Genomic DNA, 288,358 nt, shown 5'->3' on the forward strand with positions numbered 1-288,358 from the left:
AAGCAGTCACACCTTTGTGACATTCCTCCCTTGCTTCTGAGTCTTCCCAGCCTTTGAGGTTTTTCTGCTCCCACAAACCCAGCTCCTAGAGAGGCCCAGGGAGAAGATGGGAATCAGGACATGAGTCCTAGGAAGCTGGTCCAGAGAGCCTGCCTCTAGACTCCAGTCTGTCCAGCATGCCCTTTGACTCAGAAGGTCTGAGCCCTACTGACAGGGCCATGCCTGGAGGCCTTATAGTGTGACACGCCTCTGTAGCTTGCATCCTTCCCACGGTTCAGCTCCATAGCCTGTATCCTCCCTGCAGCTGGGTTCCTGCTAAGAGCTCATTTGATTTTTATTCATTTAGTTTGTTTTTTGAAAGTCCAAAGCTACAGAGAAACCCTGTCTCAAAGAAGAAGAAGAAGAAGAAGAAGAAGAAGAAGAAGAAGAAGAAGAGGAGGAGGAGGAGGAGGAGGAGGAGGAGGAGGAAAAAGAAGAAAAGAAAGAAAAAGATGCTCCGCAAGCCTGGCCTAGCCTTGAATTAGAACCCCTCCAGACTCAGCTTCCCAGGTGCTGGTTACAGATGTGTTGCATCATGCCCAGCTAACAGGTCACTTTTGCCCCACAAAGCAGCATTTCGTAGTTTTGGCTTTTGTATCAAGGGTTGAATCTCAGATAAAACACACACTTGGCAGGTCACTGAGCTGTATCCCTATGCACCAAGTTCCCCACCAAATTCCCCTGAGGTGTAATTCCTATTAAGATAAATCCCCATGAACTGTATCCCTACTAAACTCTATAGCCAACCTTTTTATTTAATTTTTTAATTTTATTTTTACTTTATTTTTGAGAGCAGGCCTCATGTAGCCAAGGCTGGCTTTGAACTCCTGAACCTCTTGCCTCTAACTCCCAAGTGTTAGGATCACTTTCTTTTTTACTTTTTTTTTTAAAAAATATTTATTTATTATGTATACAATATTCTGTCTGTGTGTACGCCTGCAGGCCAGAAGAGGGCACCAGACCCCATTACAGATGGTTGTCAGCCACCATGTGGTTGCTGGGAATTGAACTCAGGACCTTTGGAAGAGCAGGCAATGCTCTTAACCTCTGAGCTATCTCTCCAGCCCAGGATCACTTTCTATTTTGAGACAGTTTCACCAAGCTGCTCAGACAGACCTTGAGTTTGGTATCCTCCTGCCTTGGCACCTCAAACAGCTGGGATTACAAGCCTGTGGCACAGGACTGGCTAAGGCTGGTATTTTGGTTCCTAGTTGGAAGGCAGGTAGGATGACATCTTTGTCTATGAGGCCAATAAGCCCTGAGATATGCCCACCCCCTGATTAGAGTCTCTCCCTCCCTCTCTCTCTCCCTCTCCCTCCCTCTCCTTCCCTCTCTCCCTCTCTCTCTCTGCTGTTTGGAATCTGTATGGTTTCCATGAACAAGTTGGGGCTGACCATTGATGCTTCAGAAGTCCTGGCCAGCCTCCTACAGGGTGGGATTGTGGGAAGGCGCCCCAGTGCTTGTCCAACACCTCCCAACCTGATCCTTGTTAAATTGGGTCAGGCCTAAGGGGGTGATATGCCTTTATCCAGTTAGGAGCAGGCCAAGGCGGATGTAGGGGTGAGAAAGTCAGGGAGGGGTGCAGGGAGCGCTATCACCTGGGGCACTGAGCTTGGGAAGGTCGAAACAGCATCCTGTGAACCAGCTTGTTTGGCCTCCTGACAGTAAGCATTGTTTCCTCCTCCTTTCTGTGCTGGACATCCCCTTCAACTTGGGGACTACACTGCTGAGTCATAGGCAGGCCCAAGCCTGGGACGCACCTAGGCTAGGACCCTTACCGGACTTTTCCCCAACAAGTGGAGGCTGAGGAGTGTCTTTTGGGGTGACCCTAGTCTTGGAAGGGAGAAAAAGGAGTTGGTAGCGAGGGCGCCCCTCCTATACCTGATAGGGACCCTGTCAAGGGGGCTCGCGAGCCGCAGTCCCACCAGCCTGAAGGGGCGGGGCGCAGAGAGGCCCCGCCCTGCAAGGAGGGGCTCCCGTCTTCTCCATAAAAGCTGGGCTCGGCGCAGCAGCAGCAGCAGCAGCAGCTGCCCAGCTGTTTCGTCCCTACTGAGTCTGCTGTTATGGCGTCGCTCACCGTGAAGGCCTATCTTCTGGGCAAGGAGGAGGCGGCCCGCGAGATCCGCCGCTTCAGCTTCTGCGTTAGCCCGGAGCCCGAGGCGGAAGCCGAGGCCGCGGCGGGCCCAGGGCCGTGCGATAGGCTGCTGAGCCGGGTGGCCACGCTGTTCCCCGCGCTGCGGCCTGGTGGCTTCCAGGCGCACTACCGCGGTGAGGGGCTAGGGCCGCCGGGGTGGGGAAGCCACCCTTGCTCGGCCATGGTGGGGCCGGTCTGGGCGAGGACGTGGCAGGGCGTCCTCTGCCTCCCCGCGGGGACCGGGGGGGGGGGTCAGGCGGCCGTTGGGGTGACAGCTGACCTCCCGCCGACTGTGAGGCGGTAACGCCGGGTGGCGGTGGCTTCAGGTAAAGCCCCGGAAGAGCGGGGACCGGACGGACCGACAGACGTGGAGGTGGGGTGGAGAGGAGTGACGCGGGTAAACAAGCGGCGGGGGCGGGGAGGTCGGGGACCCCGGAACTAGCTCAGTCTCTTGCGTTGGAGTGGCTGGTGGCTGCGTGGGGTGGGGCTAGGAATTGTTGACGAGAGAGCCCAGGCCAAGGCCCTCCCTCTGGGAGGGGACGGTATTAAGATCGTGCGGAGGACTGTTGGGCCGGCAGTCTTTTTTTTTTTTTTTGAGGTAAAGCCACGTAGCCTGATTGGCCTTGAAAGCCCGTGTGGTTTAGGGTGGCCTCACCCGACTTCAATCTTCTTTGTCTGTTTCCCAGTGTAGGGAATCACAGGTGTTCATCACTATTCCTGGCCAGAAAATTTTCCGTGTAACTGAGTTATTGTGTAATTCACCCAGTAAAAGGTGTATAAAGAGGCCAGGCAGTGGTGGCGCACGCCTTTAATCTCAGCACTTGGAAGGCAGACTGGACTACAGAGCGAGTTTCAGGACAGCCACAGCTACACAGAGAAACCCTGTCTCGAGAAAAAATTAAGTGAATAAAGATTATTTTTTTGTATTAGCAGAGACAGGTCTCACTGTGTGGCGGGCTGGCCCTTACCACCAAATTCTCCTTCAGCGTCCTCTGCTTTATATTTTGCTAGGGATCCAGTCCAGAGCCTCATGCCTGCTCGGCTAGTACTCTATCAACTGAGCTGCCTCCAAGCTCCTTGCCTTTTTTTTTTTTTTTTTTTTTAAAAATGAATTGTGTAACTGCTATCACGTTCAATTTAGGATCTCTTGTTTTATAAATTTTTGTTAATATGTATTTTGGTTTTCCAAGACAGGGTTTCTCAGTATAACCCTGACTGTCCTGGAGCTCAATCTATAGACCAGGCTTTGAACTCACAGAGATCCGCCTGCCTCTGCCCCCCCCCCCCCCCCAGTGCTGGGATTAAAGGCATGCGCCACCACTGCCTGGTGTATAAATGGAGTCTTACGGTGTAGTTTTGTTCGTTCACTTATTAATATGCTGGAGACCCATTTGTATTGTAGCTCTCACCAGTATTTTTCCCCCTCCTGTACTGGGGCATGAACCCAGGGCTTTGCATATGCTAGGCAAGGACTTGAATGCTACATCTCTGGGTGATACTTCATTGTGTGTGTGTGTGTGTGTGTGTGTGTGTGTGTGTGTGTGTGTGTGTGTGTGTAGAATAATGTTTGGATATGTCATGTTTAGTCTATCTGGTCTCTAGTTGGTAGGCACTGTGCTGTTGGTAGCTATTGAGGTCACCTCTCTTATATGGTAGTGTTGCTGGCTGAGTGGTTGCCCACAGGCTTAGCCCAGCCTGCACACGGGTGGTTTGGCATATATGAGGAGCGTGAAGACGAATTGTACTAACATGTAAACATACAAGCCTGCCTGTAATCCCAGTACCAGTGTGCTAACATGTAAACATACAAGCCTGCCTGTAATCCCAGTACCAGTGTGCTAACATTAAACAGCCAGAGGGCTTTGAGAGATGGCTCGATGGTTTAAAGCTGCTCTTCCAGAGAACCCAGCTTCTGTTCCTAGCACTCACACTAGACGGCTCACAACTACTTGTAATTACAACTCCTAGAGCTCGACACCCTGTTTTGGCGGGAGGCTGGGCCCACATTCACATGTGCGCTGCCTTCTGTGCAGAACTGTAATCCAGGACCATCCAGTTGTGTCAGAGCGAATGGCCATATTGCTGCTTGCCCCAGTATCCAGGCTGAGCCTAGAGCCTCTGCAGATGTCTGTTTAGCCTTGGGCTGTCTTCCATTGCAGCAATGGGTACGCAGCTGGGTGCCTCTGCTGTCTATTTTCTGTCTAGTGCCTGCTAGGTCAGCGTTTGGCTCCTGAGCTGTGTCCCTGGCTCTGATGTATTGTCTCTTAAAACATACAGATGAGGACGGGGATTTGGTTGCCTTTTCCAGTGATGAGGAGCTGACAATGGCCATGTCCTATGTGAAAGATGACATCTTCCGCATCTACATTAAAGGTATGGGCTGCCCTTATAGAGAAAGAGGATGAGCTCTAGGGGCTGGGAGATGCAGGAGGTACAGACAGGGCTCCTGCTGTTTAACAGTTGCAGGGCCTGGGACCTCCTGACCTCATACGAGGTTGTCCTAAGCAACTGAATTCTGGATGGACTCTGACCAGCAGGGCTGCAGTGACAAGGGAGAACTTCAGGGACTTGCTCTAACAGTTTTTAACTCTCCCTACAGAGAAGAAGGAGTGCCGGCGGGACCATCGCCCACCATGTGCTCAGGAGGCATCCCGAAACATGGTGCACCCCAACGTGATTTGTGATGGTTGCAATGGGCCTGTGGTGGGAACTCGCTACAAGTGCAGCGTGTGCCCAGACTATGACCTGTGCAGCAGCTGCGAGGGGAAGGGCCTGCACAGGGAGCACAGCAAGCTCATCTTTCCCAACCCCTTTGGCCACCTCCCTGATGTGAGCTGGTTATCTGCAGTTCTAGGGGGTACAGGGTGGTGGGACCTGGAAACCCTGACCCCTCACTGCCCTGTCTTGTTGTTTTCTGCCCAGGGCTTCCATCATCATGGCCGCTGGCTTCGGAAGCTGAAACATGGACATTTTGGCTGGCCTGTCTGGGAGATGGGTCCTCCGGGGAACTGGAGCCCACGTCCTCCTCGAGCAGGGGATGCTCGCCCTTGCCCTACAGCCGAGTCAGGTAAGGCTGGTATTTGAACTGGCTTTGGGGTGTCATAAGTAACCAGTCAATTCAGGTAGGCCCTTGGTCAAGCTATCCCTATAGCCTAAAGTCCAGCAGTGCCCACAATAAGCAGTACACTACACTACAACCCCCCCCCCCCCCCGGGGGGGATATAGCGGTTGAACTTAGGACCTAAGTTCTTTGCACATAATACATGCGGGTTCCATCATTGTGCTACAGTCTGTCCTATCCATGGCATCAGATCTCTTAAGAACCCTGCAGAGACAATGCATTTCCATTTTACAAGTGAGTAAACAGGTGGCTAAGGCCACTACTGTCCCCCCAGGGCTGCCCTGCCCTGCCCTGCCCTTCAAGTTGCTCAAATCTTAAAAGACAAAAACAAAATGCCATGGTCACAAAGCCCATGTGGCAGCACAGATAGTGTAATCTCAGGACTCAGGAGGTAGGAACAAAAGGATCAGGAGTTTAAGGCCAACCTTGGCATAAGACCCTGTCTCAAAACCTAAAAGGAAAAAACTCACATAGCTCTTCATTCTAGATTTTGGGATTCTGCTTTTTAATTTTTCTTGTTTCCATGAGACAGGATCTCTTTATAGCCCAGGCTAGCCTGGAACTCACCATGTAGCACAAGAGGGCCTTAAACTTGAGATTCTCCTGCCTCAGCCTCTTGAGTGCTTGGATTGCAGACTTGTACCAGAACAGCCAGCTGGGTTAGTTGTTGATTTTGAGTAAATAGCATATCTAGGACAAGGTCAATATTTATATACTGGTTGTACTGAGCCTCTGGCCAACATGTGACTCACTGGGGAACCAAGGGTGCAGTGTGGGAGGGAAGAGAAGCCTCAAGTGTGGTCAAGGGGTCCCAGGACGGTGATCACCTAGATGACGGGGACCTTGGCACAGAAGCCTGTGATGAGCGGCAGAGTCACAGAATTTGAGCTCATTTTTCTTCTTGTGAAATCAACAGCTTCTGGTCCGGCAGAGGATCCCAGTGTCAATTTCTTGAAGAACGTAGGGGAGAGCGTGGCAGCTGCCCTCAGCCCTCTAGGTGAGTGAGCTTCCTGGCCATCCTGTGGGACGCCCAGTGGTAGTGACTCAGTGTGCAAGTGGCCTTTGGCAGCCTTTTCTGGCATGCTGCAGAGGCCAGGGCAGATCTGTGTTCTCGACACCAGCAAGGTTGTGTTGCGTAAATTAACCTTTACTGAGGACTGGAATGGGTGCCTCAAGGTTGAATTCCTGACTAATTCTTGAGCTTTGCAGTAAGGTAGAATGAGCCAGTGGGGAGGGTGATCTTTGGGTGCGTGGGCTAGCCTTTGGGGTAACAACGGCTTCTGTTTTCTGATCTGAGTGAGTTGAGTTTTAGACTTGAAAGCAGGCAGCTGATTTCTTTTTCCTTTTCCTTTCTTCCTTCCTTTCCTTTCTTCCTTCCTTTCTTTTTAGGCAAGGTTTCATGTTAGCTTAGGTTGGCCTAGAACTCTGTGTAGCCCAGACTGGCCTTGAACTTGTAGAATTCCTCCTGTCTTGGCCTGCTGGGATTTTTTCTCCTCATTTGAGAACCCACAAATCTTTCTGGGAGCAGGGAGAAAGTGCTAGAGGCAGGTGCTCTGGGTCATGCCTGGCTCTGCAGCGGGCAGAGCTCTGCTGGGGTGGGGGGGCAGTGTCACTTCTCAGTACTGTGGCCCTAGGTACTGTATCTGGGGCACACTGGTGTGGTTTAGGACGTGCTTGCCCACCCTGTTCTATGTCTGCAGTGTTAGGAGGCTGTGTCCAGTCCTGAAGGAATGCTGATGAGAGGGTGTCCCACCCCCTCTAGTCTCTCCTCCTCCTTATAGCTACTAGGTATCACCACCACTTGCTGCAAGCCAAGACCATCTCTGCTCATGCTGCCCCAGGATGCAGTTTTGAGGCAACAGTAGCATCTTGGTCTTGCAGTTAATAGTTTAGGTAGAGATGTGGTGTAGCTGTGGTAACACTCTTTGATTCGCCAGGCGATGGTGGCATATGCCTTTAATCCCAGCACTCGGGACGCAGAGGCAGGCAGATCTCTGTAAGTTCAAGGCCAGCCTGGTCTACAAGAGCTAGTGCCAGGAAAGGCTCCAAAGCTACACAGAGAAACCCTGTCTTGAAAAACCAAAAAAAGAAGAAGAAAAAAGACTCTTCGATTCTGACGCCAAACCAAGTACAGATAAAGCAGTTCAGTCAGACTGAATGGCCTTGGCATTGAAGTAAGAGGCTCTGGAGAACCAGGCTCTCATTGCTTTCCAAGGAGGTCAGAGTGGCACAGTATCAGTTGGGTTGTTGCTGGGAGAGAAGCAGGGCTCACGCTAGGATATAGTGGGGCTCTGGAGGATTGTAGTTCACTTGTGAGGTTGTCTTCATCCAATAGATGAGCTTTCAGGGGCTGCGGCAGCTTCTCTGGAAGACAAGTCTGAATTGTGGTACTTGGGTTTGGGGGAGACAAGGGTCCCTGGCAAAGGGTGCTTTGAAGTGTGTTAAGTTAGTGTGTTTGTGTGTGTCTAAGTGTGAAAACTAGTCATTTTGGAAAGTGAGTCCTTCAGTAGACAGATAAGAGTGTGGATTCAGCTCAGTTCCTAGTCCATCCTTGGTCATGACAATGCTTTTGACTTCTATTGGGGTTTCCCAGAACCCTCTTGCTCTCACTAGCTAACACCAGTCCATGCTGGTGGTGGGCATATCAGGACCACTGGGATCTTCGCGTGAGAGAGCAGGCATTATTTTGCAGTGCTCAGAGGTCGTCTGGGAGGATAAAGGCCTTTGAATTGTGTGGAGTTGCTAAGTAGTAGAATACCTGGAGTTTGACAAGACAGCAAACTTTCTAAAAAAGACTCTGGGTAGTTTAAACTGAGCGTTGCTTCAGCTCTTGTGGAAGTCATGGGAGTTTTCCTTCCCCAGCTCTCTGAGGAACTAAGCAGGGGATGACTCACATGCTAACTGCCTCTAATGGATTGTACGAGAGCAGAGGCCCAGAGGAAAAAGGAGTTGGCACAACCTCTCAGAAGGCAGAGGTTGGTAAGCCAGAGCCACGGTCTTTTATTGGTAGGTTATCTGAGAACCAGCCAAGGAAGGCCACTACTGTGGCCCAGTGCTGTGTTTGGCTCAGAGACTGTGGTCACTGACACCTAGGACACAAGGTAGCAGGGCCTTTCTTGTCTGTCACTGGGTCTTTTGACAAACACAGGCTTTGGGGACAAGCAGGGCTGGGGTTGGGGTTGGGCTCAGCCCATGGGGGTTGTCACGTGGTCTGTCATGTCACATGGTTATGTGGTTCTGGGGTTGAGTCCAGCCTCTGTATCATTGGCTAGCTGCCAGTGTCCCAGTCCTCCGAGTCACTGATAACACGTGCAGGGGAGGCATCTGGACTTGATGGCTCTATTCCTCCTTCTCTAGGCATTGAGGTTGACATTGATGTGGAACATGGAGGAAAGAGAAGCCGCCTGATGACCACCTCCCCAGAAAGTTCCAGCGTGGGCACAGAAGACAAGTGTAGCACTCAGCCAAGCAGCTGCTCTTCGGAAGTCAGCAAACCTGATGAGGCCGGCGAAGGCACCTCACAGTCCCTGACAGAGCAAATGAGAAAGATCGCTTTGGAGTCAGTGGGACAGCCAGAGGTAGGTCTGCTTTCTCCCATGACCTTTAACTGGCCTGCTTGGTATCTTGGCCTCAGCCCCAGGCATCTTGCAGCCAGAGGGGTTCTGTCCTTGTTATCTCTGTGGTGTCTTCAGTCTCTGGAGCCTTCTGACAGAACTCTATAGAGAAAAATCTTACTCCCATTTAAAGCCGTAACTCTGTATGGGGCGTTTATCTGATGTACATGAGATCCTGGGTTCAAGCCCTGGCATCATGAAAAAAACAAAACAGACTTGGTGTAGGCCTCTCTCTAGTGCCTGGGATTCCCATACTTGGCTGGGAGCAGATAGTGGGGTCACACTGGCCAGTCACTTCATGCTTGTGCTCACAGCAGATTATATTGTAGGAACAGATGGAGTCTGATAATTGCTCAGGAGGGGATGAAGACTGGACCCATCTGTCTTCCAAAGAAGTGGACCCGTCCACAGGTGAACTCCAGTCTCTGCAGATGCCAGAATCAGAAGGACCAAGCTCTCTAGACCCCTCCCAGGAAGGGCCCACAGGACTGAAGGAAGCTGCTGTGTACCCACATCTCCCACCAGGCATGTGGTCACCAGAGGTTTCTTTTACTTTGCTTTTAGAGTATCCTATCCTGTGTCTGGTTTTGGCAGCACAGAAAAGGGTAGCATGGTCTGGAATATTTTGTTTGTTTGTTTTTTCAACACAGGGTTTCTCTGTAGCTTTGGAGCCTGTCCTGGAACTAGCTCTTGTAGACCAGGCTGGCCTCGAACTGAGATCTGCCTGCCTCTGCCTCCCGAGTGCTGGGATTAAAGGCATGCACCACCACTGCCTGGCTGGGATTTTTTTTTTTTAATTTTTTTTATTATTTTTTGGTTTTTCAAGACAGGGTTTCTCTGTGCTTTGGAGCCTATCCTGGAATTAGCTCTTGTAGACCAGGCTAGCCACAAACTCACAGAGATCCACCTGTGCTGGGATCAAAGGCATATGTCACCATTGCCTGGCTAGTATTTGTTTTTAAAGGCAGTACCTAGTTGTGTAGTTCAGGGTGGCTTTGGGGTTGTAGACTTACCTGCAGCACACTGCCTGGTGGGGTGTCAGCTAACATCAGAGAAAACTAGAACATGGTCTGACCTCTTCTGTCTGCATCAGGCAACAGTAATCTCATCTCATTTTAGGAATTTCTAAATCTCAATACCCAGATGTCCTGAGAAGGCAGATGTGACAGAAAAGGCAACACTGGTTTTGGGCCGTCTTACGCCAATGAAGTGAACTTAGACCCTACACACCATTTTCTCGGGGGTTGCAAATTTTAATGGCTAGCACCACGGCCAAGGCCCCAGTAGAAGCCAGGCAGTGTGTAAAGTGCTGGGCTGGGCTGGTAAGTCCCAAGTGTACACCCTGCAAAAAAAGCAGCCAGCTCCCATGTTCCCAGGATAATGGTGTTCAGGTGAATAACTTATCTCTGGGCCAGATTTGGCCTTGAGGTTTCAAAGCTTATTTTCCCTGCATTAGAGCAGAGTGGCAGCAAACGGTTGCATGAGAGTCTGGGGAGGGGCTTTATTATGAGTTAAAGGCCATCCTGGCTACACAGTGAGACCTCTGCACCTCCGTGGCAGACTGATTACTTATCTCACACTTGTAAGGCTCTGGACTGGAGGCAGAACGGGGCAGGGGAGCTGGAGAACTGGCTCGTCTGATACAGTGCTTGCTGGGCAAGCGTGAGGACAAGAGTCTGGGCTCCTAGAACTCATGTAAAAAGCCAAAAGCTGGGCCGTGTGGCAACTGTGTCTGTAGTCTCAGCAAGCAGAAGGCAAAATCCCTTCAAAGTTGGCTAGCTAGACAAGATGGAACTTGTAAGCTGAGTTCACTGAGACCCCAACTCAGTCACATGGAGAGCAATAGAGGAGACTCCTACTAAAGCTCTGGGCGGCCACAAGGGACACAAGTACACATTACACACATGCCAGACAACAACAGGGTGGGGAGTCAGGCAGTCAGAGGAGAGTCACATTTCATTATCTTTATAAAGACTTTCGTTTGGGTTGTTTTTGAGATGGTGTTTCATTGTTGCCCAGGATGCCCCTGAATGATCTTCTTGCCTCCATCTCTTAAGTGTTGGAACTACAGGCTTGAGCCACCACATCCGGCAGTAAAACTTTACTAGAAAATAACTGCACTTACTTGCTTACATACCTTCTGGCTGTTACAGTGCTACAGTGGCAGAGTTGAACAGTTGTGAAAGACTGGAAAGCCTGCAAAACAAGCTGACCTCTGAGGTTCCTGTAAGGCCCAAACAGAGGAGTCTTCCTGGCAGGCAGGACTTGCTGTGTTTGGAGTGTTGCAGGGCGCCTCACTTTCCTGTATTGTTTCTGCAGAGGCTGATCCCCGGCTGATCGAGTCGCTCTCGCAGATGCTGTCCATGGGCTTCTCTGATGAAGGTGGCTGGCTCACCAGGCTTCTACAGACCAAGAATTATGACATCGGAGCCGCTCTGGACACAATCCAGTATTCAAAGCACCCTCCACCATTGTGACAGTGCTTGTGCCCAAGCCCCGTGACCCACCCCTTTGTCTTGTAGTTGCATCCTGTAGAGCAGCAGGGCCTCTATAAGGCCAGTTTCTTGGCATTCTTCCAGAGCCTGCAGGTGTGTGAAGCCCTTCAGGGCAGGAGAGAGTGACTTGGGGGAGAGCTTCAAGAGTGCGCATGCTGACGCCTGGGAACACAACCAGGTGCTTGTGGCTGAGCTTCCTCTGCCTTTCCTAAGTCTGGCCTTTGCCAGGGAGCTGCAGAGGCACACTGCACTTGCTCTTGCTGCCAGCATTGCACCAGCAGTCCAGAATTGTAGCCTGATGACCTTCTGTGTTTCTTTGTTAAAAGTGAACAAATAGAACCATTATGTTTATGAGGGGCTATCCTCAGTAAGTCAAAGGTGGCAGCGACTGGGGCCTATATATGGCTCCTGGGGGATGGAGAACTCGTGTAGGCTCTCACCATATACTGCCTCCCTTTTTAATGATCACACTTCAGTTTTTGTGTCCAATGTTAATGCTTTTAAACAACCCCCCCCATGTAGCTTCCTCTGACTTGATTTTTAAATAACCTATAATTAAACGGCATATGCACTTTAACCAACCCTGTGGTCCTTACTATTGCTGTTACAAGAGAAATCTGTTTGATGGGTTATTTGTTCTAGAGCACCCCCATTTGTGGCATGGAGGACTGGCATATAGGGACCACATCACACATGAGTATAAGTGAAGGCTACAGGTCATCTTCGAAGTCCTCCCCAGTTGTAAAGAGGTTGTACAGTTGCATTGATGGGGCCTTCTGTGCCCTTTGAGCCAAGGGCCTACCATCTGCTTGAGGAGTCCCTGTGGCCCATGGCTGATCTAGGGTCTTCCTGCTAGACCTCTCTGGCTGGGGTGTGGCAGTATGAGTGGTTTGGGGAGGCTGGACAGTGGCAGGAGCTCTGCTGAAGTGGCCTTCCCCTGGAGTTCTGGCCTCAAGGGTCCCTTGCTCAGCTTGTGCTGGGTCAGCTAGCCTGGTGCTCTCCTGCAGAGGCCTTGATGGGTTTCCATCCACATGTGGGCTGTTCCCAGGTGACAGGAGGAACCGTGCCCATTTAGAAGATTGGGCCTTAGCCTGCAGGACAGGGCTTGGTTCCCTGATGTGGGCTGCAGTCCTGAGGGCAGGACTGCTACCTTGTTGCTCTGTCCCAAACAGGCCAGTGGAGTCCTGAAAGAAACCAGAGAAAGGGTTTCGCTTGGCAGGATGGTCAGCACTAACCCTTCTGCCTAAACCCTACAGGCTAGAACATGCTGTTGTGAGGTTTAACAGTCAAAGTTCATAAATGCTCCACTTTGTCCTGATCTGATAAATCTTGTGACCACATTCCTCACATAAAGGAGACATCTCCTGGGAAGCTCTGGGTCAGGCCAGCAGTCTCCATGAGAAGGTGTGAGCAGGGAGGGGCCTAGACAACCACCACTCAGGAAGATGTAGTCTATCATGCCTGTGCAGTCCCAGCTGGGCCGGAACATCTCTGCAAAGCTGGAGCCCAGGTGGCTGCACCTCTAGGAGGTGACAAGGAGCTGGGCCTGGCTTCTTCCAGCTCAGAAACCAAAGATGGACAGGAAAATGGGTTTCACTGCTTACAAAGGAATTTGACAGCAGCACTGGATCTTTGTATCACGACTGCCCAGATAACGCTGAAGAGACCATGACTCTGACTGCTAACTTGGCTTTACCACTGAACTTGCTGTAAACTCACTGAGGTCTTAGTTCCTCTAAAACAATACACTGGTGAAATTGAAACTCAGTGTTTGGTCTAGGGTGTGGTCCACGGTAAAGGCTCTAACTCACTACCATGATTCTGGCTCAATGGGACTCATACCTACTGGAAGCACTAGGTAGTTTAAAAAACATCAAAAATTGAACTCTGGGTTGGGTGGTGGCAGTGCAGGTCTTTAATCCCAGCACTTGATAGGCAGAGACAGGTGGATCTCTGTGAGTTCAAAGCCAGCCTGGTCTACAGAGCAAGGTCTAGGACAGCCAAGGCTTCACAGTGAAACCCTATCTTGGAAAACAAAACTGAACTCTGTCTCTTGGCCATGCTCTGCATACAGTCTGAGGCTGAGCTGGGTAGGCCTTAGCTAACCATTAGGGGCAGAGGAGGTGAAAGAACAAGAACCCTCATTCCTAAGCTTCTAAAGCAGCACAATACAAAATATGCACTCAGCCATGCTCAATGTGCAGTGGGCCTGCTAGGTCTGAGCATCACCAACACACTATAAAGCAAGGAGTGCACTGGAACAGGCATTCTTGGACGGAAACCTAGGGCAACTTCTATTGTGACCAGATTGATGAAGTTCCTCTACTCTGCAGAATGAACAGTCTTTCCTCAAGCCTTCTGGCCAGCCTAAGCAGGGTCTCATGATGTGCTCTTGGCTGTGAGTTAACCACATGGGATGATGACCATGACGATGTCTTTGCTGTGTGTCAGAATGGCCTTGAATTCATGCTTTTCCTGCCTTAGTCTCCTAAATGCTGGGATTATGGGTATATAAACTGGCTCAGGAATTGGCCTTTGGGGGGAGGAGACAGGGTCCACTATGGACCCAGGAACTTGCTATGTAAACTAGGCTGGCTTTGAACTCACAGAGACTCATCTGTGTCTGTCTCCAGAGTGTTGAGATTAAAGGTATGTGCCACCACGCCCAGCCTCAGGACTCAGTTTTAAGCAGAAAAGACACATCTCATGCCGGAAGTTGAACTTTTTGGTATATAAATCTCATAACTGTGAAGAAATATATTCTCCAAGCCTTGTACCTGCAGTCTCAGCTGCTCACAAGGCACAGGGAAGAGTATGACCTGGGTGCACAAGTTTGAGGCCAGCCCAGGCAATGTGGCAAGACCATGTCTCCCAGAACAAAACCAAACAAATTCCACAGGGCTGGGGTGTAGCAGTAATGTTCATGCCTATCATACACGCTGTGGGCTAAAGTCCTAACACTGTATGTGTGTTCGCATGTGTATGCAGACATGCATGCAATCGTATATGGGCTCCATGGTCACTGACCTGGCATTCAAAGCTGTCCTTAACACTGTCCAAGTCCTGGACATGCAGGCTGTGTGGAGGCTTCCCTGTGTTCTGATTCCATTTCCTGAAAGGAAGGAAGGGAGGGAGGGAGGGAGGGAGGGAGGGAGGGAGGGAGGGAGGGAGGGAGGGAGGGGGGATGGAAGGAAGGAAGATCACTCATGAAGTTCTCTCATTCAATTGTCCTCACAGAGAGCAACTGAGATCTGGCCTGACATAGGGAGGAATCTTTTCAGCCTTCACAGGTTCCTACACCACCTCCAGGAACAGTCCAGGCCAGCCAAGCCTCTTCTCTGGTTTGTAGTTGTTAGAATAGTCTTACTTGAAATTGTAATTTATGCCCTTTGAGAGTCATATAGCATCCCAAGCCTAAGGAAGTTTCTATGGAAACCTACTGAGACACGTGGAGATCTGGAGAACCTCATATAAAGTCCCCACCCCCCCAACCCACTGATTACTTTGGCCACGCTTCCACAGCTGACCTTGAGCTCAGGGCTTCAGCCCCCTCATGACTGGAGTTATAGGCATCCAGGGAAGTCTAGCTAGGCTTCCGCTCCCCCTGCCAGGCAGCACACAGTCTGAGGGTTAGCCGCCATGGCTGCTGCCCACTTTGCCCACCCACTTATGTACCACATGGGAGTCACACTTAGTGACGTCATAGGAGCTGCTCACCACCCCTCCCCCTTAAGAGTCAGTGTGGACACGATGGCGACCAGACGAGACCCGTTTAGCACCTCTTCCTCAGTCGGGCTGGACTGCAGGGCAGACCTGGCCATTCATCAAGAGCTGTTCTTCCTCTGTCCAGCTCCTGGTCCTCACAGTCCTTGTCCAGATACTTCAGCCAACGGGACTCTAGGGGCTCAGACAGTGCCTAAGTGTCAGAATAGAGGACAAGGCTCAGAGTTTGAGAGCAGCTCAAGTTTAACGCACAAAGTCCTTGGGACCCACGTTTCTCCCTCATCACCAGGAAGGACTTGTAGTAGAGCACAGTGGAGACACTGTCAGTCCTAATGCTGTGGCCCTTAATACAAGCTCTCATGCTGTGGTGACCCCAACAATAACATTATTTTCATTGCTACTTCATATCTGATATGCAGGATATGTGATATACAAGCCCAAAGGGGTCCAGAGCCCAGGTTAAGTACTGCTGCTCTAGAAGGATGAACACGCACACAGGCCCACTGGGGCACAACTTGCCGCAAATGTCCCCAGTGTCGATACTCCCCAGCCCAGGGACTGTCATGATCAACAAAAGCACGACGAGGGAGTGCAAAGAGCAAATACCTAGGACAGCAGGAATAAGCCAAATGTCATGACACTCTAGAATGTTCAAACATGAAAATCCGTGAAGACCAGACAATACCAGATGAGTAAGTGCTGGTGCTCAAACCCAGGACCACACCAATGCCAGCCAAGTGGTCCACCCTATGCTACATTCCCAACCCCAACCCCACGTAGTGCAAATAATAAGAGTGGCATGAAATAATCTTTGTAATGGGACCAAACAGGAAGTGCACAGATGAACAAACACACACACACACACACACGTTAGAAGGGCTGTGTTAGTGTGCTGACAAGCACATCATTTGTTTAAAACAGAATTTGAAAACCAAATGGAGAAAGGAGGTGGCCAGTATGAGCCATGAGTAGAGCAGGGCCATAGTCACAGGTGGGTAGCAAGAGTTCACAGTCAGTGCTCCCTATGACCACAGCATCCAGGTTATAACGATGTCAGTTAGGAACGCAGTCACTGCCCACCCAGTGCTGGCTGAGATCTATTTATAAGCCTTCCTTTGGCCTCCAAGGACAGAGAATACTGGATACCACTCCTCCTCTTGTGGAGTGCCCAGTCTGCAGCGAGGGAACATGAAGCTCTGGCATGTTCCACAACTTCGCCCTAGCAGAGGTCTGCCTCCGGGACAGGGAAAGGGAGAGATGCCTTGGGCACGTGAGGCAAACAAATGACTAATGAATACCGTTAACGCTTGGACTTTGGGGCTGAGCCTCTGCACAAGATCCCATACACCAGACTAAAGTGCAAAACGGAGTCCCCTGTACTAAAAAGGTTCCCATCACTAAGTTGGAACTGAATTACTGGAGAGCAGGAGAATGACAATGGCCCAATGGCCCAAACAGGCTGGCATCTATGGGCACAAAGGCAGCAACTCTGAGCTGATGATCATCCCCCAAAGCAGGCAGAACTGAGCCCAGCAGTCACCCTCCTGTAATTCTGTCTTCCTGTCCACCTACCAGGAAAGTCACTTGGAATGTCAGTTTTCTTTTCGTTCCGTTTCTTTCATCACTGTCTGGTCTATCCAGCGTCTGCTCAGCTCACTGGAACACTCGTTCTGTTTTATGGGCTAAAGTACCGCCTGATTCTACACCAGCAAATAAAGCCAACAGATCTTTAAACGCCTTCTAATTTTGTCCCTTGGCAATACTTGAGTGGAACCCTCACCCGGCAGCTGGGGCAGCGGGAGACAGATGCAGATCTTACCTGCTGCCTGCTGTTCTCAGTCTGCTGAGGGCCTGCATTTTCCTCTTCCCTTGCAGCTTTGGCCACAGACCTTAGGGGAAGATGGCAAACATGACCCTGGGAAACCACCAGGAAGATGCAGACAGGGAAGGTGAAGCAAGTGGGCGCAAGGATCTGGTAAAACATCACAGGCAAACCCTGCTGCCCTCATGTGAGGCAGTCACTCCTCAACAGTTCAGGAGGTCTGGGCAGTGCTTGCTTCCTGAGGCTGCACAGGCAGACAAAACACCTAAGACAGTACTAGAGGTTAGACCAGCCATGTCTACCTACCTCAGACAGCGCCTGCATTCTCTCTAGTGAGCCCCAAATTCCACTGTAGCTGGGCACCCCAACTGGTCACCTCCCCAGCCTAAAGAAGCCAGTAATTCTCATGGGGCTATAAGGACAAAATGACACTGTATACAGAAAATGCCTACTGTACTATAGGATCGACCCAAGAGTTTGGGTTGGCTAGATGGTTCAGAGAGTGTAGTGGTTTGAATGAAAATGGCCCCCAAAGGCCCACAGGGAGTGGCACTTAATTAGATGGTGTGACCTTGTTGGAATAGGTGTGGCCTTGTTGAAGGAAGTGTATCACAGGGGGTGGGCTTTGAGGTTTTAGAAGCTCAAGCTGGCTCAGTGATACTCTCTCTCTTCCTGTCTCCCTCGGATCTGGATGTAGAACTCTCAGCTACCTCTCCAGCACCATGTCTGCCTGCATGCTGCCATGCTTCCTGCTATGAGGATAACAGACTAAACCCAGAGGCTGCAAGTCCTCCCCAATTAAAGGTTTTCCTCTATAATTGTTGCCATGGGCTGGGTGGTGTTGGCACATGCGTTTAATCCCAACACTCAGGAGGCAAAGGCAAGCAGATCTCTGTGAGTTTGAGGCCAGCATTGTATACATAGAGAGTTCCAGGGTGGCCAGGACTACATAAAGCAAGCCTGTTTGAAAAACCCTGTTTCAAAAAAAGAAAAAAAAAAGTTGCCATGGTCATAGTGTCTTTTTGTTTTTGTTTTGTTTTTTGTTTTGTTTTTTGAGACAGGGTTTTTCTGTAGCTTTGGTGCCTGTCCTGGAGCTAGCTCTTGTAGACCAGGCTGGCCTCGAACTCAGAGATCTGCCTGCCTCTGCCTCCCGAGTGCTGGGATTAAAGGCGTGCGCCACCACCGCCCGGCCTTTTGTTTTGTTTTTTGAGACAGGGTTTCTCTGTAGCTTTGAGCTTGTCCTGGAACTCGCTCTGTAGACTAGGCTGGCCTCAAACTCACAGAGCTCCGTCTGCCTATGCCTCCCAAGTGCTGGGATTAAAGGCGAGCACCACCACCACCCGGCTGTCATGTACTATTTAAACTCAGGGAGAAGCTGGCTCTGGAGATTATGTTTGACTCAATGTCCTCTGAGGTTGGAGATGGCTCAGGAGGAGACCTGAGTTCAGTTCTTGCACCCTCACTGGATGGCACTGTCAGCAAGGGTTCTGACATCAGCCCCCTCTCCAGACCAGACCTTCCTCCCTCCTCAGCTGGCTTCTGCTGGATGTTTGTATGACCCTGATTTAATGAAGTTCCCTTGTTATCAGCGGGCCTTGAGAACTGCCAGATGCTCAACTGTTTTTGTAAAAGCCTCTTAGGAAAACTCTGGTTGCAATGTGTTTGGGATATAAGCAGATAAGACAGAAGTCCTTCTGGAAAAAGCCAAATGCCCCAAATACCCATACTCATCCAGACACCCAATACACCGTCCTTTCCCTTATGGGAACTGTCACTGATAGGTTGTTTTAATTCTGGCTAAAAAGAGTACAAGGCTGGTGAGCTGGCTCAGAGGGCCAGGCACCTGGTGCCACACCTGACAGCCTGCGTTTGATCCCCAGGATCAACATGGTGGAAGGAGAGAAATAGCTCCTGCAAGTTGTCCCCTGACCTCCACACATGTGTACTGTGGGTGTAAGCTAAAGAAAACCTTATTTCCTGTTTGATAGGTGGGCCTGGTGTTGCTATTCTCTAGCGGGACCCATGCACACAAAAATAAATGATAAAAAATATATTCTTTTGTTTTTAAAGAAAAAGACAACCATTCTGGGAGAAAAAATGGGACCACTAAAGGATAAAGAGACAACAATAAAGTCTAGAGGACCACACAACAGCATCTTAAATCCCAAGGAAGGCCTGGTTCTCAGGGCTACAGGTCCACAGGTCCTTCATCACCAGGGAAAAGAGAATTCTGCAGAAAGACAAGGGCGTCGGTCCAGCTCGATGCCACGGGACCCACAGCAAAAGCCGCCATTGCTCCCCGTTCTTCAAGAGAACTTTAGGTCTACAACTGTTGCCACAGGGCTAACGTTTAATAATCTTTCCTCTGGCTCTGTGTTCTGCCTCCTCCTGCCTTTTCTCCCAAGATCACTCCATTAACTGAAGGTCACTCTGTGGAACTTTTGTCATCTTGGCTGGCCCTTGCTGGAATGTAACATTCTGTAATTCTTGGGCTTATGTGCAACCAAGAAGAAAAAAATGTTTATGAGTTGTTTTTTACATACCAAATGACAGTGAAGCCTGCCTAAGACTTACCCAAGTCAAGAATGATGTGCAAACAGATAACAATTTAAGATGTACAACAACTTAAGGTTAAAATCGCTGAGATCAAAATTTAGTACAGTGATATAAAACTACAACCTAGGCTAAAATCTAAGCTCTTTAAAATAATAAAAGAAATTCTATTAAGATAATAATCTGCTTTTGGTAATGGCTAAGGAATAAATATTTTATGCCTTTCTTACATCTATTATTTATTTTGCTTGTGGAGAGGGGCATGCATGTGGAGGTCAGATGACAGCTCCCAGAGTCTGTTCTCTGGTTCCACAGTGTGGGTCCCAGGGATTGAACTCAGACAGTCAGGCTTCGTGGCAAAGTGCCTTTAATCTTATAAGCCCAGATTTTATGTTTTGTCAAAATAATTACATTTATGTCCAAGTTTGGCAGGCTTTTAACTATTTAAAAATAAGTTAATAAAATCAAATTTTATCTATCTATCTATCTATCTATCTATCTATCTATCTATCTATCTATTTTGTGGTTTTTCGAGACAGGATTTCTTTGTAGCTTTGGAGCCTGTCCTGGAACTAGTTCTTGTAGACCAAGCTGGCCTCAAACTCAAATCTACCTGCCTCTGCCTCCCGAGTGCTAGGATTAAAGGCATGTGCCACCACCGCCTGGCTATTTATTTGTTATTTTGTTTTTGAGACAGAGTTTCACTGTGTAGCCCTGGGTGTACTGGAAACACACTCTGTAGACTTCTGTAGGCTGGCCTTAACCCACAGAGATCCCGGATGCTAGGATTAAAGGTGTGCACCACCACCACCCACCTCAAATTTTATTTTAAAAGTTGTTTTTCTTTTCTCTAAGCTTTAACTAAATGTTACACAAGTTAAGGCCCATTCCTTCTTCTTCAAGATCGACAACACTGTCCTGGGTGTTCAACAACCAAAGCTTGGAGGCCTAAGCCAAGGAGGACGAAACAGTCACAAAGGATAGGCTCTGTTGGCGGCTCCCTCTCTAAGGCCAGCCAGGACCCCAGGAATGTCAGGACCGCCCCTTAAGGCAGCCCTACAAGGCCAGTAAGTCACTTGTCCTCTTGATCACAGAAGTCATGGAGACACCTGAGGTGTGACTCTAACCAGTATATATTCATTAAAGAGGAGAGCCAAGGGACAGCAAATGTACCTTTGTGCTTCAGGGAAAGCCACATGCCAACAAGACCCTCCAGCTTCCCAGCAGATAATGTGGAAAGGGAACACACAAAAACAGACACAGGGCTCCTCGAGTCCCTAAGAAGGTCTGACTTTCAGTTTTTGTCTTTGTTTTAAATAGCTAGGAGTGGTAGAGCTTGCTTCTAATTCCAGAACTCAGGAGGCAGAAACAGGTGGGTCTCTGAGTTCAGGCCAGCTTGGGCTACATAGTGAGTTCCAGGCCAGCCAGGTTACACCATTTAGACCCTGTCTCAAAAATATTTTAAAAGATAATAAAAAATAAAGGGCTAAGTTTTTGGCACCTACCTGGTTTTCAAGGTCAAACAGGAAAGTAAATAAAAACAAAAAATAAATAAAAATAAAAGTAAATAAAACAACTAGCAATGTCATAAAGTGAAATTCTGCTGTCTCCTGACCAGAGCTCTCAGCCTGACTGGGTCAGCCAGGAGACCTGATGCTTCTACAGACCTACAGAACACTGGGTGACAATTTAGCCCAATTAAAAGGGACCCCAAAAGTCAACTCTGGTAAGTAAGCCATGAGCCACAGATCCTGATTTTGGAATTACCCAAATGAGAGGAGGATTTTCTTTTTAAAGATTTGTACTTTTAATGACATGTTTGGGGAAGGGTTTGTGCCTGTGAAAGCCAGTGCCTGTGGATACCTGGACCCCCCTGGAGCTAGAGTTATGCTCAGTGGTTGTGAGCTACCTGACGTGGGTGCTGAGGTTGGAACTCAGGTCCTCTGCAGGGGAGCTCTAGTTCCCGACTGCAGAACCATCTTCCAGCCTCCTAGAGAAGTTTGCACAGTGCTTTTTTCACCCTTCCTGTGCCCCCCAAGGGCAGATTCTCTGTTGACGGCCGTAAGTCCTTTCAGGATATTCTATCTGCCCATCAGGATGAAAACATCTGCCTCTGGATAAATAACCACCTTTCTGTTTCTTCTATTATTGTAAAAACCATCAAAATCAAAACCAATCAACCAAACAAGTCTATCTGCAGCTGTTTCCTATCTTGAGTCTTTCCATCCTAGGGACCTACAGGAAAATAAAATAAAACCCGAATTCTCTGCTGCCCCAGGACCAGTAGGATCTTGTCTTTCTGATCTCTCCTAATGTGTGGGGCTTTTCCTGCATGCCAGGCTTTTTGTTCTTTCTTCTCCACTGCCAGTTTTCCACGGTTTGAATAAACATGGCCATGGTTGGTCCCTCTTACCCTTCTAGTAAGATTTGTTTGTGAGCATGATAGGGGTGGCACACCTGGAACCCTGGAGTCGGTTCTCTCTTCCCTCACACAGCTCCAGGTGTGGCACTGCGGTCCCTGGCTCACAAAGCGAGCACCTCACCTCGTCTGCCCTCTCACGGGACGTCTTATTCCTCTCTGTGTTTTCCTGACTCCTTCAGTTCCGAGTCACATTTGCTTTTTCCGAGGTTCATCAGCTCCTGGGCTAGGACATCCGGGTAACTTGGCTGGCTGCACTTGGTCCGTCTATTTTGGCCCCACTGTCTTTTTAAATTTGTCTTTTTGCTTTGTGGTTTGAACCTTACTTGAACCTTCTAGAAGTTTTTGGGCCATCAAACTCCAGATGGTATTGTCTCAGGGACATTAACAATTGCTCTACCATCAGTGATGCCTGTCTCCTGCCACAAAGGACCTCAGGTCTCAAATGATGTCACAGTCTAGCCTTGCAAGAGCGACTCCCCTCTGCAAATGCCTTTCAAATGTCTACAACATAAGATCTTGGGACCCTTTGAAGGATCAGCGAAGCTAAGGAGCAGCTCCGGTTCACTCAGCTCTCAAGGTTCAGAAGCCTGTCCTTCACTGTCTGTCAGGAAGGAAATGTAAACACAAAAGGCCAAAAGTAAAAGCAAAATTCTCACTTTTAATAATGTACTCACGATCATTAGAAGCTTGATCCCTAGTGACTCACAGTATCTTATAGGAATGCCCGGAGTCTAACCTCTTCACTGTAAAATTTTCTACTCGGTAAGACAGAAGACACCTGCCTGTCCACCTGCATAGAGCTCACACACGTAACTGCCCCCTCACAGACCTCTCCACTCCCTCTCAGTCCCAGGAGCCCTCCTCAGGAACTGTCCTCTACGTCAATGCTTTGCAGTAAATTCTCTTTGTCTGTTTTTTTTTCTTTTGTAAATTCTTTCACCACCTACACCACCAAACTTCCAAATGCAGTCTCACACAGAAAGAAATACAGAGAACATTACGGGGATAAGAAAAAAGAGCTCCTCACCCAAATCTGGCTGAAGTTTCTCAAGAGCTGAGAATTTTGAGATAACTAACAAAATTCACTACATACTGTCTGCATAAAGACAATATTCATTTTTTTCCCTGTAGTTTCTAGAGCCTGTCCTGGAGCTAGCTCTTGTAGACCAGGCTGGCCTCGAACTCAGAGATCCGCCTGCCTCTGCCTCCCAAGTGCTGAGATTAAGAGCGTGCGCCACCACTGCCCGGCGACAATATTCATTTTTATAGAGATATTTCAAACAAGAACTTTGCAGGATGTGGTGGCCCAAGTCTTTAATCCCAGCAATCTGGAGACAAGGAAAACTATGTGAGTTTGAGATTAGCCTGGTCTACATAGTGAGTTTCAGGTTACCTAGGGCTATAGAGTGACACTTTTGTCTCAAAGCAAAACAAAACAAAAAGCCAAAAACCAAACCAAACCAAACAACTACAAAAAAGAATCTTCAGACAAAAGTGTACCTTTGAGCTTACTCTTTTCCTAGCTGTAAATTGTAACTTTCTGTGACTCTTACAAACAGGACTATGACCTTTGTCTACATTAAAAACATGCCTTAGGGCTGGCATGGCTGTCCAAACCTTTAACTGAATACCTGGGGACAGAGACAGATCTTTAGGAGTTCCAGGCCTGTCAGGGCTATACACATTGCAGCTTGGTTCAAACAACAATCAAACACACACACACACACACACACACACACACACACACACACACACATATATAAAACCCTGTGGCCTAGCACGGCTGGATTCCTTCAACCCTTTGACCTATGAGTCTACGTTTGTGGTTTTTGTTTTGTTTTGTTTAGCTGGGGTGGTAGTGGCAAGAGACAGGGTCTCACTGTGTAATTTTGGTTGTCCTGGAACTCACTGAGATCCACCTGCCTCTCTGCCTGGGATTAAAGGCATGTGCCACCAGGCCTGGCCCTTGACTATGTTTTATTTTACTAGCTGTAGCTGATTCCACCCTCCTCAGAAACCAACCCATGATGTCATTACTAAAAGAAAAAAAAAATAGCTACTTAAAAACCCTGTGACCAGCGTCCCATCAGAAGCCAGCAAAATATGGTTATTTTCAATCATGTAAGCATGACTCTGGAGGAACCAGAGTTCCTGGAGGAACTACGTCCTGGTGTGGACCATAGCATAGTCCCTCTTGATTTTGTTTTATTTTGATTTTGAGAAAGGGTTTCTCTGTGTAGCCTTAGCCGTCCTAGAATTCACTATGTAGACCAAGTTGACCTCAAACTCAGAGATCCACCTGCCTCTGCCTCCTGAGTGCTGGAATTAAAGGAGTGTGCCACCATAACCTGGCTTTTTTCTTCCTCTTAATGTCTAAACTTAAGGCGACATTAAAACTTTTTATTTCAGTTCAAGGCCAGCCTGGTTTACAGAGTGAGTCAAGGCTATACAGAGAAATCCTGTCTCAAGAAAAAAACAAACAAAAAAAGCCTTTTTCTTTAAAAAAAAAAAATGTATCTTAGTTTTTACGTGTCTCTCTCTGTGTGTGTGTGTGTGTGTGTGTGTTGCCCTCCTGTTCATTTGTGCACCATGCCTGGTGTCCACAGAGGCCAGAAGACGGCACTGAATTCCCAAGAACTGGAGTTCAAGACAACTGGGAGCCACTGTGTGAGTGCTGGGAATTAAACCTAGGTCCTTCAATCCCAGCACATGGGAGGCAGAGGCAGGCAGATCTCTGTGAGTTTGAGGCCAGCCTGGACTACAAGAGCTAGCTCCAGGACAGGCTTCAGGGAAGCTACAGAGAAACCCTGTCTTGAAAAACCAAACCAAAACTAAACAAAATACCTAGGTCCTCTGGAAGAGTAGCCAGCACTCCCAACTGCTGGACCTTCTTTCCACCACTAAAATGTTTTCTTTTTCTCCCCAGACAGGGTGTCACTGTACAGCCCTGGCTGTCCTAGTCCTTGAAGGACACCTGCCTCTGCCTCCTAAATGCTGGGATTGAAAGGCATTCACCACCAGGCTTGGCAAAAAAAAAAAAAAAAAAAAAAAAAAAATTTTTTTTTTGAGACAGGGTTTCTCTGTAACTTTGAAGCCTGTCTTGGAACTAGCTCTTGTAGACCAGACCTGGCTGGCCTCGAACTCACAGAGACCTGTCTGCTTCTGCATCCTGAGTACTAGGATTAAAGGCATGCACCACCACCACCCAACTCAAAACTTTTTTTTAGCTGATTTGTCTTGAGACTCTTTCTGTGCTAAGGTCAGGGATTCCAGTTTCTTCAGGAGTTGTAGCGCACAATTTTAATTCCAGCACTTGGGAGGCAGAGGCAGCTGGATCTCTGAGTCTGAGGCCAACCTCGTCTACACAGTGAGTTCCAGCGCAGCCAGGGCTCTGTAAACAGACCCTGTCTCAAGAAATATAAAATAAGCAAAAAAGAATCCTAGCCTCATCTGAAGCTCTGAAAGAACCCAGGGTTGTAGCCAGGAGGGCAGAGCTGTGTCTCCTGCTTCTAGGACCACCGCCATTTCCATCCAGACAATCGAGAGCGTTATTTTCTTTCCCAAGGTGGGCACAGTAACTCTAATGTTGGCCTGCCTTTCTGTCTTAGAACTATCCATAAATTCTTTTTCCTACCCTTGTCTATGAGAAGGGTGCCACAGCCTCTTCATTCTAGAAGGGTCATATCCCCATGCTCTGGAGGTAAGAATGCTGCACAGAGCCAAGAATGCTGAGCTGACAGGCCATGCTAGACTGCCTGCCAGCTCATCAGCAACTATGCCTATTTACATAAAGACCCAAAGTGCAGGACCCGGAGTTCCTGAGAGGCCCACAGAGAGGCGATGAGAACTCGTGCATGTGCCAGGAAGGTTGTGCATCCTAACCCCAAGGGAAGAAAGGCTCCAGTGCCTTGTGACCATTCCAGAACTCATCAATATACCTGTCCATCTGGGTGCTTTCTTCATTCTGAGATAGGGTCTCATGTAGTTCAGGCTGGTCTCAGCCTCACTACGTTGTCAAGGATGACCTTGAATTTATGATCCTCTGGCCTCCATCTCATTAGTTAGTGCTAGGATTACAGGGACACACACCATACCCAGCCTTCACTTGACTATTTCTAAATCTCTCAGACTATCAGCTCCCTGCCTTTTGTTTGTTTTCAGTTGAACACAGTAAGCGTGTAATTCTCTCTCTCTCTCTCTCTCTCTCTCTCTCTCTCTCTCTCTCTCTCTCTCTCTCTCTCTCTCTCTCACACACACACACACACACACACACACACACACAGTTGTTTGTCTTTGCTTTTCAAGACAGGGTTTCTTTGTGTAACAGCTCTGACTGTCCTAGAACTCACTTTGTAGACCAGGCTGGTCTCTAACTCACAGGGATCCACCTGCCTCTGCCTCCCAAGTGCTGGAATTAAAGGCATGTGCCACCACCGCCCAGCATAACACATATTCTTAAGTGTGTGTGAGTCTGATTTCTCTGGCCGCTGCTCATGCTCACAAGCTTCCTTGGGCACACTTATCAATTTTAAAGTCTGCACAGCCACTCCTTGATCTTTTTTGTCTGTGGGAGTTCTCAAAGACCCAGGCTGAAAATAAGCTGGACTGACCTCCACTGCCTGAGATAATGGGAAAATAAACTCTAGGCATGAGGCTTTTCAGGGTGAGAAGAAAGGGTGAAGCCTGAGGGAAGGCTTCCCTGTGTGTCAAAGTCTTGGGGATGGATTTCTTCGGCCACTGCCAAGGTCAACACAGGCAAGCACCCTGTTTCACAGCAGGTCTCCTTGTACGCACTTGTGTAACAGGGCTACGTCTCTGGGGACTCAGCTGTTTATGGAGAGCCTCAGAGCCAGGTGTGGTGGCACACCTCTGTCATCTCAGTGTCTGGAGGCAGAGGAAGAAGGAGCTAGAGTTTGAGGCCAGTCTCAATAAAGTAAGGAAAGGTGTTGCACCTGCACAGAGGACCACATGGTGAGACTCCATCTTGAAATACAAGCAGGACAGTCCCTTGCTGAATCCCACACAGTTCAGCCTTCTGTCCACTGTTTCTCGTACCCCTCAGATATCCATATGTCAACTCCAGATTACAGCTCCAGCCCTCTGCAGTTTAGGTGCTTTTGCGGATTTTGACTTTCACTTCATTTTTGACCTCTGAAGGCTCCCTATTTTCTTGCTAGCGAGGCTTGCATTTAAACTATTACAGCCAAAGACTGGTGAGATGGCTCAGCAGGTAAAGGCACTGCCACACGAGCAGGGTGACCTGAATGAGTGATCCTTAGAACTCTTACGGGGGCAGAAAGAAACCACGTCACATCCATACACAGACACAATAATAATAAAGAAAAATTCAGAATTTCTAGCCAGTAAAAAATTTGGTGGGTGGGGCTGGAGAGATGGCTCAGAGGGTAAGAGCATTGCCTGCTCTTCCAAAGGTCCTGAGTTCAATTCCCAGCAACCACATGGTGGCTCACAACCATCTGTAATGGGGTCTGATGCCCTCTTCTGGCCTGGAGGCAGACACACAGACAGAATATTGTATACATAATAAATACATAAATAAATATTTAAAAAAAAATTGGTGGGTGGTGGTGGTGCATGCCTTTAATACCAGCACTTGAGAGGTAGAGGCAGGCAAATCTTGGAGTTCAAGACAAGGTTTCTCTGTGTAGTCCTGACTGTCCTGGAACTCACTTTGTAGACCAGGCTGGCCTTGAACTCACAGAAATCTGCCTGCCTTCGCCTCCTGAGTGCTGGGATTAAAGGGACCACCACCTGGACTCTTAGTTATTTTCATTGAGAGGACTGCTCAGGGTGTATAACCAACTATGCTGTGGCACAGGGACTTGTAAGGGATTTATCCATTGTAAATGCCCACCCTCTCATCAAGATGGAAACAAGATAAAAATTACCACTCCTTCAAAACACTGTACCTGAGTGACAGCTCGGACACTTGTCCCTGCAGCAGGTTTAACTTTTGGACATGGCGTCTACAGTCAGCACCAGAGCCTTCACCATAAGCCTGAGAGGAAAAAAACACCAATAAACATTTAAAAAGTGTTAGCAGAATGGTGAGAAACATTTGAGATAGTACCTGTAAAGCTTGAGGCAGTGTTAAGAATACAAAGGTCGTGCCAGGCGGTGTAAAGCACACCTTTAATCCCTGAACTTGGGAGGCAGAGGCAGGTGGACCTCAGTGAGTTTGAGGCCAGCCTGATCTACAAAGCAAGTTCCAGGACAGCCAGGACTATACAGAAAAACCCTGTCTTGGAAAAACAAAAACAACAACAAAAGAATACAAAGATCAGCCAGGCAGTAGTGGAGCGTGCCTTTAATCCCAACACTCGGGTGGCAGAGGCCAGCCTGGTCTACAGAACTAGTTCCAGGACAGCCAAGGCTGTTACACAGTGAAACCCTGTCTCTAAAAAATGCACACACACACACACACTCTCAAAGAATGCACAGGTTTGACCACTCTTTCTGGAAGGTTTTTTGTTTTGTTTTTCAAAACAGGCTTCTCTGTGTATCCCTGGCTGTCTTGTAACTCACTGTGTAGACTGAAGAGGTCTAACTTAACATTAGTGCAGCCATGACAGGCTGTAGACTAACAATACTGGGACTAGGCTTCGTCCTTGCAATAACCAGAAAAAACCACAGACTGTACCCTGTGAGGAACAATCAGAATTGAGACAGACAAGTACTAGAAGCTCCAGAACATTAAGGAAAGCTTACCTAACCTGTACAAAGGTTGCCAATTTCCTTCCATCAATGCCAGTGCCAATCCCTGTTTGACAAGACTTCTGTTGCCCCACTCTTGCCCAATCAGGAGTTCAACCCCCATCTGAATCTGGAATTCCCCTACTCCCACATCCTATGCCACAGCTGAGCTCAATGCTCTCCTGATTCACCACTGTGACGGATGGATGGAGAGCCCAAGCTTGAGTTTGCAATAAAGGCTCTTTGCTTTTGCATATGAACCCCAACTCCTGATGGTCTCTGGTGGGCAGGTGAGACGCATGATGCAGGCATAACATGAACCAAACTGGCCTCGAACTCAAGAGATTCACCTCTCTCTGCCTCCTGAGTGCCGGGATTAAAGGCATGTGCCACCACCACCAGGCTCTGGAGTGGTTTAAAAGCAAACAAGCTCTACTTACCAAAGCCAAACTCAGCCTGTATTGGGGAATCAAATAGCTGCAGTTGGGAAAACCTCAGGAGAAAAGTCTGTCCATGCTAAACATGTATAGGCCTTTCTCCTGTCATTATCCCTGAAACAGTGTAGCCCAGCACCATAAACAGCAGGCACACTATAAAAGCTATTACAGCTCACCTAGAGGAGCTGGGAGTGGTGGCACACACTTTAAACCCAGCATTTGGGAAGGAGAAGCAGCTGGATCTCTGTGAGTTCTAAGACAGCCAAAGCTATGTAGTGACCCTGTGTTCCCCCAAGCCCATAAAAGCAAAACAAGTATAAGGGAGGTAGTGGCATGAGCCTTTATGTCCCAGTTACTTGGGAAACTGAGGCAGGAGGATTACTTGAACACAGGAGTACAAGATCACCTGGGCACTGTAATAATCCCATTCTTCACCCCTCAAGAAAGCATGCTGCAGGGTATGTAGAGGTTACATGTCACTCTATAGAAGCATCTCCATGGATACTGGGGAGTGGCTGTGATTTGAGTGTTGAACTTGTGGTTTACAGGTGAAGCCCAACAGGACAAGGGATCATGTCTGTGAGCAGAAAAGATATGTGCTAAGTGCCCACTGCTCCCCGCCACCATATCTGCAGATGGAGTAATCTATGCATGCTGGCCACAGAATTCCTATGATTCTTGGTGTGTGGGAGTTGACTGGGACCAATTGTACTCTGTATATGATGTTCATATTGTAAGGTGGGTGGCGCTGTAGCCCAGGGAAGCCAGGCCTTCCAGCCGGATCAGGAAGCAAAGAGGGAGGTAAAAGCAGCTGAGAGCAAAGCAGGGTATCACGGCCCATGATTTTAACTCTACCATGCATAAGGTAGAGGCAGGAGAACTGCCGCAGGTCTGAGGGTAGCCCGGACGAGGGGAGCCTGGACTACATAGCAAGACTGTCTCAAACAAAACCAAACTAAAAACCTGGATAGCTGAGTTTAATGTGTTCCGCCTGTCCACTGTCCAGGCACAGATGAGCTGGGAATGATGAATTGTGTAATTCTGATGATGTGCACTAAGCGTTCTTATTTGTGTTTCAAACTGGCACTCTACAATGTAAGGGTCAACAGAAAAATTCATGTTAGTGATTTGAATTGTTACCTTGGGAAGAAAGGACATTAAACTTAAAGAGAAGGCTTGAGGCTGAATGCCTAGTTCAGAGGTGAAACATGTGTGTAGCATGCGCAAACCCTGGCTTCATTCCAGCAATCTCTTCCCCCAGGAAATAAAAACATAAAAAGTTTCTGCCTGTAGCCGTTCTTACCCTGCCATCTGAACCAGAGACTACACACTTTCAGTCTGCCCCGCCCCTCACAATAGAGGAAAGTAGGCTGCCTGGAGGCTCTGAGCAGAAAAGCACACAACTCAACACCTTTTCTTTGTTTCTTCTTTTTAAAAACAGACTCAAGTATTCTAAGCTGGCTCTGACCTCCTTCCTGCTGAGGGCGACCTTGAATTCCTTTTCTTTCCTTTTTTTTATTTTTTTATTTTTTAAACAGACTGGGTCTCTCTGGGTAGCTTTGGAGCCTCTCCTGGAACTCATCTGTAGACCACCTGGCCTCAAACTCACGGAATGCTGCCTCCCGAGTGCAGGGATTAAAGGCGGTGGACTGGCTGACCTTGAATTCTTAACCTTTTCGTTTCCTCTGAGTGTTGGGGTGCAGCTGTGCCCACCGTGCCCTGTTTAACACAATGTTTGCAGTGCTGGAAAGAGACCTGATGACAGAAAGGGAGTTAGGAAGCCACTGCCAACAGCTCGGCAAGGAAGAGGCCAGCTCAGGCGCTGTGTTCAGCTGAGGCCACTCGGGATCTCATTTGAAGGCAAGGCTGACAAAACCTGCTGATGAAGAGTATAATAGAAAAACAGGAGCCAAGGATGATGGCATGGCTTTTAGTCCAAAAAAGAAAGTGAAATCTGACATTGAAGAGTTGGGATGATAATGGAGACAGCAGGTTCAGGAGGGCAGAGTTCCCACTTTGAGGTGCTAGGGAGTGAACCCAAGTTCAGGAGGTGAGTGGGGCAGTGCTCAGGAGCCTGGGACAGGCCTGGGAGCTGCAGGGTATCTCAACTCCCCACTGAGCTGGATCCTAGCCCCTAGTCGGCAATCTCTCCCCTCCCCAAGGGAGTGCAGCCAGAGCCCAGGCGGAAAGCTTGTAGTCCAGTGTGCTTCAGTGTTGAGAAGCTGGGGAGATGGGGAAACCAGCAGGCAGACTGAAACCACAGCCAGGAAGCCAGCAGCAGACAAACTGCAAGGCCAAGAGGAAATGTTTTAAGGAGGTAGAAGCTACAACCCACGACAAATGCTGCTAATAAGTTGTCACGTGAGGACTGTGAACTAACCTGTGTTTAGCAACATGGAGGTTACTGACTGCCACAGCAGTCGTGGTCTAGTAGGAAGTGTTGTTCTGTCTGCAGCATGCTCAAGTGGGGATCGGTAGAGAGGAGCTGGCCGCAGGGGTAGGCAGGGTTAAAAACTGCTGGTAACCTGCATCTGGGGTTAAGAGCTCCCCTGTATATTGAGGTGCATCCTCTATGGAGACACAAAACCAGACTCATTCTCTAGTCTGTCTCTGGTATGTGAGGACAACAGTAGCTCTTTCTACTGCAATGTCAGCTACTTTGGAGCCTGGCCCTAGAAGTCTCCTGGGAGTTCTTCAATGCCCTTGCCCCTTTGGCTGGAGGCAGTTGCAGATAGCCTGAAGGGAATAACAGAACTTTGTCAGTCCCTGGCTCCCCCCCCCCCGCCCCCAGTATCCTCTTGAGAGGACAGAAATGACTTCCTCATGCTGAGTAGTTTGGCGACCCTAAGCAAGCACCACTGCACCTGCACTGCAGGTAAAGCCCGCCTTCTTGGAGAACTTAAGCCCGTATAGGGCGCTCATATCTACCCAGCTGAGGCAGCCCCTATCTTGGGAGTTCAATCTTAGCTGACTGGCCCAGAAATGGGATTGTGTAAATCACCTTGCTTCTCCCAGAACTCCATGATTGGACTGATTAGCCTTGGTGTGTGGTTGTGTGGATCCCCTGAAGGGTATGATCCTATGTGCTGAAGGGAAGAAACAGGAAAGGCCTAAAGAAACCCCAAAAGATGGGGAGAGGCAGGGGACAGGATGATGCCAGTTCCCCCCCCCCATTTTTTAAATAACAGTGAGCATCAACAGATGGTCTTGAACTCACAATTCTGCTTTAGTAGATTTTCAGGGCAAAATTCTGTCTACTTTTCCTGACACCTATCATTGTTAGCACATTCCTTTTGTTTGTTTGGTGCTTCAAGACAGGGTTTCTCTTTGTAGCCCTGGAATTCATTCAGTAGACCAGGCTAGCCTCAAACTCAAGAGATCCACCTGCCTCTACCTCCCAAGTGCTGGATTAAAGGCCACCCAGCTTTTTTTCCCTTTTATTAAGACAAAGTCTCATGTAGCTCAGAACATTCTATGTAGTTGGAGATGATCTTGAACTTTTTTTTTCTAAAATTAAATTTATTCATTGTTGTGGAACATTATTTTAACTATGTAAAGGTGTGTTACACTTGTTTAACTATGTAAAGGTATGTTACACTTGTTTAACTATGTAGAGATGTTTGTTGTTCTACCTTTCCTGCCTAAGGTGCCTGACCGGTCTAATACAGGCTGAAAGGTCAGTAGCTAGGCGGTGGAGGATAGGTGGGGCTGGTGGACAGAGAGGATAAATAGGAGGAGAAATCTATGCTTGAGAAAGAACAAGAGAAGAGAACAAGGGAGAAGAGATGCCTGGGGCCAATCATCTGATGTGGAGTAGGAAGTGCAGAATGAAAGAAAGGTAAAAAGTCCCAAGGCAAAACACAGATGAAGAGAAACAGGTTAAATTAAGTTATAAGAGCTAGTGGGATAAGCATAAAGTCAACATTTATAACTAATAAGTCTCCATGTCATGATTTGGGAGCAGGAATGGTGGCTCAAAAGGAACCTGCAGCAATTCATTGTATTTATGTGTCAGTGTTTTGCCTGCATTTGTCTCTATGCCCCACTTGCCTGTCTAGTGCTCTTGGAGGTCAGACGGCATTGGATCTCCTGGGACTGCAGTTATGGATGGCTGCGATCCACCATGTGGGTGCTGGGAATCAAGCCCAGGTTCTAAGAGCAGCGAGTGCTCTCAACTGCAGAGCCACCTCTCCAGCCCCTTGATGCTGAACTCTTGACCCTCCTGTCTTTATCTTTCAAGTGCTGAGATTACAAGTGTGCACACCACCACATCCACTTTTACAACACGCTGGAGATCAAGCCCAAGGCCTCCTGCGTGCTAGACTAGCACTCCTTACCAAGTGATTTACACCCTTGGCGCTCAAAGTGTTTCTGCCTGTCACTTCACCTAAATGAGCCTCCCTGGAAAGATAACCATGAAAGCAGCAATGCACATTTAGGACTCTGTCTACAGAAATAGTACACAGTTGGTCAAGTGAACAAAGAGGCAGTTCACTGCAGGTACAGGGGTATAGCTTGGTGGCACGGTGCTTGTCTGGCATGCACAAGGCCCAGGGTTCAACCCCAGAACCGAAGAACAAGTAAATGGAAATCTTCACTACAGAGTTGTCAGTCTCAAAAAAAATGACAAAGTGCTCATCACTGTGGGACTGGCTATCTATCTACTCACCCAATAGACGCTTATGTTGAGCACTCACTGTGGACAGGACAGTGCACTGGGCATTGAGGGCCCATCAGTAAACCAACAAACCAAGCTTTTGCTCCCACGGACTGTCAGTGTGGGCTGGACAACACCCGCATGTACACTTAGTCCCAACAATGAGCTGCCCAATATGCGTCCTGGGAAAAAAACTGGTTCTCTCCAAGAGCAGCAAGCATTCTTAACCGCTGACAAATCTCTCCAGGTACTCCTGTTCCATTACGTGCCCTTTGTGTTTTCAAGATGTTCATCTAGATTTAAATTATGAATGTACGTGTGTGTGCACATGTGAATTATTTAATTCTCCTTCTACGCAAGCACATCTGTGAGCGCAACACTGGCAACGTTCCTACTTCCTATTGTCTCCCTGGCCTGGCACTCAGAAGGTACTCAAGGGACACTTGCTGAACAACCAAGTGAAGGACACAGGCGATCTAAGCACTGCTCCACCCCTGCAGTTCCAGGAGAAAGGAGTGCAGGGTGCAGCCGCTCTCTGGGCCGAACTGTGAGAGAAAGGGATGCTGGCTGTGCAGAGCGAGGCTGGTCAGAACTCACCCGCACAAAGGACTGCTTCTCTCCACAAGCCTTGCATGTCCATTTGAGACTCTTTTTCACCTACGAGGAAATTTTAGAAATTAGAGCTCACACAATTGCACACAACTAGATGAAACTGAATCAGAAATAACTTAGCTGTACCACCAGCCCTGAAGGTAGCATTTTAGGTGGGGATGTATTATTTAATAGGTGGGTGCTGGGAAAACAGGTCATTTTCATGAAACAAAACCCAGTTAGATTTTTCACCTTAGGGTCCAAAAAAGAAGGGAGGGAGGGAAGGAGGGAGAGAGAGGAAAAAAAAAAAAAACAGAGGGGCTAGAGAGATGTTTCAGTGGGCAAAGAGAACTTGTTGTGCAAACATGAGGACCTAAGGTCAGATCTCAGCACCCATGTGAAAAACTGGATATAGCCATGTGAGCCTGTATTCCCAGGACTGCTGAAGGTGAGCTCCAGGTTCAGTGAGAGACCCTGTATCAGAGAAATAAGGAGGAATGACAGAGCAGAACTAATGTTTCCTTCTGGCCTTCACATGTGCACCTGCACACAAATATGCATATACCACATACACATTCTCTCTCTCTCTCCAGTGCTCAGTGGCAGCTAGCATGATCAGGGCTCTGGAATTAATCTCCAACAAGGAAAAAAAATTCCATAACAGGGCTAGAGATATGACTCAGTGGTTAATAGAACTGGCTACTCTTCTGAAAGGATCCGAGTTCAGTTCCTAGTACCCATGGGGCAGCTCACACCTGTCTGTAACTCCAACTCCAGGAGATCTAACATCCTCTTCTGGCTTCTGTGGGTACCAGGTTGCACGTGGTGCAGACATACATACATGTAGGCAAACATTCATACACATAAAATAAAAAATCCTTTTTTGTTTTTGGTTTTTCAAGACAGCATTTCTCTGTGTAGCCCTGCCTGTCCTGGAACTCCCTTTGTAGACCAGGCTGACCTTGAATTGAGATCCCTGCTCCTGCCTCTGCCTTCTGGGTGCTGGGATTATCGCCAGGCAATAAATCTTTTTTTTTTTTAAATAAAAATACCAAAGTTGCTTGGTGAAATATCAAGAAATGTTATACTTAACAATACAAAGAGATCTGAGCTGACTCATAAGGCTGCTGTGACTGGCATGGCACAGAGTCATAGATGTGTAATTTAAGTACCTGGGAGGCTGAGGCAGGGGGATTAGGAATTGTGGGTCAATCTAAGGTAAATACTGAAATTACGCCTTTAAAACACCTTCAAACCTAAACCAATCCCTCCCCAACAACAAAACCACTATCAGCAAGACTATGATTGGGACTGGAGATATAACTTAGGAGTAGAGAACTTGCCTAAGAAGGCCAAGCAAGGCAGTTTGAGCTACAAAACAAAACGTTTCAAACACCAACCACTGTTGTGTTTAATCAGGTATCAGTGGTGCAGGCTCCAATGAGCAGAGGAGTGACTATTCCCCCACAGATGAAGCTGCAGACAGAGGCACCAAGCTACGCCCAGACACACCCATGTCAAATGGGTATCCAAACTTCTTATATAGTATCCAGGTTTGTTTTGAGATAGGATCTCTAGAATTCCTAGTTGGCCTCAAACTCACTAAACCCTTCTACCCCGGGGGGCTTGCACTGCCACACCTACAGTAAGGGCATTTTAGGCTGTGTGAATGCTAGGTAAGCACCCCACCTAGGGAACAGCATCCCAAGTCTAGGGCTTCAACTGTCCACTCACTGTAATTAAACCGAGAAGAGCCATGAGTGTGAGAGGTTCTACATAATGGAAGCTCCTCCTCAACCCGGGTTCGTGACTGACCACTGCTAGGATCCTCTAGAAGCCGCCTCAGCAGAAACCATTACTGTGGTTTCTACAACGACCACGCAAAAATAAAAACGATACACAGGGGGCTGGGCGATAGCGCGCCCACAGTCCGGTGCAGAACCCTTAGCAACAACAACAACAACAACAAAAAAACAGAAACAAAATGGCCAGAGACACGTTGTAAAATGACGGCGAAGCACAGCCCTCAGCCTCGTCTCTGTCACTTCCCAAGGCCATACGAGACGCGGCCCGCCATATCTCGCCCAACATCCTGCGAAGAAAAAGGGTGAGGCAGGCGCCCACCCCACCTGATGCGCCTGAAAGAGGTGGCAGCTGCAGCACCGCAGAACCCGAGACTGCTGAGCAGGCGCCATTCAGGCTTCAGTTTCCCGCCTTGTACTCACACTCCGCATTCCCGCCCAGGCCCCGCCCACCCTATGACGGTTCCGGCCCCTCTAGCCGCAGCACCACCTCGCATGCTCCAGCGCGTCTCGCAGCCCCTCTCAGACCGCGTTGGCCCCGCCCTTGCACTCTCTTGGGCCGCTCTAGCGCCCCCCCAATCTCGATGGTCACTGGGGCCTCCATCAAGCCTCTAAAAGGAACCGGTGTTCCTGTGTTTGGACGTCTCTAGTCTTTTCACCTTGGCCCTCTGATTCCGAGCAATGACGGTTGTTTTCTGTCTTTCTGAGCCATCAGCTGTCACCTGCCTTCTTTGCCTGCATCCTTCTCCGCCCCTGTGAGACAAAAGGGGCGAGAGAGCTGTAGCTGGGGTTTGCAGAACATTTAAGCCAGGGTGGGTTAAGTTAGTCTTTGGGCCAAACTCCGAAATTGCCGGAGAACAGATAATTCTGCAAACACTGGCTAGGTCAGCTGGGAACGAGAACAGCCCTATGCTTCAGCCCCTGGACAAAGGTCCACTCTGGAAGTCGGAGGAGTAAGCGTCACACGGTTTTTGTTCCAACCCCTAAGGCCCACCAGCCAGCCAGAACATCTATGCATGCCAGACATTATAAACTATCTTTTGTTTTGTTTTACCTTAAAGTTGGTGCGTGACCGTAAGCTCAGCACTCACAAGGTGGAGGCAGGAGGATGACAAGTTAAAGGTCATCTTCTGCTACAGAGTTTGAGGCCAGCCTGGGATGCATATGAGACCCTCAGCGTTATAAGAAAATGGATAGAAATAATAATATCTGTATTATTATATGTTATAGATATTATATATCTGTATCTCTATATATCTATATGTTCTTTTTGTGGTGGCAAATTTGTGAATTCAACTTTCTGGGTATTGAAGTAATTATCAACATTTTTGCATTCCCCCCCAAAAAAAATCCTGCCCGTGTCATTTCTCTGAGGCAGTGACTGGAAACTGGCTTTCTCTTTAATCCCATTGCCCATTCCTGCAGCAGGAACTAGACATGATGTGTCTCTGACCACATTCGTCACACTGACACCCGTTTAGAAACTGATTTTTTTGCTGCCAGGTGGTGGTGGTAAACGCCTTTAATCCCAGCACTCTGGAAGCAGAGGCAGGTGGATCTCTGTGAGTTTGGAGGCCAGCCTAGTCTACAGAGTGAGCTCCAGGACAGACTCCAAAGCTACACAAAGGAACCTTTTCTCAAATCCCACTCCCCCAAAAAAGTAAAATAAAAAAATTCAGGGTCAGTGGGATGGTTCAGTAGGTATCTTAGTTCTATTGCTGCAAAGAGACACCATGACCAAACGGACATTTTTTTTTCTTGGTTTTTCAAGACAAGTTTTCTCCGTGTAGCAGCAATGGTTGCCAAGGCAATGCTTATAAAAGAAAACATTTAATTGGAGACTTGCTTACAGTTTCAGGGGGTTAGTTAGTCTATGACCATCATGCCAGGAAGCATGGTGACAGGCAGGCAGGCAGGCAGGCAGGCACGGGGCTGAGAGCTTTACATCCTGATCCACAGGCAGGCAGAGAAAGAGATGGGGTCTGGCATGGGCTTTTGAAACTACTCCCAATGATACACCTCCCCCAACAAGGCCACACTTCCTTGATGTGGGATCCCCCTCTGTATGCTGTGAATATGTTTTATTACCACTGGTTAATAAAGAAGCTATTTGGCCTATGGCAGGGCAGAATATAGGTAGGCAGGAAAACTAAACTGAATTCCTGGAGAAATAAGGTGGAGTCAGGCAGGTGCCCTATAGCTGCTGAAGGATAAAGATACCAAAACCTTACCACTAAGCCACAGCCTTGTGGCAATACACAGGTTTATAGAAATGGGTTCATTTAACATGTAAGAGCTAGCTAGGAATAGGCCTAAGCCATTGGCCAAACAGTGTTGTAATTAATATAGTTTCTCTGTGATTATTCGGGTCTGGGCGACTGGAAACGAAACAGCAGTCTCAGTTTATACTTCCTGATCATTCAAACAGTTCTACTACCTGGGGACTAAGCATTCAAACATATGAGCCTATGGGAGCCATTCTCAAACTTCCACAGCGGGTAAAAGTATTTGTTGTTAAACCTGACCGAGTTCAAGACCTACATTGCGGAAGGACAGACCCAACTCCTGTAAGTTGTCTTCCTGCCCCTCACATACTCACACATGCACTCTCACACACAGAGAGATTAAATAAGGAAATGTATGTGTGTGTATAAATATATTTTTGGTTTGTTTTTCGAAACAGGACTTCTCTGTGTAACAGTCCTGGCTGTCCTGGAACTCACTTTGTAGACCAGTCTGACCTCGAATTCACAGAGATCCGCCTGTCTCTGCCTCTCCAGTGCTAGGATTAAAGGTGTGCGCCACCACTGCCTGGTTTACTCATATTTTTCAAACCATAAATTTTGTTGGAAGATCAATGGCTGCTTGGGACTGGGAGCTGGAACAGGGATCTATTATAAGTGGATCCTAGGAATCTTCCTGGGGTGATAGAAATGGCTCAGAATTATGTTGAGATAAGTGCAAGTTTACTAGAAATCACCAACTGTATTTTAAACAAATTTAAACATCTTTATTTCACATGTGTGTAATGGTATGGGCAAAGGCTGTCCTGCTTTGTTACTCTGCGTGATTCCCTTGAGACAGGGGCTCTTACTGAACCAGAAGCTGGCTATTTGTCTGAGCACCAGTACTGGGGCACAGGTGGGCATAACAATGCCCAGCTTCTACACGGGTGTTGGGATTAACTGAATTTTATGGTATTATTGTAAATAATACCTAATGCCATCTTATTTATTTTGGCTCTTTGAGGCAGATCTCAACGTGTAGCCCAGGCTGGCCTCAAGTGAAGCAATGGTCCTGCCCCATTCTCAAGTGCTGGACCACAGATGTGCTGCCACATCTGGCACTACCGTATCTTTTTAAAACCCCAAGATTCATCTATTATAGAAGCGAGAGCAGCTCATGGACAATGGATGCTTATGATCCGCTTCTGCTCCCGGAACACAGCCAGGGTGCCTCATAGCTGAGTCCTGCTCTGGGGACCCAGCAGGTTCCCCTCTCGCCATGTGTGTCTGTGACTACCTGGAGTGGCCCAGGCCTGAGGATAAGTCTATTACGCTGCACACACCTTTGGACACCGAGCCTAAGACCTGTGACCACAGTTACCATACACCATGGAGGGTTTTGCAATTACCCCATCTACTATGGCAGCTGGGTACCCTGAATGCCCACAATGCTTGCTGGGCTACACACCTCACTTGGGGAGAAGTAAGGTTGGGGTGGTGTGGTTCAAGGCCACAGGAAGGCACTGCACACAGCGTGCTTTCTCTTTCTTTTAGGGATTTATTAAGGCATTGAGCACAGTGTGAGTTTGCCAACTAAATGAGGGAGAGGGAATAGAGGACCTGAGGGATACTGTAAGTTAATGACATGGAGGAATGGAAACCTCATAAATTAGGAGTGCAGTGCAAGGCTTCTGCCAGTACAACAGGCACTGAGTTCCTCAGTCCCAAGACCACAGCTCAGAGGGTGCCTAGAAGTTCCATCTTTTGGAGCCCAAGCACATGACCAAGTGACAACTGGTAGCCAGGCCACAGGGCTGTAGGTCTTTCCATAAATGGAACAACTGGTGTAGTGTGTGCATAGCATGGGTTTGCAGGGACAAAAAACAGGCAGGGGCAGATCCAAAGGCCTCTAATGCTACGGGAACGGCAGGCTCAAGGCAGGTTCTCCAGGCTCCCGGACACAGGGAGGAAGAAGGTGCCCTGGCCCAGGGTCCTTGTAAGGCAACGAAGTCTGTGTTGACCTGACCTTTGCTTCTGTGGCCCCTGCTCCAAGAGCGGGTGTGTCTTTAAGAAGGAAACAGACATAAAGGGAGGAGACAGAGACCAGCTTCCATGCCACAGCTTAGCCTGAGACCCCAGGGGGCTCGTGGTCACTGGAGGTGCTGAACTGCCTCTCCACCTTCTTTTGGTCCTTGATCTTGAGTCTGATGTCCACCCTCTTCTCAAAGAAGTTCACCAGCACGGACTCTGTTAGGACGGAGGCCAGGATCTGCTCGAAGGAAATGCACCAGTCCGTGTCCACAGTGCCCCCGATACGTGAGGTGGCGGTGGGGCTGTAGGCTTCCCCTCCCACCAGCACTGTGTCATCTGTGAGGTCCTCACACTGCAGGGAGCCTGTGCTAACGACGGAGTAGGAGGACATGGACATGTCGTCTTTGGTTTCGTCATCAGACAAAAGTAGGGAAGGAGAGCCCTGCCCCTCGCCACTGCCACCTTCCACTATCACATGACTGTCGTGCAGAGCTTTCCCCAGATGAGTGTCCCCGCTGCCTTTGGCCTGGGGGTCCCCTGCCACTGGTGGATGGCATTCCCGTGTTGGGTCCTGATGAGGTTTGGCTATGGGTGGCTCATCTTCCTCTGTGGCACTGTTGTGGTCCCCGCTGTGGGCACCGTCCCTGGGCTTCTTGGCTGTCCGGGCCGAAAATTTCTTCCCCACCTCACCAATGCGGAGGAGAAGGCTGGCCACGGTGGCGATGGCATGATACAAGTCCTGCTCCCTGGGGTCTTCGCTAAACATGTTGTAAAGTGTCTTACACAGCTCAATGAATTGCTCCTTCGGGAGAAGGCCAGAAAGAAAACAGAGGTGGTTAGAGATGGGTACCTGGGCTCTTACAAAGCCAACTGGAGAAACAAGGCCACTCTTCCTGGTGCTGGGATTTTGATGGCACAAACCCATGCCTTATCTGGGTTAAGAAAGGGGAAGGCTCCACCAATGCCACACAGTCTTTTCAAAGCCTTTCTTCACAGCACACCCATCCTCCCCCCTTTCTTCTTTTTTTTTTCCAAGATAGGGTGTCTCTGTGTTAACAGCTCTAGCTGTCCTGGAACTCATTTTGTAGACCAGGCTGGCCTTGAACACACAGAGATCCGCCCACCTCTGCCACCTGAGTGCTGAGATTAAAGGTGTGTGTCCCCGTCACCCGGCCATGAGTTCATTCTTAATGCCTGTGTGTAAAAGTGCTTGGAATGAAGGGCCTTCCCTAAAGGGCACAGGGTAAAGTCCAAGCGGATAGATGGTTGGGTGTTTGCGAAAACATCTCGGGCTGGACTGGGCCCACCAGAGTGCTCTTCTCAAGGCTGTGTGTCGAGTCCCTGGCTACTGGAAACTAACTTTCCTCAGTGCTTCTGTGGTTTATGGATACTGATTCAACCTAAGCAGGTGGTTACCATGGAAACACCACCCTGTCCAGAAAGTCACTTTTTACCCATCTGGAACCATCACTAATGGCTGTCAGGACTAAGAGGCTCTAGAGAGAGGGAAGCAAATTGTTACCCACAGGAGACTGCTGCCGCACAAGGAGCATGAAGCTGTCCAAGCCCCAGGCAGACAGAATTCTCTAGAAACATGTGCTGTATGTAGATCCTGACGGAGTCTACCTGGTTCATCTTGGGAAGGTCCTTAATGGTTTCCTTCTGGGCCTCTTTCTCCTTAGCCCATAATCGAAGGTAGTGTCGGTAGTCCGGAGGGCTCGTGCCCTTCTCCTCTGCGGGGAGAGAGAGGGAGAAAGGGGGGGGGAGAGAGAGAGAGAGAGAGAGAGAGAGAGAGAGAGAGAGAGAGAGAGAGAGAGAGAGAGAGAGATTAATCTCTATCTGTCCAATAGAGAAAGCAGACACTGTGGGTTACGTTGCTCTGTGACCCGAGGTTACTTGGGTCCTATTACAAAATGCTCTGGCATTTAGGGAATGGTTAAAACACCCCCAAATACCCACAGGTCTCTCAAGTTAGTGGAAGTAGGTTGGCCCTACGTTGATGAGGGAGCTCAAACCTGTCCTCCCCACGGCTGGAGAGAGACAGCAGTAGGTGAGCCGAGCTAGGTACTGAGCCATGGGCCCTTTGTCACCCAGCAGTGACTGGGGAGGGATATGACAAGCAAGGGATTGCCAGGAGAATGGTCTGTACCTCTTCTTTCCTGGACGTCCTCATTTCCACTTCCTTCCTGCTGCTCCTGTGCTGGTGCTTCTACATGCCAGAAAAGGAACAGAGAACATTCTTTTGACTACAGACCACGAGGTCTTTATAGGTCGCAGCTGTGGTTCTGCAGACCATTCCCTACAGGGCCCCATATTGTCCTCCTGCTTGGCTGGTCCCAGGCTTAAACACTGCCACAGAGAGAGCTTGGTCATATCTTCACTCGGTTCCAGTTAAAGAACGCCACTGCTGGAGACTTAGCTCAGTGGTAGCACCTATGCTCAGCAAGCTGCAGGCCCTGGGCTCCATTCCCAGCACCGCACACAAAGGCTACTTTCAACATGCTGCTTTCCAGTGAAGGATAACATGCACTGTGGAACAAGCTTGACAACTAATGAACTCTGCTGCCAAAAGGTCAAACTCAAGAGAGCCATTCCTCCTTTCCAAGACTGTCACATCAACAGGAATTTTGTACAGGACCCTGTGTTCAGCCGACTGTTTTTGTTTGTTCTTTATATTAATTGATTGTGTGTGAGTATACAAGCCACAGTGCAGACGTAGAGGCCAGAGGACAACTTGTGGGAACTGGTTCTTCCTTTCTACCACGGGCCCTAGGGGCTGATTGGCAGCAAGTCCTCTTTCCTGCTGAGCCATCTGCTGGCCCCTTAGCCTAGTATTTCATAACGTTCCACATTTGCTGAAGCTGGCACACACTGTACTGTACGTGTGAGAACATGAACATGTTCTCCACAGAGATAACATGGCTGCTGGAGGACCCCAAGTGCTGACGTCAGGCAGATCTCACTTCTGGACTGTCCTCCTAGACCATGCCGGGAGCAATGAAGGACAGGTATCTCCAGGAACCCTCTTGCCTCTAGGCTATGTGGGACCCAAGGACAGCCTGTGTACCCCAAGCTCTCTCCTAGGAGAAGCTAGGATAAGCTTAGGGCATCCTGGTTTGCCCAGACCGAGTGTAACAGAAATTGCACTGACTTCTTTAACTTGAATTTTCTTTCCTTTTTTTACCGAGGTTTCAAGATGGAGCCCTGAATTCAGTGAACTTGCCACACAGACCAAGCTGACCTTAAAGTCACAGAGATCTTCTTGCATCTGCCTCTAAGATAAAGGGTATGCCACTACTCCTGGCATAATTTGTATTCATTTTTTAAAAACATTAAGAAATTTATCTGCCAGGTGGTGGTGGTGTTTGCCTTTAATCCCAGCACTTCAGAGGCAGAGGCAGAGGGTATCTCTGTTGAATTCAAGGCCAGCCTGGTCTACAGAGCGAGTTCCAGGACAGGCTTACCTGTCACACAGAGAAACCCTGTCTCGAAAAAACAAAAAACAAAACACACAAAAAAATCAGTATGACATGCGCATGCCTTGTGCTCATGGAGCCAGAAGAGTCATCAGTGCCACAGGAACTGGAGTTACAGATGGTTCTGTGCACCATGTGGCTGCTGAGAATCAAACTCAGGTCCTCTGGAAGAGCAGCCAGTGTCCTCAACCACTGAGCATCTCTTCAGCAACTCGAAGTTATGATCTTGAAATTAGGTCATGTTCAAATTCACGTACGTTTTCAACACTATCTACAGGACAGTGGTAACTTGGGACACACCATTCTTATCTTCCCTATAGTGTCACTTCCTTAATGTATATCACCCCCTGGGGAAATGACTTGTTTTTATCATGGTTTACCTTTTTCTTTTTAATTACTTGGAATGGAATTTGGGGCTATCTGTAACCTAGCCAAGAGTTCTACCATTGAGCTACATCCTCAGACCTTATTCTTAAAATTAATTAAATACATTCTTTTTGTTGCTATTAATGTTTTTTTTTTGGGGGGGGGGGAGGCTTTCGAGACAAGGTCTCTCTTTGTGGTCCTGACTGTCTGGAACTTATTCTGTAGACCAGGCTGTCCTTGAACTCAGAGATCTGCCTGCCTTTGCCTTCTGAGTGCTGGGATTAAAGGATTATTTGTTTGTTTTTTGATACAGGGTTTCTCTGTGTAACAGTCCTAGCTGTCCTGGAACTTGCTTTGTAGACCAAGCTAGCTTTGAACTCACAGAGATCTGCCAGCCTCTGTCTCCTGAGTGCTGGGATTAAAGGCGTGCGCTACCACTGCCCGGCAAGACCATTTAATTTTTCAAACTCACCATGTAGCTAGGGTGATCTTGAGCTCTAGTTTCTCCTGCTACCTTGGCCTCTAGCTAGAGTATTAGGGTTAGGGGCATGCTCCGTTATGCCCTGGGTTCCATTCCCAGCAGTACATGACGGAACCCAGAATCTCACCTGTCAACCAAGTGCTCAAACACTGAGCTACACCCCCAGCCCTCATGGTCAGTTCGTATTCTACATGGCCAGCTCCATGGCTGAATCCCAGGCAGGGCCCAGGATGGCCTTTCACTTTGTCAGATTATTTTCAATGACTTTTACATGCGGCAAAGGCTGAGTCCTAACAGGCACTCAACATGTATTTTCTGTGATGAGAAAACCCTGTGAAGCCTGAAGTTGCTTCCAAGGGGAGTGTCTATCTCTCCCTCTGGCCTCCGCTCCCCCATCCTGTATCTGTCTCACATTCTGCATCCCTTTCCTATGAACATGAGGTTTTTGCATGTGGGTGTACAGGCGATGCCCTGGGCTTGCTCCATGTCTAGCATGCTGTATGTGCATGCATCCTCATCATTAACCATCACGAGATTGCCCCCACGAGAAGCGCGGCTTGTGCTCAGGATTTATCCCCACAGGATAAAGTTTCCAAAGAGTCTCTGGGGCATGGAAGCTTCCAGGCTTCTGAGTAAAAGAAGACAAAGCCTAGAGGCAAAGGGATCGCCCCTGCCCTCCAGGGACTGACCTTGTGCCTCCCAGGGTAGGAAAAGATCCAGATCTGAGGCCAGAGGAGATGCTGGAAGGGACAGCAGAGGATGCGTAGAGGGCAGAGGGAGAAGCCCAGGTCCAGGAGACAGAGATGCAAGAGAAACAATGGGTGAGAACACCAACCTGGCCCAGGAAGTGTGGCAGGGCCCTCCCAGGGAGCAACCCCAGGGAGGCATGCTCCCCGAGCCCAAGGTGGGACTGCTGGCTTCCTGCAGACTGGGGGCTGCAGACCCATGGCTGGCTGTGCTAGGTGTCTCAGCAGTGACTCACCTTCTGAAGAACTATCCTCTGTGAAATAATGAGTGGCCTCCAGGGCTGACTCCGCCTCCTCCGGGATCAGAGCTGTATTCCAAGAGGACACATGAGGGTGGGTCAAGAGGCTGATTTCTCGTCAAAGCAGAAAAGGTCACCTCCCCCACTCACGTCCCACCAGGCTGGACACCTTCTATTGTAACATCTGACATTTTAATAGGTGGTCACACTCTTCTTGTTTTTGCGAACGGAGCCTCAGTCCGTGGTACAGGCAGGCCGCTAATTCTCGACCCTCCTGTGGCAGCCTGCTGATCTGGGATCACAGATGTGCTTGGCTTACTAGTTTGATTTTGACAATGTGGATTTTTTTGGGGGGGGCAGTGCTGGGGATTGAACCCGAGGTTATCCCATATGTAAGCTCTTGTGCTATGGTTGAGCTGCGTCCCCAGCACTGATACTGTGTTTGGCAATGCGGTACATGTGCTGGGTAAGAATATAATCCATACACCCAGCAGCCTCCCCCTACAGGATGACCTGGCTCAGCAGATCTCACTGGGGGCATTTTACTTTATACTGTGTTTGCTGGTATTGGCTGACGGGAACCTGAGGTTGCAGATTCCCAAGGCTGTCTGCACATGTGATCTTACCATTCCTGTGGTATGGAGGGGCTGCGGGTTGGGCAGGGAAGGATGAACAGGACAAAGCACAGAAGGGTGGTAGGACCCGAGCATCCCAGTACCCGGATGAAGCAGGCTAAGGTGGAGGTGGTGGGGGCGGCCCCAGTTCTCTGATGCTGCCCAGGTCTTTCTGAGCAGCTGTGAGCTAGCCTCGTGTGAGGACTGGGCCCCAGCGTGCACAGTGAGAGGCTGGGGTGTGCAACGCGAGTGGTGAATGAAGCCCTGCAATCTGACACTCACACAGGCCAATTCTGAAGGAGATACCGTGTGTGAACTGCTCAGGGGGAGCTCCTAGACAAGAGAACTGGCAACCTGGGGTGCTTCCCCCAGAGGCAGCAGGGTACCCTGGGCCATGGTTTCATCTTTTTGGATCTGGTTTCTGCCCAGAAAAAGCTCCTTCTTAGTTGCTCTCCCCATGGTCACTCTTGGTGAGCCAGATGAACTTTGGCCACACATAAAGGATGCTGGGACCATGTGCTGGTCAGCTTCTGTGAGCCCCCTCTCCCCAACTTAGCTCTGACCAGCCACCCACAGGACACATTCCATCCTAAGGATAGCTCCAGCACCACTTAGAGGCCGGAAGTGGGCCCTTGTCATGAGGCTTTGTGACAGGATCTACAGGTGGCCTTGGCAGTGTCCCAGGCTGCCTGGGGATGAACAGGAACCTTTGGGTAACAGTTACTTGAAGAACAAAGAGCTTAGGGCCCAGTTACTCTGGCACCCCCATCACAGCCTTCTGTGTGGATTCTGGGTCATGTTGCCCTGCCTGATGGGTTGAGTGCTATGTCCAGGAGCCCTCCTGGAATCTTCCTGCATGCCCTTTCCCCATCCTTGGCCTCTGCTCAGACCTCAGCCCCAGACCCTCACTCATGCTGAGTCCCAGAGCCTCCCTTCCACCTAGCTCACGCTCCTGACTACACCCATTCCAGAGGTATGCTGGGCCAAGAGGCCCAGAGAAGCTGAAGCCTGAAGGCACTCACCTGGGGGCAGGTGCAGCTTGTACAGTGCTTTGAGCTTCTCTGTAAGGTCTCCATGGTACATTCCACCTGTAGATTAAGGCCAGGGAGGGGGGGCATGTTTGGCAAGAAGGCTCCAGGGACACATGTCAGGCTGTGTCCCCATACCCTTCCTGTGGGTTTTAGTGGAGACTCCACAGCATGGGACAGCCTGGGTACTCCCTAGCCAGGTCTCTAAGAAGGGCTCAAACGAGCCCTGGGCCTCCTGCTTCCCTTGGACCCTATGGAAAAGTTTAGCCTTCTTTGGGGCCATAGCCCCAGACTGATGGGCAAGGGACAGAAGAAGAAACTGCTGTGCTTTAAGGCAAGGGCTCAAGGCTGCCCTCTGCTGGCCAAAGGAGGGACAGACACACTGGCTGGTGCTTGAAAGATGGGTGAGACACTCACTCATCCCCGTCACAAACTCCTTGAAGTTGATCAGTGAGTCCTTGTTTTGGTCCAGGAGGCGGAACATGCGACCTGCCAGCACAGGCGTGTGAGAGCCACAGGCCCAGGGTGTCAGGCTGGCAAAGAGCTCCCGAAACTGGCTGGAATCGATCCGGTACTGCTCCAGGTAGGGCAGGCTGGGGTCCCGGTGGATGGCGGCTGAGCGGCTACCACCCCAATACTGGCTTGCAAGATGCTTGGCCTGCAGGGGATACCGTCTGGTGAGATGGCCTTTGGGGCCCTGGCTCTCAGGGTCACCAGGGTGCCTTTCCTGATCTGTCCACATCTGCAGCCTTAGAATTGATGCACACTGGGCAGACACTCAGCTCACAGGACCCCTTCACGTTAGTACACAGCAGAAGAGCCAGACAGGGCACACGGAGTCCACTGTTCTGACAGTGTAGGCCACCTCGGGAACTGAACCCCAGGGAGCTGGAATGGACCACAGGAACTGGCGATATATACCCATAGTCTCAGCACTCAGGAAACTGAGGCAGGAGGATCACTTGACCTCCAAGTTCAGTTTGAAGTAAGCCTGGGCAACACAGAGAAGAAAACCCAGCTCAATAAAACACTTAACTACTTAGTCACCAACCAACCAACCAATCAAACAACCACAAAAACCAAAACCCAAAACAACCAGAGGGCTGTGTGAACTTCTGCCCTGCCTTTCCCCCAGTGTCCTTCCCACTCTTTGTAGTGAACCTGAGTTTTCCTGTGTGCAGAAACTCAACTGACTCACCCCGAGGGCGGGGAGTACAAGGCTGCCTTGTTTGTAATCACCCACTAGCACTGGTCTGACAGCCCAAACTATCCCTTAGCCAAAGCACCTAGGCTGAATAATCCTAACGACTGACAGACTGACTGTGTCTTTTGTTAAAACTACTTGAAAAGAAGATTCTGTTTCCACTGGAGTATTGAAGGCGTGACCCCAGAGCTGCTCAAAACAGTCCTGTCTGTCACTCTAAAGGAAAAGCAGCCAGATGTTACCGGTGGGCTCAGCACCTTGACCCAGCCATGCCTGAAGCTGCGGAACTTTTCAGTTAAATGGGTGGACGCCTTCTGTCTTCTACGTGAGTTGGTTTGAATGTTTCTGTTTTTGCTATTGAAGAGTGCTCTGTTGGAGCTCAGTCACTAACCTGCTTGCTAGACAGGCATGAGAACCTAACTTTGGTCCCTAGAACCAGCACAAAAATGCTGGGTGTGTGGCTCAAGGTGCTTGCTGCCAAACAGAATGTCTTGAGTTTGATCCCTGGAACACACAGTAAAAGGAGAGCAGCCACTCTCACAAGCTGACTTCTGACCTCTATTCATGTGCCATGGCACACATGTATGTACATATACATAATAAATAATAAATGTAATAACGCCATTAATCCCAGCACTCAGGAGGCAAAGGTAGGCAGATGGCTGAGTTTGAAGCCAGCCTAGTCTACAGAGTTCCAGGACAGCCAGAATATACAGAGAAACCCTGACTCTAAAACAAAGAAAACAAACCCAAACCAAAGCTGCACGTGGTAGCGTGCACTTGGAGTCACAATGGTGTGAGGAACAGGAGGAGGCCTGGGGCTCACTGGTCAGCCAGCCTAGCCTATGAGGTGAACTCTTGGCCAGTGAGAGACTCTGTCTCAAAACACATGGCGGATGGCCCCAGAGGAGCGACACCTGAGTGTGCATGCCACACTCTGTTCTGCTACACATCGTCTACAGTAACTGTGACTAAGGACAACGGATTTCCCGGCTAGGGGCTGCTGTGCCAAGGACGCACACGGACGAGATGGGAACTCTACCCGCCCTTGTGCTTGGCTGTCACCTTAAACACCATGTAAAGATCCTCCAGCTCTTCAATGGAGAAGCCAATGTCCCCTGGTATGGCTCGGACCTAGAAGGAAAGATGAAATGGCGGTACTGGAGGGCCCCAAGTTCCTGCCGCCGTACAAACAAGATGCTTGCTCTGGGAGTTCTCATGTGGATGGGGCAAAGGGTGTGATCTGTCCTCTGGCTGTCACCAGTGGCCAAGCACATGAAGGAGGGTCCACACTGGACAGGATCCCTTCTGTGCTCACCCTCTGCCACCACCTGCCACTCAGCTCCCACTCACTCTCTGACCTGAACGGGTTACACAGCGCATGGAGTGGCAGGGATGGTACGCCCCCTGCAGGAGGACAAAGGCTTCAGAGCAGGGTTGTACAGCATGGGCAGAGAAGTGCAGTGACACTGTCCGAGACAGAGGCGAACCTTACAGCAAAACCAGTCTGGGAGGACTTAAACCATGGCCATGGTCTCAGAGTGCAGAGTGTCAGGGACAATTCCCACTAAGTGACCATGGCCTCTTCCTACCTCCCCAAACTAGTACCCACGCTGTGGGATTTCAGGCCCCCACTGCATCCTGGCCATGACACAGGTACCAAGGCAGAGCAGGGATAGGGCACAAACTGAACTCTGCACCCTGCTCAGGGAGGGGTGGGGCTGGAGAGGGGACTGGGAGAAGTCATTCACTCAGGCCGGCCTGTAGCCCCTTGCCACAGGTTACCATTGCCTTCGCCAGTGACCATACCACGCTTCTCTTGGCTGTGTCTTCTAAGGACTGGATCACCTTCAGCCTCTGTTTAAACCGCATCTGTTCAATGTCGTCAGCCCTCAGGCTGCTGAACTTCTACAAGCCAAAGGAGAATCAGTGAGACCAAAGGCACAGGGTGAAGTCCCAGCCATACTTTCTGTGTTCACCCCAAACCAAAGGCCCTGGGGAACAGCTTGGCCAGGCTAACCCTGCTGGAAGCTGACCTCATAGGACACTTTCAGGAGGTCAAAGATGTCCACTTCTGTAGGGGGGTCATCTCCACTGGTCAGCAAGGCGTGAAGGTGTGGGATGGGTGGGGAAATGCTCTGCCTGTTGACCACATTGTCCAGGTATCTGCAAAGATCAACAGACAACAGTATAGGCCCCCATCAGCAGCAGCCAAGTGCTGGGGCAGAACTCAGGCCTGGGAATCCTGCAGGAAGGTGCTGGTGTGTCTGTTGGGGCATCTATTGGGCTGGAAGCTCCCATCAGGGTAGCAGGGAAAATACCTTGCTGCCCACTCACGCCTGAGCACTAATCCTGAGGATATCAGGCTGTCTTCTAGTGGCCTGTGGATTCCAGAGCCTACCTACTTTGGGGACATTGTGTTCCCTCTCTGGTGAGTCATCAGGGTCTGGCCAGGAAGAACCATACAGTGCACAGTTTTTCCAGGGTCAGGGTCTTGCTCTGGTTGGCTAGTCTGAGTCAAGCAGGCCTGCCCATCCTCCTAGGTTCCCCAGGATGAGCCTGACACTAAGGCAGGAGAGGTTTTCTGGTTCCGACCCATCCCAGTAGACATACCCCATCTCTGGTCAGTTGCCTGTTCCCAAGGAGGGGCTCAATCTCCCCACTGTATGACATATGCATGAAATCCAGTCATAGTCACGTGTCTTTACATCAGGGATCGAGGGCCACATTAGCTAGGAGGAGGTAGACAACAACCCCACCAATTTTGCAGGGTGCCTCCATCCTAGGGCTGACTCAACAGGCAAGCACAGTGTTCCAGGTTGGGCCATAAGGAGCTCAGGGCAAGTGCTAAGACGAGGCAGGGAGTGAGCCAAAAGTCAGGCTGGAAACTTGGGAAGCTCCTTTATGCAGAGGAAAACCACCAGAGGGGTTTTCCCCCCATGTCCAGCGAAGGGTCAGTTCTGACAGGAGTCTTGTGGGGTATGGGAGAGACTGGAGCAGAGACTACCTGATGAAGCAGGCTCTGACCCCAGAAAGGGTCTATCATGTGCTAAGGTAGCTAGGGTGGGGGTGGGGAAACCTGGGAGGGACAAGTGCTCAAGGAGGCCAGGGTGAGTCTGGCTTTACGACAGGCTCATTTAGCTGTCTGACAAGCCCAGTGTGGGTCCATTTTATCCTGGAGACGGGCACTGGGCAGTGCTGCTGAGCTCAGAGATACCATGACAGCTTTGTGAAACGAGCTTCCCAGCCCTGGCTCACAGGTCAGAGGCCTTGATGTGCACTGTGTCCTGACCTCCGACATGAGTGTGACCACTAGATCTCCACTCTGGGTCAACTCCCCATGACCAGAGAGCTGAGTGGCAGCCTGCACCCCAGTATACTCAGGCCCACTGGCCTCTTCTGTTTGCCCCCAGCTCTCACCATCTTGGCAGCACCTTGTCCACTAGGACAGTTGTCTCCTGCCCCTGGCTCATCTCCTGACCTAATCTGGCACTTGGAGCATAGCACAGGATGTTGACTGAATGCTAGGGAGGGGAGGAGCTCTGCCGCCAGCTCCCTGGAAGCAGGAGTAGCACCCAGCACGGTTACCTGCCCAGCACGGTCATGGCCTCGCCCTCGTCACTGCAGTCCAGGAGCTGTTCCATGTTGGCATCCAGCACAGCCAGGGCTACCTGCAAGATCACCTTGATGCCCTCATAGAAAAAGCAGTCAACAATGACCACGGCACTCTCAAAGGGCATGACGCTGAGGAAGAGAGTCAAGAACCAGGACAGAGAGATGCTGGAGATCACGCCCAGCTCCTGCATCTTCTCTGACAGCCGGGGCAGAATGTCTCTTGTGAGCTCTTCAAAGATGCCTTGGTCTACGAGGGCTCCTGAGGAAGGCACAGGGGGCTGAATATGAGCACATCTCCAGTGGCTTGAGCAGATCCCCCCGTAGAATCCCAGGGCCTGGGGTACAGGGACACTACCTGGTTCCTGTCCAACCTCAACCCTGCCAGCTCTGCTTACAGTTGAGGGCCAGAGGGGTGTGCACATGTAGAAAACAGAAAAGCAGCTTTGTAATAATTCTTTCTATAGCTTCCAAACCACGGTGTGAAAGGAAGTACTTGTTCCAATATACAGTGGTCCCTTGGCATCCATGCAGTTGTGTGTAGCATTCTCTCAGACACCAACATTCCCCGGTGCTTAGGGCAGGGGATGCACAGTAGCTTCTCAGAATATACGCACACCCTCCTGACTGCATCTGGATGATTCATAATAACTACTACAGTGTAATACTACGAAAATCTATACGGCTGTTACGTCTAGGGAAGGAGAAGAAGGGATGGATCTGGGTGTGTTCAGTACAGATGGAGTTTCTTCTGTGCATTTCTGGTCAGTGCTTGGCTAAATCCACAGACACAGAACCTATGCATACAGCAGGCCGACTCTCATGAAATGCTGATTTTACCCGCCTAGAAATAACAGAAGTAAGCGAGGTTCTATCCACCTCCTGATGTGAATATATGCAAAGCTAAAGGACACCACTGGGGACCCTAGACACCAAACAACAGAGGACAGCCAAGAGCTAAACACAGATATGCTGAGATAGATCAGTAAGCTTATACCCATTTAAGGTCACAGGTTTTACTGGATGTGAGTGCCTACTGGGACACTCTAGTTCTGACGGGAAAGCTGGGTGGAGCTCTGGGCTCCGGGTGGACTTGGAGAACCCCCTGGATGTGTGCTGTCCTCTGACTCTCACCCTGGCCATCCTGGGGAACCCCATTAAGTCTAGGTGGGAGCTGGGGCCTGGAGGCAGAGGGCCGGGACTCTGCGCTTGCTTCTCTTCTTTCTGGCATGATCCTTTCTTAGTTTCTAGTCTGTACAGTGGGAACCTGCATGATGGCTTTGAGGTGTAGGGAAGAGCCAGTGGGAACTTCAAGGAAAAGACTACCAGGAGAGGGGCAGCCACACCTACGTGGCGCTCCTGAAGAGGTGGAGGCTCAGGCAAGGACACCCTGGGACACTCACCCACTACCCTGGTGTTGTAGTAATCGGGCAGCATGCGTTCACACAGGGCCACCAGCAGCCAGAAGGCTTCCTCCTCACTGCCATAGAGCAGGAGCACCGAGGTCACGATGTTCATTGCCTGCCAGGTAGAGACAGTGGGGTGTGTCTGTTTCATACTACTGGCCACAGAGCAAAGTGGTCTGGCCCTTCAGGAAGATCCAGAACCCAGCAATAACAAACAGTCCCTGACCGACCCTGGGAAATTTGCCAACAGGCCAATTTGCAAGAAATCAATGAGACAGAAACAGCCAGCCAGCTCCATCAAAGTGGGTCAGAAGGCATTAGGAAAACAGGCAGTGACATCAGCTAACACTTCTGAGAGGGCTGGGTCAAGGTGATGTGGGGGGTGTGGCCAGAACCCTGTCACGGGGAGGAGTGCACATACAACATTAGCTGATAACAAGGAGAAGCTCTGAAGAGGACAACTTATTTTAAGAATTATTTCAGGCCGATCTCCTGGCCTCCACATATTGGTAACGTCATGCAGAACAAGGGTCTTACAGCAACTGAGTTTTAGGAAACCGCTGTCCTTGAAATCCAGATACAAGCAAAGGCCAACAGAAAGCCATCTGACCAGTTTAGGAAAAGTCCATAGATTCAAAGACAAAAGCCAACAGAAATGTAAATCAAAATGTCAGTGAAACAGTACACCCGTGTGTAAAGCCAGCAAGTGTGAGAGAGGAACTACAACCCTGTGACCTACTGACTGTAATGTGCAGCAGTGCAGAACATGGAAGCTCCTCAGAAGGTGAACACAGAGCCCCATCCAGCAATCGGATTCACAACCAATGACCGGAAGGCAGAGACACGCACTCCACACTGAAATTCACAGCAGCTTCATGTACCACAGTCCAATGTTACAAGGAACTCAAGCGTCCATTTGGGGATGGAGAGAAGCTGCTGGTGGTGGGACACGTCTTTAATCCCAGCACTCGGGGAGGCCGAGGCAGGCGGATCTCTGAGTTGGAGGACAGCCTGGTCTACAGAACGAGTTCCAGGACAGCCAGGGCTACACAGAGAAACCCTGTTTCAAAAAACCGAAAAGGGGGGGGGGAGAGGGAAGAAGATTCTGATTCATGCTGCAATGTGATGATGGCTCTTAGGGTCAGTAGGTGAAAAGCCAGATGCAAAGGATAAATGCTGTGTGTGAGGTCTCAAAGGGACCCGGGGACAAGTCTCACTCAGTGTCTGTGGCTCCTCCCAGCACTTTTCACCCCGCCCCCTACCCTAAACCTCTCCCTCCCAGGGGGCCGGCTTTGCTTCCTTCCCCCAGCCTCTGATCCTTGAGCAACCTTAACCTTAGCCATTTGCTCTTGGTCTCTTGATCCTCTCTCTTTGGTTCCCTGTCTCTCTTCTTCCTCTCTTGCTCTCCCAACTCTCTCTCCTTTCATGGCCAGGTTTATTCTGCTGGACCAGTTCAGTGTGGATCTTTCCAGATGCCTTTGTTTGTGCTTTCCCTCTTATCTACACAAACTGTCTCTACCTTACACCGGAGCAGGCACTTCCTCATTTTCTCAATATGATCACACTCACACGAGGTGTGCAGAACAATCAGATTCTGAGGCAGGAGAGTGGAAAAGAGGGAGTGAGAAGTTAGTGTCTGACAGGATGGTTTTAATGAGGGGAAATGAAATGCTTGGTGCCCACGGCCGCCTAACAGTGTATATGTACTTAATGCTGCTGAACCACACACCTTAGAGGAGCTAAAATGCTAACTTTTGTTCTATGTATGCTGTCCCATACAGACAGAAAAAGACAGCTCTGCTCAGTCTCAGACAAGGAACACAGAGAGGACAACTTACTGTATGGCAAGGGGCTGAGGGGAGCAGTCACCATCATTTTATTCTTTTAAAAAAGAGTGTGTACGGGTGTCCATGTGTGGGTGCCTGTGAGTACAGAGCCTGCACAGGCCAGAGACATTCAGTCTTCTGGAACTGGGGCTACAGGCAATTGTGAGCTGCCTGAGGCGGGCACTGGGAATGGAACTCAGGTCCTCGAGAAGAGCATCACACTTAACCTCCAGCCATCTCTACAACCCCTTTCAAACAAGCTGGCAAGCAAGCAAACAAAAACCAGTGTCTTATTTAGCTCAGGGTGGCCTCAAGCTTCCCACATAGCTGAGGGCGACCTTGAGTCCCTGACCCTCCTGCCTTGATTTCTCAGGAGCTGAGATTATATTACTAGGTCTTTTTTTTTTTTTTTTTTTTTGAGACAAGGTCTTGCTTTGTGGCCCAGGGTAACTTTGAACTTACAGCAATCCCCTTATATCATCCTCCCAAGAGTGAGGATCATAGGCACAGGCCATCATGCCTGGCTAAGCTACAGCTTTTCTGGGTTAGGTTCTTCCTCAGGGTATGGACAGGCTCAGACCACCAGCACTTGCCCCTGGGAGGCCATGGTGGGAGGTATTATCCCTGGGGTCCCCCACTAAGCCCCATTACCTGGCAGTAGCCAATGGTAGGGTTTCGGAACGCATAGGCAGTCAGCACTCGCCGAAGCGCAGCGATTCCAAGCTCATTCTGGAAAGCAGGGTGCTCAGGCATGGAGCGGTGGAGGTCGCGCTCAATCTCCTCGGTAGCCAGGCTGTATTTTCCCATGGACTTCTCCACTAGCTCAGCGTAGTAGCCAGGATGGGTCACCATCTCATTCCAGGCCCCTGGGGAGACATGGGTGGCAGCTGCCTTTCTTGTCTTTCTCCTAGTTCTTGGGCACCAATGACAGGGCTGACTGGAGACACAATGCCCCACGGGAGAAGGATAACTTTGAGATCAGCTGCAGGGTGTTGAGGGTAAGTTTCCCTGGGGACCGCTAAGAAACTCAAATGGCCTGGCTTCTGAATCGCCCAAGTGGCCAAAGGTATGAACACTGTCAGAGTTTGTCCCAAGGGAAACCGCCTGTCAGGGGACCTTCCTGCCTTCAACTGTGCTGTCACCCACTGACAGCACTTGCGCTGGCACCTGCTGCTCTGGGCTTGGGCCCTTATGTCGCTGAGGTCCTTACTTCCAATTCTCTGGGAGAGCTGGCTGCGCCCTTGTCTGGCTGACTTCAGGAGGCCAGAGGAACTGACCTGATGCAAGTCTTCCTTTGATGCCAGGGATGAACCCAAGGCCTCACGCAAGCTCAGGACACGCTCACCCAGTGTGTCATACACAGAAAGTTCTGCGGGCTAAGAGTGGCCCAGCCAACGCACTCACCGGAGAAGAGAAGCCAAAGCTCCCCGCGGAGGCTCTCGGGGATGCCCTTCAGGACCAGCTCCCGGGTCTTGGCTGTTCGGTACATGCACATGCCCCGCCCGTACTCAAAGAAGTGGATGCTCCACGATTCCTCCTTCATCTTCTCCTTGGCCTGAAGGAACGTGGAGGGTGGAGCTGAAGAGAGTCTCGGTGCTGAGGCACTGGTGGCAGGCAGGTCTTCCACACCTCAGCAAAGCTAGCAGCCTGCTGTGTGGAGAGCTGCCACAAGCCCAGACTTCAGAGCCATGACGGCAAAAGAAGGTATGAGGACTCAGCTTGCCCCCCTCTCCCAGTTTGTCAGCAGCAGAGGGCCCTTCCTGTTAGAGGCCCAAGGTCCCTGAGGAAAAGCACCCCCCAACCACAGGGCAGGCAGAGTGTCTGTCTCCAAGTCCTGGGTACACCTGACACTGTCCAGTGCAGACCAAGAGGGCACGCCCAGCCTGACAAGTCATGAGGGATAGTGCTGACCACAAAGGCCTAGCCTAGAGGTGGCTCCAGCCTTCCTCCTGAGGTCTCAACTCAGGCATGAGCTGAAGCTCCGGTGCTCAAGGCTTACCCCTTTGGCGCCAAGGTCCTCCATGGGTGCGTTTTTTTGGAAGACTTTGAGCAGGCCCTGGGAAGCAGTAGGAACCTCTCGTGTATTGAAACTCGGAGGGCTGCTGAGGGGAGAGGATGGGTTGGTGGGTGGTTCCGATGCCTCACGAGGAGCTGGGAGAGACTAGAAAATACAAGAGGGGAGAGTGCCTAAGGGGCCTCTCATGTGCACACCTACCCAAAAAGCTGAGCAAAGATGCCTCCGAGGGTCAGTGGTGCCAAGAGAAGGCTACAGATGGGGCACAGTCCACATTTCCTCTCTGGATGGCTGAAGCCAAAGCCACCCACACTAGCCAGCTGGGGCCTGTCACAGGCAACTGGTTCTTCCTCTTGGAACTTGCATCCTGTGACATTAAGCATGTAGGGGCTAGCTCCACATTTTCTGTGTGTGCAGGCCTGAGGGTAACCTGTGGGAGTCGGTTCTCTCCTTCCACTGTGTGGGCTCCAAGGACTGAACTCACGTCACCAGGCTTAGCAGCAAGTGCTTTACCTACCGAGCCATCACACAAGTCCTGAAGGGTTCTTTCAGAAACAGAAAAATTCACCCTCAAATTCGTATGAATTTCAAGGTATCCTGTTTCATTTTTTCTTCTGTTTTGTTTTTATCCATAGGCCTACAATATATTAAATTCCATGAGAGTATGAGTTTTTGGTTCTTTTGGTCTTTTTAAATATTTTTAAATTTAATTTTCTGTGTATTATGTGTGTTGGCGGGTGCCTGAAGCTGGAGTTACAGGTGGTTGAGCTGCCTGATGGGTGCTGGGTACTAAACTCAGCTCCTCCAGGAGAGCAGGGAGTGCTCTTGACAGCAGAGCATCATCTCTCCAGCCCCTCCCTTTTGCTGTTTGAGACAGGGTCTCCTTATGTGGTCATGACTGTTCTGGAACTATATATCAGGCTAGCTTTGAACTTGTAGTGATCTTATATCTGCCTTCCAGGTTCTGGGATTACACATTGGCTGCCATGCTGAGCATTAGAGCGTGCGTTTTGTCTAACTTGGTCCCTCCCATGCACAGTGCCTGGAAGGGCAGCCAGATGCCGGCACCCAGCAGAAATGGAACACCACGGAGATGAAGCCATGGTGAGTGCTCAGGAAAGGCTTGACGACTGCTCTGGCCCTGCCACTCGAGGTGCTGAGTCCTGTGAAGGTGGGGCAGTAGTACCACCTTCCTTCCTTCCTTTCTGGTGATGCTGGAGATGGAACCTAGGGCCATGTGCAAGCTGGATCCCTAGTCCTTGGTTTTTCAGACTGGAGCTTACCAGTTCTCTGGGCTGGCCTTGAACTTGTGATCTTCCTATCTCAGCCTGTGAAGTGTTAGGATTACAGGGATACTTCACTGCCCCTGGTTCAGGTACCTCTTTGTAGTGGGATTGTTTCGTTCTCTAGAGAACACAGGAGCTGGAAGTCACCCTCCAGCATGGCACCCACAGCATGCACCACAGGGCTGGGCTCAGGGGAGAGCGGATGAGGGCACTTGGAGGCTCTTCATCTGGATTTGACCCTTCTGTTCCTTCCTTACCTCTGGGCCTGGGTCGGCAATACTGGCCTTTGCCCCCCCAGTGCTGCCGCCTAGCTGCTTGGATGGAGTTTTCTGGAGGAAGTCAGAGATCCTCTGAACCAGGAAGTCGCGGTCTTTCAGGTTGGCAAACAGAAAGGTCATTTTACTCTTGGTGCTGATGGACAGAGGGCTGGGCAGGACGCTGGAGCTGTCAGCTTTCTCCACGATGGTCACCTAAGGCAGCGAAAGAATGTTTTGGGGTATCTGTATCTTAGGATGCAGAACCACAGTGGCCTTAGGGCGCCCTCTCCTGGGCACAGTGCAATGGGGCACTGAGTGGTCCAACTGGATTAGGTTCCTGCCATGGCCACTTGTGATTCTGTGCAAGATACTTGTGTCTTAACTCTCAGTTTCTCGTGTCATGGAAGGGTGAGTGCCATGGCCTTGCATGGCCTCTGTGAAGATGACCATGAAAAACGTAAATGCTTAGCACAGCTGCTGTCCCTACTGGCTTTTAAAAGACAACCATAGCTGTGCCCTCCAAAACATGTGAGCGGCCCCTCAACTGCAAGGCTGCTCACAGCCCCTGTACCTAGGGAACACTTTCTGGCAGCTTCTGCAAGGCTTGGCTCCAACTGTAACGTGTAGAAAGAGCAGCACAGGTGCACAGACATGGGGCAGACTTTCAGCCTGCAGTGAGCGCAGCCCAGCTCCAACAGGGGGCAAACAACGGGCACACAGGCTAGGCCTGGTCAGCAGGGGTCAATGTTGGCAACAAGGAAGGCCAGGCAGTCACGCTTGTTACTGACAGTGTCTCTAGGGAGGCAGTGACTGAGCTGTGACCTGGTTTTATCAGGTATGGAGCTGGGTGAGAGGCAGGACAGAGGGGACAAGCACCACCGTGAGAGGTGCCTGGGACAGAGTGGAGGGTGCAGGAGCTAGAACAGATGGAGCGGGATGGGCTGTGTCTGTCTCTAAATGGGGTTTGTGCAGCATTTACATGTGATGAGTAAAAAATATCTGAACGTGTACACATGCATTCATATGTACGTGCACATGTGTGGGACATATATGGGTTTTACATGTGTGAAAGTATGTGGAGAGCATATATGTGAATGCATGGTGGGTATATGTGTATATGTAGGAACAGATCTGTGTGTGTGCATGTGTGCATGTGTGCAGGTGTGAGTGACTGTACGTGTGGCCACATGCAGTCTGCGGTGTGTGGAGGCCTGAAAAGGACGGATGGTATAATGAAGGTTCTAAGAGGTCACAAGAGGTAGTTCTCTCCTGAGCACAGGGAGAAGATGCTGGAGGAGCTTAGGCAGGGCACCACCAACTCTGCCTGGCATCTCCAATTTTTCTGGCTACACTGGAAGGAGGACTGGATGTGGTCGGGACTTTCCTGAGGAGGCCTGGAGCCTATTGTGTTCTAGGTGGTGGCCGTGGAGACAGAGATAGACTTGGGAGGGAGCCCTGACAGGACACCACTGTTGGAACACAAAATCCAGGGAGCAGAACCAAGGGTGACTGCTTCTCCCGGGCAATGGATGGCAGAGTGTCCCTTAGCAAAGGGAAGGCATGAAGGATATGCCTGGGAGCCCACAGTATGAATCATGGAGCTGCCCTGAGGTCAGGGGGCCTTTGGACCCCCCGGATGTGCTGTGGAGGATGGGCCAGCCTCCATCCCGATGGACTGCAGAGCTCTGTGTAGGCCAGAGATGCTCACCTCCCTCAGAGGTATGATGAGACGGCACGCGTCTTCCTCCTTGCTGGCAAAGCAGATGTAGTTATTGGAGATGAACATCTGGCCGGGGATGTGCAGCTTGTTAAACGGTGTCCACAGGGTGCAGCCTGTGTGACCGTCCAGCCGCTCGTCTTTGGGAAGCCGGAACGTGGCTCTGTAGCACTCGTTCTTGGCTCGGGCATCCAGGTCTCTGAGGAAACAAAGTGGGAAGTTGGAGTAGGGCAAACATTTTCTCAGTTTCACAGTGGATTCCAGATCTCTGGGGTTTTCCAGTGAGCAAGTCATGCCTGGGAATTGGAACTCAAGATTTTTTTTTTTTTTTTTTGAGTAGGGTTTCTCTGTGTAACAGTTCTGGCCGTCCTGGAATTTGCTTTGTAGACCAGGCTGAGGCTACTTATTGACCCAGGGAAGAGCTAACCCTGCCTTGAAACCCAGACAAGATACCCCAGCAAGGAGCAGAAGATCTGAATCCAAAATGTACGCTGGCTCTCTCTGAGCAGAAATGTCTGATGGTTGTGAACAGAGCCTGATCTTGCTTATTCCAGGGTATATCCACACAGACATAATTTTCCTAGGTCCCAATGAGCTGCTGCTTCTTTTTTTGAATAATTTATTTAAATTTATTTTATGTGCTTCCCCCCCATCCCACCCCCCGCCCCAAGACAGGGTTTCTCTGTAGCTTTGGAGCCTGTCCTGGAACTAGCTCTTATAGACCAGGCTGGCCTCAAACTCACAGAGATCCACCTGCCTCTGCCTCCTGAGTGCTGGGATTAAAAGTGTGCGCCATCACCACCCGGCTATTTTATGTGCAATGTTATAAAGGTGTCAGATCCCCTGGAACCAGAAGTACAGACAGTTGTAAGCTACCATGTGGATGCTAGGAAAAGTAGCCAGTGCTCTTACCCCTGAGCCATCTCTCCAGACCACCAAGAGAGCTTCTTATCTGCCTTGAGCTTCTGGTCCCCTAACCAGAGTCTGAGCACATAGTCAGACTCACAGTGTAGGACGCCACCTGCCAAGTTCCAGTACGGCTTCTTTTTTTTTTTTTTAAATATTTATTTATTTATTATGTATACAATAGTCTGTCTGTGTGTATGCCTGCAGGCCAGAAGAGGGCAGCAGACCCCATTACAGATGGTTGTGAGCTACCATGTGGTTGCTGGGAATTGAACTCAGGACCTTTGGAAGAGCAGGCAATGCTCTTAACCTCTGAGCCATTTCTCCAGCCCCCAGTACGGCTTCTTATCTTTCTAGATGGTCACCTCCCATCAGGAGTGACAACCTGCACAGCATCCTGACCTGGAAGGGGCATGGTAGGCCTACACCTGGTGAAGGGGTGTAGCCTAGGAAGTAATCTAACTGAGATGAGGTCTCCAAACACCAGCGTGGAGTCCAGGAGCGCTTACCCTGACTGTGGAGACCAGAAAACCTCTGCAATCTGAGTCAAATGAGGGCGTTTCCCGTGAGGCTAAAACCTGAGGCCCAAACAGAAGTGATCTGCAGAGCTGGTCACCTTGATCCATTCTTCAGCCACGCGTAGGGGCAGAATGGCAGTGACCTCAGCTCTACATGGGGCTGGTCTCCTTTGGTAGCTTTGGGCCTGAGGACACACGCACACCCATCACAGGGATGATGGCTCTGCAACCCCAGCACTCATTCACCGAAGACTTCCAGGACGGCCTCCTGGGAATCTTAGTGTATTCTGACGAGGGTCTACATTCTAGCTCCACTGCTTCCTGGTTGAGGGATGACTCTTGTCACTCAGCCTCCTGATCTGCGACCAAGAGATGGAGAGACTACTCCTTGCACAAGGAGCTTCCTCCCCATGGTGGTATTTGTGGCTCTCCCAATACAACACTATCATGGTCTGTCTGTGGCTTCTTTCCCAAGTAGTGGGCCTGGGAGGGCATGTGCTGGACACCCGGCAGGGTTAGTGGACCTAGCCCAAGGGAACCATTCTCACTGCCGCAGGATCTCCCCATTCCTCAGGAGGGTGGCGTACCGCTTTAGAGCTGAGATGTTCTTATGCGGCCGGATGGGCCTAGGCAGGGCCTTGTCCTCCAGGAAGCCTTCACTGTCCAGCAGCTGTCGCATGGCCAGGTTGGCCAGCTGTTCCATGAGCTTGAAGGTCTCACCGATGTTAAGGAACATGGAGAAGAACAGTTCCTGGTCCCGTGTGTCCACACGTATGCTCTCGGGGAAGAGCAGAGTGGCGTTCTTCTCTAGGCGTGTGACATCCACCCACTGTACCACCAGGCTCACTGATAACAACAGGGAACAAACACAGCATCCATTACAAGTGGACAAGGTGAGACTCCCGCTCCCTTTCAGAGCCTCCCCTGGATTGCTTCCATCCCGCCACGCCTGAGCCTAGTCATACTAAGTAAGATACGTGATCCACGAGGAGGCACCAGCCCGTCGGGTTCATGTTGCTCCAAGCACAACCTCAGTGAATGTTTGCCCCAGGTGGATGAGGATGAAAGGTGCAAATATGCAGAGGACTAGCCAAGACTCGGGCCCCAAGGGGCCTCACTGGGGGAGGAACTGAATCTCAACATGGTAAGACTGGCACAAAAAAGGGTATCAGCCTCCACAGAGGAGGGGACTGGCCCTTGCAGTCTTGACAGGTAAACAGTTAGGGAGAAGGAGGTCAAGGAGGGCAGGGAGGGAGGTGGGCTCAGGAACTAGCGCTGACACCTGCCAATCGAGTTAGCAGGAGACTTGGAAGTTCCTTCTGGGATGTCAGCAACAGCAGGGGGAACTGAGTTACACTGGGATTGCGGCTTGCCTCCTGAGGTCAGGGTATTCTGCAGGGAGACACCTGTGGTAGGTGACAGTGGCCTGTACCTGAGGCTCTACAAGATCTAAAAGCATTTGAGGAAGCTGTGCCACTGAGCACAACGCCAAAAGAGAAAAGCAGGAGGCCTCAGTTACTGCAAAAGCAACCGTGGGTGTGGACGCAGCGCTGCCAGGCGCAGGTGTTGCCTGGGTGCGCTCATCATCGGTAGCTAAGGTGGCTCCTAGGTTTGGGGAGACAAAAGATCTGGGTATAGAAAGAAAGGAAGGGGATGCACTAGGAATGTGGGTGCTTTGGAGAGGCAGTGAATTTAGGGAAGCAAGGGTGTAGGGGAGCTGTATGGGTGGGGAACTAGATGAAGGAGTGCCTTCCGCCCCCCTTACCTTCCTTCCCCAGCAGGAAGGAGTAGAAGCACAGGTGGTTGACGGTCAGGTAGAGCCAGCCCTGCCGTGGCACTCGGCCCTTCCAGAAGCTACAGGAGTAGTAGTTGACCAGCTTCTCGCCCTCTGGCATGCCGAACTGCTTCCGCATCTTTAGCTCCGCCTCCTTAAATTTCCCAGGGTCCTCATCCCCCTGGGGCTGCAGGTTCTTATTCTCTTCTGCAATGATACCCTAGAGGGGACAACAGGGCTTTGGCCACTGCACCTGTTGGAGCAGTCCCAGAAAGGAGCAGAGGCCAGGAACCCAGAATCCAGGACTTGTGTCATTAAGGTGGTGGAGGCGCATGCCTTTAATCCCAGCACTCTGGAGGCAGAGGCAGGCAGATTTCTGTGAGTTCGAGGCCAGTGTGGTCTACAGAATGAGTTCCAGGACAGTCTAATCTCCAAATCCCCTCAAACAATTTTTGAGGAGGGTGTTGGGGAGTCTCAAACAGTCTAGGCTGACTTTGCATTCTATGTAGGTAAACCAAATTCTCTGTTTTACTGCCCAAATGCCGAGATTACAGGCATCTGCCACACACTTGGCTTAGGTGGTGCTAGGATCAAATCTAGAGCCTTATGCATGCTCAGCATGTATTCTGAGCCACATTCCTGGCCCTCAGTTAATTTTTAAAGTTTGCTTACAAAGGAGTGGGCTTCATTATGACATTTAAAATTTATTTATTTATTTATTTATTTATTTATTTATTTATTTATTTATTTATATTTTATGTATGAGTGTTTTGTATGTATGCCTGCATGTCAGAAGAGGGTATCAGATCCTATTATAGATGGCTGTGAGCCACCATGTAGTTGCTGGGAATTGAACTCAGAACCTCTGGAAGAGTAATCAGTGCTCTTAACCTCTGAGTCATTTCTCCAGCCCTGACATTTTCTTGTTTTAAAGACTTATTTTCTTATGTGTGTGTGTGTGGTGTGTGAACGTTTGCCATGTGTAGCAGTGCTGACGGAGGCTAGGAGAGGGTGGTGGATTCCCTGGAGCTGGAGTTCCAGGTGGTCCTTCCCTGCAGGCCCCCTTCCTAGGTGTCGGCTGGTAGCTAACACTCCCTCCCTCTGTGGAGTACCCAGGAGACCTACGAGCAGGGAGTGGAGGTCAACAACAGTCCCTTTGCCTTGCCCTCTGCCGTCCCCACTGGAGGCAGCAGCCCTGTGACTTTGACAGCTCCCCAGTCTCTGCCAGGAGTACCAGACCTTCCTAACCTGTCAAAATCACAGGGCAGATTTTTAAATGGCTGACTTAGTTGTTTTTAAATATAGTTATTTAGGCTAAACATCAGGATTAGATTTCCACTTATTGTGTGGGTGTGTACAGGTATGTAAAAACAACTTTGGGGAGTTGGTTCTTCCCTCCTACCCATGCGGTTCTAGCAGTAGAACTCGGGTTGCTGGGCTTGCACGGCAAGTGGCTTTCCCAGCTGCACCACCTCTCAGGGCCTAGGCTTCTGTCTTAGTTAGGGTTTCTATTGCTGCAACAAAATACCATGGCCCAAAACTTGTGGAAGAAAGAGTTTGTTCAGCTTACACTTCCTCACTGCTGTTCATGACCAAAGGAAGTCAGCACAGGAACTGAAGCAGGGGAGGAACCTGGAGGCAGGAGCTGATGCAGAGGCCATGGAGGAGAGCTGCTTACTGACTTGCTGACGCTGGCTTGGGCCCTCCCCCACTGATCACTAATTAAGAGAATGCACAACGGCTGGATCTCATGGAGGCATTTCCTCAACTGAGGCTCCTCCTTCTCTGACTCTAGCTTGTGTCAAGTTGACACAATACCAGTCAGTACATCTTCCTTCCTTTTCCATTCTCCATATGAGTAAGCTATATTTGAGGGTAGGCCAAGTCATGCCTTCTACCAAGTCCCACAGCTGTTTCTGCCACTCCTTCTTTCCGAAGGCCCCCCCCCCCCCCCCCCCCCCCCCCCCCCCCGCTTTCCTCTTCACACTTCCTCTCCCACACCGGTTGCTGGAGGCTGTCTTCACCCTGGGTCCCAACTGTTTCTGGATCCATCCCCTACTCTTTTATTCTCTCTCTCTTTTTTTTAAAAAAGGAATTAGCTTCGGTTTTAGACTTTCAACTTCCTTCTAACTTCCTGGTTTCTCTGGAGTTGGTTTCTAACTTCCTAAATAGGACACCTGGCCCATTAACGCCACCCTACTCTTCCCTAACATTTAAAAGTCCCTTCTCTGCACTGCTGCAGCCCTGCACCAATTACAGTATACAGCACTTCTACCATTATTCAGATGGCTTTTCTGTTGTATGTTCACAGGTGTGGGCGTGTACATGTGTACCTGTGTGCATGAGTGTGGAGGCAGGCGGTTGCTGCCAGGTGTCGTTCCTGATTGCCTTCTACCCTACACACCTGTCACTTGGGCCCAGGGCAACTGACTGGCTCATCTCGCTAGGCCGCTTGCTTAGGGGAATCCATGCTTCCACCTTTTGGTACAGGGAGTGTCAGCGGGATGCCATGGCCACTCAGCATTTACGTGGGTACAGGGGATTTGAACTCCAGTCCTTGCGTTTACAAGGTGAGAGCTTTACCTGCTAAGCCACCTACCAGCCCCCTTGTTCAGTTTTGTTTCCTAACTTCCATGGGCTATCCTGCAATCCCCAAAGGCTGCTTGGAGGCCTCATCCTCTTCCCAGCACGACTGTGAGTTGGTGTGGTGGACCCATAAGAGGTGGGACCCAGTGAGAGGTCTTCTGGTCACTGGGGACATGCCTTCATGAGGATACAGGGATCTCCGGGCATGGTGGCACTCAGGAGGCACGGCAGGCTGATGGCTGTGAGTTTGAAGCTAGTGTAGTCTATATAGTGAGTTCTAGGCTAGCCGCGGTAGTACAGGCACCCTAATTCCCTCCCATGTCGTGGCTGTGAGTTGAGCAGCTTTGCCCGGTCACACACTTGGACCATGATGAGGCAAAACCCACCAGAATGGTATATTAAAACAAAACCAAAACAAACAAAAACCCTGCAAAAATCCTTTTAGGTTTATAAACTGATTATACTTGCTACAGTTAACAAAAAGTGAACTGATATTCTTTCTTCTTTGAGGTCTGAGTCATTCCAAACGTTCGTGTTCTGCTGATGTGACTGTTAGGGCTAGCATTTAGGAGATATTTGATAAGTCTGCTACCGTTACTACTACCCCTCAACAGGAGAGTAGCAGCTTGGCTTTGCCTGCTTCCCTGGAGCTGTAAGAACCCCCAGTGTGTGCACAGAAGAGCTAAGAAACTCGGTCCAGTCTGTCCAGGTCTACGGTGTTCCAATGTGATGAATTCACAAGACTTGCTGAAAGCAACTTTGCGCTGTCAAACTCTGCACAGCAAGGGTCTGCCTGGGACTCTCAGTGCAGCCCAGGCTGGTCCGGAACCCACAAGCTTCCACTTGCCTCCCAAGTGGTGGGATCACAGGTGTGTGCTATTATGTTTGCCTCCATAATCATTACTTGGCTATAAAATATTCCATTAAGCACACCACACGCGACTTAATAAGTCCCCTGAAGATAAGGCACTGAGCAGAATAAGCACTTAGAAAGGACTGGAAAATGCTTGTAAGATCACTGTTTCCAGACTGCAGAGGAACAGCATTGGTCTCTTATGGGGTTGGGAGCCACCGCTTCCAGTGCTTGGGCTAATTGAGGCTGCAGAAAGCATAGCAACACGTGTCAATCACTCTGCTTCTATGATGACACCATAGGGCACCCCCCAAGAACTGCTGCATAAAAAGCTAGGGGCCTTTTTGTTGCTGTTGTTTGTTTGTTTGTTTTTTCAAGACAGGGTTTCTCTATATAACAGCCCTAGCTGTCCTGGAACTCGCTCTGTAGAGCAGGCTGGCCTCGAACTCACCGAGATCCACCTGCCTCTGACTCCCAAGTGCGGGATTAAAGGTATGCGCCACCACACCTGGCTGGTATGCACCTTTTAACTCGAAGGTTAAAAGATGATGTCTGATGGATCCAGAATTTTTGGCCCATGACTGCATCACCCTGTTGCTCTGAGACTGCGACGGCACAGCACACCATGGTGGAGAGTACACAGGCAATGGTGGAGAAGCGATGGGGAAGGGCCCAGGGTCCCAATACCCCCATGCAATAGCCTCTCCATCCGTCTAATTGCCTTCTGTGAGTTCTCATCTCCTAAAGAGTCCAGCAATTTCTAATAAGAACATGGGCTGAGAAACAAAACAGTCAACCCCTGGCCTTTGGGGTACATTCACGATCCCACTTCCACGGCCCTTTCAACCAACGGATGAGAGGACGCTTCCGTTTCCATCCTGTGAAATGGGAACAAAGCCTACAGCAGGCTGTCTAAAGACGGGACAGCTCTTCAGGGCACCGGTTCTAGGACCCCCAGAGACACACGAATCCTTGTATGTTTAAGTTTCTTCTATAAAAGGACAGGGTTTCCGTACAGCCTGTGCCCACCCTCCCGCACGCTTCAGCCCATCTTCCAGCATGCCGCGCGGCAGGACAGACAGACAATGGAAGTCTCTGTTCAGAACAGATGTAATTCTTTTCCTCAGGTATTTCTGACTCACAGCTGGAGCCATAGAGGCACAGCCCACAGACACCGAGCATCAACTAACTGTGCGGCGACTACCACCCCACAAAGGGAGCGAGGGCTGTCAGGGGGATGTGAGCCTTACGTGTATCTTGCCCTTGACGAAGGTGGTGATGTCTTCCTCGCTGTCGAAGATGGACAGTGTCTGAAGCAAGTTGTTTTCCAGCCATTCCCAGTGTTTGGTGATCTCTTTGCGGGAAGAACCTAGTTGAGCGAGATGAAATCATGAGGTCTCAAGACTCAAAGCGGAGAGATGGGTCCCAGGTTCTCTATTTGGGGGATCACAGTCTTCAATACAGATTAACCTTTCCTGCTTAAACTTCCTATTGCAACAGAGGCCACAAACACAAAAAGCCAGAACTACAGACCCTTCCTCCTCAGCACCAAGGGGGACACCCGGCTCTGCATCCCTGTCCTTCTAGAGACAACCTACATGGCCACAGGCTTGTGAACTCATCCAGCTTCTTTGTCCAGCTGACAGAATCTCTGCAGGGCAGGCATATGGGTACTGCCCACCTCACGTCTCCTGCTGGCCTCCCCCCACCACAGTGTCCGCCTGAGCACTGCAGGTCTAGAGGAAGTAGGCGGCCTTGGAGAAGGCAGTGTACTACTCCCAAAGGCTGGGGATTGTCTGCTCCTATCGAGGGCTCTCAGAATGGATGACCACAAGGATGTGAGGAGGGAACATCCTATATTCTTCTCAGCTGTGCTAGGGCAGACCCTGGCAGGAACTGCAACTATGTCCACACACGATGAACCAGAAGACAGAACAAACCTAGGGTATCTTGGGAAAACGCTTCACTACCGAGCCACATCCCCAGCCCTGAAGAAGGCACTCTTTTCTAATTGGCAGCACTCTTGTAGCAGCTGAGCAGGGGACCCTGACCCCTTCCTGGCTAGGCCTGGTGGTCCCTGCCCTCCCACCTGCAGCCCAGCTCACTGCTCTGCTGCAGCCTGGGTGGCCTTCGCTAGAGATGGTTTGCTGCTTCTTATTTACAGCTCACTAACCAGATTCGGAATTCCACAGTGTGGCGCCTCTCCATTGATGGCCTCTGGGAAGCCGCCCACGGGAAGCCGTGAGCAGGAAGTACTAGACAACTCAGTGAGTCACACGGAACTGCCTCCCTGCAAGTCCCGTTTAGCTCCCCCATTTTCGTTCCTGTTTGTCTTTCTCTTACGACCTCCTCCTGGTGCACAGAGGCCAGGGTCTGGTTGGTCGAAAGGGATTTCTTTCTGCTTTTTTCTGTTTTGGGCCAAGAACCCACATTCAAATTCAGAAGTTAAACGGACATGATGCAACTCTCAGTATCATCTCATTTTCTTTCTTTCTTTTTTCATTTCATTTTCTTAAATTCAGACTTATTTTATTTTTGCGACAGGGTTTCCTCATGTAGCCCTGGCTGTCAGGAGACTCACTCTGTAGACCAGAGTGTCCTTGAACTCAGCCTTCTGCCTGCCTCTGCCTCCCAAGTGCTGGAATTTAAGGCTTGTGCCACCACTGCCCAGATTATTTTATGTGTGTAAATGTTTTTCCTGCATTTTTGTGCACCATTTGTGTGACCCTAGAGGTCAGAAAAAGGGGTTGGATCTCTTGAACTGGAGTTTTAGATGGGTGCTGGAAACCAAACGGGGTCCTCTTCAGGAGTGGCAGGTGCTCTAAGCACAGAGCCATCTGGCCAGCCCTCGGGATCAGTTCTTCTATACACACATTCCCAGCGACCTTAGGTGGATGAACTGCCATTCTGTCTGTCTGCGTCTGTTCGCATTTTGGTTATAAATGTTTATATATATGTTCAGTTAAGAGAAACTCATTTATTTAAAATTAAGAACACAAACTCTACCACCTCTGTCAGGTACTGGGGATAAAAAGAACACCGTATATAATTAGATTACTGAGTGTCACTCTGTTTTCAGAACTGCCCACGGATCTCACTTCTCGGACCCCTTGGAGATGCCGAGGCACAGAGTTTCAGCATGTGAACCAGAGCCACCCAGCAAGCCCAGGCTGCCTGGCCTAGCCTGCTCTCATCCTCAGGAGTTCCCATCTGACCAGGCAGACGTCCATGTAAAAGCAGTGGGGCAGCCAGGCCAAGCCCAGGAGAGCAGGAAGAGTGGTGTGTGGGTCTGAGGAAGTTGTGGAGGTGACATCTAGGTGAGTACTCAACACAGCAGAAGGGACGCCAGCAGAAGCCAGCAGAGAGCTGGTGGGAAACCACAGGTTCTGCGGGCCTGTTGCTGCATACCAGGGCACAGCTGGGGAGGAGTCTGGGAATGACGGTGGGCAGGTGCTGGACATCCTGAATACCAGGGGGAGAGACTGGGATTCACTGGGCAGGTTCCAGCAGGTTCCAGCAGAACAGCTGGTGTTGGCAAGCTGCTTCTGAGACAGTGAGGGGAGGGAGGCACAGGTGAGACCAGGGCAGGCATGGCATCTGGAGTGAGACCAGGGCAGGGATGGGGACGACATCTGGTGTGAGCTAAGGACTAGGGTTCTGCAGCGTGGCCAGGATTTTTCTTAGCACCAGGCCCCACTGCACTGAAGGGCTCTATCGTCCCTCCCCACTCTCCTCTCTGCTACCCTGCTGCTGCCCCTGGTGCCATGACCTTTTTCTGTACGCTCCCTGAGAAAGGACACACTGAGGCAGAGACGATGCTCTTCAAGGCCCATGTTAAGTAACTGTTAGGCGGGAAGATGGCTCAGTGGGCAAGAGCACTAGGTACACAAGCTGAACGGCCTGAGGTTGATCCCTGAACTCGTGGAAAGAGCAGGACTGGATGGCCTGCATCTGTGATCCTAGCATTCCTTCAGAGAGACACAGACAGACAGACAATCGACTGGAGCCCCTGGGCTAGCAAGTCTGGTGCACACAGCATGTGCGTGTACACACATGTGAACACACATCTAGTCAACCTTTTAAAAAGTGTAAGTTGTCTCCCTGTGATCAAGGCACATAAATTTCCCGGACCCCACTTGGGCAGAACACACCCTACAAGGACCCCTATCTCCTGAAGGTAATCCCTGTAGGCTCCCAATCCCCACTGTGGGTCTGAAAACCAGGAGATCTGGGGTCTTGCTGAGTTGCTCCCCTTGGCCTCGGGCACACAGTTTACTTGTTCACACAGACACAGGTTACGGCTGTTCAGGGTGCCAAGGAGGGATTATAGCATTACCTGGGGCAGAGGAACTATTTCCGCGTTGCCACCTGCCTGTGATTTTAATCCCTTGATCCTCTAACCTCCACCTTGAAGCCGGGGTCCAATTTCAAGGGCTACACACTCCCCTGTCCTGTGCTGAGCTTCAACCCAGCGTCTCACACATGCTAGGCAAGTGCTGTAAAACTACCATTGAGCGACTAAGTCCTCATCTATCTATCTATCTATCTATCTATCTATCTATCTATCTATCTATCTATCTATCTATCTATCTATCTGACAGGATTTCTCTGTGTAGCCCTGGATGTCCTGGAACTCACTCTATAAACCAGTCTGGACTCGAACTGAGAGATCTATCTGCCTTTGCTTTCTGAGTGCTGGGATTAAAGGCATGTACCACTACTGCCTGGCTTTTATTTTTTGAAACAAGGTCTCATATTGCCCACGCTGACCTTGAACTTGCTATGGGACCAAGAATGACAGAATTTCTGAACCTCTCAAGGGCTGGGATTATAGGTGTGTGCCACCACGCCTGGTTTGTGTGGTGCTGGGGACCAAATGCAGGGATTCATGAGCACTCACCAAGCTGTACCCTTAGCTTCTATTTATTTAAGATAGAGGCTTACTACATCGCCCAAGCTGGTCTCAAATTCACGATCCTCATATCTGAGCCTGAGATTATGGGCATGTACTACCACAGCTGGCTGAGATCCACAAACTTTACAAACCTGTTATCTTTTCCCAGGCCACCAAGGAATACCAGTACCAGCATGGCTTGTAACCAGAGAGGTATCGGCTGATACAGGAGCAGGTGTCTTGGGCCTGAGCTGTAACTCTGTGTAACGCTAGACAGGGTACTTGATTGCTCTGGACCATGCATGGTTTTCTCATCTTCAAAACAGAGAGGAAGTACCTGTGAGGAGGTTCAGGTGAGTGCCTGCCACTCAGGCAGTGATGTCTGAACACTTGAGCCTCTTCAGCATGACTGGCACACACTAGCCATTCTGCATAGGCGTAGGTGGGCTCAACTCATCCATCTAATCTAAGCACAGCAGCTACAGTAGAATCCTAGTGGATATATGCTACAAAGTCCCGCAAACACTGAATTAGGGGCGACTCAACCATTATCCCAAGCTAATGCAAGGTGGTGGTCTCAATGCTTCATCAGCTCACCAATATACGGCTTTCTCTCGTGTGTTTTTCTATTGAAAGATGATTTGAAAAGAACTGGATGGATAGCACTGGGGTTCATTATTGGGCAAGCTTCTGAGGCCCTCTTACTATAAGGGGTATCCCAGTCTTTCCCAAGCTTCTCTGAGACCCTTTCTGTGAGGTGCACCACAACCTTCCCCAAGCTTCTGAGGCTCTCTTTCTGTGAGGGGCACCCCAACCTTACACAAGCTTCTCCAAGGCCCTCTTTCTATGAGGGGTACCTCAGTCTTCCCCAAGCTTCTCTGAGACCCTTTCTGTGAGGCGCAGCCCAACCTTCCCCAAGCTTCTGAGGCCCTCTTTCTGTGAGGGGCATCCCAAACTTCCACAAGTTTCTGAGACCCTTTTTCTTTGAGCAGCACCCCAGCCTTCCCCAAGCTTCTTAGGCTCTTTCTGTGGGGGGCACCCAGTCTTCCTGCACCGAGGAGAGGAAGCCCTGCTCCAGCACTCTCCATGGGGCTCATCCTCATCAGCAAAATCGACACAGAGCAGAAAGATGGGGAAACATGTCACCCCAGAGTGAGCGTGCATGCATGTTTCCAGTAGACAGCCAAAATAAGAAGGCCAAGAGCCGTCCTGAGCCACCTCAGCTGGGGACAGGCCATCCTTACCACACGTGTAAGAGCATCAAAATGCTAGCGTGTCACCAAGGAAGCTACAAGTGAATATGAGTAGGAAATGGGTCTGAAAATGCTGACTCTTCCAGCTCCCCTGAGATAAGGCGGAAGAGAACACGGGCTCTAGTGAGCTCCAAGCCTACGCCCCAGGAGCTCCTCTGAGCAAGGGGCATCATGAGGCTCTTGGTAGACATCACCGCACAAGACTGCAGGCTTCCTGTCCCCTCCCTCCCGGTGTGACCTCATGACTCAGGGCACTTACCACAGGCCACCGTCCAATAGACCTGTGAGTCCTGGGTCTGGTGCAGGATGCGGTAAGGGGCCACCCGGGCACTGGAGTCCAGGACCACGTCCAGGGTGCCCACGAGAAGACCTACAGGCAGGGCAGAGAGAGGTGGAAGGTGAGAGGCCCGGGGGCCAAGCCTGGCCCGAGACAGTTAGGAAGGCCTAGCCTCGGCAGGGCTGCACAGCCAGACCTCTTATTCCTCACAGGCTTCCTGCCAGAGGAGCTTAAAACTTCCCGTCCTGTTTCTGTTGGAAGTCAAGTCTCCAGGCCTCCTCGACAAGCATGGTTATCCTCTGAGCCAACTTGCTGGCCCTAACTGCCAGACAGAGCTCCCTCCAGCAGTTGCTCCCAGAGCAAGGACATTGTAACACTTTCCATATCAAACCCGGGGACAGGGACGACGCAGGTCGTAGATCTATTCAGCGCTTGTCAGCATACTTGGCAATTCTGGAAGGCTTGGGCAGTCTTCAAAGTCACGGCTGAACGGGACATTTTTCAGAATCCATCAGCTTTTGAAAAAGAATTGTTTTTTTCTGGAACTGAAGCATGTCAGGGCATTTCAAGTTCTCCTTTGGCCCGATGACACCCTTTGTGGCAGTGCTCTTGGCCAACGTCATCGTTTCCTGGCATTTCGGCAGAAAACCCCTGTCTTCTCCACAGCCCGCCTGATCCACTCTTCTTGATTACTTAAATAATGAAGCAATCAAAATAACCCTGCCTGTCGTTCCTGTTTGAAACTGAGTTCTCCCTTTTCAAGGAACTGCTGCCTCTGGTGAGGTCTGAGAATTCACTGCTGCCGTCTTCTTGGTGCGCAAAACAATTCCTATTGGTTTTACTATTCATCTTTAATACGTTTTGCTACCATTTCTCATCTGACTCCCCCTCCATCTTTAATACATGGTTACAAAACAGACACATCCAAACGGATGATATCTCATTTGTCTCACTGAAATGTTAAAATGAAAAAAAAAAAGTCACTCTAATTGCAGTTAGGGATGGGGGAGACGGCTCAGTTGGTAAAATGCCTACTATGTGGGCAGAAGGATCTGAGCTTTGATCCCCAGCACCCGCATAACGATGGGGGTGGGAGCTTGTGTCTGCAACTTTAGTGCTGGGAGTTGCCTAGCAAACCGACTGGACACACAAGGCGGAGGAGAGCCAGAGCAGCAGAGCCCCATGTCAACTTCTGGGCTCGGCACGCGTGCACCCCAACCCCCACACAGTGTAAAAACTGCAGCTAAAAGGTACTCACCTTTAATCCTAACACTCAGGAAGCAGAGGCAGGCGGGTCTCTGTGAATTTAAGACGAGCCTGGTCTACGTAACAAGTTCCAGGCCTGCCAAAGCTAAATAGTGAGACTACCTCAAAAGCAAAAGAAGAAAAAAACATGTTCAAGGCTTTGCAGCCTCTGGAGTAAAGTTTTTAGTGTCCATGCTGAGGTTTTTCTTTCGGTCTTGGGAGCGTTCTTTTATAATCTCAGGATAAATTACTGGTATAGCCATATTGCAGGATCTGACACCTTCAACCCGCTGAACACTTCCTCACACCCACTCGGTAATGAGAACTTCAGAAGTCCAGGCTGGCAAGTTATTATTTTTAAAAGTTATTTCCTTTCTTTCTTTTTTTTTTTTTTTTTTTGGAGACAGGGTTTCTCGTGTAGACCTGATGTCCTGGAACTCACTTTGCCAACCAGGCTGCCTCAAACTCATTGACCCACCAGCCTCTGCCTCCCATGCACCCATGGGCGGCTCATTTCATCCTTTCTTCTATGTGTGAGTGTGGTGTCTGCATGCATGTCTGTGCACCGCTTTTGTCGGTTGGCCATGGAGGCCTGAAGAGGGTATTGGATCCTCTAGAACTGAAATTACTGATGGCTGTGAGCCACCATCTGGGTGCTGGGATCTGAACTTGGGTCCTGCAGCCCTTAACCCCTGAGCCATCTCTCCAGGCTGGGAGGTTTTAAACAAATCTGCACTACTGATGGCTCTCTCTTAGGGAGACAGTGGTCAGGAGTCTGTGACATCTGGGATGGCATAACAGCCACGACAGGTGGCTACTGCGCAAATCTCACCCAGTGGGATTTGGAGGAGTTCATAGAATGTCTGGGCTCTGGAAGCTTGGGGGACACAGGCAGACGAATGATGTAACCAAAGTGGCTTATCACATGGTGCCCTGTGTTCCTCAGTGGCCTTGTGGTAGCTTCCAGGGTTGGTCACTGGGCTGTCCAGGACATCTGCTACCAATGTAAACAATGGGTCCTGGACGCAGGTCCAGTACCACCTCCAGGATTCTCTTTGGAAAGGAGCCTGATTGTGGAAAGGAACACTGAGTTTCCTTGGAAAAGGTACAGGCCCTTCCACATTAAGAAGTGTGGCTCATGAGAGCCTGGCAGCTGATGGCACCTATGAGAAGCTGCATCTGGCAGGACTGGCAGCTGCCACACTGAAAACCGGGGCCTTTCACAGAAAATTCGCTTTATATAAACAGAAGGATGTGGTACCCAGAAGGGTCCACTGGAGTCTCCCTAAGGGCCAGACCTGTTCCTGTAATACTTGACAGGCCCTAGAGCACAAGGGGCTTTGAATAAAACCTGCTCAGTAGATTCTCACAATCCCACATGTCACACAACCGTCAGAGGCTCCCACTCCAACTGCTTCTGTGTGAGTGGTAGTGCCCAGACACCCAAGGGGCATCTGGGCTATGTCAGGGGGAGACTTCATATATACTGATAAATAATGCAAAAATAAGCCTTGGGTCAGGAGCTCTGATGGCACCAAGTGAAGAGAAGCTAGAGGAAGAGGAACAGAGGTCAGGACATCTTTGATCTTCATAAAGAGACAATTCGTCGGCGAATTGGGAGTAAAGAAGCGGGCAAAAGAATGTGTGTTTATGCCACTTGGTCCCTCAGAGGCACTTGGAGAAACTGAGGCAGAGGGCAGGCTGGGGGACTCTGCACGCTTTGGGCTGCTAAGTCCCTCTGCAGGAGTGTGCACACGTCTCCCGGAGACCACTGCTGCCCTCCCCGTGCCTCCTGTCCCGGGACGATCCTCCCTGCCCGCCCTCCGACCCCTCGCGCCGCTGCGCGTGCCCGCTGGCCGCGTCCTGCTGCCCCGCCACAGGCCCGGCCGCCCGCGCCCCGCTCACCCGTGAGGCCGCCGCCCTTGCCGTGGCCCCGGCGCCGCTGCAGCACAAAGAAGGGGTTGGCCCGCTCCGTCACCCACAGCGCATTGGCCACCAGCACCTCCTCCGGCCCGAGCCACATCGCGGGGCCGCTCGCACCGGGCCAGGGCCCGCGAGGCGGAAGCGCGCACCGCCGTCGCTGCGCCCGAGCCGAGCCGAGCGGAGCCGAGTGGCCGGGGCGGGGTCGAGACGCAGTCCCGGAGGATGGCGCCCCCTGGCGGCCACGCTCGCAGTCCCGCCCAGCCCCGCCCAGCCCCGCCACCGCGGTCCAGTTGGTGAGAAAATCACTTGCTCTTGACCGATTGTACAGCCCAGGCGCGTAAATGTTGCAAGCGTCTGGAGAACGGTTAGCAGCTCCCGGTCAAACTCGGAATTCTGACGCTTAAGTCTAAGGTTGGAATCCTCAAGAACCCAGTTGTCAGGAAGCTCTGAGGCATCTGGTGTCCTTGAAAATAAATGCTCTCACCCCATCTGACAGATGGATTGGGGTGACCTGGAGGCTGGGGTCACCGTTGGGCACAGTTTTTGCATAAGCGAGCCGCACTTTGGTTTAGGAGCGCAGAGCCCTGCTCTTCCCTTTCCTGGCCTGAAGGCGGCAATCGCTCACAGTACAAATCCACCTTCAGATCCCAGTCCAGGGCTCCTGTCACTGAACCTCACTGGAGGCAAAATTAGCGACTGAGGGCTCTGTCAAGTAGAGCCCGGTGAAGCAATTAGAAACAGGACAGTTTCTGACTCAAAGGGGCTCTTGCTTCCGCCTGGACAACAGGTGTGAGCCATATTTACTTTGGTTAAGGCTAGGGAGACAGCTGTACAAGATGTCCCATGTCACCTGGATGTGGCAGGAGGGTGAAAAGAAGGTAGACTCATTCTGGGAGGTTTGAACTAATTTTAGGGTCTTCTTCAAAACAGGGTTTCTAATATCTATATTTTAGGCTAACTTCAAACTCTATGTGTAGCTGTGGATGATCTCAGACTCTTTGATCCCCCTGCCTCAGAACTGTATACATGTGAGTCCAGCGTGCTGAACTGCATGAACAGCCCTTTGAGCTGGGTTGTCATTGGCATTCATGGTCTTGGGTGCGGCAGATGTAATGGGTGACAGCCTGCATGAATTCTGAAACGCAGCTTGTGACTCCGTCAGCTTTCAAGCTATGGGGACTGGTTTTCCTTAAGACTGCGAAGCACAATATACTCAGGTTTATCCTGACACAGTCCACATCAGTCAGCTAGCCTGGCTGTCAAATCATATCACTACGTGGGGTCGTATGATATGCACGTGTGGAAACAATAAAACTCATCACCTCGCAATACTAGATGTGTACTCTGTCATGCTAGTGTGTTCTAATAACAGGAAAGAGGAGTTTTGGAAGTGTAAACCGAAGCCACTGTGCTTTCTGGAGAATTCTATACTCAAGAGTTCGAAAATAAGCCAGGCATGGTGGCACACACCTTTACCCCAGGACTTGAGAGGCAGAGGTAGGTGTATCTCTGTGAATTCGAGACCAGCCTGGTCTACATAGCAAATTCCAGGACATCCAAGGCTGCATAGAGAGATTCTGTCTCAAAAGAATAAAAAAATAAAAATAGAAAAACAAAAAAGAATTTGCAAGTAGAGGGTTGGAGAGATGACCTAGTAAAAGGTGAGAGTCCAGCCTCAGGGGATCTGAACCCTCTTCTGGCTGTTATAGCAACAGCAACAACACACACACATGCTTTTGAGCATGTGTTCTTGTGTGCATGCACACACACTCACACAGAAATAAATCTATAAAATTTTTAATAAAGAACTTGGAAGTACTTGAGGACCAGTAAGATGCCTGAGTTTGTTCCCAGAATCTGCATGGTAGGAGAGAATCAGCTCCTGCAAGTTGTCCTCTGACTTCCACATAAACAAACAAATAAATGCAATTTCAAAATATTTTGGAAGTACTTGTTACCACCTGCAGTGCAGTGAAGGGTTTTCTTTTTTAATATTTATTTATTTATTTATTAAGTATACAATATTCTGTCTGCATATATGTCTGCAGGCCAGAAGAGGGCACCAGATCTCATTACAGATGGTTGTGAGCCACCATATGGTTGCTGGGAATTGAACTCAGGACCTTTGGAAGAGCAGGCAATGCTCTTAACCGCTGAGCCATCTCACCAGCCCCAGTGAAGGGTTTTCTATCCTTATTTCAGAGGTTGTCAAATTTGAAAATACATAAGATCCCCAAGACTGAAATGTCCATCAACTGATGGATAAAATGTGGTATATCCCTTATGCAATATTCAGCTGCAAGATAAAAGCCACTGGCATGCTATGACGTGGATGGATCTTGGGCATCTGAGGCAACTGCTGGCACTGCCTTTGTTGCTGCTGATCTAACATGCTCCTAGGTACTGCTGCTGACCAAGAGGCCAATCTGTAAGGACTGTTCTGCTTTTTCTTTCTTTCTTTTCTTTTTTTTTTTTTTTTTGAGACTGGGTTTCTCTGTGTAACAGTCCTGGAACTCACTTTGTAAACCAGCCTGACCTCAAACTCACATAAATCTGCCTCTATCTTCTCCTGAGTGCTAGGATTAAACACGTGTGCCACTATTGCCTGGCCCAGGACTACTCTTTATAAGGAAAATAATTTATTGAGCACTTAATATATGCTATGAAATATATGAAAAGGGCTATGTCTTTGTTCTCCTTGTTTTCTGTGATTTGATAGTCTATAAAATTTACCTCATTAATACAAATGCAAAAATTCAGGTTTTGATGGAGTCACAGGATTTAGCAGCCAGGGAGATTATCTAATTCCAGAATGTTTTCATCATTCCGAACAGAACCCCTGCAGTCCCCACCGTCAGTTACTCCCCATCTTCTCTTAGTTACCTCTAATCTGCTTTTGCCTTTATGATCTTCCTCTTCCGGGTGTTTCGTGTAAGTGGAGTAATCTGTCCCATTGTGTCTCTCCTCTTCACTTACCATCACATATCCAAAATCCATCTGTGTTGTAGCATGTCAGTGGCATTTTTTTATGACTGAATATTGCATGGCAGGGATATGTCATATTTTGTTTATCCATCAGTTTTTTTTTTTTGTTTTGATGGGTGTTTCAGTTTTCTGGGTCTTAATAATATTATCATAAGCACTGTGTACGTCTGTTAAAAGATTTTTACTTCTCTCTGTGTGTTAGTATGCGGCATGTTTGTGTGCAGGTGTGTGTGACCCTGCATATGTGTGTGGAAGCCACAGAAGGGCACTGGGTCTTCTCCTCTAAATCCTCTACTGAGTTCTTTGAGGCAGGGTCTTTCCTTGAATCCGAGGCTTCTGTTTTCTCAGCTAGGCTGGAAACCAGAAGCCCCACCGGTCCTCTCGTCTCTGATCCCCACGAGCAGCAGATGCCTTTACTGCTGAGCCATCTCTCCAGCTCCTGTGTACAAGTCCTGGATGAGCCAGGCGGCGGTGGCACCTTTAATCCCAGTGCTCGGGAGGCAGAGGCAGGCGGATCTCTGTGAGAGTTCAAGGCCAGCCTGGTCTACAAGAGCTAGTTCCAGGACAGGCTCCAGAAGCTACCTCCAAAAGCCACAGAGAAACCCTGTCTCAAAAAAACAAAAAAAAAGTGTCTTTTGGATATGATGAGAACCAATAAGGTAATTAAGAGCCATACTCTTTCTTCCTTTTTTTTTTTTTTTCCAAGACAGGGTTTCCCTGTAGTTTCTAGAGCCTGTCCTGGAACTAGCTCTTGTAGACCAGGCTGGCCTCGAACTCAGAGATCCGCCTGCCTCTGCCTCCCGAGTGCTGGGATTAAAGGCGTGCGCCACCACCGCCCGGCCCTTTCTTTTTTTTCTTCTTCCTCATCCTCCTTTTTGAGATAGCATCTCTCAATGTAGCCCTGTTTATCCATCCTGGAACTCTTTGACCAGGCTGGTCTTGAACTCACATAGATCCACTCATTTCTGTTTCCTGAGTGCTGGGATTAAAGGTGTGTACCACTAATACTTGACTTTTTCCTTTATATTTAAAAAGTTTAGATTTTACTTATTTTATGTGTGTGGGTGTTCTACCTGCATGTCTGTACACCATGTATGTGTCGAGTACCTTCGGAGACTAGAAGAGGCAGTTGGATCCCCTGAAGTTACCGTGCGGGTGTTGGGAATTGAACCGGGTTTTCTGGGAGAGCAGACGGCACTCTTAACCACTGAGCTGTCTATCTGTCCCAGACAGACCGGCTGCTGAGCAACCACGGAACCCTTTCAAAGCAGCTGTAGTACCTGGTGTTCTTGCAAGTGTGTCAGAGTTGGTGTGTCATGGTTCAACACCCGTCTAGCCATTTCTTGAGTGTATGAGGCCGCTGTGGTTTGGATTTTTATTTCCTACCATATCCTTTAGCCAGGCTGTGTTCTGTCACCTGCAACCACTGAGAGCATTCCACATGACACAAACAGCTTTTTCAATAGGTTTTTATTGAAATGGTTATATTAGCAAATTCCACACGTACAGGTGTACACTATTGGCATAGAGGTACATGCCAGACAATTTCACTACTTAATATACTTACATCAACCATGTGGACCTAGGAACTGTGCTGTCCGTGTCCAGGGGTTGACAGATGTGACTGTCAAGAAATTAGTTCACATTGTACTTGCAGGTGTCTGTGTTCTTGACAGGGTAACCCCCTACAGTGAGTCCTGAATTAAGCTAACGAGCAATCTTGCTCCTTGCGTCCTCGATGTGTGCTCTTTCTGGCACAAGGTATCCACTGGTGAAAGAAATTCAAGTGCACAGTTTTCCTCTTTCCCTCAAGGTGCCCCACCTTGCCATCTGCCTGAACTGTATTCCCAGCTTCCTTACCTCAAGTTACCAGTGCTAACATTAGAAAAATAGTTTTGTACGCCATCCTCTGAGGTGTTGTGCATAGTCAGCAGGAACCCGGAATGAGTAGGGCTCTTCGAGTAACCCAGATATGAAAGGGGTGACGTCAGTGTTTTCTATGAACGTAAAAGCTACTGAGAGTCAGAATCAGCTGTGACACATGGGGCCTAGGATCGAAACTGATGACTCTCCTTTTACAGGTGCCGCACGTGACTGTGAGACAATGTTTTTCTCCACCCCGCACCCATATCGCCTCCCAGCTTGGACTCTTCTGTTTCTGTAAACAATACTGGTCTGGCGTCCTCGGAAGAGGAATGGCCACTCAAGAGTCCATCTCACTTCCCATACTGGGCAGAAGATACCAGATTCTATCCCGAGCATCAGCCAGCCAAGCGAGCTGTCTTCTAGCTGGGTCAGCAAGGCAGCCGGGGCTGTGTGGCTGCCCCCAAAAGGTCTGGCGTGGAAACAGGCCATATCTAGTAACTGAGGCATAAAGCATGAGAGGCAGGTGGCAGATGTAGACTGCTTACCTGAAGGGAAACATATGGCTTGGGATGTTGCATTTTACCCAACCCTCCTATGTTTTTCAGAACAAATATTTTGGTTCAGTGCCTTCCGGTCATCGGAAAAGTCCTTTAATATCATAATGCAAATATATTTAGACTTAATTGGTAATTCCAAAAGCAGGTTAGAATTCATGTCATGTTGGGTTCACTTTGTAAAAATGTAGGACAATGTTAACGGTTACCAGTGGCTGGAACAAGATGTGCAGAATCAGGTGAGGCTGGCTGATAGGGAGGGGAATCTGACGAAAGGCCACGGCGGGCTTGCGGGACGCCATTGTGTCCCTTCCCATGCATGCACCTGACCAGCAAGCAGAACGGAGGGGACTAAAGAGCAATAAGTCACATCAGCATCAAGTGTTCCAGGGGCGCTGGTAGGTGGGGGGACGGAGGCCTGCTGCAGGGGGAGGGGGACAGCTTGGCAGCTGCGCCTTTCCTCAGGAGGGGCCTGAGGACAGTTTGTATGGGTGCTAACTGCTGAGTGAGGCCTCCAGCTCCAGCCATCGCCAAGGCTTCTGAGAAAGTTCACTCTTTTAGGCTGTGAAGGGGAACCTGGGCCACCTCAGTCCCATCTAAAAGAGTCAGTAGGAGGAAACTGAGTGATCCTGGGGCAGAGGCCCTAGCTACTCTGGCGGCAATGAACCCCCCCAGAAAGTTCAGTACTTGGGTTGTACAAAGCTTAAAAGCTATTCTGCCTTTTGCAATAAACAACTTCTTTTTTCCCAAGTCAGAGTGAAGAAAACAGGGGGAAAAAGTATAAGCCTAGGGAGGACTGGAGAAGGTTAACCAGGGGCTGGGCAGACTGCAGGGCTCTTAGAACCATGTCGTCACCCTTTGAGCAGCTGAGGCTGACAGCTCTCTCTGCCTCTGTGGTCACTGTGGGCTGGTGGAGTCACAGCTCTGGAAGACACCTGGCCTGTCCTCATCAAAGGTCAGTTTTCTGGGATCACTGAGAAGGAAGGGTGGAACCATCAATCCCGCCAGAGCCCTGAAGGAGTCCCTTGCTGCAAGGTGGCCTCCTGACCACCTGGGCTGCACAGATCAGTGTGATCTGCACAGGGCCAAGGGGCCAGCCGGCCAGAAACAAGGAGTCTGTAAGAGCAGCTCTCTATTGGCTTTGCTTTTCCTGCTGTTTCCAGATACACTCAGGCAAACAGCTCTGTGCTACAGACACAGGCATCTCAGTCCCCAACACTCCTTTTGGTCCTTTTCTGAAGTCACAATACTTACAGCTTGTAAGGTGTTTTTCCAGTCTGGCAGTGACCTCAACCACACCCAAGCATCTTCTGCACACCTCGTTTTCTAGACAGGTTAACTGGGGGCTGTGCCAAAGTTTTGGAATGATGCACCCACAGGGCCCAAACAAGGCAGCACGCCACAAGCTATTGGTGAGCACGGCCCTCGTGTGGATCTGGGTGGAAAGGCACTTGTTTTAAGCTGTGGGTGTCAGGACAGTCGGCCTGTGATAACAATTCCTTATTCTCATCTCCTCTCCCTTGGAAAGGGATCATGTTTGAGTTTAAGTACACAGATGTCCCATTCTTTACGCTGGAGAATGAGAGCTGGCAGGCCCACCTTTCCTGAATGGGGAGATTATGCACAGTCACTTTTCTACATTAGTGTCTCCAGCAGCTTTTTCTGTTTGCCAGACATACCAATCAATGCTCCCCAGCCCAGTTTCTCTCTGGCCGATACCACCATTGAAATTGAGGGTCCACCTCTGCCATGTGAGCATATATGCCTAGCGCACAAACTTCTGCACAGGATGGTGGAGGGGAAGATGCAGTGCCTCCCAGGGACTGTGATCATATAGAGACCACGTCAGGGCTGGGTTTTATGGGCTCTCCTGAACCCTACCAACATTCGCCCAATCACTGAGATTAGAAATCTGACTTCCAGGACAGGTGGTGGTGGTGGTGCACGCCTTTAGTCCCAGCACTCAGGAGGCAGAGGCAGGCAGATATATATGAGTTTGAGGCCAGCCTGGTCTATAGAGCTAGTTCTAAGACAACCAAGGATACACAAAGAACTCTGTCTTGAGAAAAAGGAGGGAATAAACAAACAAATCTGACTTCCACTTCTATCTCATAGCCCCCTTGTTTTCTTACATTGAGTTAGCTCAGTCTGGGATCCCTCGGTTCTAAGCCAACTGCTAGCAAGTCTGCCTTTTGCCTCTCACACAGCCTATTGCTCATAGTGTTCTTTTACCAAGCAAAGTTCTGAAGCATCACCTGCCCCAGAAGGGGAGATGCTTCAACCCAAGAACTTTGCCTTCCTCCTGTTCGTCCTCAGGGCCCTTTCCCCAGACTCAGCAGGCACTGGCTCCTCCACCTGTGCCCTGGCAACTGTATCCTAGAGACTCACCCCATCTCACACCTGTGCTCTGGCAACTGTCTCCTAGAGACTCACCCCATCTCACACCTGTGCCCTAGGGCCAATGTCTCCTAGAGACTCACCCCATCTCACACCTGTGCCCTAGAGACTTACCCCATCTCACACCTGTGCCCTAGGGCCAATGTCTCCTAGAGACTCACCCCATCTCACACCTGTGCCCTAGGGCCAATGTCTCCTAGAGACTCACCCCATCTCACACCTGTGCCCTAGAGACTCACCCCATCTCACACCTGTGCCCTAGGGCCAATGTCTCCTAGAGACTCACCCCATCTCACACCTGTGCCCTAGGGCCAGTGTCTCCTAGAGACTCACCCCATCTCACACCTGTGCCCTGGCTGGTGTCTCCTAGAGACTCACCCCATCTCACACCTGTGCCCTGGCCGGTGTCTCCTAGAGACTCACCCCATCTCACACCTGTGCCCTGGCCAGTGTCTCCTAGAGACTCACCCCATCTCACACATTGCTCTCACTCTGTAGACCGTTGCCAACATGCCAGTTTTCAAGACACCCAGACACACACAAGCACTGAGGTATCTGACCACTGAGGTGTACCCTCACCCTCCAAGTCTTGCCGACTATCGATCCACCTCAACTCCAAGTGTATGAGTCACATAATGAGAACTTTATAAAAAGTGTCAACAGCCTGGGTCTGGTGGCGCATGCCTTTAAACCCAGCACTTAGGAGGCAGAGGCCGGAGGATTCTGAGTTCAAGTTCAAGGCCATTTAGTCTACAGAGTGAGAACTAGGACAGCTGTCAGCCAGGGCTACACAGAGAAACCCTGTCTCCAAAGAAACAACACAGAAAAGACCTAAAATAAAATGAAGAAGGTGCTGACTTACTACCTCCATGGTCCTGCCTCACCTTCAAAGGCCACAGGCTTAGATGCTGCAGTCTGCAGCTTCCTCTCCTGACATCTATGAGCAGTGACCCCTTGTCAGGAGGACCCCTGATGTGAAATCAGCCTTGTTTTCTTGTAGCAGAACAAGGTCCCCTACAGTAAAGGTTAACAGCAAAAGAGCATGTGGATTTATCCTTAGTCTGGTGTCATTTAGCAGAAAGATCAGTTGAAGCACGGAGGTGAGGGGGCGATACAACTAGGAAGACATGAAGTCCACAGGATGGGCCAATTAGTAAAATTCAGTAATCTCTTGCTTCGTGCCTTTCTGACCACACCTGACCTGGAGCTGTCATGAATCAGGGCAGACGCGAAGCACAGACTCCGCTTCAGGATGGACTGGCGTTCAGGGATGTACTTTATAGATGTTCCCTGAGGGAATGACAGCAGGAGCCAGGAGATGGAGGCTGATTCAGGAAGGACTGTTGTTCAGGGATGCACTTTATAGATGTTCCCTGAGGGAATGGCAAGAGAAGCCAGGAGATGAAGGCTGATTCAAAAGCAGGCTTAGTAGGCCTTAGAAGGGGTTTTCAACTGCTGATGGTAGAGCCTGTTTTTCTAGGAGGGAAGCAAAGGCAGGGCCCTGGATGAACACCCTCATCACTTCCAGAGACCCTTCGGAGACTTCTTCACACTTGGACATCCACCCAGTCAGCTCTCCTTTCTCTGGAAGTAATTGGCCCAGAGTGGCTCCTCCACATGGAAGCCAGGTATCTCAAAAGCTTAAGCCTCTGTATTCAAGCTGCTGCAGTCCAGTCTGTCGCTAACACTGCCTGTGGCTGTAGATCCTGCTGTGTGTGTCCTATGGTGTATGCCAGTAAAGGTTCTTCACCCAGCTCCACCTGGGAGTCCCCTCATCATAGCTGCCGGGAGGGAGCCGTTGTCCTCTGTTGTCCCAAAGCACATGTCCTCAACAAAGAAGCCAGTCTCCTCCTGATGAACACAGGACATTCTGGAGCTGAGCTGAAGGTGACCCAAGATTTCAGGCAAAGGGATCAACCCGGTGTCTGGAGCACTATTCTGAATAAATGCCTTCCTAAGAACGGCCTCCTTGGCTGTTCTACAGTGAACACACGCCCTGGATTTCCCAGGGACTCAAACATTGTCTCAGTAGGTTTTAGAGGACTCAATTAAAAATTCTTCCACCAAGCAATTTCTATCCTCCCTTCCTTTTTCTTTCTTCCTTCCTTCCTTCCTTCCTTCCTTCCTTCCTTCCTTCCTTCCTTCCTTTCTTTTTTTTCTTTTTAGAAACTGTCTAGAGTGGAATTTAATGTATGTGCCTTTATAAGATGTTGAGACCTGAAGAAAAATGTTTCATGATTCACTGGGATCTGAGTTTTGGTTCTGGAGAAATCGAGGCGATGGACAACATGGCCAAGACAGCATCCACCCAGTCCGCCACACAAAACACTGTGCATCCACCCAGTCCGCCACACAAAACACTGCCTGAGCAGTCTGCTCTCCTGCTGAGAGTGCTCTCACTGAGAACCTGTCTTTCAGAATGATAATCTATTGAAACTTTATCAAAAATATTTTTATAGTACAAAGACTATAAAAAAGAAAGACGAAAGCCCTTGGTAAGCAGTAAAGATGAAAGCAGTTAGGACCTTAGAGGTCGGCCCTGTTCCAGTTCAAACTACTCAAGCGAAGCATGTGGACTCATGGGCTCACCCTGCGACCGTGTTCTTACAGGCTGCCCACACTTAGGTTCTCTGAGGCTCTGTTTCAGGCACAGGGGCATCTGAGGGATCTTAGTGACATGCGAGAGAGAAGCCGCATGTGTGAAGATGGCACACATGTGCCTCAAACTTATGACCCACAGAGCCAATAAAAGTGACAGGGTGGGAGCCTCCCCACCTGCCCGTGTGTCACGCACATGTCTGGATGGTGGAGCTGCACCCCCTAACCAGGATCTGAACATCTTCACACTCCGGTGAGAAGCGGCTGACTGTGGTATGAGTTCCTGCAGCAAGGAGGCGACTTGCTCATCCTGGTCCCACACGGTAGGCCATACGTTTCTCACGTTAACTTGATGTCGCCTGGATGTGTGGGACAAGCACACATGTCCCCAGTGTCCACCATGCTGGCCAAAGCATCCTCTTCTGAAAGTCTGGCTGCCAGCATTCCAGTGTTTCTTCATGTTGGTGCTGAGGCTGGCAGGATACCACTGGATTAGACAATCAAGATGGAAGAGGGGGTCCCCCATTTGGTATTTAACAGAACGTTGGTTTGGACTTCCCAATAAAACATTCAAAACTATTCTGGTGTTGATGACTGTTGACCTTGTCCCATGTGGTCATCGTGCACCACAGGCAGTGGGGACAGAAGCCCTCCATGTCTAGTGTCTAGGTAAACACTTGTCATGTTACGTCATGCTCATCACAGATGCTGGAGAACCACAAAGCAGATGACTGTCTGATCCCGTGAGAGCAGACTCTGACCCCGTAGCCTGTGTCCTCCAAGTTCTGCAGGACAACAGAGGGGGAACGGAAGCCAAATCTCCTCTTGGAGGACTCCCTATAGGAAGAGGCCTTCCCCTGGGAAATGCAGTAAGGGACAGAGGACAAAGTGAAGTGGGTCAAGGAGCCATGACTCAGGTTCTGCATTGGTGGGACATTTTATCTGCAGGCTTTCATGTGCATGTGAGAACCACAAAATGTATTTTACAAAACCCCAGTGGCACCCTGACACAGAACAGCGTGCGACTATTTGGGAACACAGACACATTTGTAACAAACACACCATTAGCCCCTAGCCCCATCTCTTCTCTGGAAACGGCTCAGTGGTCGGCTCTAGGTGGGTATCCAGTACCATGAGGCTCACCTGGGCAATAATGTTGTCCTCAAACCTCACCTTGGGGGAACTCTGCAATTTAACTTTGAACCCCAACTTGCACCCAGAGGTACTGCCATTCTTCCAAAACGGATGATGACAGAAAAATACAAAATAAGAAAGGTGATCATAAATCAAATCTCAAAAGGAGACACCCCCAGCAGCCCATATTTTTTTTTTTAAAAAAACAAATCAGGTTTTGTTCTCATCATACATGTCCAAGGATGGTTCGATTGTGGAGAATTCACTCTCGTACACCAGGCTACGAGGCGACAGGGAGTTCCGGTGAAAGAAGAGCCCACCTGAAGAAGGAACAAGAAAGACAGACTTAGTGTGGCCTTTAGGCAGAGGCCTGCAGGATGCTGATCAGCTCTGAAACACTGGCTGTCCTCGAACTCACAGAGATCCGCCTGCCTCTGCCTCCCGAGTGCTGGGATTGAAGTTGTGCACCACCACCGCCCTGCCCTGAGTAATTATTTTTTGATAATTTAATACGCTCAGTACTTATACTGTTTGGCTGTTTGTGCTACTCAGAACCAAGCCATGTTCCTGTTTTCTTTTCTGTGTGACCCTGTTTTGTTGCTGTGACTATTAACAGGGAAATAGAGTGAAATGAACATGATGAAAATTTACAACTTCCAGAGTTTTTATAGGGGCTAGAGAGACGGCTCAGTGAACAGGGGTGCAGTGCACAGTCACGAGGCCCATGGAACAAGCCAGGCTTTCCAGAGACACCTGTAACTCCAGTTCTGAGGGATTGGACACTCTCATCTAACCTCTGCATCTGCACAAACACCACACACCAGCACGCGTTTGTAAAAACTCTCTCACACATAAATAGATGAGTCTATGAGTACAGAGATTTTATGCACGTGCCTACCAAGCTAGCCAGACTATAGAACATGAGCATGGCTAGCACCTGCCAAAATTTTCTATGTTCTCAGAGGCCGAAGGGGCAAAGGCAGCCGTGGCACAAGTTCAAGGCCTCCCTGGACAACTTAACCAAGCCCGTCTCAAAGAGAAGAACGACTGGGATAAATCCTAGTAGTCGAGCCTTCACAGAAAACTCTAGGTTCAGTCCCTGGTACAGGGTCAGGGTCGGGTCCCATCACTGGAACCCAGGGGCCGGAGAAATGGCTCAGCACGTAAGAGAAATTTTCCTAAAATCTTTAGTAAACCCTTCCTCTCTTCCCATCTTATTCCCATCCCCATGGGAACAGTCTGTCTTACATCTTTCTGGAATGTTGAATCATTGAAAGTTGCTATGATCATTCACATGCAAACTATGTGTTAATATGGGGTCTCCTATCTCTTGGGCTGTACCCCTGGGGTGGATTGCTGGGTAGATTTGGGCTTACCTCTGTCAGGGAAGTGAAGTGGCTGTGCTTTTACAGCTCCTTGAGCAGTGTGTGAAAACCCAAGTGCCTCTGGGCAAGGATGCGTCAACCTTTAAATCTTAGTCCCACAGTGTAAGTGGTGTCTTCTTCAAGTTTTTCTCTCCCTTCTTTTGCACCTCCATCCCTTCCTTTGGGACTGTCTCACGTAGCCCAGGTTAGCTTGGAACTTGCTCTGTAGCCGAGGAAAACCCTGACCTCCTGATTTTTTTGCTTGCATCTCCCAAAATGCCGGGGTTACAGGTGTGCATCACCCCACCTAGCTCTCCTCTTACTTTTTAAGATTCTGTTTCCATTTTATGTGTAGGAGTGTTTTGCCTGTATGTATGTGTGTGTTTCATGTATGTGCCTGGTACCCACAGGAGGTCAGACGAAGTCATAGGGTTCCCTGGAACTAGAGTTACAGGTGGTTGTGAGCTGCCATGTGGGTGCTGGGAACTGAACCTGGGTCCTCCGGAAGAGCAGCCGGTGCTCTCAATTGCGGTGTCATCTCTCTCCTTACAGCTGAGGCAAAGTTTCTCTGTGTAACAGTCCTGCCTGTCCTGGAAATCACTCTGTAGACCAGGCTGCCTTCAAACTCACCAAGATCCATCTGTCTCTGCCTCCCAAAGGCTGGGATTAAAGTCGTGCACCACCACTGCCAGGCCCTCCTTACAGCTTTAATTTGCCCTTTGCTGGGGATGAGTGATACTGGGCATCTTTTCATGCCCGTATCAGCAACTCTATTTCTTTTTGGGGGGTAGGTGTTGGGACTAGAACCCAAGGTACTATGCACACTAGACCAGCGCCCCACCATAGAGTCACTTCTCAGATCTCCTTTTCTTTTTTTTCTTTTTGATTTTTCGAGACAAGGTTTCTCTATGTAACAGTCCTGACTATCCTGGAACTAGCTCTTGTAGACCAGGCTGGCCTCAAAATCACAGAGATCCACCTGCCTCTGCCTCCCGAGTGCTGGGATTAAAGGCGTGCGTCACCACTGCCCAACCTGAAAAAACTTTTTACGAGAGGCTTTTTATTTTTAATAACAATGATTTTTGAAGGGCAAGTTCCAAATTTTGACAAAATCTAATTTATTGACTTCTTTTCCTTCCACAGCCTGCACTGTTGTGTCAGTTTAAGGGAATCTTCACCAATCCTGAGGTTATTGAGATCTTCTCCCATGACATCATCTAGAAGTTTAGAGTTTACTTATGATGTTTGAATTAGGAGGAATTAAGGGTTGGAGTTCCATTATGTAGACCAGGCTGCCCTCAAACTTACTGAGATCTGCCTGCTCTGTCTCCCAAGTGCTGGGACTAAAGGCGTGCACCACCATGCCCAGCTCAGTTTGTGCTTTTTAAAAGTCATGATTAGCTGGGCAGTGGTGGCACACGCCTTTAGTCCCAGCACTTGGGAAGCAGAGGCAGGTGGATCTCTGTGAGTTCAAGGCCAACCTGGTCTATAAGAGCTAGTTCCAGGACAGGCTCCAAAAGCTACAGAGAAACCTTGTCTCAAAAAAACAAAAACCAAAACAGACAAACAAGAAATTACAACCAAAGTTTCTGAAGACACTCTGAAAGACAGTTCTACCTCTGGAAGCTTCACTGTTTAGCCTTTCGCATTTAGGCCCACTGTTCATTTCAGCTAAAGTTTTCAAGTATGGTAGGAATTCAGATTCGTTTTCCCAGTACAGTATCACTGATGTAGCACCGCCCCGCACAGGCCCTCCTGATCCCGTCCCACAGAGTCCCTACTGCGCAGTTGCTCAGGAGTTAACTGTCACTCTCCTGGTCCGCCCTTGAGTCAGCACTGCTGGTCTTAACTGCTCTTGGTTTATTCAGTAATCGTCTCTGTCAGTCCTCCTGCTTAGCTGCCCCTCCAGACGTCTTGATCTTCTTGCCCTTCTCATTTCCAAATAAACCCTAGAATTTAGCAAGTTTGTCAATTATCCCTCTCCACACTTGCCTCCTGCAACCTCACGGAACCTTCAGTGGGTCTGGAGATTAATATGGGTCAGTACTGTTTTTTCCTCCTCCAACTTAACTATGTTTCTTCTGTTCAGTCACCTTGAATATCTCATTAATGCACAGTGGCTTTCTGTGTAGAAGCGCTGCATTTTCCCTCAGATTTCTTCAGATGGTGTCTATCTGATACTTTTGTAAACATATCTTTTTAAAAATTTTATTTTTAATTGCTTATTGTTGGTATACTATTTTAAAAAGACAGGCTCTTGCTGGCTGGGTGCAGAACTGCTGGGTCAGATGGCCCTCCTCCCTCAGCCTGGGGAGCTGGTTCATGCCACTCGGCCTGGTACCTCAGTCTGACTGACTCTGCTCAATTAGCTTATTTTTAAAATGGTCTGTAGGCTTCGCGGGGCTTTTCTCCTTAAGTTGTCTGTGGATGGTGGTAGTTTTATTCCTTCTCACTCTTCACTTGCTCCTTTCATTTCTCTCTCTCTCTCTCTCTCTCTCTCTCTCTCTCTCTCTCTCTCTCTCTCTCTTTTGGTTTTTCAAGCAGGGTTTGTAGGTTTACCTTTGGAGCCTGTCCTGGAACTCGCTCTGACTGTTTTGGAAGTTACTACGTAGACCAGGCTGTCCTCGTCACAGAGATCAGCCAGCCTCTGCCTCCTGAGTGCTGGGATTAAAGGCGTGCGTTGCCACCACCCGGCTAATCATTTCTTTTTCTTGCCTTACCATAGTTGCTAACACTGCCAACAGGTGGTGAGAGAGCCAGCACAGACCCTTACTCAGAGTCTGAAGGAGCGTGTTTTCAGCACGCAGCTTCTGGCTGATTTTAAACACATTGCCAGGTTCAGATAGCGCTCTGAAAGCGCTCTGCTCTTCGTCACTAAGAGCTCTTTCACATTCAAGATCTGGCATGTGTGGACAGTGGTAGTTTTATTCCTTCTCACTCTTCACATGCTGCACCTTTTCTTTTTTTCTGTATTAGTAAATTACCATGTGCTGTTTAAGCATAGGGAGAAGCTGGCTCTGGAGGTGGGGTTGCCACACACCCGCCCCTTTGTCCAGGACTGGGGGGTGCCTTTCTGAGAAAGGGAAAGGAGGGCAAGGGAGAGTGAGGATGTCATATCCTTGGGCACAGAATAAATGGTTAGACTTAGTAAAAACACTGTATTGAACATGACTGGGGTAGGGCAGGGTGTTCAGGAGTTCCCAGGCTTCTGCACAAAGCATAAGAGATTCAGTTACTGTATGTCCCATGACGCAAAGGTGCCAGAGAGAACTGTTTGAAAGCGTCATGCAGGAGAGGATGCTTTGACTGGTCAGACACTCTAGTGGATTGCTTGGTGCCCAGACTTTTCCATGTGGGTCTGCCGGTCAGGCAGGGAGAAGTTTCTGATCAGATGTCCGTCGTGATGTTTACTGTTTGCTTTCTTCCCTCCTGCCAGCTGTATACTCAATACATTAATTTGGAATGGAAATTGCTGTTTTGTGGGTCATTCTCTCTATAAAGCAGCTTGGAATTTTATGATTTCCCCCTGTAAATATTAAGATAAAAACACGACTTACCACCCCACCCCCGTAAATGAGTTCAAACATACACATTTTCAAAGAAATAAAACCAAATAAAACTAAAGATGGCCATGTATGGTTGTAATTCCAGCACTCAGGAAGCTGAGACAAGTCAAAGCCAGTTGGGATAACAGCAAAATTCTGTCTCAAAAGAAACACACACACACACACACACATACACACACACACACACACACACACACACACAGAGAGAGAGAGAGAGAGAGAGAGAGAGAGAGAGAGAAACACACAAACTCTTAGGTTTTCCTACTTACATGTTGTCAAGATTCTTTCCGCTAATACTTTCTTTAAAACACCTGAATCTTGGGAACTGGGATGGCTGTTTTTCCGGAGGACTTGGATTTGACTCCCAGCACCCACATGGAAGGTCATAACACCTGAAACTCCAGTTCTAGGGGATCCAATACCTTCTTCTGTCCTCTGTGGGCACCAGGCATGCAAGTGGCATACAGATCTAAGTGCAGACAAAACATCTATCTATCTATCTATCTATCTATCTATCTATCTATCTATCTATCTACCTATCCATCCATCATCTATCTATCTATCTATCTATCTATCTATCTATCTATCTATCTATCTATCCATCCATATTAAAACCATCTGCATCTATATTTGCAGATTAGCCCGTTCTGTTCTCTCCCTCTGAACTGCAGTTAATGGTGCTGGTGCTGTGCTCATTACAAAAACGTGTGGGAAGTTTCTCTTTCCCTAATCTTAATTTTTTTAAATTTATTTATTTATTATGTATACAATATTCTGTCTGTGTGTATGCCTGAAGGCCAGAAGAGGGCACCAGACAGATGGCTGTGAGCCACCATGTGGTTGCTGGGAACTGAACTCAGGACCTTTGGAAAAGCAGGCAATGCTCTTAACCGCTGAGCCATCTCTCCAGCCCTAGTCTTCCTTAATTGACACAAAGAATTCTCCAGTGAAATCTTCTAAATCTTAGGATTTTCTTATTTTTAAAGATATAAATACTTATTCTTTTTTATTTTAAATTTATTATGTATACAACATTCTGCCTCCATGTATGCCAGCACGCCAGAGGAGGGAGCCAGATCTCATTACAGATGGTTGTGAGCCACCTTGTGGTTGCTGGGAATTGAACTCAGCATCTCTGGAAGAGCAGCCAGTGCTCTTAACCACTGAGCCATCTCTCCAGCCCAGGATTTTCTTTGAGGAATGATTTTAACTTATGGGTCCAACTTAAATGTTGGTGGGTTTAATTTCCTAATTCTCATATCAACTTTGATATTTGTTTTGAAGTGCATTTATCAACATTTAATTTTCAGATTTGATTGACAAAATTCTCATAATCATTTTAAAGATTTTCATTTTTTATTAATGTGTTTGTGTCTGTGTGAGTGTATGCCACATGAGTGCAGGGCCCAAAGAGGCCAGAGAGGGCGTCAGATCCACAGAGCCGGAGTAAGCGGTAGCTGTGAGTTGGGAATGTGGGCCCTCCCGGTGAACATGCAGTGCTGTTAGCTGCTGCTGCAGCTCCCATCACAACTTAAAAAACAACCGTGATAAAAAGTACTAACAGGCCTGGTGGTGATGGCACACACCTTTAATCCCAGCACAGGCAGAGGCAGGTGGATCTCTGAGTTCAAGGCCAGAACTACAAAATAAGTTCCAGGACAGCCAAGGCTACACAGAGAAACTCTGCTAAGTTGATCATTAAAAAACGTCAGTGCTTCTTGAGCACTTTTACATATAAATGCTATTGTGAAGGGAGTCTCTAAATTTCTTCAGCCTGCAAACCCGAAACTCTATACCCATCATTTTCCCTTCTCAAAACTCTTAAATCTCTATTCTCCCGTTTCTTTGTAGTTTTTGATGTGTGCACGCTGTACTGATGTGCTTTCATTTCTAGTATTGGGTATCTGTGTCTCCTTGGTCGGGATGCTAATTTCATTACCATTTTAAAGAAATGCCTTTATGCTTGGTTTGATTGCATTTGTTCTCCGTTCATTCATTTAGTCTTTATAGTTCATTGATTTAGTTTGCTGTTCTTGAGAGAAACACCTAGAACATTGGCTTCTAGTCTTTCTGGACTCATGGTCAGGTTTCTAACATAAATAACTGCATCATACATTATTAGTATTTTATGCATCACTTAAAATTATACACTATTACCTTTTCTGTTGTCTATTTTCTCCTGAATTTCTATTTGTAATAATTTTTCTTTTTTGTGTTTGATAAGGTCATCTATGTAGCCAGCATCCTCCTACCTCAGCTTCCCAAATGCTGGGGTTGCCTGTCATGCTTTGCCCAATTCAATCTAAGCCATAACTGTCTATACCTTAGAGTGTCTAGTGACCTAGTGACAATAGCTTCTGACACAATAAAAATTTAAAAATTCTTTGGTTTTTCCACAGATTTCAGATAAAGCAGATCCAAGGTTGTTTCCACTTCTTTTGATGAAATTAAAAACATCACAAAGTGAGGGCAGACAGTCTTCTGCTCAGTGGTATCCAATAAACCCACTATAAAACTCAAAGATTTGGCAAAATTTAAGAATTAGTTTGGAAAGGCTAGGGAGTATAGTTACTTGGTAAGAGTGATAAGCTAGCATGCATGGAGCCCTGGGTTTGAACCCTACCACTGGGATAAAGAGGACAGGAAGTTCAGATCAAGCTTACCCCTGACTATCAAAGTTGAGACCAACCTGGACTCCCTGAGGCCCCAATTCAAAACAACAAAAACAGCCCCAAACCTTTCACTATGGAAACATACTCTGAAATTTAACAGTGGTTTTCCTTAAAAACAAAAAACAAAACACACACACACACACACACACACACACACACACACACACACACACTATGCCAGGCAGTAGAGGCACATACCTTTAATCCCAGCACTCAGGAAGTAGAGGCAGGCAGATCTCTGTGAGTTTGAGGCCAACCTGGTCTCCAAGAGTGAGTTCCAGGACAGGCTACAAAGCTACACAGTGAAACCCTGTCTTGAAAAGCCAAAAACCAACCAAACAAGCCAAACAAACAAATTAACCAAGTAACTAGTGCTCAAATCTGCTCTGATCCTCACTTTAGAAAGGCTACCTACCGGAGTACTAACTACAAGCCCTGCTTCTGGTCTGGTAAAGGCACAGGATCATAGGTGCAAATGCTGCTTTATCACTGTGCCTTAGGGCTGCTGGCTACCACCTGGGTGGAAAGCATCCTCATATCAAACAGTAGGCATTGAGAGCGAGCCTTCTCAGGAGTCTAAGCACTGGCTATGCACTCTCCCCAACACAGGGACCTCTTGGTCTTTCGTGGTGACGAGCTCTGCTCAGTCTACCATGTTTGCTATGCGAACTGGAAGGAAAGGCAGTGGATCTGGATGTCCCAGGCATCAAAGATGAGCTGTAAGACCGTGGTGGCCCAGGGCCTTTCTCAGGCTGAATATGCCAGACAAGGCTTTTCCCTTTTCAATATTAGGGAGGTGTAACGAGTCTTTCTCTGTCCTGCCAGCCAGCTTACAAATAATGAACAAAAACTTCTAACTAGTTACGAAAGCTTGGATTACATCTATACATCCTGCCTAGCTATTGGCTATGTGGCTTTTTATTACACCAATCACCTCACACAGTATACAAATATCCCACAACAGGAAGGACTTTGCAGGCACAGTTTATCTTCCCCAACTCCCCCCTCAAGACAGGATTTCTCTCTGTAGTTTGTCCTGGAACCAGGCTGACCTCTCAACTCACAGTGATCTGCCTGGCTCTGCCTCTCGAGTGCTGGGTTTAAGGACAAGCGCCATCATGGCCTAGCCAGTTTATCATTTTATAAAGGAAGGAAATGCAGGCACTACTGAGCCACACCATATGCCAGGCACCTTCACAAACACAATTTTCCCCAAACTTCCAAGCCCTGTATGCTGCTACAGCAGCCTTTACTCACTGGTCGGGAGACTGAGGTTGGAGGAAGCTTAGCAAGCCAGGCAGGGGTCCGGCCAGCGTATATGCTTGTCTGCTGCACATTCTAATGCGGAGATTAAATCAACATGGAGTACACACTGGTTTGCGCTAAACTTTAGCTTGGGGCACAGGTAAAGCACTCGGGGACAGCACAGAAGCTACATCTGGCTGGACAGGAGCCTAATGCTTCTGCTGCTGTCCCTATTTCCAAATGCTCTGGAGAGTCCCAGACCAAAGCAGAGGGGCAACACATTCATACTCACAAGTAAACAGACTGAGTGGACAATCACAGGTTAATTAAAAAAAATTTTTTTTGGTTATTTGTTGCTATTAAATCCTATTTTTAAAACTTTTCCCAAAACTCTTCATAATTGGAAAGGTAAAACGTTGAGGACACTTTTGGGTCTTTTTTCTGTATTTAAAAAATGATTTCTCAATGAGGCTTGATTTCTCCAGGCTTAGTGGCTACAGCTGCCTGTGACCAGACAGGACTAGGAGACTCGGTAAGCTTCTCTTTAGATATGCTTACCAACTGAAGCCAGGGTTTCCTTGACACAAGTATTCTTTTTGTGTGTGTGTGTGAGGATGGTTCGAGACAGGGTTTCTCTGTTAACAGCTCTTCTCTCCTGGAACTTGCTCTGTAGATCAGGCTGGCCTTGAACCTGGAGATGCCCCTGCCTCTGCCTCCTAAGTGTTGGGATTAAAGTGTTAACCACCACCACTAATGACACGAAATATTCTTTAAAAAGTTATTTTTTGATTAGAAAAATGAAAGAAAAAACAACTTATGCTTTACCCATTACAAAAGCTTCCCCAAGGATTTAGAGCCAAAATAACCATTCCATCCTAAATATGGTTACTTTCCTAGTTTTAAAATAGTAAGCAACACATTATTTTATATATTAATTCTATTCATATAATGTCTACTAAAAATAAACAACTTCATTTTGATGCTAATTCTATATTGGGTTTAAAGGAACAAAAGCCACATCCGCCCCATCCCCAGACAAGGTTTCTCTGTGGGACAGTCCTGACTGTTAACTGTCCTGGAACTCATTCGGTAGACCAGGCTGGCCTCGAACTCACAGAGATCCACTTGCCTCTGCATCTGCCTCTGCCTCCCGAATGCTGGGATTAAGGGTGTGCACTACCAGTGCTCATTCAAGAGCCACATTTTAATGCCACACACACACACACACACACACACACACACACACACACACACACCAAGACTTTCTTGGTTACTGAGATCATGATTGGAACATGAAATATGATGCCAGTTAAATATCAAAAGCTACAAAAATACCAGGTTCTTATCTCCATTACTGATGACTACCTTTCCAGTCTCCACCTTTAAACATACTCCTTTTTAGTTTTTAGTTCTTGGCAAAATTATGCACCTGGTGTGAACAGTACTTATCTTGAAGGAAGCAGCACATGATGGTAAAGTCTTAGAACATGTGGAGAGGAGCATATTAAACCAGCAGAGACAGCGACACTGCCACCCGAGTCCCCATCTCCTGATGACCATTTGAAAGGGAACAGCTAATCACCAACGAGAAGAAACGGGAAAGGTAGAATTACTTTGATTTCCACTGGGATGCATTAGGTGGCAGGACTATACTATTAACTCTCTCACACACATAACACTGCCAGGAGGAACTAACTGTACTGGGGAAGATGTCAGCTCTCAACAAACCCTTCTGTTAAGAGAATAGGTCAGCTGACAGCTGTGCCATCAAGAAGACCCTTTAACCAGTGAAGTTCAGGTGTAGGAATGTAATGAGCACACGGCGTGAGTAAACATTTCTCCAATTCCATACATACGACAAAAGAATCCCAAAGCACATAGAGCAAAATCTAAGAGGATGGAAGGGAGAAGCCGAGAACTTAACGAAAGCAGTTGAAGCCTCAACACTGACGTTTCTCAGGGGGGTAGAGCAGACAGAAGAGAAGGATGGAAGGGCAGAACTGGATGCATCAACCAAGCAGACAGACACAAGGACGAAGGAAACTTTAGACCAGTATCTCTTATAAAACCAAAGAAACCATCAGCAAAATCCTAGCAAACTGGACCTGCACCGTAAACCGATCCTTACGGTGAGATTATCACGGCTGCGCTGTTGGTGCAGCCTACAATCTACAGCAACTGCTGAAAGCACCTGGGAGGATGGCAGGTCTGAGGTCATCCTGGACTGCACGGTCAAATCCTGTCTCAAAAAAGGTCAATATCATGTACTATGTTAATATGGGACAAAATGCCACAAGATCATTTCAAGAGTCATGGAGACAATTGACACCCTAAAAATTGGCATCTAAAAGTCCTGTGATAAAAACACCCCATACTCTAGGAATATATTACTTTCTCAACTTGATGGAGGGTAAATAATCTAAGAGACTCCTATAGAGAACTTCCCATTCAATGCTGACAAACTGAAATCTCCCTTCTGCCACCAAGAGCGTAACAAAGCATGAAAATCAGTTCACATCCTTTATATTCAACACCTGGCAATGTGAGGTTCTGCGTAAGGACGAACATGCAAGAAAGAATAGACTGTAAAAGATACATAAAAGACCCCTATGTTCAAATGACATAATCTTGTACATAGAAAAATCCTAAAGAAAAGATTAGTTATGTTCATCAGGTTTGCAAAGACAGCATACAAAAAAATCACATTCCTATAGGAATGAAATATTGTTGCATGATACAACATAGATGACCCCTGAATACACTGAGACTGAGATATAAGACTGTGTGTGTGTGTGTGTGTAAGACTATACTCATATGAAGTGCTCAGAATAGGTACACAGAGAAACATGCAGTAGACTTATAGCTCTTAGGACTGGCAGAACTGGGAAGTTCTGTTAGCAGGTGTGAGGTTTTCTTGTAGGTGATGAAATACTCTGGAATCAAGAGACCTGTGATGGTCGCATGCCCTATGCATACCCACAGAAACATGGTATTTCAGGGATGCTAAAGTGGAAAGCCAAGAATTTACTGCTCCAGAGTTTACAAATGTTTTACAAATGCCCACCATCCTTTAAGCATTCAACATGACAAAATAACACATTTTCTTCAATAAGGCAACAATGTTTCATTACCCCATGGTGAAATGGCTCCTGACTGCACTCCTGAAATGTGTAATGTGCACACTAAGTAGAAGGAGCATCTTTGTTTGGAAGTCCTTACAACCCTCTCCTTCATTCCATAAATTAATTTATTGAGCACTTACTACATGCAAAGCACACTCCCAGGTATGGGGGATACAATAGGGGAGCAACAGTTCAAAGTTCTCAATGTGGAGCTAAAGTCCTAGTGAAGGTGCATGGATCACACACAAAGGAAGAAGTTACCAGAGTGGATGGGCATCCTTTAAGATAAAATAGAGTAAACCATTAGCTGAGCACTAAGAATGCAGTGTCACACAGGATGTCTCTGCTCTGCTCAGGTTAAATACCAGCAGCTATGTTGTCCCTGCCCTCTTATAAAGTTACGAGCACATCCTATGTGTGGTATAATTAGCCTCCAAAACATATGTTGGTAAAAGACACTTGCACACAGTACTTTTATTTTATTATTTATTTATTTTAATACAAAGCTTTGGCATTAGCAATTTTATGAAAAAATAAAATGTACTAAAAATAAATGCTTGTGTGGCATGATTGGTAAATGATGCACAAAAATAGGTTCTTTTTTTTCCTTCAAGGCAATCAGTCAGAAAGCAGTGTTTTTCCTTCTTCAAAACCATTCTACCCTATGGAATAAAAGGGAAAACAGAGATCATTAATTAGTTCAAGGGTGCTTGTCAACATTCTAAAACAAAAGAGATGTGATCCTAACTAGAGGGTGGCCTGGGACTGTCCCCAGCCCTGGTGTCTCCCTGAGACTAGCAGTTTCCGAGTGGTCGTTTGAGCAGCTCGTCATCTTACAAGAGCTTTAATATTCCCAGAATGAAAACAGGAAAAAGACAGGCTAAAGTCTAACACATAGGAGTAGCTGTTATCCAAGCTGGTTTTGAGTTGCTGATTTTACTGCTCTTTACCATTCTAGACTACCAAGGCTACAGAAGGAGCTGAAACACAAACTTTCTGTTCCAGGAACCTCTCAGGTTTTGGGTGCACTGAGTGTTATCTTAATGTCCTGGGAACAGGTGTTGAAGAGTGCCTGCAGTCTTCTGAAGTTTCTTAGTATCCCCAGGATCCTGTTGTCTTCTTTGCAGCTCCTGGCCCTTTGCACTTGGCTTATTCCCTAAGCAGGGGTTCTCTACTTTCATGTCTGGTTCATTCCCACTGCCTAAATCATGCCATCAGTTCTGATACTTTCCTCTGTGCTGAGGATCCATGAAACTAAACTTCTCTGGCCACAACTGTTGCCCTCAGTGTTCTGTGGAGCAATCAGGGCTAAGCAGTGTAGAGAGGAGTTGGGAGCAAAGGCACTGGCCTGCATCCCACTGTCCTCCGCGAGAATCTATAGGGGACCACTCGACCCCTCTGAGCCTCAGTATTACTGTGTCTAAGCACACAAAGCCTGGCTAAGAGAGAATAAGTATGACAAGAGGGAAGAAGACCCACTCCAAGAATACACCTCAGAAAGTAATGGTAAGTATTCTTGGTAACATTAAAAACAAAGGTGGATGCTAGTCTGACCAAGAGTACTTGACTGAAAAAATAATCATCTCAAATTCTTAACTAGTGTTTCACTGCTCCTGAAGCCAGTAGGGAAGTACAAGATGGCTCACATGACAGGCGTGGCAGGCAGTAAGAGCCACTTTTGTTTTAGTCATGTATGAGGGAGGGCTAGGTCACAAAGTCGACAGATCTCACTCTGGGAGATGGTGAAAAAGAAGTCTGGAAACTATAGTGGTATATTCTTCAGGAAACTCTGTTTTTGAAATTCAAAGTCCAGCAAAAGGCAACTAGAAAGCTATCCTAATCCTTGTCACATGGGCTCTGATTCCACCTAACAGTTATGTGACTCAAAGGGAGACCTGCTTCTCACAGCCCTAAACTGTAGCTTCTGGAGAGCTCATTAGCTCATCAGTTGTTCATATGGACAACTCTGCCTGAGAGAAGTTGTTTTCTTCTTTGAGTCCAGTCCTCCCTGAGGCCTCAGGGTTCTAGAACTACAGCAAACCTTGCACTTTTTCTGCACTGGTTGTGCAGTATGAGGCTACTGTGAGCACAAAGGAGTGTGCAGTCCACAGCAGATCCTCCGTTCTCCAGCAGTACTTGAGACAGACACCTCTACCGTCTTCTTCCTCCTTTCTAAGCAAAGCATCTCCATGATGTCTAATGACTCTATTTTCAGACCTTTTATATCAACACTGTGCTGATCTGCCAGTGTCCTGAGACAGAAGCCTAACTAGCTGGCTGTGGTGGTGTACTCCAGAAGACAAGAGTAATGAACAGAATTAAGAAATATTCAGTACAGAGAAAAACAGGATCATCACTGCTTTTAACTGGTTGATAAATGTCTACGACGACACCTGGAAAGCTCACCAGAACTATCAGTGAGGTGTGGAATCCATCTACCTGCTGAAGAGTCCAGAAGCCAGGACTTCTCTGTAGTAGGTCCCAGCACAGATCTATACACTTGATCACATTAATCTCGGCATATGCATTTCCTGTTGCCCAGACCAATGAAAAAAATCCCGAGTATCTGAGCTACATATCTCTGCAAATCTTAAGATGTGATTTTTTTTGAATCAGAGTCTACAGACTAAGAGATGGGCCCTAGATATATAGTCTAACCTCCCACTAGATATATAGTCTAACCTCCCACTAGATATATAGTCTAACTTCCCACTAGATATATAGTCTAACTTCCCACTAGATACATAGTCTAACTTCCCACTAGATACATAGTCTAACTTCCCACTAGATACATAGTCTAACTTCCCACTAGATACATAGTCTAACTTCCCACTCAACCTAAAAACCTCTCCTACATCATCTACTTATGTGTTCCTCAAATAAAAACAAGGGTGAAACTAACTTTCTCACAGAGAAGGAAGGTGTCCAAATAGAAGCTGGCAGGTGCTGGATCTCACAAGGCTTATCTGAATAAGCAGAACGGTCTTGCTGATGTGGGCACTGAGAATCACGGGGTGAGGAAGGCGCTAGGGCTGGAGTCCTTTTGCTCTGCGTTACTTCTCTGACCATCACCCTATTCATGCCTGCAGTCTCGGATTTCCCCAGATTCGTGTGCAGTGTTAAAAGTTTTGAGGCACAATCAGTTACAGAAGCACACTTAAATAAGTACTCTTTCACTGAACAAAGGACGCCAAAATACACAGATTTCTGAAGCAGCCAATAGCATTGAATCCTTGGTAAATGGTACCCAAGAACGAGTGTTGTGCCCGTCTTGGCTGCCCCCTGGTGGTAATCAATGTACTTACAGCAAAAAGCAAGGGGGTCTGGACCTGCCTGGGTTCTGCATGGCTGCCCTAACATCTGCCAGGCTGCCTGCTCTTGCTTACAGGGTTTGTGAATGAGCACACTGCACTGCTGAAGCTGTCAGGAAAGAAGACTGTCCTCATGGGTACTTTTGTGCTGGGGTTACTGTCAGTTTCTAGACAGTCACTAAAATGTTAATACATTTTCCCATCTGTTTATAGACAATTGGACAGGTTAAATCAGAATGATGGGATGATTAAAATTAGAAAGGATCCCATTTTGGCTATAAATTTATTGGCATGTAAGGGAAAATGAGTACGTAGATTAAAAAAAAATCCATGAACAAAAAATTTAAAAATTGCTATTTTTTTTTGTTTGTTTTTCGAGACAGGGTTTTTCTCTGTGTAACAGCCCTGGTTGTCCTGGAACTTTCTTTGTTAACCAGGCTGGCTTCAAACTTACAGAGATCCACCTGCCTCTGCCTCCCAAGTGCTGGGATTAAAGGCGTGCGCCACCATGCCCAGCCTGCTAAAAAGCTTTTATCTGGAATAAAATAATTTAGGAATTTCCACCAACCTTTTAGAGACACACTGGCACAGAGTAAAACTGATCTTTGTCTCCCACAATAAAATGGTCTTTTTAAAAAAATCACGTGATTCATGATGCAAAAGCAACAAGATCCCCAAGTCACACAGAAGCTCACAATGGAAAGAAAAACATTCTAAAAATATAACCTAAGAAACTCACCACTAATATTTTGGTGACTATCTTTTCGTGTACCCTCAGGTGTGTACACACACAGGTGCACAGGCACGCACACACTCACTCAATGTTCTCTCTAAATGAGATTATGGATGCTGTTCTTTAGGATGGCTTTGAAGGCAAAGAAGTAACAGTCAAATGAACAATGGCAAATCAACCATCTACAAAGGCTAATGGGAGAAGGGTTGACCAAGACATAGTTGTGAAGACCCATGGCTTAGGTTCTGAGTAACGCATTTATGCATGGAACTGAAGCAGTATGACCCAGGCACTTGGGTTTCTATTTAAGCATTCTTAAAAGCATCTGGGAAGATTCTGATGAGAGGACCATTAAACTGTCTAGTAGTTCTATAGAAGTGCCCAGAGCATCACTATTTATTTGTACTGGTTGTTACTCATGGTTGAATTTTTAAAAATATTTAATTACATTTACTTTATTTAATTACATTTACTTACTTTATGTGCTGGTGTGTGTGTGTGTGTGTGTGTGTGTGTGTGTGTACGGTATTTGCAATGACATGTGTGTGGAGGTCAGAGGGCAACTTGCAGTAGTTATTTTTTTCTTCTACACGGTAGATTCTGTGACTGAACTCAAGTCAGGCTTAGCAGCAAGTGCCTTTACCCACTGAATCATATCACAATTCCCCTCATTGGTAAAATCTTAAGAACTGGGCTTTGTTGGGCTGTGGTAGTGCATGCCTTTAATCCAGCAGTTGGGAGGCAGAGGCAGGTGGATCTCTGTGAGTTCAAGGCCAGTCTGGTCTACAGAGTGAGTCCAGGATAGACAGAGCTATGTAGTGAGACCCTGTCTTGAAAACAAAACAAAAAAAGAACTGGGCTTATTATCTAACTTGATTGGGAATAAGCAAGACAGTGGCTGCAGACCAGACAATGACTTCACTGTGAATGGAAGTGTTTTTGAAATCATGGGCAACCACAGCGTTCCTAGGCACTGTAACTGATTTCAAGGACAATGTTAAACTAATTTGCTTTATTAAAAGTAGACGGCCATCTTTTAAATTTTAAATTATGTTTATCTATATTTTTATGTCTGTGTGCATATGCATATGGCGTGTGTGTATGTGTAGGTCAGAGGACAACTTGTGGAAGCTGGATTGATCTCAGGTCCTCAGGCTTGGCAGCAAGTGTCTTCCCTGCTGCGCCACACTCCTGGTCCCAGATGGCCATGAATCTCAGCGGAGCTAGTTTGGCTAACATTTATTGAGCACTTATTACGTATTAGGCACTGTGCTAAGTCCATAGCCCTATGATGTAGAATAGTCATTATTTGCTTATTTTGATAATTAAAATCATCTTCAGATAAATTAAAATGCCCAATGGAAAATGGGGTTGCTGAGTGAGAGTCAAATCTAGGTGTGACTGACTCTAGAATCTGAGCAACTGGTACCGTGTTCTGACGGAAAACTGTATCTAGCAGTGTCCACAGAAGTAGCTAGCTCCTGACCTAATAGACAGGCGAAGGCTATTCATATATAAAGGGTGAAGAACACCAAAGTATCACAATAGCCTCTCAGCATGTGCGGGGTCACGGACGGCAGAAGATATTTCCTGCAAGATTTTTGTCAACAGATCAGGCTGGAGATAGTATGTCAGGGAAGTGAAAGTTTTGTGTTTCTAAGGTTAAACATTATTAATTATTCCAGGAGATCGTTTACAGTTGACTACTTAAAATGCTACGCTGTACTCCGATACGGAAAGCACACGATGTGCACCAGCAGCAATGTAGGCTCAAATCTGGGCACTGGCCCAGGGCTGTGCCCATCTCTAAGTAGTATGAATACTCAGGTAAAAGAGAGGCCTGAATAGTAAAACAAAGGAAAACCAAACCCTTCCATTATCCTATCACTGTGGGATGCTACTTCTGGGAAATCATTGCATCTAAAGGACTAAGATATCTATCCTACAGTAGCCCTCATAGCGACATGCAGCGGCTGCCAGCATTCCTAGCTCTGTGCATTTCTTGTGGGAAGGTCATCTCACCATTAAGAAGCCTGACTGGTGTTCTTCCTTGTGGAGGCCAACTTTGCCTTTCTGTAACCTATCTTTTCTGTCCTTAGACAGACAGTCTATTTTGACATCTCTACCTCCCAACAGTTCTGAGAGCAGCAGATGTGCTTCCTGCTTCCTTCCTGTCCTTGACCATAGGCAAAGGTCTCAGCATGCTCCCGAAAGCTGACTGAAGCTCCTGGTGAAATCTATGAGCACACACAGAGTGAGGCTCTTCCTGTAACACACCAAGACTGCTCTGGTGTCCTGGCACGTGTGTGACGCTGTGGATCCAGCCTGTACTAAAGAGAGCCTCCAGAGTTTTGCTCATATATACTGGTCTTACTGAACAAAATGAATTCCCATTCTGTGTAACTAAAAATAGATGGCTCATGAAATAAATTTTTTGTTAACTATGATCCCACTGGGATCAGCATGAAACAGGTGGGAAGCCAAGTCTCACCACCTTCATGAAAATTACATGTTTTCTTGGGGTCATCTGGCACATGCAATCCAAAGAACAATTTGTTACTTACTCATTGGCATTCAAGCTAGCTGTGGCTCTGATGATCATGTAGCAGAGCGTGAGAGCACTGAGGAGGCCAAAACTGGCAATAATAAACCATTCTTCTGTCGACAAAGGAAAGGGAGGAGATCACTCTGGGGAGAAGATTTAAGTCAAATCGATGTCAACACTTCCCTCAAATGCAACGAAGCAGACGTCAACGGAGGTGTAAGCCAAGGCTGGCTCAAGGAGGTCAAGCAGGAGGAAGTTTGCCAGAAAGCTACTAACTAGAGAAGGTTAGTGGAGTACTGGGAAAAGCTGCAAGGAGAAAGGAAAGCATGGCTCAACCGTTTCTTTCAGTTTCGATCCAGAAGTACACGAGGAGCGTGACTACCAAAAGGCACAGGAAAATTATGTAGGAGAACTGTACATGTACATAGGTATCACTGTGAATTTAAATGACAGTAGAATAATCATACTTAATTTCTCAAATTTCCTTTTTGTCATTTCTGTATGATTCTAACACTCAATCTTAGAAAAGGACTAGGAGCAGGGAGTGGGGCTCTCAAAAGTCTTAGTGTATGCTAATCAGAAAGCTGCTCCTTCAAGATACTCATGTTTGCATTTTCTCTTATCTATCAGTTTAGAGTATTCATACTAAAAAGACACATCACAGTTGTGCCAAGAAAACAGGTCCAGGACTCCGGCTGGGAAGTAAAACTGGTCCTTGTGTTTGTAGAAAAGTAGGAGGGGCCGTGACTGACAAGGTGTGTAGAAGTCAAAATCAAAGTCATGCATACATTGGGATAGAGGAAGACTAACCTTGGGGCCTGAGAGCCAATCTGACTTGCTCCAAAGTCATAACTATAATACGTTGCCAAGGATAAACTAAATTGGGAGGGTTTAAAAAAGTAATCCTATAAAATTCCTCTATGTCTGTAACAAGGCACGACGAATGTTCACATGCAAAGCTGTGCCTACAGGACTGCTGCTTCATTTTAACAATTTTTAGTTAGTATACAAAATAATGGCTTTCATATGACTTCATTTACGTAATATAGTTATTTCTTTCAAAACTTTTAATTTTCAATTATGTGTATGTGTGTGCATATGTATATGTGAGCATATGTGCCTACGGAGGCCAGAAGGTATGGGACCCCCTGGAGCTGGAGTTACCTCATGTGGGTGCTAAGAACTGAACTTGGGTTCTTGGAAAGAGTATCAAGGGCTCCTAACAACCCTACTTTGGTTATTTCTTAGTCTGGGTTTCATGAATTCCAAAACTGCATAAACCGTGTGTGAGCAGGCCTTTTTTTTCCCCCTAGAAAAGGTAAGGGTAAGAGAACTTTCTCTCTAGGCTCCCAGGATGCTAAGCTTGTTCTATGAGCTCTACCTTCACTGTCCTGGTTGGTTTATATGACTAAAATGCTTTGTGAACTCTTCATATAACGCTGCAGCCACTGCTTCTTGGATACAGATTTCCTTGTCACTAGATTTAAGCTTTTTATTTAAGTCAAAATGGACACTCAAGAATCCATGTGAAATCCACTGTTTTAACCTGTGCATGTTTTTAGTTGGAAATAATGTATACTGGTATTTTTAAAACTCAAGAGATGAATTATTGTTGATGAATTATCAACAGCAAGGAGAGTAACATAATATTAATTCTTTTCTTTTCTTTTTGGCTATAGCTGAGGCTGGTCTTGAATTTAAAATTCTTTTGCTTCTGCCTCCTAAGTGCTGGGAATGCTGGGATTACAAGCATGTACCACTGTGTCCACTGAGCTGCCACCAAGCCCACATTCTCATAAACCGTTGTTCACAGACTAACATTTAGAAACTTCAGTCACATCTATTTTTCTGAATCCTGAACACATGTATCTGTGTCTTTGCATGTGAGAAATACCATCGCCGCACCACCTGGTGGAGCCAAGAGTACTTCAGCAGCAGTCTCCCACTGCTGGGCATCAGCACAGTGCCCTGCACACAGCACATGCTGGCGGAAGTTCCTGCACTTGTTATGATAATACAGGGATTTGGAAGGAAAAGCGGTACTTTGGGTCTAGATAATCACATGAATTTTCTTTACTGGCATTATGTGTAAATTCTAATAAAGGTGGTTTTTTGGGTATATTTTTATCATCAAAATATTTTGTTATCAAGATTTTGAAGACAGTTCCACATAAAAATGACAAGATGTGTGCTTAATGTAGTAGGTGCTCAATAAATGCCTGGTCAATGAAGGACTTATAAAAGCGCAATTTTAAATCACCTTTATCTCCTTTCATACTGCTAGACCAAGTTTTGAAACTCTGGACCATAAAACCTAAATGCCAAAGTAGGAAAACCATGAAATGTTGCTAAGACAAGCATTGGGAAATGGTAAGAAATGAGTCACACTATATCAAAGAATAGTCTTCTTATAACAGAATGAAAGCTCTTGGCCTTCAGACAAATGGCAACCTCTGGGTGGTTCAAAACCACGCATTTCAACAAAACAGATCACAGAAGCCTTAACAAGCTATCCCATAAACTGCTTCCCCCATGTTTGTTACTGACTCCCAGAGGTAAGTGGAGCCTCATCAGCTCTAGGCTTGAAGTCCTGGTAAGCAGCAGCATAATTAGAAAAGGCAGCACCAGAGTGGCGACGAGAGATGGGTGAGAGGTTGTTAGATGGAAACTGCATGTAAAGAATGAAAACGGAGAAAAGGATTTGCTTGTTACAGGATGAATGCCTTGCCTACAACACCATACACACGCCACCAACCGACCCACTCACACTGTATACAGACGGGCACTGCCCTCACAACAGTACATTTTTGCTTATTAACAGTTCAACAATAAAGACATTTCATAACGAGCCCAGAATATTTTTTAGGTTCAAATTCTACATTAGATTTTCACCAAGTTGCTTACAGCCTGGAAGATCACAGGCAGCAGTGCTCAGCAAACAATACACTAGCATTGCTGCCTGCCGGCCCATGCTGCACGCCAGTGTCTCCCTTTAAAATGTCTATTTGCAATGCAATGATTTCAAAGCATGGCTTACTGAACAGCCATTAAGACAAACCTTTAAACAACTAACCATGTAATCACCAGCATGCACATTCCTTACTATGAACAAAGTTTATAATTCTAAACAGCTATTTATATGTATATATTCTTGTTTCCTTTATGAAAACTGCTGGACCACATGACTTCAACTTTCTCCTTGACAGTCACCGCATACCAACACAGGCAGCAATGCCGTCTGGTGCCTGGGCAAAGGGTCCCCACTTACTTGTTACTGCAATGTTGATTTCACCCGTCCGGGGAGTGAGCTCCCCATCTTGAGGAAGAGGTGATATGCCTGAAGTTCGCAGTGGCTCAAGGCCAAGGGAACTGTCACTGGCAAGGTCACCGAGGGCTGATCTTCGGTTAACTGCTTGGGTTCTGGTGAGCCTTTCCATATCCAATGCTACATTATCAGTACACGGCAGATTTGGCTGCAAAATATTTCCAGATTAAAAAAAAATCAAATCATTATAAGAACAAGTTTATAAAACCCTGAATGTTTAACACCCACTCCCAGAACTTCACCATGCTTTTCCACATAACCACTTCTCATTTACCTGCCCATCTATCTTTCCTACTATCATTTAAGAAGCTTTCTTCAAAGAATCAGTTGATTTTCCCCCAAACGTACACAGGAAAACCAAAATCAATAGCTCAAAACTGTCCACTGTAGCTTGGCAAAAAAATAATAACCAAGCCGGGCGGTGGTGGCGCACGCCTTTAATCCCAGCACTCGGGAGGCAGAGGCAGGCGGATCTCTGTGAGTTCGAGGCCAGCCTGGTCTACAAGAGCTAGTTCCAGGACAGGCTCTAAAAAAGCTACAGAGAAACCCTGTCTCGAAAAAACAAACAAACAAACAAACAAACAAAAAATAACCATTTGTGGTCTCAGTCACAGGCAAAGGGAGGCTAATGGCATTTACAAAGCTGGCACATTCATATTGAAAGTTTACTTCATTATCTTAATGTTTTTTTTTTCTTTTTAAATATTTATTTATTTATTATGTATACAATATTCTGTCTCTGTGTATGCCTGCAGGCCAGAAGAGGGCACCAAACCCCATTACAGATGGTTGTGAGCCACCATGTGGTTGCTGGGAATTGAACTCAGGACCTTTGGAAGAGCAGGCAATGCTCTTAACCTCTGAGCCATCTCTCCAGCCCCTCATTATCTTAATGTTAAATGTCATTGTTAGCATCTACCTTCAGAGACAAAGCACATAGCAAGAGCAGATCAAAGCTGAGGTCTGTAAACTGTAAGAAAATAATCTGCGTCAACGCCTGAGCCTCCAGCTACAGCTGAAGTCCACCCATGGAGAGCTGGGTGTGAACACTCACAGCAGAGTAAGAGGAAGACAGCATATGAAAACAGAGCTCGGAAAAATGGCAGACAAAAAGGACAGCCAAGACCCAGGGCTACTGCTTCTAGGGCAAAAGAATTCTGTTCCTGAGTCTCCCAAAGTTCTAAAAAAAAAAAAAAAAAAATTAAAAGCGCAATATAAGAGCTGATGTTTATAGTAATGTCACATCCCAAGAATGTCAACTGTCATTTATTCCAGAAGGCATCCTGTCATTAAAAATGGACAGAAAACAAGTTACTATTTCCACATGCTGGCCATATGAGAAAGTATCTGCTGAACTAGTTGTACACAGAGGATGACTTGGCCCCCAGACAACAGTCAGCAATGTTGTTGACCTTTTTCTTTCTTTTAAAAGTATATCCTGAATATATACTTGTTTATTATTTTAGTTCTGAGCCTTAGCCTTTAACGATGAGCTATCCCTCCAACCCCATATACCTTTCTTAAGCAAGAAATGTAAGAAGTCTCCACCATTCTCAGTGTATGCTCTGGCACCAGTTGCAGCTGACCCAGTGCAGCGTACTTGGCTAACACAGCTATCAAGCTGCTCAAGGTTCTCTGGTGCTTTTTGGTTAACATCTGTGTTCATTGCAAGTTACGGACACCCAAAGACGTGAAAGGCAAGCTTAAGAGGGCAGAAATGACATCATTTCATAGTTTAGCAAAGTTACTATTAGATCACAGTTTTCTACATCCTATTTCTTTCATGTGCTCTCCATCAGAAGCACACTTTTCAAAACAGACTAGTATAGTTATTTACATTCTCTTCCCGTGGCTCCGAGAGGTTTAGAACTTTGAAGTCACCTGGAAGAAGGGCACTGTTGCACAAAAAAAGGCCACATAGCAAAGAAAGCAAGAGTCTTCTAAAGAGATTTGGCCATGGCTTCTATTATGCTAGTTGCATTACACCGCATGTGAATATGATATTACACAAAGTAGTGACAAGCAGGGAACATACCACAATTCCTAGGGCTTTCAAAATATTAAGTTTGCACATAGGACAGGTACAGTGTTCACTAAGCCAGGGATCCACACATGACTTGTGGAAAACATGCCTAGAAAACAACAGAGAATTATGTCACAAATTACATATTGAAGAACTCCAAGGTCAAAATGGAAAGAATTAGAATTTTTTCTGCTTTAGGGGATTTTCAACACCCAAGAGATAAATAGTGGAGCACATAAAAACATAGCCTACAGAAATTTTCCTGTACCTAACAGCACTGTGTAATGCGCGTGAGAGGGATACAGACGCCTGAACTTCTGTGCTGTGGATCCACCATAGGCCCTCTTGCGTGCTGTAAGTGAGGGGCTTGCTGAGCTGTCCAGGATGGTCGCAAGCTCACAGTAATACAAACTAGGTGGGACTGTGGGTACAAACCACTGCACCCAGCTTGTCTTTTCATGCCAATGAATTCCAAAAGACTTGAAAAAAATCTAGAAAATTGTATTAAAAATAAAGATAACCAGACTTTATAAACAAGCTATATTTTAGAAGGATAGCTCATGTAGAAAAATGGAATTCTGGTGGAGGGTGGTGGTGGATACCTTTAATCTCAGCACTCGGATCTCTGTGAGTTCGAGGCCAGCCTAGTCTACAAGAGCTAGTTCTGGAAAAGCTCCAAAGCTACAGAGTAAAACCTGTCTCAAAACCCCCCATCCCTGAAAACAAAACAAAACAAAACAAAACAAAACCCAAAATGGAATTTCACACAGATGTTAAGTTGCAGTTAAATTAAGAGTTCTCTGGATAAATGTTAGCTTTATGGAATTCAACCTAGGTTGAATATTGGTAGAAGTCACAGAGCAGTTAGAACTCTTAAGGTGGTTAATGTTATCTAAGAATGAGATCATCAGTTGGTGATTCTTGGCTGAAATGTTAAATGTTAAATGATAGGGGACAATGACATCCTCTCCTACTTGTGAGAACATAAAGTCACATCCTCCTGATGGGGTCAGCCACTCAGAGAGGGTCTGTATTCTTGGAAAAGGAACTTGTTCCCATGGGAAGTCTGGAAAAGACTTTGAAGGACAGGCAAAGGTCGCCCAAGTTCTGGCACCCTTGTACAGGAACCGGAACAAGTTGCAACCCAGCACCGGGAGCCTGGAGTGCTAGGCTGACACAAAGGCATCAACAGATTCTCAGGCAGGTTTGGAAGAATTGATACAATCTGAGTTTGGGATAAAAAGGTAATTTGAGAGATACCAAATTGGGTCATCATATACCTTAATTGTTTTAATTTAAAACCTTGTTAATTTATAATTTAATATTCTGGCTACTATTTGAAAATAAAAATTTTAAAAAGATGGTCTAGAAAACTTTTTAGTAGGATGACAATTTCAGCCAATAATTTATGCTATCCCATAGTTTCCATTTGATGGCCTTATAACCCATTTCTTTGGAGACCAGAATCAAGATCCTGAAGTCTTGCTTTATCAGTCTAGTCTGAGACTTTCAGACAGGGCATTCTCACTCCTGAGGACCTTCTTTAGGGGTTTTATAGGCTGGAAAGCTATCAGTCCATACGGAGACTTACAGTTATAGAATACAAGGTGTTATGACTTCCTCCTCCTACTTATATGGACCAGAGAAAAGCAAGGTGCTTCAGAGGACTCAGCCCTTACTAAGGGTCATGTGCAGCTACTGCTCAGAGCACTCAACGGTACCAAGGTAGGCTGCAGTGGAGCACAGACCAGAACAAGGCTGCTGCTACAGTTTCTTTTTAAAAACATTATTATTTGTGGGTATGCACAACATGCTTACAATGTGGGAGTCAAGAAGAAAACTTGAAAGAGACAGTTCTCTCCTACAACTATGTGAATTCCAGGGATCAAACTCAGGTCATCAGACTTGGTGGTAAGTACCTCTATACATTAGGTTATCGCTCCACCCCGAAATATTTCTTAATCTCTGCGGGGCCTGCAAAGATCCCTTTAGATCTCATCTAAATTGTAGAATCTAAACTACAATCACCCAATCTGTATACGTCTGGGAGCAACTGATAGACGTCTGGGGGCTTAGCTAGTGCCAGGACAGGACTGTCGAGTGGGACAGTCGAGAAGGTGTTCTAGTTTTAGGATGGACAATGGGATTTGGCTGTCAAGAATAGAAAAGATCATGTGATCTCTGAATGAGTTGCTTTGGTTCAGGAGTGAGATGTATGAAGGTGGGTGTGGTAGCTGAATTTTAACCAGCAGATAGTAGAACCCTGGTTAAGCAAGCAGCAGCTGTCTGCAGATAAAGATTTGGCTCTGGGGCTGGAGAGATGGCTCAATGATTAAGAGCATTTCCTGCTCTTGCAAAGGTCCTGAGTTCAATTCCCAGCAACACATGATGGTTCACAACTATCTGTAATGGGATCTAGTGCCCTCTTCTGGCCCGCAGGCATACATGCACGCAGAATACTGTATACATAATAAATAAATATTAAAAAACAAAGATTTGGCTCTGTCCAGGGAAGTGTTTTTGCTCTTCCTATTACTGGTTACTCAGGAAAAAACAAGATGGCGTACCTCCCTTACTTAATTTCTCCCAATGATGGGATGACAGGGCCATACGACTCTAACATTTTCACATGCTATGAGGTTTTCACACACACAGTTTAAGGGCTTACAACTTGTCTGTTCTGTTGACCTTAAATGAGCCATAAGTGGATTTTTTTTAAATGTTGGGATTCTTAAGTACTTATTTTCTTATAGTTTTGTTGACCTAAAAGAAAAACTGTTCTATCCCATTAGTCAATTACTGTGTTCCCCTTTGTGTGGTTACAGAAGATAATAAAGACTATCTGGCTATCTGTAGACAAAAAAGAATCTCTCTTTCTTAGTTAACTCAAAACCTAAAAGAAGTATTTCTTCTCTCTAAAAACAAAAGTTTCTAGCTATCACCCATAGCCCAGACAACTATTCCAACCCCTTCCCGTGGCCCAGAGCCAAGCCTTTCCAGTTCCCACAGCCCAGCTTCTCCAGGCCTGTCTCTAACCCCACAGCTTTTCGGATAAACCAAGCCCTGTTCTCTGCATTCATCAGCCTCGAGCAATCCTGCACTCTCCTACCTGGTCACCTTTGGGAACAAATGCTTAGGCTTGTAGCTGCCCCTTCTTCACTATTTTCTTGCGACCACTTCCTCAGCCCGCTGCTCACCATGCCCATCATGCCCTTCATCTTGTTTCTGGGCAAAGCTTTGCCACTGAGCTCTGGACCCTTGGTCCACTACTCTCCTTGCCTCTCAGCTGTCTGCCCTGAAAGACCACGGGTGGGAGACTGCGGAGGACAGGCTTGGTACCTCGTGAGGCTGACTGCAGCACATGAAAACTGTACCTGGAAGACCTTGAGAAGCACTAAGGTTTGGCTAAATAGGCAAAGTAACCTTAATGTTCCATACAGTATCCCAATAAATGGCAAGAATCGTTTTGAACCATCATGAGGCAGAGGGTGCACCACAGGGGCCAGACCTTGAAAAGCAGTTCTTCCTCACTGTCTTGAGAGACTCTTGTAATAAAAATACACACAGCAGCAGAAAGGGGCTAAGTGGTGGACTGGGATACGCAGAGAACTGTAGACCAACGTATCAGAGCTTCCACCACAACTATTACTTCTGTAGGAAATGCTGTGAGATACACAATGGGGAACACACAGATTATGGAAGAAACAAAGCCTGCAACACTAAAATGCAGTGCCTCCTCGCTCCTACTCCCCAGGGGCCAGAAACAGAGAGGTCAGAAAGCAGTGGGGCTGGGGGAGGGGGAGGCATCTACACTGGAGGTGAGTTGTTTTTACAACTCTAAAGCCACTGGGTGTCCTGTTAAGGACCTGGCAAACATGAAAGGATCCAGGATTATTAAAGGTCAGACACAAGAACTCCTTCCCCAGCCAGGCCTGGCAGATGCTGTTTAAGCCGATCTCCCTTTGAGATGGGGGTGACTGCAGCAACTCCCTAGCCAGCCAGTTGCCAGCTTCCTGACCTGTTTTAGCACCAGCTGGCATCTTCATGTTGTGGCACTCTCCTTAGTATTTCTACCTACTAACATCTTGTGGCTAACCTTTAAATAAGGTGGCTGTTTCTCAGTTTTGGAGCCATGATGGCTAATATCCAAAAGGCGATCAACTGTAATCAACTGACACAAGCAGGAGGTCCCCAAAGCAATGCCAACTGCCATCTGTCCACAATAAATTTGTGAGATAGAGGACAAAAAGAAAAGGTCATGTGACAAAGCAATTCACAAGAGGTCTGATATTTATAGAAAAAGGTTTGGTTCAGAACAGTCTTGTTAAAAATGAAGGACAGACAGACATAGACATCTGGCTGTCTTCTGACTGAGGAGAGACAGCAAATAAAGATTCTATCTAAAGCTAGCTGCAGGGTAATATAAGGGTCAGAATTAAAAAAAAATAGGAATTTCAAAGGCTTGATTATGACTGAACGCTGATTAGCAAAGATAGAACAAAAAGCCAAGGGGACAGTCAATAGATCAAGGTCCCCTTTCGCTGGCAGGCAAAGACCCAAGTAGAAGAAATAGCAGCACCAGACCAGAGCTGAGCTGCCAAGGAGGGTGTAGTGGTAGACATGCTGGAGGCCTGGTGATATAAAGCTCAGGGAAATTCAACAACTATTCTCTCTATGAAGCTGATGGTAAAGTTCACTTGGCTGAGAGTGAACAATGGGTAAGGGAAGTGTTTAAGGAGACACTGCTGTGATAAACAGGGAGGGTCAGCCAGGATAGCAGAAAGACTGGTTAAAACTTGGCATCCAGCCAGGGGTGGAGCTCTGTCTGTGCAGTCTGTCCAAACACCAGGCGGAAGACAGCGAGGGACAAAAGTGCTGAGCCACATGAGATGGAGAAATCCAGGGAAGGCTCAGGGTCAAAGAACATACAGATAAAATAAAGAAGGGGTATTCCAGGTGGAAAGACACCAAACAGGGAAAATTACCACAGGTACTGGAGAGTCATTGGCTGGAAGTAAGCTTGGAGAAGATTTGGGATCAACACTTCCTGGGTCAACTTCTTCTAGGTCAGTGGTTCTCATCTGGAGACATTCTGGGTTGTCAAAACTGTGGTACAGTACTTCTGGGGAGTAGTGGCAGAGGCTAAGGACAATGCTGAATGTCCTGTGTTGTACAGGGCAGCTTCCCTCACCTTCTTCAAACAAAGATTCATCTGATTGAAATGTTAGCAGTGCCAAAGCCGAGAAACCCTGTATAGGTCGAAGGTTGTCACAAAAGATTGCTCAATGGTAAAAGTTAATTTTTACTGCACCCGAGGATGGTAGTGTTGTTTAAGGTGAGGGGACAACATGTTCTGAGTAGGCTGAACACTGTCATTTAGAGAAAGCGTCAATTTACAGAGACTTAAGAAAGCAGCTGGTTTCAAAACAACATGGAGAGCGGACAGTCAGTGTAGCACATCTGTATAATGTGTGGGCAAGACAGCGGAGGGAGAAAGCAAAGAAATCCCTCAAGTCTAACTATGTTTGAGCTCTTTAAAGCAGCTCACAAACACAAAGGCTAAGCAGCAACTGTCTTTTTTTGGCTGTAGAAAGTTAAGGTTCCACAAAGCTGTGGACCTCAGTGGAGAGTGTGACCCTCTGTTATCAGAAATCACTCAGGAACTTACTAAAGGTGAATGGTGGTGTTCCACTTAAGGTCTTTATAAAATTGCTCATTGAATTGACAGGGAGCTGGGTTGAGAAAGCTCTGAGAGTTAAAGTGGCGAGGGGGAGAGGGAGAAGAGAGAGAGAGAGAGAGAGAGAGAGAGAGAGAGAGAGAGAGAGAGAGAGAGAGAGAGAGAGAGAGAGAGAGAGAGAGAGAGAGAGAGCGCGAGCGCGAGCGCATTCAGAATGAACCTGGAAAAGTCAAGGCAAGGCTTCAGGGATGGCAAGAATGAGAGCAAGCAGCCCAGAGTCCTCTATTTTAGGATCAGACTCCCTTGAGGAAGACACTTTCATTTTAATAATAACAGTGAATGATTTTTTTCCCCTTTCTGCTTTAGGTACCAGCTGGGTCCAGTGGTTCCTGGGCAGGGGATAGGAAGAAAAGAAATTTAATGTTCAGCTTCTTCCTGGTCAAAGCAGGCACTTGCTGGCTCTGCTTTCTTCTCCCTACTTGCTTCATAAACATGCTTCCTTAAGCCTCACTCACACACTTCAATTTTAAATAACTGAATGAGGAAAAATGGCCAGTACATAATTTTCTGCAGGGCTGCTTACACTGAGTTCGGTTAAGATCTTTCTTTATGTAACCTAGAATTGGAATGGTTACTCCAGAATCTTGAACTTCTATTTCTGATTACAGCATTCTTCTGGAGATTCAAGATTAAAAATCAAAAAACAAAAACAAAAAAAGCAATCTATTTTGTGTGCATTTTCTAGACACAAAATGTTACTTTCTGAGTAAGTAAAATAGGACTGGTAGCTTCATGGAGGCACAGCAGCCTACAAATATTTTATTCAGTCACAAGTTCAAAAGGTAGGGTCATATGAGTACCTTTTCATGAGATGAGAGAAGAAAGTAGAAATCTTTGGTTTTAGGTTCTTAGTAGGTGATTTTGCATTTTATACACAAAATAGGATATCTTGGTGCTGTATGTTCCCTAGTTTAGTACAGAACATGGTAGAAATCAACATGCTTATAAAGGAAACTTGTATGGCCCAGTCTGGTGGTGCAGGTCTGTAAGCTCAGTTACATGGGAAATTGAAACATGAGTCTGGCAAGTTCAAGGCCAGTCTGGGCTACAGAATGACTTCAAAGTCAGTCGGGGCAACTTAATGAGACCCTGTCTCAAAGTAAAAAGAATGCTGGGGATATTCCTCAGAAGAGAGGAAAGGACAGAGAGGGAGGAAGGGCGCTAGCTAGAAATCTTAAATAAGGAATGATGATTACTGAAGTCAGATTCTTTACATCAGGCTCTGCCATAATGAACTGCATAAACCTGGAATCTGCCACTGGCCTTACTATCTATCCTTCACTGGACAATGGTGCTATGGTTTGGGTATAGTCCGAGTGTCCCTCCCATAGTCCATGTGGTGAAAACTTTGGTTATCAGTTGGTAGGTGGCAGAACTTCTGGAGAATGGAACCTAGTAGAGGTCCTAAGGTGGCGTGAGGTATTTCTTATGGGACTCTTCTGGTGGTTCTCATGAGGTTATTACAAAAGCATCAGGTGGGGCTAGCCTGTCCTCTTGCTTCTACACGACTCCCTCTATGTATGCTACCACCATGCTCACCAGAGGCTAACCCGACAGGGCCCACTGGAAGCTGCATAGAGAACTTCTAAGGCTCTGCAGATACTTTGCCATGGAATGACAAACTAGCCAGCACAATAAGAGAGCAACACCCTCTTTGGATTGCTGGCAGGATGAGATAAGACAGTACATGTAGCCTGCACAGAGTAGTGTACTGTTGCAGAGCAGTTACAAAGCAAACAGCAGTCCTCCCATTCTGTATAACTCAGGGCTTTAGCATAGTAGAACCTAGAGCCAGGGGGACAAAGTGGAGGGCCTGTGGGAGGGCTTTATAATGAACTCTATTTTGAGATGGAAAGTGTTTTGTTGTGTTTTTTCTTTTTTGTCTGTACTAGGGATCAAACCTATAATCTGGTAAATGTTAGTCAACTGTTCTACCACTGAGCTACAGCTTAGCCCAGGAGGGTCACTGAATACAATTTCTTAGGTTATGATGTACCTAGATGTTGTCATGTGTTTTTTTTAAAAGATTTTATTTCTTATGTATATGTATATAGTGTTCTACTTGTGTGTGTGCCTGCATGCCAGAAGAGGGTACCAGATCACATTACAAATGATTGTGAGCCACCATGTGGTTGCTGGGAATTGAACTCAGGACCTTTGGAAGAACAAACAGGCAGTGCTCTTAACCTACAGGATTTCTCTATATATCCCTGGCTGTCCTGAAACTCATTTTGTAGACTAGGCTGGCCTTGAGCAGAGATCCACCTGCCTATAACTTCCAAGTGCTGGGATCAAGGCATGTGCCACCATGCCTGGCTTGTCACGTGTTTCTGATATATATATGCAAAAAATTCTTGGGAGGGACACTGGTCAGGTTGACCATGCTCTCTCATTATCAGCATTTGGGCCTTAGCCTGTCAGGAGAACTATTGGTCGGGTAGCTTTCAGGACCAAGTAGATACCCACTCTGGAAGGGAGACAAACAAGACATTAATATCATTCCTTTCAAACACAGAAATCTGACATACTTGCAGGGGAGAACCCGAACAACATCATTCTGCTTATAGCTCTCTATGCAGACTGCACAGTGATCGAAGTCTGGGTCTGTTTCCTGAAACAAAAAGCACAGGAGCTGAGTGTGTGCACACAAGTGCTACAACTCAGCTAAGAACAATCCTATAGTAAGCAGATGGCTAAAAAGGGAAAGGAATTAAAAATAGTAACTTTTAATTTGTTTAAGTAGGCTGACCCAAATTACATATGAGCCAATCATACAATCCATACTAATTTCTATTTATGATATCTTAGGATAAGTCAGAGCCCTGTTTTTTCTACAATTCACAGCAGATCACCTTGGATTATCATGTGTCTACCCAAATTCCTCTACTACTACCTAGTCTCAATAGGTTGCAATCTAAAACATTGAGATCCTCATTAAGAGGTTCATGCAGCCAATCAATTCCTAGAACACAGCTACAATGATGGGCAGTGCTCAGTAGACTCCTCTGTTACAGTCCTAACTTAAGTATGGGAATTGCACTCTGGTCACAGACTTGGGACAGTTACTGGTTTAACTCAATATTGACTATTTATCAAGAATCAAAAAAGACAAACCAGTTGTTTGGTCACCAGGTTAATGGACTCCCTCCATCCTCTGGGCTGAGGAGCTGTCTTAAAGCAAGGTAAGCAAATAGCCTAAGTCATTGCCACATGGTTGGCAGGTGCAGGGTGTACAAAAAGTGTGCTAGCTTTCATAATTAGAGGAAAGATTATTTAGTACTGGGAAGGGGTAGAGGATGACAGGTAGGTTGTATCAAATCCAGGGGTTTTCTAATTAACAGCAGCTGGCCAAGCCAAGGAAGCATTCCTGCAAGTGCCCTTTCCTTCCTTAGTGTGCAGCAACCCCAGTGAGAATGTCCCTTCCTCTGCAGCTGTGCAGAGTAAAACTGGTTCCAGTATTCGCAGGCATACAAATAAAATCAGTGAAAGAAAGAATGTGGGAAAACACAGAAAACAGAGAATCACACAAAATCCTCTTTCCAGAGCTCTCTGCTAAAAAATACTAGCACTGGGCACAAAGTGCCAGATAGGTTTCTTTTTTTGCTTTTTTGATCTCTCTCTCTCTCTCTCTCTCTCTCTCTCTAATTCTTGGTAAGTTTGGATATACTGAATGTAGAAAGTAACACTAAGATGCTATATGCACCTGAGCTCTGACTAGGGAGCTTTGATGAAAGGTTTCAGCTCTGCTATTTGTTGCCAACTCTTTGACTTAGTCCGCTTTAGGCCCAACACTGATAAACTGCTCTTTCTACAAGTGTCAGCCTGTTATAAGGCTCTTGTTAACTGAAATTCCCTATAGATGAAGGTCTTCAGGCAGGTCTTAACTGAGAAGAAACAACACCCAAAGCAGACGCAGCAGTCCTAAGAAACAGAAGAAAATGTACTTCTCTTGGCTATTTTATGTGCAAACTGTCTCCTTAGAACCCCTGGCAGATGTGTGCTCAGCTGTAACCGCTGAAAACTGCAGAGGAACAGTGCGAACAGGGAGTAGTCACTGATGCTGCTAAGGGCAAGAGCACCTGGAGTTCAGAAGAGCCAAAAGACTAGCTGAAGGCTTTCCAGACAGGCAAAGCACAAGCGAGATTTCAAAGAGGAAATTAATTTCATTACTGTACCTTATCACCCTTTTTCACCGTTCTAGTTGTCAATTTACTGATGGCTTTCTTGGCTGCGTCTCCAAGACGACGCTAAGAAAACAAAAAAGAAGATATTAAACGGAAGATCTCTGAATAACGGTCCTTATTTTAGTATGTGATGCTGAAGTGAACACACGATCTTTATTCTAAATAATTAAAGGTGTAATGTCTCTATTATCCTAGACCACTTCTGTCATATTGTGTAAGCAACACAAATTAAAAAAAAAAACTGGCAGCAATAGCATAGATTCTTCATTTTAGTTGAATAGAAGTGTATTTGGTGAGAAATTATGTTTTACAGCCACTTCTGTTTCTGTGCACTGTGTGATGATGCCAGGCTATTGGTGCTGCTACACCTTCCAGCCCTCCCACTCTTGCCCCAAGAGCTTTCCCAGTGTGCTCTACCCATAAGCACTGTTAGGGATATGAACTGTCTTAGCAAAGAAACCTCAAAGGCCCCACTACGTTCTCATACAACACTGAGAACAGACATAGCAACAAGTCTACTTACTCCTGGTTCAGCTCACACTATTCTCTGTCATTTTAGGAAAGGGTGTTTGCTCATTTAGGTTTAACTCAGATAATTTCTAAAATTGTACTTATCCAACACTGCCAGTCACAAAGAGCAGTGCTAGATACCAATAACCCAAAGATGACATGAAATGAACCTGTAACCTTAAGGAGCCACTGAAACCTAGGAAATACCTGAAGAATACATTTCATATGATGATGGGGGATGGGTTAGGAATAGGGAAGAATGCCAGGGAAGGCTTTGAGGAAGTGACATCAGAATTAACACTTTGGAAACTAAGCAAGGATGACCTAGTAATGAGCCAGGGACAGGATGGGATTCTGGACAAAAGAATCAGAATGCTTTGTGAGTCTGAGTTCACACTGGGATAACAAAGGCAAACTGAGATTGTCTAAACTCTAAGCACAACTGGATTTAAACTGAGCAGGGGCAGAAAAAAAGCTGAAGGAATGGAGAGGGGAAAAAAAAAACAAGGGAGACCTCACACTGTGTTGTAAGGATTAAAAAGAAAACAAGAACAGGAGCGCGTGAGGAAAATTAAAAATCAAAATAAAATAACTTACTGAACATCTTTGCATCTACTATCAATATTTTGCTTGTAATTTCACCTAACAATCTCTCTGTATTGTAAGAATATCAACTTGTCACTTTATCCAGTCTTCATTTTCCATCTCTGACAGGGCTTTTGGTAGATGGTACTAGTCTACTTAATAAATGCTCTTAATTGCTGAACCATCATTGTTGATGCCCCAGAATGCCTTTTGGTAGCTGGCTTGTATGAATCAGGACATAAAGTCTAAATGCTATTTAGTTGCTATGTTTCTCAGGTCTCTTTTAGCCTGAGCCCTATCATACCTGAAAACAAGCAAGCAAACAAACAAAAATCCCTATCCTTATAGAGATATAGTGGGCTTAAACTGCATCCATTCGAGGGACACATGATACTCGTTTAAAAACACGTTAAAACCCTGTGGCTAGCGCTCAGTTTGTTTTCATGCACTTCTTTAGAGACATCACCCTAATATTGATGGACTGTTTTGTGTTTCATTCAGTTCAAGTGGTTTACATTTTCTCTTTTGATTTCCTAAGATCATGGGTTAATTTTCACATATTTGGGCGCTCCTTTTTCTGCTATTGATTTACTTAATTTCATGTGATCAATGGCCACATTATATTTGTGTAAACTTGACTTCGTTGTTCTATGGCCTAGAATGTACTTCAACAGAATATATATTCTGCTTTTGTTGGATGGAGTTCTCTACAAATGTTAACCAGACTAAATCAGCTGGCCATAAGCCCTACACTAGCTGCTCTATGGTTGTCTATCCTTCAGTGATTGAGAAGGCAGGACAGCAGGTCTTACCTCCCGTTTGTAAAGCTTTGTTACTAAGCACTTAAGACTGTGATGTCGCCAGGAGGTGGTGGCGCACACCTTTAATCCCAGCACTCGGGAGGCAGAGGCAGGCGGATCTCTGAGTTCGAGGCCAGCCTGGTCTGCAAGAGCTAGTTCCAGGACAGGCTCCAGAAACTACAGGGAAACCCTGTCTCGAAAAACCAAAAAAAAAAAAAAAGACTGTGATGTCTTCTTGTTTAAGTGACTGCTTTATTAAGAAATAACTTCAATCCCCAGTGATAGCTATGCTCTGAAATTTACTCTGGCATTAATGTAACCACTTAAAAGTTTATTTTAAGGGGCTGGAGAGATGGCTCAGAGGTTAAGAGCATTGCCTGTTCTTCCAAAGGGCCTGAGTTCAATTCCCAGCAACCACATGGTGGCTCACAACCATCTGTAATGAGGTCTGGTGCCCTCTTCTGGCCTGCAGGCATACACACAGACAGAATATTGTATACATAATAAATAAATAAATTAAAAAAAAGTTTATTTTAATTTGTGTTACTAAGGTATGGCTTGTTCCAGTCTTTTTACCTATCTGCAATTTAAAACTTATTTATACAAGCTCCATGCTCCTAAAATACCTCCTTAGTTCCATGTATTTATATATATATATATAAAATCTTCTATTATATATTACATACAACCATACACAACACACAACACACACAACACACACACACACACCTCTATATATTTGTTTTTTGGGGGGACAGGGTTTCTCTGTGTAACTGCCTTAACCCTGTTCTGGAACTCAGTCTGTAGATCAGGATGGCCTCGAACTCATAGAGATCTGCCTGCCTCTGCCTTCCAAGTGCTGGAATTAAAGGCATGTGCCACCACTACCCAGTTGAGCATTTTTATATTTAAAGTGGTTGTTTTGGAGGCAGCACATAGATGGGTCTTGCACACAGAGTTCTTTCAAAACTCATTATCTTTTTTTTTTTTTTTGGTTTTTCGAGACAGAGTTTCTCTGTCAAAACTCATTATCTTAATATCTGTTTTCGACTGATATGTTTACACCAAATATTTCAGATCTCAGGATTACTGGATCCTTTTACCTGTAAATCTTTTCACCTGGATCTTGCTTCCTACTCCATGTGTCCCATTCATCTCCTCTGTCTGGTACAATTATAACTCTTAAAAACTTTTTTTTTATTAATTTGTGTATGTATACATGTGCTTGTGTGAAGGTAAGAGAACAATGTGCAAGAGTCAGATCTATCTTTTGATTATGTAGGTTCTGGGACTGAACTCAGGTCATCAGGCTTGTATAGCAAGTTCCTTTTCGAGCTGAGCCATTTTGATAAACTCAGTTATGTAAACCTTTTTAAAAAAATTATTTTAGCTGCTGCTTTAGGGTTAATGAATATATCTTTAACCACAGTTACATCACTGTATAAAAGTATATACAGTTCTCTGTCTCCCCCACAATGACTCTATCTCCCAGCCTCCCAAGGTCTCACTCTATATTCTAGGTTGGCTGGTCTAAAATCAACCTGGCCTCAATTTCATGCAATCATTCAGCCCCAGCTTCTGGTTCCTGAGATCCTGATGTCATCCACCATGCTGTCAGTACACCATTATTTCTTCCTCTTATCTTCTGTGCTATTATTACCACCCCTTATGCTTATACAAATTTTATAAACCAGGTAGTAGTGGTGCACACCTTTAATCCCAGAACCTGGGAGGCAGATGCAGGTGGAGCTCTGTGATTCCAGGCCAGCGTGGTCTACAGAGAGAGAGGTCCAGGACAGCCAGGAGCACAAAGAGAAACCCTATCTCAAAAAAAGGAAAGGACTAAAGTGCCCCCACTTTCTGGCTTGTTTGTTTGTTGTTTTTTGGGTTTTTGTTTTGCTTTTTTGAGACAGGGCTTCTCTGTGTAACAGCTCTGGTTATCCTGGAATTTGGTCTCTAGACCAGGCTGGCCTCCAATTCACAAAGATCCATCTGCCTCTCCCCTCCCCGTGTTGGTATTAAAGGTGTATGTCACCACCACCAGGCCAACTTTCTGACTTGAAACTTACTGCCGAAGTCAGTGTGATGCTGATATAAAATATAAAAAGCATATTAATGTGATGCTGGCTTAATATACATAGTATATGAACCCATGAAAATTTGGCCAAATAAGTTTCAGCATGAGCATGAAAATTGTTTGGTCCCCAAAATTAGTACTGGAGAAATTTGAGGTCCACAAACAAAAGAATGACGCTGTACCCTTAACTATGCATGAAAATTAACTTAAGTTTTTAATACTAAGAGAGCAGGATTTAGTATTTGATGGAGGACTCTCATTGGTTAATAAAGAAACTGCCTTGGCTTTTTGATAGGGCAGGATTTAGATAGGTGGAGTAGACAGAACAGAATGCTGGGAAAGAGGGAAGTTAGTCAGATGACTCAAGCAATCGTCATGCCTCTCCTCTCTGGGTCAGATGTGATGGAGCCAGTCGCCAGGTCAGACATGCTGAATCTTTCCTGCTAAGATGCCACTTGTGGTTTTACACAGATTATTAGATATGGGTTAAAGCAAGATATGTGAGAATTAGCTAGTAAAAGGCTGAAACTAATGGGGCAGGCAGTGTTTAAAAGAATAGTTTCCGTGTAATTATTTCGGGTAAAGCTAGCCGTGTGGGAGCCGGGCGGGATGAAAAGCAGGCTTGCCTGCAGCTCCTCACTACAAGTATTGACTTTTTAGATATAACTAAAAGCAACATAGGTAACAAAAGTAAAACTGATAATTCTAGATTATATAAAAAGCAAGGATACAATCAAGAGATTAGAAAGGCTAATGAAACAGACTATATATAAAGAACTCCTACATTTCATTAACAAAAAATTGATTTTAAAAAATAGGCAGAAGACATGAATACAAGCTTCTCCAAAGAGAATAAGCAATGACCAATAGGCAGATTTAAAAAAAAATGCTCAACCATTTAATTAACTAAGAAGATACAAATGAAAGCTATGTTGTTTTTCATACCTATCAGGATGCTTAAGGTGTTTGTGTGTGTGTGTGTGTGTGTGTGTTATAAAAACAGAAAATAACAACTACTGGCATGGATGCAAGAAATGTAACTGGTGATTGCCAGTGGATAAATAAATTGATGTGTCCACTATGGAAATGTATATGACAATTTCTAAAAATGATAGACATTCGCAGGAACTTAATTTATAGCAGCATAATTCACATTAGTCAAAAAGTAGAGGTAGCTCCAGAGTTTATCTGCATGAAAAGTTGAATAAAATGTCATATGAACTGGGCATGATGGCACATGCCTACAAACCCAGCATTTGCTAAGCTTAGGCAGAGATTGTCAAATGTGATAGCAGCAAGGGTATATTGCAAAAACCTTTGTCAAGAAAATTTGTATATACATATGGACTAGCACTCATGAATTGACAGGAGCTCTGGCTGTTGGTACAAGATCAAGCCAGTCAATATTTTAGCATGTGCTGTGGAATAATCTTTTTGTATACTGTGAGGATGTATCACTCTGACTGGTTTACTAAAAATCTGAACAGCCAATAGCTAGGCAGGATTTCCAGGCACAGAGGACACTGGGAAGAAGGGCGGAGACACTGGGAGATGCTGAGCAAGCAGGATGGGCAATACAGGGATGAGGTAATAAAGTCACAAGACAGAAAGTAAATTAATGGAAGTGGGTTAATTTAAGTTATAAGAGTTAGTTGGAAACAAGCCTAAGCTATCAGCTGAGCTTTCATAACTAATAATAAGTCTCCATGTCATTATAGGGGAGCCGGCAGTCCCAATGAAAACTCTGCCTACAAGCATGGGTAGGGAAAGGTCTCATGATGCCCACTCTAGCTGAGAATGTGCTGACAACTCAATGGTTCTTGGGGGGAGGGAGAGTCAGTTTTCATGACGATGTGGTTCCTGGTAGGTCAGCCATGCTCTGGTGGATGGCTCCATAGCTAGCACAAAGTGCATACAGGGTTATTTAAAGAGGACAGAAAGTTGGAAGTTGGTGGGTGGATCTGGGAGAATTAGAGGTGAATATTATCAGAATAAACTGTATGACATTCCCAAAGAATGAATACTACATTAATACAGATTACCTGAAAATAACTTTTTGTTGTACTTATGTCACCATCTCAAATAGTTATTTGTTCACATTTATTTATTGATTGATTGACTGACTGATTTTTCAAGACAGGGTTTCTCTGTGTAACAGTTCTGGATGTCCTGGAATTCATTCTGTAGACCAGGCTGGCCTTGAACTCTGCGATCTGCCTGCCTGTGTTAAAGGCATGCGCCACCACCCCTCAGTTTATATACATTTATTTTTAATTTTTACTTATTCATTTATGTTTCCCAGGCTGACCTGGCCTCAAACCTCTGGACACAAAGCAATCCTCCTGCCTCAGCCTCCTGAGTAGCTGGACTATGCCATCACACCACCTCCTATTTGTTCTGGCAAAGATGTAAAACACATGATTCTAAACTCAAAACAATGAAATCAAATTTAACTTCCAGCTTCTTTCATCCCATTTCTCTCCTCCCCAAATAATAATTGCTGTTTTATCTTTACACTGTTTCATTTTGAAAATAAACATATATATGTTAAGTGTGCATACATGTAGATACATATGCTTTATATATCCATATATATGAATGCAATTTTATAGCCCTCCTCTACTTATAAGTGCATATCTTGCTTTTCCTTAATAAGACACCCTAGAGATCACTCCACTGATGCTCAAGAAACTGCCAGCACTCTGTTCACATTCACAGCTACAGATGACTCCAAGAACTCAGTGTTGGCTATGTGGAACACTATTTTAGCAACCAGATAGCTACTGGCGGACATTTCATTATTTCAAATTTTGCTATCTTCAAAAACACTAAAATGAAAGACTACTACAGTTGGCATTTGTTGTTATTTGATTTTCAAGACAGGGTTTCTCTGTGTAGTCCTGGCTGTCCTAGAATTCACTCCACAGACGAGCAGGCTGGCCTCAAACTCAGAGATCCGCCTGCCTTTGTCTCCCAAGTACTGGGATTACAGGAGTGAGCGACCAACACCTGACATTGCTACTATTTTTATCATCTGTAAATTTATCATCAGGCTAGACTACTAGTCTGCTGTGAGGTGAAGACAAAGGATAATCACTTATGTAATTGTGCAAGGTGCTATAAATTGCCTCTCACAAGAACTATTATCAACCTACAAGAGTACCTGTTTTCTCTACAACCTTGCCAAGAAAGCATGTATTAAATTTTAGATTTCTTTGGCAAATGGAGCAATAAGAAATGTTATTCCAATATGGTCTTATCATGTAGCTAACCTATAAAGGAGAATGAGTATTTAACATTTTAAAGATTATATACATTTCATTTTAAGGTGCTCTCTATTCATTTTACTTATTTATCATTTATGTGATTTCTGTGTGGCACAAACGTGTGCAGGTGAGCTTGTCTCTGTATGTATGTGTGGAGGCCAGAGGGATGACATTAGGCATTTTTCCTCTTGCTCTCCACCTTGAGACAAGGTCTCTCACTGAACCTGGGCCTCACCATTTTGGCTAGGCTAGCTGGTTACGGTGCATTTGAGATCTGTCTGTCTCTGACCCATGTTCTGGTTGCCAGCGTATAGGAGCTCACAGCTGGCTTTCATGCAGGTGCTGGGATACAAGCTCCAGTCCTCTTGCTTGTACAGCAAAAACTCTTTTAACCTCCGAGCCACTTCTGTAGTTGAATGCAAAGTATTGAAAACGAATTGAATTGGTAGGATACAATTTAACACAGTTAATACTATTTAACTTATTAAAACATTTATTTATTGTGTGAGTATGTGTGTGTATACATGTGCATGCACACTCATGCATCATGGTACACATGATGTCATGAGGAGAACTTGTAAAAACCAGTTCTCTCCTCTATCATGGGAGTTCAGGGAATTGAATTCAGGCTATCAGGTTTGGTGGCAAGTGGCCAGCCCCTGACCAGCTTAAAACAATTCACACTATGTAACTAAGTAATCTGACAGAAATTCATCCAGGATCCCTGTGTTTTGAGGACAGGTCACTCTGATGAAGTATCAGAGCTTCCAGTCATCGGAGCTCCCCCAGAGATACAGAATTAGGTCTATATCAATACATAGTAGGATCGTCTCTTTGAAAAGCTGGTGAAATCTAAGGGCTATGAATCTAATTTCCTCATTTCAGGCTATCCTTTCTCCATCTTTCATTCATTTTCATCACTACTATGTTTCCCTTTAGTCTAAGGTGTCTGATTTTCCAGAAGCTGTCTCCCCAGGCTCTGCTCCCCTGACCTCTACTCACCTGCTTTACTAATATTCTGCCTTTGCTTTTCATTTTCTCCCTTAAGCCTCTCCTATCAGGAGAAAGGTTTTTTTCTTTTTCTTCTTAATTTTTACAGAGAGTCTCATGTAGATCAGGCTGGCCTTGAATTCCTGCTCTTCCCCTGTCTCTAGAATACAGTCATTTTTTTACCATCCTTGGCTGGGAAAAACTTAGCATTACTGTACCTTCAGAAAATCTTGGTTGATTCCTCACTTCTTAGAGAATAAAACCCAAACTCCGCAACCTGTGATTCAACTCCATTGTAGTCATTTTACCTATCTAACACTGGTTCACAAGCCCTGTATTCCTTTCCTTCATTCCTAATGTTCTGTTATTCAACTCTCCTTTTCTCTGTGGAAAATGACCCACTTGTGCTGTGGAATGGTCTTTCTGTACACTGTGAGTATGTGTTGCTCTCACTGAGTGATTAATAAAGCTGTTTTGGTCTATGGCAAGGCAGGATAGAGCCAGGTGGGAAATGCAAGCAGAGATACAGGAGAAGAAGGATAGAGTCTGGGAGATGGGAGATGCCAACCATCTGCCAAGGAAGCAAGACATGTAGAAAATGAGGTAACGCCACAGCCACATGGCAAAGCACAGATAGAAATATGGGTTAATTTAAATAAGAGGTAGCTAGTAATAAGTCTGAGCTGAGCATTTATAAGTAATATTAAGCCTGTGTTTATTTGGAAACTAGCAGGCAGGATAAAAACCTCCAATTACAAATGGTATACCAATGTGAGTCTCTTGAATTTCCACAGGGCATGAGAAAGGTTTTTTTTTTTTTTTTTTTTTTTTAAAGAGGAGGTGGATCCCTATAAGAGTTTCTGCGGGACAGTGAGTCCTCAAGTAGCTAGTACATTAAGCAGCAACAAAAAACTAAGGAAAAATGCCTGCCACAGCGAAAGCATTGGGATTCTAGAGCTCTGGGAAAGGTTTAATGCAGTTCTCGGTCATTAACCTCTGACTGGGCATGAGCTTTAAGCTAGACTTTCAGGACCTAAGAAGCGGGTGGAGCAAGTTGCCAAAGCCAGAGACAGAGGTCCACACTTCTTAGCAGTTTAAAGGTTTGTTAACATGGTCAAAAAAGGCTAAAAGATACACAGTAAAAGAGGTCCAGACTGTAAAACCTCTAAAAAGGTTCCAATATGTTTTATAATGTGCACAGGTTTAAGAAAGAAATAAAAGGGTATTGACAGTTATAGAAAGGAATAAATAGTTCAAAAATAATAAAGTCTTTAAATAGAGAAATAAAATAACAAAAGATAAGTCACATAGAGATGGAAAATACACAGGGAGTCTGAATCCAGTATGTTGCTGTGTTTTTACATTTTTTGATGGCTGACGGGCAAGAAACAGCTGCTGGGAGACATGGGATTGAAAGAGAGATTGATAAAATATACGAATCTAAGTATTTTAAAAATGTCTTAACTTTAGAACAGAAAAATTTATTTGTAAAATGGACCTTAAAAGATGCATTGCTTTGGAGAACTGGTTTTGCTTTTGTTTTCACAGGAAACAAAACAGGATTTGTCCCGGGTTAAGATGGACCATTTTGATAAGGGAGACTTCCCGAACCTTTACAGGTGATTATCTATCAACAAAGGCTATAACTGGTCTCCCAGGGCTTGGCCATTCTATCTAATTTTCTCAGGATTCCCATAAGATCAGCAACACCAAGCAGCAGGAAGTAGTCTAGAGAACTATGCCCAAATTCCCAAAATATTGTTTATAAATGTTTGTTTTCATTCAAAGGGGTTAGTTATACATTGTTATTGATCATAGTCAATCTCTTTTTGAAAGAAGAAAGGAAGACATGATGTAGAAATGTATGATGTGGTTATGATGGGAGAAAAGGGTAGATTATTGAATCTACTTTTATTCAAAAAACAACTGTTAACCTCAAAATATTTTAACTGATATGGATTTTAATTTATTGATATAAATTTAAGGTCAATTTTGTTATACTGTATGTATAGTCCTTTTAAGGTATTATGTTTATGCAGCTAATTTAAAAATATAATATATAATTAAAAATACAGATTAATAGTCATCTATAATAGTCAAATTTATAGGCATATGTTAGGTATACAAAAATATATTTCAGTTAAGTAATCTTCAAACACTTCAAAGACTTACAGAATATGGCATTTAAAATGTTTTAAGAACTTAGACTAAAAAAAAAATCCACAAAAAATAAAAAATAAAAACAAACAAAAACCAAAACAAACAGAAAAAGAACTTAGACTTTTCTTGACAGTGAGACATGTTTGCTCTAGGCAGCACTAATTACTTCAAAGAGGATGATGGGCATCAAAGAAATTAATTATGGAGTTTACTTTCAGTATTACAAGGTTAGCCATTTGGGCAAGAAACTATTCTTTCCTGAACTGCTTGACAGTATGCTGTATAAACTGGACATTCAGGACCCATAAAAAAGTGACTGCTAAACTTTGCAAAAACAAGGTGGGATGGTCCTTCAGGTTCCAGCTTCTCAGAAGAAACTGCCAGACATTCTGCAGGACACAGAGAAAAGTGACTGGTGAACTTTGTTAATACAGGTAAGACAGTCTTTCACATTTCCTGCTTCACTGAAAAGTCTGCTAGATATTCTAGGCCTGTAGGCTGAAGATGGATGCCCCAATGTTATAGAAAAACTTTGGGTGACTGTCCAGGCAGGCAGATGTCTTTGTCATTCCTAGAGTTTTGGAAGTTGCTTAAAATGCACACTTCCTGTTTATTCAGGTAATATATCCTCTGGGGTCTTTGATGGAGTTGAAGACTAGGTAGTTATAATTATAGTTTTCCTTAGTCACAATAAAAGATAGATATGAAATTTCAGACTCACAAACATAGAAGAGATGATAGAGTATTTTCTTTAATTTTGTCAAATACAATAGACTGGATATTGTAACTGATTCTTGCTTGCTGTTTTGTTATATGTAATTTTACTATGTTAAAGTAAAAAGCTTCCTTTTTGATTAGACAGAAAGAGGGAAATGCTGAGGGAAATGTCTTTCTGTATGCTATATGTGTTTCTCTCTTATATTGGTTGATAAATAAAACTACTTTGGTCTATGACAAGGCAGGAGAGAGCCAGGAGGGAAATCCAAGCAGAGATACAGGAGAAGGGAGGAGTCTGGGAGATGCCAGCCAGTCACGGAGGAAGCAAGACATGTAAAAAATAAGGTTAACAAGCCATGAAACACATGGTAGAATACAGATGAGAAATATGGGTTAATTTAAATATAACAACTAGCTAGTAATAAGTCTGGGTCATCAGCCAAACATTTATAATTAATATAAGCCTCTGAGTGATTATTTGGAAACTAGAGGGCAGGAGAGAAACCTACAGTTGCACACTTGCCTGAAATTTCCCTTCAGTATGTCTGATGAAGTCTTTCTCATTCTTTGAAATGATATTCAGCTCAAACATCACTACCTCATGCATATACATATTAAAGCAAGAAATATTAAAGTATTTACAAGTTTAAATACTTTATAATTTATATGCATCTTCAAAGAAAATTTCCTAAGACGTTATTTTAAACTTAGGAGGCTGTTAGCTTGTGAAAAATTATATCTAGCTTATTCTTCAACATTAAAATAATTTTATTTTACTGCTTTAGAAATAAAATTTGACTGCTTTAGGAGTAAAGACTGCTGTTTAATTCTGACAACGTGAGTGGACTGAGATGCCTAGGAAATGACTGTTGCACACTGCTGGGTGCCTATAATGCATCTCCACAGAGGATGAGGTGACTAAGGCTCTGGTCTCAACAGTTGTCCACACAGTTCACTGATGGAATGGAATCTGAGCAGACTATTCGGGGATGGTGAGATTGTAGGAGGCAGGGCCTAACTGGAGGAAGCAGGCCCCTAGGAGTTGAAGGGTATCTATTTTTTTCTCTTCTTTCGGATAAAGTCTCGCATAGCCCAGGCTGGTCTCAAACTCACTATATAAACAAGGATAACCTTGAGTATCTGCTTTTTCAGTCTCTAAGCATGTATAGCACCACACACACTTGAAGTGTATCTTGTCCATGCCCCGTCTCTCCTCTTTGTTTCCTGGTTGCCATGATGTGAGTAGCTTTTCCCTGCGAGGCTCTTCCTCCATGTTTCTTCTCTGTCACAGGCCTAAAGGCCACGGAACCTGGTGACCATGGACTTAAACCTCTGAAACAGTGAGCCAAAAATCTTCCTCTTCCCTTGTTTGTATCAGCTATTCTGTCACAGTGACTAAAGGTTTAATACAATGATACAATATTAATCATGGAATTGCTTTAAAAATTTACAACTCTCACTGGACAATGGTGGTACATACTTGTAATCCCAGCACTCGGGAGGCAGAGGCAGGTGGATCTCTCTGAGTGTTTGAGACCAGCCTGGTCTCGAAAAACAAAAAAAACAAAACAAAAAGGAAAATTTTACAACTCTCAAAATCGTCATGAACTTTTTCAATATAAAAGAACCAGACATTACTGTTTGGTGTAAAATAACTCCCACTCAATGTTTCAAAGGTCTAAGCTGGGCTCGTGAGTTAGTGGATAAAGGTGCTTGTTGTACAAGCCTGACAATATGAGTTCAATCCCTAGAACTCATGGTAGAGGAGAGAACCAACTCCTGACAGTTGTCCTCTGACCTCCACATGCACGTAGTAGGGTGTGCTGTGTGTGTACGTACACACAGTAAATAGGTCTAAATCTACCTTGTTATTATTAGCCACACAATATTTAAGTATTTTGGCAGTTTTTCAGGAAGACACACTACAGACTTAGCAATAAACTCAAACGTGAACTAGTATGGTTTTCATACTACATGTAAAATAATCTACAGTAAAACTTACTAGCCCATGTTGGAAGTGTGGTCTCCTGAGTAGCATGTTACATAGTAAGTACAGCATCAAGACAGAATTTTGTGAGGAAAATCTCAGTTTTCCTTTCAACTCAGCTTTTTTTTTTCTTGCTAATAGTTCAGGCTTCTTTTTTCCCCCAGTCTTTTCGTCTTCTTTTTTTTAATAGCCTAAGGATCCAACCAATTGAGCTGCTGCCACCTTCACATTAAACTTTAATAAGCTAAGCTTTTTAAGCCACATAAAAATTTCATCAAGCATTTCTCAACCTTAGGGAAAATGGAAGGAGGAAAAAAGGTCAGAACATCACTTTCCACTCAAGTATCGTCTGGAGAGGGACGCTATGAAGGGAACCGCAACAAATGCTAAGAAACAAGCGCCCTTTGTGGCCTGTGCCAGATGGTGAATTTTTTACTCCTTCATTACATACAGGCCCCACCGAGGGTGCTAATTAATGCACGATCATCAGACACCAGGCTCCTAGGACAACCACGAGCATCTCAAAGCCCTCTGGATAAGCCCCATTCAGCTCTCACATTATCATCGGCTTCCTGATTAAAATGTTTTCAGAAGAACTCCTGATTATCTTACCTTTTGGTGTTCCATATGGCATTTAATGATATTTATAATTCATAAGGTATTTAATAATAATAAACTCAAATCTTCAATTTTTTTTTAAAGCTAGCATATACTACCATTCCAAGGAAAGAGGAAGGGCTGCCAAGGGCCTTGGCCTTAAATGGACACTGGGTGCTGAGCTCTCTGGGCTCCCTTACTACCCAGCCCCACCGATTCCCAACAATGTGCTGCAGAAGTCTTCAGCCCAGAATGGCCTAAGTCAAGAAAAGCCTGTTTGTCCTAACCAAAATATCTTGAAAAGAGGAGACTTATGTCAGAAAACCTCCAGAGCATTGTCTGCTCTATTTTAGTCCCCCCAACATGGCCCTTCTTGCACTCAGTGGGAAGGTGATCTCCCAGACCTAGCTGCTCAAAGAAGCAAGTGCGCTGACCTCACACCTCTAGCACACGCCACAAACGGCAGAACACACATGTTCTTCTGCATACATTAAGCACCATGATTAACCACACCTAGGGTCATAACCAATCTAAGAATTAGAAAAGAACTGAAAACAGTATTTCTCTGATCATAACGCAAGCAAATAGGTATCATTCACAGGAGATTCCCCAAACAACCGGAAATGAAGCACTTCTTAATACACAGGTTGAAGAAGAAGGCTGGGTGTGCTGGTGCATGGCCGCCATCCCAGCACTCGGGGCCAGAGGCAGGAGAATACAGAACTGAATGTAAGCACATGTCAGAACCTGTGAGGCAGAGATGTAGCTTTAGCACTTCCTTAGAAGTGCTGACAGAAATTTATAGCACAAGATACTTACATTAGAAAAAAAAAACGCTTCAGACAAATGAACTGTAGACTTGACTCTAAAATGTAATAAATACTTTAAACATTTAGAGGAAAGGAGGAAATCTTTGTGAGACAAAGATCTTTTTACAATTGATACCAAAAGTACAATTTCAAGCGAAAATTCACAAATTAAACCTTATCAAAATTAGAAAACCCCCAACCATTTGTTTTCCAAGACTGTTAAAGTAGCTGAATAGACAAACTGCTGATGAGGAAGAAAGCACCTGCAAAGCACATGCCTGTCAGCAATAGCATATCTACAATACAGAGAGTTTAAAATCTCAACAGCAAGGATCTGGAGATGGCTCAGTGGTTAAGAGCACTGGCTGCTCTTGTAGAAAACTTCAGTTTGTGTAGCAGGATTCTGCTACACATACTGGCTTTGGGGGGGGCCTAGCCTGTTTGGATGCTCACCTTCCTGGACCTGGACGGATGGGGGAGGAACTTGGACTTCCCACAGAGCAGGGAACCCTTACTGCTCTTTGGACAGGATGGGGAGTGGAGGGGGGACGGGGAGGTAAATGGGAGGCGGGGAGGAGGCGGAAATTTTTAAAAATCTAACTAACTAACTAAATAAATAAATAAATAAAAAGAAAACTTCAGTTTGATTCCTAGCACCCATGTGGTTCACAACTGCCTGTAACACCAGTCCCAGAGAATCTGACACCCTCTCTGGTCTCCTTGGGCATTGTATCCATGTAGTTCACAGACATGCATCTGAGCAAACATATAAAACACAAATAAATAAAATATCAAAAAAACACTACCCCTCAAAAGTAAAAGACAATTCAGGGAAAAAATGGGCAGGAGATTTAAGCGGCCATTTCACTGAAGCACTTGAAAAAATGATCAGGGTGGGGTGATGGCTGCCAGCACAGTGTCGGCTATGTAAACATGAGGACCTGCATCTGCATTTCAGCATCCAAAGCCTGGGTGCAGTGGGACACATCTGTAACCCCAGCACACTCAATTCTGACCTCTGGCTTCAACACATATGCACAATATGCTTACACAGAACACACATACATGCATGCAAGATGTTCAGTTATGACCACTGGAGAAATGCACATTATAATAGCAAAAGAAACGTACACCAAATACTGTTAAGACATGGAGGAACTGAACTAGTCATACACTACTGGCAGGAATGTAAAATAATGAAGCCACTTTGGAAAGGACATTTTTTTTTTAAATATTAAACTAACCACCAGGCAGTATTGGCACACATCTTTAATCCCTGAACTAAGAAGGCAGAGGCAGGCGGATCTCTGTGAATTGGAGGCCAGCCTGGTCTACAGAGTGAGTTTCAGAACAGCCAGGGCTACCAACAAAAGAAAAACCAACAAGAAAAAAAAATAAACATTTACTTACATTGTGTTCCAAACTTCTTTTTATTGCAAGGAAATAAAAACTCATGGACAGATAAAAACCTGTACATGAATATTCATAGCTATTTTATAACACCCCCAAACTGAAAATAATTCAGGTATCCTTCAATGAGTGAATGGCTAAGTAAATTATAGTACATCCACACCATAGAGTACTACTTACCAATAAAAAAAGAGCTACTGATGAATACAGTTTGTAAGGACTTCCTGGAACTATGCTGAGTAAAGATGAAGAAACCCAGCTCTCCAGGTAAAGTCTATACATCATTTTTTTTTTTTCAAGATAGGGTTTCTTTGTATAGCTCTGGCTGTCCTGGAACTAGTTCTCTGTAGACTAGGTAGGCCTTGAACTTACTGAAATCCACCTGCCTCTGTCTCCCAAATGCAACTTCCAAGTGCACACACCACTACCACTTGGCTATACAACATTCTTGAAATGACAACACCAGAGATGGGGAACAGGTTAGTGGTGGTGAAGGGTTAGGGGAAGGAGGAGTCTCTGGCTATGAGACAGCTGATGACCTTTTCTTTATGGCTTGACTGTGGCTGAGTTCATGCATCTGCATGTGATGGAGTTGAACAGAAGCACACACATGCACATGCATGAACACAAACCAAACAGGACAGCCCTGCAGACATTAGTGGAGTCGGTAACAGCAGTGCACCTGTGCTGTGACATTCCTACAGTTAGGCAAGATGCCATGACTGGGGAAGTGGGTCTCTACTGCTTCTGACAGATCAGAGCAGGGCTGCCATTACCCTAAAGCTGAAAAAGAGCTGGTGATGCTGACAAAATGCAGACAGCCTGGATGGAACCGTGAAACACTGACAAGTACAAAACACCCGACCTGTGCTCTTCTGAGATGCCAGCATCCGGAAACAGAGTAAAAAGACAGCACAATCAAACGTAACCTACATTCTTACCTAAGCAACCTGGGATTTTCTTTGCTATCAAGGACACATCTGAGCAGTGCTGGAGAATTTGAGAGAGCCTATAGGTTAAGAAATGTATCTAAAAAAGTTTGTTTTCTGACTTTGATAACTATACTGTGTTTATGTAAAACATTTTTATTCTTCTTCTTCTTCTTTTTTTTTTTTAAAAACTGAAATGGAGTTTAGCTCAGACTGGCCTGAAACTCACTGTGTGGCCCAGCTGGCCTCAAACTCCTGAGTGCAGGGATTACAGGTGTGTACCACCACCCTGACATATTTTTGTTATTGATTTTGTTTTAAATACATTATATAAAGAAGCATCCTCACGGATTATGGCTATTTAGAGTACTGGTTAGCTCACCTGGTTCCTGTCGCGAGCATTTGTGTACCTGATCTTCTGAATGAAGTAGAATATGAGCCACGCTGAAGAAATAATCATCAAAACAATAAAGGATATTGACACGAAGACTAGAGAGCCACGGCTGAAGTTCTTTGGCGGCATTCGAGTTCCAACAGCTATTGTCATTTGTACAGAGATGTTTTTCTCCAGATAACTCAAAATATCTTTACCCCTCAATTCTGTTATCATGACAGCAATAATATCTCCCGTGCCTGTAATGTAAAACAAACACATAGACTCAAGTGACAGCTGAAATTCATAGACATCAAATTAATATACATATATGTTCCCTGGAGAATTAATGCAACTTCTGCTAAAGAGAAAGGTTTGCAGATTCTACTGTTCAGCTGACATGAGGCTGCAGGTGTGCATACTCACAGGAGTGGGAACAAAAGCAGTACTCCAGAAGAGCAGGTGAGGCATAAACACTGCAGTCTTACTAATGCATGACCTGCCTTACAGCTGCACTGAGAAACATGAAGCCAGCCATCTGTGACTTAATCAGGATGGGTTACAGTATAAAAGATCTTGAGAAAAATGCCGTCACTTATGGCATAGATAGGTGGTTCTCACTAGTCATTCTAATATGCATTGCTGAGCAAAAACTGTGTGCAGAACAGGGACACATGCTTGGCTACAGTGACTCACAGCACCAAATGACATCTTTTACGGGTAACATTTGAAACTAACCTTGGTTTTCTGTCTAGAGCTAACTGGAATCAAGCTCCTTCCATAGCCTGTTTGGATCTCAAACTCAAGATTTTCACTACACAATTTGGAGACAGCATCTCATGTTGCCCAGGCTGGCCTCAAACTTGAATATTCTGTCTCAGTCTCCCATCACGTCTAACCATGTGCAGTGCACTCAAGTCCTCTAGGCAGGTCCAAGTTTCAAATTTCTGGACTAGTACCAGAATGGAACCCAAAGCTTCAGCTTCTAATAGCTGTTCAGAGGTCTGCCCACAGGCACAAATTATGTAAATTAATTACAAGGATGGTTCATTTGTTTTTCTAAGCCCTATTCTTATATGGTTCCAGGGGGCAGAAATAAGTCAAAGCAAGCAACCACTCCCCAGGATAGCACAGGCCACTATCCCTTTTGTCCTCTAGTAAGGAATAGTTTTCTACTTTATTGAAGGAGGCAGGGGAAGCTTCTCTACCACATGCAACTGTCAGCAGCTGTCCTTTCTTAAGGGAAAGTTAAGTGTCACAACATGCAACTCCCCCCGCCACCCCAAGACAAAAAACAGGGTTTCTCTGTATAATAGCCTGGCTGTCCTGGAACTCTGTAGACCAGGTTGGCCTCAAAACTCACAGAGATCCACCTTCCTCTGCCTCCAGAGTGCTGGGATTAAAAGTGTGCACCACCACTACCTGACCACAGCATGCAACTTTTATAATATATCTTTTCCAAAGAACCCAGAAAAAGACCGGAGCTAGGCTTCCCATTTATTTTGGGAAAAAAGAAAATTATAACCACTTACATGAATACGAAGAAAGGTTATATATCTAAAAATAAAATACCTCCTAAAAACAAGCAGAATACATCAAAATTTGACCTTTTGAAGGCTTCTTTGACAAATATTAAAGACATTTATTTGGTTTTATATGCTTTGTTATGTTTAGCAGTCAAGATAATATGTAACAGAAACTCAATAACAAAAGTTTTAAGAAAAATACAATGGAATATATATTTGTGTAGTATTGTATTTAAAACTGTTTTAGTCATTTTATCAGAGCAGTAGTTTATCAGTTTTTTTTACTTAAAAACTATAAACAAAAACAAAGCTGCAAAATTAAAGTTAGCATTATTAATACCTGCCGCTGGTCAATAAGCTAAAGAAAAAAAATCATAAAATAATGCTAAACCAGTTTAAATTTCCATCTAAAAACCTTTGTGCTTTTACAATGTTGATCAACAGGCATAATCTGTGGTGTAGAATACCAGGTATGGCTATAAAGTAACTGAGACGGATCCCACAAACGACATATGACAATCAGTCTCATTGCTTTATAATCACACCAAGTACAATTGGTTTTAGAAATCAGTTCTGAGGTTCCCTCTTGAAGACTCAAGCTGGAAAAGTAGTGGGGAGAGCTGCACAGGTAGCCAAAGGAACCAGTCCAGTAATTTCATTTAAGCGAACACTAAATGGACGAGTCAACTATTCTCAACAGAAGAGCTGTTTGGGAAAGAAACATTTAATTAGTTCAACACCAGTCAATATTCACCAAGCACATACCACGATCAAGGTTTTCTTTCATGTCTTTTAATTTTTATTTTTCTTTCACTTCTTAAGCGATAAAATTACCTGATGTTAACTAACATGAAAAGTGCACCAACCCTCAGGAGGGCAAGAGTCACTGAATCTTGGGATAGCCTTATTATCCTAGCACAAGGAAGAGACTGGGGAGGGCTGGCAAAGGAGACTGAAAAAGATCAAATGAAAAGTCCCAGCCGCACCCTCAGATACTAGTGAAGGCAGTGATCTGCTACAGATGCTAATACAGTACACTGCAGACCCCTTCTCTCCAACACTTGCAGCTGAGCTGGGCTCAAAGAATCTAAGAGGGCTCAGACACTTAAACATTTGGGGATGGAGGCTAAAGAGATGACTCAATGGTTAAGAGCACTGATTGTTCTCGCAGAGGATAGGGTTTGGTGCCCAGCACCCACATGGCAGCTCATAACCACTGAAATTCCAATTCTAAGGGGAACTGACACTCTTCTGGCCTTCAAGAGCTCTTGCATACAAGGTGCACACAGACTCATGCAGGTACACACACATATACAAAAAAGGGTAAGTAAACCTTAAACACAAAACAAAAAAAGATCTTGGGAGTATTGATCCAGATTCAGAAGGGATGATGACAGAGAAATTTTAACACTCAGGATTAAATCAGAATTAGAATACCAGTGGTTGGTAGGAAAGAAGGATTCATTAACTAGAAAGACAAAAGCAGTTAAGCAGACATAAAACATTTGTTACGTCCATCACTATGCCTATGTTCTGCAACACCAAGACAAAGCTTTGGAATTCCGTGCATTTTAACAATCAGGTACCTATGTGTTACTTTTCTTACTGTGATAAAACACCATGACCAAGGCAATTTACAGAAGGAAGGGCTTACTTGGTTTATAGACCAGAGGGAAAGAGTCCGCCATAACAGGGAAACATGGTAGCAAACAGTAAGTATGACAGCAGGAACTGGATGCTAAGAGCTCAACCTTCTTTTTAAAAAATTGTTAATTTAATTTCAAGTATGTGTTTATGTCTGTGGGTTTGTTTGTAAGTTGCAGTTGCCTGAAGAGGCCAGAAAAGGTCATCAGATCCCCTGGAGCTGGAGTCACAAGCAGTTGTGAGAGACCTGATGTGGGTGCTGGGAACCTAACTCAGGTCTCTCCAAGAGTAGAATGTGCTCTGAGCTTCTGAGTCATCTCTCCAGCCTCATATCTTGACCTGCAAGCAGTAAGCTGAGAGAGCAACAGTAAAGTTGGGAGTCTTTAAACTCTCAAAGCTGGCCTCCACAAATACCTCCTCCAACAAAGCCACACCTCCAAAATATCCCTAAATAGCACCACCGGCCAGAGGCCAAGTGCTTAAATATATGTGCCTATGGAGGACTTTCTAAGTCAAACCTCCACAGATCGTATTAATTTCTTATAGGTGACAATGAAATGAGACTATTATGATCCTTACTTTTAGTTACTTAAAGAAACTTTCTTCATTTTACTTTTTTAATTACTTAATTTTATATTTATGTATATGTTTGTATATTTGTGTCATGTGTATGCTGGTTCCTGTGGAGCCAAGAAGACTGTATTGGATTCCCTGGTGTTAGAGTTACAGGTGTTTCTGTGCTGCCCGATATAGGTTCTGGGAATTGAACTCCGGTCCTCTGGGAGAGCAGCAAGCACTCTTAACTACTAGGCCATCTCTCCAGCCCTCCAATTTATTCTTTTAGTATGTTAGTGTGGCTATTTGAATTAGCATTTCTTTTCTTCCCCTTTTTATTCTGAGAATTTTTCTTTTTTCTTCACATTTTATTATTTTTATTCTATATGTATTGTATTTTGCTTGTATGTATGTCTGTGTGAGGGTGGCTAGAACTAGAGTTACAGACAGTTGTGAGCTGCCATGTGGGTGCTAGTCTTCTGGAAGATCAGCCAGTATTCTTAACTGCTGAGCCATCTCCCCAGCCCCCGTACTATAAGAAACAGTTTCAACACTATGGGAACATTTATGTATCCTTTGTTTAGGTTTGCAAACAGGAAACACTTTAGCCTTTCTACATCTATTTCTTTTGGCTGGACAAATTGAGAGTAGATTACAACCAACAAGACATTTTAATCTTTAATAATTCAGCAATATCTGCTAAAACAAGGTTATTTCAGATGCTCACAATTAACTAATTCTACTAAAATTACTTCTGATAAAATAATATAGTGTCTAATATACTTTATATTCAAATATTCTGATTCAGTCTAATAATTCAAACAAAGGCTGTGTATACCATACCTGGGTATCTTGTCTCATTATAGTTTCCTTTGGTCTTAGTTTCTTAATTATTTTAGTTCACTGTTCATTAAACTGACTTAAAAATATATAGATTTTATTTATTCATTGTATTTGTGTGTGTGAATGTGCCATGATGCATCTGGGGTGAGAGGAAAACTTGTAGGAGTTAGTTCTCTCCTTCTACTAAGTGGATCCCAAGGGACAAAACTTAGGTTGCTAGGCTTGGTGGGAAGTGTTTTTGGGTCTCGCCAGTCCTATTTTTCTTTTTCAAGACAATGCCTTCCTTATGTAGTCCAAGGCGGTCTCAAAACCTGCTACAGCTGAAGACCACCTCATGGCCATGATACTCCCGCCGAGGTTGTGAAACTCCTGTTTCCACCTCTAGCAATGGGACTACAGGTGTGAATCACCAAGCTGCCTGGTACTGTCTTTCTGAAGAGTCTAAGGCAGATATTTTGAAAATGCCTTTCTATTTGGGCTCATTTGATCAGTTCCTGATGGATGTCCTTTTATTGTTGGTATGAGAGTTATGAGGTAATTCCTCCTTCCTTTCCTCCCTCCCTCTCCAGGGAATCACCTCAGGAAGCAAATAGTGGTTTTACTTTTATTACTGATGGCAAACTTTATGGCTTGAATAACTAGTAACTGCCAGATTTTATTATAAATAAATGTATTTCTATTAATTAACAATCTGTAGAGTGATACTTTCTGATTCTGTGAATAGCCAGAACCTCAAAAAGCTTTTACTCAATCTACTGATGAAATAATTACTATAATGACATCTACCAAACTGTTATTTTCTAATCTCCAGAAGTGATTCTGTCCTCAGAGCCTTTTACAATATTTTCTATTCATTTTCCCTACTCCCATGTAAACACAGAAGGAAGTTGAGAATGGGGTTGTACACTTGTAGTCATAGCTCCTCAGGAGGCCGAGGCAAGAGGCTAGCAAGTTCAAGGGAAACTTGGTTGACTTAATAAGACATTGTCTTAAAATAAAATAAAAAAGGAGGGTTAAGGTGTGGCTTAGCTGGTGGAGTGCTTGCCTAGCATACACAAAGCCCAGGGTTTGATTCCTAGTACCATACAAAAATCAGGCATGATGGTTCATGTTTGTAACCCCAGTACTCAGGAGATAGAAGGGTCAGAAGCTCAAGGTCATTCTTAGCTACACCTGTTATGAGGCCAGCCTGGATACACAAGACTGTCTCCATAAGCAGTAATAAAGTAGTTAAAAAGAAGCTGGGTGTAAAGGGAGACTGCTCTTTTGTTCTCAGCTGCCCAGACCCGAATAATCACACAAAAACTACATTAATTTCAACACTGTTTGACATATAGCTCAGGCATATTTCTAGCTAGCTCTTACATCTTAAATTAACCCATTTCTATTAACCTATGTATCACCATGAGGCTGTGGTTACTGGTAAGGTTCCAGCACTCTTCTCCTTCAGCAGCTACATGGCATCTCCCTGATTCTGCCTTCTTTCTCTCTGCATTCAGTTTAGTTTTCCTGCCCAGCTCTATTCTGCCCTGCCATAGGCTAAAGCAGCTTCTTTATTAACCAATGGTAATAAAACAGTCACAGCATAATCAGCTGGTGGCACATGTTTATAATCTCTGCATGGAGAAACTGAGGTAGGAGGATTACACTGAGTTCCAGGATAGCCTGAACTACAGAGAAAAGTCCTTTTGCAAAAACATCAATAAATAATTGGTAAGTAAATTTAAAGGTGCTGGGGACACAGCTCAGCTGCAGAGGAAAGTGCAGCATGTGTAATACGCTAGTTCAATTCCCAGGACCACAAAAGCTACTACCACCAATGGCCATAGAGTTACTGAGCCTTCTGTCTTTCTGAAAAATAGAGCACCTGACTACCAGATATTCTATATTCCAATGAGAAAAAAGGATAAATGGAAACATATAATACTTCCATAATTATGCCTACAATAAAAATCAACTTTGAGGTGCCAAATTAGAAACATCGAACTACCCTCCTTTGGACTCTGGTATAAGAAGTTCTAAGATTCAAATCTGAGCAAGTTGTATAACTCTTTAGAACATAGTTTCTCTTTTCTATAGTTACTGACTGCAAATTTCATGACAGGTGGTAACAAATGCTATAGCTAATGAGTTATCGGTTGCTATTCATAGAAAGTAAAAGGGGGAACTCAAAATCCTACTACAGAATGTAGGACTCCATTCCCTTTTCAACTGTTCTCTACTCACTCAGGAGGCACTCAGCTACCTGCAGACTAACACTACTCTCCTGCTACAGCCTTACTTGCTTTCTAGAAAATACCATCTCTGTGTAAGATCCCATTTAAAACAGGCCAACAGTTGAATCTGTTAAGTCCAAGTCACCATGCAAAGCTCTAAGGAGTTTCAAACTCAGACAATTTCAGGAAACTTCCCCTTACAGAAGCTCACTCTCATAGTAAGTTCCTTCAGTAACACCATTATAACTGGGTAGTTACTGGTAACTACTAGAATTAGTCTTATAGAACCCAGTGACCTTTCCCATGTTAATCAGAACACCACAAGCTAAATGAAAGAGATTTAAAAATCACCTCAAAGTTCTAGAATAGCTACTGAAATGACAGGTATAACTCTATACATACAGCACACTGTTCATCTGTCAAGAGACAGTCAAAACCCATCTTGCTTCCCCTATATTAGTCTAGTCTGTTCACAGATGGTTCTACTGGCTTAAGTCTTTAACAGTGTATGTAGTTTTTTTCTTTTTTTCATGTTTGGCAGTCATCTTAGTTACTCTTCTATTGCTCTATCAAAACATCATGACCAAACTGACTTAGAAAAGAAAGCTTTTAAAACTGGGCTCATGGCTTCAGAGGGTTAGAGCTCATGACGGCAGAGCAAACGTGTGATGGCAGGAACAGCTGAGAGTCCACATCTTGGTCCATGCATAGGAGACAGAGAACACACTGGGAATGTGCAAGTGTTTTAAACCTCAAAGCCCTCTCCCAATGAGACACCTCCTCCAAGAAGGCCACAATCCTAATTCTTCCCAAATAGTATGAACCCATGAGTGCACATTCTCATTCAAACCATCACAGCAAGGGTGTAGTTCTTTGGCAGAGCACTTGCTCAGTAAGCCTGAGACAGTAGATTTTCTCCAGCATTAGAGGAGAGCATAAGTGGTAATTTTGATAAATTCAAGGGATGGTTGTTTCAATTATATATTTCTTGCTGAGATATGTTACTAGTCTCTCTCTCTCTCTCTCTCTCTCTCTCTCTCTCTCTCTCTCTCTCTCTCTCTCTCTCTCTCTCTCTCTCTCTCTCTGGTTTTTTCGAGATAGGGTTTCTCTGTAACTTTTGGAGCCTGTCATAGAACTAGCTCTTGTAGACCAGGTTGACCTCGAACTCAAAGGCGTGTGCCACCACCACCTGGCCTTGTTATTAGTTTCTTAAAACACAGGATTTGTCCTGTCATTCTTCTGTTCAAATGTCTTTGCTGTTCCCTCCCTATAAAATTGAAGTCCAAATTCCTCAGCCTAATACTCAAGGAATCTGGGGAACCAAATGGTTCAGTGTATCTGGTGAGCCATATTTGGGTGGTCTTTGCCCTGATGAAATTGCTGGTCAAAGCAACTGATTGTGGGGCTGGAGAGATGTATCAGCTTTTAACAGGACCCAGGTTTGGTTCCCAGTACACACACTGTGGCTCACAGATGTCTAACTCCAGTTCCAGGAAACCTAACCCTTTTATGGCCTCCGAGGACACCAAGAACACATGTAGTGCACATACATACATAAATGTATACATACAATTTTAAAGAAAACTTAAAAGTGACTAGTAGTGGTTTGTTTAAGGAGAATAGCATAGAGGAGTCAGGAGAAAAACTAGGAAAAGATGGAGAATGTGCTTAAAAAACTAGAAATTCCAAGAGAACAAAATGAAAGGAGAGGGAAGAATAGGCAGAGGCAGTGATCAGAAAGCAGGATACTGAGTTTGAGACTTGAGATCGACAGATCAGTGATGTGGGAAGAACCAGGAGAACAGCTATGGGATCAGATTGCTGAAGAAATGAATGGTTGAAGGACTAGAAGAAATTTAGATTAAGATGTTCACCTGATGTTGCTCAGGATTATATCAGAACTATGAGTGGATAAGTAGCTGAGAGTCAAGATGTGTGATGTAAGGGACAAGCAGTATACTATGGCAAAGAGGGACCGTGGGTATCATGACACTGGAAAATACAGTTTTGTCATCGAAGTACACAGGCATGAAAGCAGCTGCAGTGGAGTTATGACAACATCAGCACCATCCACCCAAACCCACAAAATCTCACAGCACCAACTGAAAACTGGAGGGGAGTCAAATGTGGCTGCTACCAAGTAAGGCCATGGTCATTGATGATTGACTATGATACTGGACTAGGTTATCTTCCAAAAGCCCATGCTCCTTTACCCTTCTGAAAAGAAATTCTTCAATCTCACACAAGTAAAGCTAAGAGACAATATACAGTGCTGGCTAGCTTTATATCAACAAGTGTCCAGCCCATTTGGTTGATGGTCCTGGGTTCTATAAGAAAGGAGGTTGAACAAATCAAGAGGAGCCAGCCAATAAGCAGCTCCCCTCCAAGGCCTCTGCATCAGCTCCTGCCTCCAGGTTCTTGCCTGTTTGAGTTCCTGTCCTGCCTTCCTTCAATGATGAACAGTGTTGTGGAAGTGGGAGCAAAATAAGAATATTCCTCTCCAAGTTGTTTTTGGTCATGGTGCTTCATCACAGCAATAGTAACCTTGTCTAAGACAAGTACTTAAATGCCAACTTTTCTTCTCACACTACCTCTTGACTTTGTCAGCTCACTTAGTAATCTTGGTCTGGGTCTTTTTGTGTCATAAAAACCAAGAGATGGTAGGAACAAAGATCCATATACATCTTAGTTTCTGGCCGAAAGATTTTGGAGTGGTTACATTCAATAGATTATAGGAAGCCTACAAATATCAGCCTTTTCAAGGCAACCAGTTTTAACCACAGGTAGTTGAAGTATAAAGAAAATCTTCTTTGCCCAAATAAAGACTTCCAAATGCCCATCCATAACTAAATATCTCCATAGCTCTTGGCTCTGTCCTTAGACAAAGCAGACAGAGTAAATTACATCTCATCCAACTGCTACGGTACAACACTTCACATAGTGAAGGGAAGACCATGTCAATAGATCCAATTTCAAACTGTGTTCCAGAATCAAAGAAAATCTACTTTCCACACAATAGTTTTTCAACTATTCAAAAACTTCTTCCCTGGAGCCCCACTTCTGGCTTTCTCTCCCTATAGGAACCCCCCAAATTGCCGCCCGAGTTCCAGGCCAGCAAGGGCTATGTAAGTTACAGACCCTGTCTTAAAACAAAGCAAAACAATAATGTGGTGGTATATCCACCACATTGTCCACCCCTTCATCTGGTCCTGTCTCTGACTACTGTGACTGCTGCTGCAGTCACATGCTGACTTGTATGTCTCAGACCCATCCACAGGAGTGGTACAGCTGGATCAGATAGGAGTCCTAGTTTTGGATTTTGAGGACCTTCCATGCTGATTCCACAGTGGTTAGAACAATTTGCTTCCCCAATGGTTACTCAAAGGTTCCCTGCCACCCTACCTCCCCCAGAAGCCTCACCAGCCTTGTTATTTGTTAAGTTTCGGATGGGGGTGATAAGGAATCGCAATGTAATTTTCATTTATGTATTTTCCAACTCGCTAATTTAAAAAAATTCTTAACTTTCAGAAAAGTTGGAAGTATCAGCCAGGTAGTGGTGGCACACGCCTTTAATCCCAGTACTCTGGAGGCAGAGGCAGGAGTGAGGCCAGCCTGGTCTACAGAGCAAGTTCCAGGACAGCCTGGGCTGTTACGCAGAGAAACCTTGTCTTGAAAACAAAACAAACAAAAAACCAAGCTCCCCCCGCCCCCCCAAATAAAAGTACCTATTTATTTAAACCCTAGAACCTTTGAAGGTGAGCTGCTGGCCTGACATCTTACTTCATTATCCCAGATATATAGTATACATTCCCTCTACCACCATGCACACACACACGCATGCACACATGTGAGAGGGGAGGGGAAACAGAAGTGGGGAAGAAAGAGAGAAGGAAACAACCCCTTCAAATTAACATTGATTCTGAATGGATACAAATGGATTCCATATCATCTCATTTCAGAATTATTTTCATGTCTCTCCAATATCCCCAATAATATCCCTTTATAGCAGTGTAGATCAGAGTTGTTCAAAGCACTTACCCATCAGGGTTTTTTTTTTTTAATTTATTTATTATGTACACAGTATTCAGCCTCCATGTATGCCTGCAGCCAGATTTCAGATGGTTGTGAGCCACCATGTGGTTGCTGGGAATTGAACTCAGGACCTCCGGAAGAGCAAACAGTGCTCTTAACCTCTGAGACATCTCTCCAGCCCCCCCCCCCCAATCAGGGTTTTTAAAGATACTGTTATTTTCAAACAGTCACTCAGTCTTTCTTTGATGTTGATGACCTTGAGGGTGTTTCCTCACAGCTAGGTCCAGATCACGCATGGTGTGTGCTTTTCACTACCAGATGGTGTAGTTTTGATCCATCCATTACCAATGTTTACCCTGATCATCTGTGAAAGCGATGTTCTCCAGACATTTGCACCATGAAGCTACCCTTTCCCCTTGTGTCATCAGTAAATATTCTGTGAGGAAGCACTTTGAGACCAGGTAAATACTCCATTTGTCATGAAATTTCCATTTTTTTTTACCTTTTATATGAGTATGTAGTCATAGATTAAAATAAGTTACTAACATTGTTCATTTCAACATTCAAATTCCAAGCCTGCTCATTAGGAGAGACTGTTTATAGTTTTTCTGAGTCTTTTCCAGACAGCAGTATTTTAAGTTTCTTGCTAAAATCAAATGCTAAAAAATGAATATAATGCTTCTAATATCAAGAGCAGGGTAAGGCTACCGCCTCCTCATTTGGAAAATGTTCACAAGGACACAACCAGGTGTTTTCTTAGTAACCTGGCACACATTGGCCAATAATGAAATTAAAGGTCCCAGGATTTCTTCACTCGAACTCGTTCTTAAGCCATATTCTCCACAAACTTTTGTTATTGATTTTTAATAAGTCAATCTGCATGTCAACTTAATAAATACCTTATTATTTGTTATCTGTGTTCCAAGAGTCTATGTCTGTAGTATTGTGTCCTTTTCAAGTGAGACACTTACAGTTATGTTTTGTTACAACTTTCTTATAAAATACTTTTAAAATAATTGGTTAAGCACACAGTCAGGCGTTCCAAGTAGGGATGATTTAAGATGGAGGAGAGTGGCTTACATGTTAACTTTTACACCAACCACCAGAACTCTATTTATTTCTTAGTGTTTTCTAATCTGTAACCTGTGAAATGGATTTCTATTTTGTGTGTAGATGTAGGGGTGTACATGCATGTGTTTATGAGGATATATGCATGTGTGCATATATGTGTGGAGACCAAAAGTTGATACTGGTTGTCTTTTGCTATCGCTCTTTACTTTTTAAAAACTTCTTTACATTTTACTTTATTATAATTTGGGGGCATCCATGTCACTGCACATGGGGAGGTTAGAGGGCAACTCCATGGAGTTGGTTCTCTCCTTTTCCCGCCTTTATGTGGGTTCTGAAGGTTGAATTCAGGCCATGACAGGCTCACCTTGTGCGGTAAGTGCTTCACCTGCTGAGCTTTCTCACTGCTACTTTTACTTTTGTATCTGGGACTCACCAATCTGGTTAGGCTGACCGGCCAATAAGCTCCAGGGATCTGCCTGTCTCTATATCCCTAGTGCAGTCAATCATAGCACCTGGCTGTTTTACATGGGTGTTGGGGATCTGAACTCAGTTTCCATTGCTTGCATAATAGGCACTTTACCTACTAGGCCATATCCTCACCTCCACAAAATCTACTTATAAACTAGAATCCCAAACCTATGCAGAATCTTAATATTATCTTATCTTCTTCCTCTTTTGTGGCCAGTGGGAAAAGATAGGCACAAGACAGACAAAAAAATAAGTCAATGATGGGCTCAAACAAGAAAGTAAGTATAACAGGTCATACTCAAATACCCACGAGGTAGAAGGGCTTCTCCATCCACTCAAGATATGTAAAATTAAGGAAAAGTTAAAAACCCATGGGAAAGTTTTTAAATGGGTTCATTACATTTATTTTTTGAAGCTACTATTTTTTGTTTTAAATTACTGTTTCAGGGGAAAGATGGCTCAGCAGTTAAAAGCTGCTCTTCCAGAGAACCCAAGTTCAACTCTCAGTATTCATTTCTACCGGGAACTTCAGCTTCAGGACATCTGGCCCTCTTTTGCCTCCACCAGCATCAGCTCAGGTGTGACCCATACTTTTACACACACACACACACACACACACACACACACACACACAAATAGACCTTGGAAAAAACCCTATTGTTTCACTGTGTCAACTTTAGACTCAATTTTAACTTTCTGACAGGGTGGGAGGTTGAGACAGGGTCCTTATATAGCCCTGCTGTTCTGGAACTCACTATGTAGACCAGGCTGGATTTGAACTCAGAGATCCACCTGCCTCTGCCTCTTCTCTTCAGTGATGAGATTAAAAGTGTGTGCCACCACACATGGCACAGCTTTTTTTTTTTAATGTTTTAAAAAATATGTACTACATAGAAAATACAGAAACAATACTGGAATCACATATAAAACTGAACACACAATTTAAATTCTGTCTGCCATGCAGTACAATTAAAACTGCAGGCTCAATCTTTTATGAGGTAATTAAACCCATATTCAATAAGAGGCTAAATGAACAAATACAACCAAAACCCAAAAAACTCTTTAAATGATAAAACAGCAACATGACTATATTCTTACTCATTCAAATTATTGATATGTAAAGGCATTTTTTGCAGTGTGTTTGTGGCTGTTCTAAACTAATTTTGTAAAGTATGTTTTTATATTCAAAGTCAGTTTTGCTTTTTATGAAGTATATTCTCTACTCATTGCTAAGTAGAGAGCTAAGTGAGTTAAGAACTCATGGAAAAATGACAAGAGCCAGCCAGCTGCTGTTCAGGAGTCAGAGAATGTAGGATTGCTATTGCTGAGTGACATGGATTAAAAAGCTGTAACACTATTACTTGGTTAAGAATGTCTACATATTGCTTAAGACATACAGGTCTAGACGGAGATTTCAACTACTAAAGAACAGCAGTAAAATTTATATAAAAATCTAAAACCAGTATACTCAGTCTTAGTTTTTAGACAAATGTGTTCTATTTCTACTATCCAAGAGCCCGTAATTCCCTTACACTACCACACACATCCGCTGGTTACACAACAAAGAACTCATTCTGCTAACTGGAGCTAAAGTAAAACCACATATTGAACGTCTTTCCTGTTACTGATACTGGAGACTCTGCATCGGGAAGACGTCCTTCAGCCACCAGATTAAGGGCATTCATGAGGCGAACACATCAGCTCTGGAGCACGGCCAAGGCAAGAAAACACAGCTCTTCACTTAAAATGTGAAATTTTAAGGTCTATTTTAAGCAATATGAAAAGAAAGCTCAATATCAAAACCAAACAGCTCAATGGAATCAAAACAACATGTTACTCTGTTCAGAGCATACTGACCGTTACAGGGAACAGGAAGGAAAGACACAAAATCTCAACTTAGAGAGACTTAGATCTTTTCCTTATTGTCAACCAAGTAAGAAAAGGGCCTCATAACAAAGAAGGTTCCTGAAGATGACGGGCCTTGGACTGTAACTTCACAAGGGCAGGCACTTGTTTCTTTGTTCTTCTCTGTCAGTCTGTTAGCTTATCTTCAAACATGTAGCAATGAGAAGCATTGGTCCGACATTACTGAAGTGAAGGGCTGACAGAGATGATATAAGAGCAAATGCAGGCTCATCATGCACTGCTGCACCTTCCCTTAAGAATCCCAGTTACAGGTTTAGGGGAAGGAGGGCGTCCTGGCATTAGTATCTTTATGACAGTTGCACCAGAAGTAATCTGACACAAGGTCCTTAAACGAGAAGGTATCTGGGGAGGGTTGGAGCCTACCACCATGTCAGTGAGATGGAGAGCAAGGTGTTGCTAGTGTGTATAAAAGAGAACTGGGGAGCAGGGGTTAGAAGAGGTCACAGTTTTAAACATCCTGTCAAGAATGCCTCCTTGAAAGGATGGGAGCCAGAGGGCTTCAGATGATCATACAAAAATGCATTCTACTAAACAGTGTTTCTCAGAGGTTAACAGGCTTTCTTCTGCTCTAGATCACAAGGCTGAAATACTTACTTACCTCTCTATAACCAAATTTCGAGTGGTATCAACCAGGTCCTCTCCCTGGGCTCTCCTACTCCTATATGCTTCCTCACAGCATTGCGTTCACCCTGGCCAGCTGTGTTGTGTAGGACCTGTTTAGCCACAGAAGTCCTACCTAATGCTGCTTTCGGGATGAAGAAAATATGCTTGGAAACAAAACAAATACCAGCCTTAAACTTAAAGGAATAAATACATTTGCTTCATAATTTTTTAAGAGGTACTTGTCAATACAGGCACAAAATTTGTATAACTTAAAAAATTATATGTTAATAAATTTCACACTCACTCTGATGGGTAGATAAAGCAGAGAGACACTTTTCAGGTGTTTAACAAGTGAAGATATATTTTAAAGACTTACTTGTCCAAACTCACAAGCTTGCAAATACAACTAGATATAGGATTCAAACTCCAACACTGTAATTGTACATGTCAAATTCTTTTCACAAATTTAGAGATGCTACAAACCTATTTTGATTTTACAACTAAAGTGGCAAGTTTGAAGTCTGCGATAAACTTTTAAAAACTGCGTGTGTGCATATCAGTATACAGGAGTGCAAACACGCAGGACATGGCACAAAACGTGGAGGTTTGAGCACTAGCTTGGATGCTGCTCCTCACTCTTTTACCTTGTTCAAGACAAGGCTTCTCCTGTTCACTGCTGCCTACACCAGGTTATCTGGTCCATCAGTTTCTGGTGATTCTATTTCTGCCTGCCATCTCCTGGTAGAGGTATTACAAATGGCTGTGTTACTGTGTCCAGCTTTTACATGGGTTCTAGGGATCTGGACTCCAGTTATAAGGCAAGCAAACTCCCCCAGTCCTGTGATAAACTCTTAGACATGAGTTAGAGATTAGAACAAAATAGAAAAAGCAGGGACAACTATAAATGGAGATCTGTAAGCCAGACATAAATCATTGTCATATTTTTCTGATGATGAATGTGGTAGTTTGAAAGAAAATGGCCTCCAAAGGGAGTGGTACTACCAGGAGGTGTGGTTTTCTTTGATGGAGGAAATGTGTCACTGTGGGGGATGGGCTTGGAGGCTTCCTATACTCAGGGCACCACACAGTATGACGTCAGTTGACTTCCTACTGCCTTCTGGTCAAGATGTAGTCAGCACCATGTAGGCCTTCATGCTGCCATGCTCCTCATCATGAGATAATGGACTGAATCTACAAAACTGTAAGTGAGCTACCTCAATTAAACGTTTTTTTTTTTTTTTTTTAAATATGAGCTGCTGTGGTCATTGTGTCTCTTCACAGCAATAGAAACCGTAACCAAGACAGTGAGTATGTAACAGGCTGAGACAGAATTTATTTGGTTTGAAAAGCAGGAAACAATGAGTAACAACCTAGGAGTTCAAACAAAACACTGCAAAAACTCTTCTATCAAGAAACAACCTAGAGGCCTCTTACATGCAAAGATGAACCTTCTTAGAGATAACTGCCAAATTCCCAAATTAAATGGCATACCATTGTTGTCTTTTAAATAAAATTATATTGTAGAAATCTTTTCAATGAATAGATTTATTCCTACTGTTTTTTATTAAGACTATATTCATGCTTTTTATCTAAATAATTATGTAACTTTTGTTTAAATAAAACATCTTAATAGCGTACTTCAGCCTGTTATCTGACCAAAAAGCAGATGTTTGGATCTGTCACTAATCTTTCAGTTTAACCCTCAAAGACACCTGACACGTCCACACTATTAGGAGGGAAAGCACTTCTCTATTTTACACCTGTCTACTTTTTTTTTGTTTTTATTTTTTTGAGACAGGGTTTCCCTGTAGCTTTGGAGCCTGTCCTGGAAACTAGTTTTTGTTTGTTTGTTTTTGTTTTTTTTCTGAGACAAGGCTTCTCTGTAGCTTTGGTGCTTGTCTTGGAACTAGCTCTTGGGTGCTGGGATTAAAGACGTGCACCACCACTGCCCAGCTTACACCTGTCCACTTTTATAAAAAATAGGTTTTATCTTTATGTTTTTAATTTCTCCTCTGAACACTTAAAATGGGAATAAAAGTAACAACAGACTATCTCATAAACACTTGATGATGTGTCAAAGTAAGAATATTTGAGGACATATAACCCAGAACTGTTTAGTTAAAGAATCTTATTTTCAGGTGTATCTCTGTAAGTTTAAGGCCAGCCTGGACTACAGAGCAAGTTCCGGGACAGTCAGGGTGGTTACAGAGAGAAACCCTGTCTCAAACAAAACCAAACAACAAAAAAAGATTCTTATTTCGTCAACTGTCCCAGTTATGTCCTTTATAGCAAAAGGAAGCAGACTAAGTATCCCTGTGACTTTATTCTCCTTCAGTGAGTTTTCTTCGCTTTGTCTCATGCTCCCTCAGTGTTAGAATAAAATGACAAGTACTTAGCAGAAATTTATTTTATGTTGTTTATGATCTTTAGTATGCATTAAAAATAGCTTTAATAAAATAAAATTTGTATGCCATAGGTTTATACTTCTTTTTTTAAGATTACAAAATGTGTCTACATATGGGTATGTTCACATGAGTACAGGTATACACAGAGGTGAGGGCATCATGTGCCCTGGATCTGGAGTTACAGGCGGTGAGTACAGTTAGCCATTGAGCCATCTCTCCAGGCCATAGTGATCTTTTGTAAGTGCATAACTCAGTAAGTTTATAGAAAGTACAATTATTACAATCCAAGTTTAGGAAATTTTGATCATGCCCAGAAAGTTTCCCCACATTCAATTAATAGCTGTCATTCACACCAATTAATCCTGCTTTCTGTTTCTCTAAAGCTGATTTTCCAAGATGTTTTTATATAAACTGGAACCAGGCAATAGTTGGCTTTTGTGTCTGGCACCCTTTATTTAACATACTATTTCTGAAGTTTATCCATATATCAATACATTTTTTTGAGATAAGGTCTCACTTTGTAGCCCAGGCTGGCCTAAAAGTCAATAGATAGCTTAGTCTGGCCCCTAGTCCACACAATCTTCTCTCAGCCCAGTTAATTCCATTTAGCTGATAAGCTGCATTTCAGTCTATGGACATATATTGTTTTGTTTACTTACTCATGAGCTGATGGGTATTCTGGTTGTTTCCAGTTTGGTTATTTGAAATACTCTACTGGGACATTTAAACATACGTCTTTGTGTACACTTTCCCCTCTCGTTTACTTTCTTTTTTCTGTTTCTCTTGTGTTGGCTGCTAGGGATAAGACTGCTGGCTCATATGGTAAATTTGTGCTTAAATTTAGGGAAACTGTTGAACTGTTTTCCAAGCTGGCTCCACATTCCCAACAGCAGTTACATTTACCCAATGGGTATGAAACAGTATCTCATTGTTTAGACTGCATTTTTTCTAATGCTTATTGAAATGTCTAATCACTAAATCCTTTGTCTATTGTTACATTAAGTTTACTTATTACTGATTTTTAAGGTTTCTCTAAATGGGACTCACATAAGACATTTCTAGACACAAAGAGATGCCATTTGCTACTGCCCTTATGTTCACCTCTATTCTGTTTGCCCTACAGAAGTTGCAGTTCCTCTGGAATTCACCCCATGCCCTACTTCTCAACCTCTTTTATTTTGTTGTTACTATAATCGATGATTAAAAATTGTGTGGTCAAACAAGCACAGAAAATAATTTTTATCAAAGAATTATTCCCTTTAAGACATCTCCAAGACCTTAATATGTCAATGAGCATAAAGAGCCTCTGCAAGTGCACTAATGCAAGAATTTCCCAAAACTTGTCCTTTACATTTTTTTCTTTACTGAGTCCTCTAGAGCATATCAGAATGAATGGATAATGTGAGGAATGCGGATGAGAAATCTACACTATCTGACAAACTTCCCGCTCTTCAATGTGTGTGTGTGAGAGTGTGTGGTGTGTGGTGCAGTGCATGCATATGACTATGGAGGTATGTGGGTGCAGGGTATCAGGAATCTTCCCCTATTGCCTCCCTTAATGCTCTGAGTCAGAGTCTCTCACTGAACCAGAAGTTTGCTCTTTCAGCTAGGCTGGCTGATCATTTAGATCCTCGGACTCCATCTGTCCAGGACCTACCCTGTGCAAGGCAAGAATCTACTCCCTCGAGTTGTTCTCTGAACCTCCTACACAAACAAACAAACAAAACCCAGGGTGTTTTCCTTAAAAAAAAAGCATTTCTTAAGTAAGATATTATATTATAAATCTTTATGAATTTAAAGCTAAATTAAACCCCAGATGCTCAGAGCCAAGCTCATGAAACTGAATGCACATTAGTAAACTTGGGTATAACCCTCTTCTGCCAGCTCTTACTGACTTTAGTCTTCTGATCTGTAAGACCGGGCAAGAATCTATATCATATATGACTACAAGGACTGCCTCAAGCATCGATTTGTTTTTAAAATTTACTTTTATTTATGTGTATGTATGTGCATACACTGTGTGTACGCACACACACATCTACAGAAGACAAAAAAGGGCATCAGATCCCTTGGAGCTGGAGCTACAGGCATTTGCGAGCCATCTGATACAGATGCCTGTAACCAAACTTAGGTCCTCTGCAAGAGAAGCAAACTTTCTTAAGAATCCACAGCAAAGTGGTGGCATATACATATACAGAGTAAATTGCAACTATTGTTATACAAACAATTACCCTATGTACTTCACACAAGAAATGAAACGGTATCTCACTGGCTGTATGTACTCATTGCTAAGGCAGCTTCAACACTTAATTCAACTTAATTCAACACTTAATGACACAGAAAGAATCCCTCCTGGACAGGTAACCCTTAAGAGCCCACAGTAGTCTGTGAGAAGGATCCCGTATCAAGCACAGGGTAACTGAAATCATCACACAAAGAATAGAAGAGCAAAACTACTATGAGATCTGTCCGAGCCAGTCATTAGGAAGAGTTACAGATGGTTTTGGACATTATTAAAGAAAAAAACAAAGGGGAAAAAAGACATGTACCTCCACAAGGGACACTACCAAAAGTTAATATAATCATAGAATTACATTTAAGATTATGATTTCATCAAAAGTAGAAGAATGCCCAAAGCAATAATTTTAAAAAAAGAAAGACAAAATCTAAAGCCTCTTTTCCTGTTTACCTGGATGAGTCATGGTGACCGGCTCCTCTTTGGATTTATTATTATAGATGACTACAGCAACCGCATTGTGGAAAGCAGCCCGTGATATTTTCTCTTTAAAGGTGCAATTTCCTCTTTGTAGCAGGGCAATCCACTGTTTGATATTAGGAGGGACAAAGAATCGCGTTTGAGGATCACAGCCCAGATGATCAGCCACTAAATAACAAAAAGAAAAGTACATGAAAGATGAAGTCAGTAAGTCTTTATTGGTGCCTTTCTGTCTTTCAAACACTGTGCAGATCCACAGCTCACCACAGCAAGGCTGTATGTATTTCCATAAAGTGCAACACAATGAATCTAATCAATGTCTATAGGAAAAAGAATGCTACTTGTACTACAAAGTAAAACAAAGGAAACTTTTTTCTTTCTTTTTTTTAAACTTTACAGATAAAATTTAAAAAGCCAGTAAAAACCAGGGTAGGTAGGTTGATAAGAGAGGAGAAAAGGCAAACTTAGAAACCCAGCCTAGAAGTCTTCCAATCCATCCATTTGCACTTACTACCTTCTAGACACACTGCTGCTCCTATCACCACCAGGAAGAAACAGGAATTCTGCTTGGTGGTAAGTGAGGAGGCCAAAGTAATCTTTAATTCAGCTACCAAGTGATGTTAAAATGCAAGCATGGCAAATAAACTTTTTAACAGATGTCAAAGGAAATCATAAAATTTAAATTTGGGCCTATATTTAATAGTGAAAAATGATATAAAGAAAAAACATCATTCCTCTACATTTACTGGAAAAGAAACTCTACATATCTGCACTGAGATATATGATCTAGGATTCAGGGAGACACCAGACAACCTCTTAGTCCAACAAGTTACATGGCCACAGTTCTAGACTTTTAGAGAGACTTTGTTCCAAATACTTACAAACGGATTTACATTGGTCAAACTAAGTTCTTCCATCTTTCATCCCACACATGACACTTTCTGCAAATCCACAAAGAAGCCCCTGCTTCCCCTGCCCATTTAGAACACGTCAAAATGAGAGAAAAGTGTGGTCTACAGGGAGAAAAGAAGTCACAAAAGACAGGGCTGGAGACAGTCAGCAGGCAGGGGCAGGGACGAGGGAGGAAGAGGACCTTCTGCCTCCTGTAGTCGGTCACTATCAGTCCTGCAGTCCATCACTATCAGTCCCATGTGCACTATGGAGAAAAGAAGGAGATCACAGCACACCGACCCCAAAGGGTAACCTCACAGGTAAATAAGTCATAACTAAGTATTAGGTACTAGTAATAAAGGATAATTATAATTTATAAAGAAAGAATATTAGTAGGAAAATGTTTGTTTTCTGTAAGCATGCTGCAAAGCAAAAGAAACCAGATGCTTATAGTATTTGTCAATTAAAAAGTAAAGATGTTGTCGCACGGATGTGGCACATGCCTTTAATTCAAGCACTCAGGAGGCAGAGGCAGGCAGATGTCTTTGAGTTTGAGGCCAGCGTGGTCTACAGAGTGAGTTCCAGGACAGCCAAGGCTACACAGAGAAATCCTATCTCAAAAAAACAAAAAAAAAAAAAGGAAAGATGTTACTGATATGAAAAGTCACACCTAACCATTCCCACTTAAATTTTGTTCATTAAGTTTTCTTATGAAGGAGGAGAGAGGCAGGGAGGTGACACAATAAGAACATTTTCTATGAAAGGACTTTAGAAACACAGAAAGTAGGAGGTGTATCAATTCTACAATGTATCATGATTGGTACCTGCTACTCGCCTACATCCTTAATACAGTAATCCTTCATTAATGAGAGAAAGGGTGGCATGTGTGAGTGTGTGGAAAGGATAACAGAGTAAGTGTAAATTGCTGGAGATGAGTAACACATATAAAGCCCTGGCTTTGACTCCCAGCATCAGAGAAAACTTAAACTGAAAAAAAGCTTGTCACATGATTTTCCTCAAATACTGGGAGGCACAATCATCACATTATGAAACTTTAAAATTCTGAAGCAGATTGTTTACCTCCAGCAGTATCTATTACACAGATAATTATGCTGTTTTAAAATACAAGCATTGAAAAGATGTTTTATGATAACCTCTTAAGTCTCAGGACATTGTCCAACCATATCCAAATGGAGCAACCAAAAAACGGTTTTTAGTGTTTTGTTATTTTTCAAAGTGGACTGCTATATAGAAGCCTGGTAGAAAAGGCAGATTATGGAATACCCCAAGGTATCTGCATGTTTGTCTTATATGAAACTTCCATTTTCTGTGGTGTCCTTTCTCCCCGTGGCTCATGTACTTTTACAATGCAGTCAAAAGGAAACTGTGTACTATGGAATCAGCAACACAAGGGCTACAAGTCTAAACCAACTACTTACTAGGAACCTCTCTGATCTTAAACTTCTACTTATTACAAAACTGGGCTTACTGGAGATGACAGGGTATTGCACCCAGGACCTCACTTAGACTATATAAGCGTTCTACCACTGAGTTACACCCTGAACCTGATACTGTCATCTCAGAGTTACATATGTGAAAAAGTTAGCAATAATTTTTTTTTATTTTAAACTGCCTGAAAATAACTTGTCTTTCTTTTCCTCAGTCTCCCTCCCACCCCCCGTCTTGTCCTAGCAATCCAGTTTGGTTCCCTGGGGATGTCTGAAGCCATTGTACGGGAAATCCACTGTCTGCAACAGGGGTCATGTTCCATGTTTCTTAGCTCCTAAGTGCTGGCTCTCTCCTTCTGACAGTTCAGTCTACCGAGAACATCCCTAGTGTTCTCAGGCTGCAAAGGGACAGCAAAAGTGTACCATGAAAAAATCCATTAATCTACTGAAGAAAACTTTGACATTCTACAGGAATCCCTACTCACTAAGAATAGATTCTAGAACAACTGCTGGATCCAAACGAATTCCAACAACAAACTGTATATCCAAAACAATATTCCTACTCCATAAAATTCACCCAAAAAGGCTCCAAAAGCAAAACATCAGTAAGAATGCAATGTGTACAAGAAGGAGACATGTGGGTTCCTGTTTCAGGAAGCAGTATTTATTATTCAAGAGAAGAAAATGAGGTTTTTACATCCACTTAATACTGCAGTGCATGTATTCTATCTCAATATTCCTTCTAATTACAAAATAAATGAACAATGAAATAGTATTAGTAGTTCTGAAACAGCTGCCCGTTGGGATTCAGTGGCACTACTACAAATTTAATGCCGTTTGTATTTGAGCAATTTATTTTGTGGAAACACTGAAGCATGGAAGATCTAGCAATTCTGGACTGTTCAAGTGTGTCATTAACAATTCTGTTCAAATCCACAACCACTCTACTTCACAGTCTTCAAATTTCTTAAGACGGTACTGCCTCTGACTTCTCTGCATTCATTAGTTAGAGCTGAAAAAAATCATAATGAAATCTGAAATTATAGATTATATAAAATATTATACTAATAAGAACTTGAGGCCTGAGAATAGTGCAGCAGTAAAGTGCTTGCCTAGTTTATATAAGCCCCAGTACCACCAAAAGATAGTTAAAAAAAAAAAAACCCCAAACTCTTATATTTTGTTTCCTAAATAGACTTTCCTGCTGAACACTGAAACAATGAGGCTCTTATTTACCTCTTGATAGGACCCAAACAAGCACAGATTTCTCACATCAATGAAATTTTTTTTTTTAAATTTTCGAGACAGGATTTGTCTGTAGTTTTTGGAGCCTGTCCTGGAACTAGCACTTGTAGACCAGGCTGGCCTCGAACTCACGGAGATCCGCCTGCCTCTGCCTTCTGAGTGCTGGGATTAAAGGCATGCGCCACCACCACCCGGCCAGCCTCAATAAATTTTTATGCATATGCGTATGCATGTGCATTTGCAGGCCAGAGGACAACCTCAGGTGTTATCCTGAGGAATATCTTTCATCTTTGACACAGGATCTCTGGTCTGGGCTCATCAATTAGGCTAGATTAGTTTGGTAAAGTTCCAAGGATTTTCCTGAGTCCATCTCTCCAGTTCTGGGATTAGAAACATACCCGACCATGACTGGTATTTCTTAGGTGGGTTCTGGGGACCCAACTCAGGCCCTATTGCCTTGCAAGCACTTTACCAACCACCTTCCAAGCATAGTAAGTATTTTTTTTTAGCTTATGTGCTCTAAAGCAAATCAAGTATTAAGGAAAAATAAAATGGGCTAAACACTGAGGTGGTATGACTGACCCAATATCAACACAATATGAGTAAACACCAGAAAGAGTGTTTAGAATGGCAGGAAAGGAAAAGAACATATGGTGAAGGGTCAGGGAAGCTAAACAGAACCATTGAAAAGTTGCCCAAGCAGAAAGGATGGGGCACGGAAATGACTAAAATACAGGTCGGGGCTGGGAATGGAGTTCCGCTGAAGTATGCTTGCCTAGTGTGCATGAGGTCTTGATCCCTAGTAGTGAAACGACAAACACAGTGAACCTTAAATCCACCAGACACACAGAAGCACACATGTGCGATCACAGGCACGCACACACGCATGGTGTGTGTGTGTGTGTGTGTGTGTGTGTGTGTAAGCATCTTGAACTTGTGTGAGACTCAGGAAAGATGGATACATAGCAGAAGCTGTAATACAAATTTAAGATTACAGAGTTCTAGAAAGACCCTATTTGGAATGGGAGAATGAAAATGTTCCACTATGCAGAAAATGTAAATATTTAGGGATTTTACTTTATTTTTATTATTTGTGGAGCTGGAGATCCACACCAGGAATGCTAGTCCTTCTAGCCCTTGAAATGCAAATATTTCAAAGGCTGTGGGCCAATGAGGTAGTTCAGCTGGTACAGGCACTTGTTGTCAAGCCTGATGCCCTGAGTTCGATCCCTAGAACCTATATGGTAAAAGAAGAGAATCAACTTCCACAAGCTGTCCTGATTCCCACAAGCATATCATGTCACACACCAGTTCAATACCTAGCTACAAACACAAGCTAAATAAATTATTAAACAAATGTAAAAAATTAAAGTTATTTACATGAACTAACATAAAATCTATGCTCCCATTGTAATAGTCCAAAACTTGGTACATGATTAATTTAACAGGATTTCACCTCTTAAAAATCAAATTCCTCACATATGGAACAGTCACCCTGTTCTGTGTGTTAACAGTTTCTTCCCAAGTCCCAAGAACCATCAATCTGCTGTAAAACTCTTGGGGTGAGAGTGATGCAGAATCAAGAACCCAGCAGAGCACCTTTCTGCATGCGTAGCTGAGACAGGTTATAGTCCGCTCGAGGCTCACAGGGCCTCTTGCTCTCAGAACCTATAATCTTATTTCCTCTTCTTGAATAGCAATCCTACCACATCTTGGTCAACCCCTTTCTGGGCTTTGGAGTCTTCTGCGGCATGCTCTCCTTCCTCCAGAGACCATTTGGGTAGATCTTCAAGCTGCCATGGCACTCCAGAACTGCATCCCTCTTGGCATTCACTGTACTGCATCAGTAACTGGCTGTTTATTATGACTCTTTCCTTTTAGAAGGTACAATCCAGTATCTCCTCCAATATGTCTGGCACATAGGAACACTTTACGCATCTGAAGTAGGGAGAGGCTAGGGATATAGCTTAGTGGTAGAGCATCTGTCTGGTAAAGTGTGAAGCCCTAGTTTCACTTCTTTGTCCACAAAAACAACAAAAAAATTGATGTAAGAAGAGTGAGCACGTGAAATTAAGAAAAAAGAGAGACTAAAAACTTTGTTTCAAGTATCTTTTTTGGAATATGTATTGTATGATGTATAGTTGCACACAAATGTGTGCATGTGAAGGCCTGAGGCTGATATCCAGCATCTCCTCGGATTGCTCTCCACCTTATCTATTGAGGCATGACCTCTTATTGAACCGGGTACTCACTGTTTGGGTTAGTCTAATCAGCCAGCTTGCTTCAGGGATCCCACCTCCACCACGCCCACCCAGCTTTCCACTGTGTTCTGGGATCGGAGCTGTGGTCCTCAGGCTTGTGCAGCAAGCACTGCACCTGTGGAGCCATCTTCCTAGCCTCTTATGTCACTGACTTTTGTTTGATGACTCATGTTTTATCAGTTGATTTCTATAAACAAGTAAAATTAAACTTGTCTGAATGAAAGTTTCTGTTGTCAGATGTGTTCTGATTATTTTTCCCTTTCCTATCCTGAAAGATTATAATCTTTTTAGTCTACAGACTTCCTAGTTCTACCTTGTCTTTCTTTGTGTGTGTGTGTGTGTGTGGGAGGTGTTTCTTTGCAAAGTTCTAGCCCTATGATGAAAAGAAAAAATCAAATTTCTTTATTTATGTTTCTAATTTTTAAATTTTTGCTTTTAGTGTCCAGCTACTGGCTGGTGTGTTGCTTTCATTCTTTTATCCACTCCCACAGATGGGACCTTTTCTCATGTTTCTATTCCTTTACTGGCCACCATCTATTACTTACGTTTACTGGGTGTTAACTGTTGTTGAAAATGTTTTATTTTTCCTTTTTTCTGTTCATTTCAATTCTCTCTTAACCTTATATGTAAGATCATGCATTGCTTAATGACAGGAACCATTCTGAGAACTGTGTGGTTAGGAGATAATCCTTACAGCATGGATATTATAGGGTATGCTCAAATAAGCTAAGGTGGTGATGACATCACTAAGTGATATAATCTTATGGGACTGCCTAGTTACACACACCCATTATTGATGAAATGTCCCTTTGTGGTATTATAAGGTTTTTTTTTTTTTTTTTGGTCTTTCAAGACAGGGTTTCTCAGTAGCTATGAAGCCAGTCCTGGAACTCACTCTGTAGACCAGTCTGGCCTCAAACTCACAGAGATCCGCCTACCTCTACCTCCCAAGTGCTGAAGTTAAAGGCGTGCACCACCACCTCCCAGCCTTTTCCCTCCCTCCCTCCCTCCCTCCCTCCCTCCCTTCTTCTGAGACAGGGTTTCTCTGTGGCTTTGGAGCCTGTCCTGGAGCTCAATCTGCAGACCTGGCCTTGAACTCACAGAGATCCACTTGTCTCTGCCTCCCGAGTGCAGGGATTAAAGGACTGTGCCACAATCACCTAGCTTTTTTTTTTTTTTTAAAGTTATTTTAGTTTTCTTTTTTTGTATTTTTGTGGTAAATAAGTTTGCTTCATTCCTCTCTATTTCCTTTTTTTCCTTGTAGGGTTTGGTATCATAATAGAGTAACAAGGAGCCCACTCTCTATCCATTTTGCAGGAACTTTCTGTCAATGATCGTTCTTGCTTTTACCTTCCCTAGGCTTAAATGATGGTCTCGTCTATTTCAAAGAAGTAAAAATGGGATCTTAAAACTACCCTTTACTGCTGCTCTTTCAGGAGTGGTCCATACCCACTTTGCTGGTGTTCATTTGCCCTATCAACACGCCTCTTTTGGTCTTTCTGCCTCCTACCACTCCACTGGAACTTGTTGTTTTATTCTTAGTACTTTTGCTCTTTGATTTTCCAGGAGACTGCCACGCAGCACCCAAATAAGTCACACATGAAAAGACCTATTATTAATTATGGTATCCATAGCTTTTCTTCGCCTGTAGAAACTAAAGCAAAACCCCTTACCCAACATTAACACATGTCTTGGTTTCCATTCTGAGGTCAGTATATCTTTTTTCTTTCTTTCTTTTTTAATGAGGCCTTGTTCCTATGACTTTTTAAAATTATGTATGTATGTATGTATGTATGTATTATGTATTATGTATACAATATTCTGTCTGTGTGTATGTCTGCAGACCAGAAGAGGGCACCAGACCTCATTAAAGATGGTTGTGAGCCACCATGTGGTTGCTGGGAATTGAACTCAGGACCTTTGGAAGAGCAGGCAATGCTCTTAACCTCTGAGCCATATCTCCAGCCCCCCCCCCATGACTTTTTTTAAAAAAATGTTTTTATTGAGCTATAATATATATTTTTCCCATACCCCTTCCTTCCTCCCTCTCCACCCCATTTTTAAATTGGATTATCTGGTATTTTGTTGTCTAGTTTTCTGAGTTCTTTATATATTTTGGAAATCAGCCCTCTATCGGATGTGGGGTTGGTGAAGATCTTTTCCCATTCTGTAGGCTGTTGTTTTGTCTTGTTTACTGGGTACTTTGCCTTACAAAAGCTTCTCAGTCACCAAGTGACCTAAGGGGTGACTGGAACTGTGGCACTGACTGCACCACGAGGAGCAACCAGCTGAGCCTTGGATCCACTGGCACCTGGAAGATTGATCACCAGAGACACAGACAGCCTCAACTACACCAATCAGAGGAAAAGATGAGTAGACAAGGTAAGAACACAGACACCACAAAGAGCAACAAAACGACACCAATAAAATCTAGTGGCCCCACAACAGCGAAACTTGAACATCCAAACATAGATAAAGCAGAAGAAAATGACCTAAAAAATAACTTTAAGAGAATGTTTGAGACCTTAAAGAGGAAATGAAAATTTCCCTCAAAGAAATAGAGGAAAATACAAACAAAAAATTGGAAGAAATCAACAAATCCCTTAAATAAAACCAAGAAAAAGCACTCAAACAGATGAAAGAAACGATTAAAGACTTGAAAATCAAAACAGAGACAAGAAAACACAAACTGAAAGGAATTACAGAAACAGAAATTATGAAAAAATGATCAGGAACCACAAATGAAAGTATAAACAGCAGAATACAAGAGATGGCAGAGAGAATCTCAAGTGCTGAAGATACAATAGAGGAAATAGACTCATCAGTCAAAGAAAACATTAAAGCTAACAAAATATCCAGGAAATACGGGACACCATGAAAAGACCAAACGTGAGAATAATAGGGATAGAAAAAAGAGAAGTCCAACTCAAAAGCACAGAAAATATATTCAACAAAATCATAGAAGAAAACTTTCTGAATATAAGGAAAGATATGCATATGAAGATACAAGAAGCTTACAGAACACCAAATAGACAGGATCAAAAAAAATTCCCCTTGTCACATAATAATCAAAACACTAAACATACAGAATAAAGAAAGAATATTAAGAACTGCAAAGGAAAACGGCCAAGTAACATATAAAGGCAGACCTATCAGAATTACACCTGACTTCTTAATGGAAATAATGAAAGCCAGAAGGTCCTGGTCAAACATTATGCAGATGTTAAGAGACCATGGATGCCAGCCCAGACTACTATAACCAGTAAAATTTTCAATCACCATAGATGGACAAAACAAGATATTCCATGACAGAACCAGATTTAACCAATACCTAGCCACAAACCCAGCTCTACACAAAGTACTAGAAGGAAAATTCCAACCCAAGGAAGTTGGCTACATCAACAAAAACACAGACAATAGATGATCTCACAGCAGTACATCCCAAAGAAGAAAAAAAAAAACCACACAATAACATCACCAACAACAATAACTAAAATAACAGAGGCTAGGAATCACTGGTCATTAATATCGCTTAATACAAACAGACTCAACTCACCTATAAAAAGACATAGGCTAACAGACTGGATACAAAAACAGAATACATCCTTCTGCAGCATACAAGAAACACACCTCAACCTCAAAGACAGACATCACATCAGAGGAAAGGGTTGGGAAAAATTTTTTTTCCAATTAAATGGACCTAAGAAACAAGCTGGTGTAGCTATCCTAATAATCTAACAAAACAGACTTCAAACTAAAATCAATCAAAAGAGACAAAGGAGGACATTTGATATTAGTCACAGGAAAAATCATCATGAGAAAATCTCAATAATGAACATCTATGTCCCAAATACAAGAGCACCCTCATATGTAAAAGAAACACTTCTAAAGCTTAAATCACACATTAAACCCCACACACTAATAGTGGGAGACTTCAACACCCCACTCTCACCACTGAACAGGTCTGTCAGACAGAAAATTAACAGAGAAATAAGGGAACTAACAGATGTTATAACTCAAATGGACTTAACAGACATCCATAGAACATTCCATACAAACATAAAAGAATATACCTTCTTCTCAGCACCTCATGGAACCTTTCCAAAAATTGACCACATACTGGGTAAAAAAGCAAACCTCAAAAGATACAAAAAATTTGGAATAACCCCATGTATCTTATCAGATCACCAAGGCTTAAAATTACAATTCAACAGCAATACTAATTCTAGAAAGCCCACAAGCACATTGAAATTAAACAAGGCCCACCTGAATCATCAATGGGTCAAGGAAGAAATAAAGGAAGAAATTAAAAACTTCCTAAAATTCAATGAAAATGACTGCACAATATACCCAAATTTATGCAACACAATGAAAGCAGTGTTAAGAGGAAAGTTCATAGCACTAAATGTTTACACTAATAAGTTGGAAAAATCCTACACTAGTAAGTTAACGGAACATTTGAAAACTCTAAAACAAAAAGAAGCAAACTCACTCAGGAGGACTAGACCACAGGAAATAATAAAATTGAGAGCTGAAATCAATAAAATAAAAACAAAGAACACTACACAAAGAATCAATGAGACAAAGAGTTGGTTCTTCAAGAAAATCAACAAAATAGACAAACCTTTATCCAAACTAACCAAAAGGCAGAGAAAGAATATCCAAATTAACAAAATCAGAAATGAAAAGGGGGACATAACAACAGATACCAAGGAAATCCAGAAAATCATTAGGTTGTATTTCAAAAACCTGTACCCCACAAAATTGGAAAACTTAAAGGAAATGGACAACTTTCTGGATAAAAATTACTTACCAAATTAAATCAAGACCAGATAAGCAAGTTATATAGATCTATAACTGTTAAAAAAATAGAAACAGTCCTCAAAAGTCTTCCAACCAAAAAAGCCCAGGACTAGATGGTTTCAGTGCAGAATTCTACAAGATTTTCAAAGAAGAACTAATACCAATAATCAAATTGTTCCACACAATAGAAACAGAAGGAACACTGCCAAACTCTTTTTTTACGAGGATACAATTACCCAAACCACAGAAAGACATTACTAAGAAAGAGAATTACAGACCAATCTCACTCATGAACACTGAAGCAAAAATACTCAATAAAATACTGGAAAACCGAATCTAAGAACACATGGAGTATGACACAACAGGAAAAAAAAAAACATCTTGAAATGTGCAGGCAAATGGTTGGAGATAGAAAACATCATACTGAGTGAGGTAACCCAGATCCAGAAAGACAATTATCATCTGTATTCACTCATAAGTGGCTTTTAGACATAAAGCGAAGAAAAACCAGCCTATAATTCACAATCCCAGGGTACCTAGACAACAATGAGACCCCTAAGAGAGACATACATGGACCTAAACTACATGGGAAGTAGAAAAAGACAAGAACTTCTGAGTAAATTGGGAGCATGGGGACCATGGGAAAGGTAGAAGAAAAAGGGAGAGGAAGTGAGGGGAGTAGAGAAAAATATATAGCTCAATTAAAAATAATAAAAAGAAAATAAAGGGGCTGGAGAAATGGCTCAGCAGTTAAGAGCACTGCCTGCTCTTCCAAAGGTCCCGAGTTCAATTCCCAGCAATCACATGGTGGCTTACAACATATGTAATGAGATCTGGTGCCCTCTTCTGGCCTGCAGTCTTATATGCAGGCAGATCACTGTATATATAATAAATAAATAAATCTTTAATAAAAAGAAAAGAAAAAATTATATTGGCTGACTTAATTCTGTAGGTTTTTCTACTATCCAATGTCTCTCCACAGCTGTTGTTCCTTTCTCCTGAGCATTTAGAAAATTCAAAGTTAATAAAGCATTATGCAATCTATTTCTGGGGTTATTTATCATCCCTTTCTGATTATTTAACATATCCTTTAGAGTTCAATTTGATCTTTCTATAACTGCCTGGCCTATAGGATTGTGTGGTATACCTGTAATGTACAAAGTAAGCAAAAAACTGTTTCATTTTCTTAGATACATATTTTGGACCATTGTCTTTATTCATACAGGTATACCTACGATGGCCATAACTTCTATTATATGTGTGATTACGGAATCAGCCTTTTCCAAACTCAAAGCAGTTGCACACTGAAAACCTGACTAGGTATCAATGGTGTGGTGTACATATTTTAGTTTCCCAAATTCTACAAAATGAAACACATCCAGCTGCTAGATTTCATTCCTTTGAGTACCCTTTGGGTGACTTCCTGCAGATAATGGTGTTTGGCTGTATAAAGAGCAAGTAGGACATTTCCTTTTAATTTCCTCGGACTGTTGCCATGTGATAGAAGTCTTTTTTTTTTTAACTTTTGCTATTGGCATGTTTTTTTATGGCTTTCTTTCTTTCTTTCTTTCTTTCTTTCTTTCTTATTTATTTAATGACTTTTTAAATGAAATTCTGAGGCCTTCAATACATTTTCAATCTATAATTAATCAATTCCTGCATTACCTTGTGCTAGAGGCCCTTATGGGATCGGATGTGTGTTATTTATATGGGATGATGCTTATTCCCGATTATATCTTGGACCTAAATAGTGAAGTCAATTCTGTATCATTTGGTATAAATTCAGTGGCTTCAATACACAAAACAACTCTTTCTGCATATTGCAAATCAGTAATTATCTTGAGAGGTTCTTTAAAATAAGAATAGCATATAATTCTGACTTTTGTACAGAATCATAAGGGTTTTGATCCACTTTACTTAAATTTTCCATGCCCTCCATGAGTGCCTTATATAATTTCTCTTCAAAGCCAATTCTCTCTCAGCTTCTGCTGATAATTCCCTAGGACTATTAAGGTCCTAGTCACCAAATAAGGTTTTGTTTAAATTAATCAGGTCATCATGAACTATCCCAAAAGTGTGCTGTAGAGGGGAAACGTCTCCTAGCAATCTTTGGTAGTCATGAAGAGTCTGCGATCAATCTTTCCTAATTTGCATTGTGTGGGTCTAATTTTTTGTAAACCTATTTTATAGCCTAAATAATAGAATCTCCTCTTTGTATTTTTTTTCAGAAGCAATTTATAATCACAACTAAGCAAAATTTTCTTTACTTTTTCAAACATTCTTTCTAAAATAACTACATTTGAATCAGATAGCAAAATGTCATCCATGTAATAGTAAAGTATAGATCCAGGAAATTGCTTATATATGACTTCTAATGGCTGACTTACAAAATATTGGCACAGGGTGGGACTATTAAACATTCCCCGTGGGAGAACTTTCCATTGATATCTTTTAGCAGGCTGAGAATTATTATAAGTAGGCACTGTGAAGGCAAATCTTCCTGTCTTTTTCTTGTAAAGGTATAGTGAAGAAACAATCTTTTAAATTAGTAACTATAAGAGGCCATCCTTTAGGCAACAGACGGCAAAGGAATGCCAGACTGTAGAGAGCCCACTGTAGAATCACCTTATTAGCAGCTCTTAGTTTCCATTCTCTAGTTTCCAGATTTCTTTATAACAACAAATACATGAGAATTCCAAGGGCTGGTTGATTCTTCAATATGCTGAGCATCTAGTTTCTCCTGTGCCAGCTGTTCTACTGCCTCAAGTTTCTCTATTGTTAAAGGCCATTGCTTAACCCATACAGGTTTGTCTGCCAACCATTTTAAAGATAGGGCTGCTGGTGCCTCTGAAATATCAGCAGCTGTTGTGGCCTGTTCTTATACAACCTGAATGGTTGGTAACTGTCCTTTATAAAAGCTTGTAATATTTTCCCCAGAAACATATATTAACTTATAGTTTGTTTCTAAGATTGGGGGAATGTTAATCTGAGTATTCCACTGCTATAACAAATCACATCCCCACAAATTCATTGCTACATTGGTCACATATGGTTTTAACATTCCTTTCTGTCCTTCTGACCCTATACTTTTGACCCATCTTGCCCTCTACTTTACCTGAAATAAAGTTCCAGTCCCTAAAAACTGAGCATTTACATCCCAAAGAGGTCAGTTTGAATGCCAAGATCTGATAAAATTATTTGCTACATTTGCACCCATGTCTTCCAGATCTTCAATGACAACATAATTTATTTGTATTTTTAATTTTGGTCTTCATTCATTTTCAGAAATTTGCCAAAACACTTGCTTTATGGATTCTCCTGAATTTTTTTGTTCTCTCTTCTATAGCTATTCTATCATCCAGAGCAGTATGGTTTCTTACTATAGGCATTAGGTTCTTTAATTGCTCTGGGAAGGAGTTTACTCCATGATGGCAGGAAATAACTGAACCAGATTTGGCATAGGGGCCTATGAGAGGCCCCTCATGGAGTTTCCCAATGACAAAGGATAACCTTGAATATTCCCCGTTAACCTATATTCATTAGTATAATGCCTGCTTTTGCTACACCTTCTGCATAATCCAGTAGTGAGGGGTGTTCTGAATGGATTATTCTTAGAAAAAACATTGGTTCTAGAAACACCCTGTCTACAGTCCCTTTTCAGGTGACCTTGTTTATCACAATTATAACATTTGACTTTTTTATTTTTCCTCAGACCTCTGGAAATCACCTCTCCTATCATCATGGTCATGAGATTCATTATTAATTGTATCTTGAATCCATTCCTCCAAAGGTGCTGGTCTTACTTTTAATAGCCTAATTATTCTTTTGCATAGAAAATTGGCATTTTCAAAATCCAGAGATTCAATAATTATTTGTCTAGTTTCTGAATTCTATTTACTGCTGAAATCAATCTTTGTAAGAAATTCATAAAGGATTCCTTTGGGCCCTGTAAAACTTTAGTAAATGACTCAATTTTCTTTCCTATTTCTCCAATTCTGTACTAAGCATTCAACGTTGTGGTGTGACATAAATTCAAGGTGTGGTCATAATATAGAGCTTGCCTTTCTATAGTAGCATAGTTGCCTTCTCCAAGAATTTGATCTCGGGAAATTTCCATACCTCTAGCATTACTCCGTTGTTCAATAATTTTAAACTCTTCTCTGAACCACATGTTCCATTGTAATTGTGGACCTGACTCTAGAAAACCTTTAACCAATTTTATTCAGTCTTTAGGGATAATTTTATTACAAACTGACCATGAGTTTAACATTTGTTTCACAAAAGGAGAATGCATGCCATATGAAACTATTGCTTCCTTGAATCTCCTTCAATCTAATATTGGCACAGGAGTTCAGTTAGCTTTAACAGAGTCTCTGCCATTTGGCAATTCCTGTAAGGTTACTGGATATATTAAGGTTGGTTGTCTAAAAACCTTAGGCTGTTCCTCTCTATTCTTATAATGCAATGCTGAAACTGGTTTTCCATTAAATTCCTCTGCCTGGATTTGAGTATCTTTGTGATCTGTTTTTATTAGGTTTTGCTAAGGCCTGTATCTTAGCTCTCAGATTAACCAACTTTTTAGTGATAAGACAAAAATGATAAAGTTGATAATGTTTACAATTGACATTACATAAATCCCATCTAAATTAGATATCCTCTCATTTAATCATTCCATTTTCAAACTGTGTAGTAAACAAAGACCTAAATCCCTTCACTGTAATGGTTTTTCTCATTTTTTAATGTGGGGAAAAAACTTTCTCTTTTAACTAATTCCTCCCTTTAAGAATTCCCAATTACCTTACCAAATCTACCAATGATATTGATGAAGATGTGAGGCTGATTGCTGCTGTATAGCACAGTAAAAGCCTGACTGGATTTCAAGGTAGCTACCTACTTTGGCAGCAGTCTGAGAAGGGGGTTCAGGGAGAGCCTGAAACCCATGGGGAAGGAGGAGGAGGAGGGAGAGGGAGGGAGAGCGAACGAGCGCACCAGTGGGTCCTGTGGTGTTTGGAGCCCAGGTGCTTTTGGAGTTTGGGTTGCAGCTGGAGACTGTTTCAGAGAGGCTACAATAGGGAAATCCCAAACTCACTCAGAGGCTTGGGAGGGAAAAAAAAGAAAGCCTAGCTGGGTGTGGCTGGAGCCCTATGTACAGCTCCAGTGAGTCCCCCACATGCAGCTCTGGCCTGTGCCAGTGGCTTTTTCATTAATTCAGAACCCAAACGTTGGGCTTCAATTGTAGCGTGAATAATAAAAAACCAGAGACAGATATTGGAGTTCAACCTGAAGATTAGAAAAGCAAAGCATCCAGTCACTGGCTCTTACCTTTACCTCAAATAGAAATGGAGATCCTGCCTCCACGAAGCCTCAGAATGAGACTGAGCATGAGACCTGTCTCCTCCCATCTTATAATCCTCCCTAGTGCTGGGGTTAAAGGCAAGCACCATTACCACCGCCCAGCCTCTATGGCTAACTAGTGTGACTGCGGGAATTAAAGGTGTGTTCCACCGCTGCCTGACCTGTATGGCTGACTAGTGTGGCTGTTTTGTACTGACCTTCAGGAAAGCTTTATTTATGAAAACAAAATAATATACCACTATAGGGTTGTAGCACTAGAAAGGTTGAGAACCACTATTCTAACAATGGCATCCCAGCTGTGATTTCCTCCAAACTGCAGACCTTCACAGTTTCCTGGGCTATCACTGTCTTTACTTCTTATTCCTCCACCTGATCCCCCTAGGTGGTGATTTCTGAGACTCTAGCCCCTAAAATATAGGTCTAGAGCAGTGGTTCTAAACCTTCCTAATGCTGTGACCCTTTAATACAGTTTCTCATGTTGTGGTGACCCCAACCATAAAATTATTTTAACTGTTACTTCATAACTGCAAATTCTGCTACTGTTAAGAACCATAATGTAAATATCTATTTTCCAAAGCTCTTAGGCAACTCCTGCGAAAGTTCGGCACACAAAGGGGACACGACTCACAGGTTGAGAACTGATGGTCTAGGGCTTTCCATTGTATATGTCTTTTCTTATCAGAATAAAATACTTATATACAAAGCAGTCATATTTTTAAAATGTACTTTTTATCTTTCTTGATGAGTCTGAGTATCACAGCAGACATAGCTAAATTAAGTCCACAGCAAGCCACCAGTCAGGAGAGGACAATGGGAAATTTTACATAGGGAAGGGCATCCATTTCTTCTTATTCCAAGAAAAATCTCTAGTCTTGATTTTGATGAGCTAACAGCAATTCTTGAATGTTTCCAGTTCCAGGAAAAGGAGGCCTGGAAGCAATCTCTGCAGGTCTATCTATGTTAAATCATTCTGTTTCTTATTTATTCATTTACAGGCTGCTGCTCTGCCTCACTTCCTAGGCAAGGCCATAGGACCACATAGCTGTTCTGCTACCAGGAGGCCACTTCCAAAAAAATATGCCAACAGGAACTGGACAAGGGAGAAAGGTTTATTTATACTTCTGGTCACAACTAGGAAGAGAGTTCTTAGTTTCACTCTGTCTTCCTGCAGTAGTGTTATAATTTTACAGAAAAGATAAAACAGAAGCTTGGGAATGTGCAGATGCAGCCTTTCTTGTGAGACAGGTCATCAGAATGGTGGGAGATAAGCTCTTTTCGGAGCAGCTCGAGCTTCTCTGATTCTAATTTTCTGATGCTTTCTCTCTGCCTGTGATCTCCTCAGGAAACTAAATCTCATAGTCATCTCCTCACTAGTACACTAGTGAGCTTGAAGCTAACTCTTCGAGTTGTCTTCCAGCATCTGCCTACTTAAAACACAACACCAGAAATCATGCTGAACACAGACCCCTAGATACGTTAGGAAAGTGCTCTTAGCTAAACCATGAATCCCTAGAAATCCTACTTAATCCAGACATCTGCTTCTATGCAGCCATGAGCTTTAATGTGTCATTTATTTGTACATTAGCCCTAGGGATAAGAGGGGATGGGAACAGAGAAATGATGACTACAGAGTAAGCCACACACAGAAGTAAGGAACCTAGGTAACATAGTTGAGGGAAGAGTTGGTTTTTTCTTTCTTTTTTTCCTGTATCTCACAGAACCAAGGAAAAGAGGATTCAGACTGAGGGTAGAAGTCAAAGGCAGGTAAGGAGGCGGGAGGCAGGAGGCATAGAAGAATGCTCTTACCAGGGAAAAGTAGACCTTTCTGTTCTTTACAATCCTGCTACTGAATGCACAGCTCACTCACATTAGGAAGGACTGTTTTACTAATTTATGAGTTCAGATGTTAACATCATCCAAAAACACTCCCACTGAAATGCTCGCAACAATATGAGACCAGTATCTCAGCACCCCGCACCCAGTTAGTGGACACACAGCACCTCCATTAAGTCCTCACATCTCACCTCTCCCTTCATCAGGAGTCTCCATCCCTCAGAAATTCTTCTAAGGAGATACTACAGTAAACTTGCATTTTTTACATATGAAAACATTTTTCTGCTGCTCTCATTCTTGAATAAGATTGGTTTAAATGTTAAATAAAATTAAGTAAAAAACAAAGCTCCTTCCAATTATCCTCTAGTTCTATTTTTAACAATGACAAAATATTTGAAATGTGTATTCTCTTAAATATTATTCTAATCATGTTTTACTTTTAGATATAGTATTTTTTAAAGTATGTACTTCTATATTCCTAATTGGCAATTTTTATTTCTTTGGCCATGTTTTAAAGAACTTATCAAAAGTTATTCCCTTTTTGTATAGAATTTTTAAAGAGGCAATAAAACATCTTTTGTACACCTTCGGTGCTGGATGTGGGACAACACTGTGAGAAGGGTCATCCATAGCTCAACTGTCAGCAAGTTACCAACTGTCAATAGCTATCCATTATCGTTTGTCTTCTGTACTTAGTTACTGTACATCTCAAATGGATTTTGATTATTTTTCACATCCTCAGGACTCAAATATATTTGTTGGATGTTCTCCATGACATAATAAAAAGCATCTTAAAAGCAATTTTAAATGATGGCTAATACAAATCACTTTACATGAAAAGCCATGTTCAAAAATAATTATATTACAACTGATGTAACAAATATCTCATTCAAAAGAGAGATGCTATAAATCAAAGTAAGTGAAAATACGTAGCTCAGTCCTCACACAAAAGTGGTACTAGAGTACAATAGGGGTGTTAAGTATTTAAACCACCTCACTGTCTATTCATGAAAGGATTTCAGTATTGAGTACGACTCCTTCAGGCCCTTTCTTCACTTGGCTACTATTCATCATGCGTTCCTCTCACCTCTGACTATTTGTCCTTATTTTCCAAGGTTCTGTCCTCTGCCCACTTTTCTCAACAAGCTATACACATCCACTCCCATGGCAAGTATGACCCTAATTCCATCTAAATAAGAAGAGTGGACAGTGATATTATTTACTGGGTTGGGGGCACTAGACATCAATGGCAGTAGACTGGGAGATGAAAACAGAACTAAAGCTCCACTTGGGACTGACCATTTGGAAAAACTAGGATATTTAAGTAAAGACAGCAAGTAGAACTAAACACATAAATCTAGAATCTAGGACTTAGTTGAGGCCAAGTGAAACCATACAAGAAGAGGATTACAGGAGGCACATAGGAAGGAAATAGAGCTGCCTTCAGAGAGACTAATTAGTGGTATTGGAGATCAGATCTAGAGCCTTACATGTGCTAGACAAATGTTCTACACCGAGGGCTACATTTCTAACCCTACGTTTTGGGACAAGGTATATTGCCCAGGCTAGTCTTGAAGTTCTCTTGCATTAGATTTCTGAGTAGCTGACATTAATCACACATCTGTGCTACATACATAACTTTCTTCAAACGAAAACATTTTTTATTTTTTTATTACTGGATATTAAGTGCCCATTGAGTTTTGCTTAGAGTTTACAATCTCAAACTTCAGCTGGATTATCAGGTTTCCTGCTGCCATGCCCCATCCCCAAGTATTCAGCTGCCTTGGTAATAGGAAGCTTGAAAATGGTAAAGTGAGGGACGGAGGGAGGAGGGGGGGGGAGATGGATGGGAAGAGAGAGAGGGAGAGAGAAAAGTTAGAAAGAACGAAATAAAGAGCTCATGCCTCATTCATGATGGTGGTTTTGCCAAGGTGATCTAGAATAGAGAAAAAAGGGGTGAGTAAGCAGGAAGAATCACGTTAGAAGTCAAGAAAAGGGGCCGGGCCGTGGTGGTGCACACCTTTAATGCCAGCCCTTGGGAGGCAGAGATAGGCAGAGCAGAACTCTGAATTAGAGGCCAGTCTTGTCTACAGAGTGAGTTCCAGGACAAGCTCCAAAGCTACAGAGAAACCCTGTCTCAAAAAAAAAAAAAAAAATCAAGAAGAGGAAACTCATTCTATCCAGTGGGGCCAGGGAACAATTCAATGAACCAAGTTTGAACCATAATAAAGTAGTAAAGAAGTTACTTGAAAGAATAAGAAAAGACTAGCCAGGCAATTTGGTGACTGCAGCAGTAAATTATTTTATGTCCATGAACCTAGATCTGTTTAGGAAAAGAAAGCAACTGTCTCTCCTGATCTCACAGATCAAGGAGACCTTGAGAAACAGCTTAGTCTCTACACAGTCCTAAACACTGCATGCCACTAGAGGCAGAAAAGATCTCAGACACTGGGAAAATAGGGAACTTCTTCAAAGGAGGAAAAGAAAAATAGGAAGCAGATTCATTTGCTGTGATCAGAGGGGAAAGGGTGGAATTTTACATTAAGAAAAGGCAAATTCACCCAACAGCTTACTAACAAGTACAGCTACCCATCACCCCTCTGGTTCCCAGAGACAGCCAACTTCTGTTTTTAGCTCTTCTGCTGGCCAGCCTTCACAGTTTCAAAAAGACAGCAGCCATTCTTTCTTAGTTTGTCAACTTTAAACAGCACTTGTGGATTTTGTGATTGTCACAAAACAGGGTTCAATTCACTGACTCTTCTAATCTGTTTTTATTTTATTATTTCTTTCTTTTCCTGTGTAGTCAAACCTTTCTAGTATCTGCAACCCTATGAGAGGATTACCCTGGCCTGTTCAGAGCTATCTAACATGTCTTCAGTTTTGTTACAAACACTGACTTTCTGCTCTGAAATTGTAATTAATCTCCCATGCTTAATCACCAGGTTATTTTTACACAGTGAAAACGATCATAACTAAAATAAATGTTACCACTACCCTATAAATACATAGAAAAGTTGAGTCCTTGTGCTTGCATCTCATTTCCAGGACTCATTACTTAAAATCATATCTTAGATTAGCTTTACATCTGGACCAGTCTTAGCTGGTCTTAGAGTAGTTGTTTCACTAAAGAAAAGCAGACTCTTTCAGCATATTCCTGGAACCTGCTCATGTTATCCAACCCTGAAGTCATCCTGCTCTTAATGAAGGTACAGAATAGACTTAAAGGGATGGGGTATAATTCAGTCATATTTGTCTACCATGAGCATGGCCCTGGGCTCAAGGCCAAACGCTGCACAACAAGCAAATTTCCAGATATTTCTTCCTCAGTCATCCCCTTCAGGCAGTGAATACCCCCCTTTTGTCTTCATGAACACTCACCCTCAACTTTTCTAAAACACTAATTGTGGTGTGTGTGGGTGACATGTCACATATTCGCGCGGAGGTGAGAGGACAACTGTGTGGAGCTGGTTCTCGGGATGGAACTCAGGTTGTCAGGTTGCACAGCATGTGCGTCCACGCATCTACGTTCTCCCCTTTTCAATGAAAACTAAAAATCTGTGTTTGTCCCTAGTGCTCATTCTCAGAGGGGAGCACACACGTCACTAAACTCAACTCACAGACCTGCAGCGATTTGTTTGATACAGAGAAATGCCACTGACGATCTAATCGATACAAACCCTTTTTATTTTTCGTATTACTTTGAGTAATACTGTAAATGGACTTAACTCAGTCTTAGTTGACACACTTTGTATTTATTTTTGTAGTGCACACACAGAGCTTTAATGATGTGCTCTTTTATGGCACTGTAACATTCCACTGAGTGGATATATCATAATTTATTAAACTCACTTGGGAAGCAACACAAAGAGGTGGTTAGAGTATGAGCACTGCCATCAGGCAGGCCTACCTCAAGCCCAGCCCTGCCCAACTTCCAAGGCCACAGTGCGCTACCTCATTCTCTTTAATCCACCTAACATTGAATGCTCAGTACCTCTCTACTATGTTCCAAATACCATATGCATCACTGAATATACAAGAGTGGGCACAAGAGACAGGCTCCCTGCCCCCAGAAACAAGAAACAGATACATAATTTCAGTTATGTTAAGTGCTATAAAGAAAACAGGCACCAAATGAAAGACTGGAGTGCCTTAAATTCCCCAAGGGCCACAAGAGGGAAACAGTACCACCTACGCTCTTAGGAAGATTAAACACAATCAATGTGCAACACCAGCACCACTTGTGGAAGGTAGCACATACCCAACATGTGTTACCTACATTTATTACCTGGGATAAACTGAGAGCAACAACTTACTCCCACCCACAAGTCAGTACAAATCTTACGCATTTTCAAGGCTAGTGCTCTACAAAGAACTTTGATCTAGGATGTTTTAAACCCCATTCTCTTCTTATTTTCTGTTTCTTTTTCCATTCTTGAACACACTGAGTACACTTCTAAGATTGGTTAACATTCCCACCTGCAATCTTGTCATCTGGGGACAGGCCTTTTTCTGCTTCTTTTTATAGGTCTGGTAATCCTGGACTAGATGTCAGTTTCAGATTTTGTGGTTTTTGGAGATATGTGTTATGGTATTCCTTTAAATAACACCCTGTCGTTTTGGAACAAACTACATGGTCTCAATAAATCAAATTCTTTAAAGATTTGCTTTTAAGCTTCAATGGGGGAGAGGGTCCCAGGACAGCTTTGCTCTAGGAATAATCTGGCTTCACTACATTCTCCTGCTCACCAGGTTTTTCTACTGATGAATGAGAACCTCACAGATTCCCAGCCTCCTAAGAACTTCTGGAAATGTTTTAACTGCTCCTTTCTGGCAGTTCTCCCAGCCTCTAGTAACTTTTTCACTCAGGTCAGTACCCAGGCTCCAGGAAAAGGCCTCGGAAGGAATACTCTGACTCTCTGTAGTCCCTTCCTCTCCAGCACTGCCTCACCCTCTTGGAGCTCTGGCTCATGAGCTATGAGATTACTTGCCTGCATCTAGGCTGTTTTTCTCAGTACTGCAGTCTAAAAATTCCCAGACAGCAGGAGGCAACGGTGGGGCTCCCTCACCTTTCTGTTCTCTCAGGGACCCCCATCCTGTGCTGTCTACTGACCTTATCTAAAACTGCTGCTAACAGGCTGTCTGCTTTTCTGATTGGTTAAGGTTGGAGAGGGAACCAATGCCAGTTGATCTATTACAGTTGAAAGTAGAAGTTCCCAGGTTTGACATCAAGTACCTTTGTGCAGGGATAAGACAAGGTCTCTCTCTGTATCTCTGGCTGGCCTTGAACTCAGAGAACTGTCACTCAGAGTGCTAAGAACTGAACTCAGAGTGCTAAGACTAAAATCGTGTGCCAACACACCCAACTAAACAAATCTCATATTAAAAAAATGAAACCTTTCTAGATCACAAGTTAAAATAATGATTTTCATTTTTCTGGTCTCCACACTATTTAAAGTGCAATACAGTACAATAATGGAGCTCTACTCTGTCCACTCCTGCTCTACGCTCTCCTGGGAGTCTGCCATCCGTTTCACCAGCACACCAAGACCCTGTCGCAGGATTAAACAAATTACATACTTGAATCACTTGCTAGTCATAAGCACAACCTTACTAGCTTGGCTCAAATGAAGACAGGACCCATTACTTCCAAGGGTTCAGTCTGGGATAACTTAAGAATCAAAGCATCAGTTACAATACAGTCCTTAATGCGGGAAATATGGTAATTTTCTTAAAGAGCTGGAGAGAAACATTTTATCACAGGTTCTGTAGGCTCTCCATAATCAGAAACTCTGAAGGTACAGTATGAAAGCAGCTACTGATGCCAGCTAACACATGGGCATAGCTGTATTCCAACAGAATGCTCTGGAATACCTTGCTTCAGAACAAATGCCACCTGCAAACTGCAGAAAGCCTTCAGTCTTTCAGAATGCTGTGCCTGAGTTGTGCTATCTAGCCAAGGATAATCTTGTCAACAAGATGACCCAAAGTTCTTTCAGGTCGGAATTTTTGTGCTGTCCTTTTTGTGCTCACACAGCACAAGCACAGAGTAGGCTTTTAAGCTCTTTTTGATGGTATTTGAAGGGCTCTCAAAATTACCTCCAACAATAGGAGAGCTGCACCATTAAACATATGGAAAATAATAAATAAATGCCTAGTACACAAAAAACTTAAAGATAATAAAACTTTTCAAAGGGTGACGGGCTAGACAAACTTAATGGCTGCATTTTATGAATGGGTCAAGAGTGCTGTACTTTAAAAAAAACTAGCTATGAAGACACTCCATTGATCCCACTGGCATTAATATGACTGAACCACTAAACCTCCCTCTTTAAGAATTATATGAAGGATGAGGTATACAACACAATCCCCTTCATTTCTTTAAAAAAATATATACATACACACAAATATTTACATACACACACACACACACACACACACAAACATATATATATTTCAAAAAATATTTTGCTATGGAGCCAAGCTGTCTTTGAACTCTTGTTCTTCTTGCTACAGTCCCAGTATAGGCACGCACATATTTTGACTTTTCTGTTCCACTCCTGTAAAAATTTTAAAAATAAATTTAAATATGTAGGGTATGTGCACATGACTGCAGTTGCCCATGAAAGCCAGAGGAATCCCCAGGAACTGTAGTCACAGGCAGTTGTGAGCAGCCCAATATGTGTTCTGGGAATCAAACTTATGTCTTCTGCAAGAAGTACACTCTCTCTCTTAACTACTGAGACATCTCTCTAGTTCCATCTCCTCTATTTTAAATAAAACTGCCTACAAGTAATTTCTGACTGTCAAAAATCAAATTTATCTAGAAATTAAAGATTTGGTATATTAAATCTTTTAAATTGTTTAATTAAAACACAAAGCAAATACTAACAATGTTTAATGATTTGTTGCTATAAATGTAGATGTGTATGTATAAACAGTCTTCCGATGCGACTGACTTAAAAAGAACAATATTTGGCTGGGTGGTGATGGCGCACACTTTTAATCTCAGCACTCGGGAGATAGAGGCAGGCGGATCTCAGTGGGTTTGAGGTCAGCCAGGTTATACAGAGTGAATTCCAGGACAGTCAAGGCTACATAGAGAAACCCTGTCAGGGGAAAAAAAATCCATAATATTCTTGTGCCAGGATATAGCTCAGTAATAAAGTGCGTGGCTAGCGTAGGTACGGCCATGAGTTTGGTCTCTAGTACTACAAAAAGAAACTTGAACAATATTCTCTTTAACGAGTATGTTCTGGCAGGTTTCTTAAACATCTGTCTCACTCTTTCAGTCACATCATGCTCCAGGTGAAAGGCTCTTAGACGACATTAGTCTATTCTTACCAGTGAAGGATTTCTGTTATAACATTCAAAATGAAGTTCTGCAGTTTGTTTGTCTCTTATAACTTGTAATCAAAATTAACCATAAACTAAAGGTGTGTGTGGCCTCTACGAAGTGTGATGGAGCTGCCCTACATCCAGATGCAACCTGAGCAAAGTCAGAAAATTTTACCAGATGTGTCATGTGACAGGCGATGGACATGACACATGACGTGTCATGTTATGGCTAAATCTTATCTCCATGAATAACTCTCAAAGAAGGTAATGCTTCTTATTTCGTAATTAATATATAAGTAAATTATATTTAACGAAAAGTTAAAACTTTTTGCTTTAACTTCAGCCCATCATTCCATACACTGAGATTTTAGGAATCCTGACTATATCACCCAACATACCAGTTAGATATTTTTGTTTGTTTGTTTTTCGAGAAAGGGTTTCTCTGTACCTTTGGAGCCTGTCCTAGAACTAGCTCTTGTAGACCAGGCTGGCCTTGAACTCAGAAGAGATTTGCCGGTCTCTGTCTCCCGAGTGCTGGGATTAAAGGCGTGCGCCACCGCCCGGCCAGATAAGTTGTTTTTTTATCACTAGCATAGCAAAGACTTTCAACACGTAAAAAAGAGCAGGAGGAAAAAGTGGAGGCAGAAAGTAAAGAAACATTTATCAGACACTTTGCTCTAACAGAAACAGAAATAAGATAGCAGGTTGGGAGCCTTGATTTTTTCCCTAACATTTATATGACAATAGAAATGACTTGAAAGTGGAGAACATACCATGTAAAAACAGTGTCTGTACTGTAAAGCTGAATACAAATATAGCACACACACACCCCACTTGTTCTTTTTGCCCAGCTATTTAATTATCTCAGCACCATTTTCAAAGCCTTCAGCTCTTCTGAATTCTTTCTCACTGTTCAGAGTATCTGATCATATGTACTTTTTTTTCTGTAACTGTTTTGACATCTCTATGTCTGGTAGCCTTCCTCTGCTATTATCAACTGTAATGTTACAAGATCTTTCACCTTATTTTTAATCAGTCTCCTTCACTGCTCATGAAAATTCTTAAATCTAACTTCAGATTTGCTAAAGGAAGCACCAGGGTTCCAACAGGATCACAATTTTAAACATAAAAACCTAAGATAAACCCTTTAAAGACTGTGCTGCAACTCTCCAGTCAGCAAGATTATCAGTAAGGGTTATTACTAGGCAAAGCTGTTCTTGAAGCTTTTAACACCCCATCCTGAAATTTTCTGCACAAAGCATAAAGTGGTCAATGCCAAACTCTTGCTGCCAGCAATCTGCATACATACTAATTACATCACCACCACAGGGCTTTCTCCGTTCCCAACCCCCACTCTGGGCTCAAACAAAAAGCTAGTGTGCATGCACATAAAGCACATTTACAATGTCTGTGCCACACACTAGCTAGGTCTGCTCTGCAAAGGGATTAGTGTGTGCCTAATTCAAAGCTGACCATCGCTGCAAGCAGCCAAAAAGCAACTAAGATCTGTTCATAAATGTTACAACACACGCCTTCAAAACTCCATTTCTAAAAATGAATACTTTATCAGGTAACATGTAAATGTTAGCCCAGGACAAAGAGCATCTCCACTCACTGATACATTTTGTTTAATAAAAAAATATTGTTTCAAAGTATACTCGTTTAGGAAGTATTTTACAAAGTAGAATGGTAACACTTTCCAAAATGTTATTTTTAAAATAGCAAATCTTCTAAAGAAAAATAAAGCCAATTTGTCATTTATAAAGAGAGGACAGTAAAGCTCAGTAATTTATACATGCCTAACTGTGCAACTCTTAACTGGCCTGAAAGGAGCACTGCAAAATAACAAGGGCTTCTAACTTCACAAAGCAAGCTATAGATATAGAACTAGCCATTATGGTAAACATTAGAAAAGCTGTAAAGTTCTTTTGTCTTTCAAAAAGGGTATTATTGTTTTTGTTTTGGGGAACAGGGTCTCACATCATGGCCCAGGCTGTCCTGAGACACTATGGAGCATCAATCCTCCAGCAATTCCACTGCTCAGATAACAAGTGTCCATCTACCACCACACCTAGCTTTAAATGGTTTTCTTACACATGAATAATTTTACCCGTCTTCTATCATAGTCTTCTTTATAAAACACACTACTGAGTTTCTGGTGCACAAGCAGATGTCACCTTGGATTCCATATACACCCACAGGTGTAGAAACAGCTTACAGGTAGACTACCTCGGAAAAGAGCCCCTCTGAATGGGAGAAGCTTCTTAACAGCTTCACTGCAGGCTGTTGCCCTCCTTTATCGCCAGGGCTTTTAATGGTGCTTGGCAACGTGTGTTTCAATCAGCACTTGCTGGACTGAAAGACCACATGGGTGAAAACCATTTGTCCAAAGCTGACTGAAGCCACCTGCAGGGTCCTGCCATCATCATTCTGAGAAATCCTGGAACAATTCTCATGTGGTAAGGGCTGGAGAGATGGCTCGGAGGTTAAGAGCGGTTGTTGGTTTTTTGCAGAGGACAAGGGCTTAGCTGCCAGCACCCACAGGATGGCTCTTTTACTCCAGTTCCAGGGGATCCAACACTCTCTTCTAGTCTCTATGGGCACTACACTCACATTGTACACATGCATACAGGCAAAATACCCACACATAAAATAAGTAAATTGTTTTTAAAGAAACAATGATTATACCTCTTCTCCACAGGAGAGGCGAATACATTATCAGTCTATTTTTCAGATAAGAAATGAAGCTACCAGGCAGAATTATTTTGCCAGTATCACAGTGTATGTGCAGCACAGGTCTGATAAGGAGCATTCAACCTCATGGTGCTATTTCCCCAGTGACAGGATGTGACGACCGACTTTTAGTTCCCAGAGCCTTTCACTTGGAACCCCTAAAAGCATTCTCCAAGATAGGGTTTAATTTGGGGGTGACAGACAAGCGACAGACAAGCACATGAAACACTTTGGAGTCCAGCATCTTGACTGAGGGCGATGGTCTTGGGGTGCCTGGGGGAAGCCAGCCCCAAGCACGAACCGCAGATTTCACAACACAGCACAGCTCTTGCTGCAGAGGAGCTAGCCTCGTTCTTCCTCTTCCTCCCCTTCTACATGACCCTCACGGTCCTCTTCCCCACCAGAAAATAGTATAGCATTGTTACTGCCACAGTTTGGCAACATTACATGTCCCAACCACAGTGACTGGCACAGAGCTGGCAGCAAATATTTATTGAATGGAGCAAAGACAAAAACTGCTTCTCTGGTCAAGCAGGGACCTGAAGTGCTGCTTCTAACCTAATGAAATAAGAAATACACCATAAGCATTTGGTCACTGGTGTAAAAATGAACAATTAAGAGCCCAGTCTAAGTAAAAGACAGGTAATGGTGAAGCCTTATGTGACACCCCCACCACCAGCCAGTATGCCCCAAAGAAAACAGCTTAGTATGTGTTATCATACAAATACAGAGCTCAGACTGCATGTTTTTAATATTTTAGACTATAAAAGCAAACACCATTACCCTAAAGATTGCCTAGATTAGGTCATCTGAACACAAATAGCAGGTTTTTTTTTAATCCTTTCAACATTCTAGAGGTGAGGGTGTAGAGAAGATAGGAGACATCTCCCCCAGGTTCTGCCTGCTAAAGACCCCAAATACAACACTTCACGGAGAAATGTGCCCTTTAAAACACTACCAGTAATTAACAGACTCAAGTTTTACATTAAATCATTAGCTATGCACAGACCGAATACACAGGAGGGGGGCGGGGGGCGGGCACGACGACGGGGACGTGAGTCTACATCAAATGGCTTCAAAGACGATTCCTGACCATTTTACCACTTTCCCTCTGGGTGGGCACCCATGACCGAACACCTGGCTACTAGTTCGCTACTCTCGCGTTCTTTATCATGTGAAAATCTCCAAAGTCTCATGACAGCAAAACTCCTGGAGTCACAGAAAGCCAAAAGCAACAGGGACCCCCTCCCCTTAGCCACTGAAGAAAAAACCCGAACGTTTTGACGTTCGGGGAGGGGGGGGGGAGGACGGGGGGGGGCTCTCATCCCTTGAGATTCACCGCAGTGATAAATCTGTGGGATTTCAGAACAAACCTGCCGATTCCAAAATACAGGTTAAGCATCTCGTCCACCATGAAGTAGTTCTGCGCCCCTGCACCACCTCCTTTGTCTCAACTGTCCCTGCAAACTCGCATTCCAATGCCCTCTAGTAAACAAGCTACCTAAATGAAAAAGAGGGGTTCGTTCTAAGTCTTTATTTTATTTTATTGTTATGATTTTTTTAATTTTAGGGGGGGAGATGCAGCAAGCTTTCTGTAGCCTCTCTCCCCAGCGGGGAGCAGGCCAGGCTCCACAGCACGGGGACCTCGATTCCCTAAGCTGGCGGCCGGACCGCGCGCAGACACCCGGCCACGCCGCCCCCGCGCCCTCCGCCCCCCGCCCGGCCTCCGGCTCCGGCCCCAGCCTCACCTCCGTGGATGGGCAGCGGTGCCAGCACCTGGCCGCGGACCTCGGCCTTGGGTGAGTCGAGCCCGTAGCGCCCGCGGTCGATGCGGAACGTGAGCGGGGTGCCGCGGCCGGGCTCCTGCACCGTCACGTTGATGAGCGCCGTGTAGTACTCCTGGCTCGCGTTGTCCGCCCGCGTCGGCCACAGGCTGCAGGTCAGCAGGGCCAGCGCCGCGAGCCGGGCCGGGCCCGCCCGCGCCGCGCCGCTCATCGTCCCTCCGGCCGCCGCCGCCGCCGCCGCCGCCGCTCGCGGACCGGGCTCCGGGGCCGGCGCTGAGAGGCGGGGCGGGCGCGGCCCGGGCTGCGGCGGGAGCGCGCGCGCGCCTCACGACGACTCGGGCGCGAGCACGGCCCTCCTCGGCTCCGCGGTCCCGCCGCTCACTGCCCTCACGTCCGCAGCCTGCGCGCGAGTACGCGCCCGTGGGTCCCTCAGGAGAAAACGGCGTGTCAGGCCGTGTGATGTCTCTTCAGGGCAGCTCGGACGCCGAGGAACCAGGGCTGTGAACAGGGCGCCTGAGGGGACTCGGGGAGGATGGGAAAGAGTGGTCCCGATTGCCCCAGGTCAGCGATGCCGCCTTGGGCGCGTGCTCGCTGCCGCCCCGTCCCAGTCTGCCGAGCGGCGACGCGCAAGCCCGACCACCGCGCATGCGTGCTAGGCCCTGCCTACTCCCGCCCTCCCGCACGAGGGCCAGGGGAGGTCCAGTCACCTGCTTGCTGGCACCCGGCTCTGTGAAATTGCCTGGGGCTTCATAGTCCGCTACGACCTGGATCCGTGAAGCTTTCCAAGAACCTATAGAGATGTTAGAGATACGACTATAAAAGAAACCAAACTAAACGTTAAGTTTTAAATTAAATGTCTCTGAGAAATAACCTTCCCACTAGGTCGGTTGCATAGTGTATAATAATTGACATCTGTCGGGAGGTGACTTTGTGTTTGGGGCCCAGGAAACCTGGACTCAGAGGAGGCGTCTGAGTGGTTAGCAAGATCCGTTAGAGACAGATGTAAACCTCATAAGGTTGGTAGGAACCCCTCCTCCCCGCAGGATACCCAAATCCACAGCCGCTCACTTCCTTTCTGTAAAATGGTATAGTACTTGCAGCATTTGACAAGAGCTCTGCTATGGTTCTTCTGTAGTTGGACCTCTCTTCACAGGGTGGACTACAGCGCCCATTTTTCAGCCCCAATACCCCGGAGATGCCTGTCAGAAAGTCACAGGCTATGTGTAGAGCCTGCGCGGGGCTTTCTCTAAGAAGAATCTACTCTTCCCCTCCCATTTGTCCTCTGTCCTCTCTTTGCTGATAGCTCCTGGCCCCTAGTTCTTGCCCTTACTTGCACTTGCCCTTGCCCTTGTCTTTGGTATGAGCCCTTGGCGAGAAGTACTACTGCAGAAGGCCACAGATGCCATCCTTATGACCGTCTTTAACTCCAGTAAACCAGGCCAGAAGAAAGGGACGCTCCTATTGCTCTCTTGATCTCTTTCAACTGTTGTGAGCTTACCAAGGAGAAAATGTATTTGAAAGTACTTTTTAAAAATATTTTTTTAAAAAATTCATGTGTTACTGGGCGGTGGTGGCACCCGCCTTTAATCCCAGCACTCGAGAGGCAGAGGCAAGTGGATTTCTATGAGTCCGAGGCCAGACTGGTCTACAGAGTGAGTTCCAGAAGAGCCAGGGTTACATGGAGAATCCCTGTCCTGAAAAAACAAAAAACAAAAAAAAAAAACAAAGAAAAAAAAGTTTGTGTGCGTGCTTGAGTTTATGTGCACCACATACCCAGAAGAGGGAAATGATAGCCTGGAACTGGTTATCAGCCGCCGTGTGAGCGCTGGGAATCAAACCTGTGTCTTCTGCAAGAACAGTATGAGCTTTTAACCACTGTCCTGAGCCAGCTCTCCAGTCCAGAGTGCTTTTTAACTTTCCCTTGACAGTCACTGAGGGACCCCCATTGTTGTTTGTTTGGGACAGGGTCTTTTTATATAGCCCCACTGGCCTGGAACTCACTATATAGACCTGGCTGACCTCAAACTCACAGCGGTCCTCCTGCCTCTCCCCGCGGAGGACTGAAGTGAGTGTTCCCACATCTGCTTATGGCTTCCACCTTAAGAGGAGGTCTTGATGCCTTAGTAGACACCAGCGTCTAGGGTGATGTCAAGGTCACCTTGTCTTTGACGTCACTATAATAGTGATACAAAGTTGCCTTATTTTAAAATAGTAAAACACACACAGCAGCAATGTATAGTTACTGGCACTAAATGCTCATTCTTGTGTAACCATCACCATTATTTATCTATAGAACACTTGTTTTCTCATAAAATGAAGCTGTACTCATCAAACAACTCTAAATTCTTCATGCTTTCTCCCTCCGGCAACCGCCCTTCCATCATCTCTCTGGATTTGACTGCTCTAATCTCTCATTTAAATGGGACTATGCAGTATTTTTTTTCTTACAGCATCCTCAAGATTCATCCATGTTGTCACGATGTGTTTCTTCTCCTTTAAAGCTAAACAGTGTCTTGGTTTGCTCTCACTTGTCCACTGTTGGCCCCCTAAGTGGCTTCCACAGTTTAGCTATTGCTAAGATGCTATTGCTAAGAGAGAGGACTGGGAACACAGCTGTGTGAGTCTCTCCTCAAGAACCTGCTTTCAGTTGCATTGTGTTTGTTCTCGGAAGTGAGATGTACAGGCCAAGCGGTCATTTTATGCTGCATTTTTTTCTTGGCTAGGTCACGTGTACTGTGTCCCACAGCAGCTGTGCCATTTTACACAGCCACCAACAGTGTGCAGGGTTTCACTCACCCCACATCCTCACCCACACCTGCTTTCTCTTTGATTTCCTTTTAACAGCATTCGTTGTATAGGATGTGATGTGGGATCTCCTTGGGGGTTTTGATTTGCATCTTCCTATTGATTAGTGATGTGTCAAGCATTGCTCTATGTACTTACTCCTAAAAATTAAGTTAAAGATGAATGAATTAAAAGTATAAGTATAGGGACTGGGAATGTGGCTCAATTGGTAGAGTGCTCGCCTAGCAGGCACAAGGCCCTGGGTTCAATTTTCAGCACCACATAAATCAGGTGTGGTGGTATATGTCTGCAATCCCAGCAGTCAAAGGAGATGGAGGCAAAAGGATCAAGCCATCCTCAGATACATAGTGAGTTAAGTCATTGAGGCAATCCGGGGATACAAGAGATCCTGTCGTAAAACAGAAGGTATAAAGGTATTTAGTAAGTAAGAACACCAAATTTGGGGTACTTGAATGTAGCAGTTCTCCTGGAGGACAGGGACTGAGATCTGAATAGAGCCTCAGTTGCCTGTGAGTGAGCAGCCCTCACGCCCACCTTGACAGAGTCATCTCTCTGTTGTCACCAAGCACTGCTCTCCTGTTTCTGCAAGCCTGTCCACCAGCCTCTCATCCTGTTTCCCAGTTCATAAGAACTCCTAGATCACCTGTATGTCTCATGTCAGGGTCCCTTCTTCCCAGAGCGCCACCAAGATCTCAGCTACCACCTCCTGAAGTTCCAGACTCTCAAGGCCTTCAGTCTGTCAGGATCTGGTCTAGACCTCAGAGTGGTGTCTATCTTCCATGGGATCACAGATGTAGGTTCTGTGTGTGAAGCTCTCAAAGCGTTGTCCACATTTCCCAAAGCCTGTCTTTTCCTCGTCCTCGGCTTCTACCTCTCCTCTCGCCTCTTCTCTTCCTCCATATCCTCTTTCACATCTCCTTTCTCTTGTGCTTCCTTGTTTATTAAATTTTCTTTTTTCTTTTCTGTTTGTTTGTTTGCGGAGACAGGGTTTCTCTGTGGGACAGCCCTGACTGTCCTGGAACTCACTTTGTAGACCTGGCTGGCCTTGAATTCATAGAGATCTACTTGGCCTCTGCTCACTGAGTGCTAGGATTCAAGGTGCTACGACAGCCTCCAATCTATTTCCTGAAATCTTCTAAATGGTTCCTACTGGTCCTGCAAGATCCTGCTCTTATTTTATTAGTGGTATGTTTATTTTTATCATGATTCCCACTCTCATTTCCTGTCACACAGACAACCATTCTAATGTACTTAATGTGTCTCTTTGTGGATTTTTCCCCCAAGATGTGTGCTTTCTAGTATCACGTACATTTTAATTGTTAAATACTACAGGGTTATGAATATCTTCTGTCTTTCAGTCTCTTCATTCAGTACTACGTTGGATTTTTAGCTTTACACATATTAATGTTTATGTTGAAATGTAACATCAGGGGCTGGGAAGGTGGTTCTGGGGCAAAGTGTTTACTGTGAAAGTATGAGAACCTAAGTTCTGATCCCCAGAACTCACATAAATCAGATATGTTATCATATGTCTGTAATCCCAGAGTTCCTGTGGGAAAAGGGGAGGTAGAGATAGGAAAATACCCAGAAGTGACCTTGCCTCAAACAAGGTAGAAGGCAAGGACAGACAGCCAAGGTTGTCTTCTAAAGTTCATACATACACCATGGCATGGACACATCTACCATACAGAGGGTGAACATGAACACGCACACACACACACACACACACACACACCCCTACAAAGACCTTTTTAAAAGGAATGTAACATCTGTAGGAAACTGCAGAAATCTTGTGTATATACTCAACAAATGTTTCCAAGGTGAAAACCCCTTTGTAATAACTATCTAGGACAAGACAGAGAACACTAAAAACCCCGAGAATCTCCCTGGCCTTCTCAGTGATGAACACCCTGTTATTCTGATTCCTGTGGCCATGCATTAGTTTCATTTACACAAATGGAACCATACAACACATAGTCTTCAGTGTCTCTTTTCTTTATTTTTAAAATGATTTATTTTTATTTTCTGTGCATTGGTAAACACATATGTATGTCTGTGTGAGGGCGTCAGAGCCCCTTGAACTGGAGTTACAGTTGTGAGCTCCTTGTGGATGCTGGGAATTGAACCCAGGTCCTCTGGAAGAGCAGTCACTACTAACTGATGAGCAATCTCTCCAGCCACTAGTTTCATAATAAAATTACTTTCCTTCATTTTAATTTTGTCAGCCATAGTTATTTTTTATTTCCTGTGTAGTATTCCACTATTGATTTATCCATTTTCCTACTGACAAGCACTGTGATCGATTTTTCTGTTGGGACTATGACAGACAGAGGCGTTAAGAGGCCTGTGTGTTTACTATGCTGCCTGCTCCTCCTCGTTGTCCTCCTCTCCTCATGCAACTGTACTGTGAACCTGTGACCTTACATTCGGGACAAAGGTTTATATATAGCTCATTTGCTATGGCTTGAATATTTATTCTCAAGTATTTATGTGTTGGCAACTTAATCCCTGAAGTCGTATGCTGATGGTATTTGGAGGTGACTGGGTCAGGAGGGTGCTGACCCATTTATGGATTTGTGGCGTAATGGACCCGTGAGTTATTGAGGAGTGACTTAGTTATAAAAGCACGTGCTCTGGGGCTGGAGAGATGGCTCAGAGGTTAAGAGCACTGGCTGCTCTTCCAGAGGTCCTGAGTTCAATTCCCAGCAACCACATGGTGGCTCACAACCATCTGTACTGAGATCTGGTGCCCTCCTCTGGTGTGCGGGCAAACATCAAGGCAGAATGTTATATATATAATAAATAAATAAATTTTTTAAAAAAAGCACGTGCTCTCTGGTTTGCCATGAGATCCCTTCTACGATGATAGGATATAGCAAGAAGGCCCTCAACAAATTTAGGACCATGATCTTGGACTCTCAGTTTCCAGGCCATAAGCCAAATACACATCGACCCATTATCAATCACCCAATCTCAGGTCATTCCCTGAGATTTCTGTGTTGTGGCAACAGAAAATGGACAGTATCCGCAGGTGTGGGTGTTGCTTACTTGCATCCCTGAGATTGTGAGCTTTAGAGCCGAGGCAGGAGTATACTTAGTTCTGGAAGAAGTACCCTGTCTTTCCTTAGCTACCTTCCCTGGATGCCATAATGAAGCTCTTTTTTTTGTCTCCATGTTGAATGTTTTCACTGTTGTAACTGATCATGTCCTATCCCCAAGCTGTGACCATGGGTAAATTACTACAGAAACTGATCCAGTGCTATGGAACAGGCTGTGCTAGAGGTGTGTCCTGTGGGTCCTCCAATCCTCAGGATGCTACAGGTGGCCTATAATCCTAACCCAGATCTACGTAGGAACAGCTTCTAATGCTAGCATAGTCGCCTCAGATTTCCTCTCTTGTCCTTGGGAATGATGTGAACAGCTCTGTCCTTTTCATATAATGTCTTCACAGGAAAAGGCTCTAGGGTCCCGGAATTCAGTCTCTGGGCCATAAGATCCAACACACAGTGTCTTACTTGCTTTTCTATTGCTGTGACAAAACACCATGACCAAGTTAACTTATAGAAGGAAACATTTACTGGGGGCCCCTGGAGGGTTAGAGCCTGTGATCATCACAGCAGGGAGCATGGCACCAGACAGGCAGGTATGTCACTAGAGCACTGTTGATAGCCTATGTCTTTATCAGAAAGTCAGAGGTAGAGAGAACTAACTAGGAATGAGTGGGCTTTTGAATCCTGAAAAGCCCACCCCCTATTGACACACTTCCCCCAATAAGACCATACTACTTGACCCTTCCCAAGCAGTTATACTAACCAGTGAACAAATATTGAAATATCAAAGCCACTGGGGGCCATTCTCATCCATCTTAGTCAGGTGTGGTGGCTTACAGCCAAAGGAGACCGAGGCAGAAGAGAGGCTCAAGGTTCAGAGGCTGTACCTTGAGTTCCAGGCCAGTGAGGACTATAAAGTGAGATTTTGTTTCAAATAAAGTACTCCTTTTCTTTCTTTCTAAAAAAGTCTCCTGTAGGCCAGGCTGGTCTGGAACTCATGTAGCTGAAAATGACCTTGATGTTCTGATCCTCTGGCTTCTATTTCCCAAACAGTGGGATTACAAGTGTGCCAGCGTGTCTGGCTTTAAAGGGCTCACTTCAGTATTATCTTCTCCTTTGCGGTGAGTGATTGGCTTTCAATGATAGTCATATCACCTGTTTTTAGGTATAGGTCAGTGGTAGAGCACTTGGCTAACATTGACAAGGCCCTGGGTCCTATCCCTAACCACAAAAAAAAAAGAAAGCATGTCGGGGAGGAAAAAGCAAAGGAAGGAATGAAGGAAGGAATCTTGAAGAAAATTATTTGAGTAACAGTTCAGTGGAACCTGACCACCCCCCCCCCCCCCAAAAAAAAGTCAAACTATAGGACCTACCGATAGAAAAGAGGAGGAGTTTGAGAGAGACACCCAGGACTGGGTTCACATCAATGGTGTACGAGAACCTGTTGTTATGTATTCATTTAAAGAATTTAGAGAGCCAGTTGTTAAACCATTGGTACCCTGAAATTGATTGTGACATGAGGTACTATTTACGCTGTAGAAATCGACACTCCCTAGGATCCAGGATGTTCTCAGGACTCTACATGCTTCTCCTTTCCCTCGCCCTCTAGTTCTTCCTTATTTTTCAGGATGATTTATATCAATGCCAGTGGTTCACATAAGTGTTTGACCACAGGTCAGCTGTGTGGTGTTGGTTTGTCCCTTTGCCTCCAGGCCAGCATCCCTGTATGAAGTAGAGATGAGGTTCCTGACCCCTCAGATTTTAACAGCTGCTTATCTGGTGATGGGCAGCTGTAACCAATAGTCACAATTCAGCACACTTCCTCACGACTCATTACTGGAAAGACAAGGATGTGGGAAAGATCTAGCTCATGGTCAGGCGAGTCTGAAGTCCTGCTCTCCCACAGACATCCCTGGAACAAGCCAACTTGAATGCATAGCGCCAAGGTGGACCAGCATCCTGAACACTTGGGTACCAGTGCCACCCTACTGATAGGGCACAACAACTCAGAAAATCCCCAGCATCCCTGTATCAACGATTGTGGCGGAATGCTATCTTCCAAGTATTAACAGCCATTACTATCTTAATCAGAGGCTAAGGTCGCACTTGTTGACTTCCCTCATAGAAGAAATTTAGGGCTCTCTGCTTCTATAGAGTGAGTTCCAGGACACAGAGAAACTCTGTTCCTCCTCCCCTCCCCCAAAAAGTACCAAACAAACAAGATAGGTTCTATAGATTGACAAACTCCAATAAAGGTCTTGAGGAGGATCCTGTGTGGTCTTGGCTATACAAAAAGTGCAAAGATCACCAGGCTAGTAACTACATTTGCTCCCAGTCTTCTGGGCAGATAACAGGTTATGCATCCCCTAATTTAAAAAGAAAAAAAAAAAAGAAAATCTGTGTGTTTAAAGTGCCTGAATCCCATCCCCCATTGCTTATCTGTGAGCACAAGAACCTCCCACAAAGGAAGGGGAAACGAGGGTCATGAGACCCTTACCTTCCATTCAGCCATTCCAAGTCTTGCACCTGCAGCACAATTAATTAAAACTTAGAGAGAGAAACTGGGGTTCAGCCTGAAGATCTGAAAAGCAGAACAACCAGCCACTGGCTCTTATCCTGACCTCAGTCCAAAATAGTGATCCTGCCCCAGGAATTTCAGAATGTGACTGTGTCTGAGAGCTGTCTCCTCCTGTTTATAATCCTCTCTTGGGCTGGGATTAAAGGCATGCACCACTAGGATTAAGGGCATGCACCGCCTGGTTTCTATAGCAACCAGCGTGGCCACTGGGATTAAAGGTGTATGTTACCACTGCCTGGGGTAAAGCTGACCAGTGGGGCTGTTTTTCTCTCTGATCTTAAGGCAACCTTTATTTATTAAAATACAAGTGAAATGCTTCTACATGCACCTTTCTTGCTGTTGTATGCAATTCGGCCACAGCTGTATGTGGTACTGGGAGATGCTGGAGTTCAAAGAGTGTGGAAAGCTAACTTAGGGGGACTTCAGTTTCATGGCCATAACTTCATCACCCATGCTCTGAAGACTTTAGTGACACTGCTGTTTTGGGGCCACCCACACCCCTCTAAGTGACCCTTCGCTCATACTCCTTCCATGAGTGACACCTCACCTGCCTGCCTTCTGTAGTGACTCCTCACATCCTTTTTCTGTGAGAGTCCCCTCACTCGTGATCCTTCTGTGAGAGACCCTTTACTCATACTCCCATAAGCAAGCTCAGTAAACTTATTGCTTCATCAAGCTAGACGTGAGTGGAGTTGTTTCTTTGGTTTGTTGTTGGTGCTCAATGCAGTGAGGAAATTGTTTATGACTTCTCAAGAAAAGTTTATACAACAGTGTTTCCTTCCAAAATTTAATGTTACTTAATAAAGGATGTGAAAACATTTTTTAAATGGCACCTGTATACTTGCTACTTGAATTTAGCCATAGTTATTACCCTTTGGTCCTAAACGCTGTATCTTTACATTGCTTTCATATTTTGCCTGAATTATTTAATGACAGGCTTAGTTCATTTTCCATCACCATATAAATACTTGAGAAAGGATCCTTTATAGAGAGAAGGGGCTTGTTTAGCTAAGTTTCAGGCCAGTAGGAGATCCTGTTTCCTAAAAATATGGGTGGCTCTTGAAGAATAACACCTGGGGTTGACCTCTGGCTGCCACATGCGCACGTGCACATGCATCCCCAGCACACAATGAGTGTGCACGCACACATGTGCACCTACCCTCTCCCACACTCGAAGAAGTAGACAGCCTTCCTAAGGCTTGAAGCTTGTCTCCTACCCAGGACTATTATCACTCAAAAATTTACCAAGGAGCACACTGAGTTCTTCAGTGACTTTGTTAACAAAAGTGTCTTGTATTCTTTTCCTGTATACACTGAAATTATATAATGATTACTGTAACCTTCCCAATTTTCATATATCAGGAATCTCGAAAACAAATGGAAGTGGTCAGACTCCCCTTAACTCTAAGTGGACAGCCTAGAGGGAGGAAGCCGGCCTCCCTCCCTTTGCTGCTGGAGTCTTTTGAGGGAAGCCATATGGCAGAGTGCATAGAGGGAAGACTGCCACACTGACCACACCCCACAAGCCCAGGACTCACAAGCCATATTGGACACAGTGGCCTTGGGGTCTGATAAGATGGCACTGTAAAAACTTCTATAAACAGAGGGACTGAGTTGTAGCTCAATTGGTAGAGTGCTCACCTAGCAGAAAGCCCTAGGCTTGATCACCATCACCTCAAAAACTAGGCCTGGCGGTACATGCCTATCCATCACTTGAGAGGTGGAGGCAAAGGACCAAGAGGTCAAGGTCAAAGTCTGTATAGGAAGTTCGAGGTCAGATTTAGAGCCTGTTGCGTGTTGCAGAGCAGAATTTAATTCTCCAGAGAATACTTGCATGAGGAAATCAAACCTCAGAGAAGTAACGTCTTTTCTCAGTAGACAAGGCTAAAGTAGAGGTCAGGGACAATAAGCCTAATCCTCGCTGGTCCTAGGGCCCTCCTGCATCTCACTACCAGGTTGGCTCCAGGCTCAAGATTCAGATGAACTCTATGTTTCCTTGAATTTGGCTCAGTCCAGGAAGCCAGAGACTTGAAACTGAGCTCTGTCCAGGAATTTGAGTGGGTCCTGGGCCTGATCCTTCCCCTGGGATGCTGAGCTGGGATGAGCTGCCAGGGTGGCTGCCCTTGTAGCAGAATCGAAGGTATCACTTTGCCCTTTGTCAAGATCCCTTTGGCTGGAATGATGAATGACTGAGCCACAAAAAGCTGAGAGAGCAAGAAGGTGATGGCTGGCTGGAGCCAGCCTGGACCAGTTGGCCCTCTTGTCTGACCACTGACACTCAGACTGACTTGAAGTGGCCATCCTTAGGGTTCTAATGGCTCCTTCACCAGGGGACTTATTGTACCCAAGGGGCCTTTGGCATGTAAACAAGAAAAACAGATTTGGTCAACGATACAGAAGAGTCTACCCAGCCGCTCTTCTGCTTAAAGAGAAGGTGGTAGAACTGGCGTCAGAAAGGATGGGACACCCCCTCCTTGACCTGGACACCTGGGCAGTTGGATTCTGGGAGCAGCTTCATCAGGATGCTGATGCTCACCTAGGCAAGTCATCAATATGTTCCTCCAGGGTTTGCATCAGATTACTATACCTGAGCCAGGTGCTCACACCCAGAGTATAGATACACAAGACACCTTGACCACCAGCTTTGTCCAGGGAGCACTTGATGGCAGAAAGGTAGCCCCGCCAGGGCCAACATGGCTTAACAGGCGTATGGCAAACAATGGCAGCCTTTATCTGATGCAGGCAGATGCTGGCACAGTCTCCCTGATCTCACTTTTTGCCAGGTGAAATCTGGCTACTTTCTTCCAGAAGTAGAAGTGGTGCTGTGAGCCTCTCTCTTCAGACATGTCCTCTTGTCATGGTTTAGGTGTCACCCCAAAAAACTCATGTTGAAACTTGACCTCCGAAGTCATATGTTGATGATACTTGACACATTTGGGAGGTAATTTGGGAGGGGTTCCTATGATTGCATTAAGTTCCTAAGACAACTTAATGAGAAAGAAACCCAAGCTAGCAGGTTTCTGGCTTCTCATGTGATATCCTATGCTGTTTGGGGACTCTGTGGAGTCTCAACCAGCAAGATCCTCCCTGGATACTAAGCTGGTGCCTGGGACTTCACAGTATCCATAACTAGGCTTTTAAAATCTGGGTCCTTGAATGGGCAGTGGTTGCACATGCCATTAATCCCAGCATTCGGGAGGCAGAGGCAGGTGAATCTCTATGAGTCTGAGGCCAGCCTAGTCTACAGAGTAAGTTCTAAGACAGCCAGAGCTACGCAGAGAAACCTTGTCTCAAAAAAACACCACCCCCCGCCAATCTGGGTTCTTGTGATCAAACTCAGGTCTTCATGCTTACATGACAAGCATTTTACTTAGTGAGTCATCTCCTTATTCTCCAATTGTTTTTTGAAATGGGGTCTCTTGTAGATCAGGCTGGCCTTGAATTTACAATGTAGTCAAAGCTGCTGATCCTGAACCCATTCCTCCTGCATCCATCTCCCACATGCTAGAATTACAGACTTGTGCCATCATACATGGCTACAAACTATTTTTTATAAATTTCCCAGTGTGTAGTATTCAGTTACAGCATCAGAAACCATGCTAAGACATCATCCAGAAAGGGGACCATATCATTTCCAGGTCACTTATGGTCAATGGAGAGTCTGATACTTGGGTCCATGAAGCTCTTTCATAATCAGCAGTCTGGAGATTTGGGAGGGACAGGACACTGTGAGCTTCCAGCCCCAGCTGATGCCACGGTCCAAGCTGCCACCGAACCAACATTCTAGCACGAGAACAAACAAACTTGGTGCACAAGCATGTTGATTACAGCATTTGCTATAGGGACAAAAAAGTTCATTTGTCTGTTAGGAAAATTATGGTGCAACAAATTTGAGGATGATTAGAGGCTATTAATACATCACAAAGCTGGAGCAACATGGAGAGCACTTCTGATATTATGTTGATTGCAAAAGTGGAACGCAAAATATCTGGTTGCCACTGCTTTGGATAAGTCCACACGTGCGAACTAGCACTGGAAGGGAACCAGCGAACAAAAATAGTTGAGCTTATTTGGGAGGATTATGGGTGACTTTTCAGTTGCCTTGTTTTCAGTTTTCTCAAAATATAGTCTGTCTTGCAAAGGTAAAAGATGATCTTCCGATGACTGACCAAAAGGCAGCAAGAGAACCTATGAGAGCAGTCAGTTTGAGGAAGGAAGAACCAAAGGAACCAAAGGAAATAGATGGCTGTTGTTGAAGTCTGAGGCTACCAGAGTGACATCCTCCTCCATAGGAGTATTATTGTCTCCTCCATAGTATTTATAGTCTGTTAGGCCACTCTAACGAGTTCCTCTAAACCAGATGGCCTATATGACAAGTGTTTTAACTCTGCATGTGCTCCTGAGTCTGAGCATGTGCATGCCGCAGACACGAGGGTCAGAGAACAACCTCAGGTCTTTGTCCTTGCAATCCCTATGAGTCAGAGTTCTCTAAATATATCTTTTATGCGTATTAGTGCTTGGTTGCATGTTTGTCTGTGCATGTGCATGCCTAGTACCTAAGGAGACCAGAAAAGAGTATTGAATCCCCTGGAACTGGAGTTACAGATGGCTGTGAACCACCATGTATGTGCTTGGGATTGAACCTGGGTCTGCTAGAACAGCAACTCAGACTTTTTATCATTGTTCCATCTCCAGCTCCAACATGGTTCTCTAAAGGAGCAGAAATGATAGAAGTAATACATATATTAAAAGAGGATTTATTAGACTGACTTACAGGCTGTGGTGTGTATAACCAGAAATGGCTGTCTCACAGTGCAGAAGCTAAGAATCTAGTAAGTGTTCAGTCTGTGAGGCTGATGTCTCAGCAGTGCCAACCTGGTACTAGAGGCTTGGATGATTCCTGGGGAGCTGCTGGTCTTTATTCTATGTTGGAATCCTGAAGTAGATCCTAATATCAGTGGAGGAATGCCCTCAGCAACAGGATAGATGGATTTGTCAGTGAGAATGAGTGCAAGCAGGCAAAATAGAACCTCCTTCTTCCATGTCCTTTTATATGGGTTGCCACCAGAAGGAGTCACCCAATTTAGGGTGTCTTCTGCTTCAAATAATCTGGTAAGGAAAACCCTTCACGGGAGTGTCCAGCATCACGAGTAGTGGTTGATTCCATATGTGGTCAAGTTGACAACCAAAGTTAGCCATTTCATCTTCCACCTCATTGGAGTAGTGTCTTGGTTAGTCTTAGGTGAACTTGACATACAAAGTGGAGTTATCTGAAAGTAGGGAACTTCAACTGAGAAAATGCCTGTCTAAGATCCAGCTATAAGGTGTTTTCTCAATTAGTGATTAATGGGGGAGGTCTCAGTCTATTGTGAGTGGTGCCAGCCCTGGGCTGGTGGTCCTGGGTTCTGTAAGAAAGCAAGCAGAGCAAGTCAGTAAGCAACACTTTTCCATGGCCTCTGCATCAGCTCTTGTCTCCAGATTCCTTGAGTTCCTTTCCTGACTTCCTTCGATGATGAATAACCAGATGGAAGTGTAAGCCAGATAAACTCATTCCTGCACAAGCTGCCCTTTTGTCATGGTGTTTCATTGCAGAAATAGAAACCCTGACGCAGACAGGTAGTCTCTTGTTCTCTGCCATGTAAGCCAGACTGGCTGGCCTCTGAGCATCCATGATTCTCCTGTCTCCCATCTCACAGTAGGTAAATTGCATATTGCTGCAATGCCCAGCTTTACATGTTTGCTCTGCAGTGCTCAGCTTTACATAGGTCCTGGGGATTTGAACTCAGGTCTTCAAGCATGCCTAGTAAGGACTTCATCCACTGAGCCCAAGATCAAGTTGCTGGCTAAGTTGGGTCCTGCTCAGGGCCTTCTTTCTTTCTGGATTGTAGATGGCCACCTTTTTACTGTTTCTTTACTTGACAAAAAAGAGTACCATTGTCTTCTTTATTAATTAAAATGTTATAATAATAATAATTATTATTGTGTGTGTGTTGCAGGAGCTCCTTCTGCTCCTTCAGCCAATAGCCGCTGAGATACCAACCCACTGGGGCGTGGTCTCTCTCTTTAAAAATGCGGCCACTTCCCTCCACTCACACTCTGGCTTCCGGCTCTGCTTCCTAGGCTCCCTTCCTGATTGCACAGAGGGCTGTTGGCTGGGACGGTGATCTGTAAGTTTTTCCCTTTTAAATAAATAACCATTCTATTAATCATAATTCCAAACTGGTGTGGGATTGTTTGTGACTTACGCCTTCGTGTGTGTGTGTGTGTGTGTGTGTTTGAGATGTGTGTGTGTGTGCAAGAGTGCTGTGGCATGCACATTAGGTCAGAAGACAACTTGATGAGATTGATTCTCCCCTCCCACCTTTCTGTGGGTTTCAGGGATGGAACCTGTGTCATCATGCATGCACAACAAGCAATTTACCAACTGAGCCATCTTCTCATGAACCCCGATTCTATTTTAAGAGTGTCAACTCCAGGACCCCACCCAATCCTAATGATTTCCCAAGGGCATCGTTTTCAAATGCCCTAGCGTTGGGGGTTAGGGATTCAATCAGTGCTCTTAGGGTGGGGACTCTTCAGTCCACAGCCTGAGGCCTCTCTGATGTTCTCTGTATATTGGTTGGTTCTAGTTACGTCTCTTAGAGGGAAAAAAGAAACATAAATTTGGTTTGACTGTCTATACTTCTGTTAAGGGAAAATCTACCATCATTTCTGTGCATGGGATATGAATGCTGGCAATGTTCCTCACGAAAAACTACATCAATTTGGGACCTAATGTCTTTACTAAAGGCAGAAGGCGATGGGCCACAGCATCTGCTGAAGTTGTGAGTGGATATTAACACCACCAGTTGTTTTGGCCTGGGAGAAGTTGTAAGGTTTGGGAGACACATCTTTCCAGTGAAACACACGTGCTTTGTAGGGTGAGAATCTCCTAATAACGGAGGTGGGATGAGGTGTCCAGATCTGCTTAGATACAGGGGGAATATCCATCGAGAAACTTTGTGGAAGATAAAGGCCAATGAGGGATGTTGAGAGGTTGCTTGTCTGACTGCCTGGGGACTAAGGTGTCAGATACCGTTGGAGGGTCACCTGGTGCTCGCCATAGTCCTTTCTCCCAAGTGGATTCTACTTTATAGGCTATAGGATGTAAAACTTCCATATTTTTCTTGAATGGCCATCTATCTACACGTTCACCTAAAGCATTTTTATGAAGCATTAGCTCTGGGTACTTAGATTATCAGGAGCCAAGATCCCCACCCTCGTGGCACATTTTGGTCCCTATGAAGTTGTACCCCATGCACAGTTGGGAGGGGAACTTTGCCAGTGCCTCATTTCCTCCTTCCTCCAAACCTCTTGGATCCCAAGTGAACATCACGATGAGCAACTTGTTAACTTGAGGAGCAGCCAGGAGGGTAGCTACGCTTCCCCTCTGGGCATCTGCCAAGGTGTCTCCACAGAGACGTGGCTAAGGGAAAACTTGCTCTGAATTGGGTAGTATCAACCCACATGCTACAGGCCTGGGTGAAGTAAGGGGGCAGGAGAAGGGCTGCAGGGTAGGAGAGCCATCCCTCTCCTGCTCTCTTTTCTATCCCCCCACTCCATTTCCTGTCTGCTCTACCCCACCCTTCCCACTTCCATGGACTGACTCCTCTGAAACCACAAGCCAAAATACCCACCCCCTCTTTTTTTTCTTTAGGTTTTTTGAGACAGGGTCTCTCTGTGTAACAGCTCTGGCTGTCCTGGAACTCATTTTGTAGACCAGGCTGGCCTTGAACTCACAGAGATCCACCTACCTCTGCCTCCCAAGTACTGAGATTAAAAGCGTGCACTACCCTCACCCCGGCAAATCTTCCCTTCTTGAAGTTGCTTCTTGGAGGTTCTTGCACAGTGATGAAAGTCTGGCTAACATGAAAGCTGTGTGCTCAGGCAGGTGAGGAAGCAAGGGAGAAGGCGCATGGGCGGAGAAGTGTCCTCTTAGCACAGATGCCGACCCAGCCTTCCCTTCTCTCCTGCACTTCTTGATCTAAATCACTCTGTGAAAGATTTCCTGCTAATTGCATCGAAATGCAGTTCTGACCGATGTAAATGGATTAAAAGGGAATAAATTAAAAGGAGAGATACTCTACGCCTAGAATCTGGTTTCTGTCCTCTGGAGACTTCCCTTGCTGTTAAAACACCCAGATTAAGCCTAGCCTAGAGCAATGAGCTATGCTTGATTTAGCTAAGAAAGACCTGAGGTCTTTGGCTATGAGGGAGGGCACCTGAGAGAGCCTCCGAGAATGCCTATACCCTGCAGATCACAGTGCCATGTCATTTGGTCTCATTTCAGTTGTTGAAATTCCAGCTCAGTCAGGAGAATTTATTGGGACCTTTATGCAAAGTCTGGTGCTTATTCTTACCTCAGGCACAACTATGACAGGAGAATAGGAACTGGAGGTCGACAGGTAAAACAGCCAGTTCACAGAGGAAGCCTGGAAGCCCTTCCTCACCCTGGCATCATCTAACAAGCAGAGCATGCTCATAAAACAGCCTGGGAAATACAAAATGATGGGGAAGGGCTTAAAAAGGTCATGCCTCCTGAGACTTTGGGATCTTTCTTCAGCTCATTAGTATTCTTCCATTCTTGGCGGTGCTTTTTCCTTCCTTCCTTTTTAATTTTTTTTTTTAGACATAGTTTCTCTGTGTGGCCCTGGCTATCCTGGAACTCACCCTGTAGACCAGGCTGGCCCCCAACTCAGAGAACTGCCTGCCTCTGCTTCCTGAGTGTGGGATTAAAGTCCTGCGCCAACACCAGAGGCTTTTTTCCTTTCTTACAAGCTGTCTGTTTGTACTCCTTGCCTGTCAGGTCTGAAGCTCCCCTTCCCCCACCCTTAATGGCAATGGATGGTGACTATGGCCTAAACTTGAAGGACTCTGGCTGGGTAAACAGGATTGTCATTGGGCAAACAAGCTAAAGGTTTACTAGGAAAACAGATCTTTTACAGTGATTCCTGTTTGCTAGGAAACCCCCCTGCTCCCTTCACCCCCTTACCCACCACCCCGCCTTCACCTTCACCCAAAGGTCAGCCACATCAAGCGAGGGCTTCTAGTTCAATCAATCTGGGCAGCCTGTCTCAGCTCAGATCCTCACCCTGCAGACGGTCATATAAAATGTTCTGTCACTTTTCTCTTCTCTTTCCCACCCCCAAAGGTGGCCCTGGCAGCTGATCCCCAATAAGTCTCTCTTTCACTGGCCTAGTTCAGGGCTTTCTCTGCACCATTGCTTATGTTTGGTGCCAGAATCCAGGAGGTACGCTGGACCTCTCAAAAGGCCTGGCCTCTCATTACTGAACCAAATTGCTGATTTTTGACCCTCCTGGGTATGGGATCAAAGTGCTCTTGCTGGCTCCTGCCACCCACTATATTCAAAACCAAATTTTAGAGTCCGCCTCTCCAGCCACTTCTGGCTCACCTGTTGTAATCACTAGCCTCCCCTTCCTACATGGTAAGTGCCTCCTGAGAGCTTCCTGCTGTCTCCCTCAGTACAAACTAGATGATCAGTCACAATGGCCAGAAAATGGCACACTCGATTTCCAAATTCTCACAGATTGTGACAAGTGCCACTGCACATGCAAATGTTCCCCAAGTCCCCTTTCCTCTAAGCTTTCTCTCTTTGCCACTCTTGAAAAAATCTCGAATCCCTAAGTTTTCTTGGCTCTCTGCTTGCTCTCATCTGTCCCCTGACCACTAGATTCAGTCTTACAGAGATTCAAATGTCTTTCGGGTGTGGATAGTATTGAACACTTTTTCCGTGTCCGAATGAGAAAAGGAAGGAAAGGACAGGACAGGGCTGCTCCAAGGTCTGGTGGAGGAGAAGGTTTATTGAGACTTTCTGACAGAGGCAGAGTCAGAGACATCTGAGGGAGACAGAGTGGACATGACCCTGAGTCACGAGAGGAGTTGTGGAGGGGTAGGAAGAGGGAAGAGAGGGGAACTAGGAACATCAGCCAAGAGGCCAAAGGTACATAAAGGGCAGGTAACCAAAATGTCTGGATTTTATAGGAAAGACCCTCTGAGGGAAGGGCAGCCCAGTCCCAGGGCTGGAGAGCTGGGGTAGAGGGCAGGGTATGCCAGCCATACCCTGTAATAGGTAGGGACTGAGGGATGCTGGGAGAATCTGGTGGCCAGGTCAGCTTTGGTGTGTTAGACAGGCACCTCAGCAGTTTGTCCCAGGCTCTGAGCTGTAGAATGCGGTTCTAGTTTACTCAAAAGCTGTCTCTGGATCTTGGTTATGGCCCCACGTCTCCAGACCCAAGCATGCTTGTTTGAAAGTTTCCTGCAAAGTCTGTCCTGGGACAGGCTGGCTGCCTGACTCTGTGACAGGGAGAAGGAGAGCAAAACAGAGCAGACCAGGAAAACAGTGGACGATTCCAGAAAGCGATGACCGCAGCTTATCTCAAGCTCCTTCTCTGGGTTTGATTGAACTCTCCGAGGACTCTCCTCTCTTATAGCTCCATAACTTTTGCCAAAGTACAATTAATCTCAAGGCGTGTAAGAAGAGCCTTGTGTAAACTTTCTGCATTTCAGGAGTCATAAGTTCAATGGGTTTAGTAAAAAAAAAATCTGTAAAATATGTAACAAAAAGTTATCTTCAAACTAGTAATAGAAAGTGTTGATAGTTTTTAGGAAATCTATGCATAGGAATTCTTCATTTGCTACAGCATGCTTATGTGTAACTCGGTTTCAGTTCTCTTTAGGACAGCACGGGCATTTTATTTATTTGTTTGTTTGTTTGTTTGTTTGTTTGTTGTGTGTGCATGGGGGTGGGGGACTTTGTACCTGACAGTGCCTCACTAAAAAGGCCCGACTTTTTCTCCATCTCTCTTCCTCAAGGCTCCTAGGGTTTTCACTTAACCTATGCTATGTGGGTTTTCTTTCCTTAAACATTAATAAAATTGTCCTTGAATTTCCTTCTGAGTCCATTTTGAAATTTTTTGTCACTGAGATTAGGAAACCCCAAAAGGAACCTCAATTTCCTCCAGGAACACACAACATCTAGGAAATTAAAAGATAGCATCAGAGTTGGGTTCTGGCACTAGCTCAGCCTTGATCTCTTCGGGGTTGACATGACATCTTCTCAGATGTGCTTAGCAGCCATTCTCACAGTTCACGATCCCAGACGGGATGGGGGGGGGGGGGGGGAAAAGCACTGATTCTGAGTTCTGCAGAATTGCAGTGCAGGAAACACGGGTTCGGATAGCTCTGAGACAAATGCATTAAGGAAGGCTGGCAATGGGCTGAGGATACAGCTCAGTTAGTAGAGTCCTTGCCTCACATGTACAAATCCCTGGGTTTGCACCCCCAGCATTACATAAAACCAGTGCAATCCCAGCACTCAGGAGAAGCCTGGAGGATTGGAAGTTCAAGATCTTCCTCAGCTACATATGAAGTTTGAGGCCAGACTGGGCTAAGTGAGGGCCTCTCTCAGACACACCATGAAACCCAAGGCAGAGAAAATGAAAGATTAAATGGGGGAGGGGTATAAAACAATAAAAAATTCATTTGTGAGCCAATATTTTGCCCCTTACAAGGTCAACTGGCTTCCAGAGCAATATGTGGGGCATCTATTAAAATGTTCTGTAGTTCTGGTGGGCCACTTGTCATGTTGTTTGTAGAGCTCATGGGGTGGACGCTAACCAGTGTCCAGCCTACTAGTAGTTTACCTTTCTACTAAGAGGAGGGTCGACATAGGAAAAGATTCCTTAACGCGTCCAAGCCAAGTCAGGGTCAAACAAGGGCTTTGACTCATCCTCACATAGATGGGACCACGGGTAAAAGGAAGGCTAGAGGAGCCAGAGGTTCTCCCAAACCCAAGAGAAACAGAGAGAAACACACACACACACACACACACACACACACACAGAGAGAGAGAGAGAGAGAGAGAGAGAGAGAGAGAGAGAGAGAGAGAGAGAGAGAGAGAGAGAGAGAGAGAGAGAGAGAGAGAGAGAGAGAATGGTTAGTTTTTGGCTACCTTCATGGTTTTAAACACCCCACAGGAAAGAATAACCAAAGATAAAAATGATCCAACAGGGATCACACAGCCAGACATCAGGCTTAAGAGATATTATTTAGATAGCCATTTCTCATCAGTGATTTTCTTCTTGATAAGGAAAATGCTGCCCAGATAGAGGACATCATGATCTTGACTCCATTCAACACTGTAGCACCTCCCTGAAGCCAGGAAAGACAGGCCTCTTATCATTTTAAACAAATAAAATAATGGCTAAAGTTTTTCTCCCCTTCTCTGGAAGGCATCTGGGAAGGACCACACACTGATTTCAGCCACTCTGACAGCTGGGACTATCCTGGGCCCCTGGGTTCATCACTCCTGAGTCTAGTTAAAAGAAAAACCAGGAGTCCAATGGATGAGCTCCTGTGAGCTCATCAAGAGAGTCTAATGGACTTGGATTTTTTTTTCTTTTTGTGTTTTTTGAGACAGAGTTTCTCTGTATATCAGCTCTGATTGTCCTGGAACTCACTTTGTGGACTAGGCTGGCCTCGAACTCACTGAGATCTACCTGCCTCTGCCTCCTAAGTGTTTGGATTAAAGGTGTGCATCACCACCCCCAAGCTGGACTTTGATTTTAAAAAATGTCCCCTGTTCTAGCTTCTCCTAGCTCCCTGGCTAGGACTTATAATGCCAAATACTTTTGATTTTATTTCTTCCTTTCTCTGTCCAGGCACTAGTCAAAGATATCCTCTCCTCCCTATGCCTGCCTGTTATTACAAATGGAACTACTGGGGCTGGACGGATGGCTCAGAGGTTAAGAGCACTGGCTGCTCTTCCGAAGGTCCTGAGTTCAATTCCCAGCAACCACATGGTGGCTCACAGCCATTCATAATGAGACCTTCTTCTGGCCTGCAGGCATACATGCAGGCAGAACGCTGTATACATAATAAATAAATCTAAGAAAAACCCCAACAAATGAAACTAATGATACACACTTGGGGTCTTTCAAATAGTCCTACTGGAGGGGTATCTCCACTGCCACATTGTGATGCCCCCATTCAACTGGAAGAAGCCAGATCCACCATTACCCAAATTCCATAAGTGCAGTTAGGGTTACTGCTTCAGAAGGGGACATGTTGAGAACACAGATTAGAAAATGACTAGGCAGTTTGGAGTAAAAAGTCCCCAAAGAAAAGTAGCCAGATTCTACCTTGGTTAAAAGTCAGAAACATCCCTGAGCCTCTTGGCATCCTCATCCTTGCTACAGGTCACAGATGCCAAACATGTCTGGGGGCTCTGAACCCCGATCTGGTTTATAAATGACTTTTAGGGTTACTACTTCAGAGGGAATGTTAGAGTAACAATAAAAGGCCATTAATAAAATAATTTCTTTTGTTCAAGAGAATAGAATCAGAGGCCTAGGTGGAGACCTAATACTCCAGTTGGGTCAGGTCAATCACCCCTGGGAAGGCAGGCTCACCTTAAGCGATGCTAAAAAGACAGACAAAATTCTTTTTCCTATAATGAGATGCCCTTCCCTGCTAGAATTTGTGGTTTCAGCCAGTCATCTTGAGGTTCAGCTGGGTCTACCCACCTTTCTGAAACCCAGGCTTTTCTTTTTCTTTTTCCTGTCTCCTTTCAGATACTGACCAGAACCTAAGTATGCATATTTGTGACACCATAGGTTTTCTTACTTATTCTTTTAATGCCCCCGCCACCTCCTGCTGTGTGTCTGACCTCCATGGTGGTTTAAACAGCATGGCTTCTTTTCTTTCTATTCTCAATTCTTCTCTGGGCAGCTGCTGAGATTTATAGCTTCTCTGCCCTGGGATGTTTTTCTTTTAAACTCTAATAAAATTATCCTTAAGCCCCCATTTGAGTCCATTTTTAAAATCCTTTTTATTATTGAGACTAAGATCCCAAGGGGCCCCAGACACCCCTGTATCATCACCAGCAGCTGGGGATCAAACCTAAAAACATGACCTTTGGTGTACACTTATGATCCAAACCATAATGAAGCTCTATGGTCAGTTCACCTTTATTAATAGTTGTTATATACATTTGAAATCTTGTTGGATACAAGTCTCTTAATAAATAAGTAAACTTTTTGTCAAGTCCAAAAAAATCCCTTTGTAAGGTCAAGTGTAATGACACTCGCCTGTAATCCACACAGAGGCTTATATTCCTGGTTAGTATAAACCACATGATAAGACCCTGGTTTGTTTGTTTTAAAAAAAAGAAATAAAAATATATACGGAAGGGACTTTGGGAGTGTAGTTTCATGGTAGAATATTTGTTTACCATGTGTTGAAAAGAATATTCTTGGTATCGCACAAAGAAACATGAACAAATTCAAAGCAACCTGGCAAGGAAAGGGTGTGCCACAACCCAACCTGAGTGAGCCAGCTTTGTTTATAATGAAGGTAGAGACTGTGTCTCAGTCTAATGGTAAGAGCTGGACATACCAACCTCACAGTCTTGGCTAATTCTTAATCTGCATGTAGCAAAGAGTGTGACAGAATCAAAGCTCAAGAGTATCCAGGGGTTGGGCAAGCAGGCACGAGTTCAGGGGTTTCATAAGATGGGGAGCTGTATAGAATGCCAGCCCTTGGCAGGTGAGCCACCTCGGAGAGAAAACAACAACAACAACAACAACAACAACAACAACCTGTTTCTCACATAGGCCAGAACTTAAGCTTAATACCCAGCACAACCACAGAAACAATTAAATTGCTTTATAAGGAACTTCCTATTGACAATGAAAATTGAGGGAGAACAGGGCTAATTAACAAGGACTAGGAGTCTTGTTGTGTACCTGAGTCTCTGGACATGGTGTAACCCTCTGTTCTAGATGCCTACAGTCAGAAGGGACCCCAAATTCATATTCGCAGGCTGCAACTAGAAGCAGGTCTAAGCCTTTCAGTGGCTTCCCCGTGCCATCCCAACAGCTAAGTCCTTCAGTGCCCCCTCCATCCCAACAGCTAAGTCCTTCAGTGCCCCCCTCCATCCCAACAGCTAAGTCCTTCAGTGCCCCCCTCCATCCCAACAGCTAAGTCCTTCAGTGCCCCCTCCATCCCAACAGCTAAGTCCTTCAGTGCCCCCCTCCATCCCAACAGCTAAGTCCTTCAGTGCCCCCTCCATCCCAACAGCTAAGTCCTTCAGTGCCCCCCTCTATCCCAACAGCTAAGTCCTTCAGTGCCCCCCTCTATCCCAACAGCTAAGTCCTTCGGTGGCCTCTCCACTCTTTCCCAACAGCTAAGTCCTTTAGTGACCTCCCCAGGCTATCCCACAGCTAAGTCCTTCAGTGCCCTCACACCATCCCAACAGCTAAGTCCTTCAGTGCCCCCTCCATCCCAACAGTTAAGTCCTTCAGTGGCCTCCCACGCCATCATAACAGGCTCTCTCAATGTTCTTTACATCATAATCATCTTTCTTTCTTTCCCTTTGAACTTCTGACCCTCTGCCTCCAGTGCTGGGATTGCAGGTGTGTACCACCATTCCCAGTTTCTGTAGTAAACGTGCTTACTCTGAGAAGCAGAAGTAGAGAAACCTTGACACAACCATGTGGACTGAGAATAGATAAAAATAAAAAAAAAAACAACTAAATGTCTTTGTTCCAAACTCCTGGGGATTTCAGATAATAGTGTCTTTGGTATGCTAATTAGGTAAGTAATTGGTGGGTTTGTAGAGAGCTTTACACGGGAGTTGATTGGCAAAGGAACTAACCATGGGACTGGGTGAACTGGACCACTAAAGACTATGGCCAAAACTCTCAAGGAGGGGAGAGAGGCTGGAGATTAAGTTATTCACCAATGGCCAGTGATATAATCACAGGCCTTCAAGGAACTCTACATTCCTACCCTAAAACCTTGCCCTGTACATCTCTTCCATTTGACTGGTCTTAAGTTATATTCCTTATAGTCTTCTTCTCATGATTGTGCTATGGTTTGAATGTCTCCTCAAAACTCATATTGAAATTGAATTGGTATTCTGATGGTATAGGAGGATGGGCCTTTTAAGAAATGATGGGGTAAGATCAGTATCTCCCGGAGTAGGCTGCGTCTTCTGAAAGTAAGTTATTAGAAAAGTGAGGCCAACTACCTTGTGTTTATTACTCTCACCCTTTCGCTGTATTTCTGTGCAATGCCCTCTGTGCAATGCCCTCTGCTATGTCATGACCCAGCAAGAAAGCTTGCCCAGTGTTGGCCCCTTAATATTGGACTTCAGCCTCCTGAACCATGAGAAATAAATTTCTCTTCTTTGCAAAGCATCTATTCTGTGGTATCATGTTATAGTAACAAAAGCTAGACTGAGCTATTGTTTCCAGAGTCCTGAGAGTTGTGTACAGTATAATAATTAAGAGACATTGTGGGGATCTCTGACTTTGTGGCCCAGCTGGACAGAAGTGTGGGTACCTGGAGAGTTGGAGGGATCAGCTGTTTGTGTGGCAGGGAGAGAGGAACAGAAGAGTTTCTCAAGGAATTTGGGCGTTTTTGTAAGCATAATGGCTGTAGCTCTGAGAAAAGAGAGTAACAGACACACATGGACCCCCTCCCTGTGACTGCAGGTGGCTTGCTGTGATCCTGGACCCAGAGTCAGGAACCTCTCCAAGACCCACACAATGGAGAAAGGACCTTGGAATATTCCCCAGGAGCAGCCTGGACTGTAAGGAGAACCTATTAGCAGTCCACTGGGATGCTTTGGGTTAAGAGTAGCTGAAGACCTGGCTTGGACTGGCTCACCTGAGAAGAAACTCTAGAAGCAGGAAAGACTCCAGACTGGCAGCTGCACAGCCATCTCTTCATGCACTGACTTTGGCCCCAGGCATTTCCCTCCCACTGCTGTAAGCCAAGCACTAGCCACAACTAGAGCAGCCTACATCCTTGTTCCTGCTAAAGGGGCAGAGAGAAATCCTTCTCTCTTCTATAATAACAGAAAAAAAAATCTTCATCCAATTTTGATACCTACCCAACCATCCCAGACAGAAAGGGTCAACAAGGAAATGCCAAGGCTCACTGGGTCAAAGCTGGGTCTCTGGCTGGAAGGATGGCTTACACTACTAATGTGCCCACATTAACCTTATGAAGGAGCAGGCTGCACACAATCAGGGTGGGCTCTGGGTAGACATTCTCAGCGCACAGTGGCCACTGCCTAGTTTATGGTTAGCTTGAGCCATGGGGAAGGCCTTCTCTTATTCCCCCTTCTTCCTTTTCTCTCCCATTTTGTTCTCTTTCCGCTCCACCACTTTGTCCTTCCATCTCTTATTTGCCTTTCTGTGCTTTCCTGTTTCCTGTAAAATATTATACACATGCATATATCATACGTCAGCTATTCTGGCAGACAGTTTAGCTCGCATGAGCACACATGCACAGCTGTCACCCAGTGTCTTAGTTCACCTACTTTAGAATATCACAGGCCAGCTGTCGCGTGAATGCAGCATTTTCGACAGCCTCCCGGTTCTGGAGGGTGAGGAATCCAGACCGAGGTGCTGATATATTTGGTGTTTGGTGGGGAAGTTTCATGGGCCCTAGCCATTCAGAGACTGTGAACACGAGAATAGTGCAGGCCACAGACAGCAGCATCCTCAGCATCATCTCCCCTGGGGTCACCTGTGATTGCATGTGGTTTGCTTGCCTAAGACTCTCTTACATACTGTTAATGACATACATAATGACATACGTAATGACTGGAAGTTTTATGGGAAAATTCCTGTTGTCCAGTAATAGCACAGTGTAGAAACACTGGTAATAATAATAATAATTATAATAATAATAATAACACACTGGTAGAAACAAACTTACTGTGTTGCCAGTCATGAAGAGTTTAACATTCATTCATCACAATATACATGATCACAATGATAGGATATATTACTGGTCCGTGTGTGTTTTCTGTATTGTATTTCATGTCTGTTTACCTGAAAGAGGGTCTGACTCTGTAGCCTCAGCTTCCCGATGCTTTAAAACTAGGGTGTGTGTGTGTTGTATGGGTGATGGTGTACTTGTGCCACCAAATATGTGTGGAGGTCAGAAGAAAATCTGTAGAAGTTGGTAACCACTTTCCATGTGTGTCTTGGGAATTGAACTCGGGCTGCTAGACTTGGTGGCAAGTTCCACAACGAGCCATCTCACTGTTCTCTGGCACTTTTAAGATGTTATTATTTATTTTTTGTATGCAGGAGTGGGTGGGAGTGTGTGTGTGTGTGTGTATGTGTGCGCGCGCGCGCATGCACACGCGTGCGCAGGTGTAGAGGCCAGAGGTGGGTGTTGGGTGTCTCCCTCTACTGAACTCTACTTTATTGTTGTTGTTGTTGTTGTTGCTATTGTATGTGGGAGGGCACCGGTGCCACGGCACACGTGGAGGTTAGAGGACACTCTGTGGAGTGAGTTCTCTTCTTCAACCTTCACATGGGTTCTCGGGATAGAAATGAGATCTTCAGGCTTGCGTGGCAAACATTTTTCCCTGCTGAGTCATCTCACTGGCCTCCTACCTTACTTTTTGAGACAAGGTCTCTCATTGAAACTGGAGCTTGCAACTTTGGCAACACTGGCTGGCCAGCAATTCCTAGGCTCCTGCTAGCTCCACCTCCCCGGCATTGGTATTACAGGTTCATACTGCCCGTCCAGTTCTTTTTTTTCCTTCTTTATTTTCATACAATATATTTTGATCATATTCTTTACCCTCCCCCAATTTCTTCCAGATTTTCCCTACCTTCTTATCCAGGCAGCTTCCTGTTCTTTGTGTGAAGGGTGTCTCTCTCAAAACAAAACAAAGCAAATGAAATTCAAAACACCAATAAAGAAAGAAGAAAAAGAAAAGGAAATCAAAACAAGCAAAAAAAAAAGTGCACACACACAAAAAACAAACAAAATACTCAAACCACATGGAGTCCATTTTATATTGGTCAACTACTTCTGGGCACAGGGCCTGGCCTGGAGTGTGGTTGAGACACTCAGTGGCACCCCATTAGAGAAAACTGGTTTCCCCAGCAGGTATCACCTACAAGTAGCTTCTCGGTGGGGGTGGGAGCCGTGTCTGCTTCTTTTCTCCTCTCAGTGCTGAGACCTGGTCTGCCCTGCCCAGCTTTTATGTGGATGTTACAGGTCTCAACTCCAGCTCTCATAGTTGTGTAGCGAGGGCTTTGCCAGCGGAGCCATCTCTTCTGCTCACGTTCATTGCTTCTCTTATAGAATGCACTTGCTGTGTAAGAGTCTAGCAGCAGCAGCTCAGACATCTTGGGTTTGTCCTCTCTCTTGAGCATACCAAGAGGTCATGATAAACAACAGACCTTGGCCAACTGTTTCTGTGTGAGGACATGGTGATGTGCACTCAGTGAGAAATCCCCTAAGAAGGCTTTCCTCAGGATGTACTGTTGGAACACACACACATAGCACCTTCTTTGATGAAAAACACTGTGTGTGTGTGTGTGTGTGTGTGTGTGTGTGTGTGTGTGTGTGTGTATGGTGCGGGAGAATTGTCTGTATTCTGTCAATCATGTTTTAAATAAATGCTGATTGGCCAGGCAGGAAGTATAGGCAGGTCAACCAAACAGAAAGTAGAGGCGGGGTGATGAGAACAGGAGAATTCTGAGAAGCAGGAAGCTCCCTTTCCGGACTCCTGCCCATATCACCGAAGAAGCAGGATGTGACCTGCCCCACTGAAAAAGTACTGAGCTATGTGGCTAACATAGATAAGGATAATGGATTAATATAAGCTACAAGAGCTAATAAGAAGCCTGAGCTAATGGGCCAATCAGTTTATAATCTTATATGGGACTTGCTGGCAAGGGAACTGAGCAGGCCCACATGCTGTGTGTGTGTGTGTGTGTGTGTGTGTGTGTGTGTGTGTGTGAACACTTTGTTTCCTCTCTTATCTCACACAATTCCTTAGGTTCACAGTGAATCTGTGATCACAAACCTAGTGAAGCAAGCAGCCCATCACAGACACCGTGACTCATCTGTTAGGCTCAGTAGACATCAAGCCTTAGGCCACAAGACTGTAAGGAGCTCGTGGAGATGCTATCTTAAGATTATAAGTGAAAAAGCCCTTTTAGTCAAAGATTGTATTAGTCTTTACGCTGGCTGTCATAGTTATAAAAACCAATATTGGGAGGGAGAGCTGGTGGAGGGAGAGGGGAGGGGACAGTAGACAACGCTTGTTGTGAAGCATGAAGGCCTGAGATTGGGTCTCCAGCACTCATGGGAAAAGCCAGGAACAGCAGGAATCTATAATTCCAGTGCTGGGAAGGGGAGTGAGTTTGGACAGGTTGATCCCTGGGCCTTTGCTCAGCTAGTCTAACTGAATCTGCAAGCTCCAGGTTTAACGAGAGACTCCCTAAAACTAAGGTGGAAAGAGATTAAAGAAGACACCTAAAGTCCACTTCTGGCCTCCACATGCACATGTTTACACACACACACATACACACACACACACACACACAACACACACACACACACACCTGTATACATACATAACAAAAACCAAAAGAGATTGTGTACTATATTGTATTATATATGTTTATCTTTTCTAAACATTTAAAATAAATTTAAAAATAAATACTGATTGGTATTTTAGTATCTTAAAAGATTCCTTCTGACTGAAGAGATTAGCTTTCCAGAACTAGCTGACTCTTTGAGAAGGGGGCAAGCTTAGCCAGGGGCATCCCTAAGATATACAAACTGACCAATCAGAGGGCCACCTCCTCTAGCTGGCCCTAACACCCCAGGAGGCTATAGGACTGGGTTTTAATTACCTCCCAGAACCAGGTACGGGGGGCTAAGGGAGCACCTGTCTTGGCCTGCTTTGTGTTGTAATGGAGCCCCACAGCCTGGGTATTCTACAAACAATGGTTTATTTGGCTCATGGTTCTGGAGGTTGCAGAGTCCAAGACTGAGGGGTCAGTGGGGTGAGTGCTCCTAAGCAGAGCCACCTCCATGGCAAGAGTCTGAGAGACAGAGCAAGAGGCCGTCTCTTAGGACACAGTCTCTCCATAGCAACCATTCCAGCGATCATGGCTCTTATGCTGTCACATAAAGCATGCCACTTATTACCCAATGGGCTCCTATTGGGCCTTCCTGCCATGGGGTCTTAAGTTTCCAGTACATAACCTTTATGGGCATGCTCAGCCACAGCACCATCCCTGCCCCAGGTTAGAGCCTGATGAATCTGCTCAAACCAACTAGCTCTAAATCATCTGACCGCCCTTATTTCATGAGGAAACTGTAATAAAAGGGTGGTGTAAACCTGCCCTTTACTCTTGTCTTTTGTGTCTCTCTCTAACACCCTGGTGTCATGTTCATATGGCCTCATGTGGCATCGTATGCCCCCTCTGTCTGTGACCTGTGAATATATGTGCTTTGTCTCCTGGAGCGGTAGCTGAGAGACCTCCTGAGCTAGCTCATTGGCCAAAGACCCACAATCTAAACTCCCGGAGTTCAGTCCCCTAAGACTCATACGCTAGGAGAAAACAGATCCCCAAAGTGTCCTCTAACCTCCATATGTGTGTGTCCCCTCTCCAACATACAACAAGCAAATAGATGTAATAAAAAATTAATACAAAAGTATAAATGCAAAGCATGTGTTTTATGGAGGAAGGGTTCCACGAAGGGAAGAATGGCAAGATTCCAAAAGCATCACCATGCAGCCCTGCCTACTGGTGGGCAAAGAGCCCAGTGTGGGTGTGAGCCGCAGCTGTGCTGTGTGCGTTGTTACGGTTAAATATTAAATGTCTTCCAAAAGCACCTATTTTGAAGGCTTCGTCCTTAGCTGGGGGACTACTTTAAGCAGTGAAAATCTGACGAGGTGGAACCTAGGTGTAGGAAGTGGGTCATTGGTGGCTCGTGTTTGGGAGCCCCTCCCTGCCTCTCTACTTCCTGCCCACCACAAGGTGATTGGCTTTACCCTACAACCAGCTCTCCACCTTGATTCCTGTGCCTCTAGCTATGACGTAGTCAGAACAGAATCAATATAGACTAAAAACCTCTAAAATGGCCAAATAAAACTGGCTTCGTTCTCAATCTGCAGGCCGCGACCCCTTTGAAAACCGAACAACTCTTTCTCCAGCGTCACCATTGGAAAGCCCAGATATTTACATTACCGTTCATAACAGCAAAATTAGTTATGAAGTAGCAAGGAAAATAATCTTACGGTTGGGGGTCACCACACCGTGTGGGACTGTTGAGGGTCACAGCGTTAGGAAGGTTGGGAACCACTGCTTTAAGATAGCTCAAGTATTTGTCCCAGTGACGAAACCCAAAAATGCGAACAAACAAACAAGCCCCAACTAACAGCTCAGGTATGTTCTGAGAACCTTCCTGGAACTTCTGCTCAGGAGTCTTGGCACGGGCACAGAGGGGCTGCCTGAGAGGAAAGCAGGGCCAAGAGGGAAGAACAGGGCCAAGAGGGAAGAGCTGGCTCTGTTCACTTTGCACGGACGTCTGGCTCCATCTGGATCTCAAGCCGCAGCTCAGCTGGGCTTTCCAGTTTCTTGAGCCAAAGACTGAGATTTTGCTGGGACCAGTTTACACTGAGTTCCTGTGACTCAGACCAATCGAGTCCTGACAGACGATCCTACAGGGAAACACTTTTTTCCTCCTTCATAAAACTACTGGAACGCTTTAGGATTCCAGGCCCGTCACTTTTGACACGTCCCCTTTCTCTGGGCCACACTCACGGTGGTTATGTTGTGATTGTTTTGAACCTGAGGCCATGAGCAGGCTCGGTGAGCGAGTTATCACTGACCTCCTGCCCATGTTGCTGTGTCTTCCTACAAGTGTGGCAAGATATTTCATTCCACTGTGTAAAGTTATGTCACTGTGATTGGCTTAATAAAAAGCTGAATGGCCAATAGCTAGGCAAGATTTCCAGGCACAGAGGATGCTGGGAAGAAGAAGGGCAGAGATGCGAGGAGGCGCAGAGGAAGCAGGAAAGCGGGATGGACAGCACATAGATGAGATAGCCGAGCTTGGGGCAGCACATAGACGACTAGGAATGGGTTAATTTAAGTTATAAGAGCTAGCTAGCTAAAAACAAGCTTAAGATATCAGCTAAGCTTTCATAATTAATAATTAGTCTCTGTGTTGTGATTTGGGAGCTGGCTGGTGGAACAGAGAAAGACTTGTTACCTACATGAATTCTTGATAATATTCTCTCATTCTTTGTAGAATTTTTACTTATTGTGAAAATGTAAATTGATGAGATCAGTAAATTTTACTCATTGTAAAAATTTCTCTTTTCATTCTGATTGTGGTTGGTACTTTGTTTAATTAAACTATTCCTGTTCATTAAACTTTTAGTGTTCAAATTTCTCTACAGGGCTAGGAATCATAGTGCAAGCCTCTAGTCTTAGCACTTGGGAGGCAGAGGCTGGTGGATCTCTGTGACTCTAAGACTAGCCTGGTCTATGTAGTGAAACCTAGCCTCAAAACTGAACATAAAGGAATAATAAAGCCTGCTCTGTGGTTCCTCTGTCCAGACAAGAGGCACATGTGTTTATTTTGTGCTCTTCTGTCCTACAGATGTGGAGACCGGAGGGCAAGCTCAGTTACAGTTCCTTGGCTTCCATCCAACCATTCTTGAGTCTCTTACTGGCCTAAACTTCATCAAGTGGGCGAGGCTGGCTGGTCAGCATGCCCCAGGAAGCTGCCTGCTTAGATCTCATCAGCTCTGCGATTATAAGTGTATACCACCACAACTGGTGTTTTTTTATTTTTATGGTTTATTTAACTTTATTTTATGTGCATTGGTGTAAAGGTGTCAGATCCCCTAAAACTTGATCTTCAGACAGTTGTGAGCTGCCATGTGGGTGCTGGGAATTGAACCCAGGTCCTTTGGAAGAGCAGTCAGTGCTCTTAACCACTGAGCCATCTCTCCAGGCCCACAACTGGGTTTTTTCATGAATTCGGGGGTGGGGGAGGGAGTTGAACTCAAGTCTTTTGTTATTGCTTCATGCTTGCAAAACAAGCATTTTACTGACTAAGCCACCTCCCAGTCACTGGGTGAAAAATTAAGTTTTTTTGTTTTTGTGTTTGTCTGAGACAAGTTTTCTGTGTAGCTTTGGAGTCTGTCCTGAAACTTAACTCTGTAGACCAGGCTGGCCTCAAACTCACAGAGATCTGCCTGTCTCTGCCTCCCATGTGTTAGGATTAAAGGTGTGCACCACCGCCGCCTGGCTAATTTAAGTTTTTAAAAAGATGGTTATTTTTATGTGTATGTTTTGCCTGCATGTATGTGTGCGCACAGTGTATGTGTGTTGAATGCTGAAGTCTTGCTGGATTTTGAACCTTGCTTTTGCTCCATGTCTATCTCCAGCTGTTGGCAGCTTTGCTCTGTAGAATTCTTCCTTCTGGACCTCATAGACAGAGTCTCCATCGCTTGAACACCGCTGCTCTCGGGGCAACAGGAAGAATAGGACATCCACCATTTCTGCCCACATTTCACTGACTGAGATGCATCATCTGACTGCCTACAGGTGGGCAAAGAGCCCAGGGTGGCTGTGAGCTGTGCTGTGGTAAGTGTGTTGTTATGGCTGAGTATGAAATGTCTTCCAAAGGCATCTGGATTCCAGAAGACAGTGGAGGCTCAGGAGGAGAAAAAGAAGACATTTCCATGATCAGTGTTAGTCACCAGAGCAATCTATTCACACAGTTATGGTCACACAGGTTGTAGGACATAGCCACATGGGTGACATGTGCACGTGACACACACGCTCTTCAGCCTGTTCTGTAGTTATATCCTAAAACATGCATTAAGTATAAAAAAGAAAACAATAAATAAAATATACATTATAAATACCACATACACCTGACCTACTAAGTGTTATATTATGACTTGGCTATGAGTTGTTATTGTTCTTCTCTAAAGCTGGTATTCAAGACATGCTTCCTGATGCAGTGTTCCGAGGTAGGGCTTAGGGAAGTTGTTAGATCGTGGGGGCTCTGATTTCATCACTGGATGACACATTTATGGAGTCATATTTTGACGTTGTTGGGAGGAGATACATACCAGGAAAAGGGGCCTGGTTAGAGGAAGTAAATTGCTGAGTGTCTGCCTTGTCCCTCCCTCCCCCTCTCTTCCTTTCCTCTCCTCTCCTCCCCCTGACCACCACAGGGTGAGTAACTTCCTTTCCAATGCTCTTCTGCCATGATGCATGGCCTCATCTCAGGCCTGGAAACACAGAGTCAACTCAGCACAGCTGAACCCTCTCATACCAAGAGCCGAAAAACAGTTTTCTTCTTTAAAATGTACTTATCTGTATTTTATGTGTGAATGTTTGCCTACATGTATGTGTGTGCACTCTTGATACCTGTGGAAGACAGAAGAGGGCATCAGATCCCGGAACCCAGAGTCACAGATGGTGGTGAGTTGCTGTGTGGGTGCTGGGAACTGAACCTAGGTTCTCTGGAAGAGAAGAAAGTGCTCTTAACTGCAGAGCCATTTCTCCAATTGCTAAGTATGCTGGCCAAGTTTTTGCCAACTTGACGCAAGCTAGAGTTTTCTTGAAAGGGGAACTTTATTGAAAAAAATGTCTCCATCAGATTCCCTGTAGGCAAGCCTGTGGGGGGCATTTTCTTGATTAATGATTGATGTGGGAAGGCCCAGCCCACTTGGGGCATTGACAGCCCTGGGCAGGGGGGTCTTAGGGGCATAAAAAAGCAGAAGAGTAGCAAGCCAGTAAGCAGCATTTCTCTGTGGGCTCTGCTTCAGTTCCTGCCTCGACTTTCCCTAATAATGGACTATATATTCTGTAGTTATATCCTCAAACACCCATTCTAAGTACAAAAAAGAATACAGTAAATAAAGCATACATCATAAATGCCACATACATCCAACTTACCAAACATTGAATTATGGCTTGACTATTAAACCAAATAAACCCTTTCCTCCCCAGGTTGCTTTTGGTCATGGTCTTTATCACAGCCATAGGAAGGAAGACACTAAGTGTTTCTTTTTAGTTGTTTCTGTCACAGTGATGTCATTGACAAACCAAGCAACACAGCACTGTAGAGGCCTGACCTCTGTGTGGTGACAGGGCCACCTGGGACCTGCGGCTCCTGCCTAGACTGTAATTGTATCAGTCTGCCCAGAATCGATCACTGACTTCACAATGCCAAGGATGCTGCCTACTGAACGCGCATCCTATCATAAAAAAAATTAAACTCAAGCTGCTGAAGTCACAGGTGTCTGTACGGCCACACGGAGACGTTCCTATGGGGTGTGTTCACATGAAACGCATCTGAACAGACTCAGAGATGGGTTTGGCCCTCCCCATCAGACACAAGCACTTCTGGGTTTGTGTAGTGTGTAATAGTTATATATAAGAATGCTTGTCACAGCATTGTTTTCTGAGGTATTTCTTCAAACAACCAAAAGCAAACTAACCACACACCAATAATAGAATGGCTGTGTCGGTTAGGACATATATATCATGAAGTATTTCAATTATTAAAATGATAATGAAAAGTTTTCCTTTAATTTGGAGGGATTTCAAGGCCTGTCGGTGGGTGAGAAACAAGATTCAGTAAAGGAGGGAGGAAAGCCAATGTTTTTGTAATAGAATTCTATTTTTGAAAATGATTCAAATCCACTTTATGTAAAGATTATATAAAGGATACAGAAAATATATATGAGAAGAATATGGAAGCTTACATATTAGATTACTTCAGCGGAGTAGCAATTGGGGGAGGGGGAAGGGGCAGGCCACATAACAGAAGAAGAAAGGTCATCCGAATTAGGTCAACGTGCAGACATGATTGATGTGGAGGCACCATCTCAAGACAAGTTGGAAAGTGTGTGTTTAGGAGTTAACTGGTTCTGACCGGATAGGGCTTTCCATTGATTTTTCCACTTCCTGCACACGAGAGTGGTTTAGATTGAAGCGAGAAGTTACTAAAGGTACAGAAGGTTCCAAACTTAGACACCTTGATTTCACGGTGCTTCAGAAGTCGCCCATGGTCAAGCAGAAAGGCACACACTGGAACCGAATCCATGTGGGATGGAGTCAGCTCTTTTTGTGCCACTACAGTGGATTATCACAGGTGAATTTAAAAAAGAAAGGCATTTCTTACCTTTCTGGGTGCTGGAAAGTCCAGTGTTAAGATGAGGACATCTGGAGAAGGCCATCTTGCTGTATCCAAGGTGAGGCAGAAGGCAGAGAAGGCAGCAGGCACATTGCTCGAATCTCTGTGCTTCTTGTAAAGCCAGTGACTCCATCATGAAGGGCCTACCTGTGACTTCATCTAACCCACCCTATGACCCATCTAACCCACCCTATGACCCCATCTAACCCACCCTATGACCTCATCTAATCCACCGTATGACCTCATCTACCCCACCTCATGACCTCATCCTACCTATCTTATGACCTCATCTATCCCTATCTCAAGGCCTCATCTCACCTTCACCCCATGAACTCCTGTAACCTTTACCTTATCACCTCATGTAACTCCCTTTACAACCTCAGCTCACCAAATTTCAGGGCTTCGTCTAATGCTCACCTCGTGAACTCATTTAACCCTCTTTATGACCATATACAGCCCCCCCATGACCTCACCTAACACTCTATGGCCCAATGTAACCTCCCGCCTCAGGACCTCACCTCAGACCCATTTTCAAATACTGTCAACATCTTGGAGGAATAAAGCCTTTTGAACTATGAAGTTTGGGGGAGCACATTGAAGGTATAGTGTGGGGTAGCTAGAAGTGACACTGGGAAGTGTCATTACAGTCATGAGTGTCAAGCCCTCATGAGAAAGATTACTGCCATTATCAAAGAGGCCCAAGGGCACTGTGTATAGCTAAGTGGGTCCATAATCCCGACACGTCAGAGGCTGAGGCAGGAGGTTGAAAGTTCAAAGCTAGCCTGGGCTAAATAGTAAGACCTTGTCTCAAAAACACAAATAAAAATAAAAGCAGGTAAGAACAAGAGATGTAAAAGAACTCCCCACTCCTGTCACATGAGCACACAGCAAGCAGGTACCGCCCCCATGAACCTCACCCCACACTGTGTGTACTCCGTGGCCCCGTATTTCCTTCAGAATGGAGAAGGGCAGTCTGTTGTAGCCCTGCCAGGCTGTGTGTGCTACAAGAGAAGCCTGAACTGCCCACAGCCCAGGTGGATCACACAGACACAGGAGAGCGTCAACAAGGATCAAGTGTGTCGTTTTTAGAAAGTCAGGCAGGGGCTGGAAGACAGGGAGGCCTTCCAGAGTGTCCAGAAGCTTGTGTTTTGTGGGTTTCTTTGCTTGTTTATTTGTTTGTTTTTTGGTTTTCCGAGACAGAGCTTTTCTGTAGCTTGGAGTCTGTCCTGGAACTAGCTCTTGTAGACCAAGCTGGCCTCGAACTCACAGAGATCCGCCTGCCTCTGCCTTCTGAGTGCTGGGATTAAAGGCGTGTGTCGCTATTGCCTGGCCCAGAAGCTTGTGTTCTGCATAATTTTCCCATTCTAAATGTTTGCCGGCAGTCAACTAAATTGCACCCGTCATACTTGCCAGGCTAAAGGAGCTCGGCCGCTGTCTGGGTTTGGCATTTTAAGCTTTTCTGTGGTCATTGGCTTGAACACTGTGTGCAAAAGCCCAGGCTGCTGTTTGTCAGCGTGGGGACCATGCCGACTTCTGGGCCTACCTTGACTCCCTGAACCGAAGTTCTAGGTGTGGGATCAGCGTTTCTACCTCTGCTAGGGTGCCACAGAGGTGGTTCCTTCAGGCTGAATTTAAGAACTGACAACTGTAGGACCTGAAGCATCCAGAACTGTTGAACTCAACAGTATACTTGACTTTTGGCCTTAGGGTGCCTCCCTACTCTAGCTCACAGAATGATCTGCACCTTGACTAACCAGTGGAGTAGCAAGCAGCCGAGTCATTCCCAGGCTGCCAACCCACCCAAATCAAGCAAACGTGAAACCAACTAAGCAGTCACCACATCTCGCTCCCGCTTTCTATGCAGGAATGCTACCTGACCATACTGCAGGCCGTTTTTCAAACACACCAATATTCTGTGGGATTCCCCACTCACTAGGTAGTCTTTGCTCTGTTAAAGTCTGTTAAATTTGCATTGTCTGAGTTTTTTGTTTTGGTTTTGGTTTGGTTTTCTGAGACAGGGTTTCTCTGTAGTTTTGAAGCCTGTCCTGGAACTTGTTCTGTAGACCAGGCTGGCGTCAAATTCACAGAGATCCACCTGCCTCTGCCTCCCTAGTGTTGGTATTAAAGGCGTGCGCCACCACCACCTGGCTTTTTCTCTTTTTCTTTCTTTTTATGCTTGCCATAAATGTCATATCTGGATTTCCATGACATAAGAAAATTTTGTTCCTGTTACTCTTTTGAGGCCAACAAAGCCTGGGTTGGCCTGGTATTTGCTCTGTAACCCAGTCCGGTTTTAAACTCACAACAATCCTCCTGCCTCAGTCTCCTGAGTGCTGGAGTCATAGGCATGCATGAACCATCAAGTCCAACATAACCACCTCCTCAATAAAGTTAGCTGCTGACATAGGAGAGGGGGCTGTTTAACCCAGAGCAGTCAGGGCCACCTTGGTCTTTGGAGATGATCCAGACATGTCACGTGTTGGCTTCCTGCCTCCTTCCCTTGCAGTCACGTCACGTTGTAAAGTGGAAAGGGTAGGTGGGGGGAGCTGGAGGGGTAGCGGTAGGGTGGTGGTAAGAAGTGGAGGTGGGAGTAGGGCTAGGGAGTGGGGAGTTGGGGGCAGCGAGTGGGGAGTAGGGAGAGAGAGGGCTTGGTGGGAGGTAGTGGGGTTGGGGGTAGGGAGTGGTGGGGTGCTAGTGGCCATCTAGAGGATCCCAGGGCTTGTTTCTTCCCTGACACAAAGAACAGCAAGACCAGAGAGAGAGGAGAGAGAGAGAGAGAGAGAGAGAGAGAGAGAAACGACTTTTCCCTTTGGGACGGGAGCAGCCCTAAAGCTGTGACTTCACTGACGATGGTTTGGATATTTTTATGGGCCTCTGGGCCTTCCTCTTTTCCTTGGTGCTTCCTTTAGATCTGCTTCTACCTTTTTCCTCCAAATGTCTTTTGGGAACCAGAAGTGCCATGGGAGGTGGGGGCGGGGCTTGATTTCGCTTTCCCTCTCTGCCTCTGTCCCTCCAACTCTCTATCACTGTTCCCATCCTCAGATGGCACAAGACCCTTGCTGTCCTGTCCACCCCAGCATTCCCTTTCTCTGGTGCTTAAACATCACCACTTTAGGGAGGTTTCCCTGAAACCTCGGCACAGCTCCCCTACCCCAGTCTTCACCCTCCCTGCTTTATTTCCTTTCTTAGCCTAATGGTTTTTACATAATGACAAAACATATATCACATTTTGCTCCTGGTCTATCTCTTAGCTTTGGAGCCTGTCCTGGAACTTGCTCTTGTGGACCAGACTGGCCTCAAACTCACAGAGATCCATCCGTCTGCCTCTGCCTCCTGAGTGCTGGGATTAAAGGCATGCGCCACCACTGCCCGGCTCCTGGTCTATCTCTTGAACAATAGTGCCCAGTACAGATTAGAACCCTTCTAATGTTGCGACCCTTTAATACAGTTCCTTATGTTGTAGTGACTCCCAACCATAAAAAGGATTTCATTGCTATTTCATAACTGTAGTTTTGCTACTGTTATGAATTTTAACGTAAATACTGATATGCAGAATGTCTAATCCATGATGCCTAAAGAGGTTGTGACCCACAGGCTGAGAACCACTAGATTTCGTTGAGAATTTGTAGAGTGAATGGATGGTATCTGTGCGGTGCTTTCAGCCTCTGGGCCTTTGCAGGGTATGAAGATTTGGAAGAAAATGACCCCCAAAGGGAGTGGCACCTTTAGGAGCCTTGGCCTTGTTGGAGGAAGTGTGTCACCATGGGGGTGGGCTTTGGGTCTCTTTTGCTCAAGCTTCCCTCAGTGTGACTTTCAGTTGACTTCCTGTTGGCTGCAAGCCAAGATGTAGCCAGCACCACATCTGCCTGCAGAGCGCCATGCTCCCCATCACGATGACGATGGGCTGACCCTCTGAAACTGTAGGGAGCCCCGATTAAATGTTCCCTTTATGAGAGCTACTGTGGCCATGGTGTCTCTTCACAGCATAGAAAACCTTAACTAAGACACAGGGGTTGGTGTCTTAGTTTGGAATGTTCTTTTCCTCAGGAGAACCCCTATGGGGCCCCTTCTTGCCACTAAGGTCCCATCGAGTGTCTTTATCACAGAGATTCCCTTAATAAGACCGCCCCCTCCAATGCATCCTTCCTTTCTCCTTAAGTTGAGATATAATTCATATAACGCTTCCTGTAACATAAAACTCACTGTCTTAACATAATAATCAGGGCTTTCTCGCGCAACGACCAATGTCATCAAACTCCCCATCATGGCCATCACCACGCAAAGAGACCCTGTGCTTGTTAGCAGACGTTTGTCATCTTCCTGACCCAATTCCTGGCAAAAGATGAGATTATTCTCTCGGTGGGTCAGCCTGCTCCAGATATTTCATAAAGTGGAATCCACAATGTGCAGCCTTTTGTGTCTGACTTCCTTTATTCAGTGCGAGGTTTTCAAGGTTCATTTCTTGGTGTTGATTGACCCGAACTTCCTTCCTTTTTCTGGCTGAAACATGTTCCATTGTATGGACATAGCACATTCTGTTGGGGGTATTCACTAACAATACATTTATTTTTCCCCCTCATGCTTTGGATACTATGGGCAAGACTGCAACGAACATTTGTGTACAAGTTTCTGCACAAGTGCATGCGTTCATTTCCTTTGGGTGTATGTTTACAAGTGGAATTTCTGGATCCTAGGGTACCAGTAACATGTTCCTTGCTTTCTGAACGTTGGGATTCTAGCAGTCTCTGCTGGGGCTGGCACTGGTAGAGTGAGGACAGTACTCGTTAGGACAACCAAGGTCTGCTAAAGCGTCTCACTCACCAGCAGAGATAATATTTTCCAGATTTAAAACCAGGGCTGAAGAGATGGCTCAGAGGTTAAGAGACCTTGCTGCTCTCCCAGAGGACCTGGGTTCAGTTCCTGGCGCTCACACTGAGCAGCTCACACCTGTAATGCCAGCCCCAAGCAATGTGATGCCCCTTCCTGACCTCCATGGGCGCTGTACTCATGTGGCATTCACACAAACATAGGCACGTAAGTTTAAAGAATTAGAGCAACAGCATAGCTCAGCTGCCTCCAACCCTGGTGACTGGAGTCATCCCTAGACCCCTATGGTGGAAGGAAAGAACCAACTAGCTGATTGGTTGCCACTAGCTGATAAGACCTTCTCTGACCTCCACACGGGCACTGTGACACATATAGACCACTGTCTGATACACTCAATAAATTTAAAAGTGTAACTGGGACACAATTTTACATTTTTATGGAGTCCAGGATGATAACTTGATCTACCAATATAATATGCAAATGATCAAACCAGGATAATGAGCATTTTAACTAAAAGGAAAAGCTGCAGCTTGAGACAAGAGGAAATGTGTAATCCTGGCTATAAATTACTGACACGTGGGCTGTCGAGATGGCTCGGCGGGTAAAGTGACTGCCGCACAAGCTTGAGAACTAGAGTCTGACCTATGGACCCCATGGTGGACGGGGGTCAGATTCCATGGACCCCATGGGGGAAGGGGTCAGATTCCACGGACCCCATGGTGGATAGGGGTCAGATTCCATGGACCCCATGGGGGAAGGGGGTCAGATTCAGAAAATGGTTCTCTGGTCTTACTCCCCTGACATTGCTGGCGCTCTCTCATAGGGCACTAATTTTAAAATGGTGTTATGTGGTGCCATCTTCATGAACTTTATAAACTGCAGCCAATGTTGTAGCCCAGACCTACGATCCCAGCATTCCTACACTAGGGTTGTAAGTTCCAGGCCAGCTTGGACTGCACAGCGAGATTCTGCTTTGTTGTATTTTTGTTGTTGTTGCTCTTGTTAAAAAACTATTTCATTAGGTTGGGCATAGTGACTCATGCCTGTGACTCCAGCATTCTAGAAGCAAGGTGATAATTTCAACTTCCAGAACAGCCTGGTCTATGCTGCAGGTTGCAGACCAGTCAGGGTTACACATCAAGAATGTATCTTTCTTTCTTTTATTTATTTATTTGGGTTTTTGAGACAGGGTTTCTCTGTGTAACAGTCCTGACTGTCTTGGAACTCACTTTGTAGACTACGTTGGCCTCACAGATTGGTCTGCCTCTGCTTTCTGAGAGCTGAGATTAAAGCCATGCGTCACCATGCCCAGCTCTAAGAATGTATCTTTAAAAAAGCAAAACAAAATAAAACATTAAGATATCCTTAATCCGAATCCTGATTACTAAATTTTGCACCAGGCTTGTGACATCCTCAGTCACCCAAGTCCCCTCCAGAGCATAAGCCTCAGACATCTTCTCCACACACTCAGCTGCTTCGTGGGAACTTCAGGGAAGCACTGTCAGTGTGCCAGGATTAAGCTGCCCGCCTTCTCTTTACAGTAGGCCCTCCAGCTGTGCAGTAGACCCTAAAATCAAGCGGGGAGTAAGATCTCCCCAGGGCATCTTGGGGGAAAAATAGACCCAGGGACTAATTGATGGGTGGTAGAGGAGATGCCAGTGGGAAGGTCTGCAAGGCCTTCTGGTACCTAGAACTCGGAGTTAGGCTGTTTGCTCCCCAAGTCTGTGCTGGAGCTGAGTAGGGGGCGGTGGGGAGAGGGCGCCTCCTAGTGGTTCTGAGTAGCACTGCTCGCTCTGCAAGCCTCCGTGGTAAATAACACCCAGGCTCAGACTTGAAGAGGGCTGCACCTCAGCAATCAGGATACTATTTTAATGCAATATTAAAAGAAAAAAATTCAATCTGTTAGCTGCTGCTTAGGGGAGGGACACTTTATTGGAAATTTAGCAAAAAGCGGAGAACTAAGGCTTCTGGTGCTTGCGATGTTCCACAGAAAGGCACTAATAGGGGATTGGATGGAGACAGCTGCTTGGGAAAGCAATTTGCAGGAGCTGTTTAGATCTAAACCCTTGGTCCCTGGACTTGAGAGATGGTTCATCAGTTAAGAGCACACACTGCTCTTTTAGAAGATCCTTAAGTCGGTACCCAGCATCCAAACTGGGGCAGCTCACAACAGCCTGCAACTCTGGCTCTAAGGGGTTATGACGCCCTCTTCTGGCCCCTGCGGGTACTGCACCTGTGCGCCCCACATATAGTTACAATTAAAAATAAAATATTAATAATTAAATAAAGTCTTGCTCTCGCCTCCTTATACACCCCCCCTCCCCCGGTCTCCCAGTGTCGCTATATTTTCCTTCTCTTTCCTACCTGGCACAGTGACTGCAGGACCATCTTTCCAAAAAATAACATGACTGTCAGAACCATGATTGAGCTGTTGAGGGTCATTCCACATTCAAGTCAGGATAGCTCTCAGGGCCCAGAAGGTGAGAGGCGATTCCTCGGCACACACCAGCCACACGACTGGCTTCTCAGTCTCTCGCCCTTGGCTCTCTGGCTTACATCTGGGATGTCCCCTGCATGCATTACATCTCCATCACTGGGATAAGATTCCTGAAAGAAACATCTAAATGGAAAAGGGATTTTTGCCTTGTGGCTGGAGAGGATAATGTTCGCCATAGTGGCGAAGGCATGGTAGTTGGGGTGGCTGGAACACAGATGGCAGAACAGGAACAGAGAAAGGTCCAAAGGCAAGGCCAAGCTAGACGTCGCAAAGCCCATGCCCTGGTGACTCACCTCCCCCCTCCTAAAGGTTCCCCAGCCCCCACAACAGCACTACCAGCTGGGAACCAAGTGTTCACACAGCGATTTTCTAGGGGACTTTTCCTACCCAAACCACCATAACGTCCAGAGGGCCACATGCCAAAGACTTGGCTGCCAGCCTGTAGAGCTCCCGGAGGTAGCAGAACCCTAAGGAGGTGGGGCCAGCTTGGGAAGAGGTTGTGCCATTGAGGTCATGCATGCCCCCTAGGAGGTGGTAGTGGGACTCTGGCTCCCTCCTCCTTTGCTTCTGGGCTACGGTGGAGTGGTTTGTGTACTGTGTGCTTTGCTGTGACCTACTGTCTCGCTATGGGAGCCAAGCAACCGTGGCTGAATCTCCGAGATGAACCAAAGCAAGGCTTCCCTCCTGAGAGCTGACTCAGGGCAGGCCTTTCATCACGGTGACAGAAAGCTGAGGGACACACCTCACCACACACATTTGGTCAGGGGACACACCCCAGAACCCTCGCATCTTCCAGCCCTTCTCTCTGGGCCCACTGCCCTGATATTATTATATTATATTATATTATATTATATTATATTATATTATATTATTATATCACAGCCATGCATAGTGTTGGGGTCCCTACATAGATGATAAGTCATTTTTTATTTTGCGTCATTCAAGCATTTTCTTTGACTGTTTAGTACGTTTACTAGTGTGTGTGTCCCTGTGTGTATCTCTGTGTGTGTGTGTGTGTGTGTGTGTGTGTGTTTGAGTGTGTCTGTGTGTCTTTTGATTCTACCCTGGTTGGAGTTTATTGAACCTTTCAGATGTGTAATATTTCCACCAAATTTTGGAAGTTTTCTGTTATCATTCCAACCATGATACAAGTCTTCCCACTCTTTGCTATCTTTTTCTTCTGTTCCCATTATGTGTACATCAGGGAGGGAAATGGTGTCACATACCCTTAAGAGATTCTATTCATTTTTCTTGATTTTCCCCACTTTTCAAATAGCATATTCTATATTCATCCATCATTCTGTCTTCAAGCTTTCTTTTTTTTTTCTCTTGCCATTTCAGGTCTGCTATCGAGCTCTCCAGGAACATTTATTTTTAATTTAAAATTTTAGTTATGTGTGTATGAGCACTTTACCTGTGTGCCACCTACATGCAGTGCCAGAGAAAGCCAGAAGAGGGCGCCTGCTTTCCTGGAACCTAGAGCTGCTGCCAGTTGGTAGCCACCATGTGGGTGGTGGGAATCAAACCAGAGTCCTCTGGAAGAACAGCCAGCACTCTTAACCCCTGAGCGGTCTCTCTTACCACCTCCACCCACATTTAAAAAAATCCCATTTATTGTACTTTCAACTTCAGGTTCCATTATTTAAAATTTTTTTTTTTTAAAAAAAATCTGCTTGTCAGTGTTCTGTATTTGATGAACCATTGCTAACACACGTTCCTTTATTTCTCAAGCACAACCTCCAGTAGCTATTTCAACATATGCACAGTGGTTGCTCTGAGGTTTGTTCACCAGACGGCCCTCTTACAGGCAATTTCTAACCTCCCTTCAATTCATGGTGTGCTATTTTTGGTTTTGTTTTGTTTTGAATTCATGACTTTTAAATTTTGATTGACACTGGGCATTTAGAGTATGGCCCTGGGCATGCACGTGGTTAGTCTGAAAGGACGGTGGCTCGCCCAGGGTGCCCTGTGACTGTCTCCCTCCTCTCCATTAGCAGTCTGCCTTTGCTGGGGTCACACCTAGCCATTAGGCTCCACCTCATTGATAAGTAACCAGTCTGCTGGTCACAGCGATGCCCTGGGGTGTGAACGCTGGACTGCAGTGATCCAGCAGTGATTGAAAGGCTCCTTCTCCAGGGGTAGATTCCTAGCAAGACTGCAGTTTATTCTGACCCCAGGAGAGCTCAATTTAAAAAAAAAATATTTTCTCTGGAAGTTGTTTGTCTTATGGTTTAGCTTATTGGTATCGTGAGGTTGTGACCTATTAATTTCTTGCTATGAATATCGCTACTGTTTTTGAAATTGCCCTTGGGTCTGACGAAGTCCTTGAAGAGTTGAGATGTTCGTGCTTACAGCTTGCCTGCAGCCACTTTCTCAGGGTGACACCTTTGCCTTTGGAGTTGAGTGTTAGGTGGGACTGAAGCTTCCTCTTCCTCTTCTTTTCTTCCCAGCGTGGCATTCCCACCACACCGGTGAGCTAGTGTGAGTGTGACAGGGCCCTGGCCCTCTCAGAGGAAGCGGCTAGAGCAATCTCTGTCTGTGAATGGGGCTCCTTGCCTCTCGGCTGTGCTCATTCAAGATGGCCCCTTGGCTGGACAGAGCTGGAGTCTGGGTGGGAGAGGATGGGAGCCTCTTTCCTGTAGGGCTGAGTCCTGGACCGGGGCTGGTGAGGCAGGTCTGTGTGTTCTTGGCTGTGTCCCTAGAGTTGACGTCTACTGTTCCTCATGAGAGGAAGCAGTCACAGTTCTAAGGTCACAGACTCATAGTTCTTACATTTTAGTAGATTTTCTTTTTCCATTTTTTTTGATGTGTGTGTGTGTGTATGTATGTTTTGGGTGTGCTCACCTGTGTGTGAGAATGGAGGCCAGAGGTCAATATTTGGTGTCTTTTATTAACCTCCACTTTATTTTTCCGAGACAGGGTTTTTCACCATGATTGGCTAGACTGGCTGGCTAGTGGCTCCTGGCACCTGACCTCTCTCCCCACTGGCACCAGGGTCACAGACATGTGCTGCTAGGCCTGGCCTTTTTACATGGGTGCTGAGGAGCTGAACTTGGGTCCTTGCGCTTGTGCAGCAAGCATTTTACACGCCGGTCCATCTCCAAAGCCCAGATTTTCCTGGATAAACGTTCTCGAGTCGCTCCATGATCTAAGATTATTTCCAGAGAGTTCAGAAGTCATTTCCACCACATGTAGCTGCTTTCCTGGAGGAGCATGTCCATGGAGCTCTCTACACTGGCAGGGACAGCTGCTCAGGGACTCCTGAGCCATGCTGATGGGGGATGGATGGACACAGCCACCGTGGGGGTCGTGGGGGTCGTTTCTTGGCAGTGCCTAAAGCATCTTCATCACACCTGAAGAGGCTGGGCCTCTGTAATGACTCGCTTATGGATGCTCTACTGTTCCCGATCCTTTTCTCTCAAACAGCTCTCCTGTAAAACTTCATAAGCACAATGGCCAGATGAGTCACTAGAGGTGACAGTCACAGACCACATTTGGATATTTGTAAATATGGTGACAGCTCCCTACTCTGCTTTGGCTACTGTGCCACCACCCAGAGGTCCGTCCGTGTGCTGGAAGTTTGGTCCTTGGATGGTGCTACTGGTGGGAACCTTGGACTTTTAGTTCTTCTAGATAGGGTTTCTGTGTGTAGCCCTGGCTAGCTCTGTAAACCAGGCTGGCCCCAAACTCACAGAGATCGTCCTGTCTCTGCCTCCTGAGTGCTGGGATGAAAGGCGTGTGACACCATGACCTGTCAGAGCCTTGGAGCTTTTAAGAGAAGGACCCTACTATAGTCCTTGAGACAATTTTTGGTTCTTGGGGCAATGGAGGGTGCTGCTCTCGCTATGAACCCCGCACCATTCTGTTACAGGGAGGAACTCTTCTCTCGCTTTCTGTAGGCTTGGCAATCCTCTACCCTCTTAACCTCCATCGCTGTAATCTGCCCTGGTGTGCCACAGTAAGGGGCTTGTCAGAGTTGAGTCAACTCAGGTGCCATGCTCCTGACTCTCCCCCTGTCCTGTGAGCTAACTAGACCTCTTATCAAGTTAGTCTCTTCAAGTATCTCGGGAAGTGACTGAACAGTGACTGATACCCTGTGAAAGTCATAGCTTTGGGACACATCACTTTACATTATAAACAGCACTGCCTGGGCATTTCTTGGAGGGCTACATGTGGACAAGTCACTGGCCACGGGGAAGGCCCAAGGGCTGATGCGCTCCCTAAACTCCAGCGGACAGCGGTGAGGAGCTGCACCAGGCAGAGGAGGCAATCGTGGCTGGATACTGCCAGAACTTTCAGAATTCTAGGGACCCCCTCAGGGGCCCTTGAAGTTGTCTGTGTGGTCTGCAGGTGGGGATGGAGCGGTCCACCTTACTTTTTTTTTTTTTTGAAACAAAGTCTCTCTCTGAACTTTCAGCTTAGTAACTGGCAACACTGGCTAGCTCAGCAAGCTCCAGGACTCTGCTTATCTCTGCCCAGCCAGCACCGGGTTACAGATGTGACCCATCAACACACAGCTGCTGGCGTCCAAACTCCAGACCTCACGTTTGTACTTCACTGAGAGAACAGTCTCTCAGCCCCGCATCCTATTCGGAAAGCATATTGAAACATACGATCCCAGGGACCATCTGGGACCCCTGCACTGTATTCCGCTGAAGCTCGTCTTGGACCTAAGTATCAGAGACACACGACGGACACTCATGTGCAGGATAGGCGTATAAACGTGTTTACTTCAACTCTAATGTTTACAAGGGAGCCAGGCAGAAGGTCACGATATACACATTGCCAACTCCGTGCCTCCCGTTTGTCTTACTGACTTGGTTCACCGCTGCCGCCAGAAGGCTATCCTGATACCAGCAGGATGCAGAAGGAGATGGGTGACCGCAGGAACAAGTCCACTGGGAGGGACAGGACAGGGGCCCTTCAGCAGAATGCCAGGGGCCAGAGTGGGCTCTGAGCTGGTGCAAGCACATCTCATGCTGCACCGTGGTGCCTGCTGCAGCTACAGAAGCTCCTGAATCACCTGGTGACAGATGGTGGCGGTGATCTCCACAGCACAGGTCACTCAACAAGATCACGTGATTGCGGTCACCCAGCTCATTGCGGTAGCGGTAGCGCTGTGTCCCTGTCCAGAATGGACAGATTGAGTATGTGACCCACTCGGTCACAAAGGCAAAGTTTGCCCCAGGCATGTCACCCATGCTCTTGGAGGCCTTGTCAGGTCAGCCAGAGCTGAGATCCCAGAAAAGGTTTCCTGTGCCAAGGTGGCCATTGCGGCAGGTGCCAGCCCACAGGGACTGATTTGCAAAGTAGTGAGGTTTTGTGTCAACCTCCACCCGTTGGGCCATCTGCGACGAGGTTGGGATGGGCTGTGTCAGCTCCACTGCTTCCTCTTCCTCTTCCTCTGTCTCAGGACTTCTCATGTCTTCCCCAGAATAGAAGATCTGCAGATTCAGACACACGGGAGAATGAAGTGAGCCCCTTCCTGTGTCCACCATAGGGTCCCTTCTCAGCACAGCAGAGGTGTCCAGAGAGGGTGTGGCAGATCGTCTGAGCCCACTGCTTCTCTTTGACTTCCAATGGGCTGTGTGAACAAGCTGGAGACAGTGTGGATGGGGTGGGGTGGGGTGGGGTGCACGTGCATTTTGCTATTTTCAGGCATAAAAACACAGACCAGGAGTTCCCGGCCCTGAGATATGCATCCCGACCACCCCACAGAAGTGCAATGACCCCAACGAGGAGTCCTCGGTTCAGCCTCCTTGCAACAGCCAGAGCCCTTGAGTTCTGCTCTGATGTCGCTGTTCCTGGCGTGTTCCTCTTCCCTCCCTCAGGTCTGTCCTGGCCCCAAGTGGCCCAGCTGTCTCCCTCCAGCCACATCGCGTGCCCCATCCTGCACATAGACCCACCTTAGAGACCTCCACCTCTCCTTTTCTGTTTGGTTCTCTGGGCTCTCACTCTCATAGGAAGCCAAATACAGACCTAAACCAAAACGGAAGTGAAATTAGGCAATTATGGCAGGTGACCGTAACTCTTTGTTTACCCAGAACGTGATCTGCTTTTTGTTTGTGATTTAAACTTCTCATTTGGAGGTCATTGTTCATAGATGGTTTTAAGAAACAGCATGCGGAGATCCCATGGCCCCTCTACCCAGTTTTGCTCACAGTACCCACATACAAAACCATAATACAGAGCATGTCCTTCACTTATGGTGGTTTAATGGGCAAGTTTTTTCCTGCTCAGGATGTTATAAGGTGACACATGTAGTAGAAAACACAATCTGAATTGAATTTGGATTTTTGCCTTGGCTAGCAATAGGAAGTATGCTCCCCTCTGTGAGCTGCAGCCACACCCCATCTGTCATGAACTATTCCACACACAGTGATGTAATCTGTTTTATGTTAGGAAAGGCATGTTGGCACACCTTTGAGCCCAGCACTCAGGAGACAGAGGCACTCAGATCTCTGTGAGTTTAAGGCCAGCCTGGTCTACATAGAAAGTTTCATACCAGCCAGGGTTACATAGTGAGACCCTGTCTTAAAAAAATAAAACAAATGCCCAAAACCAAGAATAGTTGTCTTTGTGTTAGATGTCTTTGTGTTAGGATGGGTTTACTGGGGTGTCATTCCATCATGAATTGAGGTACCCTGGTACAGTGTGTACCATAATCAGGACACCGACATTGGCAGAGTTTAGACACAGACATTTCCATAACAACTAAAGCATCCATGGGCAGAGGTACCCTTTAGAGTCACACCCACATCCTTCGTTTCTCTTTCCTTTATCCTCCCCTTCCCCCTCTTCTCCCTCACCTCTCCTTCCTTCCTTCCTTCCTTCCTTCCTCTTTCTTTCTCTCTCTCTCTCTCTCTCTCTCTCTCTCTCTCTCTCTCTCTCTCTCTCTCTCTCTCTCTCTCTCTCTCTTTCTTTCTGTGATTTGGGGATTGAACCCAGGGCAGCAAATCTATCACCAAGCCACACCCTCGACGCCTGATGACCCCACCCCTACTTTTAATTTCTGACAATTACTAATATATTCTCCATTTCCTTTTTTTAATAATTTAAAAAATGTAATATAAATAAAGTCATATATATTATACACACACACACACACACACACACACACACATATCTTTTTGAGACTGGAGACTCATCTGTGAGGTGGCATGTATCAATGGCATGGATCCTGTTTGTCTAAAGCACGGGTGTATCACAGTTCGTTTAACCGTTCACCCACTGACAGACACGGGGATTGTTTTCAGCTTGAGGTTGTAACAAGGGGACTTATAGACACTGATATACGGGGTTTGTTTCTCTGTGAGCATGGACAGCGTTTGTCTAGAATGAGCCAATGCCCAGGACTGCAGTTTCTTAGTCATAAGATGTCACCGGTACTCAGTTTTACAACAAACTCTTTGTCAGTTGGGCATGCTGGTCCTTGCCTGAAATCCCAACCCTGGGGGACCCAACTGTGAGTTTGGCGCTATCTGGGTTACATAAGTTCTAGGCTAACCGGAGCTACACAGTGAGATTCTACCTCAACAGACAAAACAAAACAAATATAGATAACCACAAAAAGCAAAACCAACAAACCCCAAACCAAGACTTCTCTGTCTACACTGACGCTTCGTGGGATGTGACGCAGCTTGCTATGACACGGTTATGTCCCAATAAACCTCTGAAGGACGAAACCGCTACTGCCAAATCTGTGCATTCAATAAGCCAGACCTGGCACCACGGGCCTGCAACCCCAGCTGCTCTGGAGGCCGAGGGAGGAAGATCACAAGGTCAGGTTTGCCTGGGCTACAAAATGAGTTCAAAGCCATCCCAGGCAACTTAGTGAGATCTTGCCTCAAAATAAAAAAAAAGAGGTCTGGGGACAGAGCCCAGGGATAGGACATTTGCTGGTGATGTGTGAGGCTTGGGTTCAGTAGTTTCCAGACATCAATGTCTCATGCTAGTGTGTATCCCATGCCACCCTCACACATGTGCCCCCATACACCCACCATCCACGGAGAGACCCATAACTCCGCTCTCCTCGTGTGAGCCCCGGATCTTATCCTCACTCCCATTTTATTAATGAGGAAAACCAGGGAGGTTGATGTTGAAATGCACCTAGGCCCTACTCTAGTTCTTCCATTTTGTATGGAATTCTGACATAGTGGAAGGCAACCGTGTCCCTTAGGCTTCTCATGGCAGTGGACGTGGTTGGAAAGCTTAACGGTGACCGCCCTGTGCTCAGAGAGGGCTCTGGACTCAGGGGTCCTTGAGGTTCTACCCTGCAACCTGTTTGGTTTGTCTTGTGCTCCTTAGGAGGCACCTGGGCGCTGGTTAGACAAGGGAATGTCTAACCAGCTCCGCTTGGGGTCAGCAGGTTTGAGCTGTGTCTCTACCCAGAGTTGGGTTCCCGGCACGGTGACCGACTAAAGACTGGACAGTCCTACTGCCTGGATGCCGAGGCCATGGGGCCGCCTTACCGTCCTCGCTGAAGATGGGGGCAGTGTGCAGGTAATGAGTGATGCTGGGCTCTTGCTCAAAAGGACATTCCACTTGTTTCCAGGTGATGAACTCTCCAACCTGTTTGGCCAGTTCCAGAAACTTCTGCAGGGTTTACAGAGGCACAGAATGGAGCAAAGTGAGTGGCTTGCCTTGGCAAAGCCTTAGCTCATCACCCTTGAGTGATCTTGTGGATCTGCGAAGGAGCATGGGGCCACAGGTGACAGGAAAAGGTTTCTGGGAGTTCCGTGAGAGTCACCTTGCCCAGTCTCCTTCCTCTTAGCAATCCATGACCCCTGTCACCTTAGGCTCTCAGCCTCCCCATCAAGGCGGGGGTTGGCAGCCATTGGCCCATAGCTTTTTGAACCAGTGCCTCACTATGTAGCCCTGATGGCCTGGAACTACTTACGTACATCAGGCTGGCCTCAAACTCACAGAGATCCTCCTGCCTCTGCCTCCAGAGTGCTTGGATTAAAGGTGTGTGTCATACCTGACTGCCCACAGCCTTTGCCTGCATGTAGCAAGAATGTGAACAGCTTTATTTTAATTTCTTTTTGTGCTTTTCTTTTGGGAAAGTAACACACACTTGTTGACTTACAGGGTTATAGTTCAGCAAATATATTTCAATAAAATGTAAGTAAAGTGATTTATGTTATTTTTAATTATATGTAAATATGTAGGCATGTATACATGAGTGCTGGTGCCCACAGAGGCCAGAAGAGGGTGGTGGAACCCCTGAAGCCGGAGCCATAGTCATTTGTGAGTGGCACAGTGCTGGGAACCAAACTGGGGGCTTATGGAAGATCAGTACATGATCTTAACTGTGGAGCTATCTCTGCAACTCAGATGAGGTCTTAAAAATCTTATGACGTGTATTTATTGTGCATGTATGTATATGTGTAAGCATATGTGTTCATATGTGGAGGTCAGAGGACAACTCGTTGGAGCCAGTTCTGTCCTTCTACCATGTGGATCCTAGGGGTGGAACTCAGGTCGTCAGGCAACAAGTACGTACATCCACTGAGCTATCTCAACAGCCCTAAGTAAATTCTTTTGCCTGTATTTTTTTTAAAAAAAAATAAAATCATCTTTTAATATGCACAAGCCATTGGTTCTAGGATCCCTTCACCCCAACTGAGATACCCAAATCCACAGAGGCTCTGATCCCCTTTTGAAGATGGTGTATTATTTCCACGTGGCATATACACCTCCTGTTGCCGGCTGTTAAACCATTTCCAGGTTGCTCCTCACACCTAACACAATGTAGGAGCCATGCAGATGGTTTCTGTGTGCATTGTCCCGGGAACGGTGACAAGCGAAACAGTCTGTACTCCTTCAGGACAGATGCAAATATGAAATATTTTCCATTCTCCAATGCAGAACTCGTGGAAACAGAGGCTAGCTGCATATGTGTTTAAATATTCAAAGTATGCTAACTTTCAGCAAGGTTTTAAACACATAGCAGCGGGCTGTCCTTTGACCGTGCAATGCTTCCTGGAGGCTGATGTATTTGAGCACTTCTTCCCCAGTTGGTGGCGCTGTTGGAAGGTTATGGGACCTTTGGGAGGTGGAGATTTGTTGGGGGACAGCAGGTCCCTGCTGGTTTGGGGTCCACTTCTCGAATGCAGATGCAACGTGGTGGGCCAGCTTCCTGCTCTTTCCTCCACTCCTTCCCTTCAATGATTGACTCTCATCCCTACAGAACTATAAGCCAAAAGAAATCCTCTCTCATTCCTCCACCCCCTAGCAAAGAAAACAGGACACAGCCCAATGTCAAGCCTGGAGCGGAGAACCTGCCCTGTGTCATTCCGCAATCAGCCCTGGTGGTGGGGTCTACCGCACCTGCCTCCCGCATCTGCTCCCTCAGTGTGTGGTCACATGAGTGGGTATTTCATAGTCTTCCTCAGCTCTGATTCTAGGGACCAATTCAAGAAGAGGAAATGATGGAGTCCCTACTCCCAGTTATGTGTCAGGATCACCACCAGGAAAAGCCCATCCCAGGCTCCTGAGCCCTTGCTGTCTCATCCACGTGGCCTCTAGACAAGAGCCTGGGACCACATGCTGGGTTGGACAGTCCCCCTGACTCTGCCAGGCCTGTGGGTCACCTGAGATTGATGCAGACACCAGCTAAAGGACAAAGAGCCCAGGCTTGGCCCAGGCTTGTGCTGTGGTCCTCAAGAACAGGAGACACCCAAAGAGGTTTTTTTTTTTTTTTTTTGGTTTTTCAAGACAGGGTTTCTCTGCAGCTTTTTTAGAGCTTGTCCTGGACCTAGCTCTTGTAGACCAGGCTGGCCTCGAACTCACAGAGATCTGCCGATCTGCCTGCCTCTGCCTCCCGAGTGCTGGGATTAAAGGCGTGCACCACCACCGCCTGGCCACCCAAAGAGTTTTTGACAGCCTCCAAGACCTCTGTCTGACCATAGTTGTGGCCCAATTTACAGAGGGAGAGGATGAGCTTCCAATAGAGCAGCAGCGGCCTTACTAATGCTGCGACCCTTTGATACAGCTCCCTATGTGGTGACCCACGACCATAAGGTTATTTTTGTTGCTACTGTAAGTTTGTTACTGTTGAGAATTGTAGTGTAGCCAGATGGCAGTGGCAGGGTATGCCTTTAATCCCAGCTCTCGGGAGGTAGAGGAAGCAGATCTCTGTGAGTTTGAGGCCAGCCTGGTCTACAAAGCAAGTTCCAGGACAGCCTGGGCAACACAGAGAAACCCTATCTCAAGAAACCCCCAAAACCAAAAAACTAAAACCAGAAAAAGTAATGTAAATATCTGTGTTTTCTGAGGTCTTAGGCAACCCCCGTGAAAAGGTCATTTGATCCACAAAGGGGGTCGCAACCCAAAGGTTGAGAATCACTTATATAGGGTCAGTAACAAGTCCAGGATTTATGTCTCTTGGAGCTGAAGGCTGCATGGGCACCAGGTGACCACCGAAGGTCACTTTCCGACCTTCCTGCAGGACAAGAGCCTCTTTCCTCCCACAGATCGGAAGGTGCTACTACTTCATGCCCTGTAGGACTCTGTTCGCAGAGCCCACCGTCCACGCAGGGATGCAGGTGGGCTCTTCTAAGGCATTCGGGAACTTCAGTTCTGAGTGAGTGGCCAATACCCTGCCTGCTGTGGGACTCCTTTCCACCTGAGAGGTAACGGGGCTTCCTGGAGGAGGGGACATTTGAGCCTGGTGAGCTGAGGGAGCAGACATCTCTCTTTGCTTCTGTGCTCTGTAGTTTCTGCTTCAGAACTCCATTCCGTTGTTCCAGGTCCCTTCATTTGGGGACCTGCCCTGGTTGCCATGTACCATGCATTCATGTGGTCCTTGCAGGACCATGCCAGCTGTCCCTATAGGTCTACAATGCTGGCTTTCTATTCAGCCTGGTGCTCTTCAAGGATCAAAGTGATGCTGTACCCTGTGTACATTTAGCCCAGAGTATTGGTTGGCATGTGCCTGAGCCTCAGCCTCTCACTCTGGGTGATATTAGGGGCTCAGATAATCCCACTCTGAGATGTAAACTGCCCCTATTAATCCAGCAATTGGGGGGCTAGCAGTCCCATGTTGGCAGCTTTTGTCTCTCTCTGTGTTTGTTTGTATGACTATAGGTATATGTGGTCAAGCAGAGGCCAGAGAATAACCTCAAGTACTGTCCACCTTGCTTTTTAAGACAGTCCCTCACTGGCCTAGAGCGAGTTAACTAGGCTAGGCCGACTGGCCAGAGAGCCCCAGAGATCCACCTTTCTCCTCCTTCCAGGTCTAGGATTATGAACCCGTGCTAACAAACTCAGCGTTTCTTGACATGGGTTCCAGGGATGGAATTCAGGTCCTCAGGAAAGTACACCACACGTACTTCTCTGAGGCATCTCTCAAGCTTCCCCCCTTACTGTTGCTGGGGACTTTTAGCAGCGTGTCTTCTTCATTGGCATCATTGAAAGCCTGCGGACCCACCTCGAAGTTGACATGCCCATTGGGAAGGCGGTTGGCACAGCCTTCATTGAGGAAGTAGATGTCCTTGATGAGCAGGCTGAAGAAGGGGATGACAATCTGGAAGGGAGAGGGTGCAGATCAACGTAAAAGCGCGGGCCCCACCCCAGCAACCCAGAGCTAGAAGAGGGCTCAGAGCACAGGCACATGAAACCCTTGCCTGTCCACCTACCCCCCAGCCACCCAGCCTCAGCATGGACGGGAGAAAAACCATGCAGAGATCCACCGTGGCAAGTGACTTCTCCAATCGGAGTTCAGCCCAGCGTCTACATATTCGCCCTACAGTCCAACTCCTGAGCTGTGAGCCTGTACCTCTGCAAATGACACGCGGCACCACCCGTGTCCTGGGAACAGAGGAGCAGTCGATGGACTATAACAAGGCTGGGATAGTCACAGTTGTGCAAGACGGGGTTGGATACCTGGCTCTGCCATGGCCTTACAGTACAACTGTACAGTGAAGAATCCTCTCAGGGACTCAGTCTTCCAATCTGGCAATGGGAATGCTGAAGCCCATCAGAGTTAAGTGGCGAGCAGGGCAGCATGGAGCCCACATGCATAGATAGATGCTCAGTGGAGAGAGGTCCCTGCCTTGCTGTCTGGCTTCCTAACATCCTGGCTCCTGGGATGGGGCAGGCTTACTAGGACAGAGACGGGGCCAGGTTCCTGACTGCTACAGTTTGGATCCTGTGTTTTCCAAAGGCCCATATGGCTATGGCTTGCTTCCCAGGGGGGTGTTTGTGGGAGGATATGGAAACATTAGGAGGTAGAGTTTAGTTAGCAAGAGATATATGTCTTTGAAGGGACTATGAGACCTTTCTCCTTTCTCCTCGTTGGCTCCCCTACCATCAAGCGAGCAATTTAATTCTTATCATGTGTCTTTCCCATAAAAGGCCCACAGCAACAAAGTCCTCCAACCATGGACTGAAACCATCGAAACCATCAGTCCAAACCAATCCCTTTATAAGTTGGTTGTGTCCGCTATTCGGTTACAGTGACAGAGAGCTGATTAACAAGACTGATACAGTCTTATCCAGTCAATACTACGGCCTGGAGAAGGAAGGGGCAATGAAGGCGGACACTTCTGACCTTTGACGGTCTCTTCCTTACCTTCTCTCTGCTGCTGTGAGCAGTCAGCGAGCGGTGAGCTGCCCCACGCAGGGCTGTCCTATAGTTGCAGAAATTCCCCGTGGGGTCCATCTGGTGCTGGGAGGAGACAGGGAGGTGTGGGAGGAGACAGGGAGGTGTGTGAGCAGCTATACTCAGGGACTGGCTGGCCACACCCCATAGGGTAGAAACCCTGTTTACCTCTAGGATGAAGAACTTGGCTGTTTTCACTTTGGCCCAAGTCTTCTTCAGCCTGGAGACAGGGCTCATGTTCATGCCGGCTAAAAGAAGGTGTTCAGAGTTGGGAAGGCCCCTCCAGCCTGGACAGTCCCCTTAGATCCCAGAGTGTGCCCCTAGTGTGGCTGAAGGGTGGTTCAGTGGGTAGGGGCTGGCGTTCATTATACCGAGGTTGTCAGGTAACTTTGACCCTGTCCCAACTACACAGGCCTACCGTGGCATCACCAGGATCCATTTTGATCTGTCTTAAGGTGTATACTGACGAATGCTTCAAATGCACCCTTGGGGGACAGACCCTGCTTCAAATGGACCGCCTCCATCAGCCTCTGATGTGGGCAGGGATGTGGCCCACTGCCACCCGCCGTGGAGAAGACCTCGACAAGCACCCCACCTGCCGGCTGTGCCCACGTTAACCTCTCGGGTGGTCCCCACACAGGCTACTTCAGGTCTGGGCAAGCTCACTCACAGATAATGGCCATGAGGGAGTTGAAGTTGCCGATGTTGAAGCACTCGCGGGCCACGTCAATGAAGAACTCGATCACCTGTGCTCTCTGCTTCTTCTTGGCTGGCTGGGGACAGTACATCAGAGCTTCATGGGCACGCGTCCCCGCTCTGTGCTGCTCAAACACCGCATTCAGGCAGCCTCCTCCTGCCCTTCTCAAAGCCCACTTCACTGTGGGTAAGTCCAAGGCCCAGGGTCTTGGGACCCTTTGTGGCAGAGCCAGCACACGCCTCCTAAGTGTGAGGGCAGATGTGACCCCGTGATGCTCCCGTGGGGCACAGGTGTCCTGAAGGGGCTGCAAGGCGTCTTTGGGATGGTGCCCCCTCAAGGCTTACCATCCCCTGAAAGACGGAAGTACTGACATTTTCTTCCGACCCACCATGGAATTTGCTCTCTCCTCAGTGAGGGCCAAACAGCAAGCCCGGGGCCTGCTGTTTATGCTGTGCCCCTACCCCATTGCTTTTTGTGCTGCCCCTTTATTGCTTTCTGTCAGAAAACTACGCCACTAGGAAAAATCACCTCAGGGACAAGTGCTTGGGACTCTACCTTTCTGGTGGGTCAGAATCAAACTGTCCTTGGGTCATCCCAGGAGGGTTCCTGAGTGTCCAGCTGCGCTCTGTCCAGCCTCCACACAGATAAAAACCCTGGCTTAGCCGCTGAGCCAGCAATGCAACTATGGGAACGGGGCCAGGCCAGTACAGCTCAGGTGGACCCTGCTTGTCCATCCACACAGTCATGGTCTCTCTGGCCACCAAGAAGTGCACTGTGACATGTCTGGAGATGTGCCACCAAAGTCCCTGCAAGGAGTGGTCTCTGCTGCAGAGAGCTGCCCACCTGAGATCTAGTCCTGCCCTTCAAAAGGCAACACACTCACCAACGACAGTGACAGAGTCAGGTGAGGTTTAGAGAAAGGCTGACCTCTCACCCAACGTGGACACCACAGAGCAGCTGGGCACACGCCTGACAGCTCTGTCCCTCTCTCAGGTGCAGACCCCTAGTGAGCATTGACCCTTGACCTCTGTCCCAGTGAGCCCAACTGGACTAGACAGTCTCTCCTCTCGTACCTCACCTTAGAGGACACAAGGAAACAAAGATGCCAGGCAGGGCGTGGCCAACACAGCCAACACCAGGACGCCAAAACTTCCTGCTGGCAGAAGCACTCACTGGCCTAGACTTGGTTTGCAATTCAGTTTTTTTTTTAAAGAATTATGGTTCATCATTTTCTATATTCCAAAAAAATGTCAGATAAAAAGCGCCCTGGAGACTGGTGGCTTGGGTGAAATCGTCCGTATCCTTCAGAGCACTGAATAAGCATTCAAAGCAAGGCTGCTCCACACCATGAGACCGCAGCAATAACCCGCTTTTCTCCTGCAATGTCATTCAGTGACAGCACTAGCAATAGCATACACAGCCTCAGAAGACACTAGGCAAAAGCAAGAGGGGCTTGGTGTCAAATAAAACAAAGGACTTAGGAGTAGGTTTATTTCCAATCTCACTATTGGCCTGGACTTTCAATTTGCAATTTTCTAGTTCTTAAAGGTTAGACCATGTTTTACCCCCAAGCCCCAAGCAAGCTACACAACCCAGCAGCCCGAGGCAGACAGGCCTAGACTGAAGCACACAGTGGGCTGCCCTCACGCCTCAACAAGCAATCCGACTTCCTCTGCAGTCTGGTCTGGCAGGGTGGTCGGCCACGCCCTGGGTTTGGGAGGTTGGGGTTCAGTACATCCTTCCAACCCCCAGGTAGCCTGTGACTGGCAGGCAGGGCCAAGCAGACTACTCACCATGCAGATTTCAGTCGCTACGAGATAGCACAGCCGGTTGAACCACTTCACATAGGCCTCTACGTTGTTCGTCTTGTCATTGAAGCGGGGCTAGGAAAGACATATGGGCTGAATCTCCTTGTTGGTGAGTTTTCAGAGTGCAGAATCAGATCATAGTCATAACGGAGAACCCAGACACTGTGATGGTCTCAGAGTCAGTCAGAAACACAGTGACCCAAAGTGTAACTTCCTGGTCTGCTTCCTACAGGCTGGAGGCTCTAGTCTGGTCCCCACCGTCACAATGTGGGAGGCCTTGGTTCCATCCACAGCACCAGATGAAGTACAAATGTATGAATTAATGAGGCTGTAATTCAGAATTTACTTGTATGCACACATAATCGATATTTATTATCCATAGATTCTGTATTTGTAAATTTGTCTACTGCTTAATTGTTTCTGTAATTCCAGCAGCTTGCATTACGTTCCCATTCATTGGCGTGCAGGGACAGAAAGGCAAAACATTTGAGCCCCTCAACTTACATAAGCATTTCCAGCTAAGACTGGACTAAAGGAAGCTGTTGTGTCCTGTTTCTGCTCGTGCTCTGAACAAGGATCCTTTCCCCTGCCTTTGTTTGGTGTCTCTCCTATTGTTGTGTTTTCTTTAGAGGATAGTTTCAGTGTTTTGAAAGGATCCCAAGAATAATACTGAAGTGATATGTTTCATTCCTAAGAACACAAAGGTTAAGGTGTGTCCTACACAGAAAATAGGTGCTAGGAGGCCTTCATTTATCTGTGACATACAGAATTAGATAGACAGATATACGGATAGACAGGTGAACAGACAGACAGACAGACAGACAGACAGACAGAGACAGACAGACAGAGGGAGAGACAGACAGTAGGTAGATAGATTATATATATATATATACGTATATATGTATATATATACGTATATATATATATATATGCCGATAGATATTTCCTTTCTGTGTTGCTGTTGATGAAACCCAGGGCCTTGTGCGTGGCAGGCAAACATACTACTTCAGAGCTATGGCTCAGACCCAGGCACGAGTTGACCTGGCCATTTACACTGAGCTCAGGGTTAAACAGGGATGCACAGTAGATAAGTGCCTTTTAACATGAGCACATAACCACGACTATGTGTTGATTGCATGTAGACGGTGTTGAGAAGTCTGCCAGAGTCTAATGTTGCATTCCACACCCTCCCCCACCAGGAGCAGAGGTTTAGGACTGCTAATTTGATGTCTGTGTTGGCATTCACATAATGACTGGGAATAGCAGAATCAACTCTATGAATGTGAGTAGTATGTATGTGTGTAGTATGTATGTATGTGCATACCTGTAACTATAGATTTTCATTTTAACCTTTTCCTGATACATAAAATGTCTGGGGAAAAACCAATTTCAATCTATGCTGAATGTTCTATTATATATATACATATATATATATGTATATATATCATATATGTGTGTGTGCATGTGTGTGCTATTGTTAAAATGATTAAACTTAAGATAAAGAAATTTGTATGGGGGCTGGAGAGATAGCTCAGTGGTTAAGAGCATTGCCTGCTCTTCCAAAGGTCCTGAGTTCAATTCCCAGCAACCACATGGTGGCTCACAACCATCTGGAATGCGGTCTGGTGCCCTCTTCTGGCCTTCAAGCATACACAGAGACAGAATATTGTATATATAATAAATAAATAAATAAAAATTAAAAAAAAAAGAAATTTGTATGTTGAGCCAGCGGTGGTGGTACGCACCTTTAATCCCAGCACTTGGGAGGCAGAGGTAGGCAGATCTCTGAGTTGAAGTCAGCCTGGTCTATAGAGTTAGTTCCAGAGCAGCCAGGACCACACAGAGAAACCTTGTCTCAAAACAACAACAACAAGCAAAAACAAACAAAGAGATGTGTATGTTAAAACTTCCAGGGTAATTTTCAATTAACAGAGGAGGTAGACGGAAAAAGACAAAGAGAAAGGAGAGAGAAATAAATCGGGAGATCAAGGGAAGAGAATGACAAATGCCACAGCAGTCAATGAGGACAAGCCCTTGCAGATCAGCAATTATAATCAAATCCCATTTCTTGCCACTTTCTAAGTGAAGAATATAAGTAAAAAAGAAATGGGAAATTATACATTTTATAAATGTCACATAGCTATTTGGAGGATCCGATCCTAATCTTTGTGGCTCAACTAAGATTTTTCAATTTTCTGGTGGACTTATCAGGATAGAACCCCACCGGGAGTACAGAAATAACTGTAATATCTGGACAGGTTTTAAGGCAAAAACTATTCTGAGGGAAAAGCTTTGTAGAAGCAATTAAAGGGCAACCACACAATAAGAGGTCCAATCCGTTGGGACAATGTCATGAATGTAAGCATGGTTGTGCTAAGTAACATGTCTTCAAAGTGTGGAGGAAGGGCTGGTGAGATGACTCGGTTTCCCGAGTTTGATGCCCAGAACCACAAAAAAGCCAAGCTTGGTGACGCTCACTTGCGATCCTACTGATGTGATTGTTACATTGATGAAGAAACAGCAAGATAAATCACAAAGAATATTAAAGAGATGCCAATGTGGTTGTGAAGAAATTATGGAGAACAGTTATTAGTGAGCGACTTTCTATCTTAAATATGAAGACGGAAGGGAAATGGTTGAATTCCTATAACACTGCCAGAAGCTACAGAATAACTTAAGAGGAAAGAGCAAAGCCGGGACCAGCTACCCAGAAGGCTGAGGCAGGGGGATCCTAAGTTCAAGATCTGATTAAACTAGTTAGTGAGCCTGTCACACAATAAAAAGGAAAAAAAAAAAAGCACAAAGAAGGGTCGGGAGTATAGCTCAATGGTAGAGTGCCTGCCCAGGAAATAGAAGGCCCTAGGTTCGGTCCTCAGTACCCCTTTGTGTGGGTGGGGAAAGGATAAAGAGAAAATCTAAACAGTCTTATAGTCACTAAATAATAATAAGGATAAACTAAGAAACAATCTAACGAGAGAACGCTTGACGATTTCTGGAGGACAGGTTTCTTTAAGAACACACCAGACTTGGACGTTTTCCTGGCAAATGCTGACGAATGCCCCAGCAATAGGCAGTTCAGTCTTTTATACATAACAGAGAAAAGAGAAAGAGCAGCCAAAAATAGTATCAGGAAGAAAAGTACCGGTCAGTCTTACTCATGATTAACAGTGGCAGATGCTCTAAACAAAACAGCACACAGGGCCCAGGGATGCATGGAAGAGATGAGGGTTTATCTTATCCTTGTCCTGCTTATTTCAGACATGTAAGGTGGATTCAACATTGATTTAAAAAAAAACTAATAAAAACAACCACGTCACAGTTTAGGGGAGAAGCAACATGTGAGTTCTGTGGCAATGCATCATTATGAAAATATTTCTTACATCTCAGAGACAGGAACTTTTGCTGGAGCTTACAGCCAAGGTAATAATATACCTTGAGGTCACATAAGAGTGTCCGATATTCTGCTGTGTACTCAGTCTGTTTGTTCAACCTGCCTCTAAGAGAACTTGCCATGGATTCTCCACACAATCAGCTTTTGCAGCCTCCACTAATCCATAGCTTAGCTTTAATCTTCAATTATGTATTCTTTCAGGCCCCTGGCCTGGAGCAATGCATGTGTGTTCGCATGTGTGCTATGAAAATTATTGGCTGGAAATAGCAGACAGGACAAGAGACTCTGTGCGATAAAGTATCTGCCACAGATGCTCAAGAGAGCATGGAGATAGTCTGTTTGCAGAACCGTTTGCTGTCTGCATCAGTTGGAATGGGTAGGCTCATCCCTTGTGAAACTCTGTTAGAGATTTCTGTAAAGTGCCCATCAGTCCTCCCTCATGAGATGCCTTCTGTGCTGTTCAATAAAGGAGAACAAAGTCCTTTGTTAGGGACAGATTCAGGCAGGCTCAGTATCAGACTCATCTGACAGACAGATTACAGACAGCTCAGAAATCATAAGCTACACAGAGACAGAGGGCACATGGAAAGGAGCGGAGGATTCAAACTGGGCTCACTCTTGGACAAAGTCCTCCAAGAGAAGGTGTTAGATGCTTTTCCTGAATGTGATGCCGATGCGTATCAGTGCACCCGAGACTGCCTCTAACACCTTCAGTCTGTTCAGAGTAATAGAGCCAGAGAAAGAATCCAACAGAACTGAACAACCACCCAGGACGGACCTCTTGACAAACTAAGAAGCAAGGCTCCTTTCTGATACCTGAGGAAATAATTTAACAGTAAACACACTCAGGTATGACCTGCTAAAGGCTTTCCTTCTAAACTCAGGAAAAGAAGGCTCTCTTCCCTCAACACCCCTGCTTGACATTGTAGCAGGGTGTGTGTGTGTATGTGTGTGTGTGTGTGTGTGTGTGTGTGTGTAAGTTGGTGGTGCTGTAAGCAAAATTGGGCTGTGTGTGTGTGTGTGTGTGTGCGCGCGCGCGCGCGTCCCGCATTAAGTAACAATCTTATCATTTCAGAGATCTAAAGTGACAGAGGAAGGCCTGTCTACTATTCCTGTCCCTTTTATACCCGAGGTGTTTCTATTTTACGGCTGCCACAAAAACAAAATGAATACTGTTTCAGGGGCTGGAGGGATGGCTCAGTGGTTAAGAGCACTTGCTAGAGGCTCCCAGCATCTATGTGGTGGCTTAGGGGTAGAATATTCGCCTAGCATGCACAAGGCTCTAGGTTCAATGCCTAACACCTAAAAGAAAGTTGTATTTAGTACTGTCAGTTACAAAATTGATATACAAAATAATTACTGTTGTCTTAAGGGGGAGCACCTGATTGGCCTCAAGTCAGTTTTCACTGAATACTATTTTGACTTGAACGACAGAGAAACTCTCATTAGTCAGAGCAGCATTTGGCTGACCTTGCTTTGATAATGGATGAGAAGCTTGTCACCTCCAAGAGAACAATTCATAGCATTTGCAGCCAATGATGAAGTTCAAGCTTTCAGGAGAAACTTGGAACTTACAAAACTCTGTCCACCTCTGTGAGCGTTACAGCCTCTGAGTTTTCATAGCTTTTCTCTCCCCCCTCCCCAAGCAGTACGGAGATCTGCTTCACACAGCATCTCCGGGTTTTCTCAAATGGCCGATGTACGCATAATCACATAGCCAAGGTGTATGACAGTCCAGTGAGTGTCACGGTATTTGGAAAGCTCGATGATATATTTTTGGATCTCATGTTACAATGGGCGTTTAAAAATCAGCACTTGCAATATCTAACAAGAATATGCACAAATATCTCACACGAGTTTCAAAGATTTCAAATTCTCAACTCTAAACCCGTGAAAGCCCCTCCCCGCAGGAGATCGGCTCTGGGATGGAACCTAGGGTTTCCTGAAGGAGGAAAGGGCTCTGCCCTTGACTTCCAGCCCCCAGCCTGAGGACGTACGTTTACAAAGTTGAAGCCATTGCTCCTCGACCTTGTAAAGTCACGTGATCTTTACCAACAGCGCCCAAGAGCCCTGTTTTCCTCCCAGAGGCACACACAGTATGTCTAGCTTATGCTCCTTGCCCCTCTACACTACAGCATTTAATCTGCACTCCTTTTGTTAGATGGAGCCTTGACTAGAGGATGTTTACAGTTCTGGCTAAATCTAGCCTTTTGGTTAGACGCCCTACTCCGGTGGCTGGGCCTCTAGGAGCTAAGAAGTAGCTCTAAATCCTGGCGTGGCTCAACGTGCCCAATCTTCTCAAGGCCGCCAATTTTTTCAAGCACGGGGTACCAGCCGGCACTTCCGTCAGTGGCCGCTGGAGGGCACCAGCTCCCGTAGAAATGCACAGGGAGGACCCGCAGGTCCTAGGATGTGCAAGATGCATCCTATATCCAATCTCTACCCAGTGTAGGAGCCAGACTCAAGGTGATAGCAGGTTTACCGAACACTCCTCCACCTGGCTGAATGAGTGATCTGATGGGGTTCACCCAGTAAGTCTCATGGGCTCCCTGGGACTCGGTGCTGTTGCCATCTGAGCTGGAAAGCCCTGGGTAGGGTGGCCTGGGGCGCTCCATTCTGTTCTGAGCATCATCAAGGCTCCCTTAGTTGATGCCCGTGAGATCCATCCATATCAAACACCCCCCACTACACCCTCTCCACCCCCCACCCCCTACCCTCTCACTCCCCACACCCTGGTCGAGGTTCTTCCAAGAACCTTTTACCTTTGTGCCCTCCAGGGGGTCCTTGTTCACAAAAGCCTGGACAAATTCTTCAGGTCCAATGTGTCTTAATCGCTCCTGCATGGGGAAGGAAGAAGAGTCAGGAGAGAGGGAAGGTGTGGGGAGGGGGTACACGTGGGGAGGCAGCAAGGATGCCATCAGGGGTCAAGTGTGGCAAGAATGTGCCCACTTCCCTTCATTGCTTCTCTCAGGGGTCCTTTGGCCTCTGCACCTACACAGAACCCTGTGTGTTTGGGGCAAGGTCAGCTCATTCCCTTTTCTGGGCAAGAAGGAGGGCTTAGCTGTTGCTCTGGAAAGGGCAGTCTCCCCTGTTCCCCACCCCCAGGCATGTAGGGCCCCAATGGGAAATTCCTTTGGCCTGAGAAGAGCACACAGTGAATAACATCATGAGAGAGTTTGAACCCAATTCCTCTGTCCCCAGCCTAAACTATTATGCTGGCACTTCTAGACCTCCTGTGCCACCCCCAAAAATGCTCCAGGGTCCTTCTGCAGATGCCCATGGTCCCTGGGCCTAGATCCCTGGGCTTGCCTGAGATCAGAAAAGACAGGCTGGGAGCAGCATTTGGCTGTTTGCAATTGCTCCCTTCCCTGGGTCCCACTCACCAGCTCCACATGGGTCAGTTGCTGGGCCAGCGTGTAGGGGTCACTGCAGACACCTAGGAGTTCCCTGTGGATGGAGGCTGGTGGCTTGGTCCTGTACGAGATGGGCTTGTCCGCCCCTACCAGGCCTTCTGGCCCCTGGCCAAGTGATGCCAGTTTCTGGTGCAGAGTCTGCAGGAGCTGATGCATCCTGTTCCCGTAGGTCTAGGGCGGGGCGAGGGGAGAAGGTGCTCAGGCCTGAATACCCACACCCCAAACTCAACCACAGCTGCAGGCTCTAGGACGAGTGTGTGAACGTGAGTATGCGTGCATGTGAATGCAGGCGCGTGGGCATGCACATGTGTGCTTGTGTGTGTACACGCATATGTGTGCATGTGTGTGCAGGTGTGTGTGCATGCATGTGTGTGCTTGTGTGTGTATGCATGTGTGTGCAGGCACACACACGTGCATGCATGTGTGTGCCTGTGTGTGCCTGTGTGTGTGTGTCCATGTGCATGTGCGTGTGTGTGCCTCTGCAGACAAGGCCAGGTACCAGCAAACACGCTGGGACCTGGGATCTGGGACCTGACAAAAAGACCTTTCGTTGGACTTGTGGTAGTTGGGGCCAAAGTGAAGGCCAGTTGGAGAAGGCTGCAGGGTTACAGGTGGGAGCTTAGGAATACTTTGGGTAGAACATCTCTGGCTAACATGGCTGCAGGGCAGGGTGGGGAAGGCACCCAGGGAAGGAGAAAGAGAAGGAAGGGAAGGCATGGGACAGGCCCTGCCTGGAGCACTGACCTCTTACTGGCTCTGTGGGAACCATTCTGCTCCCTGAGCCCATCCAGCTCAGAAAGGCCTTCCCAACCAGTCTCATGCTCCTGCCTCAGCCTCTAGCAGTGTTACCTTCTTCAGTGTGACTTCTCTTTTTGGGCCCCAGCTAAAATAATGCTGCACAGGACAGGATGTGCCATCTCTGTCATGAGAGCCCAGCCCAGTTCTGGGCATGCAGCACGTACTCCACAAACAGGGCAGGGACAAACCCGTTCCACATGGAGCTCGGGACAACGGCCTGCTTTGGATTATGCTCTGGGCTGGGGGCTGGAACAAGAGGTTCCTGCAGGGGCATCCTCTTCTACCCACAAGGGGAAATCCATTGTATCTCCTTCAGAGATCATATTTATTTAAAAATATTTTTAAAATAAAAAATAGATGTATGCGTGATTTGTTTGTTTGTGGGTGCGCACACTTCAGTGGAGGTGCCCTCAAAGGCCAGGATAGGGTTTGAGCCCCCTAGAGCTTGAGTTACAGGTAAGTTGCGAGCTGCTTGGTGTAGATGAACTGACCTTAGTCCTTCTGCTCTCAACCGCCCCTGAGTCACATCAGTCCTAGAGACACTACTTCTAAACAGAGATGCCATCGGCTTAGCTGGGTTTATTGAGACATCCATATATTGGAAGAGTTTTGGCCAGTAACCCAGAATAGACCTCTGAGCGTGTAAACCTGTGGCAAATGTCACACATAGAGATGACTGCACACCTCATGAGCCAAGGAGTCATCCCGAGAGCTGGCAGATCAGCAGTAGGCAGTTGGGGGAGCCGGCTTTCTCAGGCGCTCTTGGGGTTCATCTGTAGAGCTCTAAAGCCCCCAAATGACAGGTCCTTGGCCACAAGCACTGACAGCCAGTTTGACCCTGCATGGGGAGCGGGGCAGTGGGAGGGGGGCCTCTGTGGCACAGGTCCCTGGATATGGGACTTTGTAGGTGGCTTAGTGGGTCAGAGAGTCACTGCCGGGCAACCAGTCCATCTGAGCCCATTGGTGGGTCCTACTCACCACTTAACGCTGTTGCCAGGATGGAAGGGAGAGATACTGGGCCTAAACAGGGTCCTGGATTCCCTCTCAGCTATGTAGGGTCTGGTTCCTCCATGGGCTCCAGAAGGCCCATTGAAGGTTTATACTATGCAGTTTTAGGGAAAGAAGAGCCCAGAGGAGGCTAAAACAGGCTCAGGACCCGTATAGAAAGACACAGGAAGGGGAAGTGACGTCCACCCTGGCTGGCCCACCTCGTCACAGGGGGCGATGCGGCCCACCACGTCTGTCAGGTGTCCGATGGTGGACTCCTCTTCAAAGTCCCGTGGGAAGGTTTCAGTCCACTCAGCCAACAACTGGAGCAATTTGGCACCAAACTTCCGGACTCGGGCCTGCAAGGAAGAACAGAAGCAGGGGCCACTCAGCAGGATGCAGGGAGGAGTTGTCAGGGCCCCACTGAGCATGCTCTGCCTATCTGGAGCATCCCTGGTCTCTCCCTTTCTGGGAGTTAAGGTATCTTAGTTTTCCCATGGGGCTCCCTCTCTTTTACCAGAGGCTCAGGCCCAGCTGACTCAACTCAGAGAAAGAACTATATGAGCTCTGGCCAATTAGATCCTCGTGTTCTAATTTATCGTGTGTAATGACTGACGCACAGATGAGCATATGACCTAAGGCAGACCAATGAAATCTCAACCTTTTACCTTTAAAGGTCTTTCCAGGAGATTGGAAGGTCAGAAGGTCTCCTTGACAAAGGAGGCCACCTACCACCATGCCCGAGAATCTGCCAGCACTAGATGAGCCCTTAATCCCAGGTGAAGTCATGGCAGAGCATCTAAGTGAGGGTGACCATGTCCTAGTTCTGTGATTTGGGCCCCTCAAAGAGAAGGCAGTTACCTGCGTCAGCCAAGTCCCTTTAGTTGGGTCAGTTGAAGTTGAGTTTCTATCATTCTACCCAAAAGCCAGACTGACACAGCTGTAGAAAATCATAATTCACAGGACCAGGTCAGGGAGAAGGGAAAGAGTCTGAGGAGCCATGGCACGGAGAAGCCGTCCTTCTCCTACAGAAGTGGATCGAGCCCAGCAGAGGCATGGGGCCACCCCAGGCCACAGGGGGTAAGGGCCCCATAAACTAGGCTCTGGGGACACATCACGAGCTTAAGAAGATCTCACCAAACTTTGGGAAATGGCACAGGTGTAAAGGTGCCTATCCTTCCAGAGGGCAGAGCAACCACTTCCCCCCAGAGAGGCTGACCCTGTGAGGTCACGCCCTAGGACACGGATGCACTCAGGGGCTCCCTGGCCTGCCCAGCCCCTCACCTTGTCCAGCACCGGCTTGTCGAGCTGTTGCTGCTCTATGCACAGGTGGCACACCCGAGCCAGGAGCTCCCGGGGCTCGATGAAGAGACGCGAGCTCAGCAGGAAGGTGAAGATGTAGGCTTTCTGGTGAGGACACCACACAAGCTCATCAGGCCACAGAGAGTGGTCGCCAGCCTACCCCAGCTCCCCCGGCACAAGGCCCTTCCTAGTCCCACCAGCTGCCCCATGCTCACCTACCTCGGGGTAGTAATCGGCTGTGGGCACTAGGTGCTGAATCAGGGTGTCCAGAGAGGCTGAAGATGGAGCTCCATCTAGGAGGGGCTGTCCAGCCTGCTCGCCTTCTGTGGACTCTGTGGGAGGTGGGCTGAAGCTGCCCGGGGTGACCATGTCGGAGGCACTCAGTGTCCGGGGCATGCCTGCCTGCAATGGCAAGAAAGAGTTGGGGTAACATAAGCTGGAGCCCACTGACTCCCTGGGCTCCAGTCTGAAGAACTCTGTCTCTCACTGTCCGCATTGTGTGAAGCTGCCAGTGTCCCTTACTTCACAGCCCAGCATCCACTTTCCATTTTCTTACAGCCCCTCGGTTCCTCCCCCAGGAACTGTCTCTTCTTTACTGTCTGTTTCTCCAGAACCTCTCTTCTTGGAAAACCCCTCCATAAAAGCTGCTTCTCTCTCATTTTATAGTTCAGGCTGGCTGTAGCTCTCAGCAACCCCCCTGCTGCTTCAGACTCATTTAGTGTTGGCACTATGGCGGTGAGCCACCATGCACACGAAAAGTTGTTTGTCCAAGTACCCCGTAGTCACCGTAGCTACTGGTCACAAAGTCTGGCTCAGGTAGGATTCTGATCCAGGCTAGGGGTTCAGGAACAACCCCAGATCTTCCTTGACATTTGGAAGCTATTGTTCCCCTGGGGTCCCATTGACTGGGCTTTGGGGACTGTGAGCTCGATGTCGTTGAGTTCATCCTGTTACTGTGAGGATCTGGGAAAGCAGGCACACTCTTTTTGTGGGGAAAGAACTGGGAGTGAACCCTTGTGCATACTACCCAAGGGCTCTACCACTGAGCTAACATCCCCATTTACTACTTTTCATTTTGAGACAGGGTCTTCTAAGTTGTCCGAGCTGGCTTTGTATGCACTCTGTAGTCCAGGCAGGCCTTGAACTTATGATCCCCTTGCCTTAGCCTGCTGAGTAGCTGAGATGACAGGCCTGTACTATCAGGGCTGTCTGAAAGCAATCACCTTCCAAGAACAGTGCTGGAGCTCCTGGATGCTCTGCCTGAGCCATTACCTGTTAGATACACCTGCTAAGTTGGAGTTCTTGCCAGTGTAGTTAAAATCACTGCCTCCTGCAGCTGCCCTTCCAGGCACTTTGTGATATGGGCTCACTCACCTGCCCAACTCTGCTTCCTCCCTTTCCCTTTTCCCTTCCTCCCTTTGGTTCCTTTGCCAACCACCACGCTCTACTCTCCAAACACGTCCCATTCTGAGCGTGACACACTGTCCTACCTGCGGGGTGGCTCTTCCACCGTCCTCGCTCTTCCCCCAATACATGTCAGAAACACCTCTGGGGCTATCCCTGCTTCCTCCCAATGTCCCTCTACTGCAAGGCCATGCCTAATCCGTCGTGGATACCAGTGGACTTTTATTGTGGGACCCGTTGTAGGGCTGCCCCAGTCAGTTGCTGCTGTAGAGAAAGGCCCTCGGAGGGCATTAGTGTTCTCTCCACGCAGGCAAGCCAGAGTGCCTCTGTGGTCTGGCCAGCAGAGGGCTTTTGCACATTTTTTACAGGGAACCTATGCTTGCTCCCAGCTCTTCCACACAGGTCAGTCTGTGCGTGTTGGACCAGTTCCAGCCTAGATGGTCAGGTCACCCCAATTTCTCAAACACAGAATCTTACAGGATCACCCTGAGGAAGTTCCCAAGGCTTAGTATGCCCCCTGAAATACTCTGGCCTTTTCCTGCTTTTTCTGCCCACTAGGAATCCTGACCTGAGAGTAGAGACAGAAAGACAGGAGGTCAGAGCACACTCAGGGATGAGAGGAACCCTTCAGAGAGCTAGCCACAGTCTGTGATGTTGGCTGGAACGGGGCTTGGTCACCAGGCATGGTGGTGCATGCCTTTAATTCCAGCACTCTGCAGGCAGCAGCAGGAGGATCTCTTTGAGTTCAAGGTCAGCCCGGTCTACAAAGGAGTTCTAGGATAACCAGAGCTATTATGCAGAGAAACCCTGCCTCGAAATGGGGTAATGGTGGGGGGGGGGCCTTGGTCACTCCATGTGGATGGACATGTGGAAAAACAACCCTGAACTTGGTGACAATTACAGCTTTATTTACACTTTCCTAACAAACTTTAAGCACTCAGTTTTCAGTCCTGAAACTGTAAATTTCACAAATGCCCTCTGCAGGTGAAGATATATGGGGGTGGGGTTCCCTGAAGTTCTTAGTGGAGAGGGTGGCCATCTCTAGAGGCAGCAGATGCCAATCATGTCTCATGCCTGGGGCTCAGCACCTGGTTCTAACTCCACGAGTCAAAGTCTCCTGTGTGATGTCTGCCACCTCTTCACCCTGCAGCCTGTCTTGGACCTCAGTTCAACTTTCTCCAAGATGGGCCAGTGACAGCATAGAGGTGACATTGACTCTCTGTGGGACAGGGTAGCAGTCTGTCACATGGTGGAAGGAACCAGAGAGGGATGCTTCATGAGACAACAGGGAAGCTCTCAGAATACCTTGGGGCCTGGCTTAGCATCAGACATTCGATGCTGGGTCCATGAGGATGGGTGGCTGGATCCCCAAGGTCACGCTGGGAACTAAAGGAGAGTTCCACAGGGGTGACCTGAGAGAGGACAAGCTGCAAAAGGGGGTTGGGGGAGGTCATTGCACTGGGGCCTGAGGGTAGGAATGAACCTGTGGGAAAAATGTGCCTGGCAAGGGACCAACGTAGGTGAAGGCTGGGATGATTTGAAAGGTGTGCCTATGTGGCAGGGGCCAGATGACTGGGTCCTGGGTGACAGAGTAGGGGATGAGGGAGAGAACAGGGTGATGGGGACATCACACATCCATGTGTGAAACACACGTCCTTCTAAGAAGCACATGGAGACCTAAGCTTTGCCCATGCATCCTTTCCTGTAAGTATGGATAACTTTTTGATTAGTTTCGTCTCTATTGCCCTATAGCATCTTTACACAGAGACAATATAAGTGTATATCACACACACACACACACACACACACACACACACACACACACGAAACTGCATATCACCCACACTGACCAGATCTGGGTACTTTTCATTAACAATACATCTCAGGAATCTTTCTGTGGCAGGCCAGGGTTTGTTTAATTTCTCGCTTAAAATACTTTATTTTAATTTTTAAAACCATCTTATTCACTGTTTATATGTCCAAGAGTAATTCCTTAAAGCCAATGATGGAACAGCCTAAATGTTCATCAGTGGATGGATGGATAAACAACATGTACTAGATATATATGATGAAATATTAAAATTCTGATATGTCTTACAGCATGGAGAAACACGGAGGACATGAAGCTAAGGGCAGAAACCAGTTACACAAAGACGGAAGCTAGCCTGGGGAGATGGGTCAGCAGTTGACTCACAACCTCCTGGAAGTACAGTTCCGAGGACTTGAATGCCCTTTTTGGTTTCCACAGGTACCGCACTCAGCTGTGCTCTGTCTCTGTCTCTCCTGCAATAACTCTTTGAGTTTCTCTCTTGGCATTTTTGGTAGCGTGAGGCTGAGTGTGGGAACTGGATATAGGCACAATGTGGTTCTAGGACGCCTCCATTTAATGATGCGGCATCATGCTTCATGGTCCAGTAACAAACGCCTGAATTAGTCAACGTATCAAGACAGATGGCTTATTTCAGCTTACTGTTTTGAAGCTTCATTTCTGGTCAGTGTCTGGCTGGCCTAATTGTTTCGGGCCAGTGGAGACACCATGACAGGGTACTTAGTACAGGAAAAAAAAATCACTCGCCTCATAGCTGGGAAGTGAAAGAGATGAAGAGTTCAGCTACCGCAGTCCCTTCAGGCGTATGACCCCAGTAACCTGAAGAGCTCTGACCGTCTTACACCTCTTGAAGGTCTACCACCATTTAATAGCACCATCCTGGGGACCAAGCTTTGGTGCACAGGCCTCTGCAGAGCATCAAGATCCAAACCAAATAAGACCGTGTATAAGTCACTTGTGTCGTTGCTGTGATGAAATACCCTGGGAGAAAGGGTTTATTCTGTCTCACACTTCGTGGTGGCAGGAGCTGGAGCTATCTGGTCCAAGGTAGAGAGTAATAAAGGCTGGTGCTCAACCTACATTTCTCCTTTCTTTGCAACACAGAACCAGAGCCCAGCAATGGTGCCAGTCACTTATGGGGTAAGTCTTCCCATCTTAGCCTAATTAAAATAAACCCTCACAGGCAAGGCTGAAGGCTAACCTAATCAAGGTAATCCCTTATAAGTGAGCCTGGAGCCTTTTGATAGTCAACACTAACCATCCAAGACCACGAAACAGATGAGACTTATACAATAATCCGTGCTGGCGGGCATGCTGGAGCAACCCTTTGAACACTGCTGGGGTGAAAGGGTAAGGGATACCTGATGTTGGTGCTTTTAAATTGTGCCAAGATTGGGTTCCATGTGCCAAAGGCTTCTTGTGCCATTGTCCTTTGACACCAATAAAATCATTGGCAATGCATTCCAAGAAAATATCACAAGGGAGGGCTGCTGGAAAGAAAGGTGTGTGCTTCAGCTGTAACCTGGCTCATAGCTGAAGTGGCCAAGCCAAGGCTTACATTGCTAAGTCCACTCTGTCTGTGGCTTGTACCAGCAAGGGTCCCCTTATTCTTCACACTAGCAGGAAAGCTGCCAGTCCTCTGCCCTCGTGTGGACTTTACTCACTGTGTTAAGGTGGTCTGGTTTTTGTCCTGAGCAGCTGTTCTACTTTGCCGGTTCTTGCTCTGCATGGAGCTGACTGTGCGTGCATGAGCGTTTCCAGCAAACCTTTGCTCCACCAGTTTTCAGTTGAGCCATCCTTGTATTCCATCATTGGCTCCCACCGTGTCCTGCTGTGAGACCCTTTCATGTGCTGCTATGTTTGGTTTGACTGTTTTGTTGCTGTTGAGGCCTCTGCATTACTGTCCCTGAAGAAATATTGCCCTCAAATTTTCTTTTGTTGTAGGTTCCCTACACCAGACCTAATCCTTTCCCTATAGAACGAGCTCGGAAGTATTCTTCCCCTTCAGTTACTGGTAAAAGTTTGAAAGGGTTGATATTAGTTCTTCTTCATGTATTTAACAGTGAACCCCACCAAGTTTGGGGCTTTTCTCTGTTGGTAGCTTTTGATCACTAATCCAATCTCCTAACTAGTCTCAGGGCTTTTTTAAACCTCCATTTCTTTGTACTTCAGACGTTGTAACTTTTGTGTTTCTAGGAATTTCCATCTGCTTCATCTAGGTTATTGGATTTGTTGGCATACAGCTGCTCATGACAGTCTGAACGTCTTTTCTATTTACATAGAACTGTTCTGTTCAGTTGTACTTCTTTCTTCTCTGGGATTTTGGAAGCTCTGGGAAGAGGCTTGAGTCTCCAGCTCTCTCTCAGTGCCCGGTGCCAGCCTGCTCCTGGGACAGGTATCTAGAGGCAGATGTGCAGGGTCTCTGCCAACCCAGGGCATTGGCAAGGCTGCTATTTTGCTAGGCTGCTACTTCAGGAACAAGGAACAACCTGTGTCCTCAGAGGCTGAGGCACTGAACACAGCCGTTTCCAAGGGTCTGAATGAAGAACTTGTTCCACCTAGTTCAGACAGGTTGTTTCTACGTCCCAATCACCATGCTTTTAAGTTTTGGTTTGAGACAGGGTGTCTCTCCATGTAGCTCTGGCTGTCCTTGAACTCGATATGTAGACCAGGCTGGACTTGAACTCACAAAGATCCACCTGCCTCTGCCTCCTAAGAGCTAAGAATAAAGGCATGCGCCGCCATGCTTGGCTTCAATCACTATGCTACTATTGTTGTTGCTATTATTATTATTAATTTATATGTCCAAGTGTTTACCTGCATGTATGTATATACACCAAGTATGTGCTTGGTGCCCATGGAAGTCAGGGAGTGTGTCAGATCCCCCAGAACTGGGTTTTCAGACAGTTGTGAGCCATCACAAACACCCAGGTCCTCTGCAAGAATAGTGAGTGCCTTTAGGCACTGAGTCCCTCAACCCCCACCCCAAGCCCAGTACTGCCACCCCACCCCACCATGATTCTTTGCTTTCAGAAATCAATTTTGCACCGGTTGGCACCCATGTTGGGAAGAAGGGTGAGGGTGAATGAGTCTTAGTAAATGAAAGTATTGAATCCGCTCCCTGCTGAGCTGGTCACCCAGTTAGAACTCCTGAGTCCTGCTTGGAGAAGGCCATGGAGAGGTGTCCTTTTGATATTTCCCCTTCGTTAGTAAAAATTAAAAAAAGACTCTATAAGCATAACCAGAATTTAAATAACAACTATTATTATTACTATCATTATTATAAAATGAATATCTGCTACCTACTTTCTAAGTTAAGAAAATGAGCATTACTGGTACTAAAATTTATCATGCCCTTCCCTCCATCAGTTCCACTATCCAGCCTAACCCTTGGTGGATAAGCATCTTGACTTCTGTGCTAATAGCTTCCTTGCTTTCATTTATCATTTTCCCTATATATCTATCATTAAGCAATATGCAGCAACATATTGCTTAATTGTTGGAGATTTAGGAAATGAGTTTATTAATGACTGAGAAATGCATCATTAGGTGGTTTCATCATTATGTGAACACTGGTACGTGCTTATATAAATCTAGACCAGTTGGTGCAGCCTGTTATGAACCAAGGGTGTGTGTGTGTGTGTGTGTGTGTGTGTGTGTATGTGTGTACTATATATGTACATATGTCATTGCTCCTAGGGCTATGGGAAACAAAAAATATGAGATTAAATCAAAGAAAAGAGAAAGTGATTCAATCAAGAGAAGTGATAAACACATGTAAAAAGTTGTGCCATGTGACGTGGTATATGTATTATCAAGGGTGATGGCTGGCTTGTCTATTTATTTATTTATTTGTTTGTTTGTTTGTTTATTTATTTATTATGTATACAAAATTCTGCCTCGATGTATGCCCGCACGCCAGAGGAGGGCGCCAGATCTCATTACAGATGGTTGTGAGCCACCATGTGGTTGCTGGGAATTGAACTCAGGACCTCTGGAAGAGCAGCCAGTGCTCTTAACCACTGAGCCATCTCTCCAGCCCTGGCTTGTCAATTTGATGAATTTTTGAACCACCTAGGAGATGGGCCTCTAAATATGCCTGTGGGGGGTTATCTGGATTACATCAATTGAGGTAGGGAGATCTTCACACAGTGATGATATTAAGCATTATCATTATCGAGTTCATTGTCATTAACAGGCACTGTGGTTTAAATTTAAAATGTCCCATCCAGGCTTAGTGTTTGAGAAGTTGGCTCTCAGCCAGCACTGCTATTTTGGGAGATTGTCAAACCTTTGGGATGTGGAACTTAGCTGGGGAAAGTGTCCTAGAGTATGAAGGGTAGACTCAGAAGGTTGTGGGCCCCCACTGGCTCCAGTCTGAAGTCTCAACTCCCTGTTCTGGTCACCATGTAAGGTCACAAGCTCCTGTCACCATGGCCAGGAGCCACGCTGTCATGCCACGAGAGACTAAAATACCCTGATGCCCTGAGTCAAGACAAATCTTTCTTCCCTTATGTTGTTTCTGCCAGGCATTTTGTCATGGCAACCAGAAAAGTGAGTAATACAGAAACCTGGCACCAAGGAGTCGAGCTGTGGCTGTTGTGGGCCTGACTATGTGGTCCACAGGCCTTTGAACGTGGATTAGGAGAGGAATGTGGAAGAGCTCGGAGACGTGGGGTAGAGAAGTCCCAGGGAGCTTAATGGGCAGACATTTAGATCAAATGCTGAGAGAATGTAGACGGCAAAGACGGTGCCCACGAGGGCTCAGGCAGGAATAACGACTCCATCGATCAGGAATGGAAACAGAGGCCATTTCTGTTCTATTAGGGCAAAGAACTTGGCTACATTCTGTCAGTGTCTGGAAAACGTGGGTGACACTGAATTCGAACGTAATGGATTAAACGGTTTGGCTGAAGAGATTTCAAGACAGTATCACATTCTGGCTGCAGCATGGCTATGACTTGCTGCTTTAGCTAGATATGCAGAGATCAGTTTGCAAACGGTACTGCAAAGAGATGTGGGGAAATGTGCAGGTTGGCCAAGAAAAGAGTGCGCTTAAAGCTGCAGACAGGTGGGTCAAAGGGACTGTACAGCTTGTACTGCCACAGCAGCAAAGGTGCTTTGCTGGTGAGACCTTTCCCACAGAATACCCCAGGCTGTAAAAATATGAACACGTTTGAAAGACTTCCCTTTGGAAAGAGTGTCTGGGAAAAATGAAACCTCTGGGGTGCCTCACTCAAACAAGAGAAGTATTTTCCCTGGTTTGACTGTGTAGGCATTTGCAAGCTATGGCAGTCACGATCAGGCAGAGCCCCGAGCTGGCAGCAAAGCTTGGTACAACTATGGGATGCCAATTTCACAGGCAATGTCAAACGGCGGAGTTGTGAATCAAAGCTCCAGAAAGAAAGCCCGTGAAATCAGGTCATGTGTAGCAGGGTCAGATCCCCTGCACTCTGAGTGAACCATACACGATGCTTTAAAGAGAAACCTGAGTTGGAAGGCACCTCCAGGAGTTTGGAGATTCTAGGAACATGGACTTTCTCAGAGCGGAGACTGTACAAAAGCAAGCCTGGGTGCTGACGGCATCAAGGCTGTAGGTACAGAGACACCCAATCCTGTTGACCTCAGAGGGTGCCATCATGAGACCCCTATATCTTCTCTGCTCACATGGGAACCACTCTGCCATGCCTTCTCAATCATGGTGGACCTCAGCCTCTGGAAGAGTGAGTCAAAACAAGCCCAGCTTCTCTTCAGCTGCTTCTGTCATAGAAATGTGAAAAGTAACTAATACATCAAAGGTTATGCATAACCGTACATGCTATGCTTTCAGCATGGGGTGGCAGCATAGTAATTTTGCCACCAGCACCACCATGAATATGCAAGAGATGTATTGCACTATGACATCATGGGGTGATAATCGTCTGTCGCATATGTAATCTATTACTAGCCAAAATGTTATACAGCATTTGGCTGTACTTGAGGACAAAGGACAATTGCAAGAGCTGCCTGCCTCATCTGGATGGAGGCTCCAGGAAGAGGTACGCGTGGATCAGTTTTAAGGTTATGGTCTCGCCTCTGCTTCTCTCACAGTAGCCAGAGACGCTGCCAGCAAGGTCACCCGAGAGTCTTGGTGGGGAGTGGGGGCGGGGGGGGGGGGAACTCAGCACATCTGGGAGCCTCGCGTGGCTGAGCTATGGACTAGATCTTGGACACGTGGCTGAAATAGCCAGCGGGAGGGGCTTCCCTGTATCCTCTGCTCCTAAGATTACAGTGGCCTGTCTCCAGGACTTGAGGGGACACTGAAAACGTCTGTGGGTGACAAGGACATCCTCAGCAGAGTGGAAAGGGTGAGACCCTCATCAGCATCTGGTGACTGTGAAACTAATATTGTTGACAACCTAGGCCAAGCTCTCCAGGGCCTCTGTCCCCACTTATCACAGCTGGATGGGGAGCCTAGGCCAAGCTCTCCAGGGCCTCTGTCCCCAGTTATCACAGCTGGATGGGGAGCCTAGGCCAAGCTCTCCAGGGCCTCTGTCCCCACTTATCACAGCTGGATGGGGAGCCTAGGCCAAGCTCTCCAGGGCTTCTGTCCCCACTTATCACACAGCCAGATGGAGAGTAAGATGTGAGGATTGAAACTTCCTAGTTTCAAGACTTCCTCTAAATTGACAGTGTTGTGGTACTGGAGAAAGAACAGAAAAAAAGGACCAGCCAGCCCGGAAGCAGACCCCACACAAATATGGTCAACTGGTCTCCAACACAAGAACAAAAGCCACAGGATAGAGAATACATCACCTCTGCAACAAGGGATGCCGGAACATCTGGATAGTCTCTAGAGAATACATCACCTCTGCAACAAGGGATGCCGGAACATCTGGATAGTCTCTAGAGAATACATCACCTCTGCAACAAGGGATGCCGGAACATCTGGATAGTCTCTAGAGAATACATCACCTCTGCAACAAGGGATGCCGGAACATCTGGATAGTCTCTAGAGAATACATCACCTCTGCAACAAGGGATGCCGGAACATCTGGATAGTCTCTAGAGAATACATCACCTCTGCAACAAGGGATGCCGGAACATCTGGATAGTCTCTAGAGAATACATCACCTCTGCAACAAGGGATGCCGGAACATCTGGATAGTCTCTAGAGAATACATCACCTCTGCAACAAGGGATGCCGGAACATCTGGATAGTGTCTAGAGAATACATCACCTCTGCAACAAGGGATGCCGGAACATCTGGATAGTCTCTAGAGAATACATCACCTCTGCAACAAGGGATGCCGGAACATCTGGATAGTCTCTAGAGAATACATCACCTCTGCAACAAGGGATGCCGGAACATCTGGATAGTCTCATACAAAAAATTAGCCTCGGGCTGGTGAGATGGCTCAGTGAGTAAAGGCGCTTGCGGCCAATCCCGAAATTCTGAGTTCTCTCCCCGGGACTCTCGTGGTGGGAGGAAAAAACTGAATCCTGCAAGTTTCCCCTCTGACCCTGTATGCATGTGCCCCCTCCTCCGCCACCACACTAAATGGGACGTTTGAAAAAGGAAAACGGTGACTATCGACACAGCTACCACAGTCTTTAGAAATATCAAGTCAACCTGGTCTGTAGATCTAAATGTGGAACACAGACTTATGAAACTCCTCGAAGGGAAAGTAGAAGAAAACTCAGGCGAGCTTGGTTTCTCCAGGCCCAACATCAAAGACGTGTTCCAACAAAGAAAGAAGTAACGTGTGGGACTTCACGAAGATGGCCGTTTCTGCGTCTGCAAAGGCATTGCCCATCACGAGGACAGAAAGAGGAAGCACAGTCTGGGGGTAGATGCCATGTCGTAGTGCCTTCCCGGGCAGCCTCTGGGGCTTTGGAATGGGTGCCATTTGCTATAAGGCACCTGGGCATGCAGTGGCTGAGTCTCACAACCTTCCCTAGTCTGTGGTCAGGGGTTGGTTCCACAGAGGGTGAATCAGCCTGTGCTGGAGACACCGCTGCCCCCTGCAGGCTCGCCCAGCTGCTCCTTCGGTGGAAGACCTTCCAGCCAGCTGCCCACATCCACATCACTCTATACAGCTCGGGCATCCTCCAGCATCGCTCCTTCACCCATGCCAGCTTTGCCTCTGGGAGTGGGCTCCTTGTCTCAGGAAAGCCATATTCAGTTCGCCTGCCACCAATGATCTGGGACTGGAAAGCTTTCAATGCCTTTACAGCTGGAGAGGTGGCTCAGCAATTAAGAGTGTGTACTGCCCTGGCAAAGAGGATCCGAGTTTGGTTCCCAGCACCCACATCAGACAGCTCACAGTCACCTTTAACTCCAGTTCCTGCTCTCTCTCAGCTGAACTCATAAGACATACCCATGTGCAGACACATATACACATGCAATTAAAAAATAAAATAAGATATTAGTGGTGGTGGTGGCGCACACCTCTAATCCCAGAACTCAGGAGGTAGAGGCAGGCAGATGTATATGTGTGATTCCAGGCCAGCCTGTTCTACAGAGCGAGTTTCAAGACAACCAGGATTACTCAGAGAAACCCTGTCTTGAGAAACCAAAATAACAATAATAGGTTAAATTATTATTAAATTATCTAAGAAATACAATATGAGCCACTAGATGGGAACATAGTGGGAGGAAGTGTAGACCACCTACATCTGCAAGGATCTCTGTCCACACACATCGCTCGGGAACCCACCCATAGACAAGCAGGCAGCTCCTCTGTGCAGATGCATCAATGCTTCCTACAAGTGCTTCTGACCATCTTCCTTGCCCTGCACACAATCGTGCACGTATTTATAGCATCTTTATTTACAGTACAACACAATGTGGTGATATTCAGGAACGGTATCAATTAGACAGATGACAGAATACTAAGACGGGGGCACCCGCTGGCAAACTGGCACAGCCGGAGAAGGTCGTGGGCTTTGAAGAAAGGTGGGAAGGAAGAACTCTTCTTAAAATAGGGACATCTTCCCTACCGGCATGCCTCTTTCCCCGTTTCGTCCCCACTCCCACAGTCTGCCCACGCTCGGAGCCCTGGGGAAGGGGTGGCAATGGAGAGCAGAGACAGGCGAGACTCTTCTCTGGACCTTTTGAGTTTCGCTCAGCTGGGGGAAATGTCACGGACAGAGGGTAGGTTCCTCCACGACAGTTAACGACAGCAGCTTTCTGCGTGCTGTCAATTCACCAGGGCAGAAGACGGTAGGTATTTTTACCATTTTAAAAAACAAGTATCTATGTAAGATGATGGTCATGAAAATTTATTTATAGCAATAATTCTACTATATTTATGTACATCAGCATATCATATTACAAACATCAAATACAGCATGCAGAGTAGAAAAAATGTTCCCTGGCGTGAGGGAGAGGATATGACAAGAATAAGGGCTGAGTAAGTGCTGGTGGCAGGTAGGAGAGAGCTTTTCCTCAGCGTGGGTCCCTCTGCAACTTTGGGGAGTTAAACACTGTCCAGAGGGTGAGCGAACTCTTAAGGCAATGGAGCTAGTTTCCACGGGAAATGGGGGTGGGGCCAGAGGATAGCAAGAAATGGCTGTCTGTCTCTCTACTGGGAGCCCCTCTCCCACTTCATGTGGTTGGCTCCCTGGGCTTTGGAGGACTCTGTCCCCTGGAGAGGACCTCTCAGTTCACACCGTGCAAACCTGTCCTGCGAGTCCCTCTGCATTACTTCGCTGAGGTTATTTTTCTAAAGGCCCTGGCATCTGCTGAGGTTCTCGTTTTTGTTTATTTGTTTCTTCTCTGTCTCCCCCACAAGGCTGTGAGCCCTGGGACAAGGCGTCTCATATATATAGCCATTAACCCAGTGCCTAGAAACTACTGGGCACCTGGAGGGCACATGTCTGAAATGAAAAAGGAGTCAGGGAATGGATGGCTTTTAGCTGTGTTCTTATTTGACTACTAACTTGCTGCATGGCTTGGACAGATTGCTTCTCTGCTCTCGACCTCATTTCCCTCTCTGAACTAGACGGAATGGGAGGGTAACTGGGACCTAGTCCTTCTCTGCTGAGAAGCATGAACATTATAGGAAGTCATTAGTTGCCTGGATTCGTGTTTACAGGCCCCACCTTCCTCCTCTTGAAAATCAAGATGATGTGCACTCATCTCTAGCCCCCAGCCCTCCTCGTCTTACTACATCATGGGATTAGCATCCACCCCTGAGTTCTTAGGCATCAGGGTTCAGATCTTTGCGGACCAGGTAGAAAGCTCAGGGAGAGGATGTTTGTGCTCAGCACACTGCATTCCAGGTTCATGCTCTGGACTCCAGTCCCTCAAGTAGATGGAGGGGGCACAGACCCTCAGCCAAATGGCTATTCATGGACATGCAGAGGAGCAAGGCGAGCATCTCAGAGCCTCTGTGCCACTCAGGGCCTCTCAGAGCTAAGCTTCTCACTGTTAATGATAAACAGCTCCCTTCACCTCATTGAGGAATGGGTTGTCCCTAGATATCAATGATCATAAATAAGTTTGTTTATTATACTCATATTTTGGTAGCAATAAATTTTGACCCTCATATTTCATATTCTTTTTAAATGACCTTGTCTCTATCTGTAAAAACAAAAATAGAAATAAAATACCAAAACAACCACTCACCATCACCAAAAACTCCTCTGGGATATTCTGTAGGTTTACTTGGGGGAGAGTCTTATATTTGCTAACTTCATTATGTTGAGTCTTCCAATTTATGAACGTGATGTACCTCTCTAATTTCATGGTGTTTGACTCTTAATTTCATCAGATTTTCAGAGTTTTTCGTATACCAATTTTGTACACAGGTACGTTTATTCAGGAGTACTTTTTGTAGCCAGTTATAGCAACATCACTGTATTTTAATTTTTAATAAATGTGTGTGTGTGTGTGTGTGTGTGTGTGTGTGTGTGTGCAGTAGTGCATGTGTGGAGGCCAGAGGACAACCTGAGGGAGTTAGCTCTCCCTTCCATCATGCAGACCCCATGAACTGAACTTAGGTCATCGGGTTTGGTGGCAGGTACCTTTACCCATTGAGTTGTCTCATAGATCTGTGTTGTTTGTATTCGTAGTTAAAATATGACTGCTGGGTGTTGTCAAGATAGCTCAAGGAATAAAGCACTTGCTATTAATCCTGGTGGCCTGGACCATTTCCCAGGCTCCCCAGCCTTTTGCCACTACCACAAATACCAGAGACAGTCAACTTACAAAGAACAAAGGTTTATGCTGCCCCGAGGTTCCAAAGGTTCCGTCTGTGACTGGGCAGACTGTATCTCGCCTGTGGAGGAGCACACCGTGGTGAGCCTGCCCAGAGGAGCAAAACTGCTCATCTTACAGTGTGTGAGAGATGGCTGACACTGACTGTTGATTTGGCAGGCTCTAGAAGCGTCCAGAAGGCAGGCCCCTGGGCACATCCACGGAGGGATTTGACAGATTACGCTAGTCTCTTAACTTGCCTGTGAGGGATTATCTACGTAGCGTTAATCAAGGCGGGAAGACCCACCCTAAAAGTCCGACAAAAAGGAAAACAGCTGACCACAGCATCACCGCATGTACTGGTCCCTGACTCCTGGCCTCAGATGCATATGACCAGCTGATTCAAGCCCCTGATGCCAGGCTCCTTCCATGATGGGCTGTACCCAGGAACTGAGCAAGCAAACAATTTTTAATCTAACAACTTATGTCTCCTGAGGGTAGCACTCTCCATCCTTGCAGGGTAATTCCACTTAAACTTCTTTTTGAAAAGTTGTTTACTAATTAAAGGGTTTCGGTGAGGCTTTTAGTGCCTCCTAGTTTTGGCTAACACACCCACTATCCCCTCCTCCACCCATTCTCATTTATCCCTTCAGCTCTCTGTCTCCCCCTTTTAATACATACCCACGCTGTTGGCTCTGATCTCCGGTATGAACCCGCACACATATAGGAGGTGAGTTTTAAAGATGCTACAGAGAAAGAACTGGCAGAGGTGGAGTAGGAGGCGGGAGGAAATGAGCAGTACGGGTTGGGATACGGTTCTCCTCCGAGCTTCGGTCTCTGCCCCCATGCACAATAAAGATAATAAGCCTATGCAGGCAGGGATTGGCTCTGAGCACATGTGTCCAGATCAGTACCACCTGGACATCTTACGATCTTGCCCTGGACTTTCTGCTGGCTTAGAGGGGCAATCCCTTAGGCACCAAACCCATTTGTCTTCCTTGGCTTCCCTTTTGTATACATGTGGGATGAAGTCCTGCCCTTCTCATCCTTAGGACTGAAATACACAACCTCTGCTCAGAACGTTGCTGTGAGCCTCATCCCCACCTCAGGGCTTGCTGTTCTCGATTGGACGCACCCTACCAGGTCTCCCCCCACCCCCCGCTCCTGGCTGCCTCCTTCTCTCTAAGAGGCTTCCCCTTAACTGAGGGTCTACATGGTACTTGCTGCCCAGTCCCTCTCTACCCCGGACCACGTAAGTCATCTCATACTAAGTATTAAATTGCAACATGAGCCCTAGAGGGTTCAAGCTAGATTGAAGCCATTGGCACCTTTGACATGTGGTTGGCTCCTGGGGTCCCCAGTCTGGATATCCTCTGGACCCAAACAGCTGCTAATTAGCCTATCCTTGTTCGTGGTTGCCTTCCCAGCACGCTGAGCAGACTCTGCCAAGGCTTGCCAGAGACACAGATGAATGAATGAATGGACTGCACCATTGGGGGTGACTGGGAGGAGCAGACGGAGGAGGCCGGGTGTCAGGGCATCAAGGAGAATGCTCAGTATGTGCTTGGCTGGAGGCCAAGGGTGACAGCAGCGACCTGGCCGCTACTGCAGGGCTGACCAGCTGGGTGGCAGCTGGGGTGGTGGGGAAGCAGCATGGTCGGTGAGGCGAAAACAAGTCCCTTATTTATTGTGGGGAATGAATGTCAGACTGTGCAAAAATCCCGTTTGCCACCAAGACCCATGAAGTGACAAGCACCCAGGGACAAAAGCTCTGTCTCTCTGAACTGCCCTCACCCTAGTTGAGAGCCCATCTTCTAGGACTGCCCACCCTGCCTAGGCATGGCCGGCTAGTCTCGGCTGCCACTCCCCTAAATCAGCCATTGTGGTGACTTCACGCAGTACACCTTCTGTAGGAAACCTCTGTCAAAAGCCAGTCCTCCAGCGCTGTACTGCATTGGGGATCTGAGACTGACCCTTGCCCTGCATACCTGGCCTCCTCATTTGATGCCTGAATACTCTCTGGGTGCTGCAGCCAAAGTCTTCCCCCGCCTGTCAGGCCACATCCCTCTCCTGATCCCACTCCTCAGGGGCTGGTCGTAGTATAGTGACCCTTCCCTGTAGATCCTTCCCTCAGATTGGTCTCCTTGGCTTATTGCTTCAAATCCCTCCCTCCCTCCCTCCCTCCCTTCCTATCTTCTTTTCCTTCGCATGCGTAGGACAGAGGTCAACCTCAGGGTGCCCTTCCTCAATGGCTTTCCACCTTATTTTTTGAGACAAGGTCTCCCACTGAGCCCGAAGCCCATTGATTTGGCTAGACTGGCGGTCAACAAGCCCCAGGAACCCTTCCCAGTGCTGAGCTTACAGACATGGGCCATCCCATCTGGCCTATTTATGTGGGTGCTGGGGAATTTGATCATGATACTTATGTAGCACACTTGACCAGCTGCGCCATCTCACCAGCCCCGGACTGCCCACTCTGCCTTCTCATTGACTTTGTTACACGGGGAGCCGGCTCATCCTGTCTGAAGCATCTGTGTCCTGCCCGGGGCCTGGATAGGGGAGACGGCTGAGTTGCTCCACTTGGTAGAGAGACAGCTCAAGGGTAGAGTGCCATGCTCTAGGGTGTGGGAGTCACCGTGGGACATAGGCCATTGTTCCCCATACTAGACCCTGTCCTAGTTAGGGTCACTATTGCTGTGATGAAGCACCATTCCACAAAGCAACTCGGGGAGGAAAGAGTTCATTTGGCTTATACTTCCACATCACAGTCCACCATTGAAGGAAGTCCGAATAGGAACTTCAAGGGGCAAGGAACTGGAGGCAGGAGCTGGCACAGAGGTCAAGGAGGAGTGCTGCTTACTGGCTTGCTCCTCATGGCTTGCTCAGCCAGCTTTATTATAGAACCCAGAACCACCAGCCCAAGAATGACCCCACCCACAGCGGATTGGCTCCTCCCATACAATTACTAATTAACAAAATGCTCAACAGGCTTGCCCACAGCTCCATCTCGAGGAGGCATTTTCTTTACGGGGGTTCCCCCCTCTTAGATGACTCCAGCCTGTGTCAAACTGACATAAAATCAGCTAGTGCAGCACAGACCCCTGCAACTCCCCTACCCCAGTCCCAGCATAGGATACTTCTGGGAAGAAAGACCCTAGTAGAACATAAGACACTGAGACCCATTCTCAGAGTAGGGATGGGTTATCAATAGTAAAGATGAAAAGGAAAGTTTGACCTGCTCACACTGGGGGTGCAGGGTGAGGGGTGGATAGAGCGGGGGCCCTTATGTTTGCACCCTGAAGATGTGTGGGAAGGAAATGCCAACAAAGAACCCATCCCTTTCTCCTTACGACTTTGGGACCCCAGAGCCCTTCTTTTGACAGTCAGCTCAGGGCTCCCCACCCCCATCCGGAGCCTGCCGGGGAATAAGTGTGCGGTGTTTGCTTCTCTTGGAATGTCCACGCCATCTGGGGGTGCCACTGCATGGGCACGTGCTCTCAATGCTGGCGCTCTAGGCTTGGCCTCTTCTTGCAGCTGAGTCACCCTGAACACCTGCATCCTAGTGCCGTCACCCTGGAGAGATGCTGCCCACCCACCCCCCTCCTCCAGAGTCTAGGGCAAAAATAGCCATTTCCATCTCCAAGTGTCTATGTGAGTCACCCACACCTCCTGATAAACACCTCTCGGGCTCTTTCCAGAACGGGGAGTATCGGGCAAAAATAAACACTTGATTTTTCCTTCTCAGGCTGTGGGACTCCTGTCTAAGAGTGAGCCTGAGAGACCAACTCTGAGTGAGGTCTCAAGGGCCTGCTTCAGGGATAGGGTCGGAGTGTGAGCCCTGGGGGCAGGGTAGAAAGACCCCCTCTACTTTCTGGGTCTCAGGTTATACATTTGTAAAGTGGGGTCTGGAGCTGAAGAGCGTCAGTGTTCCTTTGGTGGGGGCCCTGCCTTACCCATTTCACCCCAAAGTGGTCCAAGAGGACCAGGAGGACAAGTTCTGTGACGAGAGGGACAGGAAGGGAAAAGCAGCCACGGGATGTCTCAAGCCTGACCCAGGAATTCAGGACCTTGCCAGCAGAGAGCCAGGTCCCTATCCTCCTGCCCACTCAACACATCCTTCATGCACCCACCTACCTGGAGGGGTACCCTCCCCACTTCTAGCTCTCCCACTTGTCCACAGCGTTCACTCCTGGCTCTTCTCTCTTCTTCCGCTCCCCACACCTTTGCACAGTCTAAACTCTTCCTAGACTGTCCTTTCCTGCCAGGTGGCTTGTCAAAGGCCCTTCAGGTTCAACTCATGTTCTTTCCTCTAGGAAGCCTGTCTCATCTACCATGCTAGAGGCCATGGTTCCCTTTTAGGAATGTGTACAGTCCTTTGGGTACCTTTTGCCTTTTTTTGTGACAGGGTTTCTCTGTGTATCTCTGGCTGTCCTGGAACCCTCTTTGTAGACCAGGCTTGTTTGAACTCTCAGAGATCCACATGCCTCTGCCTCCTAAGTGCTGGGATCAAAGGCGTGCGCCACCACTGTCCACCATCTTTGTCTTTGACAGGTTCTGCCGCTCCCTGTAGCTTCCAGCCTGTTCCCTTACCCCTGAGTCCTCTGAACCAGTCTGGGAAGTACTTGCCGAGTGCATATTGATGGTAATGCCAGATAAATGATCCTGAGCCTAACATACTGGGTGACATTTATTAATTTACTGGTGTTATTTACCCGCTGGTGGTGTTCATGATCATGTGTCTGCTTTCCCTGGAAAGCTAGGGGGACTGTCCAAATCATGCCAATGGTAACGTTCATTGGTAAGAACCGGGTGGTCTGCCTGCAGCCTGGGGAGCCGTCACAGCCCTGCACCGTTACCTGCTTACCCCGCTGCACCCAGAATGCTAGTCTTCATCTTACAACAACTTCTGTGATTACCCAAAGTCTGGTCAGGAAGGGACACTGGGGCAAGTGTTCTGGTACCCAAGGACACATCAGCAAACAGATTCTCACAAGGACCTCAGATGTTCAGGCAGAAGTGACCACACGGACATCACCTCTTGGGACCTTTTCCTTTCAGCTAGAGATGTCTGCCTAGGGTACAGAAAATCTTAAGTAATGAAGAATTAATGACCCAAACAATTTACATTTCTCCTCTACGTCTGGAGATTTGGGGGAATGGGTTAAAACTTGTATGGTTTTTTTCCATAATGGTGATTTGTGACTTGTGTACACAAGTGTGGGGAGCCCAGAGTAGGTTCAGGAGGTTGGGGACTTGTGAACCTGCTGTAGGAGCTGGGGTGGAGCCTGAGAGGCCCCACCCTGTGAGGGATTCAGGGCCGGTCTTTGTGGTATCCCTAGAGATAGTGGGACTCAGAGAAACACCAAATGGCCAGCATAGAGCTCAGGCCATATGGTACAGGCTTGAAAAAACCAAGACACCCAATAAGACCCAAAATAGCTGAAAATAACTCTGAAAAGCAAGAAGCTGCTTTGAATATTTCTCATTTTTTTCTTTTTTTGCTGGGAGAGTAAGTCCTCGTGGCTGAACTTTAACAAATTCGTCACCATCTTTTCTGGGAAGGACAAGAAAGATGAAGTCATTGGTGGTGTGATAAAACAAAGAAGCCTAGTGTCTCTTCTGCCTTCCCTTGGAAAAGGCGAGCACACAGAGAAAGGGCCCTTGTTGGAAAAACTGAGAGTGTGTGTGTGTGTGTGTGTGTGTGTGTGTGTGTGTGTGTGTGTTCGCCCCCACTCCCAGCACTTCCACACAAAATTCTGGGCTCAGTCCCTTTCCTAGGTTACAGCTTCTAGGACAGTGGGGCCGTTATCCATGGCCAGCACCCAGTGTGTACACAGACACACAACCACTACCCTTCTTCCCTTCAATTGATGCTAGGGATTCCAAACATGGTAGGATGTGTTGAGACGAAGCTGACACACCGCTCCACCCACCATAGAAGATGGAGAATTCGGTGTCTTTTGGTATAGTCATGGGTTCTTCTGATTGCTCAGGGACATTCCTGTGCATGTCCATCCTCATTCCAAAACCACTGTGTCTTGGTTATTGTAGCTTTCTCTCTCTCTCCCTCTCTCTGTATGCGGTGTGTGTGTGTGTGTGTGTGTGCGCGCGCGCGCGCGTGCGCGCGCGCGCGCATGCGTGTGCCTGTATCTGTTTGTGTGCATGTGAGTGCACCTTTGTGTGGAGACCAGAGGGCACCCTGGGTGCCATTCTTCAGTGCCACACACCATGCTTTTTGAGGCAGTCGCTCACTGTCTCATCAGCTAGGCTAGCCTGGCTGGCCACAAGGTACCAGGGATCTGCCTGTCTCTGTCTCCCCAGCCCTGGGATTATAAGCATTCATCACCACACCCAGCTTTGTTTGTTTTGCTTTGCTTTTTTTTTTCCCAAGACAGAGTTTCTCTGTTTTTCTGTAGCTTTGGAGCCTGTCCTGGAACTAAATCTTATAGACCAGGCTGGTCTTGAACTCACAGAGATCTGCTTGCCTCTGCCTCCCGAGTGCTGGGATTAAAGATGTGCGTCACCACCACCTGGCCAATTTTCGTTTTTTTAACCATGGACTCTGAGGTGGAGCTCTGGCCCTCATGCTTACAAGCCAAGCCCCTACTGAGGGAGTTTTCTCCACTGCTGTGGTTTTATAGTAAGTTCGCACACTAAAAAACGTGGGTGGCCGGGTTTGATTTCCATTCAAGAGTTGATTGTTTGGAACCCCTTGAATTGCCATATGAATTTTAGGGCAACCTTACCAAAATTTCCAAAGCAATCCTCTGAGGCTGTATACAGGGGTTTAGAGGCAGCTTGGGGAATGCTCCTCCCTACAGGATCATCTGACGGCACCTGAACTCGAGGCTGCCTTCACTTCTTTATTCTCCAGCTTCAAGCTTTTATGCTGTAAGTTTTACATTTCAATAATCTTTCTTTTCTCTTTCTGTGTATTTTGTTGTTAATTCTATTATTTAATTCATACAAGATAACTGTACCTGTTTGTGGGATATAATGTGACGTTTCAATACATGTAACTATCGAATGCGGGTAACTGCCATGTCTGCAGCCTGAAGTGGATAACATAATGTGGTCAGAACATAAACAACAGCTTCTCTTGCAAGGCCATTGTGTTGCCATCTGCGTGCCGCAGGAAGGGAAACTGAGGCTCCAGCAGAGCCTGCCCTACACTGCAGGAAGCAGCAGGAATGTGGGTTGATGGGCCAGTCTTAGCCCCTCCTATAGACTGAGACTGGTAATAGGTTTTGAGCAACTTTTGAAGATAGTTGGGGTTTCCTAGAGATAAGGTCTGTTTCTGAATTGGGGGGTAAGTCCCCAAGTCACGGGTAGTCTTGAGGTCTCTAAGACTCAGTCCATCCAGGTCCTGTGATCTGAAAAAGTGCCTTAGGTCTGGGTCCCTCTTGCATGTGCTGTGTGACTCTAAGCATACTGAGAACCTGGCCTTAGGATCAGGATCTCAGGTTCGCTCCATTGCAGTGCCTGTGGGTTGAGTGAGTCAGTTCAGGACCAGTCCCTGGAGCTGAGCACTCCCTTCCCCCGTTATTTACATTTTAAAATGAACATTTATCCTCACCATGGTCTCTGTGGGCTCAAGGGCAAAACGTGCTAACTCCACACTTTTTAAAATGCATTACAATAAACACCTAATGACTGAAGAGAGTGACTGATGGGGCATCATTGTATCTGGTTCTTAGCCTGACCCAGAGAGGCAGCATTGCTTGCTAAGAAAGGGGTGAGGGATGCACGGCTGTTGGGGTAGATTTTAGACCTTGGTGGATTACAGTCGTTAGCCTGGGTCTTAGTGCAGCAGGTGGGCCCTGCGGGCAGAGGCAAAGCCAAGGCAGCCCTCCCTACCCTTCGCAGGCTTTTGGCAGACAGACAATCCCCTGGAGGGCACTTGATCTAGCCACGCTAAGTGCCCACTTTAATCTTGCAAAGTCGGGGGCCTCACCCAGGTCCATCAATCCTGTCATCAGAATAATGACTTCCGGCCACATCTCTGCAGCTCTGGGCTCAGCATGGGGCCTCTGGTCAGCTCAGGAGCTATCTATCACACCCACCGAGCTCTGTCAGGACAGGAACGGGGGGGGGGGGGGGGGAGTGTTGTGTGGGCTCTGCTGAGCTATACCAGTAATAGAAGGATCTGCTCTGTGTGTGTGTATGTTAGAGAGAGTGTGTGTGTCTCTGTGTAAGTATGTGTGTGTAAGTATGTGTGTGTGTGGTATGTATGTAAATATGTGTGTCTCCTCTGTGTGTAAGTATATGTGCCTGTATGTGTCTGTGAGTGCGTATGTATTCTATATAAGTATCTGTATATGAGTGTGTCTGGGTGTCCCTGTGTGTGGAAGTATGTGTGTGAGTGTGCGAGTCTGTGTATGAGTGTGTGTGTAAGTATGTATGTCTGTGTGTGTATGTGTCTCTGTGTGTGAGTGTGTGCCAAAACAGATTCAGCCATGATAGAATATAGAAACACCACAACTCTAGAGATGCCAGCTCTTGCCACTGGGCAGGGAACAATCCTATCTCCTGTCGTGGCTTCTGCATTGCCCAAGGCCTGGCCTCTGACTCTTGCCTCACCTTAGCCAACCTGGCCTCTTAAAGGAGGAGGCTGACGGCGAGGCAGAGGGAATGCAAGGAAGCGTAATTTTATTAGTATGTGTGGAATTGGGGTGGTAGGCAAGAGCCCGGCAAGGATAAAGAGGTGCAATCAATTAGCGTTACTTCCAGAAACATCTAGGAGGAGATGCATTCCGAGTCCTGTGCACTGGAGCTTTGCCCGCTCTTTCTTAGCCCAGCCTTGTCTCTGTCACTTTTTGTTCAAGCTGAATTCACCGAGTGCCTTGCTGCTCTCCGGCAGCTTCCCCGAGGAAACAGGCTGTTAATTGTCTCCACTTTTAGCCTCATCTAAGCTGCAGCAACGAAGGCCCTCAGAGCATGTCATTGCTCCAACCTCCGAGCCGGGCTCCAGGAAACATGGGCACAGAGCAAGGCTAGTGTGGGGTAAGCCCTGGGTGTCACAGGAAGGGCCTCGCTTGCCTCTGGGTCCCACGCCAACGGCTAGCCCTGCTGCAGCTGCCCAGGGTCGTAGCCTCTATGGCTTCTGCCTGTCCAGCAGCTGTTCTTCCTCCAACAACAGAACCATTTGTCCTTCCTCTCTGGCCTAAGACAGAAGGACACCCAGTCCCAACACCGATGGAAATGAGTCGCCTGGGTCTGCACTGGTGAGAGCCAGGCTTGGGTGTTTACTTGGACAGCGAGCACAGAGCCTGTCTCCTCCTGCTGAGGTCAAGGGAGGAGCAGGAGGTGAGGGCAAAGCCGTTGTACGTTGCTGGGAAAGCCAAGAGTCAGGCTGAGGCCATGTCTTACAATCAACCTGAAGTTTAGACTTCTATTCACACGAGTGTATGTATGAAGCCAAGAGATTTTCCTCTTGTGCCTAAGTTTGTTTGAATCAGGCTTCCACACTTGTAATAGAATTCTAACACTCAGGCTCTGGAATGGGCGTGGTTCTGGGAAGTGCTGTTGCCATCCATTGGGGGCTATATTAAGTCAGGTTTGGACTATGGGAGGTTGTCTTCTTCGCCCATCTTCTCTCTCTATAACAGAATACCCGAGACTATGTGATTTATGCAGAGAAGCTTATGCTGGCTTATGCTTCTGAAGGTGGAGTGGTCCAGGAACTCCATCTCACGGTGGGAAGGAGGAGGGGGCAGGGGCATGTGTGAAAGACAGATTGCCAGGGGTTGCTTGGCTTTATACCTATTTTGTGGTGATGAATTCACTGAGAGAACTTAACTCGGTGCTGCTAGACTACCATTATCTCTCTCTGAGGATGGAACTTATAACCCAAGCACTGCTCCAATGGTCCTACCACCTTCCCAGACTGTTACACTGAGAATCTCACCACAACACGACTATGTGTGTGCGCACACAAGCACATGCATGTACATCTTCATGTCGGTGTGCGTGCATGTGTGTGCATGCATGTTGGGGCTGGAGGTGGGTATCAGGTGTCCTTGTCGATTGCTCTCCACCTTATTTAAAGACAGGGCCAACACAGCTAGACTGGCCGGCCAGCAAGTCCCAGGGACGCTTCTGTCTCTGCCTTCCCAGATCTTGAATTACAGGTATGTAATGTTGTACATGGCTTCTTTTTTTCCAGTTATTTATGAAATGGGTATGCATGTGTGCACCACGTTATATGTGTAGAGGTCAGAGGAGAGCTCGTGAAAATTGATTCTTTCCTTCTACCATGTGGGTTCTGGGAATCAAACACAGGTAGCTCATCAGGCTTGGGAGTGAGTGCCTTGACCTGCTGATCCCTTTGACTGATTTGGGTGTGGGTGACCCAAACTCAGATCATGCTTGTGCAACGAACACTTTATTGTCCGAGCCATCTCTTAGACCCTCAACTTGAGGTTTTAAGGGAACACACCATGGTCAAAGCACAACAGAAGTACGGTGGCTTTCACACCTGCTGATCAGAGTGCACAGGTGTGGGATCTTTGCTGGCTGGGGGGCCCTCGGAGGTCATTTACATCCTCATATGTAAAATGGGCCCAATGACCCTACCTCCCAGGCCGATGCAGACAAGCAATCTCTGGTCTGGAACTTACCAGAAGGAAGGGCCTTGGGATGGACTTCCCCGAAGTAGATGGAGGTACGCACATGCACTTGTGGGAGAGGCAGTCGAAGGCAGTGAGTGCCATGGCCCAAGGAAGAGAGCAAGCTGAGAGGAGCACTATCATTATAGCGGCAACAAGCAAGGTAAGGGAGGACCCTCACCAGGGGGCAAGGAGAAGGTGGAAGTGGGCTTGACCAAAGCCACAGAGCAGCCCCCGAGTGAAGAATGGGCCAGAAGGAGAGTCAAGGGTCGGGAAGGAACTGGACTTAAGTGGGTAGCAAGAAAGGGCTGCAAGCTAACTGGACAGATCAGAAGGATGACACCCCGGGTCGGGCTACTGTTTGGATGGAGGTGGCGACCATGTGACACAGGAATCCTTGGTTCCCTTGGTCAGAGCAAGATGTATCTATCCTTCCAGGACACCCTCCACCCACTGTGATCCAAACCTCCACCCAGGCCCACCCTTCACAGCCCACTGGTAAGATTGGTCCCACGGTTATCGAGTTTTCTATCTTAATGGCTGGTTTCAACATCTGCGGTCCAAGCCTTCAGCCCCTAAACTGTTCAGGGGAACTCCATCTTTGAGCTTCAGTTGTGGGAGAATATATAAAAGAACCTGAAGGGTTGGGAGAGGCGTGAGCCGCAGGATGGAGTCCTGAAAAGGAAAGGGGGATCTTGGCAGTGTGCGGAAAGGGCTCAATGTGTGTCTTGTCAGGGTTTCTATTACTGCGACAAAACACCATGACCAAAAAACTAGTTGGGAAGGAAAGGGTTTGTTCAGATTATATTTTCACATTGCTGTTCATCACTAAAGGAAATCAGGACAAGAACTCAAACAGAGCAGGATCCTGTGAGGCAGGAGCGGACGCAGAGGCCATTGAGGGCAGCTGCTTACTGTCTTGTCTCACATGGCTTCCTCAGTCTGCTTTCTTATAGAACCCAAGACCAGCGGCCCCGGGATGGCAGCACCCATCACGGGCTGGACCCTCTCCTACTGATCACTAGTTGAGAAAATGCCCTACAGCTGGATCTCAGGGAGGCATTTCCTCAGCTGAGGCTCCCTCCTCCCTGATGACTCCAGCTTGTGTCAACTTGACACACAAAGCCAGCCAGTACAATGGGTCAGAAAGAAAGAAGCTAGCCAATGGACCAAGGATGCAGAGCAGGAAAGAGGGGCTTGAGGACATGAAAAACCCCAGAGTGTGATAATCCCAGGCTTTGAGGATGCCCCCTCCAGAGCAACTCTGGAGAATGGCATGAAAGCAGAAGCCAGCTGGAACCGATACCTTTGAGCTTGGACCCAGTAATTATCCTGAGGACCGAATTCAGAAGGAAGATGGCCAGTGCAGCAGCTGTCAACTGGAAAGAAAAAAAATCCCTGACCACAGCACTAAGTAGCGAGAAGCAATTAGTCCAGCCATGGATGTCGGGTAAGCAAGGAACAGCCCCCAGCCTCGGGATGAGCACAGGGACCTCGGGCTGAATGGCTGAACAGAAGATCACTGAAAAAAGCCAAACCAGTCAAGCTATGCTTAGGACAGAATCCTCCTGACAGAAAACCATGCAACCCAGAGAGAAGACCTGGGTGTCTCCAAAGACCTGCATGGTGGGAGGTGAGAGCTTTATCTTTTGGGTTCCCACTCTGCATTGCTGACTTTTCCTCCAACAATGAGCCTGTATCATTTTTACAAATAGAGAAACAGAAAGGTGCTCTCCAGTTTGGGCAGGGCTGGAGTGAGGGGAGGAGAAAGGAAGAAAGAAAGGACAAGGGAAGGAGAGAGAGGTGATGAAGGGGGTGCGATTGTCTCTGTGCCCTACAGCCAGGACTCTCTGGGCCACCACCAGGAGGAGGCAACCTGCCCGTGCTGAGACGTCACAGCTCTGGGGGGAAGCCAGCCAGCCAATTACTCTAAAAGGCAGCAGATGTAGTTTCCTCTCCCTCCAGCCACTTATTACTCTGCAGAGGTAATAACACATCGGAGCATTTAGGGCACATTTGAGTATGACAAAGAGCAGGGATGATGGATTCCAAGCCATTTGTCAAAGTAGGAGTTGGCATGAAAGGTAGCCCCTCGCTGCCTACAATTACAGCTACCCCGGGTGCCTGCTTTGCTGAAGCCAGCTCCCCATCACAGCTGCCCTTTGATGTGAGCTCCAGGGCCCACGGAGGTCCAAATACTAACCAGTAACTGCACTGTACTTTACAGTGTGCAGAGTCAGAGTGAAATGTGCACCCCACCTTAGAGTTTGCAGAATCAGGCTGGCGTGTGCGGCCTTTTACAGTGTGCTGTGTCAGACAGGACTGCCGCTCCTGGGTTCTTTATACACGCTTAAGGAACTAAAACCGCCGCCCCAGACTGGCCACTGGGTGGTGTGCCAGTTTGCTACTGCCCAAGGGACAGACAAACCCACACACCTCCAGTATCTCTGGCTCCATTTTCAGACTCAGTTGCTGTTTGTATGAAGTTTTTACTCAAATATAACCTACAGCACGGGTTTATAGTATATATATAATGACACACATATAGTATATACATATATTATAAATACATATGTTATACATACATAATATATTGTAAATGCACATATTATCTATACATATATTACAATCTATAGCTCATGTATTTGAAGGGGTCAGCTAGGCAAATTCTCCTGATGTCACGACCTTACTTAGGCCAACAGCACCCACACTAGAAAACAGACGTCTCCAGCTGTCCACAAACCACCAGTGTCATTTTCCACTAAGCTATAGGTTCCAACCACGAGAAACACGAACAAGAGGCACCACATTGGAAATCACTGCTGTACATACCGACTTGCAAGGTTTAAACACATTGTACCCAGGTGGGGACATTCCCTGAACACAGAAAAAAAGACAGTGAGCCCTGTGGCTTTTCACCAGGGACATATATATATATATATATATATATATATATACACATATATATACATATATATGTAACAGCCAGAGCTGTTACACAGAAAATCCCTGTCTCGAAAAACCTGTATGTGTGTATGTATATATTTGTGTGTGTTGTGTGTATATGCACATGTAAATGTATATAGTATATAATATATACAATTCTATGCTATGAATTCAGCAGCTGTAATATATGTGTGTACACATATATGTATATATATAATATATAATATATATATATATAATTGACCATTTCATATAATTATAATGTGGTGTGGGGTTTACAGATGTGTGGACTAGAGCTTGTGATGGTAACCGCACTGTGATGGCTGGATTGTGTCTCCTACACAGAAGACAAGCTAAGTCCCAGCCCTCATATTTCAGAACAGGGTCTTCTTTGGAAATAGCATCCTAGCTGACATAACTCCTCAAGATAAACCCATATTAGAGACCTTCAGAGAAACGGAACATCTGAGGACACAGGCACACGAGGGGAACACCCTGTGACGGTGACGAGAGACTGGAGCAGTGTGGCTTCACATCAAAGAATACAAAGGATTTCAGGGGAGCCACTGGAAGTGACGAAGAGAGCAGGAGGAGGAGGATTCCCCTCCTAGTCCAGAGGCACCATAGCTGCTGCCACCTTTAAAGATATTTATTTTTACTTTTTAAATATATATATATATATACATATACACAAATTATTATATATACATACATATATACACACATGTGCATTTGGGTGCCCACAGAGACCAGAGGAGGAGGACACCAGATTCCTGGAGCTGGAGTTACAGGTGGCTGTGAACCCCCCAACTTGGGTGCTGCCAACAGAACTAGGAGTCCTCTACAAGAGCAGGGTGCTCTAAGCGACTTAGCCACCTCTCCAGCCCTTATCTTGCTTTGGCCTGCTAGCTCTCCTGACTGTGAGAGAATTCACTTCTATTGTTCTATGGTGTTCCAGTTTGCAATACTTTATTAGGGCAGTCCTAGAAAGCGGACATGCGCAGAGGCTGAGAGCCTTTGGAAGCACGCTGGCCAGGGGCTCACATACCCTATCAAGAAGTGCAGTATTGTCTGATGGTCAGTTGCGCTTAGTTAATATTGCAGTGGGAAGAAATCTAGGATGGCCCCCAGTTCCCACCCCGCTGGACCTTGCCTTGTGTCATCCCCTCCTTGAGTGTTGGCGGGACCTGTCAATATGATGGATGTCACTCCCCTGATTAGGTTATGTTCTCTGGCAAAGACGAAGGGAGTTTTGTAAATTGAATTGAGGCCCTTCATCAGTTGACTGAGTTAATCAAGAGGGATGTTGTCTTCAGCAAACCTAACCTCATAAGGGGAACTTGGAAAGAAAGTCTAGACCAAGGCGCTCGTTGTAAAGAAGCAAGCTGCCATGAATTCGGCAGTTAAAGAAAAACAGTCACCAGCCAAGTGAGCTTGGAAGGAGACCCTCGGTCTCAGTTGGGACCTGGCCCCAGTCCCAGACTGGCAAGACCACAACAGAAAGACTTAAGGAAACTGTGAACACCTGATTCTTGGAAACTCAAATAACAATGTGTGTTTTAACAGCATTAAAGAAGAGATTGCACATTTGCAGGTAGGGCATCCAGGAGGAGTCTGAGGGTAAGATGGTGGGAGAGTCGTATATACAGGGTTCATATATAAAGTTCTCAAAAATAAGACTATAAAAATAAATAAGTAAATAAATGTGTGTTTTAGGTTTTAAAGATGGTTTGATGTTTGGGTAGCACGTGTGTATTGTGCCCCTCAAGGGCTGAAACAGAATGATGAAGGACTAAGTAAGACGACAAAGGACACTAAATAGAACCACAGCTTCCTAACTCAAAATATGTTAGAAAAACAAGATAAAAGGAACAAACAACTCATGAAATAATAAACATAGATTGAAGGAGGTTGGAGGGACGGTTCAGAGATTAAAAACATGTACTGCTCTTTTAGAGGGCCGAGGTTAGATTCCTAGTACCTACACTGGGGGCTCATAGTCACCTACAGCCACAGCTCCTAGGAATCTGATGCCCTCTTTTGGCTCTGCAGGTACACACACCACACACACACACACGCACACGCACACACGCACACACACACACACACATACACACACGCATGCACACATGCGCGAGCACATTGAAGGGAACTTAGCATACAACTAAGCCATTTTACCCATAAGCATTTATCTAAGAAAAACAAAATCCTGTGTGCACACAAAGACTGTCCCTCGCAGCTTTGTCTGTTATCTTCCCAACCCATATCTTAATCAGTCGGCTACAAAGATTAGTTGCTCATTGCTGTGTAACTAATGAATACAAATGTGATGGTTTAAAAACAAAGTAAACTCATTGTTTTGTAACCTCCTGTAGGCTGGGATTCTGGAGCACTGAGTCGGGTCTTCTGCTCACGTGCTCG

General features: G+C 45.9%; 5 protein-coding genes across 11 annotated transcripts; 1 reads left to right on the forward strand and 4 right to left on the reverse strand.

Annotated features, from left to right (window-relative positions):
• Positions 1-2,046: 2,046 nt before the first annotated feature.
• On the forward strand, positions 2,047-11,980 carry Sqstm1 (sequestosome 1). 2 transcript variants are annotated; one of them, XM_038327208.2, is made up of 8 exons: positions 2,047-2,307; positions 4,451-4,546; positions 4,773-5,002; positions 5,096-5,240; positions 6,211-6,291; positions 8,652-8,872; positions 9,238-9,433; positions 11,228-11,980. In XM_038327208.2, the coding sequence occupies exons 1-8, from the start codon at positions 2,103-2,105 to the stop codon at positions 11,383-11,385; spliced, it is 1,332 nt and encodes a 443-aa protein (XP_038183136.1). In that variant the 5' UTR covers positions 2,047-2,102; the 3' UTR covers positions 11,386-11,980. The 2 variants fall into 2 exon arrangements, with proteins under 2 accessions (XP_038183136.1, XP_038183137.1); XM_038327209.2 differs by having other exon boundaries at positions 9,238-9,319.
• LOC119812501 (MRN complex interacting protein) lies at positions 11,042-36,553 on the reverse strand. Its single transcript, XM_038327210.1, has 7 exons — positions 36,452-36,553; positions 34,329-34,388; positions 27,854-27,942; positions 16,946-17,015; positions 15,183-15,319; positions 14,431-14,515; positions 11,042-12,587 (listed from the first exon to the last, which is right to left on the reverse strand). The coding sequence occupies exons 1-7, from the start codon at positions 36,515-36,517 to the stop codon at positions 12,114-12,116; spliced, it is 981 nt and encodes a 326-aa protein (XP_038183138.1). The 5' UTR covers positions 36,518-36,553; the 3' UTR covers positions 11,042-12,113.
• A 3,334-nt stretch (positions 36,554-39,887) lies between these two features.
• Tbc1d9b (TBC1 domain family member 9B) lies at positions 39,888-77,062 on the reverse strand. 2 transcript variants are annotated; one of them, XM_038325320.2, is made up of 22 exons: positions 76,864-77,062; positions 73,696-73,806; positions 68,540-68,658; positions 63,842-64,070; positions 62,664-62,922; positions 60,644-60,851; positions 58,936-59,148; positions 57,378-57,539; positions 56,783-56,933; positions 56,030-56,244; positions 53,550-53,667; positions 52,123-52,408; positions 50,571-50,700; positions 50,344-50,442; positions 49,600-49,668; positions 47,748-47,988; positions 47,325-47,390; positions 45,686-45,757; positions 45,393-45,443; positions 42,530-42,589; positions 42,007-42,113; positions 39,888-41,182 (listed from the first exon to the last, which is right to left on the reverse strand). In XM_038325320.2, exons 1-22 carry the CDS (start codon positions 76,979-76,981, stop codon positions 40,472-40,474), a joined length of 3,795 nt encoding a protein of 1,264 aa, XP_038181248.1. In that variant the 5' UTR covers positions 76,982-77,062; the 3' UTR covers positions 39,888-40,471. The 2 variants fall into 2 exon arrangements, with proteins under 2 accessions (XP_038181248.1, XP_038181249.1); XM_038325321.2 differs by lacking the exon at positions 45,393-45,443.
• An 11,553-nt stretch (positions 77,063-88,615) lies between these two features.
• Positions 88,616-189,380, reverse strand: Rnf130 (ring finger protein 130). Of its 5 annotated transcripts, none has more exons than XM_038326527.2 (9): positions 189,110-189,380; positions 159,431-159,625; positions 139,462-139,712; positions 122,234-122,305; positions 120,587-120,669; positions 112,334-112,430; positions 110,242-110,446; positions 106,993-107,083; positions 100,857-101,046 (listed from the first exon to the last, which is right to left on the reverse strand). In XM_038326527.2, the coding sequence occupies exons 1-9, from the start codon at positions 189,354-189,356 to the stop codon at positions 101,031-101,033; spliced, it is 1,257 nt and encodes a 418-aa protein (XP_038182455.1). In that variant the 5' UTR covers positions 189,357-189,380; the 3' UTR covers positions 100,857-101,030. The 5 variants fall into 5 exon arrangements, with proteins under 5 accessions (XP_038182454.1, XP_038182455.1, XP_038182453.1 ...); XM_038326525.2 differs by having other exon boundaries at positions 106,993-107,086; XM_038326526.2 differs by lacking the exons at positions 100,857-101,046; positions 106,993-107,083 and adding an exon at positions 88,616-88,735.
• A 47,917-nt stretch (positions 189,381-237,297) lies between these two features.
• Positions 237,298-258,366, reverse strand: Rasgef1c (RasGEF domain family member 1C). Its single transcript, XM_038327899.1, has 13 exons — positions 258,190-258,366; positions 257,953-258,075; positions 256,890-257,027; positions 254,854-255,054; positions 254,233-254,307; positions 248,065-248,154; positions 246,245-246,347; positions 245,743-245,822; positions 245,545-245,640; positions 244,402-244,497; positions 240,440-240,563; positions 237,875-237,947; positions 237,298-237,412 (listed from the first exon to the last, which is right to left on the reverse strand). Exons 1-13 carry the CDS (start codon positions 258,364-258,366, stop codon positions 237,388-237,390), a joined length of 1,401 nt encoding a protein of 466 aa, XP_038183827.1. The 3' UTR covers positions 237,298-237,387.
• Positions 258,367-288,358: the final 29,992 nt, after the last annotated feature.

Source organism: Arvicola amphibius, chromosome 4 (genome assembly GCF_903992535.2).
Source record: "Arvicola amphibius chromosome 4, mArvAmp1.2, whole genome shotgun sequence".
NCBI lineage: Eukaryota > Metazoa > Chordata > Mammalia > Rodentia > Cricetidae > Arvicola > Arvicola amphibius.

Coding starts and splice junctions, on each gene's coding strand:
- Sqstm1 (XM_038327208.2), top strand. CDS start 2,103: ATGGCGTCGCTCACCGTGAAGGCCTATCTTCTGGGCAAGGAGGAGGCG. Junction 5,241..6,210: donor TTGCCCTACAGCCGAGTCAG/GTAAGGCTGGTA, acceptor TGAAATCAACAG/CTTCTGGTCCGGCAGAGGAT. Junction 9,434..11,227: donor GTACCCACATCTCCCACCAG/GCATGTGGTCAC, acceptor TTGTTTCTGCAG/AGGCTGATCCCCGGCTGATC.
- LOC119812501 (XM_038327210.1), bottom strand. CDS start 36,517: ATGGCGCCTGCTCAGCAGTCTCGGGTTCTGCGGTGCTGCAGCTGCCAC. Junction 34,389..36,451: donor ACCTCTTTCAGGCGCATCAG/GTGGGGTGGGCG, acceptor ATTTCCTCGTAG/GTGAAAAAGAGTCTCAAATG. Junction 14,516..15,182: donor CCAGCCCGACTGAGGAAGAG/GTGCTAAACGGG, acceptor CCTTCCTTTCAG/GAAATGGAATCAGAACACAG.
- Tbc1d9b (XM_038325320.2), bottom strand. CDS start 76,981: ATGTGGCTCGGGCCGGAGGAGGTGCTGGTGGCCAATGCGCTGTGGGTG. Junction 56,245..56,782: donor GCTTTGGCTTCTCTTCTCCG/GTGAGTGCGTTG, acceptor ATGTCTCCCCAG/GGGCCTGGAATGAGATGGTG. Junction 45,758..47,324: donor CAAGCTGCACCTGCCCCCAG/GTGAGTGCCTTC, acceptor CTTGGAATACAG/CTCTGATCCCGGAGGAGGCG.
- Rnf130 (XM_038326526.2), bottom strand. CDS start 189,356: ATGAGCGGCGCGGCGCGGGCGGGCCCGGCCCGGCTCGCGGCGCTGGCC. Junction 112,431..120,586: donor GTTCGGGTTCTCCCCTGCAA/GTATGTCAGATT, acceptor GTTGTTTTCTAG/GCATGTTTTCCACAAGTCAT. Junction 110,447..112,333: donor TGAAAGCCCTAGGAATTGTG/GTATGTTCCCTG, acceptor AATATTTTGCAG/CCAAATCTGCCGTGTACTGA.
- Rasgef1c (XM_038327899.1), bottom strand. CDS start 258,366: ATGCCCCGGACACTGAGTGCCTCCGACATGGTCACCCCGGGCAGCTTC. Junction 257,028..257,952: donor ACAAGCCGGTGCTGGACAAG/GTGAGGGGCTGG, acceptor TCTTCCTTGCAG/GCCCGAGTCCGGAAGTTTGG. Junction 244,498..245,544: donor CTCACAGCAGCAGAGAGAAG/GTAAGGAAGAGA, acceptor TCTCCCTTCCAG/ATTGTCATCCCCTTCTTCAG.